Below are 288358 nucleotides of genomic sequence, written 5' to 3' on the forward strand. Positions count from 1 at the left end.
ATTATATTGGTTGCATCAGTTCAGTTCAGTTCAGTCGCTCAGTCGTGTCCGACTCTTTGTGTCCCCATGAGTCGCAGCACGCCAGGCCTCCCTGTCCATCACCAACTCCTGGAGTTCACCCAGACTCACGTCCATCGAGTCAGTGATGCCATCCAGCCATCTCATCCTGGGCTACCATAATCAAGTACTACAAACTAGAAGGCTTAAAGCAACGGAAATTTATTCTTATCTATGTCCCTGCCACCCTGAACGCACCCAATCTCATCTGATCTTAGAAGCTAAGCAGGGTCGGGCTTGGTTAGTACTTGGATGGGAAAAATTTATTCTCACAGTTTTAGTAACTGGAAGTCCAAATTCAAGGCGTCAGTAAGGCCATGTTCCCTCTGAAACTCTGGGTAGAAGGCTTCCTTTCCTCTTCCTATTTTCCCATGGTAGAGAGAAACCCTTAGTGCTCCTTGGCTTACAGCTGCATCACTCATCTTTGCTTCTGGGGTCACATGGCCTTCTCTCTGTGTGTTTGAACACGTCTGTATCCAAACTCCCCTGTTCTCATAAGGACACCAGTCATACTGGATAAGGGCCCACCCTAATGACTTCATCTTAACTTGATTACATATACAATACCCTATTTCCAAATAAACTCACCTTCACAGCTACTGGGGGTTCCAACTTCAATATATCTTTGGCGGGAGTGGGAGGGTGGACACAGTTTAATCTAAAACAATCATATATATTTAAAGCCTGTGTGCTGAGTCACAGTGTTAAATGTACTTAATATTAGTTGTGATTAAAAAAGAAATGGCTTAACACTGTTTAATCAGTCATCCAGTTCTTGACTTTTCTGTAATATATTGACAGTAGTACTAGGGTCCACATGGAGCCCATCAAAAGTGGCTGAGCACCTCAGTAGATACCCTGTGGGTCTATGGACACTCCTGATTGTTGACAATGCTTGTATCAGGGAAGAACTTATTAGGATTGTATACACAGCTAACAGGAGATCTAACAGAGCACCTTGAACCATCAGGTTAGGTTTTTTTGTGGCAGTGGTTACAGATAAAGTGCTCTTTCAGAACAAAGTATAATATGGAAATAATAATGATAATTACAACAATATACAGGACTGAGCGACTGAAGAACAACTTCCATATAATAATAATTAACATTGTTATATAAAAGTACAATACCAGAAAGCAGTCACATTTAGTGATGGAAAAAATTTTTAAATCAGTTTTGGGAACTCCCCAGTGGTCCAGTGGTTAAAACTTGGCACTTTCACTGCCAAGGGCCTGGGTTTAATCCCTGATCAGGGAACTAAGATCCCCACAAGCTGTGTGTTATGCTTAGTTGCTCAGTCATGTCTGACTCTGCGACCCCACAGACTGTAGCCCACCAGACTTCCCTGTCCATGGGGATTCTCCAGGCAAGAATACTGGAATGGGTTGCCATGCCCTCCTCCAGGGGATCTTGCCATCCCAGGAATCAAATCCAGGTTGCCTGAGTTGCAGGTGGATTCATTACTGTCTGAGCCACCAGGGAAGCCCAAGAATACTGGAGTGGAGTGCGTAGCTTTTCTCTAGGGGATCTTCCCAACCCAGGAATCAACCCGGGGTCTCCTGTATTGCGGGCAGATTCTTTACCAGCTGAGGTACCAGGGGAGCCCCATGAGCTGTATGGTGTGGCCCCATACACACACAAAAAAAAGAATTTTAGAGGCAAGTTTTAAATGTTATGTATAAGGAAGATCTCATTGCCAAAGCTTGAAGAAAGATGCATCTTTTAAAATCTGAAAGGCTTGTTCAGAGGAGATCAAGATACTTTTTATTGTAGAAGATAGAAAAAATGAACTAGGTTAAAGGCTCCCCAACCAACAGATCTAGGTCTGCTGTAAAATTGTGAAGCCTTACCTTTACAGATCTCTCAGCGTGTTGCTACCACCCTGCCCAGCTCTCTGAAATTCACCATCTTTCCCTCCTCTACTTAGACACCTGGCTGCCAGCACCCATCTGCTCTTTCTAATGAAAAGGCTTTGTCCTGAAAAGTTTACCTAGTCTGACCTTTCCTTAGGTAATTTCTAAATAAATCATTGTGTCTATTTTTACATTAAAAGCTTTACCATTTGATTCATAGAAGATCATTGTTAGATATTAAAGAACACTCCAGGTAACAATCTTTTTTGTCTCTGAGACATTCAAGCTGCAAACAGTCCTATCAATGACAACTCATCACCCTGCCGAGATTCTTGGAGGGGTGGGACTTAGTGGGGAGGTGTGGGGCTACATTTTAGAAGGAAAGGAAAGACGGTATGGAATTTGAAAATATCTCGTTCTGAAACAACCTGCCCCCCTGACACCCACCTTCACACCTGCCCTGGAGTCAGACCTGGGTCATTGGTGGCTCCTGGTTGTGCTCTGGGGACTGCAGGACAGGGAAAACATGGAGGGTTAAGCCAGAGTTTTGATTTGGCCCTGCCAGTGATTTCACTACCAGTTTGTATACTTGTTTATTTTGTCATCTTTACATGGAAAGGCTGGGATCCCTGGGTCAGGAAGTTCCCCTGGAGGAGGACATGGCAATCCACTCCAGTATTCTTGCCTGGAGAATCCCATGGACAGGGGAACCTGGTGGGTTACAGTCCATAGGGTCGCAAAGAGTCAGACACGACTGAGCGACTAACACTTTCACACTTGTGTGCTCATTTATTTTCTCATCTTTACAAGGGAAGGCTGACTATACAGAGGAACTTTGAGCTACCACTCATTTTTGCAGGGCTTGATCCATGCTAGTATATAGTAACATAATTAATTTGGCTGCTCAGGTCTTAGTTGCAGCACATGGGATTTTTGGTTGCAGTGCATGGACTCTCTAGTTTTGGCAAACTCTCTAGTTGTGCCACAACTCTAGTTGTGGCAAATGAGCTCAGTAGTTGTGGCTAACTGGCTTAATTGCTCTGTGGCATGTGGGATCTTAGTTTCCCAACCAGGGATTGATCCCCTGTCCTGTGCTTTGCAGAGAAGGCAATGGCAACCCACTCCAGTGTTCTTGCCTGGAAAATCCCATGGACGGAGGAGCCTGGTGGGCTGCGGTCCATGGGGTCACACAGAATCGGACACGACTGAAGCGACTTAGCAGCAGCAGCAGCCTGTGCATTGCAAGGCAGATGCTTAACCACTGGACGACCAAGGAAGTCCCCCTCTACTTTCTTTTTGCTTTCAACATGAGCAGTTTTTCAGACCTCCAGAGATTTCCTTTAACCTACCTCCACTCCACTCCCTACCCAAGGCAACAGGAGACACTTGGGAACATACACACAGCACAAAGTATTGAGCCTTTGTCTCAAGTGGGAAAAAAATGGTCTCCACCCTCTGGCATAGTTAATGCAGCTGCATTGTTTGGGCTTTTTCTAAAATTAAAAATAATCCCTTTAATTACTTGCTGTTTATGGGTTCAGTGGTAAAGAATCCGTCTGCCTGAAGGAGACTTAAGTTCTATCCCTGAGGTCGGGAGGATCCCCTGGAGAAGGAAATAGCAACCCACTCCAGTACTCTTGCCTGGGCAATCCCATGGACAGAGGAGCCAGGCAGGCTACTGTCCGTGGGGTCACAAAAGAGTTGGACCTGACTGAGCAACTGAAACAGCAATGGGGTAAAGAGCTCAAGGGTTCTGAGTTAGGTTAGAGGAAATCAGACTTGTATTTCAGTCATCCACATGATGTTTGCTGACACCAAACACACCCCCCATCCCTCAGGTCATCCTGACAGCCTTCCAACAAGGCTCCTGCATGGAGTCTCCTTGACTTCCTGACCCCCAATCCTGTCCTTTTCCCCCAAATGTTGTCTTTTTTTTTTTTTTTTTTTAGGCTGTGCTGGGTCTTCACTGCTGGGCCAGGACTTGTGGCGAGTAGGGGCTACTCTCTAGTTGCGGTGGGAGGGCTTCTCATTGCTGTGGCTTCTCTTGTGGCAGAACCTGGGCTCTAGGATGTGCAGACTTCAGTCGTTGTGGCTGCAAAAGTGAGCTCAGTAGTTATGGTTCCTAGGCTCTAGAGCACGGGCTCAACAGCTGTGGTGCATGGGCTTAGTTGCTCTGTGGCATGTGGAATCTTCCTGGACCAGGGATGGTATCTGTGTCCGCTGCATTGGCAGGTGGATTCTTATCCACTGTGCCACTGGGTAAGTCCCTCCTATTTTCCTTTGAACCTCACTGGCAAGATCTTATTCTGCATGGAAAACATGGTGGGATTATCTGTGCCATCAATTTCTGATAAGCATACATTTTGTCCTTTGTCCCTCCACATTCCAGGCTCTAATCATGCTCCAGTGTTGCTGTACAGCTCTTGCCCAGAAATACTGCTGTCCAACTAAAACCATATATTCAGGCAGCTGATTGAAGCCAGAGACCCTGACCTTGAGCTGCGTTGCTGTGCAGTAATCTGAGCCATCTGCACTCAGCAACAATTAAAACCTTCAGATCTCTTGGGCGTTTCCTTCCTCTGATGATAACTTAGGGGCTGCAGCACAACTCGGAGGGAAACAGCGCAGTCTTTGGTGCCAGCTTGATTCCTGCGGGGCAGTTCTAAACAGAGAAATCCCTGCTTGATGTACTAGTTCTTTCCTCAGCTGAAATGTAGGTTCTTAACATCTAACAAACCCTGAACATTTAATTATTCTGATTGCCTCTTTTGCCCAGAGGGGCAGAGGAACCTTCTGTTTATGGAGCCAGAGTCAGACAAAATTATGAGGTAAAGTTGGTTGTGAACAGCTCATGTCTCCTCTGTAGTCCAAATCTCTTTTTCGGCCTTTCCTGCCAGCTTTCCATCCCCTCAGAGGTCTTGCTGCCTTCTGCTAATGAGATCCAACAACAACAACAACAATAAAACCCCAAAGCAAGTTATTACTTCATTCCTTACCTCCTTTCTTTCCCTTCAAAATGCTTGAATCCTTATGATTGTGACCTTTCCTATCAATTCCGGGGGAAATGCACACAATAAATACATTTAACCAAAGTGGCCAAGAAAGTCATACTGTCACTCTTGGGAGACGGAGGTGAGAAGTTATAAGAAAAAAAATCCTTCAGGAAAAGAATTTGAAAAGGAATAGATATATGTATATGTATAACTGAATCATTTTGCTGTATACCTGAAACTAACACATTATAAATCAACCACAGTCCAATATAAAATAAACGTTAGAAAGAAAGAAAAGTCCTTCCAGAGAATTGATTTCTGTTTTTAAATTTAATTTTATTTTTAACTGGAAGATAATTACTTTATAATATTGTGATGGCTTCTGTGATACATCAACATGAATCAACCATAGGTATACATATGTCCCTCCCTCTAAAACCTCCCTCCCATCTCCCTCCAACTCCCACCCCTCTAGGTTATCACAGAGCACCTGCTTTGGGTTCCCTGCCTCATATAGCAAATTCCCACTGGCTATCTATGTTACATATGGTAACGTGTAGGTTTCAAATGGAGAAGGCAATGGTACCCCACTCCAGTACTCTTGCCTGGAAAATCCCATGGATGGAGGAGCCTGGTGGGCTGCAGTCCATGAGGTCACGAAAAGTCGGACACGACTACACGGCTTCACTTTCACTTTTCACTTTCATGCATTGGAGAAGGAAATGGCAACCCACTCCAGTATTCTTGCCTGGAGAATCCCAGGGACGGGGGAGCCTGGTGGGCTGCCGTCTATGGGGTCACACAGAGTCGGACACGACTGAAGTGACGTAGCAGCAGCAGCAGGTTTCAATACTATTGTTTCAATTCAGCCCTCCCTCCCCCAGTGTGACCATAAGTCTGAGAACTGATTTCTGATGGAAAGCATTATATCCTTAGCAAATCCCTGGGAAGGAGGAAAGATTTGGTTGGCTGGAATGTAGCAAGTTACACTTTGTCCATTGCAGTCTTATTCTATAGGAGCAAGCCCTCTGGGAAGGCACAAAAGGGTTCTTCAGACTCAGGCTCTGCTGCTGGACGGAGCTGCCACTCTAGGTCTAGAGACACCACTGAGGATCTCCTGGGTGACCACAGGAAAGTCTTAAGACTGTAAAGAGTTCTTTCTCTGAGCATCAGGCTGGGGAGACTATATTGGGGTTGTAGTGCTTGAAGCACTAAGATTTGACAGAATAGTTCCTAACTCAGATGCCAGTAAATGAAGAGGGGTGAAAATAAGATATTTCTTTCCCCAATGCTTGATCAATACTCTTACTGAGTTTTGGAGATGTGTCTTTAACAGTTGTCGTGGAACAGTATTACAGACCTTCACTGTCTCACTTGATCCTCTTTAGAACCTTGTGAAATAGGCATTTTTCACACTCTTAAAAATTAGAAAGTGAAGATCATGCATAAACTTATTTTTGAGAGATAATCACTGATACATATTTTAAATAGTATTATCATCCTCACTTAACAGGTGAGAAAACCAAGATTCAAGAGAAGTAAAATAATTTATCCAAAGCCAAATGTTCTATCTCCAAATTTGTATGCTTTTTATAAGCTTACTTTCCATACCCTCTCCTCCTCTGTTTTTGTGGAGTGGTAGTGATTGTGTCTATGCCTTTTTCTTATTTAAAAATTTTTCCTACTCGATGAACATGAGTTTGAGCAAGGTCCTGGAGTTGGTGATGGACAGGGAAGCCTGGCGTGCTGCAGTCCATGGGGTCTTTCACAAAGAGTTGGACACAGCTGAGAGATTGAACTGACTGACAAGGGAAAAAATGGCTAATAGTTTGAGAATAACCTAATGTGGCTGTTTTATCTATAACACTGTTATGTTGCCTGGCCAGGGTATTGCTAGGTGAAATGTAAAATATATAATTTAATTTGGCTTGCCTGATAGCTCAGTTGGTAAAGAATCTGCCTGTAATGCAGGAGACCCCCATTTGATTCCGGGTCAGGAAGATCCGCTGGAGAAGAGTTAGGCTACCCACTCTAGTACTCTTGGGCTTCCCTTGTGGCTCAGCTGGTAAAGAACCTGCCTGCAGTGCAGGAGACCTGGGTTTGATCTCTGGGTTGGGAAGATCCCCTGGAGTAAGGGAAAGGCTACCCACTCCAGTATTCAGACTTGGAGAATTCCATGGACTGTGTAGTCTCAAAGAGTTGGACACGACTGATCGACTTTCACTTTAATGTTTATTTTTTAAACTATATTTTATTGAAATATAGTTATTTACAATGTCATGGGTTCTTAATGTTACTTATGTTTTTAAAAAATTATTTTATTGAAGAATCAGTTCAGTTCAGTTCAGTTGCTCAGTTGTGTCCGACTCTTTGTGACTCCATGAATCCCAGCACACCAGGCTTCCCTGTCCATCACCAACTCCCGGAGTTCATTCAGACTCACGTCCATTGAGTCGGTGATGCCATCCAGCCATCTCATCCTCTGTTGTCCCCTTCTCCTCCTGCCCCCAAAGCCTCCCAGCATCAGGGTCTTTTCCAGTGAGTCAACTCTTTGCATGAGGTAGCCAAAGTATTGGACTTTCAGCTTTAGCATCAGTCCTTCCAAAGAAATCCCAGGGCTGATCTCCTTTAGAATGGACTGGTTGGATCTCCTTGCAGTCCAAGGGACTCTCAAGAGTCTTCTCCAACACCACAGTTCAAAAGCATCAATTCTTCGGCGCTCAGCTTTCTTCACAGTCCAACTCTCACATCCATACATGACTACTGGAAACACCATAGCCTTGACTAGATGGACCTTTGTTGGCAAAGTAATGTCTCTGCTTTTGAATATGCTGTCTAGGTTGGTCATAACTTTCCTTCCAAGGAGTAAGCATCTTTTAATTTCATGGCTGCAATCACCATCTGCAGTGATTTTGGAGCCTCCCAAAATAAAGTCTGACACTGTTTCCACTGTTTCCCCATCTATTTGCCATGAAGTGATGGGACCAGATGCCATGATCTTCGTTTTCTGAATGTTGAGCTTTAAGCCAACTTTTTCACTCTCCTCTTTCACTTTCATCAAGAGGCTTTTTAGTTCCTCTTCACTTTCTGCCATAATGATGGTGTCATCTGCATATCTGTGGTTATTGATATTTCTCCCGGCAATCTTGATTCCAGCTTGTGCTTCTTCCAGCCCAGCGTTTCTCATGATGTACTCTGTATATAAGTTAAATAAACAGGGTGACAATATACAGCCTTGACGTACTCCTTTTCCTATTTGGAACCAGTCTGTTGTTCCATGTCCAGTTGTAACTGTTGCTTTATTGAAGTATAGTTGATTTATAATGTAGTGTTTATAATTTAATTTTAAAGGACTGGGTTTTGGTGGCTTTCCCTGGTGGGTTTTGATAGTGGGTCACCATCCAGAAGACCCCAGAGGACTAATGTTCCTGAAGCCTGGTGGTGTCACCGCCCACTCCCCTAACCTCCCCACTGCCCCAGCCCCACCTCCACTCCCCCACTCCTCCACCCTCTGTTTCACATGTGGGATAAGGGACAGATGCTTCTAGTTCAGAGGGTGGTGGGGTTCTGTTGGTATTTGCCAGGCACTTGAGCTTCTACAGTTGTGGCTTCTATACTAAGAGGCGAGGTCCTGGTTGGTTTCTATCATTCCAACTGCTTACAACATGTAACTGAAAAAAATGGAAACTGTAACAGTTCTATTTTAGCTGTAGCTAAAAATATCTCAACATAGACAATGGTATCTCAACCCAATATTTTTTCAAGACCATGATATTTGTTTTTTTCATGGTATTAACTAAATAAACAGTCACACACACACATACACCACTCCTCCTCCCCCGCCCTAACCCGCTGCATCTTTAGGTTTCTATAATTATCAAAATCCATTTGCTAAACTAGTACATCAAGGAAGAGCAAGTTATCCCACATTTTATTAACATGGTTACTGAGAATAAAGAAAAAGAATAGAGGAAAACGTCACAGGGGAATATTTCTGTATATCTGGTCTTTTGCTGCTGTGATGGTTGGAAAATCAGAACCGTGAATTATGAACTATCCAGTCATCTGTACATGATGTAGTCCACTTCTACATGTCATAGAGTTGGTGGGAGCTGTGTATATCACTATTTAAAGTATTCATTCCTGTAGATTAAAATCCAGCATAGAAAATACATGTATTTAAAAATATTTTTTCTTATGATAAAAGCAATATATATCAATTATAGAAAATCCACTAAATGTAGAAGACAGAAAAAAAAACTAAAAATTATTGATAATTCCTCCAGATTAAGATGGTATTTATAAATATCAGCCTTCTGGTATTTCCCTGCTGGTCCAGTGACTAAGACTCTGGGCTTCCACTGCAGGGGGTATGGGTTCAAACCCTGGTTGGGGAACTAAGTTTCCACATGCCATGTGCTGTGGCCAGTAAATTAAAAAAATTTTTTTAATAAAACAAATATTCTATCCTTTTAATCTTTTTTCTATGCATAACTTATTTTTAGAAAAAAATTGAGATCATGTCAAATATTTAGTTTTGTATCATGTATTTTTTGTTTGATATTAAATCATGAATATTTCTCCATGCTATTAAATAAGACAATTTTAATGTCTGTATAATATACATATGTAAAACCTGTTTTATGTAACTTCTAATGTGATTGAATATTTTTAATGGGGTAAAACTATATACCTTTTAATTCCTGTGATTTTTCCCATGACTTCTTTTTAATTTTTATGTGTAAAAAGTTGCTATGACCAAATTTTTTTTAAAAAAAGACTGAAGGTTACAACAGGTGAAATATAGCCAATATTTCATAATAACTATAATTGGGATATAACCTTTAAAAATTGTGAATCACTATGTTATGCACCTGAAACATACGATATTGTACATCAGTTATGCCTTAGTTAAATTTGTTAAAATAAAAATAATTTTTAAAAATTAAAACCTGAAAGAAAAATTAGAAGTAATTACACTTGTCTTTTGAAAAAGAGTAAAACAGAGTATTTAGATAATACCAAATCTGTTACATAAATCAAAGAACAAGGGCAACATGAGAATTCCAACATGGTTGGAAGTTAATTCTCTTTTTCATATTCAAAGTGTCAGAATCATTGAACAGTTCAAGATGATACTCTACAATTAAAGACCAAAGCAGCCGTCCTCTAGTTAGGGCTTTCCCATAGGCCAGTATTGCTTCAATAAACATGAGCATGATTTTAAACCATTTAGAGGTGAGATTTAAATCAACGTCCTTTTTCTCTCCATAAAGGAAAAGCTGTTCCAGACCTAGACTCGCCCTGTAACAATGCTTTCTGTGACAATTTGATGAACATTAATTTATTAGCCCAATTCTTCCATACATAAAGGAAGGGAGCCAAGATAGCACAAATACATTAAATAACCACTGTGTTCTACTATGATTTCTTTGTAGACATAAGCCCATGAAACTGACTTTAAAATAAAGGGGAAGGGACACCCTTAATTTCACAGTAGTGTTCAGGAGGAATACAGGTGGACAAACACACAGACACACGACGGAAAAGCCTAAATGTATAGCAAGGTTTTTAACTAGTTCTAGACTATTCTTTCGGAGAAGGCAATGGCACCCCACTCCAGTACTCTTGCCTGGAAAATCCCATGGATGGAGGAGCCTGGAAGGCTGCAGTCCATAGGGTTGCTGAGGGTCGAACATGACTGAGAGACTTCACTTTCACTTTTCACTTTCATGCATTGGAGAAGGAAATGGCAACCCACTCCAGTATTCTTGCCTGGAGAATCCCAGGGATGGGGAAGCCTGGTGGGCTGCTGTCTATGGGGTCACACAGAGTCGGACACGACTGAAGTGACTTAGCTATAGCAATAGACTATTCTTTACATAGGAAATTTGGGGTTTTAAGGTGATGTTTCTAATGTGTATAATATTTAACCAAAGTGCTCGAGTAAAAGCTAAAATAACATGAATTTTAATCTCATCACTTGATGTTCATCTCCTCTGTGAAAGTGAAGTCGTTCAGTCGTGTCTGACTCTTTGAGAGCCCATGGACTATATAGTCTACCACGCTCCTCCATCCATGGGATTTTCCAGGCAAGAGTACTGGAGTGGGTTGCCATTTCCTTCTCCAGAGAATCTTCCCAACCCAGGGATCGAACCCGGGTCTCCCGCATTGTAGGCAGATGCTTTACCATCTGGGCCACCAAGGAAGTTAGCTTCATTTCCTCTGTGAAGTTGCTCAGTCGTGTCCGACTCTTTGCTACCCAGTGGACTATAGCCCACCATGCTCCTCCGTCCATGGGATTCTCCAGGCAAAACTACTGGAGTGGGTTGCCATTTCCTTCTCCAGGGGATCTTCCCGACCCAGGGATCGAACCCATGTCTCCCGCATTGCAGGCAGACGCTTTAACCTCTGAATGAGCTGGTCTGGTAAAAAATCTGAGTCCCAGTGTCAGTTCGGCTGAAACTCTCTAAGACTCAGTTTCCCACCTGTGAAGTGACAGTAATTACAGAGCCTTTAGGAGAATCTGAGATAACTACGTGAGAAAGTACCACGAGCATCTACAAAACTATGGACCAAGATACATCAAGCTGTTATTATTATACTCCTGTTTAATTTCTCCAAGTAGAAATATAGCAATCAACTGAAATACTCCTCAATGACACAAGGAAGCTCAGTATCTTTAAGGTTTTTAAAGAGCTTTGAAGATGAAAGAGTGCTAAGAGATTTCTTCATAGGAGTTCAGATCTGGTCCCAGTTGAATTTATTTTTAAATAGTGTGAGAGAGTTAGTGATTGTATTCACATGGAGTTACTAAAATTAACATCTTTAAAAATTTTTTATTAAAAACTTAATATGAGAACGAATTGTCTAATGAACTCTCATATACCCATCAGGAACATTCAAGATTTTGCCACCCTTGTTTTATCTATTCCCTTTTGCTCAGTTCCCTGACAGCATATCATTTCATCCATACATCTTTCAAAATACATTTCTAAGAAATATGCACATGAAAAACAATGGTTATGAGTAAATAATGCATATTTTAGGGAGTTCCCTGAGGGTCCAGTGGTTAACACTCTGCTTTCAGTGCAGTGGGCATGGGTTTGATCCCTGATGGGGGAACTAAGATCCCACATGCTTTGTGGTATGGCCAAAACAAAATCAAAAACAAAACAAACAAACAAAACCAATGCTGCCATTATCACTTAATTACTTTATCCTACAAATATTGCTATAATCATTTAAAAATAATACCATTATAACATTTTTGCACCTTAAGATTAGTTAGTAAATAGTTTATGTACTTAGAACATCACACACTAAGGGACATTCAGACAAAATACTATTTTAAAGACATTGAGAACAATTCTTTGTGTGTGTTTCTTTGATACTAAATACTTACTTAGTTTCATTTATCTTAATGTATTTTCAATTTGTAGGGGGGTTGCCTTTCCCTCCTTCTGATAGAACTTAAATAAGTATGTAGTCATTCACACAATTCCAAAATCCAAATCATATACCAAGATATGCTCACAAAGTTGTGATTCTATTCCCCGTGTCCCCACTGGTTCCCTCTAACTCTCTAAAAGTAACTAATTTTATTTTTTATTTTTTGTTTATCCTTCGTTGCTTCTTTTAAAAAATATTCTCCAAGTAGATATAGCATATGACAAACTGTTCTACAGTGTTCTAATGGAATGGTTAATCCTGGAGATCATTCCATAGCAGTGTGCTGAGATCATTCTCATTTCTTTTCAGGGCTACAACGTATTTATTATTTAGCTCATTGCCCAATTGGTAGATAGTTGGGTTATTTCCACTTCTTAAATTATCATAAATAACGATACAGTCATAACCTTGACCATGAGACACTTTATATTTTTGCCCTGTGTCTTTGACATTGTTTCCTACAAGAGGAAATAAATATGTAATTTTGCTAGGTATTGCTAGACTATCTTCCCCTGGAGCTGGAGTTGCACGCACTTTGCATTCAAACAACTATATGTACATCACAGGGAAATATAGCCTTTATCTTATAATAACTTTAAATGGAGTTTAGTCTATAAAAATAGTGAAGCACTGTGCTGCATACCTGAAACTAACATAACGTGAATGAAACTACTGTAATTTAAAAAAGAGAGAGAGAATCTCTTGATGGTCCAGTAGTTAGGACTCAGTGTTTTTACTGCTGGGGCCCTGGATTCAATCCCTGGTTGGTGAAATAAGATCCTTCAAATAAATAAATAAATTTTAAAAGAGGATTGTAAAATTGAAGATGCAATATAATGACAAGAATCGAGTAAAAGAGTAAATCGAATAATCGAGTAAAATAATCTCATGATAAAAAAATAAAACAGTGGTCACTGTGGTGGTTAATTTTATGCATCAGCTTGACTGGGCTGAGGGATGCCCAGATAGTTGGTACAAAATTATTTCTTTTTTTTTTTAATATTTATTTATTTATTCAGCTGTATCGGGTCTTAGTTGCAGGACATGGGATTCTTCAGTGCAGCCCACAGATTCTTAGTTGTGGTACATGGGCCCAGTTGCTCTGCAGTACGTGGGATCTTAGTTCCCTGACCAGGGATCGAACCCAAGTCCCCTGCACCTCAAGGCAGACTCTCAGCCACTGGACCACCAGGGAAGTCCCCAGAACATTATTTCTTAATGTCTTTGAACGTTTCTGGAGAAGATTAGCATTTGAGTCTGCACACATGGTAAAGAAGCCCTTTCATGAGTGTGGGTGGGCATTATCCAATCCAGTGAGGGCACAGATAGAATAGAGGGTCAGTTAGCTCTCTCTTCTTGAGTGGGAACATTTATCTTCTGCCTTCGAACATCAGCACTCCTGGTTCTTGGGCCATCAGACTCAGACTGGGACTACATATATCATTGGCTACCCTGGTTCCAAGGTTGTCAAGCTTGGATTGGGACTAGACCACTGGCTGTCCTAAGCCTCTGGCTGGCAGACCAGATCATGGGACTTCTCAACCTCCATAATCTTGTAAACCAAGTCTTCATAATAAATCTCTTTTTATATAGGTGAAAAAACAAAAAGCAATCGTATGTGAGAGTGTCTGTTTCCTTGCGACCTCAGTAACAAGGTTGTCTAACTTTTTTTGGATTTTTGCCAATTTGATAGAAAAGAAGCTGTATCTTACAGTAGTTTTGCTTTTTTATTTCCCCCTTTCACTTTTATTGAGATATAATTGACACACAGCACTGTATTTGTTTCCCTTGTGGCTTCCCTCAGGCTTCCCTTGTGGCTCAGCTGGTTAAGAATCTGAAATGTGGGAGACCTGGGTTGATCCCTGGGTTGGGAAGATCCCCTGGAGAAGGGAAAGGCTATCCACTCCAGTATTCTGGGCTGGAGGATTCCATGGACTCTATAGTCCACGGGGTCACAAAGAGTCGGACACGACTGAGCGACTTTCACTTTCATTGTATATGTTTAAGGTGTACAGTATAATGATTTGACTTACACATACCTGAAATGATTACCACAATAAGATTAGTGAGCATCCATCATCTTATACAGATAGAAAACTAAAGGAATAGAAAAAAATTTTGCCTTGTGATGAGAACTCTTAGGATTTCCTCTCATAACTTTCATCATCTAACACACAGCAATGTTTATTTTCTTTATCGTGTACATTATATCCTTAGTACTTGTCTTACAACTGGAAGTTTATAACTTTTGATTGCCTTCAACCAACTCCCCCTCTGCTTTTCTATCTGCATTTCTATTGTGAGGTTGCACTTCTTTTTATATAGATTTAAGGGCTATTTGCTTTTTTCTGTGAACCAACTTATCTTTTGCCCACTTTTCTATTGGGTTCCTGCTCTTCTTGATGTTTAGGAATGTTTTTTAGATTATGGATATTTTCCATTTTTGACAAAATTTTTATTATTTTTTCCTGGTTTGTTAATTACCCTTATCCTTATTTAAAAAATTAGGGGAAAAAAACAAATAAATAAATAAATAAAAATTAGGGCATAATTTATACACAGTGGAATTCACCCTCTATAGAGCACAGTTCAACAAGTTTTGACAAATGTATACAATTGTGTAACCCACCATGACCACAGTCAGGATTTAGAATAGTTAGTTCCTGTCATTTATCTTTGACTCTGCCCATTGTGTTCTATTTTGCCATGATTTTGTACTTTTTATTTTTTAGCTACTACAGCCATGACTTAATGTAAACTGTTTATTTCAGTGAATATCTCATAATTTTTTCCTGAGTTTTAAACAAACATTACATAACCTAAAGGTACGTTCCACCTGGGGAGGAGAGGACACGTATAACTAATAAAATGCATTTTTTTTCTGTTAAAGTTGTTAAAGCAAAACTGAATAGAATTGCTCTTTTTCATTTGAGGTGTTGTGGGGCAAGCATTAAGTTGAAGGTACAAAAAGAAATATGGCAGGCTTTAAAGGGCCTTTGGTAGTATTGCTATTTCCAACATGCTACTAAGAGGGAGGCGGAGGAGCCTGGTGGGCTGCAGTCCATGGGGTCTCGAAGAGTCAGACATGACTGAGCGACTTCACTTTCACTTTTCACTCTCATGCATTGGAGATGGAAATGGCAACCCACTCCAGTGTTCTTGCCTGGAGAATCCCAGCGACGAGGGAGCCTGGTGGGCTGCCGTCTATGGGGCCGCACAGAGTCGGACACGACTGAAGCGACTTAGCAACAGCAAAAAAGATTCTTTGAGTCAAAAGCAACTGAGGAACAGCCAACTCCAGAAAAACTCTAAAACCAGAGTATAAATTTCCCTTTTGCAAAGGAAATTTACATTTTTAGAAAGGAAATCTGCATTTGTACACGTCTTGCTCTCCTGTAGAAAGAGAATGAGCAGCGACTCTTATCTAAGAGGACTTGAGTCTGCTTAACTAATCTTACTTAACAACCTTTATTTACCTGGTGACCATCCTACAACTTCCCCCTCCTCTGTTGCCATAGTCCAAAATTCCCTTCACACTGATATGAAGATATTTAAGCCCTGGGATTTCAGTCCTTTTCTGGAAAGCTCCCTCATGCCTATGTAACAAACGTATGTGCGTGCTCAGTCGATAAGTCATGGCAACTCTTTGCAACCCCATGGTCTGTAGCCTGCCAGCCTCCTCTGTCCACGGGATTTCCCAGGCAAGAATACTGGACTGGGTTGCCATGTCCTGTTCCAGAGGATCTTCCAGACCCAGGGATTGAACCTGCATCTCCTGCATTGGCAGGAGGATTCTTTACCACCGAGCCACCTAGTAAGCCCCCCTGTAACAAATATTTTCTCCTACTAACAAATCCTTTTCTCCTATTAATCCTTTTGTCAGCTTAATTTGTAGGGCCTTCAAACCTGGACCTAAGAAAATAGAGGAAAAATTTCTTCCTCCCCCTATTACCTCCCTGGGTAGAATGTGCATTTAGGCTGTATAATGATCATTTAAAATCCAGAAGAGAATCATGAGAAATTTGTTGAAAGAACCTATTTACATTAAAAAAAAGAGAGAGACAAAATCATGGTAAAATAGAATACAGTAGTCAAAGATACATGATGGAAACTGTCCTAAATATAGATTATGGTCATCGTGGGTTACACAGTTGTATACGATTGTCAAAATTAATTGAACCATCGTGGGTTACACAGTTGTATACGATTGTCAAAATTAATTGAACCATCCTTATCACTTGCATTTTTTGAGTTTAGCAGGAGATTGAATTTTGCTAGGTTGTTTTTGACAAGAGCAGTCAGTGATACAAAGTTCAAGGATTTGAAGTCCTGTCTCACGATGCAAAACCAAGGGTCACCCTTTCTGCACTGTGTGAGCCCCTCACAAAACCACAGGAAGTTTCACAAGAGATGGTCAGCTTGTTTGTCCTCTCTTCTCTGTTTGGTGTTACAACACAAGCCCCATGGCCTTGCCTGCCCTGCCCCCACGCCCCAACACTCTCCTTCATGTCAAACCCAGGCTGGTAGTTTCCAAATTCCTGGCAGATAAAGTCTTGCCTCCTTGGCTTATGTTTCTACACCTTGCCCCTCATCTTCTCAGGTCAACTTTTCTTCTCATCTTCGAGTGTTTGATTCAGTCATCAAATAGGCTGTGCTTAAGTTTTTGCTAGTGACCTTTTCTCTCGTCCCTGAAACTCCCACTCTATTCTCTGCCTGTCTCTCTCCTTTGCTGCTGCTGCTGCTAAGTCACTTCAGTCGTGTCCGACTCTGTGCGACCCCATAGATGGCAGTCCACCAGGCTCTGCCGCCCCTGGGATTCTCCAGGCAAGAACACTGGAGTGGGTTGCCATTTCCTTCTCCAGTGCATGAAAGTAAAAAGTGAAAGTGAAGTCTCTCAGTCATGTCTGACTCTTAGCGACCCCATGGACTGTAGCCTACCAGACTCCTCCGTCCATGGGATTTTCCAGGCAAGAGTACTGGAGTGGGTTGCCATTGCCTTCTCCTTTATGACTCACCAAATCTTCACGTTTTCTGATCTTCGGTTTATATATTCACATATTCTTCAGAGATGGCCTTGGCACTGTTTATCTGTCACTATAAGGGAATTGTTTCTTTGGGTATGTTTTCCTCACCAAATATAAGATTTTATAGTTTTCTTCACTAAAATATAAGATTTTGGGGACAGGGAACCTATCACTTAAAAAAAGAAAAAAACTTTATATATTTGTATTTGGCTGGGCTGGGTCTTCACTGCTGCTGGGGCTTTTCTCTAGTCGCTGTGAGCCAGGGCCGCTCTAGCTGTGGTGTGCCAGCTTCTCATCGCAATGGCTTCTCTTGTGGTGGAGCACGGGCTCTAGGGCACGTGGGCTCAGTATCTGCAGCCCCCAGGCTCTACAGCACAGGCTCAACAGCTGTGACACCTGGGCTTAGTTGCTCTGCAGCATGTGGGACTTCCCGGATCAGGGATTGTCATGTCTCCTGCACTGGCAGGCGAATTCTTTACCACTGAGCCACCCAGAAGCCCCCCATCACTTCTTTTATACTTTACCTGGTTTTTCTGATTCCGTGCACACAGTGAGATCTGAATTGTTACTTAACATAACGAAAGGATGGAGGTAACAGAGCGCCAGAGGAGAGCAGGGGAGAGCTTTAACTCAGCTCTGGAAATCTATCCCCATCACCAATTCTTCTCTTCTATGTGGACAATTTTATGTAGCCCAGGACAATTTATGTGCTGCCCTTAAGGCTTCCTTCATAGAAATTCTGAAGCCACCATGAGCCTTTCCTGGACCAAAAAAAAAAAAGCGTTAATATCTAGCTAAAGCAGTTATCTTAAAACACAGACTTCAAAGTCAGATATTTTAAGCTCTGGGAATAGGTGCTATTTACTGAAAAAACAGTCATCAGACCACTGTCCCGTATTTGTGATAAATGTTCCATAGTCAGCCATTGTTGAGGAGAATCTTCCTCTGTCCTTCACAGGTTCTTTTGGCTGGTTTAATGATCAAATTGACATCAGGCAGATTAACAGGAGAAAAGCAAATTTATTTATTTATTTAATGTCCACATTTATTTGTTTGCTTTTTTTAAAAATTTTACTTATTTATTTGGGTGCACCAGGTTCTTATCAGCAACACACAGAATCCTTGATCTTAGTTGGGGCCTGTGGGATTTAGTTCCCTGACCAGGGATCAAATCCAGGCCCCTGGGCATTGGGAGTATGGAATCTTACCCAATGGACCAGCAAGAAAATCCCATAAAGCAAACTGAATTCCATACGTATGGGAACCACACAGACAGGAACAGTTGGAAGACAGAAGGGTAAAATGAGGTATATATGCCACCCTGAGCTAAGGAATGGGAAAGGGGCCTGGGTGTTCACAGGGAGGAAGACAAGTCACAGGACAATCGGAAGAAGAGCAGACATTTGGGAGACGTTTGCTGTGCACGTTAAGTCACTTAGATAAATTTATCTCTGGTAATCATTCTCATTTTGGGAAAGGGCCTCAATTTAAATTCTTTTCCCTAGTTAAGGCAGAAGCAGAAGTTTCCAGCTCACAGGGTCCTGATTGCCTTTAGTTCAAAATAAGCCACATGCCAAAGTGGCACGTTTTGGGGAGGCTTGTCTTGAATCCCTTCACCACAGAACTGTCCCAAGTCTCCTTTCCTCCCTCCAGCTCCCAGCCCCTTGAGATTAAATCTCAAGCAAAAATGGCAGAAAATGTCTTTTTATTCTTCATAGGTTGTAAAATGAGTATGTCTGCAGAGAGAATATCACTTGACAAGTAGGCCCAGCAGTGGCCTACTTGATTGACTCCTTTCTTTTTATTTATTTATCTATTTGGGTCTCAGTCATGGCACACAGAATCTTTGATCTTAGTTGCAGCCTGTGGGATCTAGTTCCCTGACCAGGGATGGAACCTGCATTGGGGGCATGAAGTCTTAGCCACTGGACCACCAGGGAAGTCCTTGATCCCTTTCTTTTAATGCCCCAGTCACAGCTCTGCTTTCAGAGACCCCTGCAAGAGACAGTGCCAGTGTGTGTGTGTGCTCAGCTGTGTCTGACTCTTTGTGACCCCATGGACTGTAGCCTGCCAGGAGTGTGTTGACAGTTCCTACCCCGATGCCAGTGTGAATGGGGCATAATAAGGATGACTATTCCATGGCGAATGAGGGCAGGTTCTCTCTACCTGTGTTCAAAATAAAAGGCTCAGAGCTAAAAGCCCTTGGCAGAAGTGTGGGAGTAGGGTGGAGTCTTAAAGTACTTGGAAGGACTGGTGAAAACAAATATTGGAAAGTTCAGAGTCCTAGTCAATTGAATAAGAATAATCATTTCTCTCATTTAAAAACTCCAAATAGCAATTTTTTTTTTACACAAATGCACTCTGTTATAATGCATTTCAAATCAATTCACTGCAAATCATTTCTGGTTGGCAGAAACCTGGCTCTTCTCTGAGGCAGCCGGCCTAGATTGGTTAAGTCTCAAAGGCTGTACAGTGGTAAGGAGGGTGAATATAGGAGTTACTACTGCTTCATTCAGGGCAGCTGCTATAGAAACCTGTGTTTCTTTTTTATCAGGGGACAATGATGGGGCTTCTGGGGGTTAAATGAATTAATACAAACCAAGCATTCAGAATACTGCCTGGCACATAGTGAAAGATCAATAAATGTCCAGTGAATTTTATTTATTTATTTTTAATTGAAGTATAGTTGCTTTACAATGTTGTTTCAGGTATACAGCAAGGTGATTTGTGTGTGTGTGTGTATTTTTTTTCCAGATTCTTTTCCATTATAAATGTTTAGGCTTTGTTTTTTTTTTAGTTTTCTTTGGATTTTTATTGACAACATATTGACAAGTGTAGCTTGGTGTGTTGTTGGGTGTTTTTTTTTTTTAGATTCTTTCCCATTATAAATTATTATAAGATATTGAATATAGTTCCCTGTGCTATACAGTTGATCCTTGTTTATCTATATTTATTTTTTGCCTTGTCTGAGGGATCCTCTATGATAATAATATCTTGGAAGTTAAAAATGAGATACCAGTTGTATCAGGATTTTTTTCTATAGGATATCTTTCATTGAATATGACTAAACTAGTACTTTAATGAAGGCAAACAAGTATGTTTATTCCGTAAAGTTCCCAACTATTTGAGGAACAATCCACCTAATTAAGTTTTAGCTTCAGATGTCCTTTGGAAGTCCTGTATCTTTGCCAAAATGATTCAACTATGTTTTTAATGTTTTGTTTTTTTGTTTTGCTTCTTTGAAGGCAACTAGAGTTTTCATTCTAAAATTTTCATTCAACATGTATACATTCATCTTTTTAGCTTGACTTATAAAAATTCTCAACTAATTCATATGTAGTTAATGGTATGTGGAAAATACCAATGAACATCTTAGACTCCCATGGTGGTTTTGTATGGTGTTGGGTTTTTACAATTTATGAAGCTATAGCAAACAAAATTTTATTGTTACTATATTTGATTTTTCAACCTTAAACTACTTTTTACTCTGGACCACTTTTGCTTGTTTTCTTTTGAGATTTGCATGAGAAAAGAAATGTTTAGGTATAGAAGTGCTAAATGTTTTTCCTCTTGTCCTCATAATCTTCTCTTAGCACCGTCGCAAACCCCCAGAGTGTCTAAACCAAGATCATATTGGATTTTTATCTATCTAGGGGCTTCCATTGGAGAGGGGAACGGCAGTGTTCTTGCCTGGAGAATCCCAGGGATGAGGAGCTCAGTGGGCTGCCATCTGTGGGGTCGCACAGAGTTGGTCACGACTGAATTGACTTAGCAGCAGCAGCAGCAGGGGCTCCCCTGGTGGCTCAGATGGTAAAGAATTTGCCTGCAATGCCCGAGACTTGGGCATTTGATCCCTGGGTTGGGAAGATCCCCTGAAGAAGGGAATGGCTACTCACCCCAGTACTCTTGCCTGGGAAATCCCATGGACAGAGGGGCCTGGTGCACTACAGTACATGGGGTCACAGCGTTGGACAAGACTGAGCAACTAACACTTTCAACATTTTTCAGGCTTACTGAAATTATACTTGTAGTTATTGCCTTTTAAAATAAAATATTTTTCACAGAGTTATTATTGAGAGTCTATTTTACTATTATGACTTAACTTTTCAGAGGTTTTAGGACTGAGGCCCCCTTCTTCCATTCCATAATCCGTGGAAAAAGTTCCTCGTAGTGTTGAAACTCAATTGTTAAAAAAGTTGCAGCTATTATCTCTAAGTTTCATTTTGATTTTATAAAGCTAAGGAATATTCCAGGCATACAAAAAATACAGACAATACCATAAAAACTCTCTTCAATATCTAGATATTAATAAACTATTTATTAATATTTTAACATATTTGTTTTAGTCTTTTTTCTCTAAGAAATAAATGCCACAGCTACAGATAGAGATTGCTCCCCATGCTTCTTCCCTTCATTCTCTCATATTTGGGGCATAACCTTCTCATCTTTCTTTTGTCTGTCTTTTAATGGAGACAAGTGATTATCACTTAAGAGTTCCTGTTAATGTCTATGGCTTTGAGGGTCCAGAGAAAGAAGGTAACATGATTAAGTATCATAATGATGAAGGGCTTTTTCATCAGATATGTGCTTTCCCTTGGCCTGTTCTTATCCAAATAATGAGGAAATGCAAAAGCCTAAGATGAAATCTGGGCTTCCCTGGTAGTTCAGCTTGTAAAGAACCTGCCTACAATGCAGGAGACCTGGGTTTGATTCCTGGGCCAGGAAGATGCCCTGGAGAAGAGACAGGCTACCCACTCCAGTATTCTTGGGCTTCCCTGGTGGTTCACACAGTAAAGAATCCACCTGCAATGTGGGAGACCTGGGTTCAATCCCTGGATTAGGAAGATCCCCTGGAGGAGGGCATGGCAACCCACTCAAGTACTCTTGTCTGGAGAATCCCCATGGCAGAGGAGCCTGGCGGGCTACAGTCCACGGGGTTGCATTGCAAAGAGTCGGATGCAACTAAGCACAACACAGCAAGATGAAATCTACTTGGATATAGACACCAAACCATGGGGTCATCTTTGGAATATTCATGCCAGGTAGTGTCCCTTGCAGGAAATATTTTGGTTTGTTTTAGTAGGTCCTAGTTGGATTGGCAAATCTAGTGATGGGAAGGACCATTTGTTTTTCCCTCCACCATGTCCCATACACCTAGGTAACCTTCATGATAATAGGTAGTGAGTATATTGTTTTCTTGGGTACTGGAGATATGCCCAAACATGGAAATACTATCCTTACCTGTAATCATATTACCTAACATTAACTGAGTTGTTATTATGTGCCAGGCACACTCACCTTATCTATTCCCTGTAAGAACTCGTCAAGATAAGTACTGTTATCCCCCATTTTCCAGACATGGAACCAAAGCTTAACCAGGTTAGACAATGTGCTGCTGGTTACGTGATCTCAGGCTACATTTCAACCTAGGCAGTCTAATTTCCAAGCCCACATACTTAACCACCAAACACACAGCCTTCCAGTTATTATATTGTTTACTTCTGTGGTCATGAAAAAAACTGGAGTAACAGGAGGGTGATCGTTGATACCACAGGCCCTGTTTGTGTTGAAACAGATACTGATTGTACCAGTGTAGCTACCAACGTGCATATCCTCTAAATATCAGCCCTGAGGTAACCAACTGCCATCATCTTTGAATCTGAGTGTCATAGAATTTTTGAGACAAATTTGAGCATATTTCCTTTTTAAAAGGAATGTAGCATATTTAGCATATTTCCTTTTGAAAGACATTTTATTTTTTAAAAAGTATTATTTTTTTATTTTAGGCCACACTGTGCAGCATGTGGGATCCTTGTTCCCCAACCAGGGATTGAATCCGTATCCCTTGCATTTGGAGCAGAGTCTTAACCACTGGACAGCCAGGGAAGTACCTTAAAGCCATTTTAAAGACCAGTCCTTTAGGACAAGTTCTGTCTATTTCAATGTGAGAGAATGACCTTTCTAAATTATTTTCAGGGGAACAAGTCATCATTTTGAAAGTCTTATTTCTGATTCTGTGTCTCTATTGATTCTACCCAGTGTCAACAGAGAACAGAACTTGGCAGAAACATGATGAGAGGGACTTTTCTGGCAAGGAAAAAAAAAAAAGATATGATGGGACTGTCTCATGATAATATGGCTGACTTAAGTGGCTTAAACAATTTAAAAAACACTATTTCACATAACAAGGAGTCCTAATTAGAGCAGCTTCAAAGTTGGTTAATTCAAGGACCCATGCCAGTTCTTTGCATCATTCTGCTTTGCCATCTTTAGTCTTTAACTTTTGTCTGCAAAATGGCTACAGAATTCCCAGGTACCATATTCAGGCATGACAAGATCCAGGGGAAGAAGAGTCTTCTTTTGGTGAGTCTCTTTTCAAGGTAAGGAAACTTTCCCCCAAAGCCACCAGCGAACATTCCCTCAGATCTCAAAGTCTCAGCGGGCAGGTCTGTAGGAGACCTGCTCACACCTAAAGGAGTTGATTGCGAGAGCCTTGGGACACCACGGGCATGCGTGTTCAATTGCTCTGTCATGTCTGAGGCTTTGTGACCCCATGGACTGTAGCTCACCAGGCTCTCTGTCCATGGGATTTTCCAGGCAAAAATACTGGAGTGGGTTGTCGTTTCCTCCTCCAGGGAATCTTCCCAACCCAGGGACTGAACCCACGTCTCCTGTGGCTCTTGCATTGGCAGGCGAGTTCTTTCCCACTGCGCCACCTGGGAAGCCTCATGCGGCACCACACCTGACTGAAAATCAGGCCTTCCTTCTGGGCTGGGATTGGACCACCCTCCCTGGGAGGGGAGGATTCCTGAACTAAAGTCCTTGTTTGGTTAACAAGGAAGTGAGTCATGGATGTTGAGTATGTAACAAAGTCTAATATTTAGGGCAAGAAAGGCTAATATTTGCTTGGCCTTGTTTTATGCCAAGGGCTTTACGTGGATTCTCTTATTTCATCCTTAAAGTAAACTAAAGGAGCTAAAACAGGGACATTGTTAAAGATTTCCATTTTACTTATGATGAACCTGAGGCAGAGAGGCTAATTAAATTATTAACGATCACACAAGAGTAAGTGACAGTGTTATTCAAATTCCTGCCAGGCTAACCCCTATGGTCATGCTTCTTCCCTATGACAAAGGTATCCAAAAAGCAGTTGTTTTCAATGTGACCTTTATTATAAATCTCCTAGATAAATTATCTCAGTCTTTAGTATATCCTACGAATACTACCTACAATTATGATTACACAAATGTAATCACTGCATACATGCTGTTTCATGACCTGCTTTAGAAAATACTTACTAATCTCATGAGTGAACAATGTACCTTGTTGTTTTAATTTGCTGGAGTTTTCAGAAGCCTTAACGGTTTATTTATGCCCAGCAACCAAAGGATTCCTTTACAAAAGTAAGTCAAATCATGTCATTTCTCTGTTTCAAACCTCCAGTGGTTTCTCATCTCAGAGTGAAAAGCAAAATCAAATTCCCTATAATCCTCAGTCCAAAGGGTCACAAAGAGTTGGATACAACTAAAGGACTTGGTGCACACACATGCATACTTAGTCAAAGTGTGCGGTGTCTAAATTTTTTCTACATTTATTATATTTGAGTTTCTACTATTTGTGGATATATACTACTTAAAGAATCTGATTTAAACTTTGGGATTTGTAATCACATTTATTTTTCTCCTGGGTGGTTTATTTTGTGAGCAAGGGTTAAAACTGTTCCAAAAGCCTCTTCTTCTGCATTAATTCAAGGAAAATGGTTTATGGTACAGGATGATTAAAATTATGAAATATTTGTGTGTGTTTATAATATTTACATGTATTTATTGTTTTCAATATAGTCTCCATTTAGCATAGAGATAAAAGGTCACTAGGCTATAAATTTCAATCATTAGGGGCTTGTGTAAGTGGGACATTTATGATAACAGAGTCCACTTACAAATTCTACTCTGTATTTGATGGTAAGTCCATTCAAAATTGAACTTGCTTGCATACATTTTATTTACTCCATCGCCTTCCTTGAATTTTAAATGTTAAAAAGTCTAGTTGCTTAATGTGACATTTTCATTTTTTACAGACAAGTACCCGTTTTATGTGACTTCCCAGGTGGCTCAGCAGTAAAGAATCTGCCTGCCAATGCAGGAGAACAGGATATGCAGGTTCGATCCCTGGGTTGGGAAGATCCCCTGGAGGAAATGGCAATCCACTCCAGTATTCTTGCCTGAAAAATTTCATGCATAGAGGAGCTTGGCAGGCTACAGTCCATGGGGTCAAAAAGAGTCAGACCTGACTAAGTGATCAAGCACACACCAATTTCATGAACCAAATTTTAAATTTGTGATTTTTTTTTTTTATCAGGAATACTATCAGGAATTCCCTGGCAGTCCAGTGGTTAGGGCTCTGCACTCTCATTGCAGAGGTTCAATTCTTGGTCGGGAACTAAGATCCCACAAGCCACATGGCGTGGCCAAAAAAAAAAAGGGTACTAAAGTTTGCCCAAGTGTTTTAAAAAAATACTATCAGAAAAATATGGATATGTGACTACTATGCTGATTTAGGAAACAGAATACCAATTTTTCTTTTATTTACTTATTGCTTTTTGTTGTTTAAAGCAGTGCTTCTACTTCAATTATGCCTTTTTGTTACACCCAATTCTGATGATGCGCTGACAAATATAAAAATTAATTCTGTCCTTTGGAACTTAAAAACAATACCAGGAAAATATCCTATTTATGGTATGGTGGCTCACAAAGCACTTTAATGTATTTTTTCTTTTAATATCTTTCTTCAGAGTATTCAGGAATTGTGCAAAACAATTTGTTCTGGGTGGGGTTATTTCCTTCTTTCCATTTACAATCAAACAAGTTATGTTATATAAATCCTTTAACGTACACATGACTCTTAAATTGGAGTATTTAAGTATTTAAATTGAAGTATCATCACTGCAGATGGTGACTGCAGCCATGAAATTACAAGATGCTTACTCCTTGGAAGAAAAGTTATGACCAACCTAGATGGGTAGGTTATGACCTAGATGGCTAGAAAAGTTATGACCAACCTAGATTATTCAGTGGCTGTGAGGCTGGAAAGGCTTCAGTGTTGCAAGATCTTTAAAGTGTACTAAAAAAAAAAAAATAAAGTGTACTGGCTGTAATTCCAAGGCCTGCTGCCTAGGGTGGCCGAGAATCCCTTGAGTTAATAGACAACTTTGCAAACTGGATGTGAGTAAGCCTGAAGGCGTGCAAGCCTTCTTTCTGTCTGAGGAGAGAATGACTGAAACCAATTCTATCCTTCTTGTCATCTCTGGGTTGAAAAGCAGAGACATCACTTTGCCAACAAAGGTCCGTCTAGTCAAGGCTATGGATTTTCCTGTGGTCATGTATGGATGTGAGAGTTGGACTGTGAAGAAGGCTGAGCGCCAAAGAATTGATGCTTTTGAACTGTGGTGTTGGAGAAGACTCTTGAGAGTCCCTTGGACTGCAAGGAGATCCAACCAGTCCATTCTAAAGGAGATCAGCCCTGGGATTTCTTTGGAAGGAATGATGCTAAAGCTGAAACTCCAGTACTTTGGCCACCTCATGTGAAGAGTTGACTCATTGGAAAAGACTCTGATGCTGGGAGGGGTTGGGGGCAGGAGGAGAAGGGGACAACAGAGGATGAGATGGCTGGATGGCATCACTGACTCGATGGACGTGAGTCTGGGTGAACTCTGGGAGTTGGTGTTGGACAGGGAGGCCTGGCGTGCTGCGATTCATGGGGTTGCAAAGAGTTGGACATGACTGAGCCACTGATCTGATCTGATCTGATCTGATCCCACCAGGGAAGCACAATTAATAAGGATTGTGTTAATGAAATAATGGAAAGCAAATGACAAAAGTCTATCATAAAGTAAGTATATCATCTGATTTCCTTACATCAGTTTATGTGCATGGCACACATAGGGGTTGGGCTTCCCTATGGCTCAGATGGTGAAAAATCTGCCTGCAATGCAGGAGACCTGGGTTTGATCCTGGGGTTGGGAAGATCCCCTGGAGAAGGGAAAGGCTACCCACTGCAGTATTCTGGCCTAGAGAATTCCATAGACAGGAGCCTGGTGGACGACAGTCCATGGGGTCACAAAAGAGTGGAACATGACTGAGTGACTAACATTTTCACACAGGGATCAGCTTAGATTGGGTGAAATAACAGAATATCTGGTTTCTAATTATTCAGTGGCTGTGAGGCTGGAAAGGCTTCAGTGTTGCAAGATCTTTAAAGTGTACTGGCTGTAATTCCAAGCCCTGCTGCCTAGGGTGGCCGACAATCCCTTGGGTTAATAGACAACTTTGCAAACTGGATGTGAGTAAGCCTGAAGGCATGCAAGCCTTCTTTCTGTCTGAGGAGAGAATGACTGAAACCAATTCTATCCTTCTTGTCATCTCTGGGCCAGTTCTCCCTCCCAACTATTCCACATGGCTGACCACTGACCAAGGAGAGAACCTAGAAGGACATCTGAAGCTCTTCAGATCACAAGGGCCCCAGTCCTTAAAGTAGCTCCCCTCCTCTCTTTAAGCCTCAGTTGCTCTAGATGCAGTGAAGTGGAAGTCGCTCAGTCACGTCCAACTCTTTGCTACCCCATGGACTGTACAGTCCATGGATTTCTTCAGGCCAGAATACTGGAGTGAGTAGCTTTTCCCTTCTCCAGGGGATCTTCCCAACCCAGGGATCAAATCCAGGTCTCCCACACTGCAGGCAGATTTATCTGCTGAGCCACAAGGGAAGCTAACTCTAGAAAGTATCCTTCAAATCAAAGACTGAAAAATAATTGGCTCATTCAGGAATTTTAAAACAAATCTCCAATTATCATTTGTTTTTTACACCCAAAATAGGAGTATTGCATGGACTGTTACAGAGAATTAATAGCCCTTGTTCCTTTAAATTTTCATGTAAAATAGTACTAACTACCTTGAAGTTGCTCAGTCCTGTCCGATTCTTTGTGACCCCCACAGATTGTAGCCCCCCAGGGTCCTCTTGTCCATGGAGGTCTCCAGGCAAGAATACTGGAGGGGGTGCCATTCTCTCCCACCTAGGGATCCGAACCCCAGGTCTCCTGCATTGCAGGAGATTGTTTACTGTATGAGCCACCAGGGAAGCCTGCTAACTACCTTATGCAGTTGTTTTCAGGACTAAAGGAGATAATGCAAGAAAGTTTAGCTATAATGGCTGAAAATTTTTTCTAACCCTCTCTTCCCCTTCTAATGTAACCTCTCCTAAAGCCGGCTTACCACAGCAGAACTGAAACTTCAAAAACACCTTTCAGTCAGGATCTCTGCAAGGGAATTAGTATGGTTTAAATCAATTTAATAACACCAAGATGTAAATGAGTATCACCCACAGGTGGCCTGGAGAAAAATTTTGCATTTTAAAAGAGGATTAGCTGACTGGAAGGATTCAGAAAATACGGAACTTGTTTGTTTTTTGAGGAGGATGAATAGAGTTCTCTGAACCCTTCACCCCAAGATTGAAACCGTGCCTTGTAGGTAAAGCAGATTTTGAAAGGGGAGATTTAAAAAGCACGTTTAATTAATAAGCACTGAACCGCAGAACTAGTTCACCCTTCAACGCGCCAAATGGCCTCAAAGATCATAATGACCTTGGCCGTCCTTATTTCGGAATGAATCCTCACTAGAAAGAAGGGCGAGAGAGAAAGACCAAAGCTCAACTGAATTTCCGGAAAGGATGTTTTTATTTAAATAAACTCTACCCAGTCGTTACTTCCTCACGCTTCTCAGCTAACTTTTAACCCTCCTTGGAGGGCCGGGTTGCCAGAGTTCTCTTCGGGGCGAAAAGACTGCAGAACTGCGGAGGGTCTCGGGGGTGGGGTGGGGGGGTCCCCTCCGCCCTGCAATCTTCACCCACCGGACCCCGGGAGGGGGCGAGCAGTGCGGAGACGGCGGAGAAAATTTCCGGCTTTGCTTGGGCCCTCCCCTAAACCCGAGCTAGCCGGGCGGGGGGACTGATCTCCGAGGAATTGGCAGTTTCCGGGAGGCTGGGGTAGCGACCCGAAGCACAGACGCAGCCATCTAAGCAGGGATCCGGGGGGCTCCCCAAATACTGCTCGGGAAGAGCAGCGCTCGTAGAACAGCCCAGCTACATCGCCCCCACTCCCACCTGCGCCGGGAGTGACCAGACCGCCTGGAGCGCGTCCCAGGCCTCTCGGGGCGGGGCCCGCGGAGCGCGGGGCGGGGCCGGGGCGGGGTCGCGGCCCAGGGGGCGGGGTCGCTGGGCGTTTCTGGGGCCCTAGCCGCGCCAGGAGCCGGGCCGGGAAGCCGGGAGGCGGCGGGAGGGGCCGGGACGGATTGAGCGGCGGCCGCAGCTGCAGCAGGACGGCCCGCCGGCGGCTTGGGGCCGCGCGCCGGGAACCTCGCGGGGCGGGCGGGCGCTGCACCCCCTGCCTGGCCGCCAGCGCCCCGGGGAGGCGGCCCGCGCGCGACGGGACCAGCAGCATGAGCAGCGGCTACAGCAGCCTGGAGGAGGACTCCGAGGACTTCTTCTTCACCGCCAGGACCTCCTTCTTCAGGAGAGCGCCCCAGGGCAAGCTCCGCACCGGCCAGCAAGTGAGTGGTGTGCCGGGTAGGCGCAGTAGCCGGCGCCCAGTCGCTCCCGGGAAATCCCGGGGCGGCAGGACCCCAACTCCACGTGTCTCCGCGGGGTGCACGAGGGATGCTCGCGAGGAAGGAGGAGGAGGCCGTCGAGAAGGGGCTTCTGTCTTTTCGGTTCCCGGAGTAGTGCCTCGAGCTGGTGCCTGCGGGCTTACGGGCTTGCGCTGGGCGCACCGGGGAGGAAAGCGGAGGAAGGGCGGGGAGGCGGAGGGCCCGCTCCCGCCTGCCGCGCCAGATGGCCTCTGCGACTCCGCCTTGGGCGGCCGGCGGCTGGGGAGCAGTTCTGAGAGCCAGGAGTCGTCCCCAGGCCACTCCCCACGTTTCCCCTGTGCCCGGGGACGCCCTTCGCCCCCTCGCAGTCCTCATGGCGGCCCCCTCTATTAGTCCGTTCATTGGCTCGTGGCCCCCGGAGGGTTTTGGGGGCAGGGTAACGGCCAGGAGTGGACGTGGGGACCCAGCCTCCCCTACCTTCTCGGTCCGAGCGCCTCTCGTGGCGGGGTTGGGGGCGCTGAGGGAAACACGGGGCCTCGCCAGAGCAGGCGCACATTAAATCTGGGTGGCAGGAGTCACGGTGGTGCGTTTCCAGTAAAGTCACGTTTATAGGTGCCTCTAATGTTTTGTAAACAAGTTCCGGTACTAGGTAGGAGCAGCCGGCGAGAGCTGAGCCTTGGGTCGGTTTCTTCCTTTTTTGGAGGAAGCGTACAGTGGAAAACATGACTTGGGAAAAGATTGGAAGGGAACTTGGGTTGGTTTCGCCGACCATGATTGTGTGTTTCAGGGAGGCTCCCCCGAAAGGGGACGCTTGGGCTGATGTCTGAGTCCGGTGCTTGAACCCCGCGGCCTCCTGGCCCTGGGAGCCTCAGCAGGGAAGTCCTGCCAACGCAGACGTGCTGGTATCCGATTAGAGAAGGCTGGAATGGAACAAATTGATTGCTCTTAAAAAACAGCAGGCGCGCGCCCAACATTGCCATCAGACTTCTTTCTGGAGACTAGAGGCAAGGAAAATCAGGGCCGGATGATGACTTATGGGAGGAGTGAGGACGGAGTAATGTGTCAGGATTTCCTTGCCAGACCTTTTAAGTTTACTTAACCACTTTAGGAGGTCAAATTTCTTTTTAAGATTCGGAAGTTTTAGTCTTTTGAACCTCTTAACTTCCCAAACCTGAAGAAGGGGCGAAGGGTAGGGAAGGGCAAGAGTCAGGTGCCCTTACTCAGTAGCTGATGATCCCAAGTGAAGTTCCGAGTCAGTTGTTTCTAAGGCTTAGTCACTTTAACCTGAGGCTGCTATAACCTATGCTAGGTGACTTCATCAACAAAGTTACGTATTTCTGAAAGTTCTAGAGGCTAGATGTCTTGAGATGTGGGTGCCAGCATGTTGGGTTCTTTTTTTTTTTTTTTTTTTGCCTTTAGGGGTATGCAGGGGATCCCCCCCAATCAGGGGTCAAACACTTGCCCCCAGGCAGTGGGAGCCAGGAGTCTTGACCATTGGACCACCAGGGAAGTCCCAGCATGTTGTATTCTGATGAGGGCCCCTTCCTGGCTGTAGATAGCTGATAGCTATCTGGCAGTGCCTTCACTCCAGGAAAAGGGCTACCTCTCACCTTCTTATAAGGCCACTCATCCCATCCTGTGGGCCACCCTAAAGACCTGATTACCTCCCAAAGGCCCCACCTCCAAATCTTATCACATGAGAGTTTCATCATGTGAATTGAGGGGTAGGGGGCAGAGGCAAACAGTTCATAGCAAGTGATATCTTATTTTTAGTGAAGTGTATTTTAGCCATGAGTTTGCTGTGAAGTTTGGAAGTCAGGAATGCCTGCCTCTCCAGTCAGTGCATTGAAGAATTGCATTTCCTTCCCTTTTTTTTTCACTTTGCTTTTCTCTTTCTTGGGCTCTGCTTCCTTTCTCTTCTCTACTTTGTGCTTTTTTGGTTTTTTTCCACTTATGTCACTGTCATCATTTGACACTTTAGGTAGAGACTGTCAGAGACCGTTGTGCTCATTTGAAGTCTATCCCAGAGGTACTGGTAGCTACAGGAAACTAGCTGGTGTTGAATTCTCCAGGCATGAGATGCTCCTTTATGAGGGCCAAGGTATCCAGGTTGAACTTGTATGAAAATGTTTTAATGCTTTAAAAAGTAAGAATGTTTTTTTTTCTGGGTTTGTACACTTCGAATGTCTATGTTATACTCATTAACTTATGTAATATTCATCTACTATATATAACATACTCATTTAATGGTACTTATTTAGTATTTAGGATTGTCCTACCATCAGTATATATTTTGAAGATTGTGCTGAAAATCAGAACAGTAAGTCCTAGATCTTGCTTAAAGAGCTTCAAAGTATATTCTGAAACTTTATTGCTGTGTATTTCCCCTTCTAACATAACACTTACTGGATTCTGAGTTAGAGGACTTATTTACCAGTTGAGAAGGTGTACTAACTGAATTTTTGTGGGCATTTTGGTTTATTTGAAGAGAGAGTCTGTTAAATTCCTGAAAAGATTTATGAGTTAAGGAAGTCAAACTTATCATAAATTTAAAGCAAAGCACTCTTAATGCAGAACATGTCTTTTACCCAATGTTAGATAAATCTTTTTTTTTTATGTCAGTGATTGTAAGAATTAGGTAGGCACCTCTGACATATAGTTTAGAAGTGAAATTTATGTTTTCTCTAAAGAGGTGGGAAGAGAAGTGTTGCCAGAAGGATCTATTATGGATAATAGTGATTTTTTAAAAGTGCTATACCACCTGGTGGAAAAGCCAGGAAAATGTGGTTTCTAGAACTCTTGAAAATATCCAGGGAAAATAAGATGTCTGTGGTAAATGCAGGATGGTGAGAAAGGGGGAGAGAGGGTGAGAAATTTCTTTCTTCTCTTGCCAGGCAAAGGAACATAGCCCAACTTTTTCTTTCTTATTTTATATCGGTGCCCTCTTTAAGAAAAAAAAAAAGGAAAAGGCTTAAAAACTTGTCTGAAAGGTACAAAGGAAAGCAATTGTGGCCTTTTTCTAGGAGTTTGAATGCCATGCTTACTGCTGTATCCCCAGGGCCTCCATCAGTGAATATTAGTTGAATGAATTGATGTTTTCCTGGTTTGATAATTGTTGGCTCTTTATGGGTTTTCAGTGTACCTGGTCTTATGATTCTCCCAAGAATCCTCTGCAGCATTAACTTAATGAAAGGTTGGGCCTCGTTAAGTGATTTGCTAAAGAGCGACTTAGCAGCAGCAGCAGCAGCACACTTAGGTAGGGAAAAGGCAGAGCTCAAGTTTCCCTGACTCAGTTTTCACTGCTTCTTGGCTATAAAAATAATTTTAATATTCCAGTTTACTTTCGCAAAATGGGCATCTGTAATTTAGGAGTTTCTTAACATTTTGACACCCTAACTTTCATGTATCTTCATTACAGTGTTCATAAGTCATCCTTTTGAACGTACTGTTATGCTTTGTGCAGAAGCAAAAATGTCAACAGTGTGTTAACTCATAATTTTCCTTTTCTATGTATTCAGGCTTCCAAGAGTAGAAATGGACTAAAATCATTAATCTATCAGAGCATATTCTGCTTCTTCTCTAAACCAAGGTGATCACTCTTCTTCCTGAGCCTTGGGTACATAATAGGAATAAGAAATGATGCTGTGTTTGCTTTAGAAGTAGAATAATTAGGAAGTAACTATAATTATAATACAAGGGAGTTAATAAAAATTTTTTTAAAAGATAAAGAAGTCTTATTTAGGAGCTTGAAATTGTCTTCTGAACCCTCCACACTTTTTAAGAAGTTCTGCTGAAGAATGGGTTAATAAGGCAAGCGTGTGAGACTCCATGTAACAGATCTTAAGTTCACCCATAGGTTTTTTCCTTGTTATAATTTAAATATTTTGGGGTTTCTCTGGCTCTGCACTTTACACCTAGAACCAACAGTAATGAGCTGCACTAGTTTATTCAGTGTTTCCATTAGAAGTTTTGGTGATAGAGTGCTAATTTACAACCTCAAAGGTCTTTTGCTTAAACTTTTTGTACTGACAGAGCCCCTGTATTACTGAATATAAACATTCCCAGCAGTTGTTTTGCCCGGTGTATGGTTGTTTGCACATCCCGTCGCCGTGTCTGATATATTCTGTTCTTACACAGTGTTAATCCAATGGAATTTTGTGTTTGTGTGAGCAGGACTCACAGAAACACATTCCTTTAACTGAATTTCAGAAGAAAATTGGTCACCAGTCTTATATACCAGCAAGCATGAACAATACACTCTCTACCCCATTTCTTTTAATGGCTAACATGCAAGAGATAGAATTCTTTGGAAAGCAGTGACACAAAACATTTACAAAAAGGAAAGCTAAACGCATCCAATAATGTGGTTATTCTTCTTAGATTTCCTTTGGCAGTTAGTGCATGTCATACTGTAAACATTCGTTTTGGGGACAAAAAAGTGAGACTGGCCGAATGCTTTCTCGTGTACCGACTCCTTGCCTAGAGCATCAACTCTTGTTTACTCTTAGCTTTCCACAGAAATTGCTGCCTTTTGATAAAGACCCCAGCTTGAGGCTTGCTTTTCGTTTCTAATTTGTCCCAGGGTCATTGGCTAGCCGGGCCCCTCTTTGGATGGATGATGAGAGACAGTGTAGGGTATAATAAGGTAAATGCTTGCAAAGATACATCTTGACTAACTTGGCCCATTTTTGTCCTTGTCTCGTTGAAGAGCTGATACGTGTTGCCTTGTAGGAGGCTATTATTCTGGTTAAGCAGGCAGGCTACAGTCCTACAGTCCGTGGGGTCGCAAAGAGTCAGACACAACTGAGTGACTGAGCACACAAAGCATTGCCTATTATTATATATGTTATATATGAAGAGCTAGCTCATTGCTTGCTCTCTGATGCAACAACTTTTTAAAAAAATACTTATTTATTTACTTACTGGCTCTGCCCAATCTTAGTTGCAGCACACAGGATCTTTAGTTGTGGCATGTGGGATCTAGTTCCTCCACCAGGAATCGAACCCAGGCTCCCTGCATTGGGAATGCAGAGTCGTAGCCACTGGACCAGCAGTGAAGTCCCTGATGCAACAACGTTAATTAAGAGTCTATAACTAGGAGTCTAGTCTTATTAGGCCTCTTCAGTTCCCTTCAGGATTCAAGTTAGTCCCCATCACAGAACCGGGGCCTGGAATTGCTTCTCTTAGTTCTTCCCGTGTCAACTTACATGCCACCTTCTCAGAGAAGTCTTCCTGAACCACCAATCCAAACAAGACACCCTTCCCTACTCTGCTCTTTCCCTTCATAGCAAAAGTTGTAATGTCTTGTTATAGTTTGTTTAGAACAGAGACTAGCATGTTTACCCAGGGTCTAAAATAAATGCCTGGCACTTGGTAGGTGCTTGAGGAAGTGAAAGCCTACTCATCATTTTGAAAGAAAGTCCCAGTACTAGGTACTGTGAGTTTTTTTTTAAACACAAGTACACAATTTCCCCTCTTCTCACAACTAGACCATAATCCTCCACTGCATCTTATAGAGGGTAGTCATTTAAAAATGGGTAATATTGGTGGTAACCGTTACTGCTGGTTTAGCTCACTTTATTTTTCCTTATTTTAAGCTTCAATCATTCATTCATTTATGCAACAATTGAGTTTATTTTTGCTATGAAGGGAAAGAGCAGAGGGCTGCTTCAGATCCAGTGATTCAGAAAGACTTCTCTGAAAAGGTGAACTGTAAGGAGAAAAATGTGACCACTCCACCAAATCTGGCTCTGGGAATAGAGCAATGAAAAAACAATGTCCCTAACCTCATTTAGCAATAATTTTTAAAAAGCTTATTAAATAAATAAATTAAAGCATCTCTTCATTTTTTTTAAAGAGCTTGCGTCTTTGGTAAAAGGAAACTTTTGAACTGTTTACATTCAGGAATACCCCTGTTGTGCAAAGTTTGGTAAAGCTGTTACGTCTATTTAGATAGAAATGTTGGCTGAGATGTGTGTCCCTGTAAAACAAGCCACATTTCTCTGTTGACATCTGTCCTAAAATTGTGGAGACTGTAATATATAATCATCCTATAGTTAGTGTTGGCTTGGCTGTCAGTGGCTAGTTGAAATGGTTTTTGCTTACTTGTATATACACACATACATGCACATACACACATTTTTAATGGAGAGGGCCCAGTTACACACCAAGAAAGAGATATCAGAGCCTATAAAAAAATTAACATGTGAAATGAATGTAAACGTGTCACAAAAATGACCATCATTCTAAAAGTCTGTTGCCCGCATAGGGTAGTTACTAGTCAGGTATGGCTGTTGAATACTTGAAATGTGGCTAGTCTGATTTGAGAGATGCTGTTAAGTCTGAAATCTGTACTGAATTTCCAAGACAAAGGAAAGAGAAAATATATCACAATACTTGTTTTTATTATGGGTTACATGTTGAAATAAGACTCTGAGTATATTGAGTTAAATAAAATTAACTTTTATATGTTTATTTTTTAGCATGACTATTGGAAAATTTAAAATTAATGACTTCCTAAAATAACTGACTTCCCTGGTAATCAGTGGTTAAGAATTCGCCTGCCAGTGCAGGGGACATGGTTTGGGGACATGGTTTCGATCCCTGGTCTGGGAAGACTCCACATGTGGAGGAGCAGCTAAGCTCGTGCACCACAGCTACTAAGCCTGAGTGCTGCAACTACTGGCCTGTGTGCTCTAGAGCCCGGCTCTGCAGCAGGAAAAGCCACTGCAGTGAGAAGCCCATGCACAGCAGCTACAGAAAGCCCACGTGCAGCAATGAAAGCCCAGCACAGCCAATGCATAATAAAGATAGTGGCTTGTGTTATACCTCTGTTAGACAGTGCTGTTTGCAAAAGCAGAGCTGCGAACTCTTGCCAAGGGTATGAACCTCTATTCTCTAGATGGCTGCAGGTGGACAGATTGGGTACCAGCCAAGCCCACTGGGAAGATTTTTCTTTGTGAAGGGAAATGTGCCCTTTGCTGTTTGGAATAGTTTCTTCTTAGCTTAGCTTGGGTCACACATATGAGCTAAATGAGCATTTTGAGGTTGTGAAACTTGTGTATATAGGACTTCCCTTTTTTTCACTTATGAACTGAAAGGATAAAACCATCCTAGTGGCATTCTAACTGCAACTGTGCCTTCAGTGTGCAGAGGCAAGGGCTCGTCTTTCATAGAGTATTAAAACAGCCAGAGTAATCTGCATTTTATAGACTGTAATTGCCTACTGCTGCTACATATGATTCCATCAGCTAAGATAATTTGCTAATTATATATTGCAACACTCAGTTCTTTTTCCAGATACTAAACGAAGTGAGATAATTAGAGGAGGAAAAAGCGTGAGGTGGGAGATTGGAAGCCAGAAGAATAGATTCAGAAGATCTTGGATTTAAAAGATTTAGAATGTAATCAGCAGAGTGTTTTCATGAAATTAATGCCAGTTGGCCAAAGTATGTGTGTGGATTGTGAAAGGAGCTTTCTAAATTCATTTCCCAAGTGTTTATGAATATTCACAATGGGCTAGACTGCTGCTGGGGATTCAGTGAACAAAACAAATTGAAACCTGCTCTCATGGAGTTTAGTTAGATCAATTCTTATCCATGGTAAAGAGCAAGATCTTAATTCAAACTTTGGCTCCATGTTTGTTATATATATGCTGAAAAAAGGAGAAATTTTTCATATGAACATCATTTGCACTGGAAAGATTTTAAAGATTTTGTGGGTTAGCTAGAGCAGTATTTCTAAATTTTTAAAAATAGTGATATAAAAATCACATCACAGATGATATTAATACATAAATATTTTGAAGAATTATTTTCTAGGCTTTTTCACTTTTTTGTTTTACACGTATGTAATCTTACTGTACTGGTATTTTTTAAAATTGTGATTTGGGAGTTCCCTGGCAGTCCAGTGGTTAGAACTTTGTGCAGAGGGCCCAGGTTCAATCCCTAGTCAGGGAACTAAGATCCCACAAGCTGTGCGGCTCCACCAAGAAAAAAACATAAATTGTGGTTTAATACAGGTAACATTTGCCATCAAAACCATTTTTCAGTGTTCAGTAGTGTTAAGTGTATTTACACTGTTGTGTATTCAATTGCCAGAACTTTTTCTTGGGAATTGAAACTCTGTCCTCATTAAATTACAATACAGTTCCCCTTTCCTCCTCCCCGCCAGCTCCTACTTTTTGTTTCTGTTTGGCTGTTTGATATCTCTCATTATTCGTGTTTTTGTGACTGGCTTATTTCACTTAGCATAAGATCATGGCATCCGGTCCCATCACTTCATGGGAAATAGATGGGGAAACAGTGGAAACAGTGTCAGACTTTATTTTTTTGGGCTCCAGAATCACTGCAGATGGTGACTGCAGCCATGAAATTAAAAGACGCTTACTCCTTGGAAGGAAAGTTATGACCAACCTAGATAGCATATTCAAAAGCAGAGACATTACTTTGCCAACAAAGGTTCGTCTAGTCAAGGCTATGGTTTTTCCTGTGGTCATGTATGGATGTGAGAGTTGGATGTGAAGAAGGCTGAGCGCCGAAGAATTGATGCTTTTGAACTGTGGTGTTGGAGAAGACTCTTGAGAGTCCCTTGGACTGCAGGGAGATCCAACCAGTCCATTCTGAAGGAGATCAGCCCTGGGATTTCTTTGGAAGGAATGATGCTAAAGCTGAAATTCCAGTACTTTGGCCACCTCATGCGAAGAGTTGACTCATTGGAAAAGACTCTGATGCTGGGAGGGATTGGGGGCAGGAGGAGAAGGGGACGACAGAGGATGAGATGGCTGGATGGCATCACTGACTTGATGGACGTGAGTCTGGGTGAACTCCAGGAGTTGGTGATGGACAGGGAGGCCTGGCGTGCTACGATTTATGGGGTTGCAAAGAGTCCAACACGACTGAGCGACTGAACTGAACTGAATGTCCTTAAGGTTCATTCATGTGTCAAGATTTCCTTCCTTTAAGTCTGAGTAATATTCCATTGTATATGTATACCTCATCTTGTTTATCCATTTACTCAGTCAGTGGACATTTGGCTACTTCCACCTTTTGGCTCTTGTGAATATTGCTGTTGTGAACAGGAGTGTACAGTGATATCTCTTGGAGACCTTGCTTTTATTATTATTATTGCTTAGAAACTTTGGTATTATTTCAGGTATGTACCCAGAAGAGACACTGCTGAATCATGTAATTCTGTTTGTAATTTGTTGTACTGATAGATTTCCTGCTATTTAAACTTAGAATTATGAGATATAGCTGTGTGACTTCAGCTATCATTTTGATGTCTGTATTGTATTTTATTGAATAGGCTCTCATTCCCGAAATAGGGAAAACATGGATGTTTCTAATTTTTGCTACTATACATAACACTGTAGTGAACAAGAGCAAGAAACCTTTACCATTTATGGATGTTTTTTAGGATAGATATATAAAATAGAATTTACTGGGCATGAGGGTGTAACCATTTTTATGAGTAGTTATTTATTGTCAGTTTAAGACTATTTTTAATCTAGTTTCATTGCACCCTCAGCTGCCCTGGATGCAGTCATTAAGATAGAGGAAAAACGTTGCAAAGTCACCTCTTTGTTATTTAATTTGCATTCCCTAGGTTAATAGTGAGTGTAGGGACTTCCCTGGTTGCTCAGTGGTTAGGCCTCTGCTTGCGCTGCAGGGGGCACAGGTTGGATCCTTGGTGAGGGGACTAAGATCCCATATGCCATGGGGCAACTAAACCTGAGTGCCACAACTAAGAAGCCAGTGTGCTGCATGAAAACCCAGGGAATTTAATATTTTTTGGTGCTTTTGCATGGATTTTCCTCTTGGTGTGAGCAGTGTTCATGGCCTTTGACCATTTGTTAGGTAGGTGGAAGTCTGGAGAGCTTTGCTCTTTGCATCTCATGTCTATTTAGCAGGGTAAATGCTTCTTCCCCTTTTTTGTGGTCAGCTGAACTTCAGGTTATTTTTGACTGTGTACCAAAGGGTGTTTGCATATTCTCTCCTTTTGAAACACATTAGAATGTGTTTCAGGCTGACATCACTGAAACTCAGAGCAAAATACTTTTTACTCCTATAATTACGGCACGGGAAAAGCATTGCTAAGACAGCATCAGCGTCCTGTGAATACACTGCAGGATACAGAGGGCGGGGAGCTGGGTGATGTGTCTTTTACTAATCATGTGAGAAAGGGTGACTAGGAGTCCTGTTTTCTTTGAATTTCAGTGAGTTTACCAAGAGTTTTCCCACCACTATGGCAGAATTTGGAGGAACTGAAGTTATCTTATAAATGTACTGGGAACTGAAAAAAGTTTGGGACAAACTAGTAAAAACCCCACCTACGAAAGAGGATTTTTATACCGTTTACTTATAAGCATATTGTCCTTGGTTGAAAAATTGCGATTAGATGGAATCTGACCCCATAGTCCACTTCAAGGTTCACCTGTGTCCAAAATTGTTGCTTAATGTTTTATAATCTGATTGTTTCACTGTCATTTTTTTCCTTCTTTCAGAATATTTTAAGTAAGTGAATCTTTTAAAAGGCTGTGTAGAGTTATTTCTGACTTTAAATAGATGATGAACCCTTCTCAATCCTCATATTCTTAGACAACTCAAATTTACCCTGAAAACTTCCCACAGATGCTTGTTTCGAGAATATTTTTTTATATTTTTCCAGTTAGATCATAGAAATTTATGTGTATCTGATATAGTTCTCCAACAGCAAAACAAACAAAAACCAAACTTTTTTTTTTTAAATAGAAAGCATAACTAGGTGCGCTGCATTGGAGAAAAAAAAAATAGTAATTCTAAAATGAAGTTTAACATTCCATAATGTTTTACAGTTAAAGGAGCTTTCCAAGGGAATTAAGATTCATTTGGTTTATTTGGGCTTTAATTTCAGCGGAACTTTGAGATGATAAGTTAAACAGAAGTTTTATTGGTTTAGGCCTTAAGCAGATCCAGGTTTAATGGCATGGCAGAGGTGAATTCAGGGGTTACTTGACTGTAGTCAGTGATTTCCCAGCTATGGGAAAATGTAAATATTATGTAGGTGGCTTAAAGAAACAATAATATTACTTTTGTCTGTTTAAGCCTGTTTCTGTTTGTTTAAATGGGCTTGTGGATTGCTTTTTCTTGCCAGTTTTCCTTTGAGGGGAAGTGCTGCCCTTTGAGAGCCTTCTGAAGTTTGAGAATTCCTTTCTTGCTTTTCCTAATGACCTGTGTGGGACACGCAGCCCAGTTGGCTGGTGTGAGGGTGATGGTTCTGCCATGCTGAGTTGTGGGGTTGGATCCTCGCTGTCCTGTGGCTCTCAGATAGAGGGAATTTGTTCTGTGAACTGTACCCAGAGCATAATTGTACCTGACATTTGGTGGAGAGGGTCTGGAGGTAGGTTGTGTAGAATGAATATTTTTCAAAAAGGCAAATCTAGCACCAGTATCAGCAAATTAACTTGAAAGCCATTCTCAAAGCACATAGTTCTGTGCAGTTTTAATTACAATGGATCTCAGCAGGGAGAAGCAAGATAGGGATTGGGGGTTGAGAAGTACAAACTGTTATATATAAAATAAGCTACAAGAATATACTGTACAGTACAGGGAATATAGCTTCTATTTTATAATAACTACAAATGAAGTATAACCTTTAAAAATTTTGAATCACTGTATTATACACCGGTAACTTACAGAATATTGTACATCAACTATACTTCAATTAAAGAATAAATCAATATTTTTAAGAAGAAAAAATGGATCTTGATCTTTTCAGGTGAAGCTATTACTGTTTTTAAAAAAAGGGACTGGATTTTGTTATGGGCTAAAAGGATGGCGTTCTTCTAGGCTACTTGCAAGCAGTTGTGTGAGGCAGCCGGAGTTAAATCAGTGCTAGCTGTGTTGTTGTGGGCAAGTCACTGCACCTCTTTAAGCCTCAGTTTCTTCATCTGTGTATGACGTGCGTGCCTGGCACATAATAAGCAGTAACAAATATTAGTCATTGTTATTTGTAGAAGGTTCTATATATGATCATGTACTTTGCGTATGCTAGGTTGAATAGAGAACTGACAATAATTGAGAGGTTTGAAGTGAACCTAATAATCTAGCTGAAGAATAAAAGACAGCAGGAAATTAGGTTGTCTCTCTTTGGCTATATGGACCAAAGTAAATTGGGAATCTCAATGTAATTGATCAGAAAGGCGCTCCATTCATTCCCAGAGGCTTAATTTTCTTTTCTTCTTCGTTTTCCTCCTTCTGTATCACTGTGGTGTCTTTCTTTTTTGCTAAAAGGGCTGATTCCTCCTGACCAAGCCTGAGGCCACCCATCAAAGTCTTCACCCGCTTCTTCCTCCTTTAGCAAGCCATTCCATCGGAAAGAGAAAGAACAGGCATAGGAGAATGGGGGTTCTTTTGCCCAAGCCTTTGTGTAAAAGTTAACGTACGTGCGAAAGCGTTTTTCTTTTCATCTTCGTCTGTTCTCCCTGTTTTATCTGCCTCAGAGTACAGGTTTTAGTTGCAGTTTTGCTGGAGGTTGCTGGCTTGACCCGGTGACAGGTTACATTTCTTTCTGGGGCTATCCTTCTGCCTCCAGAAGCTCTAAATCGCCTTGTGCTCGGCGTTAGGGACTTAGTCACTGTCTTCTTTCTGGTTTTCCTAAGGTCAGGCGGAATGAGGTAATTCATATGAACTTTGTAATATGCTGCCGGGGGAAGCTGTGGTTAGAGTCCTGGTTCCGTGCGCTGTGGCTGGCCTCCCACCCACAGAGGGTCTGTCTCCTCTCTAAGGCATTTCTGTGTTGCTGAACACATCCGCAGTTTGGAAACAAGCTTGCTTTTGCAGAATTTAAATGTAGGCATGAAAGAAACTCGATGAGTCATGTGATCCATTTGGCTAACTCTTCAGGGGTCACTTATGCTCTCTGAAAGTGGTATGAGTTTTAGAGTCCGGTGGGGAACCTCTTCTTTGGGCCACTTGAGCCTGTTGGGGTTTGCTGTTCCCTCTCTGCCCTCAACCATCCCTCCCTTTGGAGGAGGGATGATTGAGGGCAACCAATAATTAGTTGGTTGTCTGAAACTGGCTTTATATTAATTCTGAATACCATTGTGAAGAATTTTAATCGCTTTAAAAACTTCTAATTTGACTGAGCTGTAGTATTACTGAAGTACTTTTTTAAACAAACAAAAATTATTTATTTGGCTGCACCGGATCTTAGTTGCGGCATGTGGGAATCTCATTCCCTGACTCAGGATCGAACCTGGGCCCCCTGCATTGGGAGCACAGGATCTTAGCCACTGGACTACCAGGAAAGTCCCTACTGGAGTACTCTTATGAATAATATCATCAATTTATGTAAAAGACTTGCAACAGTATCTGGCATGTAAGTGCATGTTTAATACACTAATATTAACTAGTGTTTTTTCTACTGGTTTAGCATTATCGATTTAAAACTGTTTGGTGTAGGAGCTTTGATTCAGACCGGTGGCTCAGATGGTAAAAAAAATCTGCCTGCAATCCAGGAGACCTGGGTTCCGTCCCTGGGTCAGGAAGATCCCCTGGAGAAGGGAGTGGTTACCCACTCCAGTATTCTTGCCTGGAGAATGCCATGAACAGAGGAACCTGGCAGGCTACAGTCCATGGGGTCGGAAAGAGCTGGACACGACTGAGTGACTAACACTTATTGAGACAGTTTGGTTCAATAGAAAATCTCGGAATCTAGAATTACATTAGGCTCTTGCTTTTGGATCTGTCATCTATCAGTTCTGAGAGCTGCAGCAGGTTCCTTAACTTCCTTGAGTATCATTTTGGTAATCTTTAAAACAAATTATCATGGAGGGGTTAAATGAGAAAATGTGTGTTATAATTCCTAGATTATAGATTGTAACATAATTGTAAGTATGACAGCGTCACAGGTGTGTTTAGAGACTATAAAAGTTTTTATTTTTAATATATATCTTGTCTCTTATAAATTGATTACATATTCTCAGCTTATCATGGTATTAGAGGTGACACTTGACAAATAGTTGTTGAAAAATGAATTTATTCTTCCATCTCGTTCATGTGTGTCTATATCTGCAAAGTGGTGATTTGTGTTTGAACAGTTACATCTAAGAAAGTTTTAATTACTTATGAATGGATTGTGATACTTAGGAAGCACTCAGATACTTTGGGATAAAATGACATTCTAGTTCATTGTCAGATGAATCAGGGACCCAAGTAAATTTCATTAGTTTTAAGCCTCCCAGATTATCCTGTCTGTAAACTTCATGACTCTGATGCTGGAAAAGATTGAAGGCAGGAGGAGAAGGGGACAATAGAGGATGAGATGGTTGGATGGCATCACCGACTCAACGGACATGGGTTTGAGCAAACTCCAGGAGATGGTGAAGGACAGGGAAGCCTAGTGTGCTGTAGTCCACGGGGATGCAGAGTCAGACACAACTGACTGACTGAGCAAAAACACGTTTTACAAGGGTGAACCACTTCTGTCCTGTTCACCTCTGTATCCTCATTGTTATGTGGTGCTTGGCTCAGGGCACAGAGGGGGGCCATTGATTTTTGTTGATTGGCCATCTGGTTGTTGTTTGATCAGACTCCCATCAGAATTATAATCAAGAAAAAGAAGTTGGGTGACATAGGGGAATAGATTTCTTTTGGTTTCAAGAGTAGTAATAGTAAGCAATGACAATAGATTCTGTATCATGTGAAAGTGAGACTTTTAGGTGAAATGGAAAGTATTTTGGACTGGGGATGGTAGAGACCTCCTAGGTAGGTAGGTTTAATTGCAAAGTCATGCCTGACTCTTGCAACCCCATGGACCATAGCCTGCCATGCTCCCCTGTCCATGGAATTTCCTAGGCAAGAATACTGGAATGGGTTGCCATTTCCTCCTCCAGGGAATCTTTTCTGACCCAGGGGTCAAACTCAGGTCTCCTGCATTGCAGGCAGACTCTTAACTGACTGAGCCACAAGAGATCCATGGAAATTTCTTAGGCTTGCTCTTTGTTAAATAGCGAAGATAACTTTGGGAATTACTTAGCCACTTTGAGTTTCAGTTTGTTCCTCAAAGGTCTTGTCCAGTTCTGGGACAAATAGTTAATTTATACTAGAGCTGCATTAGTTATTGGAGGGAAAGTAACAGATAAATCTTGAAAAGGACTCCATGAAATGTATTGAGATGCCAAATGAATTAGTTTGGAAACAGCTATCTGAAGTCTTATCTGGTTGGATGGGGTTGAATTTAAGGGTATTGATTAGTCATTGCTTTTTGAGAAATGAGTAGAATATGTAGAATTATTTCTTTTTCTGATGAGTGAACATCTTGGGAAAGAATCAGAGAAGTTCTTGAGATGTATTTAATTCATCCATATATAGTGCCAACAAGAATGGGTGTCATGCAAGCTGAAGGGAACACTTAATTGTCCTGAACTTCTGTATTGCTGGAGTTATAAATATAGTGTCAAGAGCTACTTAGGAAAGAACCCACCAGCAGTGCCACATTCCTCAAAGACAGGGCAGGATAAATGTTTGAGAGTCCTCCGCTTGCTGAGAACGTGAGGCCAGGAGCCACTGTGCTCACTGAGGGTGCATTCTTGTGGGTTGGTGTGGCATTTGGGAGTGAGGCAGTATATACATTTCCTTTGGAAAACTTAATTTTTTCTTTTGTTTCTAATATCTCCTTTATTCCAATTGCATGTACTCTTGCCTGGTAAATGTTCCTTGAAAACTACTTTTAGCAAGTAAAATCCTACTACGAAACATTTCAGAGTCTATTGTCTAATACAGCATAGCCAAATGCCAGGCTTCTAGAGGCGTCTGTCCTCTTGTCCACACTGTGTGTTGAATGCCTTAACCAGCCTCTCCATTCACTGATCCTGAAATACCCAGTTTAAGGCTCATTTCTTAGAATCTCTTGTCCTCTGATTGCTTTATGTGTATTTAAATATGGCTGTCTTGACGAGAATGAAAATTCTTGGGGGCTGAGGATTTTTGCTATAGAGGCCATGTCAAATGATTTATGAATGTGATGATTAACTTGGTTCGTTACTGAGACGTTGTCTTTCCAGAGAATTTTTTTTTAGTGGCTGTGCCGCACAGCTTGTGGGATCTTAGTTCCCTGACCAGGTATTGAACCCAATCCCTGGGCAGTGAGAGCACCAGCGTCCTAACCACTGGACTGCCAGGAATTCCTGAGAATTATTTTTAATCTGGGCAGTTTATTTAGAACTTGGCTCTCATATGTTTCTAATTTCATATATACTTCAGGGGATGTTTCTTCAAGAACCTGAGGGGGAAGATATATCCTTAAAATTGGTTTTTAAATATTTGAGGGATTATTGATAATTTAGAACAATGTAAATCTAGGTGGAATGTTCTTTTTAACCTGAGGAGTCTGAGGTTTTTGGCTATTTTAGCTAGAAGGAGTATGCTTAATGTATAATTACATCAAGCTTTGCTTTCAGTCATGGAAATCATTGAAAATTATTTTTCTAGCAACAGCTGTTCTTTTCATTAAATATACCATAGTATCCCTAAAGTTTTGTGGTGCATTTTCAGATTGGAAAATGTGCGATGTGATAAACAGAAGAGATGATTGATTTAGTTAACTGCTCACATTTTGTGTTTGTTTTAATTTGAAATGTTGGCCTCATAAAAATGAATATTGTGTCAGAATAGTTTGTGTGAACTAAAATGTTAGCATCTTGTGGCAAGTAAGGCACTGAGTCTCCAGATCCTATATGTTACAGTCATTAAGCATTATTTGAAGTATCTCTGAGTTTACATAAGACATTCCATTCATTTAGACACTCACTGATTTTTAACAGTTTTAGTGATCAAAAGGGAAAGTGTGGGCTGAACTATAAAGTAATAGATTTTCCCCAGATGTAAAATATATATCTCAAAAAAGATGGAAATATAAAGTTCAAAAGCTACTTGGAGGGACTTCCTTGGTGGTCCAGTGGCTAAGACTTCATGCTCCCAGTGCAGGGGGCCCAGGTTCAATCCCTGGTCAGGGGACTAGAGCCTGCATGTCGCATCTAAGAATCTCGCATGCTGCAACTAAAAGATCGTACGTGCCGCAACTAAGACCTGGTGCTGCGAGAAAGAGATAAAAAGAAAAAAAGAAAAAGCTGCTTGGAAACGCCAAACCATTCTTTGTGGCTGTCAGAACATGATACATCCAGTCGTGTCTGCCTCAGGAGTCAGTTCTAGCCAGTCCCCAGTGGCTGTTGATGAGAGTGGTAATAAAGTGGAGGAGGGGTTAGAGATACTGCTGATTTGGGAGGATTTGGTCATGTTGAATGTGTTGGGGCAGTGACAGAAGGGAATCAGGGAGGAATTCGTGAGTTTCTGGCTTGGGTGACCGGAAGATGATGCTGTCACTGACCAAGAAAGGGAATATAGCAGAAAGATCAGATTTGGGATCTGATAAGGGTAAGTTCAGATAATATATTGACTCCATTCTTCCCTGGTGCCTCAGACAGTAAAGAATCTGCCCGCAATGCAGGAGACCTGTTTTGATCCCTGGGTTGGCAAGATCCCCTGGAAAAGGGAATGGTAACCCTCTCCAGTATTCTTGCCTGGAGAATCCCATGGATAGAGGAGCCTAGTGGGCTACAGTCCATGGGGTTGCAAAGAGTCAGACACAACTGAAGCAACTTAGCGTGCTCATGGGGTCTTTAGCCAGAAGGATGGAGGGTTCCAGGGTTTAAGGGGCAGTCGAAGCAGAGTGTGTTCATGGAAATGGATCAAGGAGTGGCTGGAAGGGAGGGAAGAGAACCCAGAGAGAGTGGGTGTCCTGGGAGCCAAGGTAGGGTCCTGCCTCAAGAACAGGAGCTTGGCATTGCTCATCATCAGGGAAATACAGATCAAAACCACTGTGAGCTATCACCTCACACCTGTCAGAAGGACTCATCAAAAAGAACACAAAATAGTAAATGTTGGCGAGGATATGGGGAAAAGAGAACCCTACTACATCATTGGTGGGAATGTAAATTGGTGTAGCTGCTGTGGAGAACAGTGTGGGGGTTCCTCAAAAACTTAAAAATAGAACTACCATATGACCCAGAAAGTCTACTCCTGGATATATATCTGAAAAAATAAAAAGAGTAATTTGAAAAGATACATGTACCCCTCTGTTCATAGCAGCACTGTTTTCAATAGCCACGATGTGGAAATAACCTAAGCGTCCATCAACAGATGAATGGAGAAAGAAGAGTGGTACATATATAAGATGAAATACTACTCAGATACAAAATAAATGAAATGATGCCATTTGCAGTAACATGGATGGACTTGGAGCACATCATGCTAAGCGATATAAGTCAGAGAAAGACAAATACTGTGTGTAATCACTTATATCAGTAATCTTAAAAGTATAACAAACTAGTGAATATAACAAAAAAGGGCAGGCCAGAATGTGGCTGAGCAGCCTGCTTGGGGTGGAGGGGGCAGAGACCGGCATTTACATTTTTTGGACTCCCTCTTGTATTGCGTTAGTTTCCCCAGGGCTCACCTTGAGCAAGGGACCCCTGGGGTGGGGACCCTGAGCGGCGAGCTCGGTTTAAGAATTAAAAAAAAACAAAAAAAAACAAAAAAGAAGCTGACTCAAGATATAGAGAACGAGTTACTGGTTACCAGTGGGGAGAGGGCAGTATAGGGGTAGAAGAGTAAGAAGTACAAAATACCAGGCATAAAATAAGCTGCTGCTGCTGCTAAGTCGCTTCAGTCGTGTCCGACTCTGTGCGACCCCATAGACGGCAGCCCACCAGGCTCCCCGTCCCTGGGATTCTCAGGCAAGAACACTGGAGTGGGTTGCCATTTCCCTCTCCAGTGCATGAAAGTGAAAAGTGAAAGTGAAGTCGCTCAGTCGTGTCGGATTCTAAGCTACAAGGATATATTGTACAACATGGAAATAGCCAGTATATCTTTAAATATGGAGTATAACTTTTAAAAATTGGGAATCACTATATTGTATGCCTTTAATTTGTGTAATATTATATATCAACTAAAATTTTAAAAAAGAACGACTTTAAAAAGGAAAAATAAAAAGAGCAAGAGCTTGGTCAGTAGGACAAGTACTGCAGAAAAGCAACGAAGGACTGGAGCGGAGCCAGTAGGAGGTCTCGGAGACCAGTAGGAAGAATACACGAGCAGTGAGGATGAGGGGATTGTTGAAGGGGATGTCTGTCTGCCCAGTGGAAAGGACTGTATTTGGACCGGAAGTGGAAGGGACTGCTTAGAAAGACGGCTTCCTGGAGAACGGGGTCGGGGGCAGTGAAGTCTGGAAATACGCACATGATACAACAGATACAACGGGAGATGACTAGGAACTTGAGTTGGTGGCAGATGGATTTGGATGGAAGAGGGAGGTTTGCACAGATCGGGGGCAGGCATGGGCAGAAATCCTCAGAGGCAGGAAGAGGGAGTGCTGGTATACCTGGACAGCTGGCTGGTGTGTGGGCGTGGCAGCTGCCGGTGTGGTGAGAGCCACGCCTGAAAGAGGAAGGGTGACTGGCTCTGAACTAGTTTGCTTGCCAGACTGAGGACTTTGGACTTTGTTTTCTGGGTAAGGAGGTGCCATTTAGGGAGGAATAATATGGTCTATGACTTTGAGACCAATAGCAGTTTATGGCAGAGTTGAGAGGCAGGGCCGTGCCCTGGTAGGCTATTGTCATAGCCTGGGTGAACATCATTAGGGCTAGAAATAGGACAGGTGTGGTGGGAGAGAGGAGAATTCCAGAAGTTGAGTGAGTAGATTGGCACCTGCCTGATCAGGTGCAGGAGGGAGAGGAAGGGGAGGAGGACAAGGGAGAAGGAGGTGTGGAAAGTGCCTGAGAGCATGACAGCATTGTTGTGGAAACAGCACCGGTCTAGTGAGGAGGGGGGACAGTGCAGTTTTAGGCACATTTACAAAACATCTATGGAGCATCTAGCTGACAACCAGGACCAGGGCTCTGGAGCTCAGGCGGGAGGTCAAGGCAAGAGGCAAAGACTTGGCAGCATGAAATCATCATCCTTGAGTTAGAGCCGGTTAAGATTTATTTGAAGGAACAAGAGAAAAATAAATCTTGATGTGGAGCTGTAAATGTAAACTTCTCAGACCACCGCAGTATATTTTTATCTTTCCTAGAATAAGGCCTTTGATGACTGGAATGTGGACCTGCCCCCCCAAAGACCTCAAAATTAACATGACAAGAAGATGTTAAGAAATGTTTCACTAGAAATGCTGTTATCTTGATAGTTTTTTCTTCTCCTGTTAAAATCTTTTTCTTCAATCCTTTTGTTTTTTCTTTTTGATGAGACAGACATTAGAAGACTGATGGGGACTAGCTAGCTGGTTGTATTTTTGAAAAGTCTTTGAAGGTGAAATATACTGGGTTAAGTGTGGTATCAATGCATTTTATTCCCTGGGTTTGGCAACGGTGGATACTTAATAATGAGATGATCTAACGCAATGTCCAGGGATGGATTTAAAGAGAACTAAAGTGGTTTATACTTCTTTTCAGGAAATAGGCTGATTGCAATTTATGTTTAGCTAAATACTGACTTGTAGAGCCTTGCCTTGGGATGGTCTCACAGAAAATCTATGTTTTCCTGCTTTCCTTTGGAAAACGTATAAGCCGGTAATATTGCTGTTCTGTGGAAATGTTAATTACACAGAAGTAGATTCTTTAAATCTCTGGAATGTCCAGCAGTGTGGTGGGCGTTCTAGAATTTGTGGAAGGATGTGAGTGGTTATTCTTCCAAACCCCAGCTGCTCTCTGTCGAATTATCTCTACTGCTTCCCTTTTGACTTAATGCTTCAGAAGCGAGTTGAATCTGCCTGCTTTAATGGTATCAACAAACATGTATTGAGTGCCTGCCTTACACCCAGAGCTATGCTTGGCTCTGAGGATGGACTCAGAGAGGAATAAGTCAGTATTCCTTCCCTCAACAGCACAGTCCAGTGGAAAATCATAAAGAGCTGTTGTGATTTTGTGACGTAAAAAGAAATATGTATTTGGTGCAAAAATTCTAAAAGCCCTTGGAATGTCCTAAGTGTTAAGAGTGATGAAAATGAAAGGAATGTCTTTTATTATTCATAATAATAATAAGCAAGGGGATCAAATCAGCCAATCCTAAAGGAAATCAACCCTGAACATTCATTGGAAGAACTGATGCTGAAACTCATCAGTTCTGAAGCTCCAATACTTTGGCCACTTGAGGCGAAGAGACCCAGATTCTGGGAAAGATTGAGGGCAGGAGGAGGAGGGGACAACAGAGGATGAGATGGTTGGATGGCATCACCGACTCAGTGGACATGAGTTTGAGCAAGCTCCAGGAGATGGTGAAGAACAGGGGAGCCTGGTGTGCGGCAGTCCATGGAGTCACAGATCAGACTGAACAACAGCAAAGCTGCTTTCAACTAACTAGAGTTTCTGTTAAGGAGGTGAAGTCTGAGAAGCTCCTAAGGTTTGAGGGGCTTGTTGCCAGGGGAACCAAGCACGGGATTAGAGGTTTAGGATAGGGAGAGTGGCTGGAGATTGGGTTCAATCACCAGTGGCCAGTGAGTTAATCAATCATGCCTATGTAATAAAGCCTTCATAAAAACTTACGTGCAAGGGTTTGTAGAGCCCCCTGGCTGGTCAACAAGGACAGGTTCTGGGAGGATGGCACCCATGGAGAGCCATGGTCAATTTGAACCTCTTCCCATGTACCCAGTCCTATGCCTTTCTTTCCACTTGCCTGTTCCTGAGCTGTGTCCTTTGTCATAAACAGGGAATAGTAAGTAAAGTGCTTTTGGGAGTTGTGTGAGCCATTCTAGCAAATTATCAAATCCCAATAAGGGATTGTGAAAACCCTCGATTTACAACTGGTTGGGTAGGAGCACAGGTGACAACCTGGACTTGCCATTGACATCCAGAGTGGGAAGGAAGCTGTGTGGGCATGACCTCTGTAGCCAGGGGATCTGCTTACCCAGAATTCTCAATGCGAGAATTGAGTTAGTGTGGGATACTCAGGCGGAAACCCCCACGTAGTGGGAGTCAGAAGTGCAGTGTTGTGAGCAGTACAGCAGAGTACAGAAAGTTTTCCTTTCAGAGACCATGTGGCTGCTGACCATTGATAACCATGGTGGCTCATGTTTATGGCCCAGTTACAGTGCATTTTACCTTGATTGCTTCAGTTCATCCTCACACTAACCCAGTGAAGTAGGCATGGTCATTCTCTTTGTACATGAGAGGCATGGAGAGGTTCACTGGTAACTGGTGAGTAGAGGAACCAGGAATAGAAACTGGGCAGTCTGCTGTGAGAACCCACACCTCAAGAAAGTGGTGACTTCCCTGGCAGTCCAGTGTTTAAGACTCTGGGCTTCCACCCCAGAGAGCGTGAGTTCCATCCCTGCTTGGGGGACTAAGGTGCTGCATGGTGGGGACCAAGAGAGACTAAGAAGAACAGAAAAAATAAATAGTTAAAAAAAAAAGAAAAAGTGGTGAAGAGAGTAGGGGAAGTTAGTTAGGGTGCCTGTGTCACATGTGCAAAGTCAGGGGAGGAGTGTGCGGAGCTTGGGCTGGGGGTTGGGGAACAGTGAGAGGAGAAACCATAAGGTTAAGGTTGAATTAAGCCTGACTAGTTTGAAGTCAAGTAGTGGAAGGTGATGCTAGAGGGAGGGAGGGAGGGATCCAGATTGTGAAAATAGGCGGTGTCTCCTTTTACATCGTTTACCGTGAAATTCCTAAAAATATAGTTTCACGTCTGTCGCACATTTACTGTGGACATTCAGCAGACGCTGTTTGAATTTATAGCATTCTTATTTTCATCCCAGTTGTACTCATTATCAGCTAAAAAAATATGCTTGTACCACATGGGTGGAAGTTACAGTGATTATAATGATTGTCTCTTGCAACTCCAGAGAAGTTGGGAATTTCTGCATGGTTTATTGTAATTTAGAGAGCAGTCTGTAATTAGCAGACTTTGGAAATTTGTTTCAAGGAGTGGGAGACCAAGGCCCTCAAGAGGCTAGCTGTATATTGCTGCGTGTTTGTTTTCCTCTCAGATCAGAAAGAAAATTTAAAGGGTATCTTGGGTGAGTTCCAAGTGTTAAAGTCAGCCACTCGCCCTTATTGGCACACTGAGATCCCTCCGATGTTTGCAGTAAGGATTACTGAGAACAGACCATGCTCAGAGCTTAGTACTGTATGTAACTGGGTCATTATGAAAGAGTCCTGCTCCCTCCCTGTACGGAGCTCTGGGGTTGCATGGAGAGATCTACGTAATAGGATGCAATTTGTGAACAGTAACAGCAAGGAGAGGGGATTAAAATAAATACATTCTGTGTATGCTCAGTTGCTTCAGTTGTGTCTGACTCTCTGCAGCCCTATGGACTGTGGCATGCCAGGCTCCTCTGTCCGTGGGATTCTCCAGGCAAGAATATTGGAGTGGATTGCCATGCCCTCCTCCAGGGGATCTTCCTGATCCAGGGATCAAACTCTCATCTCCTGCTTGGCAGGAGGATTCTTTACCCATTGATCCACTTGGGAAGCCCAGATACATTGAGGAGACATTTAAAATAAACATGTTATAATACTACCCCTGATCTATTCATTTGTGAAACTCTTGATAAGTATGGGGGTGCCAGGAGGTAGAACAGAGAAAAGGGCAGACCTAATTAGGAATACCTCCTGAAGTTTATTTGGATTTGGGTGTCGGAAAGATAAAAGCTCAAGCAGTACTCTTGCCTGGAAAATCCCATGGACGGAGGAGCCTGGTGGGCTGCAGGCAGTCCTTGGGGTTGCAAAGCGTTGGACACGACTGAGCGACTTCACTTTCCCTTTTCACTTTCGTGCATTGGAGAAGGAAATGGCAACCCACTCCAGTGTTGTTGCCTGGAGAATCCCAGGGACGGGGGGAGCCTGGTGGGCTGCCGTCTGTGGGGTCGCACAGAGTCGGACACGACTGAAGTGACTTAGCAGCAGCAGTGATGGAGTGGGTGTGTCTTTTATTTGTCTGAAGCAAAAGCAATGGTGTGTGTTTTGAAAAGGTTTAGATTGTCTCCAAAACATGAGTTTTATAGACTTATTTTCAGAAATACCCCATGTGCCTCTAATAGCGGTTATCTCTGGGGGTAGGTGTAGTGAGTACTGTCTAGGAACATTGCAGATTCTATCAATTGGAATCAGTCTTAAATGGGGATGTTTCTTCCCGCTCTTTTTCCATAATTGTTAAATCAGATATTTCTGCCAGAGAATCCAGGGTTATAATACAAAAGGAAATTATTTTCTAATTGCTGTATTGTCAAAGTAAATGTGACTTTCTTGAAGCAGGTAAGAATGCTAGGAAAGCGTGTTTTTCTTTTTACTATTGTAAAATAATTCTGAATACAGTAATTATATGAAAAGAGTATGAATACCTTTGTAATTGCCATCCATCACAAAAGAGAAGACACTACAGATAAGAATTGAAGCCTCTGTCTGGGTCTCACTTCTGGCCTCATTTTCTCTCTCCCTCCCTTTCTCTCCAGTTTTTTTTTTTCTTAATTATTGCCACCCATGTATTCTATATTTTTTCCATGGGTGTCTATGTAAATACTCATCATCAATAGTGTTATTGCACATGTTTTTAAAGATGGTAGCAGTGGTGTCGTAGTGCATCTTTCTGTCCGTCGCTCACTTCTATTGTTCTGCCTTGCTTTTGAGAATTTTTTCGGCTCTAGTTCATTCTTTTTAACTGCTCGACACACCATAGTGTATCCATTTCCCTGTTGATGGACATTTAATTATGATTTCCTCCCATTTTTCTCTAATACAAATGATACTGCAATACACATTTTTACGTGTCTCGTTTCATGTGCGTGAGATTTTCTGTAGCTTGTAATCTCAGGAGTGGACCTGCTTAGTTATAGAGAAGGGAATGCATCTTTGTGTCCTTTGGGTACGTTCCTTAGTCCCTTCTTTGAAATGGGAGCTTGAGGATTAAAACATTACCTCTTTTTAACTTGTATAGTGATTTTTTTTTAAATAATCATAATGAGCCTCTGAAACTTGTGGTTTGGGGGAAAAGAGTACAGAATAGGTAGTATTTATGATGCATTAATTTATTGGTGATTTACGTAAAGTTCCATTTAGTTGAATAATGCATGGTTGCGTATCTTCACCTAGGATCTATTTTAAAAAAAGAGAAAAATTTCAACTCTATTTCTTTGATTACCAGTACATACTCACGTGAAGTTAGAGTGAATGTGACTCGACAGGACAGGGGAGACGTTTGAATAGAAAATAACGTGTTTTGGTGGTTGTTTACATTTTCTTCCGTTTACTTGAAAGTCTCTTTAAATTAAAAGCATCCTATTGAGGCATAATTGACATGCAACATTATATTAGTTTTAGTGTACAAACATCATGATTCAATATTTGTATATATTACAAAATGACCACCACAGTAGTCTGGTTAACATTTTTCACCAAACATAGTTACAGAATTTTTTTCCCCCTTGCAATGAGAAGTTAAGATTTATTCTCTTAGCAACTTTCAGATATGCAATACGGTATTAACTGGTGTCACCATGCTGTCCTGAAAATCTCTTTTTAAATCCTTGTTATCTCTCAGGGTGATCAGGTAGAAGGGAGCAGGTGCCTGAATTATGAAGAATGGCGTAAGTCATGACAGAATCTCTATGAAATGACCTAGTGTGCTCTCTTTGGGTGAAAGAGGGTTCTGTTTTCTTATCTTCTTCTTCCTGCTCAAGCTGCCTACGTGGAATTTGTGGCTTACAAGATACCCGTTGGACTGGCTTTAGGCTGATAATATCACTTCCTTCATGTTTTCTTCCACATCTTTTTTTAAAAAGAATATATTTATTTTTGGCTGCGCTACACAACATGTGGGATCTTAATTTCCCGACCAGAGATCGAACTTGCTTTCCCTGAATTGGAAGTGCGGAGTTTTAACCACTGGATCACCAGAGAAGTCCTTCCATGTCTTATTTTTTAGAACTTTTTGGTAACTCCTTTCAGTGAGATCCTAAAACTTTCCTGTTATGGTTTAGTTGTTTCTCCAAGTATTTATTTCTTCTGGCAGGAATCAATAAGAGAGGTACTTCTCATGACTCTTGGCTGCAAGTTGTGATGTGTCATTATTGACAGCAACCTTTTGAGCAGCATGGATGATCCGTTATTTTTGTGATGAAGAAATGAGGGGTAAACTTTGTATTTATGGATTTAATGTAAATTTCGGCTGATTTCATCTGAGTCTTTTGAGAGCCTTTTATATTCTCCTCCACTGTCTTGCTGGTTGGGACTTGGAACTTTCAAGTGAGTGACGGTCAAAGCTGACAACAAAGGGGAAATCCTGTGGATGTGGGGTCCTGTGATTCTGTGCAATTGTTGCTACTGGATTTGAGAAGTAACTGACTCCAAGGGGTATTTAAGTTCATCTGTTCTTGAATACCTGCATTTCTTTAGTCATGTGAAGTACATACTGATTCTTATTCCTATACTTGGAACCATCTAATTATAATTATTTGTTGCAAATTACCTTTTGAGGTTTCCTTGTAAGTTGATCAACTGACTTGGTTAGTTAAATTGTTTGCTTTATCCTCTGACCTAGTACTTACACTAAAGTTTATCCTAAAAAAAAAAAAAACACCAAAAAAACAAAACAACAACAAACCTATGGAAAGATCTCTTACAAGAAGTCTCATCACAGTCTTGTTTTTAATAGTGAAAAATTTGGACACAACGTAAAGGCCCAACACCAAACCTCTCAGCTATATTAACATTCAACTATTTAAAATCATTTGTATAGTGATTAAAAGTTCAGGTTCTGGATCTAGACTGTATAAATTCTAATTTTAGTGTTGTTACTTAGAGCTGTGTGACCTTGGGCAAGCTTCTTTTTTTTATTTTTTGAATTGTAAAATATACATAGCATAAAATTTACCATTTTAATTCCCTTCAGGCATACATTTAAGTGATTAGTGCATTCATATTGTCATGTAGTTAATGAAATTCATCATTGTAACAGTTAACAGCTTTCTTTGGGTTATTTTGGATATCAAAGAAGTTAAAAGAGTAGACTGTGCCTGAAGTCAAGTGAAGTGAAAGTCGTCATGTTTGACTCTCTGCGTGCGACTCCATGGACTGTAGTCTGCCAGGCTCCTCCATGGGATTCTCCAGGCAAGAATACTGGAGTGGGTAGCCATTCCTTTCTCCAGAGGATCTTCTTGATCCAAGGATCGAACCCAGGTCTCCTGCACTGCAGGCAGATTCTTTACCATCTGACCCAGCAGGGAAGCCCCCTAGACTGGTTCATAGTAAATACTCAATTCAGTTAAGTTCAGTTGCTCAGTCGTGTCCAACTCTTTGCGACCCCATGAATTGCAGCACGCCACGCCTCCCTGTCCATCACCAACTCCCGGAGTTCACTCAGACTCACGTCCATCGAGTCGCTGATGCCATCCAGCCATCTCATCCTCTGTCGTCCCCTTCTCCTCCTGCCCCCAATCCCTCCCAGCATCAGAGTCTTTTCCAATGAGTCAACTCTTCGAATGAGGTGGCCAAAGTATTGGAGTTTCAGCTTCAGCATCAGTCCTTCCAAAGAACACCCAGGGCTGATCTCCTTTAGGATGGACTGGTTGGATCTCCTTACAGTCCAAGGGACTCTCAAGAGTCTTCTCCAACACCACAGTTCAAAAGCATCAATTCTTCGGCGCTCAGCTTTCTTCACAGTTCAACTCTCAAATCCATACATGACTACTGGAAAAACCATAGCCTTGACTAGATGGACCTTTGTTGGCAAAGTAATGTCTCTGCTTTTAATATGCTGTCTAGGTTGGTCATAACTTTCCTTTCAAGGAGTAAGTGTCTTTTAATTTCATGGCTGCAGTCACCATCTGCAGTTATTTTGGAGCCCCCCAAAATAAAGTCAGCCACTGTTTCCAGTGTTTCCCCATCTATTTGCCATGAAGTGATGAAACCAGATGCCATGATCTTCGTTTTCTGAATGTTGAGCTTTAAGCCAACTTTTTCACTCTCCTCTTTCACTTTCATCAAGAGGCTTTTTAGTTCCTCTTCACTTTCTGTCATAAGGGTGGTGTCATCTGCATATCTGAGGTTATTGATATTTCTCCCGGCAATCTTGATTCCAGCTTGTGCTTCTTCCAGCCCAGCATTTCTCATGATGTACTCTGCATAGAAGTTAAATAAGCAGGGTGACAATATACAGCCTTGACATACTCCTTTTCCTATTTGGAACCAGTCTGTTGTTCCATGTCCAGATCTAACTGTTGCTTCCTGACCTGCATACAGATTTTTCAAGGTCTGGTATTCCCATCTCTTTCAGAATTTTCCTCAGTTTATTGTGATCCACACAGTCAAAGGCTTTGGCATAGTCAATAAAGCAAAAATAAATGTTTTTCTGGAACTCTTTTGCTTTTTCAGTGATCCAACGGATGTTGGCAATTTGATCTCTGGTTCCTCTGCCTTTTCTAAAACCAGCTTGAACATCTGGAGATTCACGGTTCACGTATTGCTGAAGCCTGGCTTGGAGAATTTTGAGCATTACTTTACTAGCGTGTGAGATGAGTAGAGTACATTAGCTATTTTATTTTCATATAAAAATAAAATGTGTGAGTGTGTACATGTATATGGGTATTTGTTGTTTTTAATCACTAAGTCATGTCCAACTCTTTTGCAGCCCCATAGACTGTAGCCTGCCAGGTTCCTCTGTTTGTGGCATTTTCCAGGCAAGAATACTGGACTGGGTTGCCATTTCCTTTTCCAGGGGTATATATATATTCTTGTTTTAAAAACAAAGATATATATCTATATCTATATAAGGCATACACTATAATGATTGCATATGCATAATGAAATGGTTACTCAGTTAAGCTAATTAACATCGTTTCCTCACATAGATACCATTTTTTTGATGTGTGATATGACAGGACCTGAAATCTATTCTTAGCAGATTTCCTGTTTTCAGGACAATATTATTAACTGTAGTCATGCTGTACATTAGCTCTCTAGACTTACTCATCCTGCATAACTATAACTTCGTATGCTTTGACCAACAAACATTAGCTATTGTTAAAGTATTCAATACCCAGATACTCACAGAATTTTTTAAAATGGAAAAGGTTTTCACTGGCAGACTCTTATCTCCTCTGGGTGATAGGAAAAGTCTCATTTTGCTTCTGTCCTTTTTTTTGCCTCCGGTAATTACCATGTTTTTCTTTTGTAATAGGAAAAAAAATTGCATGCAAATTTTATTCCAGAGTCTTTGGATAAAAATACCCAGAGGTTACTGGCAAGTTAATCTAAAAAGGACAATTTTATTTTTCACTTGATCTCAGAGTTTCATTTGTTCCCCCTTCATTGAGTAATTGTTTAAATAAAGTTAAGGTTCATTGTGGCGTGCCTACAGTTGTGTCAAAAACACATTTTCATACAAAGGCCAACTTCCTTAAGGGTATACTTAAGATTGTGTATAGTTTGTTAATCTTATTGTGGTATTTTGTTTTTCTTAACTATAGTTTCCTGTTCTTTTGATTTTGCATGTGGACATTGCTGGAAATAAATATTTTGGTCTGCAGAGTTTGTAAGCGAGATGGAGTGGTGTTTATAATTCAAGGAAATAGCGGAAACTGACATCAGTTGAAATTGCATAAAAGGCCAGGTGTACTTTGATTAGAGTAAGGTAGAAGAGCCGACTCTTTGGAGAAAAAGACCCTCATGTTGGGAGGCAAAAGGAGAAGGGGGCAGCAGAGGATGAGATGGTTAGATAGTATCACCGACTCAGTTGAGCAAACGCTTCGAGATAGTGAAGGACAGAGGAGCCTGATGTGCAGTCCATGGGATCCTAAAGAGTCAGACATTGCAACTGAGCAGCAAGAACAACAAAGAGAGCGAAGAATAGTCTCTGTTCCCTGTGCCCACGTTGTTAAAGCCGTTACTAAAGAGAGTGAAACAGAAACGTTTCTCAGCGGGGTCATGTTTTATTTTAGCAAATGTAGTTTTTGTAATACCTGTTTATTATTTTTTAAAATACATTTTTATTTCTTTATGTGGCTGCACTGGGAGCTTGCGGATCCTAATTCCCTGAGCGGACATGGAACCCATGCCCTCTGCAGTGGAAGCACGAAGTTCTAACCACTGGACTGCCAGGGAAGTCCCTTAATACCTGTTTAAACATCGATACATTTTCTTTTCCATTTTAAGTCACGTTGCCTCTGGCATATGTGCCATATTTGTTTTGACTTTCTGGCGTACCTCGGAACCCCTGGAGGCTTGTGTAGATGCTGGAATGAGAAGCAAGGCCCACACAACTTGGGTATTTTCTTATGGATTCAGGTGGAATTATTGATGGTTTGCATGCTTTGAGAGCGCTTCTGTGAGTTTATTCAACAAATATTGAACACTCACTGGGTTGAGAATTTTTGTGGGTTGGGCCAAAAAGGAGTGACAGTAATGTACAAATAATTTAGGCAAATAATTATTAAGTGATGAATACTGTGTACTGTATTAATGAGCATGTACTGAGTGAATTAGTAAGAAAAGGCATGGTATTGGGTGCTTAATTTTATCAGTTAACCATCATCACCCTGTATGTAATCCTAAGACTGGTATGGTTATCATCTTTACTTATAGGAGGGAGTACATTAGGGAAGGATTTATCCTTTCTTAAAAAATATTTTCATCTTGAAAGTGTTTATGTACTTTTGGGATATTTTCTATTTTATAAAGTAATATTTTTTATTACTAATCTTCTCTCCTGCCATCTATCAAAAAAAAATTTTATTCCTGAGATTAAGCATGGAGTATATTGTGTCTTCAGACACAGAAGCTTCATCTGTACTTGTGTAGATAGCTAAATGTTAAAACTGGAGATATAGCTGGCATAAAGTTGTAGTGGTACAGTTTAGCAAGTAGCGCTCTCTCTGCCCCTTTCTCTCCCCACCACCATCACCTAAATCAATACAGCACATTCTGCCACCCCAGGAGATTCCTTTGTGTCCATTGCCAGTCAGTAAGCTCCTTACCCCTTGGCTAAAGCCACTGTTCTGACTTTTATCACTGTAAATTAACTTTGCCTCTTCAGCTTCATATGAATGAAACCATGCACTCACTATGCAGCCTTCTGCTCAATACAGTATCATGTCATTGATCCGTGTTGTTGCGTGTGTCAGCGATTCGTTATTGCTGTGTGTTATTCCATTGTATGAACATGCCATAGGGTACCCGTTTTCCTGATGAACATTGGGATTGTGTTTTCAGCTTCTTTGATGAACATTATTGTAGCGCATATCTTTTGATGGACATATATCCTCATTTCTTTTGGGTGTTTACCTAGGAGTGGAACTCCTACATCGTGGGGTTAGTGTTTGGCTTTAGTAGATGTGCTCCAATGTGATCAGACCAATGTACATGCCCACCAGCAACATATGGGAATTCCCTTTGCTGCATTTCCTTGCCAACAGTTTTTTTTTTTTTTTTTTTTAAGACATTTGAATTTTTGCTGCATCTTTAAGTAGGGAGCTTGGGAGAATGTTGTTGATTGCTGCAGCTTGGATAGGATGAAGATAAATGAACAATATACAATCAGCCATAAAATTTTGCTCAGCAGCTTTTTCAGACATAGTGGTTATTTCAGTGGCAACTGAAAAATGGTTGGACCCCACCCATCCACTTTTTATTTAAACAAACTTTGTCAAAATTCTAGCCCAGTTATGCTTATATTTTTTCAGGATAAGAGACTCATCATTTCCTCTCTGGTTTTCATGTTGAAATATTTTTTAAAAATCTCCGAAAATGTCTATAAGAAACCTTATACTTCAGAAGGAATCAGTGTGCTTTTCCCTTCTCTGGCACATATTTCTTCTGTTGAAATGGAGCGAGAGACCCAGGAAAAACAATGTCTAAGTACATTTTGTTGATCTAATAACACTTATTACAGCTTTCATTGAGGGCCTCCTCTAGGCCAGGCCCCGTGCTGAGTGATTTATATTCCCTAGCTTCTTTATCCTTTATCACAACCCAGTGAGGTATAGTTCCTGTTATTATTCCCATTTTACAGATGAGGAAACTAAAGCCCTGAGAGGTTAAGGAGTTTACCCAGGTTTATCCAGTAGTAAGAAGCTGAAATTTCAAGTCTGTCTAGCTGACAAAGAGCAAAATTAGGCTCCCTCCTTATCATTACTAGTTTTTAATCATTAAGTAAGTGATAGATCTCTACATAGTTATGATTTACTAATTCAATTTCTTTTTAATTGAACTTGCCCCTCCTCATCCCCATACTGGCAAAAGGTGAATGAAGCCCATGTTTGTTTTTCCCCAAGATTGTTTTTCGGCCGTCTGAGGAGTATACAGAACACAGTGAATGGGAATCGGGTCCAGTCAGTCTTCCGCAGTGCTGTATGTGGTCCTCGCGATGAGAGAAGCATATGGCTGGCGTGAGCTAGAAAGCGCATGACATGGATGAAGAGCTGTGGCTGTCGAGGTGCAGGCTTTGTGCAGGAGATACCTGCCCTGTGCTTTGAAATGACTGGACTTTGGACTTGTGGGCACTAGAGTCTGGGCCAGGGACCATGGGATGGAATCTGTGCTCTCCCGCCTCCAAGTTGCAGATACTCGTGTTTGGTGGGGCATGAGGTATGTGTCAGGCATATGCTTGGCGAGTCATGGCCCCACCAGATCCTGATCAGGTCAAGGAGGCTCTTGAATGTCTGGCTATGAAGCTTTTCGAGGTGTTTCCTGCTTTGGGAAAATGAACTGGGCAGCACTGTGGCAGCAGGTGGAGGTGGAGAAGCCTCTGGAAAGTTTGCAATAGGATGTTGGCCATGTGGGATGGAAGGTCAGCAGGGAGGCCTGGGCTGGAGGAAATGGACACGAACTGGTTATAGGAGCTGTGCGAGTGGATGGAGGCCTCTGGCTAGCTCCCTAGTGTCTTCAGTTGTGTCTGACTCTTTGAGACCCTATAGACTGTAACCTGCCAGGCTCCTCTGTCCATGGGATTCTCCAAGTAAGAATATTGGAGTGGGCTGTCATGTCCTCCTCCAGGGGATGTTCCTGCTCAGGGATCCAACCAGCATCTCTTATGTCTCCTGCATTGGCAGGTGGGTTCTTTATCACTAGCAATGGCACCCCACTCCAGTACTCTTGCCTGGAAAATCCCATGGATGGAGGAGCCTGGTGGGCTGCAGTCCATGAGGTCGCTAAGAGTCGGACACGACTGAGCGACTTCACTCTCACTTTTCACTTTCATGCATTGGAGAAGGAAATGGCAACCCACTCCAGTGTTCTTGCCTGGAGAATCCCAGGGACAGGGGAGCCTGGTGGGCTGCCATCTATGGGGTCGCACAGAGTCGGACACGACTGAAGTGACTTAGCATAGCATAGCATAGCATAGCACCACCTGGGAAGTCCCTCCCTAGAGGAGTGGAGTTAACCAGCATTACTTATAAAAACTCTTCAAGATACACAGGCCTGGACCAACCTTGGAGCTTCTGATTGGATGGATTCTGGGATGGATTTTAAGCATCTGCTTATTCTAATGCATTTTCCCTCCCCATCCTGCAGTTTAGTGTCAGTGAGGAAAATGGGGATGCTTCTAGGACCCACTCACATCTCAGGGGAGGAGAGTCAGACGACAGTTTCCTGTTTTGATGGTCAGGGGAGCAACATTAAACATCTCCAAAAAGGACTTGTTTCCAAAGTGGGCACACTGTTCCTGCTCAAAGATTTCCAGAGCCAAGAGCTTGCCAACTTCCCAGGCTGCCGTTTTTGGACAATTTCGAGGATCAGAAAAGCTTTTCGGTGGAGTGAGCCAAAGTGTCTCCTTGTATAGCTTTCCCAGGGTGGGCCTCCCTTGCAGGGAGCGCAGGGCTGGTGCTGTGTCCATGTGATACTCTTTATGGTTTTAAAGGCAGTTTTCACGTTTTCCTTTTCCCCAGATGAAACACCCCCAGTGTACCCTCGTATCGTTTTCAGAGCCTTTGTTATGATCTTCTTTGAACTCTTCCTTATTGTCGCTGTTGCTTTTCTTTTCTAAGATTTTTTTTTTTCTTTTTTGGCCGTGGATCATTTTAAAGACATTTATTGGATTTGTTACAAGATGGCTTCTGTTTTGTATTTTGTTTTTTTGGTCTAGAAGCATGAGGGATCTTAGCTCCCCAACCAGGGATCGAACTTGCACCCTCTACATTGGAAGGCAAAGTCTTAACCACTGGACCACCTGGGAAATCCACTGTTGCTTTTCAAATAAGACCTCCCCACATCCAGGCATTTTGACCCACACAAGATAGAGTGGGACCTTTTATTCCTGTCTCGTTACATAGAGAAAACCCTTCTGCAGTTTTTTTGGAAGGAATGGAGGGATCCCAAGTATAGACCTTAAATATACCTTTGATTTCATCTTGGACTCATCCTGCTCTTTGAGCCTGTGGACCTTAACTGTGTTAGCTGGCCCACCCTCCCGGCTGTTATTTTGCCAGTTTGATAAGCAAATGTGATCCTCTCCCAGCGGAAGAGGAGGCAGGCCTCAAGGCCAGGCCGAGGAAGCCCCTCCTGTATATCTTTATCTCATGACCCACTTGGTAAGTTCAGTTAGCCGTTGACAGATCAAATTCTAATATTTAATCAATACTGACTAATGAGTTGTCCTCGGAAAGTTCACATTAAAAAAAAAAAATGGCCTTTGCACCCCAGGAGATGTTTACTAGAGAGGAGTTTTGGGCGTCTTTTCCTGCATCTTAAAGAAGCAATTGCAAGTGAAAAAAAAAAAAAGAAGCAATTGCACTAGAGAGATTTTCTGTTGTAGGTGTTTTGTATAGCTTCTTACACGCCTGCTTCAAATGTATTATGAGCATTGGAAAGTCCCTGCGCTGGGTGTTTACTTTTAGTCATACTCTTCAGCAAACTTTACGACTTGGGCGTGTAAGATTGTTTATGTGGCTAGGTCTTCTGCCTCTACTGCTGTTGACACTGATTTCTTACCTGCTTTTAGAATAGTGTCCCAGAGGTATTTGCTGTATATGCTTGACTGCATTTGATAGAAATACATTTCAGGTTGGCGCTGCAAAGTGCTCTGTAACCATATACAGAGCTAACTTACTAAGGATATGTTATTGCATTTCAGATGCTGAAATCTAATAATAGAAAAAGCAGTCTTTTGACAGGCTGTGCCTCTCTCTGATGCCCCTTCAATTTTATTTTTTTAAATTGCTAACTAAATGTCAGGAGCTTTGGCAGCAGCTTACCTAATTGAAAGCCGAGGATATTGGGGAGGCAATAAAAATGATAATGACCATGGTGCCTTTGGATGCATTTATTGAGGGATATTTTTAAGGTACCATTTAATGTTTAATCATAGATGTGATTCAGTTCAGTTCAGCCACTCAGTCGTGTCCAACTCTTTGCAACCCCATGAATCGCAGCACGCCAGGCCTCCCTGTCCATCACCAACTCCCGGAGTTCACTCAAACTCATGTCCATTGAGTCGGTGATGCCATCCAACCATCTCGTTCTCTGTCGTCCCCTTCTCACATGGACCACAGCCTCGTCTAACTCAATGAAACTAAGCCATGCCGTGTGGGGCCACTCAGGCAAAAACTGACCAGAGAGATGGGCCTGTCTGCTCAGATGTGATTATTATGTATAAACTACTAAACATTCTTGCTTTGAATTATTGGAAGTGCAAAGGCAGTAGTTTTGAAGATTGCTACAAAAACCTAGTTGATTAGATAAAAGATTAGCAGGTTTTTAAGTATATCAGCAATTTCCTTTTCTTATTGAATAGAGATGAGGAAGGGTGGTATCTTAGCTATAAATTAGAGGAATAAGCAGAATAAACATTGTAATCTTATGATTTCTTGAATAATGTAACTTTCTGAATAGTGTATTTTTATTTTGCTTTATAGAACCCAATTTGTGACTTCTTTAAAGACGCTGTCCATTTTTAAACCTTCTATATTTTAAAACTTCTATATCTTTCACTGGGACTTCCCTGGTGGCCTAGATGGTAAAGAATCTGTGGCAGTGCAAGAGTTGTTCAGTCACTCAGTCCTGTCCGGCTCTGGGACTCCCTGGACTGCAGCACGCCAGGCTTCCCTGTCATTCGGTATGTCCTGGAGTTTGCTCAAACTCATGTCCATTGAGTTGATGCAATGCAAGAAACACGAGGTCATTTCCTGGGTGAGGAAGATGCCCTGGAAAAGGGAATGGCTACCCACTCCAGTATTCTTGCCTGGAGAATCCCATGGATAGAGGAGCCTGGTGAGCTATAGTCCATGGGGTTGCCAAGAGTCAGACACGACTGAGCTACTAATACACTCATCTTTCACTGTGTGCTATATATATATAGCATAGTGTTTTTCTTCATGGCAGGTGCTCAGACTATTTTTAAAACATACATCCCATGATTTATTGGCTGTATGCTCATTTTTCAGAGAAAGCATTAGTTTATTTGCCTGGGCCAGTGCTTGAGCGGCCCTCAGACTCAGGGCCCATCCAGTACTGACGTGAATGAGGCCTTTACGCTCTTCACTTAGTCCTTTGCTGCCTTTTACTCCAGGAGAGGTCCTGATGAATGTGTGATGGAATTATGTCAAGGTTACCGTAGTAATCACATACTTACTTTCTTAAATTATGTGGTGCTTGGAGAACTTCAGTATATAATTCTCTTATCTTTGAAGTCCTGGCATCTTCAGCGACCCCCAGTAGCATGCCTACAGAGTGATGTCTGAGAGGATGACCATGGAGCCCAGCTCAGGTTGACCCAAGCATCATCAGGTTGGCAGGGGGCGGTTGTCAGTGGAGCTGCTTTTCTGGATCATGAGCAAGTTCATTTTGGGAAAGGATCTGCCTGCTCCATTGACAGATGGCAGTTTTTCCTCTATCAGTTGGTAGCACTGCTGCTGCTAAGTCGCTTCAGTCGTGTCCGACTCTGTGACCCCATAGACGGCAGCCCACCGGGCTCCTCCGTCCATGGGATTTTCCAGACAAAGAGTACTGGGGTAGGGTGCCATTGCCTTCTCCGGTTGGCAGCACTGGGAGGAGTCATTTCTACCTTGGCACAGGTGGATCTTGCCAATAGTCTAATTTTTTTTTTTAGAATTATTTTTTTTTTATTGCTAGTACATAGAAATACACTACTTTTTTTTTATGGTTGCACTGGGCCTTCGTTGCTGCGCTCCGGCTTCCTTTAGGTGCGGTGTGTGGGCTTCTCGTTGTGAAGCACAAACTCTAGGGCACGAAGGCCAGTAGTTGCGTGAGGCGGTCTCAGTAGACGTGGCACTCAGGCTCTAGAGCACCGGCTCCGAAGTTGTGGCGCACGTGGGCAAGTGGGATCTTCCTCAACCAGGGATTGAACCCATGTGCCCTGCATTGGCAGGGGTATTCTTAACCACTGGATCACCAGGGAAGTCCCAGACTGACTAATTTTTAATTAACAGGCTATATTCCACCTGGAATGAATTTACTGAGATTGCCTTCTCTTATTTCCAAGTAAATGATTTCAGTAAACATCATGGTCTCCTTTGTTACAGCATTAACTTCAGTGAAGGCTATTTTAAAACATTTCTTGTGTACTATGACTTACTGACTGTCAAGAACAAATGACACACAGTTACCTGTCCTAGGAGAAATCAGGTCCCAAGAAAAAGGAGGGTGAGGGGATTTTAAGTTCAAAACTGGTTCACAGAGAATGCCCATGCTTTCCTCTAAGCAGCTCAGTTGTAGATCATAGAAGGTTTTGAAATTCACAAAATGCTCACAAGTTTTTTATTTAGTATTTAGTTCATCTGTAATTATGAGTACGTAATTTGCCTTTTTTTTAAAGCTGTGATATTGACACTGTTTTATTTAAGAGGATGCAGCATCCGAGTTTTAAAACACATGACTGACTTAAGTGTCATTTCATAACCTGTATTGTTGTTAGTGACGGAAAAGAGGCTGGATTCTCCACAGGACAGAGGGCGTATCTAGTCTTCCATTGTGCTGGGAAGGCAGGGCTGGAGAAGAGCCCTGGACGTTCCACAGAGGAGAGGCCTCTCCTGAAGTGCTCTTCTTGGCCACTGTTACTGCTTTGTGTGGGCTCAGTTGTGTCCGATTCTTTGTGACCCCGTGGACTGTAGTCCACCATGCTCCTCTGTTTGTGGAATTTTCCAGACAAGAATACTGGAGGGGTTGCCATTTCCTACTTCAGGGGATCTTCCTGACCCAGGGATCGAACCCACATCTCTTGCGTCTCTGCACTAGTGGGCAGATTCTTTACCACTGATGCTACCTGTTAGTGCTTTAAAATTGTTTAATTATAAACAAAACAAAAGTTACTTCCTTAGGAACATACTTTTTAAGAATTATAAATTCCTTTATTCTTAACTAGAATCTCAAGTTAGTGGGGGAGGAAGAGATCTTGGGATATGTCTAGCAACAAAATTTCTGACACAGTGTTTACTGGAGGGAGTTATTTTTGAGGTTAATGGTGATTACATATATATGCATTTGACGGTCGTAGATAAGTATTTATGGGAATTTCAAGTACCTGCTGAGTACTTTGGGAGATGCGGGAGGGATATAAGACTAACAACTAGATACAGAGTTTAAGATCGTATGGGAAGGAGTAAGGTACAGCTCTAATGGGTACAGGGTTTCTTTTAGGGTTGATGAAACTAAATCTGGAACCTGGGGATGGTTGTACAGCCTTGTGACTATACTAACTTGTATAGTACACTTGTGACTATACATTGACTTGTATGCTTCAAATGGATGAATTTTATGGTATGTGAGTTATATCTTAATAAGGGTGTTTTTAAAAAAGATCTTATTAATGAATTTACAGTGAAGATTCCAGAATTGCCTTTGACTTCCTGCTTTCCTTTTTCCATTCTCCAGCTCTCTGAAAGTAGTTGAAATGAAAGACAAAGAAGACCAAACACTCTTCCCTTCTGTGGTGGGGACATGTGAGTGAGTGGCCCAGACCTGTACAGGGGAAGTCGTTTACACAAGCTGTGAGGCTGTGAGCTCAGAGATAAGAAAAACCAGGCCGAAGGCCCACTCGGCCAAAAACTGACCAGAAAAATGGGCCTGTCTGCTCCCTGGGAAATCTGAGATTTCCTGAAACTTGGTCCCATAATTTGTGGACAAAGCTAGGCTGTCAACTAAGTAGTGCAAAGTAAAAGTGAGATTGTGGCACAGGCAACAACATGGAGGAACCCTGATTACCGGGGGAAATACCAACAACCTCAGATGCACAGGTGACATCTCCCTAATGGCAGAAAGTGAAGAGGGACTGAAGAGCCTCTTGATGAAGGTGAAAGAAGAGTGGAAAAGCTGGCTTAAAACTCAGCATTCAGAAAACTAAGATCATGGCATCTGGTCCCATCACTTCATGGCAAGTACATGGGGAACAAGTGCAGTCAGGGACAGATTTTATTTTATTTTATTGGGCTCCAAAATCACTGTGGACAGTGATTGCAGCCATGAAATGAAAAGACTTTTGCTCCTTGGAAGAAAAGCTATGACAAAGCTAGACAGCGTATTAAAAATAAAAAGCAGAGACATCACTTTGCTGACTAAGGTCCATAGTCCAAGCTGTGGTTTTTCCGGTGGTCGTGTATGGATGTGAGAGTTGGACCGTAAAGAAGGCTGAGCGCCGAAGAATTGATGCTTTTGAACTGTGGTGTTGGAGACTCTTGAGAGTCCCTTAGACAGCAAGGAGATCAAACAGTCAATCCTAAAGGAAATCAGTTCTGAATATTCATTGGGAAGACTGATGCTGAAGCTCCAATACTTTTGGAGCCATTTGATGTGAAAAGCTGGCTCATTGGAAAAGACCCTGATGCTGGGTTTGATTGAGGGCAAGAAGAGAAGAGGGCAGCAGAGAATGAAATGGTTAGATAGTATTATCAACTCAATGGCCATGAGTTTGAGCAAACTCTGGGAGATAGTGAAGGACAGGAAAGCCTGGCATGCTGCAGTTCATGGGGTTGCAAAGAGTTGGACATGACTTAATGACTAAACAACAACATTAAGAGAAATATGCCAGTCACAGAAGGTCAAATACAATATGACTCCACCTCCATGAGGTACCTGCTGCTGCTGCTGCTAAGTCGCTTCAGTCGTGTCCGACTCTGTGTGACCCCATAGATGGCAGCCCACCAGGCTCCTCTGTCCCTGGGATTCTCCAGGCAAGAACACTGGTTGCCATTTCCTTCTCCAATGCATGAAAGTAAAAAGTGAAAGGGAAGTCGCTCAGTCGTGTCCGACCCTCAGCGACCCCATGGACTGCAGCCTACCAGGCTCCTCCATCCATGGGATTTTCCGGGCAAAAGTACTGGAGCGGGGTGCCATTGCCTTCTCCGCATGAGGTACCTAGAGTTGTGAAATTCATAGACACAGCAAGTAGAACAGTGGTTGCCAGGGCCTGGGGAGTTAGTGTTTACTAGGTACAAAGTTTCAAGATGAAGAAATTGTGGAGATGGATGGTGATGATGGTTACACAACAATGTGAATGTGTTTAACTTCACTGACCATTTACAAATGGTTAGAATGGAAACTTCCCTGGTGGTCCAGTGATTAAGACTCCACACTTCCAATGCAGGGGCCATGGGTTTGATCCCTGGTTAGGGGACTAAGATTCTGCATGCCACATAGCTCCCTGCCTACCTACCAAAAAAAAATGTTATAATGTTATAAGTTATGTCTACCACAATAAAATGTTATGTCTACCACAATAAAAAAAAATAATAAACGTAAAATTACTTAGAGGAAAAAGGGGACAAGGTATTTGGATTCTTTACTAGACTGGACACCTTTTTTGGTGGCCTTGCTTCTGCTGCTGTCGCACGCGCACTGTGTGTGTGTGTGTGTGTGTGTGTGTGTGTGTGTGTGTGTGTGTATGAGAGACAGTGCTTAGTGAGGCCTCTAACCTGCTCCACCTTCTTTCCCGTCCTTCCACCAGTCACTCATGGAGCATTGCCTGTGTTCCAGAAACTGGGCTGGGCACTGGGGAAAGAGGCATTTATAATGTAGGAGGTTGGGAAAGATGCATTTGCTTTTTTCCAGAAAAGATTGTGACATTGTGTTGTGCTCATCTATGGTTCGAAGTGTGGGTGGCACTATTTAGGTATTACTTGGGCTGGGGGATAGGATGGGCGGGAGTGACAGTGAGATGTCTGGAAACCTAATTTAAAGTAGTAAAATCAACATGTGACTGAAAGTTGATACTTGCAGATGAACTCTTTGATGTGTTTCTCAAGAAGAGTAATATGACTTTGTATATAACTTAAAAATTCTTTATGGAAGAAAGAATTCCTTATGGTGCTAGAGGAGCCACCAGGATAAGGATGAGACAATCTATTTAATGGCTACTGTTTCCTGAGACAGCAGAAGAAAGACACAGCTAATTTCTTAAGGAACTGTGGAGGAGACTAAAGTACAAATGTGAAGCAGATCATATTTACAGAGTGTCTTAGTCTGTTCACATGCTATAACAAAATACAATAACAATATATAACAATATTTTTGTTGTGTTCTCATATTGCAGAAGGGGTGAGGGAGCTGTCTAGGGGTCTCTTTTATAAGGGCACTAATCTAATTCATGAGGGCTCCACCCTCATGATTAACCAACAACTCCAGCACTACCTCCTAATAGCATGACTTTGGAGATGCAGTCAGTCTAGTACAGAACAGTATATAAGTAACGGACAATTAATTTATTAAGGACAAATTAAACAAGAGGAGAAGCATGAAAGTCAGGTGGGCCAGGGACCACAACCTCTAGCTAGGAAAATCCAGTTTCAAAACACATTTAATGTTTTAAGAGAGAGAGAGGTTGCAGAGGCAGCCCTCATCTGTTAAATAGATTCTTTACTAGGGAGGAGGTGGAGTAGAGGTGAAGTGGGGCAAGGATGTGATATTTTTGGAACAGTTTGAGATACTAAGTAAGTAACTTCCTGATAAGATTAATTTCCTCCTAAGTTAAATCTGCAGTGTGGTCATGCTCTTACTAATGAAAAAGTCAAGTGGATAAGCTGGAATGATCTGGCTTCCTAGCTGTTGTGCTCAGTTCTGAGGTGTGTACTGAGCACACTTGAAAGAGTTGGCTTTGGGATAAGGGAGGGAATCTGTTTTTGTGGAATACCATATTTTTTTTCTTAGAAACTTTTTTTTATTGAAGTATAGTTGATTTACAACGTTGTGTTAATTTCTGTTGTACGGCAAAGTGATTCACTTATTCATGTACATCCATTCTTTTTAATATTCCTATCCATTGTGGTTTATCACAGAATAGTGAAGATAGTTCCCTGTGCTGCACAGTAGGACCTTGTTGCTTATCCATTCTATATCTACTGCTTTGCACCTGCTGACCTCAAATTCCTTAGCGTACTTGGTTTTGATGTGAGATTTGTTTGTGAATTTCACAGTAAAAGTAAGTCATAGTCTTTTCCTGTCCTGTCAGTTTTCCACTGTGTACGCGTGGCAGGGTAAGGGAGTGGTTTGCGACAACTCAGAGTATAGCAAAATTTAAAAGGAAGTTTAGAAAAATCAAATACTAAGAATTATTATCCTAATGTGGCTGGAAACAAGTCCTCTGCTTCCCCCCCCCCCCAGAAAAAAAAACTAGAAAATAATTAGATTAGTGATACCTCTTTCTTTCTACGTGCTCACATTCCATTCCTGTTAACCAGTTACATTTAGGAGGCATTGTAATAATTGTAATAGGCAGTTTTGGAATTTATCCCTGGTAGCTCAGAGGGTAAAGAATCTGCCTGCTATGCCAGAGGCCCAGGTTCGATCCCTGGGTTGGGAAGTTCCCCTGGAGAAGGAAATGGCAACCCACTTCAGTGTTCTTGCCTGGAAAATTCCATGGGCAGTGGAGCCTGGCAGGCTGTGGTCCATGGGGTCACAAAGAGTTGGACAGGACTAAGCGACTGACACTTTCACATTTTCACTTTAATTTTTCTTAATTTTTTTTAATTTAAAAAAATGTGAACCATTTTTTTAAGTCTTTATTGAATTTGTTACAGTATTGTTTCTGTTTTATGTTTTATTGGCCCCCAGGCATGTGGCGTCTTAGCTCCCTGAGCAGGGATTGAAACTCTGTCCCCTGCATTGTAAGGCGAAGTATTAACCCTTGAACCAGTAGGGAGGTCCCCGTAATAGGCATTTTAAAGGAAACTAATAAAGTGCTATCTCATTTTGTTTAAAGCTGTGAGTACTAAAGAGTTTGTGTTGGCCTATATTGTGAGAAAACTGCTGCCTGAACCTGGCTTGGTGCTGTCAGCTCTGGGGGACAAAGGCTAAGACTTTGTCATTATTCTGCTTTCTTGATCTTTAAGGAGTAGGTCACAAATATATGTGTATTTGAAAAATAGGCGGTGACATTATCATTTGTTTTTCCTCATAAAGGCTAGGGAATTTCTTTTTACAATAGATTTTCCCCAATGACTAAAATAACATATACTCAATGCAGACAACTTGGAAGTAGACAAAAATAGAAAAGTTTCTGGAAAACCTCTCCCTTTCAGGGAGACGATTGACTTTATTTTGTAGTAGTCTGTGTTCCTGCTGACTTGCCTTTTTCTCATCTCAGCAGATCTTTCTGGTTTGGAATCTCCTTTGTGGAGGGCTTGTCAAGGACACAGCTGTCCTTTCTGCCTCCACTCTGGTCTCTTGAGTTTGGAGGACTTGGAAGGCAATCACCTGGCTTTCTCACCCCATCCACTCCCTGTCTTTCAAATTGTTAAAATGCTGAAATCCGTAAACTGGTTAATGGAACATCCTTGGTGGCCCCATACTTGTGAACATGTGTCACCAGGGCTTGTGTCTGAGACTGAGGCTTGACAGTCGGAACGCATCTTGCTGAGGAAAAAGACCCCTTGTGCAGGAGGCACTGGGTCCAGACTCTGCCCCACTTCTCAGTTGAACTGTGTATGGTGTGAGAATCATTCAGTCGTGTCCAGCTCTTTGTGACCCTGTGGACTGTAGCTCACCAGGCTCCTCTGTCTATGGAATTTACAGGCAAGAATACCAGAGTAGGTTGCCGTTCCCTTCTCCAGGGGATCTTCCTGACCCAGCGATGGAATCTGGGTCTCCTGCATTGCAGGCAGATTCTTTACCATCGGAACCACCAAGGAAGCCCTCTCAATCAAACTGTAGCTGCGACTGAAAAAATTGTACAACTTGAAAGTTGAGAATTATGTTTTATTTGGTGGTATTCTGAGGACTTAAGCCTGGGAGACAGCCTCTCAGAATAGGCCTGCGGGACTGCTCTGGAGAGGTAAGGGAGGGACCAGGATATGTAGGAGGTTTTGCAAAGGAAAAAAAAAACAAACTCAGGTAGTCAGAATACCAAAAGATTACTCTTGAGAATTCCCTGGTTCCAGTGTTTTAAGAATCCGCCTTCCAGTGCCTAGGACACAGGTTCAATCCTTGATCCAATAAGACCCCACATGCTGCGGAACAACTAAGCCTCTGCACAACTACTGAACCTATGCTTTAGCACCCACAAGCTGCAACAAGAGAAGCCACCTTAATAAGCTGCGCACTGAACTGAACTGAAGTGCTAAGGAGGAAAGCATGGAAAGGGAGATATAGGGGGGGGGTGTGTGTGTGTGTATACACTGGTAGAGAAGGAACATTGACTTATTTAGCTTGTAACGTAGCTGTGTATAATTTCACTATGTAATGAGTCTTTAAAATTTTTTCTTTTGCGTATTTTATTTATGTGTATTTGGCTCTGCTGGGTGGTCTTCGTTGCTGTGTGGGCTTTTCTCTAGTTGGAGCGGGAGCTGCTTTCTAGTTGCGGTGTGAGGGCTCCTCTTGTTGCGGAGCACAGGCTCAATAGTTTTGGCACACAGGCTTAGTTGTTCACTGGTATGTGGGATCTTCCAGGATCAAGGATCCAACCGGGGTCTCCTGCATTGGCAGGCAAGTTCTTTAGGATGAGCCACCAGGGAAGCCTTGTAATGCGTCTTTATGCTCCAGCTGGAGGCAAGTACTCACCCCTCTGTTGAATAGGACTTCCTCTCTGTCCCTGGAATGCTGTTTCTGGGAGGATGTAGGTTCTGAATATTGCCTGGCTGGAAATGAGGGCTCCACAACAAGGTTTGGCGTTTGAGAGGGGTGTGTGTGTGTCATAAAACTCAAAGTTTTAAATAGAAACTGGAGGGGCCACTTTCTTGGAAAAAGTGCCCAGTGCTAGAAGCAGTAATGACGTAAGTGCCAGAATTGGAGCAGAGACGTAATCTTGGCACACTGCCCCCCCCACACCCCCCAATCTTTCCCACACTGGTACTTCTCTTTTTCACATACTGCAGATTCTATCCTCCTTCTTACATCCCTTGAGGCCATTTTGGAGAAAGAAGTTTTTAAGGGACGAACTACAGTTAGCATATGTGACAAGTGATAAAGGCCGCCTTGTGTGATAATCTATTGTATCGATAGGTAAAAGGAAGAAGCTTTTCAAAGAATAATCAGGTTTCTAAAAATGTACATGGATAAAGGAAAGAGGATAAGAGATCTACTAAAGATGTGGTGTGTGCTGATTGATGAGAAAAAAAAATAGCTTTCCTAAACGCCGGCCATATCTTGTTTAGTGGCTAAGTGTGGGTCTTAGAAAGTACGGAACTCCATTCCAAAGTGCAGGCTTGTTCAGTGTGGTTTGTACCTGCAATTTCTCATTACTTCTCAGTGATGCTTTTTAGTTTAAGAAATATGGATTCCATTACTGGTTTTAAAAGTTGTACTTCAGAAACTTTGCTGATGGCTACTCCTAATTATTTGAATTTTCTGTGCAGTGTGGGTACCTCAGTATTAACAGTGGTCACCAAAACATTTTAATACTAGGGCTCAGACTTCTCTGGGCTTCCCTGGTACCTCAGTCAGTAAAGAATCTGCGTACAGTACGGGAGACCTGGGTTCGATCCCTGAGTTGGGAAGTTCCCCTGGAGAAGAAAATGGCAACCCACTCCAATATTCTTGCCTGGAAAATCTCATGGACAGACGTGCCTGATGGACTACAATCCATGGGGTCGCAAGAGTCGGACACAACTTAGCAACTAAACCACCAGACTTCCCTGGTGGTGCAGTGTATAAAAATCTGCCTGCCAATGCAGGGGAAAACAGGTTCGATCTCTGGTCCAGAAGCAGTTAAACCCGTGCCCCACAACTGCTGAACCTGTGCCCTAGACCCTGCGAGCCGCAACTACTGAAGCCCATGCACCCTAGAGCCTGTGTTCTGCAAGAAGAGAAGGCACTGCAATGAGATGCCTGCGCACCACAACTAGAGAACGCCCAAGTGCAGCCAGACCCAGCGCAACCAAAATTTAAAAAAAGTAGGCCTCCACTAGAAAATCCTAGAAACCACCCCTGCTTAAAAAATCAGAGATCCAGAATTAAAAGGTACAGGGGTTGCTGTTGGTTAAGGTATTTTGTGGCCTAAACTATCTTCTAAAATCAGAAAAGCAATGAAGTATTGGGGAAAGTTTAGAATTTGCATGGGTCTGGGTTAGAATATCAGCTCCTCTTTCAACCAGTTATGAAACGATTTGGGCAGATTAGTCTCCGCATCTCAGTTTTCTCACATGTGAAATTATTATCTCACAGATATTGAGATAATATCTGTGAGATAATATCTCACAGATGTTATCTCACAGAGTTGTCGTTATGGTGATTAAATGGCATCTATATGTGTTTGGTACAAAGTTGATGCTAATGGCTTTTAAAAAAATGTTTAAATGTTTGTTTATTTTGCGGTGCTGGGTCTTGCAGCACTTGGGATCTGTGATCTTTAGTTGTGGGATGCGAACTCCTAGCTGTAGGATCTAGTTCCCTGGCCAGGGGATCAATTACAATATTGATTTTGAGAGCCCCAGTCAGACTGCCTGATTGACAGACATTACTTTTTAATGTTAGATTTTCATGTAATAATTAATCACTAACTAGTAATAATAGTAATAATAATGATGATGGTAACCGGGCATTATTATAAGGTGCTTTTGTGTGTGCTATTTTGGTTACTCTGAACAGGGACTACTTGAGAGCAAGTATTTGTATTATGTTCATTTTGCTGACAAGAAACTGAGGTTTTGTGAGATTAAGAGATTTAGAAAGTAAGGAAAGAAAAATGTTACCTTAAAAGATCACTTTTTATTGATTAAGATAACATCTGAGTTGAAAAGTCATGGGAGATTGCTTACATAAGATAGTGTTTTGAAGCAATTCAGCCTTTTGCAGGGCAGAAGCCGAGACCTCCTGCGGCTATAACATGGAACCACTGTTCGTTTCACAAATAAGTACTGGGCCCTTTGAAATCCGAATGAATGGAATCCTAAAGGTCTGGTGTATTGACGCCACCTTCCTGAAAATTCCCAGAAAGTGTGTAACTTTACTTTGCTGTCAACAGATCTGTTCACCTGGGGAATAACTGGATTCCTGCTGATTACTCTCAGTTCCCGCTGGAATGAGAGTCCAGCCTGAAACCTCTGTTTTGCAGGGAAGGAAATAGGTTGGAAAACCACAACAGATAGGTCTGCCCAGAGTGTCTGGTGATCAAGCTGAACTGTGCTTTATTTCTTTTTTCTGATTTTTATTTATTTATTTTTGGCTGTGCTGGGTCTTTATTACTCTGCAGCCTTTTTCTCTAGTTGCGATGAGTGGAGGGTAACCTCTAGTTATGGTGATCAGGCTTCTCGTTCCGGTGGCCTCTTTTGTTTTGGAGCATGGACTCTAGAGCTCTCAGGCTGCGGCAGTTGCCGCTCCCAGGCTCTAGAACACAGCCTCAGTAGTTGTGGTGCTTAGTTGCTCCTTGGCATCTTCTCAGATCAGTGACCGAATCTGCATTGGCAGGTGGGTTCCTTACTGCTGAGCCACCAGGGAAGCCCTGAAATGTGCATGATTTCTGTCACTTTCTCTCTTCCTGTGGGATTTCTGATGATGAGGCTCACCGGGCAGCTGGGAATTTGTGGTGAATCAGCAGTTGCCTGTCATTAAATTTAGAACTCTTAATACCCTCCATACTCCAGCTACCCACAAATGAAAAATGTAAAGTTCTAGAATGTGACATTCTCTCCTCATGCTTACATTTGTGCTTATTTCTCTGTTTGGATGCCAGCATTTTAGTGAATTCATAGAGAAGTTGTATTGATCTCAGAGTGTTATGAAAATAAGTCCAAATGGACATGACAAACCCTAGATAAGAACCTTGATTGGATCAAAACAGCTTTAATGATATTTGTGGGACAAATAAGTAACTCTGAATATGGACTTGATACTGGATAATATGAAATTATTGATTTTCTTAGGTATGATAATAAGGATGTTTTGATTATGCGGCAGAATGGCCTTATTCTTGAGAGATTCATGCTTAAGTATGGAGGGGTAGGATGTCATCATGTCCGCAGTTTAGAGATGATTCTGCAAAAAGTGAAACTCACTCCCTACACAGAAGGGTGAGATAAAACTCACCGAGGGCAGGGCTTGCACCAGAACCAGTACCTGAACATGTAACTGCACAGTGAGTATCTGCCAGTGGGAATTCCTTACAGAGAAACCAGCCTGCACAGCCAGCCACCTCTGTCCCTTCCCCCGTACTGAGCTCCTCCAGGTCTTTGAATCTTCCCCCAAGCACCTTGCACAGTGCTGGCTCTCATTAATCTCTGTTGAAGGAATGGAGAAAATGCTGAACCAGAAAGAACAGCAGTGGCCACCTGAAAGTGGGTTAGTTTTTCCTTGCAGACATGGGGACCTGCAGAAATGCAAGGATGAGGGGGAAATCTGTCTAGTTCTTGGGGGTTGTTTTCAGGGAAGTGAGGCTGAGTTATTAACAGTAACAGATCTGAAGAAGGAGCTGCAGGGCACTGGGTGATACAGCTGAAAACCCCAAGTATTTGTGCAGAAAATAAGCAGGTGCCATTGTGCATCGTGAAAGCTGAGCTTTCTGGAACGTCCCATCCTTAAGTTTGGAATTTGGTTTGGTCTTAGGCTGAGCTAGTTTTTAAGTTTTACAAGCCTAGGGTAAACCTACAGCTGCTCTCAGGTTTTGAAACGCATTTAAGCCCCTTGTTGGGTGGTATTGAGAATGGAAGGAAAACTTGGCATTTTGTCCAGATTGATTGCCGATTGTTCATACGTGTTTTACAAGATATGCAGTGAGAAAATCTAGGCCGTAGTCAACTTTCTTCCCCAAGTGCTAAGCACTTGATTATGGTATTCAGGCATTGAATGGAATTAGTTACAGAATGCCTAATGTCAATTGTGTATTTTATGTTTTAGGATGAAAGAAATGGGACTCAAAAGAGGGAAAACAACTTTTTTACTTGTTACAAATTTGAAATCTGTTTTTCTTCTTTCTCTAACTACTGAGAAATCAAAGTAGTTAACTGAAACAGACTCTAAAAATACTCTTTAGCAGCATGCTAAAGTATTTTTTCTTTGTCTAAAATTAGCTGATTTGAGCTGGGCGCTCTGGTTTTCGAAAGCCTTCCAGTAGATTCTCCAGCTCCTCCTCCCTGGTTTTAAGAGCTCTCCATAACGAGTTTGATGGGGAAGCAGAATTTACAAACGCCCGAGGCGGGTTCTGGCTTAGATCTCACCTCGTCCGGGAAGCCGTCCTGAGGTTTTCCTCTCCTGCACTCATTTCTGACGGCTCTGACACTGTAACCTCCACTAGTACCCCTTTTCCTGTCCCAACCTGCCCCGAAGGGCACCCCTGTGCCCTGCTCACTGTCATCAGTGCCTCACACAGCTGTTGGTTAAATATTTAGTGAAAGTGTTCGTCGCTCAGTCGTGTCTAATTCTTTGTGACCCATGGACAGAAGCCCACCAGGCTCCTCTGTCGATGGAATTCTCCAGGCAAGAATACTGGAGTGGGTAGCTATTCCCTTCTCAGGGGATATTCCCCAGCTCAGGGATTGAACCCAGGTCTCTTGCATTGCAGGCAGATTCTTTACTGTCTGAGCCACCAGTAGGCTCTCAAATATTTAGGTGCTGAACAGGTACTTGTTGAATGCTAAAATTGGTCCATTGGCTAAGTATATAGAAAGTATTTGTTGGCAGTCTTGACAAAGAGTCTTATCAAGAAGGAAGTGGGGACAGAAAAGAGAGTGGGAGAGAAACTAGTTGAAATGGGAGTGTCTCAGACATGTTGACAAGGTCAGGATGTGGTAGGAGAAGGCCTTTGCCTGGAAGAGGGGTGTGGCAGAGACAGCTACTGCTTGCCCCTCCTCCTCTGCCTGAGCCCTCTAGATGGCTTTGGACAGAAGTAAGGTGTGTTTTGTTTTTAAAACAATGTGCTTTCAAAAATACCTTTTACCTGCTTTGATTGGGAAATGACATTTATTTTTATGAAAATATGTGTACTTAGTAAACAGATTCCATTTGTTAAGTATCTGGAAATGTTTTTTAGTTGGTGTGTGGGATGTGTTTGTATTTTCTATCAGTAGTTCCTTGAGAGGCTTCCCTGGTGGCTCAGACAGTAAAGAATCTGAGAATCTGCCTGCAGTGCAGGAGTGAGTGAGTGAAGTCAGTCCTGTCCGACTCTTTGTGACCCCCCTGGACTGTAGCCCACCAGGTTCCTCCATCCATGGGATTCTCCAGGCAAAAATACTGGAGTGGGTTGCCATTTCCTTCTCCAGGGGATCTTCCCAATGCAGGGATCGAACCCAGGTCTCCTGCGTTGCAGGCAGATGCTTTAACCTCTGAGCCACCAGGGAAGCAATGCAGGAGACCTGGGTTCAGTCCCTGGGTTGGGAAGATCCCCTGGAGGAGGGCATGGCAACCCACTCCAGTATTCATGCCTGGAGAAAATCCCCACGGACAGAGGAGCCTGGTGGGCTGTAGTCCATTTCAGTTCAGCCGCTCAGTTGTATCTGAATCTTTGTGATGCCATGGACTGCAGCAAGACACGCTTCCCTGTCCATCGCCAACTCCTAGAGTTTACTCAAACTCATGTCCATCGAGTCGGTGATGCCATCCAACCATCTCATCCTCTGATGTCCCCTTTTCCTCCGGCCTTCAGTCTTTCCCTGCATCAGGGTCTTTTCCAATGATTCAGTTCTTCACATCAGGTGGCCAAAGTATTGGAGTTTCAGCTTCAGCATCAGTCCTTCCAATGAGACAATGAGATTTGTGTCGAACTCTTTGCAGTCTCATGGATTATAGCCTTTTTCATACTGAGAACGCTATGAACAGTATGAAAAGGGCTATAGTCTGTGGGGTCGCAAAGGGTCAGTCATGCCAGTGACTACGCACAGCACAGTTCCTTGAGACAAGGGGGTTATAACTTCTATTTTAGGCCAATAGAATTTCTGTCTTAGACATGTTCCCATTTTACAGGACCAGACTTCATCCCATTGAGTTCTGAATCAGTTGAGAAGACCAGATTGAGAAGGATAGAGACCAAAATTTACCTTTACTCCTGGTTTGGAGCTGATATGGATAATGTAGCTTATCCCTGTGGGCAAGGGGCCTTCCTGAGGCTGACCTCCTGTGCTGTACTGGTGAAGACCCCCCTACAGGGTCAGAGCAGGATGCTGGCCCCCACTGAGGACAGAGGGAGGGGCTGACTGTGCACGCATGCCCACTTTCTCCTTCCAGACTCACTGCTCCCCCTTCTGACGGGGTAGAGAGAGGATGCCTTCTCTCCCTTTTAAGTGATAAGAAAACGACACCTGGAAAGGTTTTGTACTTTCTTAAAGTCACCCAGCTAGTTGGCAACAGAATTTTCTCCTGGACTCTAGAGGTCATTTGGTACACATAGAAAGGACATGGTTTGGGAACTGGCCAGGATTTGTCTTTACATGCTACCTCTGTGACCTTTGCCTGGGTTTATGCATCTGTACAGTGGGGTTAAACTTTCTACCTCAGGGCTTTTGAGGGTTCCATGAGCTCTAACCCGTGTTTAGTAAGCTGGCCAGTGTTCTGTTTCTTTAAATGAGCATCACACGCATCAGCCTGCAAGACTGGGTCATTTATCAATCCTCCAGTTCATTTTTTCTTTTTTAAATCTGGCATGGAGCCTCAGAAAACTTGGTGATTGGGGGATTTTGATGTTTTAGAAGGAAAAAAAAATTGTCCCTAACTTCCTTATGTCCTAAATTGAAAGAAATATACATGTCCCACTCACCCTAGAAAAACTTGCTTCATACCTAGAATTGACTTTATATATAGTCAGGAGTTGAAAGTGGCCTATTTAACTTTGGGAAGCCAGCATCTTTATTTTGGCTGCACTGCATGGCTTGTGGGATTTTAGTTCCCCAACCAGGGATTGAACCCGGACCCTTAGCAGTGAAAGCCTGGAGTCCTAATCACTGGACCTCCAGGGCATTCCGCTAACGTCTTTCAAATCTAAATATTCACGTTTCTTTTCTAGGACTTTCTTTAAGTAGCTGTTTGAAGAGTTTTGTTTTGTTCGGTGTTGGGGTGGGCTGGGGGGTGATGCACACATCAGTGGCCCGAGTGAAGGGGTGAAAAGGTGAAGCAATCTTTGTGCCAGGGGTCTGGCCCAGAGCTTGTACATTGTGATATGGTGTGGTCGCTGTCTTCAGGTCTCCTTAGACGGATGAAGCAGTTCCCTGTGCCCTCTGGGACACTGTTGTTTCAGGCGGTGCCCCACGTGGGGACAAGGATGCAGCTCTAAGCCGGCCCATATCCTGTGTTGAATACTGGCATTGACCCTCCACTTTGAGTGTCTGCTATTTCTTCCTGTCCAGATCTTCAGTTTAGTGAGGTCCACACAACTTTGATCCACATGTTTGTTTCAGACCCCTAATGCCAGCACATTCATTAAATTCAGTTTCTCTTCTTTCTTCCCCTTCAAATCAAGCCTTTTACTTTATAGTCCACACCTCCTAGCTGAGCAGCACCTCCACCCGCCCTTGCCTCCCCCATCTGGCTCCGGGTGTGGGGGTGGCTGGGCGGCCAGGCTGCTGACCCCTAGCACTGAGGAAAGGTGGGGCGGGAGGGCGCTTCCTCCAGGCCTTGGACTTCCTGTGCTCGCAGAGAGGAAAGCGGAGCCAGAGGGTGTGTGAGCCCTCAGGTCTTGGAAGTGACAGAAACATTCCTGCACAACAAAGAAAATCCAAGTTGCTTGTGAATTACCCCCCACTGCCAATGGCTATTCAGTTTCCAGGGCGACTGGAATGTAGCTTTTATTTATAAATTGGACTAATAGGGTGATGTTTAAAAAGCTACTTTTCCTTTGCTTTGGTCAGTCCTTCGCAATAGCAGGTTGTGGTGGTGGTGGTTTTTTAAACAGCTGGAAGAAGCCTTCTTTATTTTGCAGACCGAAGTGCCTTATTTTCACCTAGATCTCTGGTTTGCTCTCTTCAGGCAGCTTCCCTACGTTGACCTCTGCAAGTGCATTTGGCTGCAGGCGTGAGCTCAGTTGCTTTAGTGCCTCTCTTCTCAGTGTCAGAGTTATCTCCCCGGGGGTGGCTCGCCTGCCAGGAGTGGCTGGCACATCAGAGTTTGTTCAGTTGCTCTGCCAGGGTGCTGGATTACATTGTGTTTACTGTTTCCTTGGCTGTTTTTTAAATTTTTTTAAAATACATGAACGTCTCCCCCATCCCCCACTAGATTTTACTCCCCACCTCCACCCCTGGAAGAATCCCATGGACGGGGGAGCCTCACAGACTATAGTCCATGGGGTCACAAAGAGTCAGACACGATGGAGCAACTAACATTTTCAACACACTTTCCACCCCAATTAACAGTCATACAGACCAGAGAAGTTTTTGAAAATTTTGTCAAAATTTTGTACAGAAAGAGAATTAAAGCCTTAAATCTTACCAATCAAACATAAACACTTCACATTTTGAAATATTTCCTTCTTGTCTTCAGGCACATGGCTTGTTACGTTGGATATGTGGTTTCTCCTGATTTTTTTCTTTTGTTTTGTCTTCCATTAATATCTCTCTGTAAGCATCATGTTAAGAGCTTCTGTATGGTCTACTCTTAAGGTATATGAGCGCATTTAACCATTTCCCTAACACTGGGCATGTAGTTTGTGATTTTTAACTAATTTTCTGTAGACTCAGCCAGGTGAGCAGTGCCCCTGGTAATTGCTAGTTGTGTTAGTACCTCACCCTCCAAAATAGGTTGTGTATCAACCACCTCCCCCTCTGGAAGCTAGCGATGCACAAACCTGATGGTCTGTCCACGAGCTTTCACCTCCTCCACGGTCCCTTCCCTCCTTATCCTCCTTTCTTGGCTGAATGGGCTTTGAGTCAGACAGACCTCCTGTGACCTCAGGCCCTGCACTAACTGCATGCCCTCGCCATGTGAATTCTTCGAAACCTCCATTTTCCTATTTGCAGAATAGGGATAAGAATGAGTCCTCAAAACAAGTTATTATAAATGAGTTCTGAGTCGGGTGTGAAGGGTGTGGTGGGAGGGGGGGGTCTGACCTGGGTGATGCAGCTGCCACCACCTCCAGCAGCCTTCCAGGGTTTCAGGTTGGCTAATTTTGCCCATCTGGTTTTGGAATAAGAACAGAGAGAATAGGGAAGCAAAATGGGGGAGGTATATTGAGATTTTTCTTCCCGTTCTCAGTATAAGGGCTTCCCTGATAGCTCAGTTGGTAAAGAATCCGCCTACAATGCAAGAGACCCCGGTTTGATTCCTGGGTAGGGAACATCCCCTGGAGAAGGGAATGTCTAATCCACTCCAGTATTCTGGCCTGGAGAATTCCATGAACTGTATAGTCCATGGAGTTGCAAAGAGTTGGACACGACTGAGTGACTTTCACACTCTGAGTATAAAGTTAAAGTGTTTGTTTCAGCACTTCCTGAACCCTCAGAGCAGGGTGTCTGGGATCCCTGGCTGGGCTCATGGGGTGGGAAGCATGGGCCAGGGTCGCCAGGCCCTTGCCTATTCTCCTGGCAGGGGTCTACCTTCCTAGTCTCTCCCCTTCTGGTCTTTCTGGTCTCCCAACTCACCCCAAGCCTTGAGATTCTTGTGATGACCTTGATGTTTCTCAGCTTATCCACAACCAAGCAGGAGGGCAAGGAGCAATTCCTGTGCAAAAGAGTATCTTTAGAAATTGCTGGAACTTCGCTGGTGGTCCAGTGGTTAAGAATCCTCCTGCAAATGGGGACTGTGGGTTTGATCCCTGGTCTGGGCAGATGCTGCAGGGCATGTAAGCCCATGCGCTACAACTACTGATCCCCTGCTCCAAAACAAGAGAAGCCACCGCGATGAGAAACCTGAGCACTGCAGCTAGAGAGCAGGCCCCGCTCACCGCAGCTGGAGAAAGCCTGCACACGGTAATGAGAACCCAGCACAGCCAAAATATAAATACGTAAATTTAAAAGAAGATGGCTCATGTGAGACTCTTTAAGGTACTTATCTCCCAGATTTTTTTATGAATTGCTCTAACTTTTCTTTTAATTCCTCCAGAGTACCGTCACTTCCTTGGTAGGAAGGAAGAAGGCGATTCCTCAGAGAAAACCAATACATGGGCAGTTAAGGTGGAGCTGAATCTGTAAATATCCTTCATGTGCCCGTTTTCTGCACAGATCATTGTCCTTCTGAGAGTGGAGGGCATCATGTATTGCTCCTGAAGAATACACAGATAGAGAAGAATAAGGCCTTGTACATTTGGTACTTCAGCCGTGCCTTTTAAGGGCTATGAAGAGGCTTAATCAGAAGAACCATCTTGAGTGCAGTGGAGCATGGAGGGGAGGAGAATTCAGGCCGAGGCAGTGGATTGCATTAATAGGAGCATGGGTGATATAAAACAGCTTAACTCCGCATGGGCTCCTTCAGACTCTCCACTTGCATGTTAAAAAATTGTTCAGAGTCTGGGGAATTCCCTGTGGTGCAGTGTACAGTGGTTAAGACTCTGTACTTCCATTGCAAGGGGCACAGGTTCAGTCGCTGGTCGGGGAGCTAAGATCCCACATGCTCCGTGTACCACGAGGCAGGCTCCCCGCTGCGCGCCACCCCCTCCCCCCCGCAAAAAAAATGTTCAGTCTGGACATGTGACTTGGAAGGACTGCCAATTCTCTCCCTGTACCTGTGGTGCCATCTCCGCACCTCAGTTGGTTGAGAGTGAGCTATGCAAATATGTTTTTAACTGGTGCTTTAGCAAGGCTGCACTGAGTAAGAACTGAAGATGTACAAATCCACCCCTTCCAGGAGCTGTATGTGACTGTCTCTCTGGACATTATCAACTTGAAGACGGTGTCGTCATCTACATTTTTCAGCTCTATGTCACCTGAAAATGGAGAACCTAAGTTGCTTTTTAATTCTCCTATTATACTATGACGGCAGCTTAGACTCCTTACGATAATTGGCAGGGAAGAAGATACCAAGCTTGCATCTCACAGTTTTCCTTGGAGTGCTTGTCTACAGACATTTCTTATTTGCTTGGGACTGTCCGTCTTCAGTTCAAATTTGCTTTCAGCTGGCAGGTGAAATTTGTTTTAAGGGTGACAGCCCCGTTGGTTTGCAGTCCGTGCCCCTGGTTTTCTGATTCCTGCTGTTGGTGGAGCTGGAGCCTGGAGTTGCCCATATGGGCTCCACCTGCCTCCTCCCTGCCTGCTGCCATGTTCCTTTGTGCTTCCTGTCTGGTGCCCCTCCAAATGAGCCTGCTCATTTCCTTTCTCCGGAACCTCCCCTTATTGCCAGGGTTCAAAGGTTTCATCAAGGATACGGTGGTCACCAGACCTGACCTCCAAACTCTGACCTTTGAGTCTCTAGTATCCTTGGGGTAATCTCAATCAGGGGACTGTGGCCACAGCTGTAATTGCTGCTGAAGGAGATGGACGGCTGTCAGATGACCTCTAGAGTCTTGAGCAGTGACAGGTTTTAATCTAAAATTTAGGGCAGATGCTCTGTCATGTTCCCCATTGTAGCGTCTTGTCTCTTTTCCCTCTTGGTTTCTTGGCCACCTCTGATATGTATTTTTCCCATTAATTTTCCTACTGCCCAGTGGACTTTGTAAGCATTGTATTTGATTAGGGTGGTGGTGTAGATGGTACAAAATCTTAGAAAAGTTACTGCTGAAAGGGACCATGATCCAGTGCTCTCTTAATCATCAAGGAAACCGAGTTTTTGAGGCCATGCCTTCTTTTGGAAACCTGAGTCCCTTCTGATGGAGACCTCAGAGAAATGGGCTTCCTAGTGGATTGGGCCAGGGCAGGAGTGCTGGCTCATCTAGGGCCACATTCTTTTTGTAATGATCACAGCTGATTAGCAGGATTTGGTTGTGCTTGGCTCTGAGGCCTCTCATAATCTCTCCTGTCTTTGTTGCCTTAGAATTTAAAGAAAGTTAAGCCAGTTGTGAAATGTATCACCTTTCAGAAAGGGGTAGCATCTTAATTGACTCCCTTTGAAAACATGTCACACTGGGATTTTTTAAGTACACCATGTAATCTGGTATGCCTTGAGGTTGAGACCTCCAGCTGGGGCACACTGGGGAGACTGGTCCACCTCCAAGTTTGTTTTCTGGCTCCAAACAAATGAGTGACTGTTTGACGATTGGCACGCGACCCGGTTTTAAAGTACAACCATATAGGGTATGGCAGACTGGTAACTGAGAGGGGGGCGGTTGAAAGAGCGAGGTCATGGAAGGCCCAGATGAAACGCTTTTAATGTGTATCACAACTGCAATTAATCTTATTAACACGCTGGGCTGGGGCTGCTCACCCTGCCCCGGGTGTTCAGGGGTATTGGAGGGGCATGCTTTGAAGGACTGTTTTCTTTGATGGTGCAGATGGAACAGAAGCGTATCAGACTTTGTATCTGGTACCAGAAAGGCCTTTTGTGTGCCCGTGCAGATGCATTCCGTTTTGAGAAGCAAACAAAACTTAATGCAGATTGATAAGATGTACAAAAGAGAGTGGGTTTTCAATGTGGTCTTGTAGCTGTGGGCTCTGGGACCAGACAGAATCAGCTGAAAAGGGAGGGAGCCTCCTCCTTGGTGCTCAGCATCCGGCTCGTGACAGCTCCGGGAGCAAAAGATTTTAAAAAACATGAGTTGTTGGGAGGCAAGAGTAAAAATACAGGAAACACCAAACCAGAGAAGGTGTTGTGATGAGAAATCTAATGGATGGGGTGGTGCAGGGGTTCCTGAGGCTGCTGTGGTTAGAATGGCTTCCTGGGTGGGGTGGCCTTGATAGGGTCACAGGGTGAGGGTTGGGAGTGCGGGGCACTCATGGGGGAAAGATAGTGGGCCAGAGGGCAGGGTGGTGTAGTGGGTAGGGGTGAGGCTGACCTGTAGATGCCACGCTTTGATCTGTCCATGTCTGTCTTCCACAAGTGTGTGCGAGAGAAGCCAGTACAGTACTGCATCCTTATAAGGCTGCTGCCCAGTTCTGGTTCTGCCACCCCCTTTTTTTTTCCCAGAAGTCCTCTAAAATACCTCTAGATTCCCTTCTGCTGTACTCTTTGTTGTTGTTTAACAAGTAGCCTTGGGGACAAAGAGGTTGTTTGAAATATTGAGTTCAACAAATGTGGTTTGGGTATGCTAATATCCTCTGATGAATACACAATCTAGTCGCTAAGTGAATAATGGATGGGAAAAGAAATATCTGTTCCTGTATATAATGTACCCACTTGCTCATAATTAGTGAATGTCACACTTAAAACATTATTAAAGATCTGTTCTCTTCAAGTCTCCTTGCTGTGTGTGTACATATGCCAGTTTCGCACCTGCAGGGCTTCTCAGAGACTTCAGCATCCTGAAGTTCTTTGGGAATCAGCGAGGGGGAGTAGAGGAGGAGGAAGAGGGGGACGGCCCTTGCTGTCCACAGGACATCTTGGAGGATTAGCAGTGCTGTTGACAGGGTCCTGTGCGTTGCCCTTGCTCCCTCAGCTGCCCGCCACTTGGTCCATTTACTTTTCCCGCCTTAAGACAATAGCGGTGCATCTCTTGAACCAAGGACGTTGAGGGGGCTGTTAATCCCCGCTTCCTTTTTCTTTGCTATTGGAGCGGCAAACAGATGGCTGCATAGAAGAGCTGCCTACAAGCTAAATTTGGGCAAGACGGGTCCCTGAATCTTCATATAAATGGAAATAAGAGTCCTAGCTCTATATCCTGCCACTAAAAAAAAAAAAAAAAAATTCTTCCTGTGTGGTGGGGGATACAACCCGAGACTGGTGAGAATGAATCAGTGTGCCATGGCCAGCCGTCCCTTGACGTGGCACCCGTCAACCCTGGTGCCATGAGAATGAGGCAGCAAGCAGCACGCTGTGCTTTTAAGGTCAGAACGGCACCTGGGACTTCCCTGGTGCTCCAGTGCTTAAGACTCTGAGCTTCCACTGCAGGGGGTACAGGTTCCATCCCTGGTTGGGGAGCTAAGAACTAAGATCCCACATGCCCCGTCACTTGGCCAAAAAACCCAAATAAACAAAACAGACAAACAGAAAACAAAAAACAGCAGCACCCAACCTTCCAGAAACAAGTGTTCTGGTTCTTTCCTTCAGGAATAGACTCTTCCTTACTCCGGACTCTACCTGCAGTGCAGGAGACCCGGGTTTGATCCCTGGTTTGGGAAGATTCCCTGGAGAAGGGAATGGCTACCCACTCCAGTATTCTTGCCTGGGAAATCCCATGGACAGACGAGCCTGGTGGACTACGGTCCATGGCGTCACAAAGAGTTGGACACAGCTGAGTGAGTAACACTTTCACTATTCCAGAACAGTTGTCTTTTTACTGTGATGTATTTTGCTTTGCTTTCTTGTGGGTTTTCCTCCCTTGTTCATGACACCTGCCCACGTTGCAGTTCAGCTTCACACTGTCCACTGGAGTTCCACTAGCTGCCTGAGGCTATGTACACTTAAATTACTTAAAATGAAATAAAATTTAAAACTCAGTTCCCCATTTCAAACTCTCGGGTGCCATGTGTGGCGTGTCCTGTTTTGGACAATGCAGATGTAGAGCTTTTCCGTCATTTCAGATCATGCTGTTGGATGGAACTTTCTGAGTTCCCACAGCACCTCTACCTACTTTAACACTTAGAGGTTGTGGTGCCGCAAGCGAGGAATGTCTGGCAGATGTTGACTGTAAATGTGAAGCTGTCCCCCATGGACTTTCTTGAGAGCACCATTCAGGGTTGAGCGGGGCATTTCGTGTGCCTGCTCAGTCATGTCCGACTCTTTGTGACCCTTTGGACTGTAGCCTGCCAGGGTTCTCTGTCCATGGGACCTTCCAGGCAAGAGTACTGGAGTGGGTTGCCATTTCCTCCTTCAGGGGATCTTCTGGACTCAGGGATTGAACCTGAGGCTCGTGCGGCTCCTGAATTGACCCTCTTGGGACTTTGCAGGCTTAGCTTTGTGTAACAGCGTTTCTGTGTTCATCACAGGGTTTCCGCTTTGCACATGTAAAGGACATCTCGGGACAGTGTTTTCCTACCTGCTAATCTAATGGTTTAAAATACAATTCAGGAGCATCGCCCCTGACTTGCAGAAAGCGTCTTTTGAGCTCCACGAATGGCTTGCTCAGTAGTTCCTGGAAATCACTGCTTCATCCTGTGCTTTCATACGCAGACCTGCTTTGGTTTGCTTATAGGTTCCTCCTTGATTGCCGTAGAAGAATCTCTCCTGGAGGAGATTTTTCTGTTTTGCTTAGGTCCATGATACTTCATATGATGTCTTTGTTGGAACAGAACCTGGAAGGAAGACGTGTGAAGTCTTTACCTAGACTACACTTCTCTCAAGCTATTTGTGAATTCCATTTGCAGCATGGCCAACTTGTCCAGGGAAGGGTAGTCTCAGGAAGGAGGGTGCTTGGTGTTTTATCCCCTACACAATACAAGGCTGGCACCTGTTCCAGCTGTAATTGCACCCAGCATCCCAGTCTTTGAGGGACATCAGTAGGTCACTGCCTATTTCAGCTGGAGAGGAGATGAAAAGTAGGAATTTATGAGTTTGGAATGGAACCTCACTTAGAGAAGGTACCTGTTGACTTGATAAGTTTATCCTCCTCCACTGAGAGAGGCTGGGCCCCAAACTGGTCAGGGGTCAGAGCTGCTCCGCATGAGAGCCGCAGGACTGCCAATGGGGAGGTGATGACAGTCTTTACTCCTGTCTTGGCATGATGCGGATATGTATTGTCCACCACTCAACCTAGGAATCTGGGCTATTTGCAGTTTTTAAAGAGTCAGTTGTTTCTTGGAGAGGTCTGTGATGCAAACAAAATAATGCCACACATGCAAGGGCAGGGAGTACGACAGACTTGACTAGGCTGAGAACCAAGAAAAGGCAAAAAGGCTGGGACCCAGAGTGGTCTCTCCCAGTTTTAAGTGCTTGGTACAGAGCTGGGCACCAGGAGGCATGTAATAAGTAGTTGTTGAATAATGGGTTGTATTGGCTATGGGTCACAAAGAGTCGGACATGACTGTTACTTTCATAAGTCCTATAAAGTTCATATTGTTCTGTACATTTTAAAAAGATGAGAAAACTGAGACTCAGGTTAAATAACTCACCTTTGGTCCCACAGCTAGAATGTGGCAGAGCCATGATTCAGACCTAAGTATGCCTAAGCCTTAGACCAGCTGCCTTCACTAGGCTCAAACAGAAGGAGCAATAGGGCCATATTCACCTTCTCTTCTTTTCCCTCCCTCTGCCCTCCCATCTCTCTCCCTTTCTCCCTGTTCCCCCCTCGTAGTTACTCTCAGATGCTTTATACTTGTTTAGGGTTTTTTTTTTATTGTTATATTTTTAACTCAAGAAATTATGCTGTATTTTATACAGTGCTGTTGTCAATTATATCTCAATAAAACTGGAAGAAAAAAACTTTAATCGTGATATGATTTCAGAATTAGACAAAAAAAATGGCAGGAAGGGTGTAAGCAGTGTCCAGGTTCGTAGGGGTCTGTATATTCTTGGACAGTTGGGTTGTGAGCCCCTCCAACCTGGAGCCGGGCCACGCTGACTTCACACAGTCTGAGCCACGCTGCCTGGGATTCCTGTGTGTCTGGGAGGTAGGGCGTGCCCCTTTCGAAAGTTCATCGGTGTAAAAACAGCAGTGTGACCTCACCCAGGAACTGAGGTAAACCCAAGAGCAAGCCGTCCAGAGATTGCTAGGTGTAAACGTGAGCAAAGAGTCTAGGGTTTATAGTTTTGAGCTCACCCTCTGAGAAACTGGAGGGTTTGGGGAATGTAAAAGAAAAGTGGCTTATACAAAAGATGACTGGTAACTAACTTCCCAAACAGACACTCTCAGGCGTGGCACCATACCCTCCCCAGCTGCCAAGAACAATAGCGGATGCGTTCAGAGACTCCTGCGACCATGCCATTTCCTCCTCGCCATGCAATTACAGATGAATGTTTATGCTCCATGCTCTGTGCTCCACGCCCGCCACGTGGTTTTTTTTAACCCTCTCCTTCCTATCACCTTTGTACTCATGGAATCTACTTTCTCCCTTCTGGGTCCTGTTCTGCTAGTATAGTAGTAGTGTTAGTAGCTCAGTCATGCCCGACTCTTTGAGACCCTCCTCTGTCCATGGGATTCTCCAGGCAAGAATACTGAAGTGGGTTGCCATGCCCTTCTCCAGGGGATCTTCCCGAACCAGGGATCAAACCTAGGTCTCCTGCATCGCAGGCAGATTCTTGACCATCTGAGCCACCCGGGAAGGGTGTCCTCCACTCCAGGGCCTCAAGTGTGGCTCCTAGGCCTTTCCCTTTGCTGCCAGACTCCTTTACTTGGAGGAACTGAGCTTAGTTAACCTCCTGGAAGTCTTTTTTCTCTGGCATTCCTCACTCACACCTGTGCTGGACAGGAAGTGCCATGAAGATGGAGGTGCTGTGTGACGTTCCCTCACGGGAACCCATAGGCATGCAGGAGGAGTCTTCTGGTGTGAGAGGAAGGGCGAGGGTGTCCTCTTTTAAAGGGTTAAACAGGCTAGACGCTTCCCAAATCAGGAGACTTTCCCCACTTCCGACACTAAAAGAAACCAGTGTCCTCCACTCCAGGGCCTCACGTGTGGCTCCTAGGCCTTTCCCTTTGCTGCCAGACTCCTTTACTTGGAGGAACTGAGCTTAGTTAACCTCCTGGAAGTCTTTTTTCTCTGGCATTCCTCACTCACACCTGTGCTGGACGGGAAGTGCCATGAAGATGGAGGTGCTGTGTGACGTTCCCTCACGGGGCAAGGCCTGGCCCACAGCTTCTGTTGAGAAAATACTTGCTGAATGAGTGGGCCTTGGTGAGTGCTACCTCAGTTGACTGAAAAATGCAAGATCACAGAAGAAGAATGTAGATCTTAGACTCTTATCAGAAGGAAAAAAACATTAACTCTGGGTGGCGATGAATGTAAACTAAACTTATTTTGGTGACCATTTTTATGTACATATAAAGTCATTAGGTTCTACACTTGAAACAAACAGGATGTTACACGTCAAAGTCACTTAGGTCGTGTCCAACTCTGCGACCCTATAAACTGTAGCCCTCCAGGCTCCTCTGTCCAAGGGATTCTCCAGGCAAGAATATTGGAGTGGCTTGCCATGCCCTGCTCCAGGGGATCTTACTGAACCCGGGATCAAACCTGAGTCTTCTGTGTCTCCTGCATTAGCAGGCGGGTTCTTTTCCACTATCACCACCTGGGAAGCCTACTATGTTTATACCTTAAACTATTATAATGTTGTGAATCAATTATACTTGATTCACAAGTATATATAGGTATTTAAAGAAAATACAAGCTCACAGCCCTTTAGGGTTTAGTTGCTTCTCTGGGATTTGCTTTGCAGTTGATCTTTTAATAATGAGATTTTAGGTTTGGAGGAGATCTTGGAGACCTTTGGGTCCAGCTCTTCTCTGTTGTTGCTTCCTATGGTTTGCTGGGTTTGTAATCTCTGAGGAAGTCGGCTAAGTGGTTTACACAGGCATGTCTCAGTTATGCGTGTGTGCATGACCCAGGGCAAGTTTCTCTTCCCAGACTGGCCTGCGCCTTTAACTAAAGCTCCTGGGAATGCTGACCCGAGGGGGCCTCAAGATGGGAGCCAAGTCCAGTGTCATCAGCAAAACCTGTGATCAAGGACTGACCGAAATGATCTGACCGCCTGCCCATTGCTCTTCTGCACTCCTCTCAGCCTTTCTCTCCTTCTTTCTTCAAGTAGTAAGCCCCTGGATCACATGTATGCTCCAGTATTCAGACAGGTCACTATTTTTGTGTATTTTTAATGGTGAGCCTTTGGTTTCCTTGATTCCTTGAGTGGAGCCATCCTGTCTCATTGGTCACACTAGTGGAAGCACATTTTTGCAAACAGAAAGCCGGGAAACACTTTGGAGTTGTCTACTCCAGTATCATTTCTTATTTGAAAAGAAACGAGAGAGCAGACTCAGGTTAGTAGCCCAGAGCACAGCGTTAGTTTTGGTGACCTGGCCTAGTCGCAAGTCTGGTTGGAATGGGGCACTTTCCCAGCACCCTTTGCCCTGCCAACATCATGCCCCACACCCATGAAATGGAACGTCTCTTATTGTATACTTTTGTTTTTAAAATGTTACATATATATATTTTGTTTAATGAAAGGTTATTTTTGGCTGTAGTGTGTGGCATGTGGGATCTTAGTTGGGATTCCCAACCAGGGATTGAATGCTCGTCCCTAGTCATGGAAACGCAGTCTTACCCACTGGACGTCCAGGGAAGTACCATGTATTATAATTATTTTCTTTTTTTTCCTCAATTGAGGTGTAGTTGATTTACTGTGTTTCAGGTATACAGCAAAGTGGTTCTGTTTCAGATAGATTCTTTTTCAGGTTCTTTTCCATTATAAGTTGTAGAAGATACTGAATATGGTTCCCTCTACTATACAGTAGGTCCTTGGTGTTTATCTTTAGTATTTATTAGTGTGTATCTGTTAATCCCAAATTCCTAGTTTATCCCTCCCCCTCTTATTGTATACTTTTTAGGGTATGCTTTGAAGAGTCTTTGGATAGTTCATAGTGAATAATGAATGCTGGAAGACTCATTTTCTGCTTCAGCCATGACCTGTAGCTGGCTAATTGTGGACTGGAAAGAGCAGGTCAGGCAGAGAGATGTGAGAGACATGTTTTAAATAGGAAATAGTCACTGAAGCTCCTGAAAAGTTACTTTAATCTACAGCTTTTTCCTTCCCTAATCATTGACACCAAAAATAAGATTGCTCTGAGACTTGACACTGGTAGATAGAATGCTCCCCAAGGGACTTGAGGTTTGTTTCCAGAGCTGGGCAGTGACCACGCTGGCCTCCCAACACTGACCCGTCAGACCTCACTAGGACAGGACTGGAATCGAAAAGTTCCTGAGATGACTTACAGTCAGCACAGCTCTCTCTGGGTCTCCAGTCAAGGAACTTGAGACCTGAATGGATTTGATGCCCTTAAAGTTCTTTCCTCGCTGGTGGGTGTGTGTTCATCACACTAGCTCACAGTGCCTGGTGGGAGCAAATGCCTACTCGGATAGCCTGCAGCTGCGAGGATGGGGTGATGTATCTGGCTGGAAAAGAGGTACTTTTTAAAGGCTGTATTTAGGGGGTTATTAAATCATCCGATCTTCTATCTTGAAGGTTATTAGGACCCTCTTCTTTTTTTGAGTTTATTTCCCAGGCTTGAATCTGATTGTGCAGCCTTTCTTTAAGTTTTCAAACACTCACACAGGAATGGGGGGTGCCTATTCAGTTTAGTGGAAACAGCATAGTGGACCTGCGTTAAAATCGAGCCTGGTCTCTTAACCAGTTGGGTTGTCCCCGGCAAGAAACTTGACCCCTGTTAGCCTCAGTGTCTCTGTAACATGGGGATGCTGATGAAGATTAAATGAGGACCCTGGGTGGAAGTACCTGGAGTTACTGAGGGTGGGTGGGCTTTGGGATCAGGTTTTTCAGGTAAGTGCCAACACTTCTACAGAGCAGTTTTTATTGGTATATTAGTTTATGTCTTAGAACTTGATCTCATCTAGAAACGAAAGTAAAAATGCCTGCGTGGTTAGGTTTTTGGGAGAAGCAAATGCCGTGTAAGTCAGGTGCCTGGCATGCCTGGCTTCAGGGGCCACAGTACTATGGAGTGTGGCCATCGGTGATCGACATCAGCTGTCACACGATGTCATGCACTGGTTGAGCTCTTTAGACAAAACAGTTAGTGAAATTTTCACAGTCAAGAGAGGATTTCACTAAAATCTTACCCTCCAGAGTGTGGGGAGAGACTGGAGGAATGGGGGTTGAGAGTGGGTGGGTCCAGGAAGTCTGGCTACTTGTATCTTCCTTTGGAAGATGAAATTACCTTCTGGCAGTTGTGTTGAATTTGACAGGTCAGTGATTAGTGCCAGTTTAACACTTATTAACTACCATACTTTTTGCTGATAAAGACTGTAAAGCTATAAAAATCGTAAAGTTCATAAGGGGTGTGTGTGTGTGTGTGTGTGTGTGTGTAAAGGTAAAGTGCTCCATAGTTATCGTTTTGTGGCATGTGAAAAGAATCCTGGCTTTTCTGCATTTTTTCCTATGATTGCTCATGGATGGTTTGGCTTATTTTTCTTCTAGGATGTGGAGAAAGAGAAGGAAACCCACAATTACCTCAGCAAAGAGGAAATCAAAGAGAAAGTTCATAAATACAACTTAGCAGTCACAGACAAGTTGAAGATGACCTTGGTGAGCACCCATGCTAATAATACTGTTTAGCTTGACAATGTCAAAGGACAACTATAAGTTGTTGGTACCACAGTCTGTATGTTTTAAAATGTCTGAATCACGCTTGCAGAAATTTAAAGATTAAGGTATATAGGACCGGAAAACCCGATATTTCTGCATCTTTCAAATGAAAGCTGTATTTTGAAGTAGCTTTATCTCAAAATCAGTCAACGCTTCATAACATTTTATTTTGAAAGATGTTATGACCTCCAAAGGGTTCTTAGCATTGAGTGTAATCCTTGCCTGTTTAACACAGGGGCGGTAACTCAGATTCTAACAAGGCCTTAGATAAGTTTTACCTTACGCAAATAAATCTGGAAGTGTCAGGAAAAGGATTTTGTCACCATGGATTGGGATATAATTGAGCTTGGAGTTTTCTCAGCTGGTTGTGGGTGTAAGACGGAACGTGTATTAATAATACTCAGCTTCCTACACTGTTGTTTCAACTTTGTGTTTTCTGCAACTTTGTGCTGGAGCTGTTTGAAGCTCAGTGGGGAGCGAGGATGTAGGAGGGAGAAGCCCAGGCTTGGTGGCACAGGAAGGGAAGCCCACAGCAGAGCCCGCTGCCGGTTCCTCTGGCTGGTCTGGCCTTGCCCCGCCACTTGGTGACCTTCCTCGAAGCACCTGCCACCCCTCGGTGCCAGTGTCCAGGGGCTTGAAGCCCTGCCTGGCCGTCTAGTGACCCTGAACTGACAGAGCTCAGCAAAGGATAGGACGACCTGGTTAGAACTGGTCCCACTGAATTCTGTGACCCTTGGGGAGGAGCTTTTAAAAGTATAAACCTTGTGAGAAAGGATCCCTATCTGGTGGGATTCTGCCCAAAAAGGGAGGCAGCAGATAATATTCCTCTTTATTCCACCAGTCTTACATCTCCTTTTTCAAACATGGTTTTTATCAAAGCAGAACATTCCTCCTCGGAGATTAAAACAGATGCAAATTTCCATGTCATTTCAAAGATTAAAAAGAAAAAGTGAAATGTTGTATAATACTTTCCACAAGAATAATGAGTGAATTAGTATTATAAATTGATCTTATAGAAAGGAAGAAAAATAATGGCCCATAAAGGAGATTTTTCATGTTCTGTGTTAACTGTCATTTATATATAACTTAACCTGAAGGCTCATTTAAATAAAGCATTACAATATTTGTTTTTTTTCTGAATATACTAGAAGTTAAAAGTGAAGACCAGACCATTATAACTATTTGTAGCAACTAAAATATTCTACCACCAATTAAGACAAGTGAAGGTGATTTCCCCTGGTCCAGTGGTTAGGACTCCACGTTTCTACTGCAGGAGCCCCTGGTTAGGGTATTAGGACCCTGCATGCTGCGTGGCCTAGCCAAACAAAAAAACAAAAGAAAACACAAGTGTTTGTATCATAATGTCTGTGGTTTACATTGTAACTTGAATTTGTTCTAAAAATATTTCTGCTTGAGGTGTCTGAAGTGCCTCATTGTATATCCCATCTAGCGGGGAATCCTACGCTATATAAAATAGTTTACACAAAATTGGTAATAGCTGGCACATAGGCTAGCCACTAGGAATGAAAATAGCTTGTTTGCTTCCTGTCTGCTGCTTGTTATTTGACTGTTTCAGAGTCCTAATTGTGACTTTCCTTTTTTGTGTAATAGCTGGTCATCAGTTGGAGATGTTGTTTCCTTTGAGCAGTTAGCCTGCACATGGCCCCAAGCTTTAACAAGCCTTGTGGTTTGGCCAGCATCTGTGCCAGGGGATGGGAGGCTCACCCGTGGGCCCCGACCTTTCACATGCAGCTTCGCAGGCTTTGGTCCCCACATCTGCCCTGCAGACCTTGCCTGAGAAGCACTTTCCTGGAGTGTGTTAACCTTTCCGAGGTCATCTCCTGAGGGGCCCTCTTGAATGAGCCTCTGCCACAAAGCCATAAAAGAAGCGAACAAGAGAGGGAGTGTTTCACCTTCCTTTTCTGTTGTTGTTTTGATACGCTCCTTCCCTAAAATGCCCAGCTCATGTGTGTGTTCCTCTTCCTGCCTCAGAATTCAAATGGGATTTACACTGGCTTCATTAAAGTACAGATGGAACTCTGCAAACCTTCACAGACTGCTGGAAAACCCGCTCCCAGTAGCAATGGCTGTATGAACACCCTTCACATCAGCAGCACAAACACAGTTGGCGAAGTGATTGAGGCCCTGCTTAAGAAGTTTCTTGTGACCGAGAGCCCTACCAAGTTTGCACTTTATAAGCGGTGTCACAGGGAAGATCAAGGTACCATGCTTAAAATGAAAATGGTTCCTGCTTTTGTTTCTGTCTTTTGACTTCATTTGTGGAAGACTGGTGGATGTACCTGTATCAGTTATGTCAGAGCCCAGGGACATATTCTGGAATAAATGGTGAATGCATCCTGGTTGTCCGAGTTTTTCAGGTGGACAGCTCTCGGTCTGAGAGCCCAGAGGTATCTGTATGTGAAGTATGTGATGGGTATTTACGGAGGATTTATGGGATAGCCTCCCTCCTCTTTGCCCCCACTGCCCCACCCAGCACAAAGAATGCCTTTGGGCTTAAGTTTTCAGTAGCACATTGATGTTGGATGTGATTGGTGAACTTGCAGGCTTCTGTCAATGGCACAGTCCTAGGCCCTCCTTTTCCCTTAGCCTGTCTCATGCTAGGTGTGACCCTGGGATGGGGGCACCCTGCCCACCCCACCTCTACCCCTCCAGGGGCATATGCAGTAGATGAATAACATTTTGATCTGAGGTCTACCTGTCTGAACTTAATACCCACTATCAGTGGATTAAACAGAATCTTAAATTACTGCATGAAACTGAATAAGATATTCCAGATCAGGTCATCGCTGAACAGAAATGGATACCGATGGTGGACAGCAGGGATTTAGTGCTTCACTAAGTACTGATTTGAAAATGGTGTATATATGTGAACATTTGTGCTTTCCCTAGTTTTTCTGAGTTGAGCCTATAGCAGCTGTGGCAGAAAATCCACTCACCTTGGCATAATGGGAAAGTCCCTTGGTTGCCTAGGGATAAAACCCCAGTAGATGCTGAGTATGCTCACGCTTCTTCAACACATACTGTGGGCTGAGCCTGCAGAATACAGGGATGAATAGGCCAAGGTTCCCATCCTTCAGAGGCCACAGGCACTCAGCAGTGGGGGGAAGTTTACATCTCCAGGGGAGATGTATGTATAATGTATAACGCAGTGGTATCTGGAAGTTTGTCTTGCCACCGTCTTTGCCTGCCCCACCTGATCTTTAGCTGCATAATCTAACAGTAATAGCATCCTACTGATGTATTACCCACATGGCAAATCTTTCAACCCTACAAGGCAGAGAGAGAGAGAGAGAGAGAGAGAGAGAATGCAGAGCTTGCGTTCAGACAGACTGCTTTGTTTGTGCCTGCTGATTCTAAATTAATCTGTAGGAAGATTTGCTTCTAGAGTTCTGATTTCATGTTCTTGGGAAGGTATATTTTTATTGTTGCAGGGATTACAGATCCTTTTTTAAGTTTATCTTGCTTTCTAAAAGGAGGAACGGGATTAATTATAAGCCCATTTTGAGAGTGCTACTCATTTAAATCCATTCTCAAGAATTATTTCCTTTTTAAAATCAAGGCCCAGTTTACATTATGCAGGTAGAATGGAAATAGTATAGAACTCATTCCACTGTGGGCTATTTATTGGTGACAAGATGAGGGGTGGTGCCCAGGTGGCTGAGGTAATCACACTGTTGCGTTGATCTGGGGATGGGGAGGGCAATGATGTCGTGCTGTGTTTGTGACATGCCTCTCGTTCTCACCAGTCTACGCCTGCAAGCTCTCGGACCGGGAACATCCACTCTACCTGCGTTTGGTAGCAGGTCCCAGAACAGACACACTCAGTTTTGTTCTGCGCGAACATGAAATTGGAGAGGTAAGTGATTGTTCATTCTTGCTTTAAACTCTGCAGACCAGCTGGTCCTGTTTTATCGCTCTGGTCTAGTGACTCTACCACTGACTGCGGAGGAGGAGGGGTGGGGAGGAGAGAGGGAATGTGTGTGTCTGTGTGTGTCTGCCTGTCATGGGAGGAGAGGTGGTCCTGTGGAGGCAGGGTGTTTTTGAATTGTCAGAAATGAACCCAGAGTTAGTCTACAATATAATTTTCTTGTAACACTCATTATTTTGGTCTGTAATTTTCAGAGGTGGAAGGATATACACTTTTTTAAAAATTTGATCACCACCCAGTCTCGTTTTCACCCTTTCTACCTCCAAATTACTCTAATCCAGCTGAGCTTTGAAAGTTGACACTCTCCATATGTTTGCTGGTAATCAAAGTCTCCAGGCTCCTTTGCTCTAAAGGGAAACACAGTCTCTTTACTGTGAAAGCCATTTAACTTTCTAGACACTCTCTTTCCTCTTTGCCCAGATGATTTAAGAATTCATGTCTATATGTGCATTATTTGCCATTTTCTCTCCAAGAAGGCTTGTATTTAGATCAGTTCAGTTGAGGGAAAAGGCACTTTAGACTGTCCTTCTAGATCAAGTGTCAGTTGAGTAAACCTCTCAAGCTCTGGGTCTCAGCCTTTTGTCTAGAATCAGAAATGGCATGAATTGTCTGTGTAGAACGTTTTGTGATGCAGTGAGAATAGTTCTAGGTTAAAAGTTAAAAAACCAAGACTCTGCTTCCTGCCATTCCTTTTACCAGATTAGGAGCACAACCTTGGGTAAGTCTACTCTTTTCAGTCCTCAGTTTTAAAATCTGTAAAGTGGGACTTGAAAAGGTGGTTTTGAGTCGCAAATTAGAAATGTATGTAAACATGCTTGGTAAAGAGTATGTTTATATGTCACTGTAAATTGGAACTTTATTTAGGGGAGTTTTAGGAAGACAGTGATTTGGGACATTTTGGAAGTTTCTTTTGATCTTTATGTTTTGAAATCTTTAAAATCCACTCTCAGTTTGAAGAGATAGCTTGGTTACAAAAGTCTAAAATTTGAGGTTTTGGTTGGCACACGATAGTCTACCCTCTGCAAACCCAAGTCAGACATATCAGCACAGTCTTGCCAGCACCTTCCCTTTCTTGGTGCTGCTTTCTGAGTATTGCACGTAGTTTAGTTAGTGTAATTGGAGCTGCATTGTCTGGGAGGGAATTATGTTGTCTTGTTTTGAAATTCACTTTACATTGTGTTCTAATGTTCCAGATTGCTTTTCTGACCTTTCTATGGTATGCTTGTGTCTCAAGTTTTCGAGGTTAACTGAATTGAGAGAAGAAATTTTCCATAGCTGTCAGAGAGTGGGAGGGAGATGCTATTTTATAACGTCTTTATTTTGGAGAACTTATGTGAAAAATAAATTGTTAATTTTCAAATTAACAGAGTATTCTAATGTAGACATTTCTGTTCTCCTGCTTCACTTCTCATTTTCTTTAGTAACTAGCTCAATCAATCTCCAAGAGCCAATCTCCTTCAATCATCGATCTGCTTGGTAGTTTTATTCTGTCTCTTCTCTCTGCACTTGTAATAGGTTATCCTGTTTTTCCCTACCCCACGTGCCCCGGGAGTCCCCCATCAGACATTGCTCTTGGCCGAGATAGTGGTGCTTAGCCCAGGACTGAGGGCCTCCTTTTGGGAGGGGAGGACATGTAGTTTGGAAAGAAACCTCCCAGGTCATGCCACATACCCTTCTTGATGTTTATTGCTTAAAAAAAAATTTTTTTTTTTTATTTTAAGAAAAATGCCATGAACATTTTGTGCCTGCCAAGTACCAGGTGCTATTAGGGAATATGAAGTCAGAAGCTCAAGGGCCAAAGACAAAGCCCACATAGTTGGAAGTATAACAGATGCAATACAGACAAGAGAAATACTAAGCAAATAATTATAATACTATTTAGATCCTTTGTGATCAGGCCGTGATCAGGGCTTCCAGTGCTCAGTGAAAGTTTCTAAAAGACATAATCCTGACTGAGAGAGAAGGGAAGGAAATCATGGAAGGCTTCTTAGAGACAGTGGCATTGAATCTGGGACTTGAAGGTTCAGGAGTTTGCCAGGCAGAGTGGAGGAGGGGAGAGCATGTGCAAAGCCACACAGGATAATGAGTGAGGGGCACAGGGACAGAGATGGGACTGGAGAGGGGAGGGTCTTTCAGACGTAGCAGCAACAACCACGGGAAGCCATTGGATGATTCCAGACGTGGAGGGTCACGCCTAGACTGGCATTCTAGAGAGAGTGTTCAGGCTGGTTGTTTGGGGGAACAGATTAGGGAATGGAAAAGTGGAGCTAGGAGGCTATCCCAGGGTTGGAGGGGAGGGTGGTGGTGGATAGGAGGGAGTGAGATTGACAGTGGGAACTGGGGAAGAAGGCAGTGACAACAAGGACCCCACGGAGAGGGAGGGTGGAAGGGAGGGTGGAGTTGCGTTTCATGCTTCTGTGGGTTAGTGTCTGATGGAGATAGGTGTTGGCTCTTAGAGCCCTTTTGGAGGCCCTGGGAGGAGGGGAGCAGTGGGCAGTGGGAGTGAGCTGAGGTGGGGATGTAGGGCTGGTCAGGAGGCTCAGCACTCGTCCACCAGGACTTCTGAGAAGGCCTGGTAGCGTTGGGCAGTGTGAGTCAGGAGGGGAAGGCAATCACAGCCCCATGTGCTCCCCGCCCTCCTCGTTCCTAAGTCTTGAATTAATAAACACCTGGCATTTTTCATTTTTGTGTTCCCTCACAGTGGGAAGCCTTCAGCCTGCCAGAGCTGCAGAATTTCTTGAGGATCTTGGACAAGGAAGAAGACGAGCAGCTACAGAACCTGAAGGAGCGCTACGCGGCCTACAGACACAAGCTGGAAGAAGCCCTCAGCCAGGCGTGGAAACCGGGGTAAAGTGTGGGGCGCTCTGCCCCTCAGGGACGGCACGGGACCTGCGTGTGCACCGGCGGCCAGGGTCTCTCTTGTCGGAGGGCGGTTTTCTTGCCCTATGATGCTAGGGCCTTTCCTCTTTACAAATCTCTAGATCTAGTTACCCCAAACTGGTCACGCAGCATCCTGCAGCTTGGGCGTCCTCTGTCAGGGATTCTGCAAGCTTGTTCTCTTAACGGCACCACGGTGTTACCTCTTGGCAAGCTGTGAACCTGTGGTCTCATCTGGAGCATTCTAGAGTGCTTTGAAGCATGGACTTTGAGGTTTTTTATTTTTCCTTATTTTCTTTTAGTTAAGTATATGATGATGTTAAGCTTAAGGTTGTGCAAATGATTTTTTTAAAGCTTAACAAGGACTCTGAATACTTATGTTGAAACTACCTGTCTGTTACTGGGTTTTTTGTTTTGTTTTTAACGTCAGAGGAAACAATTCATGTGAATTGAAGGGCACAGGAAGCTAGGGACGCTGAGGAGTTGGTGAAGGATTTTGGAGGAGTCTGACAGAAAAGAGGAAGTATGGAAGAAGGTGGAGGGTGGAGGTGGGGAGTCCTGGCGGAAGGTGGTTTGGGTAAGTGGATGGTGGAGAAGGAGGTGAACTTGCTTGTTTAAGGGGTTAAAAGGTTTCAGTTTAGAGACATTAAGTCCATTGTCATATTGCTTGATTTCCTGGTGAGTAAAATGTGGGAACGGAAACCAAAGAAAGTAGGAGCTAGAGCCAGAGGAGGAACTGACGGCGGCGGACCAGGGAAGCCAGGAGGAGCCGCCATCTTGGTGAGCTAGCGCCCTCCCGGAGCGGAAGGTCTGACTGGTGCAACTTCTCTGCGCCGTCTGGGCCGTGAGCATCAGCTATGACGCCAGTGAAGTTACAGTTTCACCTGAGGTTGTTTTTCAAAGTGGAAAAGGAGTTTCGGGAGGAGGCAGTGTAGCCCCCAACCCCCTTCCCCCCCTCCCCCGCCCCCCACCACTGGGACTTGTCGAGTGATTTGCAGAGTGAGGAGCTCTCAGCACTCTTTTTTGACAATCATGCCCTCCTTTCCCTTTAGTCTTCCCCTCCCTTCTTCCTCCTTCCCTCCCCTCACTGCTCTCCCTTCTCCCTTTGTCTTATAAATTGAAGTAGACTTGATGTAGAACAGGGGTGTGGATTAAGGAGGCACAGGACGGACCATCAGATCCTCAGTCCCAAAGGGTGACTGTAAAGTGGGGGAGGGGGTGGGGGGCGGCGTCCACTCCCAGCGGACCACAGAGGAGGGGGGTTCTTACGTTTTTAACAAAAGTGCATGTTCCTGCAGACCAAAGAAGTGCATGTGCAATAGGAGCCTTCCTTAAAACAGGTCAGATAATCTCATTTTACGCAGTAGTTAGTCTGAAGCCAGCAGGAGAGGTGTGCTTCTGGAGGGGCCTTCCAGTCTATTTGTAGTCTAGATGGTGTTTATAAATTCCCAAGGAATTGTTAACACTTTGGTGACACCTAATGGATTCTTTTTGAAATTCCAAGGTGCTTCAGTTCTTTGCCTCCTAAGTGAACTGTGCCTTTTTTAAAAATTGCATTTCTGTTCCCTTCTTGGTGGCTCTTCTGACTTCTCAGAGAACACCCGTCTTGTTGGAGGCAGATATGTCGCTTCTGCTATGCCACACACATTTCTGAGACAATCATATCTTCCTAAGCTTTTTAAGGAAAGTTGGAAAGAAACCAAAAAAAGTAGAACTAGCTATAAAATATGTATGGCACATCTTGTTTAATTTTGCATGTAAGTTCCTTTTAGTGCCTCAGTGAGGTTTTAGTGACATTGTCAACCAATACTTTACCTTCATTGTTCAGGGAATGCCTTCATGATTTTTATACTGGTTTTACTATTCAGACTATGGCTTAGGTGTGAGTGTACTGTTATCAACCACCTGGTCTTTTCATTACCCATCCCAGTAAGCTCATTTTGTGAAGCCTTCGTTTCTCAGACTAAGACACTGTTCGGACCTTAAAGTGTAGTACCTGATGGGTATCTGTGAAATTTTTTTTTTTTTTTACTTGAAGTAGACTGTCTAAATTAGGCATCCTCGTCTGTATGATCCGGGACCTCGCTCATTGTCATGTGCACTACAAGTTTCAATTTGGAAAACTTACTGTGTTGAAGTCCTGTCGGTTCATAATTCTTGAAGACCAATGGTCTCTCCTGAACACTGGTGACTGCAGCATTTTTAATGTGTAAGAGGCCATGGGGGCCAAAGATTTAAAAAATTATTGTACAAATTCTTATGTTAAATTAAACTATCTAAGCTTTGCTGTAATACTGTTTTCTCTTCAGTATGTGATGGTACAGGAACGAGGTTAAATGAAGGGGTGGTATTGCAGGGGAGCATTTTAAATCACAGAAGTTAAAAAAAATTATAATATTTATAATTTTCATGAGTTTAAGTTTATTTTTATGGGGAAGAGTTTTTTTTTTTTTCTCCCTAAAATTGTTTCTGGAATGGCAAATTGTTTCCATTATTAAAAGTTGAAGTTGTTCGTTGATGTTTGTGTGTTTTTATTTATGGTAATATGCCAGATAAAAGAAGGTCATGGGAGTGGGAGGAACTGCTTTTGAAGATAATTGTGGACATGGGCTGAAACGTGACAGTTTTCAGTAGGTTTGTGTGGTTCACATTTGTTCTTCCAAATGGTGCTTTTCCTTTGCCTTACCATCTGCGGAAGATAACTGGAGGTGAGTGTCTGCCCACATTCCTAAAACAGTTGTTTTGTGAAATATACATATATTTAGAAGTGTATGAAGTGTATACATACAAGTGTATGAAGCACGTGAATAAAGAATTATTATAAAGTGGCTGCCCTGTGACCACTACCAAGATAAAACATTGTCCCTTCCTTAGCAAGTCTTCTCCTTCACCACCTATTCCTTTCCTGAGACCTCCCACTTAAAAAATGTATTTGTTGGCTGCACTGGGTCTTTGTTGCTGCGTGCAGGCTTTCTCTAGTTGTGGCGTGCAGGCTTCCCATTGTGGTGGCTCCTCTTGTTGCAGAGCGTGGACTTCAGTGGTTGTAGCGCATGGGCTCAGTAGTTGGGGCACACAGGCTTAGTTGTCCCTCAGCATGTGGAATCTTCCCAGACCAGGGATCAAACCCATGTCCCTTGGATTGGCAGGTGGATTCCTAACCACTGGACCACCAGGGAAGTCCCCTCCCACTCTTAAAATAGACCACTTTCAACGTTACATTATCTGTTTTTTTGAGTCACTGTGACTATCTCTCATGGGATTGGGTGCACAACTGCTTCTCTTCATAGGCTTCCAAGCCTGGTGGAGACAAGTGATTTTACTACTGCACTAACCCCTAGAGGAGGTGGGGAGGTAGGTGCAAAGCTGTACCAGTTGGTGAAGGGGAAAACATGTAAGTGCCATACCTGCTTTGCAAGTGAAAATATTATGATAGAAATCATGGCTCAATATAGGTCTTTTTCCCAAAAATATCCAGAAGAATCTAGTTTAGAAGTTTGGCCTGGGTTACTACCCAAGGTGCATTTGGGAATGTCTGGGAATTTTTATCCCTTTAAGGGAGTTAGCTTCTTGCCCAAGGAATTTGTCATCAGTTGATAATTAAATGAATATTCTTATGTTGCAAAGTTTGTTCTCAAGGATTTGTACACCATTTTGGGACTTTGTGAGTTCAGATCAGTTCAGTCGCTCAGTCGTGTCCGACTCTTTCTGACCCCATGATCATAGCATGCCAGGCCTCCCTGTCCATCACCAACTCCTGGAGTTCACTCAGACTCACGTCCATTGAGTCGGTGATGCCATCCAGCCATCTCATCCTCTGTTGTCCCCTTCTTCTCCTGCCCCCAATCCCTCCCAGCATCAGAGTCTTTTCCAATGAGTCAACTCTTTGCATGAGGTGGCCGAAGTATTGGAGTTTCAGTTTTAGCATCATTCCTTCCAAAGAACACCCAGGGCTGATCTCCTTTAGAATGGACTGGTTGGATCTCCTTGCAGTCCAAGGGACTCTCAAGAGTCTTCTCCAACACCACAGTTCAAAAGCATCAATTCTTCGGCACTCAGCCTTCTTCACAGTCCAACTCTCACATCCATACATGACCACTGGAAAAACCATAGCCTTGACTAGATGGACCTTTGTTGGCAAAGTAATGTCTCTGCTTTCAGGTGATCCTAATTAGGAGTTTTTCTGTTTTCGAATGTTTGAATGAAAGGAGGAGTCTATATACAGATCTTTTATATATGTGTGTGTGTATATATATATATATATATGAAATATATATTATATAATTTTTATTTATTCATTTTTGGCTGCACTGGGTCTTTGTTGCTGCACAGGCTTTTCTCTAGTTGTGTTGAGCAAGGGCTGCTCACCAGCTGTGGGCTCCGGGTTTCTCGTTGCAGAGGCTTCTCCTGCTGTGGAGCACAGGAGGCAGGGTGCACAGGCTTCAGTAGCTGCAGCTCCTGGGCTCTGGAGCACAGGCTGAATAGTTGTGGCACATGGACTTAGTTGCTTCGTGGGATGTGGGATCTTCCCAGATCAGGGGTCAAACCCGTGTCTTCTGCATTTTCACGTGGATTCTTTACCACTGAGCCATCAGGGAAGCCCCATATACAGATTTTCTTTGATTAACCGTGGGGTTATGTTCTGATAAACCCATCATAAATTGGAAATATATAGTAAGTCAAAAATGCATTCCATACACATCATCTCCCAAACATCATAGTTCTGCTTAGCATACCTTAAACCTGCCCGGGACACATGCATTAGCCTATAGTCAGGCAAAGTCATCTGACATAAAGTGTGTTAAGTGTTGAATATCTCATGTAATTTATTGAATACTCTCCTGAAAGTGGAAAACAGAATGGCTGTCTGGGTACGGAATGTTTTTTTTTCCCCAGAATGTTGTAAGTATATTGGTTGTCTACCTTCATAAACAAAAAAAAAATCACTAGCCTGGGAAAAGATCACAATTCAAAATCCCAAGTACATTTTCTAGTGAACACATACCACTTTCACACGGTCGTAAAGTCAAGAAACTGTTAATCAAACTATTGTTAAGTTGGGGACCTTCCGTGCTTAATAGCAAGTTCAGACACAGTGCTTACCGTGTTCTAGGCATTATTCTAACAAGTTTAATATGTATTAACTCAGTTTCCCCCCATGAGATAGGTATTGTCAACACTCTCATTTTACAGATGAGGAGACAGAAACCCATTGAGGTCCAGCAGCTTGCCCACGGCCACTCTGTGAGTGAATAAAAGATGTCCCTTCCTGTGCACCAGCTTTCCCTGTGAGGTCTACCCTGTTTTTCAGTAAAACTGCCTAATAAGGGCCCATCAGAATGCCTGTAGTGGGCAGTTCAACTGAAATCAGGCCTGTTGGTAGAGTTGGGATCTGTGGGAGATGGAAGGACAGGCTTGATGTCAGAGCACTCTTATCCTTTGATGTTGCGGTTCACTTAACATTCCATTTAAGTGGTTATACTAAGGTACAGAGAAGGAGGTGCCTACCTGTGTTTTCATTTACAGGTTCTCTTGCGTGCAAGAAGCTGACAGGGTAGGTAACCGAGCCTCATGTTCTCACTGCAATTAGATAATTCCCTGGACCCACTAGAAGAATAGCTTCAAGAAGTCACAGTTCCCAGGAACCACTAAATACTTGAGAAGGCTGGAGTTTTGCTTCCTCATCAAGGATGAGCCTTTCCAAAGAAACATGGGAAACTAAATATGCAAATTCTTGAAAGTATACGTTTGCCTGGTGTGAATCACTGCTTGCTTAATTAAGTGCTTAATTAGGAAAACAGATTTGTATAAGGATGGGGTGAGAAATGGGGCCAAGGGGTGGTGGTGGAAAGGGGTGGGCAGATTAAATAGCTGTCAGTTGAATGTATTAATTCTATCTGTAGGATTTTTTTGGTTTTTAAATTTTTCCTGGTTTTTGGATTTTTAGAGGTTGGTATTTGGGGGTTCATTTTGGGTTTGTTTTTTGGCAGATCTTTCCTTTTAATTCTATAAGGTGAGACTGACCAGGTAGATGACAGACCTTCTAATCTTCGTATTAGTTTCCAAAGTCACTTGTGACTCACTTGGTGGCAGTTGAACTCAGAAAGCTCCTCTTTCTGAGAAAGGTAATTGGCATTTTAAAATGTTTACACACAAACAGAAAGTATCAGGACCCTTTGTAAACTTAAAAGAAGTTGGGTTTTGGCTTTGTGTCTGGGAAGGGAGTTCCTTTATCCAGGAGAATTGGTTTTGATCTTTCTAAGCAACGAGGCTTACCATGAATGCTCCTCTGTCTTCAGCGGCCACAGGTCTGCATGTTGCCTGATGTGTGCACCCTCCCCTCGCTTTAGCCACCCTGTGTGGACACAGGAGATTAATTAAACCCTGTGCAGTTCCTTTTCTCTGAAGTTCTAGGGGACTCTGATCCAGAGGAAGTTCTGATTTTCAAATGAGAGAAAATTTGCTAAAGTTCTAGTCATTCTGGAGCAGCACAAAGTTCTAGTCATTCTGGAGCAGCACCCTGAGGTGTCTTACCACAAGTTAGAATCCTTGAATCATGGGCTGGGAGATGACAGCTTAAATTCACATCTTTTTCATGCATCTGTGACCGCCCGAGGAAAATGTTCCAAGTCCATGACTTTTAGGTAAAACTGAGCATGTTATTAAATGCCTGATCAATAAAAGATACTTGTCTGAGAATACACAGCAGCCTTAGAAGTCAGAAACTTGGCTGTCAGCCTTCAGAAAGCCCAGGCCTCATTGCCTTAGTCCCAGATGGACTTTCTGCAGGAGCTTGTGTTCCTGTCCCGTGTGTCATGCCTGTGTCACCTTCGTGCCACCCTCTGCTCCCAGCTTGTTTTTAAAATTTTTGTTCTATTCCAAGCAGTGGCACTATAGTTCTTGGGGGAAAAGTGTTATGAAGCTAGTAGTTGGGAAAGGGTAGTGTTTAAGATCTGTTAGATGAGATTTCAAGACAAAAATGAGGTGATTACTCGTTTCTTTATAGACTACCTATAGGTGCTGATTTTTAAAAAGCAGATTTTTCTCTACCCTATCCCAAAGCTAATACTAAGCCCTGAGAATCTCCTACTTTAACAAGCACCCCATGTTTTTTTCAAATACTAAGTGTAAATCTTAGAGCTCTGCAGAGTATTTCATAGATTGAAGGGATATATCCAGGTGCACAGTTCTCTTTAAACAAATTACTTCCACACTGAGAGCAACGGCCAGCCTGCAAAGAGACTCCCTGTCTTGCCTCACTTATCCCTGGAAAGGATAATTCTTTGCATAGTGTTACCCTGTGCCCCAACCATGCATGGCTAATTGGATTTTAGTTAGGCCTTGGATACAAGACTGTTGATCAGTTAGACTTTCTTAAAATCCTAAATAAAGAAACAGAGGAATTGTAGTTAGTCTGTGATGGGTACTCATAAGCCAGGGGACTGAACCCACCATTGAGCCTGTGTCAGAAGCAGAGAGAGACTGCAGAGAAAGCAGGAGAATGGAGCAGCAAGAAGCCAAGAGGAGAGTCTGTGGCCTCTGGAAGGTGAAGAGTAAATTCAGAATCTACTTGATATTTGTTAGCTGTTGAATTTCTCCTGGTACCCTCTTCCCTCAGAAAGGAATTATCTTTGTTTACATGAACTCTGTACTCGTGCCCATTTCTACAATGGGGTCAAGAGTAGAAACGGAGGGAAATTTATGGTACTAAATGCCTTTTAGAAGAGATGAAAGGGCTCAAACGAATGACCTCAGCCTCCTCTTAAGAAAAAGAAAAGCAGAAGAAAGGAAGTGATAAAGAGTGGTAATAGATGAAACAGAAAAAAAAAATCAGAAAAACCAAAAGTATGTTCTTAAGAGATCAGTAGAGTTGATAATTCTCTAACCATACTGACCAGGCAAGAGAGAGAGGACGCAAATTACTGGTACCAGGAGCGGTGACATCACTACAGATATGTTCATATTTTAGGTCCTTGCATTGCAATAAGTCTCCTTAAAAATTAGCGTTATTTTTTGGAAAAACAAAACCAAGGTGAGTTCTACACATTCCTAATTTTGCCTAGTTTTGAAAACTTTGCCAAGTGACAAATGCTGATGTTACTTGTACTGTCAACTGTTTGGGTCCCACAGTTATTCACAGTATTGTGACTTTAATGCATATGATCAAACTATTCTAACTATTTAAGGTTACTTTCATATTATTAGAAATACAGTAGGATTTCTGCTTATTAAAATGTGAATTTTGATAGTTTCCTTCCTCTCTTCCATCCTCCCCTTCCTGTTCCCCTCCCTCCCTCCTTTTTCTTTCTCTTTCCACAAACAGCTTAGAACTAATTGCAATCATAGTTGAGGAATGAGTGTGTCTGTTTTACTGTTGGGTTCTGTGATACCTGTCTTCTTACAACGATCCTTTTTAAATTTTTTTAATAACTTTTCACTCCTATTAGTTCTTTCTGTCTTCACACAAAAAGAAACTTGAGTAGAACACTGAGTGTTTTAACGTCTTTTATTCAACAAGTACTTTTAAATTACCCGAGGATGTTAGGACTGTGTCGATTATGGTGAGAAAGAACATCATGGTCCTGTCTTCACCGAAACTGGTTTGCTTCAGTTTCCATGTGTAATGAAAACCGGCAAGTGTCACAAAGATGAGATACAGAGCGTTGTGAGAGTTTATTACTTAGGCTAATTTTAGAGAAGGCTTCCTAGAGGGAGTGATTTAGAGCTAAGATTTTTAAGGATGAGTCGGAGTTACCTGGCAGAATTTATGATTTACAGGAAACTTTTCTACGTAATAGCCACTGGTTTCTCAAACCTTTCTCTTGGTAGTGTGTTATATTGGCGTCACTCTTGCTGTCTTTCCTGTTATGAGAAAGGAACTTACAGAGTGCTAAATAATTCTCAGTGGGTTCTGAGTTCATCTTTGGCAGGGGCAGAGTTTAAATTTACAGTAGCAATTGCCCTGGATCAGCTGTTTCCTCCCCTCTAAAGCGGAGAGGGCATCATGTTTGCTTTCTCCATAAGGTCAAGGTACTCTACTCCCTGTAAAGCCTAATGTAGTGTAAGGTGGTCCTATTTTCCAAATTCTTCCTATAGTGGTGTATGGCTGCTTTACTTCTGGGCCAGGATGTTTACATAGCATGTTGACACTGACATTCATCTAAGAAGCATCACCTAGGATGTAATTTCCAAGAGGGACATTTTTTTCAAAGTGAAATTTTTTGTTTTTTTTCTTTTTTAACCTCATGCTTAGGGAAGGCAAAACACTCAAGATCCAGGGCAATTAACAGACCAAAAAATCTACATTCAGTGCTTTTCTATGTGCCTCCCATAAATATACGGCAGAATGCTGTCTGTCTGCTCTGACAAGTTAGACCCACAAGGCTCAGAGCTGCAGGACCGGGGCTGCCCATGCTGTCACGGTCCTGTAGGTGCTGAGCGATCCAGACCAGAGGGTCACGTGTGGGTGTCACCTGGGGGCCCTGGCCTTTGTTTCTCGTGCGGTGTTGTCATGTGTGTGAATTCTCACCCCAGATAGCAATCTCTCTGGGGACTGGGGCATGTCCTCAGCTCATTTCAGCTCTCTGAGCTGGGGGGCATAACGTCTGTGGGACTAAACATTTCATCGTGTCTGGAAACAGCCAGTTGGGCAGCTTGGAGAAGGAATGGGGCTGTTCGGCAAGGCTTCCTGCCTCTCCTTGTTAAGTCAGTGTTCACCCCCGGCTGAACCCTTCACCAGGGCCCTAAGTGGCAATATAGGGAGGAAGGGGGCAGGGTGACCGAGGCCCCGTTTTTGTGTTCCCCTGCTGTGCAGAAGACCAGACTCAGCATCCCAGGCTTCGTTCTCTGTGGAATCATCCATAAAAGTGCAGTCACTGGCTGAAGACTGCCTGATAGATGACTCAGTAAGTGGTCCCTCATTCCAGACCGCTGAAAGGATCCAAGTTCTTGTGTTGATGTCAAGTCTAATAAAGTTGCTACTCAGGCGATCTCGGAGGAGCTGGGAAACACAGGAGACCTGGGGAAGAAAAGGACATAGGGAAGCCACTTTCCTTCAGGACTTAAACAGAAGCGGCTGCACTTCTGAGCTACTTTCCTAGCATTAGGACGAGGCAAAGGAGTAGCATCTGATGGTCTTGATTTGGACAACAGGTGCCTCAGAAGCCACGCCAAGATCTTGGCCTGCAGCAGCTGCTGAAAGCAGCTCCGCCCCTGCGCTGGGCTCTCCCACGCACCAACTTGTGTGTGTAAGAGACCCTCTGGAGGGAAGACTTGGACTTGTGTCTGGGGCCTGCCGGCCTAGAGTCCATTAAAATGTTTTCCAGCATGTGCTGAGAACAATACTTTAGCAACCATATAAAGAAGCTTCTACTAGGTTTTGGCAGTTATAGCTGCAAACTGGTATTTACTTATACCTTTCAGTTACATAATGTGCAGAAGGTTTTCTTCTGCCTTTGGAGACAAGTTGAGCTTCTACCACTGGGCAGCTTTGCCCTGTCCCAGGCTCCTACCGTTTTATAGGTTTTGGCTAAAGGTTTGTCCCATTTTCTCTTGGTAAATTAGGTTTGGTCATTATGTTATACATTGCCATACATAGTTACAAAAATATTTTTTTTATGAGGACGTTTAACATGTACTCGTAGCAAATTTCAAATATGTAATACAGTATTGCTAACTGCAGTCACTATGCTGTACGTTACATCCCCATGGCTTGTTTTAGAACTAGAAGTTGGTGCCTTTGGACCCCCTTCACCTGTATGTCCTACTCCCCAACCCCCACCTCTGGCAACCACCGTATCTGTTCTCCATAGGGATAAGCTTGGTTTCCTTTCCTGTTGTAATTATTATTTTTTAAATTCCACGTATTAGTGAGATTGTAAAGTATCTGTCGTTCTTTGTCTTACTTAACATAATACCCTTAGGGTCTATGCATATTGCCACAACTGGCAAGATTTCATTCATTTTTATGGCAGAATAGTATTGTATATATATACATCTTCTTTATCCATGCATCCATTGATGGATACTTAGGTGGTTTCTGTATCTTAGCTATCGTAAATAATACTTAGGTTGTTTCTGTATCTTGGCTATCGTAAATAATACATAGGTTGTTTCTGTATCTTGGCTATTATAAATAATGCTGCAGTGAATATGGGATTTCAAATTAGTGTGTTTTTTTTTTTTTTTCCAGATAAATACCCACAAGTGGAATTGCTGGATCATATAGTAGTTCTGTTTTTAATTTTTTGAGGAACCTCTTACTGTTTTCCACAGTGGCTATTTCAGTTTACATTCTCACCAGCAGTGCACAGGGATTCTCTTAACATCCTTGTCTTCTTATTTTCGGCTGTGTTGTGCAGCTTGCAGGATCTTATTAAATAGTTCCCTGACCAGGGATTGAACCCTGGTCAGTTGTTTCTTGTCCTGCTCAAAGCTTTCAAGTTTTCATTGTTGAGTAAGATGTTAGCTGTGGACTTCTCATCTATGGCTTTTATGTTGAGGTGCATTTCCTCTATAACCATTTATCATAAACGAACATTGAATTTTGTCAAATGCTCTTTCTGTATCTGTGAAGTGATTATCATCTTTCATCTTGTTAACGTGGTATATAACATTGATCTGTGGATATGGAACCATTCTTAAATCCTTGTACTAAATTCCACTTGATCCTGGTGTGTGAACCTTTTAGAGTGTTGTTGAATTCAGTCTGCTGATACTTTGTTGAGGACTTTTGCCTCTGTATTTGTCAGGAATATTGACCTGTTGTTTGGTTTTGGTATGAGAGTAATGCTGGCCTTGTAAAATGAGTTTGGAAGTGTTCCTTCTTTTTCTATTTCTGGAAGAGTTTGAGAAGGATTGGTGTTAATTCCACTTTGAACGCTTGGTAGAATCCACCAGTGAAGCTACCTGGTCCTTACTAGTGATTAGACTATTCACATTTCCTGTTTTTTTCATAATTCAGTCCTGGAAGGTTCTATGTTTCTGGGAATTTATTGTTACTGGCATCTGATTAATTGTGGTACTCTCTTAGGCTCCTTTGTATATCTGAGGTGCAGCTGTAATATCTTCCCTTTCATTTCTGATGTTACTTATTTGAGATCTTGTTATTCTTGGTGAGTCTATTTAAAGGTTTGTCAGAGGAGCTCTGTTTTGAAAAGTCAGGCTGTGGAGCAGGACAAGAAACCATTTCAATGGTAGTGTCAATTCTCCTTCTTAGTCAGAAACTATTTTCCCCATAAATACAGATATCAGGGACAAGTTTTCTTTTCAATCTACATGACGTCCTGGAGGTCAGAAAAAGAATATTTCTCTTTCATAACCTAGCTCACTTCCAGAGTAGGCACTCAGATCTACGAGGGTGGAATCCTTCTTAGATCACAGCGACAGCAGAATTTAATAGAAGGACGTCTTCAAAGCCAGATCTTTGAAATCTTGACTCTAATTAGCTTTATGAGCTTGGGTAAACTGAGTTAAAGAACCTAGTCTACAGAACCCTTTTTGTCACAATAAATGCTAGTTACAACCATTCTTTGTATTCCTCTGCTCTTTGAGGACCTATCAGCAGGTCAGAGCTGCAGGTCACGAGGATCTAGATCTCAGGTCTCACCAGCTTAAAGTGTCATGAAAGCGTCCTCTCAAAGACTGAGATTTAGAACTGTCATCTGCTCTGTGGTCCTCCTGAAGCCAGCTCCCACGTTCCACATATAAATCTTGTCTTACGGAGGAATCCCTAGGCCATCAGTAAAGTTCTCTGCATCGAGCTTTCAGCTGGGGGCCTTAGGTTCTCTGCTCTTGCCACAACAGACTTCCAGGCACACATATGACTAGTCCATTAAACCCACTGTGGGTAGAGAAAGAAGATGAAACAAATACTAAGTGTGTATGGTATTTGGTTCTACAGGGCAAGGTAGTCTCAGTGGGAACAGACAGGGTGCAAGTTAGAAAAATGGATGGAGTCATCTGTACTTACCCTCACTTTGAGTCTGTGCAAATAAAGTCTCCTCTCCCTTGCTGACTTGATACTGTGATAAATCCAAGTATTTGTTTTTCTGATGGTAGTCTGGAAACTTAATGGGTGTCTTCTCACCTCTTGTTTTTCTGGTCTTCAGAACTTCTAAGAGGCAACCTACTACATCTGAGATTGGCAAATTATGGCTTTTTCCCTTTTTGATGATGGAACATAGCCATGCATATTCAGTTGTGGGTTGTCTATGGCTACTTTTGTACTGAAACAGCAGAATTAAGTATCTGCAATACAGACATGGCCTGCAAACCTAAAATACTATCCCTTTAAGAAAAAAAGCATGCCAACCCCAGTAGGACTTCATTTCTCATTTAGGGCAATGGATCACGTGACTAGATATCAAGGCAAAGCACCTTTGGAAGTGGCCAGTTTAAAGCTGGCCAAGGTTAAGTTTTTTTTTTCCCCCCTCCAAACTGTAAATGCATAAAGAATCATCAGGAAGATTTTCTGCATGCTACTCATCAGGGACACATACATGAGCTTTCCAGGTAGGAACTATAGTACCCAATGGAAACAGCCCGTCTCCAGTACTAGGTGAGCCGTTAAAACATTAAACAGTATATAATAACAAAGAGAGTCAAAATTACTACTTGTGGACTAAAACAAAAGACACATTTCCACTACAACAGAAATAAATTTTAATTCATTGAAAAGTGCAGCAGTGAACAGGGTCCTTCGAAGGGCACTTTCTAAGTCAAATGACTGAGATGACACAGAGCCAGGGCAGAAGGACTTCCAGGAACAGATGAGGCAAACACAGGAATTCACAAAGTCAGTGGGACCTAAGTGGTGGTGAAGCGAGAGACCTAAATATTCCCACCTAGTTCCACTGGTGGATCAGTTTAAATACCCCTTTGCTGTCTCTTAATAAGGATCCTGGGACAATTTATCTTCTTCTGTTAAAATACTAGTCCTTAGACCCTTAGAAGTAAATTTAAGAACAGTTGCCAGACTACCCTAATGTTGTTAATTAAAACATTTAGAAACAGCACCGCTGGTCGAATTCAAAGATGCTCAAAAGGCATTCCCTACTTTTTAGTTGCAGGGAATGTTATTGTATTTGAAGGAGAGCTTTGTAGTAGGAAGTCTAATAAGGCAAAATCTTTATTCATCCCCAAGATCTCTGTTCATTCCTGATAGTTACAGTTCTCTATTCTGAAGGGCACCCGGTCTTCTTAAAAGGGAAAATAAACCTCCAGTCAGTACAATTGAGAGAAAAAAGGCAATCCTCCTGCAGTGAGGCCCTTATGCATATTCTGAGGAATTTCAGTGCATTTTATGGTCTGTTAGTCTATAAACCAAGGCTTCTTTATGAAAGATGATTTTAGCATAGACCCAGAGAATGAAGCCAGTCCAAGAGAAAAAAATTAGAGACCATTTAAAAATGAGAGGTACAAAGAGGGCTTCAGTCCATCCCCCTACCAACCCAACCCAAAATCTGCATGTAAGAGCAGGTAGTTGATCTGAGTTACTCTCATGACCTCATCTGCTTTTAGGAAGCAGCATCATAAAACTGAATAATGTCACATCACAGTACAAGACCTGGTAAGAGTTGGTTTCTTTTTATTTGGGAATAACTGGTCAACTTTCATTAATGTGGAAACTGACTGATTAATGTTAAGAATCATAGAATAAAGCTGATACCCATACTCAACACTGTAGTTTGCTTTTAGTTACAAAACTGTTAGAATTTCTTTTCCTAAAACAGTTCAAACAGAAGTATTCATTTCTCTTGCCAATTTCACCTCTAAATACCACAATTACTGGGATTGTGTGAGGTAAAGGAATAAACCTAATGGCTATTAACCCAACATGGCAATCTGGGATTGTGATAGAAAGTCACTTATTATGGCCATGTGTTACAAAGTGCTTAAAGCTCAACCTAGGACCTTACATAAGGCTAAAATCAGACTGCCTGAGTGGGACAGGTTATAAACCATAGATCCTCTTCTTACCTGCTGCCCCACCATCAACTAGCCTTCTTGTGAAGACAACATAAGAATGGGGATTAGTCTTTGAGCCAAGAGACAGAAATACAGGTGTTCTAAACAGTGAGGAAGCATCAAAAAAAATCTAATTTTGACAGAGAAACAGTAAACAAGGCCCAAACTGCACCAGACTCCAAAAACTCAGGAAGAAGTTAGCTGAGAGGGAAGAAGCTAAGTAGTTGGTACTTCACATCAACTCTAAAATTCTTACATCTTATAACAATGAACAGAATGTCAGCAAAATGCAGAGGGAGTGTCACAACTTCACTTGTGGGCCTGGAACCCAGGCTCCCTGCTGGGCAGGCACTTAGTACACCTAATTTATGGCCTTTCATCAACCGGAGAGCCCTACCTACAGAAGGCCCTCCGAAAACACAACCTTCACCAACCCTTGGAAGTCCTTCTCTGCTGAAATACTTAACCCACTTTTTCAGATCTTAGAGGGGAGACATTCCCTCAATAGCCCTGGTGTTAACGGGCTCCCTATGTGAGCAGTCACTGGCAAGTAGATGTCTATCACCTTCAGGAACTACTTAGAATTAGCCTGTACCAAAAGCTTGCTACTGTTCTATTTCAATGAAGCACAAGCCCAGAATTCCCAAAAATGAATAGAGCTTGGTTGATAAGTTTTGAATTTGTGACCTTACCATGTTGTGATGAATATTATAAAAAGTGTATTTTTACTAATCTAAAACCAATAGTTTTTGTTTTTAATCAGGTGGTTCAGCTCTGATGGTGGTTCTTCAAGCCATGTGATATTGGTATTTTTGATAGTGAAGTGCTCAATCTGGAATGCTATGCAGGTCCTCTGATTTTAGGTCAAGCTGGATACCAAAAACATTTCCCACCCCCGGCAAAGCAGTGCCATTTATCTGAATGGATTTATAAGTCCAGATCACATGGGGACTAATTAAAAACTGTGGCCCCAGGACAAAAAGGGTTTGGTGAGAACAAAGATCTCAGGAGTATTGTCATCAGCTAAATAAAGGGACCAGGGACAGCCACTCCTGACACACAGGCAAGAGTTCACAGTTTAACACATTGCACAAGGAAGTCAGCTGATTGGGTTGCTTTTTCAAACAGGACTTAAAGCCAGTCCAGAAACCCTTCCAGGCGTGGTCTTGAAGACTAGCTACAGACACCTACTCCAATCACTTCATCAGAAAGAGGTGAGCAGAGATCCAACCGCACAGGTGCTACAGAAGGTGTTTTGAAAATCTTCGTGTCCTGACGCTGCCATGATTGCTGAACATAAGCCGAGGGTCAAATCTATACCTGGGGACAGAAAAAGCGTAAGACAATGGCGGCATTAACTGTTGTGAGCCATTGAGTACTTCATTCAGAATATTAACTGGAAAGACTGGCAGGAAGGGATACAAAAAAGCAACTAAATCACCAGAAGAGGATCTAGTGGGAAAGTAGTACAGAGCAGGAGTACTTAGTAATTAAGAGCAATTCCATCATAAGTCAGTGAGCACAAAATAATATAGTAAAAGTGCAGAAAAGAAAAACAGAGGTAAGGCAAATCTTGAAAGGTGTTAGGAGGAAAGGTTAAAGCTTTTCGGGGGAGGGAGGGATCCCTAAACTATAAAGCAGCCTGGTGCAAGAGTGTAGCCCTTGCTGAAAGCCCCTGCCGCATTTTCACAGCCCCGTCTTCTTTTACATTTTGACACACAGACCGTGGTGTGTAAGAGGTAAGGTATGCACTTCAGACAGGAGCTTGAGTCTGGCTTATTATGAACATAGGTAAGTCACTGACATCTCTGGCCACCAATAAAACAGGAAGGCAACTTATGTGAAGTATCTAGCACATAAAATCAATTCTGCCTGCTGATGCAGAAGATGTGGATTTGATCCCTGGGTCAGGAAGATCTCCTGGAGAAGGAAGTGGCAACCCACTCTAGTCTTCTTGCCTGCGAAATCCCATGGACAGAGGAGCCTGGCAGCCTGTAGTCCATGGGGTCACAGAAAAGTTGGACACAACTTAGCAACTAAATAACAAAGGAATTTAAAAGCCACGTGGACTTTAGCTTAAGCCAACATCAGCAAAGCCAGCATTGAGAATCTTAGCCCTAACCCTCCAGAATGTAAACAAGACACTTAGTAATGGTTAAAAAAAACAAAGCAATTTCATGGAAGAAGGCATAAGAGAGTAAGGTGTTGTTGAGACCATCTGGATTATATAAGTGGCTGAACCCCATTAAAGCTTCTATATAAACCTTAAGGTTCTGCCAGGCAGGTGTGGAGATCTACTCATCTTGTGAACGCCCAAGACAGGCCTCTCATACAAGCTGAGGCTTGTTCAAGCAAGATAATGTGTCCAAGGATCAACAGCTGTTTTGAGGATGGAGACAAGATGGCTGGGTAGAAGGATATGAACTTACATCTTCTCATGAAGACAAAACCGCAACTACCTGCTAAACAAACATTGGCAACCCCCCTCCCCCCACCATCCCCAAACTTACCAAAAAGATATCCTACATCCAGAGACAAAGAAGCCACCACAAGGCAGTGTGGATGGGAGGTGGGGTGAGAGAGACAAGATCATGTATCTATATGGGCAAGTCCCTCTGCTGTTCGCCTAAACTCTCACGACATTGTCAATTAGCTACCCCCCAATACAAAAAAAGAGAAAAAGCCACAACAAGACAGCAGGAGGGGTGCAACTGTGACAAAATCAAACCCCACACCCATGGGTGGGTGACCCACAAACTGGTAAAATATTTTATCACAGAGGTTCTCCCACCAGGGTGAAAGTTATGAGCACTACATCAGGCTCCCCAGCCAGGTGGTCTTGCATTGGGAGGAGGAGCTCCGAAAGCATTTGGCTTTGAAGGCCAGTGAGTTTAGACTTGGGGAGGAAGAGAAACTCCACCCTTGGAGGGTGCAGACAGTATGCACCAGGACCCAGTGGAAAAGCACTGTTTTCATAACGTCTGAGCCAGACCTATCTGCTGGTGTTGGAGGGTCTCCTGGGGACGCAGGTGGGCAGCTGTGGCTCCCTGTGGGGACAGTGGCACTGGTGGTGGTAGTTCTGAGCAGTACTAGTTGACACGAGCCCTCCTGGAGGCTACCTTCTTACAAGGCCTGGCCTCACCCAACAGCCTACAGGCTCCAGGGCTGGGATGCCTCAAGCCAACCAACCAAGAGGGTGGGAATACAACCCCTCCCATCAGCAGACAGGCTACCTAATGTCATCCTGAGCCCACAGCACCTTGCTAAACATAACCCATGACATGGCCCTGCCCACCAGAGGGACAAGAGCTGGTGGAGTTGGACAGTGGGCCCAACTCCACACCAATGGGCCCACACCAGTCTTCTCACCCCCTAGGAAGCCTGCAAAAGCCTCTTAGACTGGCCTCATTCACCAAGGGGCAGATAGCAGAAGTAAGAAGAACCACAATCCTGCAGCCTGTGGAACAGAAACTGCAACTAACTTTTCTAACAGAAAAGGTAGACCAGATGCAACAGCAGAGGAATATGTCTTATACAAGGGAACTTGATACATTCCCAGAAGAACCACCGACTGAAATAGAGACAAGCAATACAGATTCAGAGTACTGACAGTAAAGATTATCCAAGATCTTGGGAAAAAATGGAGATACAGATACAAGAAATGCTTAATAAAGAGACGATCTGAAGAAGAAACAAACAGATGAACAAAACCTGAATGAAAAATACACTAGAAGAAATCAGTGACAGAATAAATGAGGCCAAAGAATGGTTAAGTGAGCTAGAAGACAGAATGATGGAAAGCACTGCCTTGGAAAATAAAGAAAAAAGAATAAAAAGAAATGAGGACAGTCTAAGAGACCTCTGGGACAACACTGAATGCACCAACATTATAGGGGTCCCAGAAGGAGGAGAGAGAAAGGGCCAGAGAAAATATCTGGCAAGATAATAGCTGAAAAATTCCCCCATATGGGAAACAGTCACTCAAGTCCAGGAAACACATAGTCCCGGGCAGGACAAACGTAAGGAAGAACACACTGAGACACACATTAATCAAATTGGCAAAAATTAAAGAGAAAATATTTTTAAAAAACAAGGGAAAAACAACACATACAACAGAATCCTCATAAGGTTGTCTGTTGATTTCTCAGCAGGCCAGGAGGGAGTGGCATGATATATTAAAAGTGATGAAAAAGAAGAACCTAAAACCAAGAATACTCAGAAAGGCTCTCATTCAGATCTGATGGTGAGATCTAAAGCTTTTAAGTTAGTCACCAAATCATAGGAGGAGAGAAAAAAGGGGAAAAAAAAGACCAGTAAGAACATACCTATGTATCAGTAATTAGCTTAAACATAAGTTATTAAACGCTCCAACCTAAGGAAGTACAAAACAACCCGTATATACGCTGACTACAAGAGAGCCACTTCACGTCTAGTCACTACAGGCACTCTATGTCTAGTAACAGACAGACTGAAAGCGAGGGGCTGGACGTATTCCATACAAATGGAAATCAAAGGAAAGCTAGAGTAGCAATACTCATGTAAGACAAAACTGACTTAAAAAAAAAAAAAGGACTCTTATATGAGACAAAGAAGGATCTCAGTTCCCTGACCAAGGATTGAAGCCACACCCTCAGTGGTGAAACTGGAGTCCTAACCACTGGACAGCCAGGGAATTCCCATTACCTAGCTTTAGTTTACTGGCATCCATGTCTCTGGCTCTACATACAGGGTTTGAAAGCAAAAGTGTTACATTTCTTTAACAAATAGTCTACAATCCCCTTTCTTTAGTCACATACATTCCTTACGAACTTGGATTGAAGATACCACTTCACATGTTAGTTGGCTAAATAATTAAGTTACTAATTTTCATCAGCCTAGGATATCATTCTTTCTTCTTTCCTACAATCAGAGTATACAAACTGAAATAATTCTTTGCCAAAGAGAGTTTGATTTTTAATTTTATAATCAAGCCCAAAATGACAGGCGGCTTCCCACATGCAGCTCAAATGCATAGGGTGTCGTGAACCATGTTACTGGTACAAAGTTACTATTTAAGAGGCATGAGAGTAGGAAGAACAGAAGTAACTTAGTGAGTGAGTTAAATGTCTTTCCAACCTTCATATACTGCAGTGGGCTTATTTATTTTGACATCTGAGAGTTCATACTTACATTTTGTGTATTTATTATATTAAATTTACTGGCAAGTATTCAAGTTTCTATAACTGGGGCTTCTGAGAAATGAAAGGCAGGCAAGGCTCTGAGAAGCGCTAGGACCAGGGTGGCCCTTGGTCAGCTTACATTAAAGCAGCCCCAGGTGTTACCAGAGCAATCAAGTGGTAACATGACAAGAACCACAGGCAGGAAGGGGAGCGAGAGCCCTGTGTGGTGGGGACCAGGGCTGTGCCTCCAGCTAGAGCACACACTGCCTGTGGAGAGCAAGACTTTCAAGCAGCTCATTTTCTCAGCACAACTGGCTGCTGCACTAAGACCCAGCATTCCCCGTATAAAGCAGAGCAGTGAGAAACAGCTCAGCTCAGAGCAGGAAGGACCCACTGGGCTCCCTCTGCCTCCAGGAACGGCAGGACTGCTGAAGACAACTGGGCAAAGTCATTGAGGACGATGGGAAACTTACCCGGGGTCAAAGACCCCTGGAGTGCGGCAGGTTGGTCCAGAGCAGGACTGTAACATCATCAGCCGATAGTTCATCTTTCCCAGCAGCTCTGGATCTATGCTTTTAGCAATGTTATTGAGTTGGTGTGGGTCTGCAGTCAGGTTATAGACTTCTACAAACACCTACAGGAAATGAAAATATGGAGGAAAAAGAAGAGCAAGGGTTATCACATCTGAAGAAATACGCCTCATGTGAGATATTTCTAAATGGAAAGAGAGGAGGTGGATTAAAAACCAAGGCCTGGGAGAATAGCATCCGGTCTCAAGATGCTCAAAGAGCCCGAGGGTACGGAGCAGACAGTGGACCATCTGTTCTGAGGGTTGAATTACTCTGAGTCTATGGCCCACGTGCTGGAAACAGGCCTCCAGCACTCCTGTGCCTTCAGGGAAAGTCAGGAGGGAAAAGCCTTCCTTCTATAATTAAAGCAGAGAACAGAAGGCAGGACTGTCAAATGGCAAGGGCTCAGAAACGAGACCAAGTAATAAGGTTACTGCGTGAGACTTGATATCTGAAGTTCATCTTTGCCTTACAGTTGTGAAGATTCAAATGAGAACAGATATGAAAGGAACCCATCTTATAAAAATGTTAAGTTTTCCTATTTTAGATACATAACACCACTTGAAGAAAGAGACGTTATTTCTAAAATGAGAGGCATCTAATAACACTATTTTCCCCTCCATCAGTACTTTGTTCTCCAGATTGGAGTTAAGTGATAGGCTCAGAAGATGTACATCAATTTTGCTTATAAAGGCTTCAAGGAGCTGCCCTCACACGATCACTTATAAAGCGGAAGGGACTGAGTTTGAGGGAAGCTCTCTTGCTTGTTCTCTGAAGTGCTTATGACCCACAAATAAATAGTGAGCAAGTCAATTTCTGAGAAACATGATGAGTGCTGGCTCCATACGGCAAAATGTAGGCTGCCAGATGGGGCAGGTGTGCACCCGCTGATGAAGAGTAAGAACAAGGGACTGGAGTGCGTGTGCTCCTCCAGATAATCCACACTGATCCGGGCTGGCTGAAAGCCACCTTCCTCCAAGGATGCTGCCTTTAACCTGCTGATCCATGTGAGCAGCACTGGTCTATGCTGTGCTAGGAACAGGGGGGTCTGAGCCAGCTGCTGGCCAGGAAGCTTTCTAGGAAAGGCCCCCGACTCCTTTCATCTCCAAAGAAGTTCTTACCCTCACCCCAGACCAGGCATGTAGCATTCTGGAAAAGTGAACCGTGTGTATTTCAAGTGTATGTGTGGGAGGTGGTGGAAGTAGAGAAAGCCCCACCCAGCAAGGTCAGTTAGAGAAGTCAAGTATGGCCTTGTGGAATTCTATTTCCTTAACCAATGGAGACATAAGTGTGAGTATAGATAAGAATTGGGAGATTGTGACTGACACACGTATGCTACCATGTATAAACAGATAGCTAGTGGGAAGCTGCTCTACAGCACAGAGAGCTCAGCCTGGTGCTCTGTGATGACCCTGAGGGTGGGATGAGGGAAGGGGAGGGAGGTTCAAGAGGAAGGTGATATATGTATCCACACACAGCTATGCACTTCACGGCACAGCAGAAACTAACACAATGTCGTAAAGCAACTATGCTGCTGCTGCTGCTGCAACTTTACCTCAGTGAGAAAATAAACCCGATTTCCCCAGGAACAGTCCTGGAATTTCTCTTCGGCCACCAAGTCCAGCTAACAAAGCCCTGGCAATAGACACAAGGGGTGGTGGGGCAGCAGGCCCTCTTACCTCCTGGTCATCAAACTCGCAGTATTGTAAGTTCCACCGTTCTGACATGGTCCTCACACAGGCATAGGTGTTGTTATATGCATCTTCACACACACAGTCAGGGAAGCATTGCTGTAGGGACATTGAAAAGTTAGCTGAAGAGCACCTTCAACAGTGACAAATGCTACTTGCATACAGCAGCAGCCAGGCTGGCTTGAGCCAGACATACAACTGGACAGAAAGGAGGGAACTTTCCACAGAGAAGTAAATTGAAAACAGACGTGAGACTCAGCTCCTACTAAGGGCTGACTCGATTAAGGAACATGAGGTGTGGCTGCTGTGTGTGTAGACTGCTGCCATCCCTGCCTGCTAATCTCCTGACAGGAATGAGTTCTAACGAGCCCCTGTAAATATACAGGTTGGTAAGGAGAAGAAATCACTACGCAGGTGAATCACTCTGCAGGTTTTTTTAGGTACTTTCATCCTCAAGGCTTGGGGAAAGTCTGAAATGAGCTTTGTGGAATCATTTGCAGTAAGTTGTTTATGAGCACTCTTATCACCAAATAGGACTTGACTTTGATTCCATCAAGTCTTCCATACCATCTTTTGGTTGGGTTTTTACTATATTTTAACATGTCAGTGTCAGGCTTCCATTTGGAGTTGACTCTATTACCCATTCTCTAAAGAGTGGCTGATGTCGCTCATGTCCCCTCCATGACCAGTCTGGCTGCCACCAAATCAAGATGCTCATGCTGGCCCGCTTATAGGTGGAAACCCTGTCTCTCTGCTGGATGCCACTGATCACATCCCTAACGAAAAGTGGTACCACAGTTGGGATGGGTAGAAGAAAGGAAGGGGTCCTGATAAAGTAAGAAGGAGGGCAGATTTGTGAACTTGGTATAAAAACTAGAAGAATTCGAAGTGTCCGTTTTTGACGGTAGGTCGGCAGATCATCATTTTCAGGATTACTTTTACCTTTGTTTATCTCCTAACCTCCCAGAGTCAAGTGACAAAGTGAAAGGAAGAGGACTGAGATTAACTGAGTTTCAGCACTTGGCACGTCTAAACCCACGCCAGTTGTGCCATCCATGAGAAGGCGTCTAAGACAACTTGCGCCACACTCACAGACACTCCAGGACTCAGGGAAGGACACGTGGGGTCAGTGACGTTGCGGCCTTCTCCCTGATATTCCACCAGGACGTCTGATCGCCAAGTCAGATTACTGGCCCCTTTCTAGAAAGAAGAGCAAAAGTGGTTTCAATGAGGCGTACAGAGTAGGCTAAAATCACAGTGTTATTCATTCTACCACTCAAGGGGTCCTGGGAGTCAAAATGAACTGACTGTTCAGTAACTGAAGGGAATGACTAAAATGGAGGCATTTGAAGGCTACCGAGTATCACGTCCAGTTGTAGAGTCCTCACATGCTCTGTCGCTCAATCATGTCTGACTCTTTGTGTCCCCATGGCCAGGATCCTCTGTCCATGGGATTCTCCAGGCAAGAATACTGGAGTGAGTTGCAATTTCCTCCTCCAGGGAATCTTCCCAACCCAGAGACTGAACCCATGTCTCCTTTGTCTCCTTGCATTGGCAGGTGGATTCTTCACCACTGAGCCACCTGGGAGACCCCCAGGATTCTCACAAGTAATGTCAAATGCTTTGAGCATAGTTATTTCTCAAGACCACTCCTGTGGAGCAGGTCAGGAATGGAAACCAACGAAGTCGTGAAGCAAGAATCAAAGTTGTATGGCAAGGTGCTGAAAGTTCAGATCAGACTAAACAATACTGTCTATAAACTCTAAAAATTCGTCTAAGCTAGTGCTGAGAAATTAAATATGGCTGGTGAGCTAAGGACTGTAACAGGACTTGATGGTCAACAGGTTCTTGATGGTCAGAACGAAGATACCATACATATATAAACTCATTTCATTTTTGCTGCACATCAATGGAGCAGAAGGAAAAGAGCAGCGGCATTTGAAAGGGGAATGTTTAAGACAGGCACACAAATGGTGAAAAGGAGAGGGAGTTTGGGATCAAAAGGACAGTGTAAGGCCAGGGTGGAAGCAGGACACCTGGTATGTGGGTTCCTGATACCCAGCTTTCAGACAAGGAAGCAGTGCCAGGGCCGGTGGACAGGCAGGCTGGTACCAAACAGAATAAGGTCCGGACAGCAGGCTGCCCACTTGTACTACATAGAATGGCAGGTGACGAGAGGCTCTGGGGCTTTGAACAAGGAAGTGACACAGTCAAGGCTGTGCTTTAGAAAAGTCAGCCCAGCAGCAGAATCTGAGCTAGGCCAGGCTAGAAGGGGCTCCTAAGGGAGTTCCTTGATGATCAGTGGTTAGGACTTGGCACTGTAACTGCCAAGGGGTGTGTGTGTGTGTGTGTGTGTGTGTACACGGGTGTGTGTACGTGGGGGAGCGAGCTCTTAAAATGGTCTATAGTCATAGTAGTCAAAGTCTGGTTTGTGGTCTATCAGCAGTGCCTGGGGGCTGCTTAGAAATGCACCATCTCAGGCCCTACTGTGGTCTTAAAAAGCCTGTCTGCATTTTTAGTAAGATCCTTGGGTGACTCATATGTACAGTAAAATTCGAGAGGCACTGCTCCAAAAGAGTGGTGCTCAAAATGTGCCCCTAGGAGCTGGAACTGGTTACAAACTCAAATTCTTTATTCCCAGTGGGGGCGGGGAGCGGTCTGCACTTGAACCAGCCCCTCAGGCACTGCTGATGGGTGCTAGTGTGAGAACCACTACCCTGAGGACTGGAGTGGACCTATCTAGCCTGGTGACCACAGTAGGGGGGGAGTGTGTGGTCTGCTCAAGGCTGTAGGGGGTCACAGCTGCTTGGAAAGGAGAGTCAGAGAGGAACTGATGTCCTCAGTCACTGTTCTATGAAGAAACCCGCACCATCCTGTGCAGATGAAGGTCACAGAAATCCTAAGCTACAAAAGACTTCAGCAGTCACCAACTCCCCTGTAAGAACCCATTCTGCCAATCCTGAGCCATGGAAGCTGGGGCTCAGGGGAAGAGCTTATCTGTCGGACTTGAGTGGACCTCAAAACCGCACACTTAAATGTCAAAGCATGCAGGGAGGAGAAGAGTGCCTGGGGGTCGAGAGCAGCTCTCCAACTCAGCTGCGTGTTAAAGCCACCGTGGGGCCACGTCATATCTCCAATCAATCAGGCTTACTGGGGCTGGGACCCAGGACTTAGCATTTTTCTTTCCCAGGAGATACGAATGTGCCACCAAGTTTGAAACCAACGAAGGGTCATTCAGTGTTTTCTGTCAAAGGCTAGATAGTATTTAGAGACTGTGGCTACAGTGTCTCTGTTTCCACTACTCGATTCTGCTATTGCAGCAGGAAAGTAGGCCAAGCAACACACACATGGACTACACGGATGAGCTCGGCTGTGTCCTGATACAGTTTCATTTACAAAACCCCCAGGGTGGGCTTGACTTGGCCCACAGGGGTTTGCCACGCCCTGGTCTACAGCAGCCCTGTGCAGCAGAACTTTCTGACTGAAATGTTTTGTAACTGTTGCCTGATACAAGGTGTCTGGAGCAATTGATATGTGGCTACTGCCACTGAGGAACTGAATTTCTCACTTTAGTTAAATAGTCACAGGCGGCTAGTAGCTACCATATTAAGGCAGAGCGAGAGGTACGACAGCCCTAATACACCAGAGGTTTCCACAGGACTAACCTTCAAAACAAAAGAACAAGGAAGATAGCCAGGTCCCAGGGGGCATTTACGAAACTGCAGAGAAATTAATTATACATAGCATAATGACTTTAGCCCTGTAGTGAAGTTGTTTTTTTTTTCTAACTAGAAATAAGATTAACGGTGTAAGATTTGTTTAGGAAGAGTGAAGAGATAAAAATTTCCCTCTATATGATCCTATAGATTTATTGCAATTCCAGCCAAAGCCCAAAATGATTTTTTAAGCAATCTGAAAAGCTGATTTTATAAAGTTTACATGGAAGATAGAAGAAAGATAACTGTCTTTTAAGATACCCCTAAGAACAACTCTTAAGAGACCCCTAATAACCCTAAGAGAGAAGTGTACACATGCAAGGTTTAATTATACAGCTTTGTAACAACACACTGGTTGAGGGACAGACATATTTGTGTAACAGAAAAGACAACTGAGTATTTATAGAAAAAGAAATGAAACTGAATTCCTGACTCCTACCATGCAAGAAAACCAATTCCAGATACATCAAGGACTCAAAGGTTAAGAGGCAGAACTACAGAATTTTCAGAAGAAAATTTGGGAGAACTATTTTCTGACCTCAAGGTTCAAAAGTATTTTTATAAACAAGACACAAAGGACACTAAATCATCTCATAAAAGAGGTGCTTCACACACTCCTGCACTGTCATATCTTAATGCAGGGAGAAGACAAGTCACAAACGGGGAATATCATGGCAAAAAAGGCATTTCACAAGGGAAGAAACACAAAAGATGTAAGTGAAAGATGACTCACTGATCAAACACCCAACTGAAAAAACAAGCAAATGTCTGAATAGACATTTCTCCAAAGAAGATATACAAATGTCCAACAAATACACGACAAGGTATGTTTGTGACAACAAATCAACAAGATTAGTCATTAGGAAAATGCAAATCAGAACCACAACGAGTCCCACTCATACCCACTCAGTTCAGTCGCTCAGTCATGTCCAACTCTTTGCGACCCCATGAATCTCAGCACGCCGGGCCTCCCTGTCCATCACCAACTCCCGGAGTTCACTCAGACTCACGTCCATCGAGTCAGTGATACCATCCAGCCATCTCATCCTCTCTCGGCCCCTTCTCCTCCTGCCCCCAATCCCTCCCAGCATCAGGGTCTTTTCCAATGAGTCAACTCTTCGCATGAGGTGGCCAAAGTACTGGAGTTTCAGCTTTAGCATCATTCCTTCCAAAGAACACCCAGGACTGATCTCCTTTAGAATGGACTGGTTGGATCTCCTTGCAGTCCAAGGGACTCTCAAGAGTCTTCTCCAACACCACAGTTCAAAAGCATCAATTCTTCGGCGCTCAGCTTTCTTCACAGTCTGACTCTCACATCCATACATGACCACAGGAAAAACCATAGCCTTGACTAGACAGACCTTTGTTGGCAAAGTAATGTCTCTGCTTTTCAATATGCTATTTAGGTCGGTCATAACTTTCCTTCCAAGGAGTAAGCGTCTTTTAATTTCATGGCTGCAGTCACCATCTGCAGTTATTTTGGAGCCCCCAAAAATAAAGTCTGACACTGTTTCCCCATCTATTTGCCATGAAGTGATGGGACCACATGCCATGATCTTCGTTTTCTGAATGTTGAGCTTTAAGCCAACCTTTTCACTCTCCTCTTTCACTTTCATCAAGAGGCTTTTTAGTTCCTCTTCACTTTCTGCCATAAGGGTGGTGTCATCTGCATATCTGAGGTGATTGATATTTCTCCTGGCAATCTTGATTCCAGCTTGTGCTTCTTCTAGCCCAGCGTTTCTCATGATGTACTCTGCATGTAAGTTAAATAAGCCGGTTGACAGTATACAGCCTTGACGTACTCCTTTTCCTGTTTGGAACCAGTCTGTTGTTCCATGTCCAGATCTAACTGTTGCTTCCTGACCTGCATATAAGTTTCTCAAGAGGCAGGTCACGTGGTCTGGTATTCCCATCTGTTTCAGAATTTTCCAGTTTATTGTGATCCACACAGTCAAAAGTATCAAAAGGCAAAATGATAGGATACTGAAAGAGGAACTCCCCAGGTCAGTAGGTGCCCAATATGCTACTGGAGATCAGTGGAGAAATAACTCCAGAAAGAATGAAGGGATGGAGCCAAAGCAAAAACAATACCCAGTTGTGGATGTGACTGGTGATAGAAGCAAGGTCTGATGCTGTAAAGAGCAATACTGCATAGGGACCTGGATTGTTAGGTCCATGAATCAAGGCAAATTGGAAGTGGTCAAACAGGCGATGGCAAGAGTGAATGTCGACATTCTAGGAATCAGTGAACTAAAATGGACTGGAATGGGTGAATTTAACTCAGATGACCACTATATCTACTACTGTGGGCAGGAATCCCTCAGAAGAAATGGAGTAGCCATCATGGTCAACAGGAGTCCGAAATGCAGTACTTGGATGCAATCTCAAAAACAACAGAATGATCTCTGTTCGTTTCCAAGGCAAACCATTCAATATCACAGTATTCCAAATCTATGCCCCAACCAGTAATGCTGAAGAAGCTGAAGTTGAATGGTTCTATGAAGACCTACAAGACCTTTTAGAACTAACACCCAAAAAAGATGTCCTTTTTATTATAGGGGACTGGAATGCAAAAGTAGGATGTCAAGAAACACCTGGAGTAACAGGCAAATTTGGCCTTGGAACACAGAATGAAGGAGAGCAAAGGCTAACAGAGTTTTGCCAAGAGAACACACTGGTCATAACAAACACCCTCTTCCAACAACACAAGAGAAGACTCCACACATGAACATCACCAGATGGTCAACACCGAAATCAGACTGATTATATTCTTTATAGCCAAAGATGGAGAAGCTCTATACAGTCAGCAAAAACAAGACCAGGAGCTGACTGTGGCCCAGATCATGAGGTCCTTATTGCCAAATTCAGACTTAAATTGAAGAAAGTAGGGAAAACCACTAGACCATTCAGGTATGACCTAAATCAAATCCCTCACACCCATTAAGACATAGTAAAAAGATAACAGCAACTGATGGCAAAGACGTAGAGAAACTGAATCCTTTTACACTGCTGGTGGGAATATACAGAACAGTGCCATCACTTTAGAAACAGTCTGGAAGTTCCTCAAAAGGTTAAATAGAAAAATCACCACATGACCTAGCAGTTCTACTAAGGATACACTCAAGAGAATGGAAAACATTAGCTCACCCAAAAATCTATATATAAATGTTCACAGCAGTGTTACTCATAGAGTCAAACGGGAAACAATGCAAATGTCTATCAACTGATGGCTGGATAAATACGTGGCTGGATAAATACATGGAATACTACTGTTTAGTAATAAGAAGGAATGAAGTAGTAACGTGTGTTACAATGGGGATGACCCTTGAAGACAGCTCAGTGTTTTCAGCCAATCACAAGAGACCACACACTGTATGATTCTATTTACAGAAAATGTCCACAGCAGACGATCTGTAGTGACAGAAAGGAGTGCCTGTCTGGTGCTGAGAGAGGGAGCCTGGAGTGACTCCTAGTGTATCTGGGGGTTTCTTTTTGGGGGTGATGAAAACGTTGTAAAGTTAGATTATACTGAAGTTGTACAACTCTGACTATATCAAAACCTAGTGAGCTGTCAACTTTAAACTGGTAAATTGTATAGTAAGGGAATTAAGCTGTGAAAAAAGTGATTCATCTCATTAATAAAGAAATGTACCGTAGAACCAACTATAATTTTGTTGTTTTTCACCCCCTAGATAGGCAAAAAAATGAAGCAGTCTGATAGCTTCATATAGAGCAAAAGGAATTCTTACACATTACTGGTGGAATATAAACTGATGATGATTTTGGACAATAACTTGGTGATATTTGTAGGAATGAAGATGTGAGGTTCCCGTGACCTTGGTGTGTATACACATGCTCACTGGGAAACACGTATGAGAATGTCATGGCAGCACCACGCCTAGAGCAAAACTAGAATACCACAAATGTACAACTGATAAAAAAATATAATTAAGAGGTGAAGCATTCCTTCTTAGGATGGAATATTAGGTATCAGTGAACAATATGGATCAATCTGCAAACAATGCTGAACTGGAAAAAAAGGCTTGATTACAACTAGTAGAATGTCATCTTTAGAGTGCAAAACAAGATAGGTATTTTTCCCCCAAGACAGGTATGTTGTTTATGGCTACGTACATGATAACTACTAAAAAAATAAAAGCCAGAGAGTAACAACCATAAAATTCAGAAAAGTGATAACTGGTAAGGGCAGGTAAAGGGGTGGGATGGGGAGGAGTGCATAGGAAGACCCATCAATATGAGGAGTATTTCAGTTCTTAAATGGGATTATGGGTTCATGGGTATTTCCTGTGTTTTATAACTTACATGAGTGACATGTACTCTCTTGGATAAGTCACACCTCACCTAATAATTGTGACAGATTCATACAAATCAGTAAGAGTTACCTATAATATACAGTACTGATCCGTCAAACTTCTCTATGCCTAAACATATTCACATACATTTTTAATGAAAAAGAGATGCTGTTTGAAACCTCCTTTTCTCCCTGCAGTATGTGGTGGTCATCTTTCTAAGTCAATATATACTTACGCACATCATTTAGTGCTGCTTCAATAGTCTTGTTTAATTTTGCCACAATGTGACCAATTCCCTTCTGTATATTCAGGTTTTATAATTTTCTTCTATTACTACTGTATGCAGGGTTTTTTAATTAAACTTTTTATTACGTATTGGGGTACAGCTGATTAACAATGTTGTGACGGCTCCAGGTGAATATTACACGCAGTTCTTTATAGTTAGCATTGTGCAGTGCCAGACACAGTAGGTACTCAGATAATTCTTGAACGAATTTTGTTCTCTTAAGAGTAAATTCCTAGATCTGCTTGATGTGTGTATTCTGAAGTGATGGGTCTTATTAAATTAGCCTACTGATAGCTTATACTGATTACACTTCAATGAGTCTGAGTAGCTTTCATTTTTTTTCAGACTTCTATAATTACTGGGTATTAATCTTTTTCATCTTTGCCAGTTCTACAGGCAATAGGGGCCTCCTTCAGTTAAGCCTTTCTTTGATCAGCATTGAAGCAATCTTTTTGCACTGACTCTAGTCATTTTTAATTCCTCTGAGAATTGATTAGTTACTTCTTTTGCCTATTTTTATACTGAGATATTAATTTTCACTTTTAAGAATTCATCTGTTAGGATTAGTTACCCTTTTTCATATACGCTGCAAATATTTTCTCAATTTGTTACCTGTCTTTATGTATGATGGGGCTTTTGGGGGAAGAAGGAGAAAAGGAAGGATGCAGAACTCTGTTTATATGTGTCTAGTCTTTTTAAAGAAAGCTCCTTCCCACTACAGATATGAGAAAAGCTGTATTCTCTGCTTCCCAAATTTAATAGTTTTAAGATTTAAAGGGTCTCCCCTGAAGATTTAAAATTTAACTCTACTTATACAACCTGGAATTTACTTCAGAGTCTTGGCTCAGGGCTGATTGAGAGCTTTATACTCACCAAAATGGGCAAAAAAGACATCCCATCCATCTGGGTCTTATTCAGGCTATAGCCCGCAATGTCCAGAATAGTAGGGCCCAAGTCAATGTTGGCAACGAGCATCTATGAGAAAGAGAAAGAAACAATAAATTGACTCAGAACACAGCTGGTCTCATTTTCCTTTTCTATCTACACTAGAGTTCTCTTTCCCCAAACCCACCCTTGAAACAAGCAGCACTTTCTATTATCTTTTGTACAAACCATACTTCCTATTGCATATATTCAAATATAACTATGACAATTTAAGATATAAAACATAAAGCCTTATAAAGTTTATAATACAGGCCCCTGGGAAGTTATGCTTATTTTACACAGTTATTGACCAAAACATTTTTCAAGATTCCTTTAGGATTGCCTTGAGTCTGTTATGAATGATGAGAAATATGTCAGGCTACTTTATACAAGTGTTTTCCACCTTGATTATTCTCACTAGTTCACTACTTGACTTCAAATTGACTCCTGACATTTTTGAAAGGCTCAAAGGTTGAATGCTTGTCGCCCATTAGGGTATCCGCCTTTTAAATACTTTTTCAAAGTGACAACATGGCTAAAAATATTTGCAGTAGGCTTTGGAGAGTGCAGAAAATTTATCTCAACAATGCCTCAGTAAGTTTCCTTAATAAGCACAAAACCTGGATGTTTAAATAAAAAAATCCTAGAAATTAAACACTGTGTAGCATTTATTCCTTGACATATCTCCTTGATTTACTGGATAATTTTCCTTCTGTACACAATATCTCTACCAGGTCTAAACCTGCATAGTCCAATAGAGGATAGAACAGGAGTCATATGTGTAACTTAAAATTGTCTAGTGACCACCCTAGTGGCTCAGACAGTAAAGAATTTGCCTGCAATGCAGAAGACCCGGGTTCTATCCCTGGGTTGGGAAGATCCCTGGAGAAGGAAATGGCTACCCACTCCAGTATTCTTGGCTGGGAAATACCATGGACAAAGGAGCCTGATGGGCTATAGTTCATGGGATAGCAAATTGAGCAATTAATACTCTCACTTTCAATGATCACACTAAAGTAGAAAAAAAAGAGGTAAAATTTATTGCAAATGTTTTAACTATTACTATTTAATATATAAGCAATACAAAAGAAAATGATGAGATTTTACTTTATAAAAAATTTTGAACCAATTATTTGAAATCTGGTATTCTGCATCTCAGTCTGGAGTATCCCATATATGTTCTGGCTCAACAACAACATGAACTTTTGTAGCAGAGGGCATAGGTCTAGAAGTCACATGGTCACAGGCTAGAAAAAGCCTTGGAATGATGAGACAATCCAGGGAAATGAAAAGAACTAATGTTCACCAAGCACCTACTCCGGGCCAGTTCCTAACGCATATCCTCATTTAAGCCTCACCACGATTCTAGGAGCTTCCCCGGTGGCTTGGCGGTAAAGAACCTACCTGCCAATGCAGGAGATCCAGGTTCAACCCTTGGGTGGGGAAGATCCCCTGCAGAAGGAAATGGCAACCCACTCCAGTATTCTTATCTGGGAAATCTCATGGACAGAAGAGCCTGGCGGGTTACAGTCCATGAGGTCGCAAAGAATCAGACACGACTTAGGGACTGAGCATCCACGCACCATCCTAGGAAGCAGTATTTCCCCCATTTTACAGATGAGGAAACGAAAAGAGAAGTAACTGAAACAAAGTCAGCAGCCTGTAACTGGAAAAGCTGTCATTTACTAGAAATAAATACCAGTCAAGAAAACTGTAGAGAAAACTCAGATCATCTTAGGAGAAGCCAAAAGGGGATTAAAAAAAACAACAACAAACTAATCCTGCTACTTTTAATTTAAAAACAAAACCAAAGTGCAGACACAAAAGGCAAGAAGACATCTTCTGAGTAGCAGCCAGGTTTCCTGGCTCCTGGAGAAGGAGTGATGGTTCCTGGAGGGCAGAGTAATATACATATCCTGGCTCTGAATCAATTAGTATAACTCTGCAGCTGTTGGAAATTAACCTTCAATAGCAGGCAACTCAGGAAAAGCAATCCATACGTTAGTGAGGATAAAAAACACAAAATCTATGTCTCTGGGGATTGGTGTTGGGCGGTATCTTCCCTGGTTCCAAGTCCCCCAGGTAGACTAAGCCGCTTAGGAGACAGTCAACAAGAGTGAGTATGAATATGAAAGAGACCATGGCAGGAAAAGACAGACAAGCAGAGATACCACCTCCAGAATCAGATAATGCAACAAGACTTCAAAATGTGGCTGACATATTTTCAATGATGTCCAGAACATGAATGAAGCCAGTCCCACAGGTATTATTAACATGTCCAAGGCACCAAAATAATGAAATGGACAGACATATAAAACAGTGACTGCCTGGCTCAGCCATCAGCTAGGGGTGGGAATGCCCTCTAGTGGCAGTCTGTTCTGCGTGTGTGTAGGGGGGGGGCGGGGGGCGGGGAATGGGGAGAGGGGAGGGGGCGGGGAGAAGGACTGCAAGATCCAGAACAAACCAAGTCGCTAAGATTCAGCACAAGTACCATAAACACCATCCCCAAGACACTCTCTTTCCAAGTGTCTACATAATCATATCTTCCCTAAAAATGATGGAGTTTTGTTTGACTACTGGGTTTTGTTTCACTAAGTAGAGTCTCAAAATTAGCATACAATGTTAGGAGATGGGGGACTTCCAGTAGATACCAAGTGTAATTGAAGAATTTGAGAGAATTACCTCTCTCTGGTTTTTATACAGCCAAGAATTACAATGCATACGGTGAGCCCATCACCATAAGGATGTCTAGAAACATTAGCATTTCAAGATCCTAAAATGGTACTGCTTTTATCACTGAGTGTAAACCTAAAGATTTCATTTATGCATTGGAACAGAAAAGGCTCTGCCAAGACCAAGGAAATCAGTCCATAAATCACAGCCTCACAATTTATTTGGGAATGGTCCTAGGATTTAAGTATATAGACATTTTGATCAAACAGAAGGCCCTAAAAAACTGAGGCATGAGATTGAGGGATATCATGTCTTGAACCTGCTTATTTTTTAGGTCTAGAAACTACCTAAAAGAATAAGGGCTCCCAGGACTTCAGACAGACATTTAAGCCCTGATGTTAAAAGAGTTCATGTAAGGCTTTCAAAAGAAGACTGGAAGCGTACCAGATAGCACCCCAGACCCATCTAATGAGCAGCACTGAGAGCAGAGAACTCTACACGTCTTGGGCTGCTTCACCTCGATTTGCCCCTCATCCCCCACTTCCCTAACAAGGAGTAAGCTGGGATGAGACCTAGTAACACTAGAGAATTCACACTTAGCATCTTTCCAATTTCACATGGGGAAACCAAGGCTTAGTCTAACCAGTCTTAAAGCCAGTAAGCGGTCTTCCTGAGTCTCCGCTCAGTTCCGTTTCCCCTGAATCATGCTATGTCCTTTCCATTTTCCTACCAACATTTTCCTTTGTTAAAGCCCGAGAACTTCCACCACCAAATCTAAAGCTAGGTTAATGTTCCTCCAGAGGAGAAGACCTCAACAGCCAGTGCTTAGCATCCGCCCATACCACCTGCCCCTGCTCTCCTCAACAGCCAACACAAAGTTAAAGCCACTGCTCAAATGTGCCCTGTTCTGGCCACCAGGCTGTTGCCAGCTCAGCTCATTATGCTCAACTCACCACCCCGTGACCCTCACACAGAACCTGCACTGAGACAACTGGGCTGCCAGCACAGGATGAATCGGCCACCATTGCTGACACTGTGTTAGAGGCAAGTTGGAAATTTCACACTTCTCACACCACAACTGCCAGTACAGAATGTCATAAGCCATGTCATAAGCACAGATGACTTAGTATGTTAATTTCTACTGCACAGTAAAGTGATTCAGTTATACACATACAGAGATACATTTTTTTTTTAATATTCTTTTCCATTATGGTTTATCATAGGATATTGAATGCAGTTCCCTAGGACCTTTAAAAAATTTTTTGTTTTATATTGGAGCATAGTTAACAATGTTGTGTTTTTCTTTTGTTGGCTGTACTGCATGGCTTGTGGGCTCTTACTGCCCTGACCTGGGATGGAACCCAGGCCCTTGACAGTGACAGCACCAAGTACTAACCACCAGACCACCAGGGAATTCCCCCAAACCCACGGATTTTTGAGAACAGTTAACTTTCAGACTTGGTTCTGCCACTTACTGTGTAACCTTGGTAATATCCATTCACACAACTTGGATGTCCACCATTGTACGTTAAGGGCTAGGTATTCTTTTTTTCATTGAAGTACAGTTGACTTAGTATGTTAATTTCTGCTATAAAGTGATTCAGCTATACACATACAGAGATACATTTTTAAAAAATATTCTTTTCCATTATGGTTTATCATAGGATATCGAATGTAGTTCCCTAGAGTACATAATAGGACCTTTAAAAATTTTTTGTTTTATATTGGAGCATAGTTAACAATGTTGTGTTAGTTTCAGGTGTACAGCAAAGTGATTCAGTTATACGAATACGTGTATCTATTCTTTTTCAAATTCTTTTCCCATTTAGGTTATTGCAGAACATTGAGGAGAGGTCCCTGTGCTATACAGTGGGTCCTTGTTTATTCACTGCATAAGCAATTGCTTACATCTGCTAATCCCAAACTCCCACTAAGGGTTGGGTAGTCTAAGTTTGGATAATACCTCTCAAGTAGGGACTCCTGGAGTCAAAAAGACATACTTAGTCAGGTGTGTTAAGTGTGAGGCCAGCTGGGAACCTGGGAAAGGCACCCACTCTCTGTGGGGCAGGTATCTGCCTTGATGTCCCAGAGGAGAGCCCTAAACCAAAGCCCCAGAGGACACTAACTTAGCCGGGTGAAAGGGCATGAGGTGGGCATGCAGACAGAAGCGGCCAGCCGCGCAAAGGTAAGGGGGTGAGAGAGACGCCTGGCCCAGGTAGGAAGTGAAAGGGGTTCAGCACAACTGCCACCTTCTGCCCATGAACCAGCTGATCTCCTTCTCCCGGTGCCTTCACAGGCACTGTCCCGCTGCTGAGGACGCCCTCCCACAGATCTCCGCGTGACTGAAGCCTTCCAATACCTGAGTCTCTGCCTAAATGCCTCAGAGGCTTTCGCTGATGAATGCAGCTCAAGTATCTGGCTCCCCCTTGACACAGGGAGTTAAGAATTAACCTTCCAATGACAGCTCTTGCTGTGACTCCCAGGCTCCTCATGTAGTGTGCTGGCACAAGAAGATACCTGTCTGAACCGTAGTCATGGTTGAGTGTATGAATTCTGGTTAAGCGTACATCAGCCAGACTGCCAGAGTTCAAATGCAGGGCCCTGCTATTCTTTAGCTACACCATCTTGGGCAAATCACTGAACCTCAGTTACCTCATCTATAAAACAGGGATAACTGTATTCATATCTCAAAAGGCTGTGAAGGTTAAGTGAGTTGGTACAGGCAGTAACACTTGGAACAGCACCTGCTGCATCCTAAGTATTCAATAAAGGTTATTATTGTTGAAATGGCTTCCTAGGACCTGGTTTCACTTAAATGACTTATAGAAGATGAAGTTTCTGATTTTAGTGACCCTGTCAACTTGAAGAAAAAAGGAACAGTCTGTTTCCTGGGCAGCTGGCTGACATCTGTGCTCATCAGCCTCCCTCCTCGCACAGATGTCGTCCCATTAGCCCTCTTCCTGGGACATGCACATGGCTACAGATGTGCCTCCTCAATACACTCCCAACACCCAGAAAAAGCTTTTATGGTTGAATGGTCTTCCAATCTTGTCCACCTCTCCTGAAAGGAGATGTCCGTTTAGAGGGTAATGGATTTGTAGTGGAAAGTGACTGGCTTTAGAAATGTGGGTCTTGAGAAGAAAAGAAAATTCAGAAGGCAATTATGAAGGCCACTTTAAGTTTCTGAGAGAATTTTAACAGAATTCCAATCAAGAGCATTGTGAAAGGAAACAAGTAAATGGCAGACATTTAAACAAAGTAAACATTAAACCCTCAAATCAAATTCAAGTACACAGGATTCCTAGAAATGCTGGCCTATCTTCCAATTTTAGCTTAAATGATCCATTTTCTTGATTTTTGTTTGTCTCTCTCACAGAGCTCGGACTGAAATTGTGCTATCCAGGAAGACAGTAAACATAACTGGTAGACCCTATCAATTCTTCTCTCTCAAGGTCAGACCAGAGAGTTTGGATCAAGGTGCCCATCATCTGCCTCAGTATTAAAACCAAGTATGAAACCAGATGGAAATGGTAACAAAAGAATAATGTGATCCTTTATGACAATTTTAGGAAAGAGAATCAGCAAAGCAGAAAGGCATTAGTAAGGAAGAGTCCCACAGAAAGGGACTAAATTCTCAGAAGACAAGCTTTCTGTAGCCTTATATGCAGAGGGAACTCAGACCAGGTGGACATCAGCCGGGAATACCTGGGAGCAGGCTGGATTGAAGAATCAGAATCTGCATGTCAACAAGGCCCCCAGGGGATGCGCACACACAACAAAGCCTGAACAGCCTGGCTCGACAGGGCTGTGGGCTCCAGCCTGGGCTGCCTCTCAAGGGTCATTGTGAACTTGAGGGAAAAAAAAGCAGAGACAGCGTTTCTAGTCCAGTCCAAGTGATTCAATCCAAAACTTTGTGGATGTTGAGCCTTTCACTTTCACTTCCAGGAGGTAGTTTTAATGAGCACCCTGGGGAAGTGCAGTCACCATGTAAAGATTCAGTCTCAAGAGGCAAGCAAAAACTATTCATGCTGATGTGATACGTATACAAGGGGAAAATACAGCGAAGAGTGGGTGGCCAGCAGTTTACTGTTATTATATGTCAGACAGTGAAAGACAAATACTATAAGATATCACTTATTTGTGAAATCTAGCAAATACAACAAACTACCAAATATAACAAAACATGGATATGGAGAACAGATACAGACACAGAGAACAAACGAGCGGTTACCAAAGGGGAGATGGGATGGGGACGAGAAATACAGGAATGGAAGGTTAAAAGGTACCAAGTATTAGGTGTAAAATAAGCTACACGGATATACGGTACGACACAGGATATACTGTACAATACAGGATATACAGCCAATATTTACAAGTAACTCAATGGAGCATGGCCTTTAAAAACTGTGAATCATTACACTATATACCTGAACTTACAGAATTATTGTACATCAAGTATACTTCAATTAAAAAAAAGAAAGAAATAAGAATCACCGTTTGCAAAGCTTATAAATACGCTTGTAAAATCTTAAGCCAATCAGCCTTTATCCTCAAAGGAGGAGAGACAGAATAGGTCTCCTTTTGGGAGGAAATGCTTTCTTTTCTCAGGCAAATACTACCTGTACACGGCATCACCATATCAGGAACCTACCTTGCTTGTCTGATTTGGTTTGATCCCAGGCCCTCGAACCAATAGTGGAACTTTTATATCAAACTCATACAGCTGTCTTTTGTCTATTGGCAAAGAAAACTGTCCTGGAAAAAAAAAATGCATAGGGTAAAGATGGAGCCAAGAGAGAAATGTCTCTCACGCATGCATTCATTCAATCAACAGTAAAAATAAAAAATAGCCTTGTTTTACTAATTATGGTGTCTTAGCGAAGAGCTTAAATCCCCCAGGGTCTCTAATTATTACAAGGCAGGAAACAGTGAGCTCATCTTCTTTAAATAAATGTCCAGAGGAACTCCCTGGCCTTAAATAGGCAAATACAACAAAAGGAATGACTAGAAAGTATTGAAGCACAAATATACATTATTTATGTATGATACTCCACCTGATCACAACTGAATGAAGTTAGTCTTAAAGCTGTTAAATAAAGGAACAAAACCATTTATCCAGCCTTTCCTGAATAAACTGTACCTCAAGATAGCCAAACAGTTGATGAGGCAAATTTCCTGAGGAATTCCAGCTAGTAAATTCAAAAGGAAGGACAGAGTTATGAAGTCAGATTTTTCAGTTTCTGAGGGAACTGATTTACGCACAATCATCAATGGACGTTTTAGGCACAAGAGGTTCACAGGAGGAGCTCAGGTTGGTCCACATGAGCCATCAATCAGAAACAACATCTCTAAAGTGAGGCAACCAGACACCCAGGCTTCATGATGTGAAGCAGTAAGAAGTACACAGCAGCATCAATAAGAAAGCATTCTTGCTGAAAAACACGCATTTCTATTAAGACTCTCGCTTTAACTATCAATCTATAAAAATGCTGAGTATAGATAAACAAGTTATCACATATGCAATTAGCCACATCTAGAATGTGATATTCTAAAGGACAAAAGACCAGTTTATCCGATAAACCAGTGGCAAGAGACAGCCTTACAACACATAAAAAGTAAAGGTAGCGTATGGGTTTTATGTAGGTTCGGATACATAATCAACTACTCAGAGGCACAATCAAGTGCTGACGTATGGAATCACCATGTCTGGAGTGCCTTCAGAAACTTCTGGCTAAAAAAGAAACATGCAGAAGGAATGAGGAATTCAAAAGACTGGCCCTGTGTCACTGAAAATTAAAGCTAGACAACAAAGGTTAATTTACTAGTCTTTACTTTGACTTTAAAAATATTCATAATAACACATGAAATGCCTCATCAATCTGCTCCTGTGCAAATATCAGATTAATTACCTTCAAGTTTAGGAAATTTAAGAGTGGAGAAAGAAGAAAATACTGATTTTTAGCTAAAGAAGGTCCAAGTAAAAAGGATGAAAGTCAAGGACACGGGGTTGACTCATATGGCAGTTGTGAAAAGACAAAAACCACAAAAGAAAAACCAAACATACCAAAAACCTAATTTCACAAGAAAGTTTTTCCCCAAGGCAACCCTCTCTTGGTCTTCCTGTGTAAAATGTCATACCCCTATTCTCTAAGATCCACTTATCTTTTAAATCAAGTTTAGTTTCTCACCTCTTTCATAAAGCCTGCCTCCAACCCATCAAGCTTATTCTCTGCTTAGACTCCTTAGAACACCACATAATTTAGCCTGTCAAATGGCAAGTAATGAACCTGGGTCTTTCCCCAAGAGAATGAGTTGGCCTTCTAACCAGAGGAGCCCTGAGGGCAAGACCCTCCCTCTGGCCTATTCACCCCTGCAAAAGGACAGAAGCTCCCAGCCAGCGCTACTGACTGGGTGAGAACGGAAAGGCACTTCACCAAGGTCATGGTCTGCCCCTTACCTGTGTGATAGCCGTTGTCTGAGGTATAAAAGATGTAGGTGTTGTTGAGCTCCCCATTGAACTCCAATCGCTTGACCAGCTTCTCCACGAGGTCATCCACTGAGAGCAGAGTCTGCCACCTGAATGTGAACAGAGGGCAGCAACAGCACCTCAGAGACAAAGGGCTGAGGTACTGCCATCTTGCCCAAACAGCAAAAGCCAAGTCCAAACAAGCTCTTAAACCCAAAACACCCCCAAACTCCCTCCCAAAGAAACCCCTCAAAGCCACTCTTCCCCAAAAGCTCCAATCCCACATTTCCTTTCTTTCATTGCAAAACACAGATTAGAAAATTCCAGAACACTCCAAATTTAACTGATTCCACAGAAATAAATTAGGCTTTTTAAAAATGAATTAGCTTTATTATTTATCATAACTGGTGATGAGAATGAAAGACTATTGGTGTTGATGTATGACAGATACCAACACAATATTGTAAAGCAATTATCCTTCAAGTAAACAAACAAACAAACAAAAAACCCACTACCAGAAGGCAAACTTGTCAAATCAGCACTGATTGACAGAGATGAATTCAGATGGACCTGTGCTGCAACAGTGTTTAATGGACTAAAATGGGCCAACAAACTGTAGTCATGGGTCAAAGCTTGACCACATTCTTTCTGTTTTCAACTGTGGTACAAGACATAAAATATTACTGTTTTAACAATCTGTAAGTGGATAGGTCAGTAGGGTTCAGTATATTCACAGAGTGAAACCAATCTCCAGAACATTTTTCACCTTGTGAATCTGAAACTCTACACCCCCAAAAACGACAACTTGTTGGCTGTTTTTATATCAAGTTTTACTGGAACACAGCCATGCTCATTCATTCTCATACTGTCCAGGGCTGCTCTACACTCCAACAGCAGAGCTGAGCATCAGCAACAGACACAAGATGGCCTACAAGCCTGTAATATTTACTATCTGCCCCTTCACAGAAGAAGTCCGCCAATTCCTGGTCTAAAACTAAATACACCGTAAGAGAAAGTAATGAACTTTTAAAAACCTGACTTAAAAGAATTTTCTCAAAAACTCAAAACAGCAAAGACAGATATTTTGCTCTAGTCTAAGCCTTTGGGTCTTATGTAATTTTCTTTACACATAGTGAAAAGAAAAATTTCAATCAAATGGCTCCAATATGTAACATTTTAACAAGTCAGAAGAATGGACTGTTTAATCAGTCCTAAGAGCCAAAGGCCACCTTACTGCTAAATGCGGAGATCCCCTATCAGAGTCTCTCCCACCAACTTGCTAAGCTCTGATTTTTTTCTCACAGATAACCACATGGTGCAGTCCTCTATTCATGGGTTGCTTCTGAGGGTCCTCAAAGACCACCCAGACTGAGAAAGGAGCAGCTCTTACCTTTTCCTAAATGCATTATCTAAAAACTGTATTGAAGAATTAGTCATTGGGGTCTTGGCTTGCCGAATTAACCAGTGCTTGTTCTAAAATTTAAAGAAAAAAAAAAAGTTAGCACCAAGTCACCAGAGTCAAAGTACTAGAGTAGATAAAAGGATCACTTGATACTTGAGCAAAAAGGAACTAACTGGAGCCTGTTTAAGCAACTTCAGATTTTCCCTCCACCACCCACTCCCACCTCCCTTCTCTGTGTTTGTAAGGAAAAAAAAAACATTCTGCAAATTATCACTTATTTTTTAGCTTCTTCCCAACCCCTCCCTAACAGCAGAAGGCCTGGGATCCTTCCTGAGCAGCGTAAGACATTTAGAGAAAGATACTGGAAACTGACTAGATTACATTTGTAACTTGGAATCTGTGCTTGAGTCTGCCACTCAAACTACAAAAGGGTAAATACTAACTTTACCTTCCTCTAAGTTTTGCCTAATAAGTTATCATTCTATTCCCCTCTATCTTCCTACCTAAGGTATAGACCTTGGGAGAAAAACCTTATCATAGCAATTTTCTAAAACTTCAAATCCAAATCTAGAGGCTTCTTCTCATTTAAATAAAGAAGTTTTTTTTTTTTTTAATTGCCAAATACTTTTGATTTTCGTCTCCCTATTCATACAACCCTAGGCTGCCACTATGCAAACTATGATCCTCAGTCTTCTTTAGTTAGTATGCTTGAAAAATGCTATACAGCATGTTCTCCTATTGCAAATTCATGTTAGAACATGAATAACTGAGAAATTCTATAGCACAGTGACGTATTTAACCTTAAGCTGCTAAGCTTACTTAGCCATGGGAACTTGTGTGTACTTCTTTTGGAACAGAGAGAGACCAGCCCTTTGGTTTAAAACTCAATTCACTCAGTTTTAACATCATACACACCAAGCACAGCCTACCATGTGCCAGGCAACGTGCTATATGTTTCTATGTACAGACTCTTGAGAGTCCCGTGGACAGCAAGGACATCAAACCAGTCAACCCTAAAGGAAATCAACTGTGAACATTCATTGGAAGGACTGATGCTGAAGCTCCAATATTTTGGCCACCTGATGCAAAGAGCCACCTCCTTTGAAAAGACCCCAGTGCTGGGAAAGATTGAAGGCAGGAGGAGAAGGGGACAACAAGAGGATGAGATGGTTGGATGGCATCACCGACTCAATGGACTTGAGTTTGAGCAAACTCCGGGAGATGGTGAAGGACAGGGAAGCCTGGCGTGCTGCAGTTCATGGGGTCGCAAAAAGTCAGACACGACTGAGAAACTGAACCACAACAACAACTTTAATCCATTCAAGAGTTGCATGAGAGGTCAGGATCTCCCACTTCAGAGGGAAAAACGGAAGTTAAGCCTCTTACTAACTGTCAGGTCACTTAGTTAGAAAGCGGTAGTACTGAATCTAACTCCAAGACTCATTCTTTCTACCACCTCACGAGTAACTAAGACTTCAGGGAAACAAGCATGAGGTGGTAGCAATCTTCAGTCTTCGAACCAGTGAACTGCCCATCTCCTGGACCGAGGGAGGGCTAAGTGGCACTGGAGGCAAACAGCATTTAGGTCACAGCCCTTTATTACACTCCTTGCTCTGGTTCACTTCTCCATCCAACTTCCCTTCCCAATCACATTACACTGCGTCACCACTCTTTTTCCTATGCCTCCACCCAGAGGAGAATGCTGCAGGCCCCATTCAGCCCCAAGGGACACGTCTCGGCCACTGCCGGGCAGGAGAGCCAGCGTGGAGGTTATCAGCAGGGACTGTAGGCAGGAAAGACAGCATTTCTCTACCACTCCCCGTGGACTCTCAAGCTGCTCGCCCGGTGCATGGCAGGAAACTTACCTGGACTCCTGAAGCACGTGTATACTACCTAGTGTGCTAGAGATAGGCACAGTTAACCTCGAAAAGACTGAGAAGGAAGACCAACTACATGACTCAAAGGCCTCCTGACCAGTGTATTATACACGCAATCACATCGAGCCTGGCTTGATGCAAGGCTGAGGGGAAGTTACCGTTCCATGGATGTTGAAGTTCTTGTTTCTTGGTGCAAAGACGTTCTGGAAGGCGTTTTGGTATTGAGGTGCAGCTGTCCATGGCGAATGAGGCGCTGGGGTGGAGATCATCATGAAGAATGGCTCGGAGTTGGACTTGTAGTCCAGGAAGTCCAAGGAGACATTGGCCTGACACACAGAAAGATTGGTCACCTCACCCTACCCAGCAGCTGAGGCCTAGATAAGTATCTGTTCTCTGTGAAAGGGGTGCAGGGGCCTATGTACTTCTCGCAGTTGTGGCACACAATCTACGGCACAGTCACTTGCAAGCGTGTTGCTAGAACGAATCATCTAGCTTTCAGGCAAACGCGTGAAAGTACTGGAAAGCACACCCCTTCTTAAGAAAGCCAGAGAAGGAAATGGCAACCCAGTCCAGTGTTCTTGCTTGGAGAAACCCCATCGACAGGGGAACCTGGTAGGCCACAGTCCCTGGGGTCTCCAAGAGTCAAACAAGACTGAGCAACTAACGCTGACGATTTTACATAACCTAAAAGTTGTTATGCCTCCCATGAGGAAAAAAAGAATAATTTGGCCATTTTAGTATTAATTTACATTAATGCAGCTCAGAGCATAAACATTTGATGCTTTAATGAATATAAAACAGAGTCAACCTAATTCACAATAGGGGGAAAAGTGAATTAAGTTACCATAATCTTACAAAAATGCTGGCATCAAGAAGGATATCCTAAGTTATCCCAGCTGAAGTTAAGCTAAATGAATAATATTAAGTCCAAATATGCCACACCAGGGTTTTAATTTATCTGGACTTAAATTTTTCATTTGCTTCTCTGGAGACAGTTTATGAAAATCAAAGCTTCTCACATACATACATGCTATGTTTTTAATTGTTCTAGTTGATGTACATCTTCATTTCTCCCCAACATGAAACTCAAAAGACACTATCAATTTCCTACCATCATCCCACCCATCTAACTTCACTTCAGCCCCGTCAGAAACTCTGTGGTTTCTCCAACACGCCAGGCACACCCGTCTCAATACCTTCACACTTTTTGCTTCCTTTGCCTATGGCACTCTTTCCACTGATCTGTACAGCTCATTCTCATCTCCTTTAGGATTTTGCTTAAATACTATTTAAGTATCTTCCATACTCTGCCTTATTGCTCTAACTCATCACCATCTAACAAGACAACACACATATGTGTAAATAAATCCACCCCTAAAAGGTGACCTCCCATAGAATCGGGGACTTTGCTTTATTTATTGCTTAGTACTAGCTCTAAGGGCTGCTGAAGTACTTGGTGAATGAATGCCCTTTGGGGGGTTGTCATTAGAACCATCTTAGACAGGAAAGGAGAGTCCCCAATTCATGTTCCCATCTCAGTACTTTTTTTAATATATAATACTCAATGCCTGGAGAACTTCCCTGCCTCCATCCCCTTACCCTCATGATGAAGCTGTCATCCTGCAGCCTGTGAGTAAAACTGGGGTCAAGAGTAGGAACCCTTACAGTGTAAAACCTCTTCAAAGTAATCTCCACAGTTTTAGAGATTAGCCTTTGGAAAAGGGATTTGCTGCTGGAAATTTCAAAAACATTAGATCTAAGCCTGGCTTAATTACAAAGAAAAACACTCTCAGGAATCTTTAACCAGCTGAAAATATTCTTCAGCAGTTAGATCAAGTTATTATTCATGCTACTCAAAGTGAACAAATATAACTAAAGGTTTCTGAGGCACAGTCTTTAGTTAAACATGAGCTAAACTGCAAGGACAGAGCTTCCAGAACTCACCAAGACATCTGTCAGGTAGTCCACACTGTAGTTCTCACCATGCTTCCGTGCCTTCCCATTGATAGACAGGGTGTAATTATAATATTTAGAATTCTTTTCCTATTAAAGAGAGGAAAGTGAGTTGTCTTTTTTTTAAATGAGGCCAGCATACAAAATGAAAGTTGGAAACTATACTGGGCTAAACTGTACTCTGCTTAAACAGTGGTAAGACATAAAAGGTAACTGCTCAAGTCAATACTGAATTAGACTTCTTGACTACGGTTTTATTAACTACAAGTAGAATTTCAATAATATGTTTAGTTAAAAAAACCAGAAACAGATCCGGTAGAACAGCAAAATATGTTGCTAAACCTTGTGGAATGCAAGAAAAATATCTCACAACAGAGTGACTCACAAATCAACAGACTTTCAAGGAGATGAAATGGCCAACCGTAAACGCAAACCGAGTAACGCCAATATCAGAGCTACAGTAGAAAGTAGACAAGCATCTGTAGGGTTGTGTGTAACTGTTGCTGACTTCACTGTTCACTCACCAATGCATACCAGTAACTCCAGCCCAGAGGAACGTGTCCGAGTCCACCTGCATCTGGGGCTCCATACTGGAAAGCAAGACAAGCAATGCATTAGAAGTTCATGGGATGGGACCAGACCAGAAAGAAACACGAAACTTGTCAGAATCTTTTTACATCAGTGCCTGAAACCCAGTTAAGTGCTCAATTCCCACAAGTACAAAAATCAATTGAAAAGGGAAGAACACTAAAGACCTAGGAATTTCTGAAGCGTAAGTTGGCAAATTATGGCTGGTTGGCCAAATCTAGTCTGCCAACTGTTCTGGATGGCTGGCAAGCTAAGAATTTTATTCCAAACATTAAAAAATATAAATACTAAAAAAAAAAAAACCAAACCAAACAAAATCAAATATACTTGAATTAAAAAAAAAAAATCAAAAGAGGATTATTTTTGTGACAGTTTGCCTGAAATTTAAACTTCAGTGATGGTGAAGCACTACTGAAACACAGCCACACTCCCTGGTTTCCGCAGGCCTGTGGCTGCTTTCCAGCGACAATGACACAACTGAATAGTCACTACACAGACATATGGCCTGCGAAAGCCTAAAATATTTACTCTTAGTCCTTTACAGGAAAAGGCAATATAGCTAAAGCCACAGGGCTCATCTGCTGAGCTACTGATTGCATAGACTGAACGGTCTAGCCAGCCTTGTGGCTAACAGCCCAAATCAGGCTATAAGCTCTCAGTCTATCACTTCAGCCCTCCTGCTGATGGAGTCCATTTTTGCTACTTTATTTATGTTTACTTTTTGACCATGCCACATGGCATGTGGGATCTTAGTTCCTTGACCAGGGATTGAACCTGCACCCCCTGAATTGGAAGCTCGGAGTCTTAACCACTGGACCACCAGGGAATTGCCCTGAAGACTACATTTGGACTCAATTTATCTGATGAGATGAATTAAGTGAAGAGATCACAGAGTCATCCCATTTTATCTTGACAAGGCTTAATACTGTCCATTTAACGCGGTACCTCTAAGAATAATTCTTTGTATTTTGAAGAATTTCTAATTTTGTGTATGTTAGAAGATCTTCAATATGAAAAGTAGTATATGTTCTCTTTATGACCTGTAGCCATAAACCACCACATTTATTACTCATGATTCTTTTCAAACTGACTCATTTTTCATCAAACCCACAAAGCTGCAAATTCCCCCAATTATTACAGGCAGGGAGAGAATTAACAAAGTTCAGATCAGATATTAAAAGCTCTAGCAACCACGGATAAAGTACATAAGAAAACATACATGTTCTCTTTGTCCTGAATCCCACTTTTACTTTAAAAGATAATCTCAAACACTCTCAAACACATTATTTTCATTAAGCCTGAACTCTGACTAAATGCTAAGGCCAGTGTGGTGGACGCAAGGCCCTGAAGTCTGGCCTGGGCAGGTCACAGTGAGGCCTCCCTTCATCCCAGGCCTTCAAGGCCAGCATGCCAACCACTCAGGTACATACTTCAATGGCCTGAATGTCTCAGGCTTGGGTGCTCTTCCTTCGTCACTTATCTCCCCACAATCTGTTTCCAAAAAATGGGTTAAGTTGTTATTATTCAGGAATGAAGCTCAAAGGAAAAAATTCTTCACTCTGGTCCTGATAAAGGAGAACTGGAAACAAAGATACCATGACAGCCATGTGACAAGCAGAATTCTTGAGGAAGAAAGGGAAGATGTCTCAGACCACAGTGGTCTGAGACTATTTTAAAATAAATGCTCCAGAGACTGTTTGAAGAAAGAATAACCACCATGTCCAAATCCTGTAAATTACATTCATGTAAATAAGTTCCTATTTAACAGGTAGATTAAGAGAAATGCCAGATACCTGAAAACCCTTTAATATGACTTGAATGGATACTAATTAAAAAAAAAATTAACATGAATTATATACATTCACATTTCAGGAGCTGTTATTAAAAAACAAAAGGGAATAATTAGATCATTCAACATACCTCATTTAAGTATTTCCCTGCAAAAAAGGTCTGATAACCACACATTGATCTGAGAATTGCTGGGAAAGTATTCGGTTCTTGGATCTTCTGCCAGGACTTACTACTGCAGTTTCCCTCCAGAGTGTTGTTAACCACGTGATGATTGTGTGGGTACTTCCCTGTCAGGATGCTGGCTCGGCTTGGGCAGCAGAGAGCACTTGGCACATACTACAAAGGGAAGAGAAGCAACAGAGACCGAGTTACACAAGACAGATGGATTTCGCATCATTTCTAATCAGAATAAAGAAAGCTGCTCAATTCCCCTAACTTCAAATCTCTAGTTTCCCGTGGAATTGGGATTTTCTTTATACATGACACACTTCAGAGCTGCTTTAAGTTCTCTAGTGGAGACAGGAAACAGAACAATCAAGAGAACACACCTCTTTTTCCGCTAGTTTCTTTTTACAGGATAACCTGAAGTTGTTCTAATCTCATTGGCTAAATTAATTTTACGTACAAGGAACACAGCATGCTGGGAGCGAGGTCCTGAACAAACATGAAGAATACTCCTCCAATCTAGGGCAGCTGAGAAGTAGGGAGTCATTTTCAGGCTGATCTGGAGTTTTGTAGATTACCTGCATCACTTTAATACACTGGACACAGATTTTTTTTTTCCCTACTCTAATTATGTATCCACTAGCTCCTATCATCAACAGAATTACCCTATTTGACCTAGTAATATCTGTCTAGGTCCTAACACTCATTACCTATCCATTTTACAGAAGGGTAATAGTAGCTTATACTCACACCAGCAGGGCAGGAATGCTCATTTTGCTCATTTGAGCACACCCTTGCCAGAATTACATATCATCCCTTTGAAATAATTCACATGTCTCTGGCCTTTCAAATTGGAATTGGCGTTCTTAAATACTGGTGAGGATGAACATTCTCCACATGCATACTGATCAGTTATGTTCATGTGAATGGTCTGTTCACGTGCTTTGCACATTTTCCCCTCCTGTTATACACTTTTTTTTTTTTTAGACTTCCCTAGTGGCTCAGACAGTAAAGTGTCTATCTGCCTACAACGCAGGAGACCTGGGTTCAATCCCTGGATCGGGAAGATCTCCTGGAGAAGGAAATGGCAACCCACTCCAGTACTCTTGCCTGGAAAATCCCATGGATGCAAGAGCCTGGTAGGCTACAATCCATGGGGTCTCAAAGAGTCAGACACAACTGAGCAACTTCACTCACTCACTACATAAGCTTTAAGGAAGGATTCAATAATGCTACAAATACTTCCAAGTTTTTACTTTTGCTTTTTAATTTGGTTGGATGTTTGACTTTTGTAATTTTCATACTGGCAACTCTTTTAATTCTTCTCCTTTTTTATTTCCTGATCTATTTTTTGGCCAGTGCTATGCTGTTAACTGGATCTTCATATTACATTTCAGGGTCTGGTAGAGATATCTCTTTAAAATTTTTACCTTGATTATTCTAACCTACTTATTATTCCAGATAACTCTGGAATCACTAAATTCAGCCTAAAAAGAATCCCACTGGGATTCTGACTAGAAGAAGCATTTTATAATGTGTCTCCCCGAAGAAATGATGTGTATAACTATGCATGAAGTACTTTGCTGCTGTGTCATTTCAGTCGTGTCCAACTCTGTGCGACCCCATAGACGGCAGCCCACCAGGCTCCCCTGTCCCTGGGATTCTCCAGGCAAGAACACTGGAGTGGGTTGCCATTTCCTTCTCCAATGCATGAAAATGAAAAGTGAAAGTGAAGTTGCTCAGTCGTGTCTGACTCTTAGTGACCCCACGGACTGCAGCCCACCAGGCTCCTCCGTCCACAGGATTTTCCAGGCAAGAGTACTGGAGTGGGGTGCCATTGCCTTTTCCGTGAAGTACTTTATCACTCACCAAATACTCTAACTGCATTTATAGGTCTTAACCATTACTGGACACCACTAGCTATTCCTAGAGTCTATATTTTCCTGCCTTTAATCAGTGGGATCACCTCTCCCCCAACCTCATCTTTCTCTGACTAGTTACATGGAAGAAAGTTATTTACAGCTTTTCATTTCTAACGTATTAAATTCTATTAATTTAAAAGCTTTCCAACAACTCTCTTATGATTTCTAAGTAGAAACTTCAGACAAGTGGAAATAACAATTTTGGTCTTCACAAGACTTAATGCCAGTGACTAGACAGTTCAGTAGATGATTAAGTGAGAGATACTGGGCTCTTGTTGTCTTCCCTAAGAACAGTACCCTGAGACTTTAACCTTAACTATAAGTTGTGCTATTTGTTTGAAATAGTCATCACAGTGTATTCTTCTAATGGTTTAACAAACTATAAGAAAAGGGGTGCCAACATTTCAGATGACTTTTTTTTTTTGGATGTGGACCATTTTTAACGGTCTTTCTTGAATTTGTTAAAATACTGCATTTATGTTTTTGTTTTTTGGCTGCAAGCATGTGGGATCCTAGCTCCCCGAGCAGGAATCAAACTCTCACCCCCTCAATGTTGGAAAGCAAAGTCCCAACCACTGGACCACCAGGGAAGTCCCTCAGAGGACTTTTAAACGTCTACTGAGACAACCATCTAATTTTCCTTCTTTTAACCACTGCTGGTGGACGATATAATAACCACCATTACGCAGTGGTACTTACTACAAGTCAGGCATTGATATAAATGCTTGCTTTACCTGTAACAATCCATTTAACCTCTGAGATAGGCTTTAGTATTCCTATTTACAAATGGGGAAACCAAAGGCAAAAAAGCTTAACAACTTGCTGAAGGAAGCACAGCTAGAAAAGAGACAGCAAGAACATTCAAAACACGGTGGTCTGGTTCCAGAGTCTGTGCTCTTCACCGCAACACTGTGCTGCTCCTTCAAAGGATTTCCTGACACTACGCTATGCTACCACTGGGGTTATGAGCATGGTTCCTGAATTTGATTTGTTAGTATTTTGTTTTGGATTTTTGCATTTATGTTTATATATGAACATATACACATGTATTAATATTATGTATATGCATGCACACACATATGCATAGTTGTTACGTTTGTTCTGTTTTGTTGGTATTATCTTTGCTAGGTTTGACTAAAAGGGTTAACTGGGCTTTGTAAAGTAGCCTACAGGCTTTTACCATGGAACACTTTACAGAGTACAAACGATACCCAATTCTTACAATCCGTTTTCAAACCTCCAATGATGAAGGTTTAAATAAACTTCTCTAGTTCTGAGCTGCAGATCAGAATGGCTTACAAGATACCTGCCATAAATCTTCAATAGTTAAGTAGTAATATTTCAATTAAAAGAACTTACATCACATTAAATAGAATCCTTCCTTCAGATCAGGCATTTAACTAGAAGAAAAGCCATAAAAATTACAGTAGACTACTCAAAAGAGTGTTTCTTTTTAGAATATAAACACAGAGTTTAACAAAATTAAATCAGCTTCAAAACTTACAGCACTGGAGAAAGTCATTCCCATTTCTCCAATGAGAGCCTTGGTTTTCTTCAGTGGTGTCTGTAAAATAAATAAATATTCATCAAACAATTTCTTCCAATAAACTAAAGCACACAAGACAAAATTTGTGTTTTTTGATTACTCTCAACCTTTTATTCCCAAATGATCAGCTTCATCTGACACTAAGAAACAGCTGAGAGTCCCATGTGATTCAAGAGATGAACCCAGCAAGTTTGATTTCAGTCAGTTAGTGAAAGTGAAAGTGAAGTTGCTCAGTTGTGTCCAACCCTCAGCGATTCCATGGACTGCAGCCTTCCAGTTATGTCCTGTGCAAAAGTTCAGGTAGTTAGAATGCTTGCAGGAAGGGAAAGTTCACAGCTGATGGCATTATTCTAGCAACGCTGATTTCAATGTAATGAGATCTTGATGCCCTTCTTTCATTTATCACCAGTCCCCTTACAAAAAGATGGGGCATATCTACCTCCAATAATTCATCTTTACAAGCAGAATGTGGAAAATGATATGAAAGGAGCCTTTCACCCCTTAAACAGAAATAAAACAACACTTAGGTTCTAAAAGTTAGACAAGGCCCCCAAACTGACTCAAATATCAGTCACTTGGCAGTACAGGCCATGCACACTTTCTGAGTATAAGCTCATGGCCCTCTGCACCAGACCAACCACCACCTCAGGTAAAACTTGAGCCAAAGGGCAAACAGATCTACACAGAACCTCATCAAGCAAAAGAATAGTCAGAAATTAGTTTATATCCTTGCTTTTTATCTTTTGCTCAAAATTTAAGATCCTGACAAGTATAGAAAACAACTAGTTTCCAATCCTATGGTGAGGACAGAAAGCATGATGTTGGTCATTTAGATACAAATAATAGTAATAAATACTAATAATCTTTATTCAGATTCCAGACAGCAAGAAAGGACAATCTGAAGAAGCTCATTTTAGCTGTATTATGAGAGTCGGTTCATGATGATTCTGAAGTGCCTTTGAAAGCTGAGATCATACTGAACAGTTTTAAGTGTATTTTGTTGTGTAAAAATTCCTTACAGACCAATAACCCAAATACACAATTATATTAATAATAGGGTCATTCTCACTGTATCAAAGTTACCACCATTGTTTTATACAGATGTTAGAAAACCTAAAGATCCATTAGCTTGAGAATTTTCATTTATTCAACAACTCTGAAAAAGCATTTGAGAAAACTCAACATCAATTTAAGATAAAAATTCTCAAAGTAGATAGACAAGGAATGTGCCTCAACATAATAAAGGTCGTATGTAACAAGTTCATAGCTAACATCCTACTCAGCAGTGAAAAAAGTGAGTCTTTCTTCTAGGATCAGGAACAAGACAAGGGTACCCACTCTCGCCAATTTTATTCAACATAGTTTCAGAAGTCCTAACCACTGCAATCAGAAAAGAATAAGAAAAGAAATTCAAATTGCAAAGGAAGTAGTAAAACTGTCACTGTCTGAAGACGACATGATACTATGCACAGAAAATTCAAAGACATCACCAAAAAACACTAGAGCTCAATGAATCTGGTAAAGTTGCAGGACACAACAGTAACATTCAGTTAATAAAATTAATACGGTGTTGCATTTCTGTACACTAACAATGAATTATCAAAAAGAGAAATTAAGGAAACAATCTCATTTATAATCACATCAAAAAGAATAAAATACCTAGGAATAAACCTACCGAAGGAAGTCAAAGACCTACACTCACAAAATTGTAAGATAGTGATGAAAGAAACTGAAGAAGACACAAAAAGATGGAAAGATACACCTGACTGATGGATCAGAAAAATTAATATTGTTAAAATGACCAAACTACCCAAGGCAATCTACAGATTCAATGCAATTTCTGTCAAAATACCAATGCCATTTTTCACAATACTAGAACAAACAATTTTTCAATTTGTATGAAAACACAGAAAACCCTGTATAGCCAAAATAACCTTGAGTAAAGAGAATGGAGCTGGAGGTACCATGCTCTTTTGATTCAGACTATACTACAAAGTTACAGTAATCAAAATAATGATATTGGCACAAAAACAGTCATGTAGATCAAAGGAACGGAAGAGAGAGACAGAAATAAACCCATGCACTTGTGATCTATTAATATATGACAAAGGAAGCAAGGATACTCAAAGGAGAAAAGACAGTCTCTTCAATAAGTGGTACTGCCAAAACAGGATGGCTTCATGTAAGAGAATGAAATTAGGACATTTTCTCCCACCGTATGCAAAAATAAACTCAAAATGGACTAAAGACCTAGATGTAAGACTGGAAACCATAAAAATCATTAAGGAAAAGAGAGGCAAAATGCTCTCAGATATAAATAGTAGGAATATATTTTTGGATCTGCCTCCTAAGGCAAGAAACAAAATAAAAAACACATGGGACCTAATGAAATTTAAAAGCCTATGCCCAACAAACTACTGACTGAACAGCAACAACAAAAAACCACCTACGGAATGGAAGAAAATAGGGGCAAATGATATGACTGATAAGAGATTAACATTAAATATATAAACAGCTCATATAACCCAGTAGAAAAAAACAAACAAACCCTGATTAAGAAACAAAAGACCAGGGCTTGCCTGGTGGCTCAGCGGTAAAGAATCCACTTGCCAATGCAGGAGACATGGGTTTGATCCCTGATCCAGAGATCCCACATGCCCCGGAGCAACTAAGCCTGCGTTCCACAACTACTGAGCCTGTGTTCTACAGCCTGGGACCCACAACTACTGAGCCCACGGGCTGCAACTACAGAAGCCTGTGTGCCCTAAAGACCATGCTCCCCAACAAGAGACGTCCACATACCGCAACTGGAGAGTAGTCCCCGCAAGCCACAACTATAGAAAAGCCCGTGCAGCAATGAAGACCCAGAACAGCAAAAAAAATTAATAAACTTATTTTAAAAAAAGAAACAGATGACCTAAACAGACATTTCTCCAAAGACATACAGATGGCCAGACACATGAAAAAAGATGCTCAACATCATTAATCAGACAAAAGCAAATCAAAACCACAATAAGATACTACCTAACACCTGTCAGAATAGCCATCGTTAAAAAAGACCACAAATAACAAACGCTAACAAGGATGTGGAGAAAAGGGAACCCTTGTACACTGCTGGGGGAAATATAAATTGGCACAGTTGCTGTGGAAATAGAACGGAGGTTCCCCAAAAAACTAAAAATAGAACTACCATATGATCCAGCAATGCTACTCCTGGATATATACCTGCAGAAAACAAAAACATTAATTTGAAAAGATACAGGCACCCTAATGTTCATAGCAGCATTATTTACAACAGCCAAGACATGGAAGCAACCTAAGTCTCCATCAGCAGGTGAATATATAAAGAAGATGCGGTATATATCTACAATGGGATATTACTTAGCCATAAAAAAAGAATGGTATTTTGCTATCTGTAACAACCTGGAGGGTACTATGGTTAGTGAAATAAATCAGACAAACACTGTATGTTATCACTTATATGCAGAAGCTAAAAAATAAAACAAATGAATGAATATAACAAAAAAGAAAGGGATTAACAGATACAGAGAACAAAGTAGTGGTTTACCAATAGGGAGGTGGAGGTGGGAGGGCCAAGACAGGAGTAAAGGATTCAGAGGTCCAAACTACTATGACTGAAATGTATAAAATAAGGTACACAGAAACACTGCACAGCACATGGAAAACAGCCAATGTGGTATAACTATAAATTGAGTATCATCTATAAAAATCTGGAATCATTATGTTGCACACCTGAAACATATTGTAAACCAACATACCTGAACACCAAAAAAAAAAACCACTATAGTAGTCAGAACAGAAATGGTATAAAAACAGAGACACAGATTAATAGAACAGAACAGAGATCCTAGGAATAAATCCACACACTTACGGTCAATTCATTTATGACAAAGGAGTCAAGAATACACAATGGGAAAGGAATATACAATAAATGTTGCTGGGAAAGCTAGACAGCCTCATGAAAATCAATAAAGCTAGAATACTCTTTCATACCATATGCAAAAACAAACCCAAAATGGTTTAAAGACTTAAATATGACACCATAAAATTCCTAGAAGGAGGAGGCAAAACACTCTGACATAAACTGTAGCAATATTTTCTTATATCAGTCTCTCAAGACAAAAGACATAAAGGCAAAAATAAACAAAACGGGACCTAGTCAAACTTACAAGCTTTTGCACAGCAAAGGAAATCATAAAGAAGATAACCTATGGACTGAGAGAAAATAGCTGCAAACAGTGGGACCCACAAGGGGTTAATTTCCAAAATATACAAATAGATCAGTATCAAAAAAACAAAACCCCAATCAAAAAGTGCAGAAGACCTAACAAGATGTTTCTCCAAAGGAGACATACAGATGGCCAACAGGCACAGGAAAAAATGCTCAGCATTGTTTAATTATTAGAGAAATGTAAATCCGAACTACAGTGAGGTATTACCTCACACCTGTCAGAATGGCCATCACAAGAAGTCTACAAATAATACTAGAGAGGGTGAGGAGGAAAGAGAACTTTCCAACAATGCTGGTATGAAAGCAAACTGGCGCAGCCACTATGGAGCAGAGTATGAAGGTTCCTTAAAAAACTAAAAGTATAATTACAACATGATCCAGCAGTCTCACTCCTCAGCATGTATCTGGAAAAGACAAACAGTCTAAAATTTGCAAAGATACACGCACCCCGATGCTCACAGCAGCACTATTTATGACATCCAAGATGTGGAAGCGACCTGAATGTCCATCAACAGATAAAGTAAGATGTGGGGTGTGTGTGTGTGTGTACACACGCACACATATACACACAGTGGGATATTACTCTGTAATAAAAAGGACGAAGTTTTGAAAATTTACAGCAACATGGATGGACCTAGAGATTATCATAATAAATAAGGACATAGAAAGACATATAATATTATATGATACACTTGTATGTGGGATCTAAAAAAAAACAATACAAATGAACTTATTTACAAAAACAAAAAGACTCACAAACATAGAAAACAAACTTACGGTTACCAAAGGTGGGGGACGAAGAGATAAATTAGGAGTATGGGATTAACAGATACACATGACTATATATAAAACAGATTAAAAAACAAAGACTTACTATGTACCATGGGGAACTATGGGCTTCCCAAGTAGCACTGTTGGTAAAGAATCTGCCTGCCAAGGAGATGCCAGAGATGTGGGTTCAATCCCTGGGTTGGGAGGATCTCCTGGAGGAGGAAATGGCAGTCCACTCCAGTATTCCTGCCAGTGAACTCCATGGACAGAAGAGCTTGGTAGAACACAGTTCATGTAGTTGCAAAATAGTCAGACACGACTTAATGACTAAACAATAAGGAACTATATTCACTACCTTACTATAAACTATAATGGAAAGGAATCTGAAAAAGTATATGTACATATACAACTAAATCACTTTGCTGTACACCTGAAACACAATATTGTAAATCAACTACAGCTCAATTAAAGAATAAAAAAAAATCTACAGAGCAAAGGAAACTTACTGAATGGGAGAAAATACTTGATAAAGGATTAATAGGCAAAATATATAAAGAACTGACACAATTCAATAGCAAAAACAATATCCAACTAAAAAATGGGCAGAAGATCTGAATAGATGTTTTTTCCAGAAAAGACATATGAATGGCCATAAGGTACACGAAAAAATATTCAATGTTTCTAATTGTCAGGGAAATGCAAATGAAAACCACAATGAGAACCTCCCACCTGTTAAAATGGCTATACTCAAAAAGACAAGGAATTACAAACACAATGAGATAGTACCTCTTATCTATTAGAATGGCTATTATTATAAAGACAAGAGATAAAAAGTTATGTGGCAGTCTGGATGGGAGGGGAGTCTGGGGGAGAACGGATACATGCGTATGCACGGCTGAGTTCCTTCTCTGTTCACCTTAAACTATAACAACACTGTTAATCAGCTATACCCCAATACAAAAGTAAAAGTTTTTTAAAAATAAAATACATGCACAACTTTAAAAAAATGTGTTGGTAATATAGAAAATAAGGAACCCTTCCCAGGCTTCCCTGATGGCTTAGATGGTAAAGAGTCTGCCTGCAGTGCAGGTGACCCGGGTTCAATTCCTGGATTGGGAAGATCCCCTGGAGAAGGAAATGGCAACCCACTCCAGCATCCTTGCCTGGAAAATTCCATGGACGAAGAAGCCTGGCAGGCTACAGTCCATGGGGTCCCAAAGAGTTGGACATGACTGAACAAGTCCACTTTCTTTCTTTCTTATGCAATTGTTGATGGAAATATAAACTAGTTCAGCCAGTACGAAAAAATCATATGGAGGTTCCTCAAAAAACGAACAATAGAACCAACCATATGATCCAGCAGTTCCACTTCTGAGTATCTGAAGAAAATGAAAACGCTAACTTGAAAAGATACGTGTACCCCCATGCTCACTGCAGCATTACTTACAACAGCCAAGACATGGAGACAACCTCAATGTCCACTGACAGATGAATGCGCAAAGAGGATATTGTACAATGGAATAATACGCAACCATAAAAAAGAATGAAAATATGCCATCTGCAGTGAATACATAGGGAGGGGAAATAGGAATGCAAAGTGTAAATGGGAAAAGGACTGTGTGAGCTGATTATAGGGAACTTAATAGTCAAATTGGTATTCATTCAAAGCTACTGGAGACTGATTTTACAACAAGACTAAATTGTGTGATTCTAACACATTTACTAAACAAAGTGTGCCAGGCACTGATCTAGGCAGTGGTGGACAAAAGATAGAAGGTCCCTGCCCTCATGATCCTTGCACTTAAACAAGAGGGAAACAGACAACTATTTCAGGCAGTGAAGAGTACTATAAACCTGGACATTGTACTTGAGGCTGATGAGAGCAAAGGGGGAAACTACTTTAGATGGGTGGTCAGGAGAGGCCTCTTTCAGGATGTAACTTCAGTACTGACAGTCACATGATGAGTCAGTCATGCAAAGCACGAGAAGATGCTTTCAGGGTGAGTGAACAACAAGTAAAATGCTGCCAGAGAAGGAAAGCAACACCCATGAGGGTGGAACAAAGGCCAGTGTGCTAGAAGTAGCAAATTAAGTAAAGGGAAGAATGCGGTAAAAAGACAAGGACAGAGAGATAGGAGCCAGACGTCAATGCAGGGCTGTATAGTCATTCAGATTTTAGCTTAAGTGAAAGTCGCTCAGTCATGTCCAACTCTTTGAGAGCCCATGGACTATACAGTCCATGGAATTTTCCAGGCCAGAATACTGGAGTGGCTAGCCTTTCCCTTCTTCAAGGGATCTTCCCAAACCAGGGATCGAACCCAGGTCTCCCTCACTGCAAGCGGATTCTTTACCAGCTAAGCCACAGGGGAAGCCTAAGAATACTGGAGTGGGTAGCCTATCCCTTCTTCAACGGATCTTCCTGACCCAGCAATCAAACCGGGGTCTCCTCCATTGCAGGCGGATTCTTTACCAATTGAGCTATCAGGGAAGCCCTTTAGTTTAAGTAGCAACGGTGTATTAATAACCATAACCTTTATACTGCTAACAGTAGTACAAGGGATAACCATGCTGTGTGCTTAATCAAACAAGTCCCAAACAGGAACTTGTTTGTACCAAAAATGTGTATGTGAACCCATGCTAACCTGAATGATAAAGTCAGTCCTTAAGATCTAAACACAGATAGAGGCTGGTCAGGTTAAGGCCAAACTACATTCTTTAAAAAACAACCAATCTTACACTTGCATATGACTAATGTGCTGCTTTACTTGTCTGAAGCAAAAAAAAAAAAAAAAAAAAACACAACGCTAAAGGAGTCATTTACTTTCCTGGGCCCCAAACACAGCTGCTCTGAAACAACATTTAGACCATTCTGAAAGTTCTATGGCTAACTTTTAAAAATGAAAGATCACTTTGCCTTAAGCAAAGACATGATGTATTCGTCTCCTTTCCTCACTTCCTTGAGATTTTGACCAAACAGCACTTTTTCTAGAGAGAATGACTTTAAAAAGAGCAACGCGTGCTTCACTGAAGAACAGTATGCCCATCACACCACCACAACAAAACCAATCGTAACAAATAAAACCAAGAAACAGATGAACAGTTCCCTGGGCAAAAACTAAAAATGGAGTTCCACAGATGAAACCTACAACAAAAAAGATGAACTGTTGAAGATGATGCTGCCACATAAAAAACTACTACTTTTTTGGTAGATGATGGCAATATTCCACATCAAACCACAACCCATACAGGTGCTATAATCCTTTGACCTGAGTTAGTCTGGGGGATTGACACCTGTTTATTTGCCAACTATGGCGGCAATTCATGATCTTTTCTGCGGGGTCAGGGGTCAGAGACTTCCCTCTCTCCGCAAAAATGAAAATAATACACACAAAGTATTGCATGTAAATTAAGGAGTTGCATGACCCCACCTGTGTTCCTCAACGTCACCTGAAAAAATCTCTGATCTATGTATGGTATAAGTGACTATGCTGATATGGGTATGTTGAATGATATCTGGTAAATCAGTATTACCACAGTATTTTAGAATAGGAGAAAAAGCATTTAATCTCAGGGTTCTGAGATTACAAGATGCCAGGATTTGCTCCCAATTATAGCTATGTGAGGCTTCCCTGGTGGCTCAGTGAAGAATCTGCCTGCAAGGCAGGAGACCTGTGTTCGATCCCTGCGTTGGGGAGATCTTCTGGAGAAGAGAAAGGCAATCCACTCCAGTCTTCTTTTCTGGGAAATCCCAGGGACAGAGGAGTCTGATAGGCTACAGTCCAGGGGGTCACAAAGAGTCAGACACAACTGAGTGACTAAAAGCACCAACCACATTGCTATATGAAGTTTGGCCAAGTTACTTAGCCCCTTTTAAATTTAAGTTTCTCATTTTTTAAGGTAAATATAATACCTACAATAGAGGATTCCTGTGATGACTGAAGCACAGGATAAAACACTTCACACTTTGACTAGTTCTAAAAGTGAAAGTCAAAGTCACTGAGTCGAGTTCAACTCTTTGCGACCCCATAGACTATGTGGTCCATGGAATTCTCCAGGGCAGAATACTGCAGTGGGTAGCCTTTCCCTTCTCCAGGAGATCTTCCCAATCCAGGTATCTAACCCAGGTCTCCTGCATCGCAGGATTCTTTACCATCTGAGCCACCAGGGAAGTCCAACTAGCTCCAAGTAGGTTCTCAAATGCCATTATTTCTTTGCTCTTCCCCTTCAAGTCTTGTTTGACTATTAGTGGTAGAATATTCTGTAAAAGATTACAGAAGTCAGACTTCTCCAGAAAATTGAGAGTATTAAATTTGACTTTTCGTCCACTTAATTTTGGCTCTTCTCTCCAGCACAAACATCTATAGAAAGAATCTGCTCCTGGTTTAAAGGAGTAAACCTGATTAACACACTAAGGGGAAGAAACCTCAGATACACACAAACCACACTGGGGGTCTATGAGAGCTGAAGAAAGTGAATCCTGAATATCTCAGTCAAGTGATGAACTTTGTATTCAACTGAGCTATGAAGACTTGGCCTTTTAATTAAGTCACTAAACCATTATTAATTTTTGATGGAGATGGCTTGATTTTTCTGGCCAAAACACTTCAAAAATATATACAAAAATGCGTTTAAAAAGGAGTTACGTGGGACTTCCTTGGTGGTCCAGTGGCTTAGACTCCGTGCTACCAATGCAGGGGGTGTGGGTTCAGCCAAAAAAAAAACCAAAACACTTTCGTTAGGAGGGTAAGTGTGGCAGCTGGAATGGTGGGAAAAAACAAGTAAAATCCAGGACGGCCATTAAGTCAAGATTCTTCAATGTCAGTGGGACTGGGCAGAAACTAAAAGGCAATGAGGTACACGTGGCAGGTACAAGTATGGAGTTAAAATGCAAGCATCTTAAACAACATTTAGAAAAGACTCTTATACTCTTGAACACAGCTAAAACATACCTACATTTGGATATGCTTACTCTGACTGCCATGTATCACACATTTTCTATTCTACTCTATTCCGTAGGAAAGTAAAAATGCTGGTGGCTACTCACTGAACTGATTTCGTAACTCACTTATGGGTTGAAATCAGCAGTCTGAAGGACACTGAGCTAGAGTGTTCCCACACAGTAAAACTTAGGAACCTCGTGCCTCAAGTGTTTCAAAGCAAAAAGAGAACTGAAAAGAAGAAAGCAATAAAGAACTTGTTTTTAAAAAGATTAAGGGGAATGCCATTCCCAGGATCAGAGCACTAGTCAAGATTTGTCTGTACTGCCACAACCACTCATGTGCCTGAGGCAAGCCACTTTCTGGGCCTCCCGGAGGTAAGGGGTTAGTTGAGTAGATGCTCTTGAAGGTCACAAATAAGAGAACGCGAAGATACAGAAGTAAAATTCACCCTGGCAAAGAATGAAGTCTCGGAAGAACATCCATCTGATACAAAACGGAGTGCTGGCAGTATTTAATGCATCAGCCAGGTGCTCAATTAGGCTAATTGAATCTTCCTGATTCTTGTAAGGCAATGCATTCCCTGAGGAGTTCGACAACCTACCTACCAGAACAGTTCACGTCAGCACTTCTTTTATAAATATTAGGCACAGACATCGTACAGGGTCAAATGCATAAGTGGCTTAGGTCCCTCACAGAGGGGGCTGGTTTTGTCCTCTAGCCCAAAAGACAATCAAGGCTTGTGTACTCTTAGCCATCATCTGCTACTTATTGGTTCACCCCATCCCTAACTGACGTCCACATGTTTGTCTTGAGACATGAAGCAAACTCCTCAGCGGTACGGTCCAGACTAGAAGCTCTGTGTGGTGCATGCATGTGTGTGGACCCAGAACCGACACGAAAGGAAATAGAGTCCTTCACCTCTATAAGCCTGCGTATGGGCCTGGCGCGGCGAAAGCAAATCAGCTCGGGGTGGAGGTAGCTAGGTGAAGGAGTTTGGGTGGGGAAAAAGGGCCAAAAACCCAAGAGTCAGCCCGGGAGATGGAGGGGCGGGGCAGAAATAAAAAGAAGAGTTACCATGCCACCAAGCACTTCGTCCTGGTCATCAGCAAGAAGCAGCACCACATTGGGCCTCCGAGAGCTCTTCGCCGCCCCGGAGACCCCCAGGCAACCACCTAGCAGCAGCAGCAGCAGCAGCAGCGGCGGCGGCGGCGGTAGCGCGGGGCTCCCGGAGGTCAGGTGGCGAGGGCCGCCTCGCCGGGGCCTATCTGGGGCCAGAGACAGGAGCCGCATGGCGGACAGGGCTCCGGGGGTACCCAGGGCGGAGTGGAGAGATCTGCGGATGACTGACGAGCAACTGGAAGATAAGGGTGTACAGTAGGGGGCAGGGGCTCAGGTCAGGCGTTTTCTCCCGGGCGGGATCACGTGAATCGGGGGCAGGAGGCGGAGCACGCCGTGCGGTCACGTGACGGGTGACGGGGCGGGGCTTCAGACGGAAAGGGAGCTGGGCTGGAGCAGCCGGTAGGGAAAGCGGGAAGTGGCCTGGAAGCGGGGAGGAGGCTGCCGCCCGGCGGACCCGCCCTTGCTCCCAACTCGGGCAGAAGTTGGGTTCTGGTAGGACCTGTTTCGGAGTGCTTTGCGCAGGGATGAAAATGGGGGAAAGATCGGATAAAAGGAGGAGGGAATCAGTCAATAGGAAGCAATTATGGCATCTGGTCCAGTCACTTCATGGCAAACAGATGGGGAAACAATGGAAACAGTGACAGACTTTATTTGGGGGGCTCCAAAATAACTGCAGACGGTGACTGCAGCCATGAAATTAAAAAATGCTTGCTACTTGGAAGAAAAGCTGTGACCAATCTAGACAGCGTATTAAAAAGCAGAGAAATTGCTTTGCCAACAAAGGTCTGTCTAGTCAAAACTATGGTTTTTCCATTGGTCATGTATGGATGTGAGAGTTGGACTAAAAAGAAAGCTGAGTGCCAAAGAATTGATGCTTTTAACTGTGGTGTTGGAGAAGACTCTTGAGAATCCCTTGGACTGCAAGGAGATCCAACCAGTCCATCCAAAAGGAAATCAGTCCAGAATATTCACTGGAAGGACTGATGTTGAAGCTGAAACTCCAATACTTTGGCCACCTGATGCGAAGAACTGACTCATTTGAAAAGACCCTGATGTTGGGAAAGATTGAAGGAGGGAGGAGAAGGAGATGACAGAGGGTGAGAGGGTTGGATGGCATCACTGACTGGGTGAGTGGGAGCAAGCTCTTGGAGTTGGTGATAGACAGGGAAGCCTGGTGTGCTGCAGTCCATGGGGTCGCAAAGAGTTGGACACGACTGAGCGACTGAACTAAGAAAAAGGAGGTATATGCCTCCCAGGTAGTGGAAGCTGGTGGGCAAAGTCTGGGTCTTACTGTATTTAATCCCTGAGTCAGTGCAGTTCAGTTCAGTCGCTCAGTCGTGTCAGACTCTTTGCGACCCCATGAACCGCAGCACGCCAGGCCTCCCTGTTCATTACCAACTCCGGGAGTCCACCCAAACCCATGTCCATCGAGTCGATGATGCCATCCAACCATCTCATCCTCTGTCGTCCCCTTCTTACACAGACCACAGCCTTGTCTAACTTAATGAAACTAAGCCATGCTGTCTGGGGCCACCCAAGATGGCTGGGTCATGGTGGAGAGGTCTGACAGAATGTAGTCCACTGGAGGAGGGAATGGCAAACCATTTCTGTATTCTTGCCTTAAGAACCCCATGAACAGTATGAAAAGGCAAAAAGATAGACTGAAAGATGAACTCCCCAGATTGGTAGGTGCCCAATATGCTACTGGAGATCAGTGGAGCAATAACTCCAGAAAGAATGAAGAGATGGAGCCAAAGCAAAAACAACACCCGGTTGTGAATGGGACTGGTGATGGAAGCAGGGTTCGATGCTGTAAAGAGCAATATTGCATAGGAACCTGGAATGTTAGGTCCATAAATCAAGGCAAATTGGAATTGGTCAAACAGGAGATGACAAGAGTAAACATCAACATTCTAGGAATCAGTGAACTAAGATGGACTGGAATGGGTGAATTTAACTCAGATAACCATTATATCTACTACTGTGGGCAGGAATCCCTTAGAAGAAATGGGAGTAGCCATCATGGTCAACAAAAGAGTCCGAAATGCAGTACTTGGTTGCAATCTCAAAAACGACAGAAAAATCTCTGTTCGTTTCCAAGGCAAACCATTCAGTATCACGGTAATCCAAGTCTATGCTCCAACCCAGTAACGCTGAAGAAGCTGAACTTGAATCCTTGGGTCAACAAACGCTTATTGAAAGCTCTTATATGTAAAATTGCTTTTAATATTTCCTGCAACTCATTTTAACTGTAAACCTGACTATACTATTCCTCAGCTGATACCGTGATTTCAAACCAACAGTTTCAGGATATTTTGGCAGCCTAAATATCCCTTGATGGATTTTGGAATATTTACCCTAACATTCAATTGGTGAGTTTATGAAAGACCTCTTAGATGAAGTTGGAGGCTGTGTAATTAAGCAAAAATCAATACACTGCTTTATGGTTACCCAACCAAATATTAAGTAAACTTTGGGGGGAAATTCTATGAACCTAAGACTCCAGATAGTTCTGTGATAGCTCTAGAACAGCTGCTACTCTGCCCAAGTCTAGGAAACAGAACTATCTGTGGCCTTGGAGGGTATATGTTTAGTGAGATAAGTCATACTGAGAAAGACAGATACTGTGTGGTATCATTTATATGTGGAATCTAAAAAAGAAAACAAACTAGTGAATATAACAATAGCAAAAGAAATATCCCTGGCAAGGTGAACAAGCCTTATTATCAACTGAGAATAGCAGGCTGTCGCTTCTGTTTCCTAACAGATAAAGTGTGTTTTTTCTAAGCTGAGCCCTCTGACTGGAAGTCTTCAAACTTGTGGAAGCTCTGTGGTAGTATAAGGTAAAAATAATTATGGAAGTGCTTAGGAATGTCATACATACAATCAGGCTTATGCGAAAGGTAATGTCCTTTATTTTATTACTATTTTTAAAAAGTACAGAAGACAAGAGAATCTTTTAAAAATGAAGTAGAATATATAAAACAGATAACTAGGAAGGACCTACCATATAATATAGGAAACTCTTACTCAATACTCTGTAATGACCTATATGGCAAAAGAATCTAAAAAAGAGTGGATTTAACATATGCATAACTGATTCACTTTGCTGTATAGCAGAAACTAACACAACATTTTAAATCAGTCGGACACGACTGAGCAACTTCACTTTCACTTTTCACTTTCATGCACTGGAGGAGGAAATGGCAACCCACTCCAGTGTTCTTGCCTGGAGAATCCCAGGGACGGGGGAGCCTGGTGGGCCGCCGTCTATGGGGTCGCACAGAGTCAGACATGACTGAAGCGACTTAGCAGCAGCAGCATACTCCAAAAAAGTTTTTTTAAAGTGCTGTGAAAAAAGAGAATGCAGTAGATTTCCACTGCAAGAGAGAATTGTGTTGGGAATCTGGTCAGATTACTCCCCAGATGGCCAGTGTGGTGTGTTACAGCCTCAAGCTTGGCTAATTTGCACCCTGATGGACAAACTAACCCTTATGTATTCAGATTTCAAGGCTTCCAGTAAGACTTTCTGCGCAAATAAAAATAATCTATCTGCACCAATGCTCCAAATTGTAAAATTTTATCACTGTTTTTGTTTTGAAACTAGATTGTAAATTATTTGAGGCCAGAGATTGTATAATTAGACACGAGCTTTGTTCCAAATGTTAGGCTCATGCTGAAGACACACTCCCTCTTTCATGGAATTTGCAATTTAGTGGCAGAGAAATTTGGGGCTTGCCAGGTGGTTCAGTGGTAAAGAATCCACCTTGCTAAGGCAGGAGACACGGGAGACTCGGATTTGATCCCTGGGTCGGGAAGATCCCCTGGAGAAGGAAATGGCAACTCACTGCAGTATTCTTACTAGGAAAATCCCACGGACAGAGGAGTCTGTAGGGCTACAGTCCATAGGGTCATGATGAGTTGGATATGACTGAGCATGCACATACAGGAGAGAAACACAGTGTAACAATCTTAAAAGTATATAATTGCAAATAGGGACACATGCTATGAAGGAAAAGTAGAATGTGATGAGCATTTAAGGGGGTAGTTCAGTTCAGTTGTCACTCAGTCGTGTCTGACTCTGCAGCCCCATGGACTGCAGCACACCAGGCTTCCCTGTCCGTCACCAACTCCAGGAGCTTGCTCACACTCATGTCCATTGAGTCGGTGATGCCATCCAACCATCTCATCCTCTGTCGTCCCCTTCACCTCCTGCCTTCAGTCTTTTCCAGCATCAGGGTCTTTTCATATGAATCAGTTCTTCACATCAGGTGGCCAAAGTATTGGAGCTTCAGCTTGAGCATTAGTCCTTCCAATGAATATTCAGGACTGATTTCCTTTAGGATTGACTGGTTTGATCTCCTTCTAGTCCAAGGGACTTTCAAGAGTCTTCTCCAAGACCACAGTTCAAAAGCATCAATTCTTTGGCACTCAGCTTGCTTTATTGTCCAACTCTCACATCCATACATGACTACTGGAAAAACCATAGCTTTGACTAGACGGACCTTTGTTAGCAAAGTAATATCTCTGCTTTTTAATACTCTGTCTAGGTTGGTCATAGCTTTTCTTCCAAGGAGCAAGCATCTTTTTATTTCATGTCTGCAGTCACCGTCTGCAGTGATTTTGGAGCCCCCCCAAAATAAAGTCTGTCACTGTTTCTATTGTTTCCCCACCTATTTGCCATGAAATGATGGGAGCATATGCCGCGATCTTAATTTTTTGAATGGAGTTTTACTGATCTAAGATATCCTGAGGAAGTAACTTTGAATGACAGTCTGAAGTTTAAAGAAGGTAATATGTTAATAGAATAGTTGGTGGTAGAATGCCTCCTAGGCTTCCCAGGTAGTGGTGGTAGTGGTAAAGAATCTGGCTGCCAATGCAGGAGGCAAAAGAAATGTTGGTTGATCCCTGGATTGGGAAGATCCCCTGGAGGAGGAAATGGCAACCTGGTCCAGTATTCTTGCCTGAAAAATTCCATGGACAGAGGAGCCTTGTGGGCTACAGTCCATGGTGTTTCAAAGAGTCGGACTCGAATGAGTGAGGGTGCACACACACACATGCACACAGAGAAAGTCTCCTAGACATGGACTTCAGCATGTGCAAAGGCTCTAAGGATGTGCATTCAAATAACTTAAAGAAGCCAGCATGGTTGCAGCTGAGGCAGAGAGGAGAGGGAGAGGTAGGCAGGGTCCAGACCCTATGTTAAAGATTTTGGTCTTTAGCCTAAGGCTAATGGGAAATCACTGGAAGAGTAGAGGAGAAAAATAGTCATACATACATTTTTATAAGATCCTTTTGGCTGTGGTACGGTGTACAGACTAGAAGAGGACAAGAATGCATAAAGGTAAATCAGTTAGATGGAGAAGATGATGATGACAGAGGCAAAAACAGATTTTATATGACCCGAAGCTTATATACAATTTGGGGGGCTCCTTAAGCAAAAGAATAGCAATTATAAATACAAAAGTTAGTATTTAGACTGAGAAAATAAATAAAGGGACTTCCCTGTCGCTCAGACAATAAAGAATCTGCCTGCAATATAGGAGCCCCAGGTTTGATCCCTGGGTTGGGAAGATCCTCTGGAGAAGGGAATGGCAATCCACTTCAGTATTCTTGCCTGGAGAATCCCATGGACAGAGGCTGGCGGCCTACAGTGTGTCCCCTCGTGGGGTCACAAAGAGTCAGACACAACTGAGCAACTAACACCAGACTGAGAAAAGAAATTGTAATATTATAAATTACTAAAAGTTGAAAAATATTATGAATAATGCAAAAATTTTAAATAATGAAATATTTTATTAGTTAACTGTCAGACATTTCTCTCCAAGCTTTCCCCCCAATTTTTATGGAGTCTTTAAGTGACTCTTCATATGACAACGGTTTGTAATATTTTCTATAGAGATAATACAAAGATAATTTATTTTTTCTCTAGCATGGTTATCAGTATTTGTTTTTCATTAATACCTCAGACAAAATCTTTTCATCTTCGTAGTTCGTTGTTTGTGTGCGTGTGTGTATGTGTGTATGAAATTTCAGAAGTTCCATCAAATATTTTACATGAGCATTTCAAATTTTCTTGCACAGTTACTAATCTTAGATATTCTTTGAATTGACAGCACTAATTTAGTGATCAGTGCACTCATTGTAATCACCTATTTTGAGTTTAGATCATCTTCATTGATATTAGTTTGAGGTCAAATCAGAAAAAAATTTAAATATTTTAAAATGAATTTATATGATTCACTTCTCCTTACCAATTGATTATCAAATGATTCAAGAGCCTATTTATTTGCAGTTTGTCTCTTCCTCTTAATGAGTTACTGTCTTTGTTACGATCTGAAAACAAATTATCACTACTCACTTCTCAGTGTCAAAATAATTTCACTTGATTTTCTCACTCATCTTTATCACTTTGATTTCATATTCATTAATTTTTAATCTCAATTTTATCTCAATGCTTTAAATCTAAGGATGATGAAAGAAGGTACCTACTATTACATACATCCACATCAGGAGTCTATAATTTATCAGTTGTTTCATTGAAGCATTCCAAAATATCTTTCTAAAATTGCAATTAAAATTGAGTTTTACCAATGGGTTGAATAATGTTATTACATGTCCTGGGTATTCTGGTTTGTCTTTTATCATTGCAAATACACTTTAGAGTCCATTTTCGTTGAGTCTTATGTTGTAAGGGTTGAAAACCTTTGTAAATCACAGACCTTTTACTATACTTAGACTCTTCAAAGAAAAATTCCCAATGGTATATGTGTTTAAAATATTCCATATAGTAGTTGAACCTGAAAATAAAATACACAGCTGTTTCACATTATTGAAGTAGTTAACAATGTCAAGTACTTTGAAGGCAGCCTTTCCTTTCACAAAAATAAGCTAATGAGTTTTGCATGGCTCCTATTCTGTAAAGTTGTATTTAAAGAGCCTGCAGCCTTTTGGCTTAATCGTGGTAATAGCTGTGCTGACATATGACTGATTGTAAATGTTGCTCAATTGCATGTTAAAATAGCCCAAATCTTGTCCCACTTTGAAGTTTCATAAATGTTTTCAGTTGGCTAAAAAAATTAAAAATTATTAACAGGGTTTCCTATTAGAAGCAACCCCATGGACTGTAGCCTACCAAGCTCCTCTGTCCATGGGATTTTCCAGGCAATAGTCCTAGAATGGATTGCCATTTCCTTCTCCAGGGGATCTTCCCAACCCAGGGATCGAACCCGGGTCTCCCGCATTGTAGACAGACGCTTTACCGTCTGAGCCACCAGGGAAATCTATTAGAAGAGTAGTGCACAATAATTGACAACTGATCAGTATTTGTCACATCCTGAACAGAATATGTAATATTATTTGGTGTCTGGTTATGAACTTGACTTACCACTTTAAAAAACAAAATTATTTATTTATTTTTGCTGTTAGCTCTTAGTTGTGGCACATAGGCTTCATTGCCCCACGGCAAGTGGGTTCCTAGATCCCCCAACAGGTATTCAACCCTTGTCCCCTGCATTGGAGGGTAGAAGTTTCTTTTTTTTTAAATAACTTTATTTACTTATTTATTTATTGGCTGTGCTGGGTCTTCGTTGCCACGTGGGCTTTTCTCTAGTTGTGGTGAGTTGGGGGCTACTTTCTAGTTGCTGTGTGGTGGCTTTTCATTGCAGTGACTTCTCTTTTTGCTGAGCACAGGCTTTAGGGTGTGTGGGCCTCAGTAGCTGCAGCTCAGTGGCTCAGTAGTTGTGATTCCCAGGCTCTAAAGCACAGGCTTAATACCTGTGGCACATGGGCTCAGTTGCACGGTGGCATGTGGGAATCTTCCTGAACCAGGGATAGAACCCATGTCTTTCGCATTAGCAGGTAGATTCTTTACTACTGAGCCACCAGGGAAGCCCTGGAAGGCAGTTTCTTAACCACTGGACCACTAGGAAGTCCCATGACTTACCACTTTTAAGAAAGCATTTTCCTATCACTTTAATTAATTTTTCATAAATTATTTTGATAAAAAAGTTATACTTATTCATTTTGTCATTTTCCCCAAGAGTTTAAACCAAAATGTATAAAATCCAGCTACTGAAAAATTACCATAAAATTTTTTAGGTACAACACCATCTTTTATCATAACCTGTTTCACTTTTAATAACCTCAAAATTCTAGCCTCTGGCCATGAAAGAGAAACAGGGCCAGATTAACCCTCCTGCTCTGAACAAGTAGAAAACAGGACAAAATGTATATTTCACACAATGGACAAGAGTCAGTGCAAGATTGTAATCTATGTGTGAAGGAAAATAAACAATTGCCCCAGTTTTCAATGGGGAGGCACATTCTGAACCAGGGAGCCAGAATAGGGATAACATGTAGAATAAAGTTGAATTGAAAGGAGAAAGGTTCAGTTGAGGGGGGCTGAAATAGCTAGAATTTGGGGCAACGTTCCAAAGAGGAGGAAGCTATGTAGGTGCTGCTGCTGCTGCTGCTAAGTTGCTTCAGTCGTGTCCGACTCTTAGCAATCCCATAGACGGCAGCCCACCAGGCTCCCCTGTCCCTGGGATTCTCCAGGCAAGAACACTGGAGTGGGTTGCCATTTCCTTCTCCAATGCATGAAAGTGAAAAGTGAAAGGGAAGTCGCTCAGTCGTGTCTGACTCTTAGTGACCCCATGGACTGCAGCCCACCAGGCTCCTCCATTCATGGGATTTTCCAGGCAAGAGTACTGGAGTGGGGTGCCATTGCCTTCTCCGTATGTAGGTGCAAAGATATATAAATCTGCAAAGATATCCTTGTGAGACTTTGTTGAACACTAAGATGTGCATGCCTTGGGTGAAGGCAGTACAACCTAAGGCAATGAATGACCAGGGAGATGTAATAATTCTGAGAGGAGTTGGAAATGTTTGCGATCCAACCATCCAGAAGGGAAAGTCTTTCTTGATCACAAGGAGCATTCAGTGGAGAACACAGAAAGGTTACACTTTTGTAACAGAGCTAAACTATCATGAATGAAAAAGTACTGTATGCCTACAATAAGGAAGTTAGAATACAAGTCTCAAAATACCAATCTGATCTGCAAGAAACAACTTGCATGCCAACACAAGGCCCCATACTCTTTAAGGGAAGGCTACAAAATCTAGACACAAAATATAAAATTTACAATGGCCTAGATCCAATAAAAAATAACTACTACACAGGGCCCCTCAAAAGGAGAATGTGACCCATAACCAAAAGAAAAATCAGTTAGTAAAAAGAGATAATAAATGACAAGATGAATAAATTAGCCCATCAGGGTATTAAAACACCTATTATAACCATATGTCATAATAGAGTTTAAACAGATTTGGGCAGCCTGTGGAACATCTATCCATCCATTACATTGATGATATCATGCTGATCAGGTAAGATGAACAAGAGGCAGATAACAGGCTGGAATCTTTCATGTGACACAGCTCTTGAGGATAGGAGAGAGACTCTATGAAAATTCAGGGACTCGGCACTCAGTAAAGGATCTTAAGGGTCCAGGGTTGTGTCAGGACATTGCCTCCAAAGTAAAAACAAATCACTGCTTCTTCCACTTCTTGCTGAAAAAAAAAAAGGAGGGAAGGCACATTGCTTGGTAGGCCTTTTGGTATTCATACACAACCCATTCTATCTAGGAGTATTACTCTAGCCCGTATGCAGGGTGACAGGAAAGGATACCAGATTTGGGTAGAGGCTGGAGCAGATAGGGCTTCCCAGGTGGCACAGCAGTAAAGAATCCACCTACAGATGCAGGAGATGCAAGAGACGTGGGTTCAATCCCTGGTCAGGAAGATCCCCTGGAGTAGGAAATGGCAACCCACTCCAGTATTCTTGCCTGGAAAATCCCATGGACAGAGGAGCCTGGCAGTCTTCCATCCATGGGGTCACAAAGAGTCGGACATGACTGAGTGGCTGGAGCATACACGCTGGAGCAGAAAAGCACTCTGTAGCAGACACGGCTGCTAACACAATCTGTGGGGCTTTTTGTTAAAATAACAGGAAAAAAGTGCCACTGAGGATGATAAGATACAAAGATTTTCATTAAGAAATATTGAATTGCTTACAAAATACAGTAGGGGTTATAGTGATATATGAATAAATAGCACTAATCTTACAAACGGCAAAAATTTTTTTGGTGTTATAATTTATATAATACAATAAATAATAATTTATTAATGTGATATCTTGATTGATGATATAATTTTTCTGGCTTGCTTCCCTACAAATTCATTTCATAGGCCTTCAAAATGTGTATTTTTAACAATGTCATTTTTCAATTGATATAACTAAAAGCAATCTCAGTGGCTCTGAGCAAATGCCTGAATTGCAAATAATTTTTGATAATTTTTAATTTTAAGGAGGATATTTCTTCTAATATAACCGATACTGGAGCTCTTAAGGGTACTCTATAGAGTGTATAACAGTGGTATAAATTTTTGACAGATTATTTCAAAACACAAATTTTAGCACAGGTAGAGCTAATGACTGTGGAATAATTTTTATAAAAAGAATTATTTCTACAGATCAGTTTTATTTAGATATGAATTTAATTTTAAATGTAAGTCATACATTTTTATAATTTTGCAATTGTAAAGTTATAACTGGTGTAATAGTTACATTGTAATATTTCCTCTGACATTTCCTATGACTTGTGAAGGGTATACAAGAAACCTCAGGTGGCTTCAAGTTTTTATATAAGTGCCTGTATATGCATTTTACCACTATACCTTCAATTATAAGAAAAAAGTAAAATTTTAAGTTGTTTTCATCATTAATAACTAATTTATCCAGAGCTACATATGAAAATAGTGTTCTTTTCCATCCAGTGCAATGATCTTTTAAAAAAATTAATTAACTATTTTTGGCTGCTATGGGTCTTTGTTGCTGCATGTGGGCTTTCCCTAGTTGCAGCAAGCAGGGGCTACTCTAGTTGTGGTGAATGGGCTTCTGTTTATGGTATGCTGTCTTCTCATCTTCTCATTGCAGTGGCCTCTCTTGTGGAACACGGGCTCTAGGCACGTGAACTTCAGCAGTTGTGGCTCAGTTGTTCAATGACATGTGGAATCTTCCCCGACCAAGGATTTCAGGGACCTGTGTCCCCTGCACTGGCAGGCAGATTCTTGCATCACCAGGGAAGTCTCCATGCAATGATCTTTAAATTTAATTTCTCTCTAAGCTCGTGGATATTTGATTTGCCACATTGTAGAAGTTTTCTAAACCAGAGACTCTAAACTCTTTGAAGAAGTCTAATAATTTTCTGATATGCTTCATTTCAATATCCACATGTGTGCTTTTATTTTATAGTGATTTATTGACAAAGTATGTTGCCTGAAAGCTGGCAGTTCCTGTCCTGGACCTCAAGAGATCTGGCAAACATCGTTGGGGAACAGATGGGCAAGCTCTACCCTTACAGTAGGTCTCAGTATCAGTTTTAAGTAGAAAATCTTCCTTTCCTCCTGCTGCTGGCTGCTGCTTTTCCACTGTTCTCTCCACTGTTGCTGCCACCAGCCTGGGCTCTGGTCTCTGCCTGTTCACCTGTGGGCCCTGAGGCTCTCTGGCCTGCCTGGAGACAGGGTATGACAATTTCTTGGTGCTTGGCTACTGCCTGCTCTACCCCCAATCCTGGTTTATCTCCACTGTTTATGCACATCTTCCATTGTCCCATGGGACTTCACTGACAAAACACAAGTTCAAAAAAAATATTTTTAGTAATTTCAAGTTGATGACAACAAAATGTTAAACCAAGCCTGGGGACTTGCTGATAATGCAGATCTGTATAACTGCAGAGGTCATATCTTGCAATCTTCTCCTGGTGGCAGTTTCAACTCGTGGTGCACGTTTGGGCCATACATTCTGGCAGACTGGTACTCCAGGTATCAGTGATGAGAAAAGATGCAATGTGAAGCACACTCCAATAGGAAGATCACAATGCAGACTCCTGGGACTTTGGAGCAAAGTTATGCTACCTATAGCAGGAATTACACATCTTTTGAAAAACAGCTCCTAATGTACTGAAATGGGACTCTTGGCCATGAGGCACTAAATGATGATGCTTCCTGAGCTATCCATCACCAGTTGGGTTCTCTAGGATCCTCAAGTCATAGAGTTGGTCAGCATCAGCAGTAGTTCTGCTGCTGTGCCGTGCTTAGTTTCTCAGTTACGTCCAGCTCTTTGCAACCCCGTGGACTGTAGCCCGCCAGGCTCCTCTGTCCATGAGATTCTCTAGGCAAGAATACTGGAGTGGGTTGCCATGCTGTCCTCCAGCAGCTCTTCCAAACCCAGGGATTGAACCCAGGTCTCCCACATTGCAAGTGGATTCTATACCGACTGAGTCACCAGGGAAGCCTCAGCAGTAGTTCTACATAAGATGAAATGGTACATCTCAAACTAAGCATGAATAAGAGCACAAACAAGTGCATGAAGAGATAGTGCAGACTTCCATATCACTCATTATGGTTACCCTGTACTCCTATCTCGGCTCACACCTGTGGGACTAAAGATCAGCTGAAAGAGGAGGAGAAAGCATGAGCTTGGTTTAAGGATAAAACAGCTTGGTATATGGGTGGGTGATGGTTGCGCTGCAGCCTCACTTGGGTTGGCCTTGGCCTTGAATGACAGTGATGAGAGAAAACCTTTTAATGAGCAGAGCTTTGGGTGGTGCACTTGACCATCCAGTTTATGTAGAAAGAAGTGATCTGAAGTTAGAATATTCATGGACTCAATGGCAATGATGAATGGCCTCTGCAGGCTGTTCATCACGTTGGGAGGAAAATGACTGGGAGATTGGAGAAGGGGAGGTCTGGGGTGGAGGCAAAGGGATAGACATGTAGGAACAGGCTCAAAGTGTGAAGATCTTTGTATGATGTGTTTACATCCATCAGAAAGCATTCATGTGAGGCACGAAGCAAGGATTTAGACAAAGCAGTTTAGGCAAATGATGTTAGTTGGCCTTTGTCAGTGACTACCTAAGTGCTGGCACAATAGACATCTCATTTTCAAGGAATGTCACTTAAATATGGGTGAGAGATGAGAGATTCAGTTCCCAGCTGATAGGCATTGAGCAGTCACATTTTTTTTTTAAACTATTGCAGAGGGGAGGTTATAGTCTGTCACTTTGAAATATAGTATAATAATTTTTCAGCACTAGTCAAATGAGATATCCAAAGTTCCTCTAAGCACTCAAATTTTATGACTTAAATGTCTTTCTACTGTCTACTATGTATGGACTCTTGAGAGTCCCTTGGACTGCAAGGAGATCCAACCAGTCCATTCTGAAGGAGATCAGCCCTGGGATTTCTTTGGAAGGAATGATGCTAAAGCTGAAACTCCAGTACTTTGGCCACCTCATGTGAAGAGTTGACTCATTGGAAAAGACTCTGATGCTGGGAGGGGTTGGGGGCAGGAGGAGAAGGGGACGACAGAGGATGAGATGGCTGGATGGCATCACTGACTCGATAGAAGTGAGTCTGAGTGAACTCTGGGAGTTGGTGATGGACAGGGAGGCCTGGCGTGCTGCGATTCATGGGGTCGCAAAAAGTTGAACACGACTGAGTGACTGATGTGATGTGATCTGATCTGATGTATTACTATGTATTTCCCAAGGTGTCTGTCTAAGGCTTGGTGTCTTTTTAAAGTATGAAATCCTCTTTTTATCTCTTATCTCAGCTTTTTGGATTGAAAAATATGATTCTTCATGTATAGTTATTAAATTGAAAACAGAAATTGTATTGCACTCCAAGGATATAAATAAATTGTAATCAGCAATTAATTTTGAGCAAGAGTGAACTTCCATGAGAAGCTGAAACCTGGCAATGACCCTGTACATTTCTCTTGTGACTCAAAATTGAGTAATCCCTGAAGGATTAGAGTAAAAGGTTAACTGCTAGATTCTACAAATCAGCCATTCTAAGAATCATCATAATTTTCATCATAGCGATTTAGTCTTTATGTGTTTGCACATGTTGAAAAAAATTATCAAGATATCAAAAATGTTGAGAGCCTTGTTAAGGTAGTTTTAAATGACAGGTGAACAGAAGGTTATTGGCAAGACTATGATATAGGTTTGGAAATAATTTAACTGTTCATAGTCTGTATCTTGTACACAGATTTATATAAATTACATTCTATAGATTATAGTAAATTACACTCAACTTTGAGATAGATGCTTCTTCAGTTCAGTTCAGTTCAGTTGCTCAGTTGTGTCCGACTCTTTGGGACCCCATGAATCACAGCATGCCAGGCCTCCCTGTCTATCACCAACTCCCGGAGTTTACCCAAACTCATGTCCATCGAGTCGGTGATGCCATCCAGCCATCTCATCCTCTGTCATCCCCTTCTCTTCCTGCCCTCAATCCCTCCCAGCATCAGGGTCTTTTCCAATAAGTCAACTCTTCGCACGAGGTGGCCAAAGTATTGGAGTTTCAGCATCAGTCTTTCCAATGAACACCCAGGACTGATGTCCTTTAGGATGGACTCGTTGGATTTCCTTGCAGTCTAAGGGACTCTCAAGAGTCTTCTCCAACACCACAGTTCAAAATGCTTCTAAGCTTCTTGTAAATATAATGCAATACTAGACCTTATATCTGGTAAAAGTAATTAATATAATTATCTAAATATTAAAACTAAAGTTCCAAACAAATTAAAATGCTAATTATTATTAGTAACATAGTCAACCATAGTAAATTTAATTTAATCTATTAATTAGTCATGATCAGTTTGAAATCATATTCCATCTCGCCAGTGGTTCTCTCTCATATCCAATTAGTTGACTTCAGACCTTTAGAGAACTCATTGCGGGCCTTTCTCTCACTGGGAAAGCAGAAAGGCGGGGTACAAAAATGGACTGCTTTCATCAACACCTCTTCTAGGATTCTGTTTAATGGAATTCACTTTTTTTAGGAAAGGAGGTCATTGGTTGATCTTTTCTCTAGTTTTCATGTTATTCATTCAGTTAATTAATTCAACACCTATTTATTGAGTACATATAGTGCACTGGCATCTGTTCCAAGTGGTGGCCATACGGCTGAACAAAGGAGACAAAACTGTCTGCTTTCAAGAGCTTATAACTTACTAGCAGAAGACAGAGAATAAAATTAATCCATCAATGTTATAATATGTTGGAAGGTGGTGAGTGCTATGGAAAAAAGAGAACAAAGAGGGGGAAGAAGGGAATACTGACGGGTAGAGAGCTGCAATTTTAAATGGAGCAGTTAGGAAGGATTCATGGAGAAGATGATATTCAAACAGAGACCTGACCTGGTGAGAGAAGAGCCACGTGGCTATCTGGGCCAAGATCATTCCAACAAGAGCAAGGAGCTTGAATCTACTTTCCTTGTTAGTTTTTATTTTGCCAGTTTTCTCTCCTCAGGAACAGGAGATGATTTTGAAGTTCTGATTCATTTAGAAATGTTGACTATCAGTGACATACTGTGTTCCTGGCCTCTTTCATCATCCCTTTCAGCCCACTTTGAGTTTCTTTATAGGTCCTGATAGTGATACCCCGGATGTGAAACTGTGCTGAAGACTACTAGTTATCACTTCTCTTACTAGGTGGAGATAGAAAGGGCTGGGAAAGGCTGGGAAATCAGCTAAGAAAGAAATTCAATTTCAGTGTTTCTCTTTCTTAAGTCTTGCTTGTTGCAATGTTTGACATCTGAAGGAACAATTTCAGGACTCAAATGCCATGCTGGAGACAACAGGAAAAAAAAACCCTCAAAAAACAAAAATAACAACAAAATAACAAATAATTCCATTCCTTCTATTGTATACATTTTAAAGTTAAATGGATATAGTAGTAGTTAATACAGTTAGAAAACCAAAAAATACTATTTCTAGTGCAATTTTAAATTCTGGATACATTAAAGTTATAAAACTTCTGCTTCCCTTATAATTAATTCCAGTTTCTAAAACAGTCTTATTGCTCTCACTCTATGTTTACATATATCTTGGTGGCGGTCCAAAGGACATGGGGTTTCTACAGGCTCTATTACGCAAGTGCCTTGGAAAGTAAAAAGTGTACTGAACAAACATGAAACACCCCCAATGTTCACCAGGTACATTGTTGTTCCTTTAAAAAATATGCAAGTATTTAACAGCATTAGTTCAGTTCAGTCACTCAGTCGTGTCCGACTCTTTGTGACCCCATGGACTGCAGCACACCAGGCCTCCCCGTCCATCACCAACTCCCAGAGCTTGCTCACACCCTTGTACATCAAGTCAGTGATGCCATCCAACCGTCTCATCCTCTGTCATCCCCTTCTCCTCCGTCCTTCAATCTTTCCCAGCCTCAGGGTCTTTTCTAATGAGTTGGTTCTTCGCATCAGGTGACCAAAGTATTGGAGTTTCAGCTTCAGCATCAGTCCTTCCAATGAATATTCAGGACTGATTTTCTTTAGGATGGACCGGTTGGAGCTCCTTGCAGTCCAAGGGACTCTCAAGAGTCTTCTCCAATACCACAGTTCAAAAGCATCAATTCTTTGGCACTCAGCTTTCTTTGTAGTCCAACTCTCACATCCATACACGACTACTGGAAAAACCATAGCTTTGACTAGACGAATCTTTGAGGGCAAAGTAATGTCTCTGCTTTTTAATATGCTGTCTAGGTGGGTCATAGCTTTTCTTCTAAGGAGCAAGCGTCTTTTAATTTCATGGCTGCAGTCACCATCTGCAGTGATTTTGGAGCCCAAGACAATAAAGTCTGTCACTGTTTCCATTGTTTCCCCATCTATTTGACATGAAGTGATGGAACCAGATACCATGATCTTAGTTTTCTGAATGTTGAGTTTTAAGCCAACTTTTTCACTCTCCTCTTTCACTTTCATCAAGAGGCTCTTTAGTTCTTCTTTGCTTTCTGCCATTAGGGTGGTGTCATCTGAGGTAATATAGTAATATCAGGAGATAGACAGATACATACTTATTCATAACGAAATATGTATTCATCCATAATGAAAGCCAGACACTTTAAGTTTTAAGGAAAATTCACTTGACTTTTTGTGAATGGCCAGTTATTCAGCATCTCTGTGCTTCAGCTCTCTCATCTGAAAAGTGAGGGGAAGAACAAATAGTTCTTACCCTTCTAACTATATGGTAACATATATGAACTAGTTTTACTGTGGTGATCATTTTGCAACATGTACAAATGTCAAATCATTATGTTGTATCCCTGAAACTAAAATAATGTTATATGTCAAGCTGGGGATTTCCCTGGTGGTCCAGTAGTGAAGATTCTGGGTTTCCAAAGCAGGCAGTGAAGGTTTGATCTCTGTTCAGGGAACTAAGATCCCACATCCTGCCCAGTGCGGGCTCCCCATCCCCCAAAATGTGCTTACTCCTTAATTGGGTTAAAGTGAGAATTAAATGGGAAGATTCATGCAAAGAAGGCAGAACAGGCCCTGGCACACGAAAACATTGACAATAATTAATAATTCACAAAAATATCTACAGTGGAGGGGCATCCAATTCTTCCATTGAGGTCTAGGGTATCGTGTAAACTTTTTATTTTACGGATAGAATCAGCTGCGTCAATTAGTTTTGTCTTCTGGTAACATTTATTAAATCCCCATTCTGTTAGGTCTTGTGCCAGAGATTTAGTTGATCTTAATCTAGGTGAAAGAATCTTTATTAATCTTAATTCTTTCACCGAAGGAAAAAAGTTTACAGCGTTATTAAATCGCAAGTACATGCCAGATCTTCGGAAAGGTTAGTGTCAGAATCTAAACTAAGAAACGCCTTTGTGCTGTGCTTAGTCGCTCAGTCGTGTCCGACTCAGGTGGGAAGGTGAGAAGGGCTGGCTTTGAGGAGTATGTGAAGGAGGGAGCTCCCGGCCTCGGCCTATTGCTGGGTGTTTGGAACTCTCCCAGGCACCTTTTCCTACTGGTGGCTGAATAGGATGCAAGAGTTGCCCTCTTTTTGAGTTAATCACTTACATGCAAGTGAAGGCGGCAGCAGCCAGAGCGCCCTTCCCCCTCCGGGCTAAGGGCTTCATCCTGATACGTTCTGGCCACATCCTGCTCCTTGGCTCTCTTTAGACAGTGTTCCCGGGCTCAGGCGGGCCTCACCTGAGGCAGGTGAACCCAGGTATCCACTGGTGTGGCCGTCCCCCTCCCCCCCTCCCCGCCCGGGGCCGAGGAGCTGCGGCGCGGGTTCCGGCCCCGGGGAGGTCGGGCACCGGGGGATCCGGAGCCCGCTGGCGCCGCGCCCGGCCCAGGACACCGGCTGCGGGGCCGAGGCCGCGCCTCCTCCCGGAACTGGCTGGCGCGGCACCGCGGGAGGAGCGGCGGGAGCCGGGCCGGGGGCCATGGAGGTCCTGCCCGCCGGTGGGGGTCGGACGGGGCGCCCGCAGCCCGAGGCGAGGCCGGAGGACTCGGGGCGCGGAGTTCCCCCGGCGGAGCGAGCGCGGGGCTCCCGGGACTCCTGGGAGGGCGAGGAGGACCCGGAGCCTGGCGAGCCACGAGGCAGCCGCACGGCGTCCCTGGTGAGCGGGCTGCTCACCGAGCTCTACAGCTGCACCGAGGAGGAGGAGGCGGTCGGCGGGGGCCGGGGGCCCCGGGGCCGCCAGCGGCGCCGAGACAGCCTCGACAGTTCCACCGAGGCCTCCGGCTCCGACGTGTTCCTGGGCGGCCGCGGGGGCGCCGGTGACTCCCGCGTACTGCAGGAGCTGCAGGAGCGGCCGAGCCCGCGGCACCAGATGCAGTACCTGCGGCAGAAAGGTGAGGGCCGGGGCGGGTGGGGGTGTCCGGGGAGCGTCCTTGTGCAGAGCCCCCTCCAGGTCTGCCGGCGCTCACCTGTGCGCACCTGTGCTGATGGGCCGAGCGCCCGGAGATACTGTGTTTAGGGCGTCTCCTTTGATCTGTCGCGGCTGTCCACGGTGTCACGGATTCATAACTAGTCTTAGTTCTTACGTCCCCCCATTCCCTCTCGAGTCGGCGAGTGAAGCATCACTTGTTGGAATGGTAGCCACGGGTCTCCCCCACTCCCCGACCCCTTCCCCATCCTCGTGTTTGCAGAGGCGGGAGGCGAGAGGCAGTCCAGGTTCTAATTTCATCAGAACAGCTGTTAAGACGGGTTTGGAGTTTCTGATTTACCCATCTGAAATTACCTAGAGGGGCCCCAGGCGGAATAGAGGTGACCCTCGGGGCTGGTTTAAGAAGGGGGAAAAAAAAGCAGCCACTTTTTTTTTTTTTAATCCGCCTTCTTTGGCTACGTACTTGAATAGTATTTAGTGAGGCAGAATAATTCAATAATGCAATTTCTAAGCAGAACGTGTGAAATCCATTGCTTAAAACGCCTGATTTCAAGAAGCTCACTAGGGTGGATTTTTTTCCCCCTTGGGTGGTGGGTTAGTGGAGGGCCCTAGAGCAAAGTCGTTATCATAGCATTTAACTGCTGGAAACTTCAGTTGAAGAGGTCGATCAGAAAATGGCCTTTGACTTTTGGGGGCAGAGGTTAGTTTGGTGTTTCTTTTGTTATCAGACTCTGATACTGCTGTCTTGTCCTAATTGAGATATTTTTTCCCCCTCAACTTGCCTTTCAGGCACTTACACTTACTTACAATTATCTTTTTGTATAGATATATCCAGACCTCAATTTACAAAGTGAAGTGAGGTGTGGAAAACAAATGCCAAGCTATCATAACATTTCTTGAATTAATGTCCTTGTGCTAAATTACCAGGAAAGGGAGGAACAGGAATACTATGGAGTGGTCTCCTGTCTCCTATTTGTAAGATCAGTCTAGCTGGTACCAGAGGGGAAAAGAAACTGGAAATGGAGTAAATCTGTCTGCTTTCTGAAATCTGTGTAAACAGCTTTTGCTTCCTCTTTTGGCTTCCCCTGAAGATTTTTTTCCCCCAGTTGATTGTTACAAATGGCTTCCACCTTCCTCCCCCTGCCTGAGACTTTAGCTGGAGTCATGCCATTTAATTTTATACAATTATTTGGCTGTTCTCAGAGTGTCTGTTTATGCCAAGAAGTTCCGTAGGGCAATAGTTCTTTCAGAATCCAGCGAATCAGTTTTGAAGAATTATGATTTGGCTTTTTGTTTTTTTCACAAGGTTATTCACTTTTCATTACTGAGAGAATTTTGTGGATTAGTAATTTCCTTTTGGAAGAGGAAATTTGGCAAGCTAAAGTTTAAGGAAGAAAGAGGTCACAGTTTTGGAAATACAGATCACAATGAGTGACCACTCTCCTACTCATTCCTAAAACCTATAAGCGCCAGTTTTGCCCAGGTCTCAGTCTTAAGCTCCCTGCTAATCTCCTCTTTCTTTGTAGTCGACTCTCTAAGGAAGAGCATGATGCCATGTTATGCCAATCCTACACACACAGATACACACCTTTATCAATAAACATCATCAGAGTGCTAAGATTGAGGAATCAAGTGATGGAAACTGCTGTCTGCTAAAATAATTGTACATCTTATTAGGTTATTTGATTTTTTTCAGGATCAAAAAATATCCTTCCTGACATAAAACAGTTAAGACTCTCTTATAAAGTAGATAACCTGTGTGTTAATTCTCTTTTCCCTCTATTAGGGATTTTGCTGTGGCACCTATTTAGATATTTAGCATGTGTGGGTCATTTATTTATGTGAGGCACCATAATGGTTTCTCAGGAAATCCAGGTGCTCTTCTCAGTGTTTTCATTAAGGGCGTGAACTTTGGAGTCAGCTTGAGTTAACATCCTGCCGCTCGCTGTTCCTTACTAGCAAGCTCTTTAACCTCTCTGAGTCTCATTTTCCTTACCTACAAATAGGGATAATAATGCTGCTGCTTCATAAGTCAGGCAGAGAAAAACAAATATATACTATCACTTATATGTGGAATCTAACAAATAATACAAATGAATTTATTTACAAAATAGCAACAGGCTCACAGACATAGAAAACAAATTTATGATTATCAAAGGGGAAAGCCAGGGGGAATGGATAAATTAGCAGTATGGGATTAACAGATACACACTTCTATATGTAAAATAGATAAGCAACAAAGATTTACTATATGGCATAGGGAACTATATCTTGTAATAACCTCTAGTGGAAAAGAATCTAAAAAAATATAACTGGATCGCTTTGCTGTATATCTTAATCTAATACAAATATTGTAAAGCCACTACAACAAAAGAAAATACTACTGCTTTATAGCGAGGAAGTGACACTTATGTAAGTTAATGTGTATGAAGTGCTCAATAAATGTTCAGTCGCTTAGCTGTGTCTGACTCTTTGTGACCCCATGGACTGAAGCACACCAGACTTCCCTGTCTATTACCAACTCCCGGAGCTTGCTCAAACTCATGTCCATAAAGTTGAGGATGCTTATTTTAATTATTACATACACTGGAGTTCCTTAAAGAGGAGATGATGATCATTGATGATGATCAGTTGATGATCTCTTCAGTTTTCCTCATTTATTTAACACTGTGTTAGGAGCTATGGCTGATGCTGTGGGACATATAAAGATAAAGGAGACCTTATTTCTATCTTCCGGATATTTATATACCAGCAGATGTTGCTGTAAAACGCATTTTCAAATTCAACTATGAGGATTTTTCCTATACTGGACAGTGCATATTATTCAAAAAAAATCATAGAGCTCTAGGTACCTTAAGAGTCACTGAAAATGACTCTTTTGTGGAAGGAAAGTGTAATTTAAATGCAAGATGATGATATTCCTACCTCTTTTGTTTCTAGAAGGAGCTACTTTAAACATTCAAATTTGCTCTATTTGAAGGAATGTAGATTTAAAGAGTCTGTGGTGTTTTCCTGTTGCTTGATTCCATATTTAATCATCCTCAGAACCCAAGTATTTTCAATTAACCTAAGTGTGTTCTTCTCATTATATCTCACATTTGAACTCAAGGTGAGAGAAATAATGGGCTTTTGTTCTCTTCTTCATAGCAATTCCTTATTCTTTATTGCTCTTTATATTAATGTTTATAAATGCTATTCACATTTGTTTCCCAGAATAATCTTGTATAATTTGAGACCTGGAGCACAGCCTTGTCTAAGATCAGACAGATAGTTGATTAATCCCAAGGCAGTTCTTTTTAACTCAGGGTCAAATGCATTTTTCATAATGAGGTCAACTGAGTATGACAGCTGTTAAAGCAAATACCCCCCTCCACTTGTGTTACTCAGACCCCCAAAGTTCACTTCCTTTGATCTCTGGAGTATTTTTCTTACTTTTGAACATTTCTTTTGTTCTCTCTGATCCTCTCTAGTTTCTCTAAATCTCTTTCAGAATGAGTAGATCCAAACCGCACACAGGACCTCTAATGAGGGCCTCGCCAATGCCACGCCAAGTAGAAGGCTTTGCTCACCTGGCAGGTCACAGTATGGTGACTAATGATAACATTAAGTATAACTAATGAAACTCCCAAATTGTAATGATTATTCACGTAAATGTTGTGATCGCTTCTGATTCTCAAGTCTTTTTTCTTTTGTAGAAAAACTGATGTTGAGAGTATTAGTTTTATGGATGTGAACTATCTTTTATCTGATTGAAGGAAATTTATTTTCTACCATATTTGGAGATGAAGTATTATCCCAATAATCAAGCTCTTGGAAGACTGTGTATTTGAAACAAGATGGTCATCACTGCGTGTATCTACATTAGAAAATGTAGTATTACCTACTTTTACCTGATCATTTACAAAGCTGAGTACTTTAAAAAGTTGTTATCAGCTGTTAGGTTTATCATTGATTTAACAGACTAAAAACTTCTCTTTTCTTGCAAGTTTACCGTCTGAGCACTTTAATGATACAATTTTGAGTCAATGAAACATAAATTTGCAATCAGAGCTGGATATCTTAAGATTCTTTGCTTACATGTTACAGGTAGCCTCAAGAATACAGTTTATTTTACAGTATTTACATGGACAGGGCAGGAAATAGATGAGTGACTTACTTCATCAGAATCAGCTGAATATGTGTATGTAATTCTGGGTGAAAATTCAGGATTACTTGGTTTAAAGGATGTTCCAGAGATTTATCTTATGATCAGTATCATTTTGGAATTTGTATTCCTCTCAGAGTATTTATTGCTCTCTTTTCCTTTTTGCTGATAGACATGAATGAACTGGAGACGATCCTTCGAGAACTGAAGTACAGGATTGGCATTCAATCAGCAAAGCTACTTCGGCAGCTGAAGCAGAAAGATAGGCTCGTGCACAAAGTACAGAGAAACTGTGACATTGTGACGGCGTGCCTGCAGGCTGTGTCTCAGAAGAGAAGTAAGTGCGCAGTGGGGTTAGCCCTGCTGCCATGTGGGACTGGAGTGTTAGTGAAGCTACATCAGTAGTCATGATATTTTCGAATATTTGTATTGAGAAATTTTAAACGGAAGCCTACCCCTGCAGCCTATCCCTTCAAGAACGATGAACAACTCAGACCGTTTCCTATATTTTTCAGTTAAGTGTGTATTTTTGGTTTGGCCCAAAAGTTTGCTTGGGTTTTCCATAAGATAGAATGGGAAAACCTGAATGAATTTTTGGGCCACTCCAATACATATCTGATGTTACAGACTTAGTTTTATTGTTCTAAATTTGAAGTAGTATTCCCCTTTGAAAATGGTTGTTTTTGCCTAGTGCTAAATAATGTCTGAAATCTTTATTTTTAAAACAGCAGCAGAGACACAACCTGGAAGTCATGCCTCTGCTTCCTTACGCTGTGTGTTGCTCTAATAAGTGAATTATGCAGTTGACTTAAAAGAAGGAGACTCTTGTCTCCAGGATCTTATAACTTACTCTGAAATCTGAAAACGATAAAATATTTTAAAAATTAAATTGTGTCAGGGGGTTAATCCATTCAAAACCAAGAGATGCATGGTTTGTTAAAAACAAAATGTTAAATTACTAATCCATGTTAGATACTAGATATAAAAGCTTATGAATCGGTTTTTTAAATTCTCCATGCAAGAGTTTTATGTTTTATTCTGCTAATACTTCCCCATTTTTGTTTTGTATTTTTTATTAACATGCAGCACGGCAGAACAGTATGTTCAGGTATGGTAAATATAGGCACAGTGATGTGTTTTGATGGAATGCAGCTTTTTAGGTGCATGTGAAAGTTGCCTTTTTGTTCCTTTACCTTCTCACATTTTGCGTGTAAAGTGACACTTCCTAGAGTTTTTCTTTTTTTTTAATTCTAAATTAAGATGTGTCTATTTATGTAAAACAAGTTTCAGGGTTTGATTAGCTTCAGATAATATAATGGCTTAAATTACATTCTTATGTTTGTTATTTAAAAGAAAATACTGTTTGCTTCCTCTCCTTTTATTGTATCACTGTTATCCCAAAATTATTATTCATGGTGTTTACTGAAGCAGGTTTTGACCTAATTAAACAGAATACTGCTTTATTATTATAATGATGTAATACTCCATACAAGAAGCAAAAATGTCATTCCATAGAGGGTTTTCTCCAGAGCTAGGTACTTGTCTGAAATTGCTGGAGAAGGGTAGAGATACAGAAATATACATGTACATATATAGACATACTATATAGTACATATCTATCTGTATATGCATGTGTATCTACAAGAAGTTTCATGTGTTATAAGTATTTGATATTTTTCCGTGGATTCTGGTTGATTCACTGGTATTCAGTAAAAAAGGTATTATTTTCCCTTTTAATGGTGAAATGTTTTGATCTTGATTTTTCTCTTGTCAACTATTGTTTTCGTCTTCCCATTAGTATTGTTTGTTCCAGAAGTTAAAAACCCAGAGTGGTAAATGCATGGATTTGGATGTGTGGGAAAGTGTAAGTGGGTGATGGAGCCAGTGTTAGGAGAGAAAGGAAGGTCAGGTCGGCACAGTATCACGGGTTGGTAATCACCAGGGACTGATCATCATTTAGAATTTGACTTTGCTTGACTGATGAAAGGACTGGCTTTTATGTCTTTTAAGAAAAATATGTCCACAAGCCAGTGATTCAACTTGTGAACTTGCAGAGGCACCATTCCTATATATTTTAGATTTGTGTCTCTTTAAATCTAGGGTTTTACATTTCAGAGAATATGGGGCATAATGGCTCCTTTCCTGGGATTTAAATTCTCACTTAGCTAATTAGACTCTATTAGATGGAACTAATAGAGTATTTTTGTTGAATTAAGAAATAACAATGTCTCAGAATTATTCTCATCGTATGATACAGCATTATGATGTAGACATTGTTAGAAACTTGACTAAGTGGTTATTTAGAGAACTCGAGAGATTTGGAAATGGCAACCCACTCCAGTATTCTTGCCTGGAGAATCCCAGGGACGGGGGAGCCTGTTGGGCTGCCGTCTATGGGGTCGCACAGAGTTGGACACGACTGAGCGACTCCACTTTCAATTTCCACTTTCAATTTCCACTTTCATGCATTGGAGAAGGAAATGGCAACCCACTCCAGTGTTCTTGCCTGGAGAATCCCATGGATGGAGAAGCCTGGTAGGCTGCAGTCCATGGGGTTGCACAGAGTTGGACACGACTTTAGCAGCAGCAGCAGCAGCAGCAACATGCCATAGAATAAAACAATTTAAATCTTTTATTAAAATGGGTTTTTCCTGTTGATACATGAAAGGGGATATATTAATTTTGAAATAATCATAGGTGTGGATTATGAACCAAAATGACTAGACCATTTTTATTTCTAACACAAGCACTTGGACTTTTTGATTTTCTACACCAAGTCTTATGGTAACATCCCTTTATTTTCACATTGGGGTGAGAATAAGAGCAGGATCAATATTTGCCTTCCAGAACAGCAGATTTTTCCCTTGTATTTTACCAGTCATCTAAAGGTAACCATAGTATAAGCACTTTAATATTAATGATATAATTAATAATAAGAATAGTAGCAGTTATTATTCATAAGTATGTGTTTTATGCCAAACTGTTGGTTTTATCTCTCGTAGCAATTCTAGAAGTATATTGTCTTTGCGTGTGTGCTTAGTCATGTCTGACTCTTTGTGACCCCATGGACTGTAGCCCTCCAAGGCTCCTCTGTCCAGGGGGTTCTCCAGGCAAGGATACTGGAGTGGGTTGCCGTTTCCTCCTCCAGGGGATCTTCCTGACCCAGGTGTCAAATCTGTTTCTCCTGTGTCTTGGCAGGCAGATTCTTTACCACTGAGACACCTGGAAAGCCCATTTAGGCACATTTTATTGTTTTTAGGCACATTTTATTGGGAAATTGAGATTCAGAAAGTTTAAGTAATTTGTCTAGTGGCTGAGATGGAATTTGAAGATAGATATCCTAAAAATTCACTCTTTGTACCATAAATTGTGACATAAGAGTGTTCTACTTTTTTTCTTAGCCACTAGATTGATACTGGATTACTGTTGGAGCAATAAGAAATTTTTAACATGCAAAGCATGTAATATAGAGTTTCAAGTTTATTAGAAATACTGCTTTAGCATTGTTTTCATGTGATATAAAATACTTTATCTTTTCTTGGCCAGGTGGATTATGGAACAAATGCATGTGGTGTGCAGGAAAATCCACCCAAAGACATTAAGATGATGGGAAGAATAAGATGACTATTTGGCTAGGAGTTTGACTCTGATGTTAATATTTTTAAGCAGTTTGCTTATCCCATGGTTTGACTATTTTTCCTGAAAGCAGAAGGAAGGCCATCTTAGTGATCGGCCTTGCCTAGTTCTACAGTTTTTTGCATTGGTGCATTAAATGTTTAAATTATGCTGGTTGAGTTTGTGAAAGGTGCTATCACTCCAGTGATAAAATCTGGTGAAAACCGGAAAACTATGAAAAGCATATATATGAAAATAGTGTTTTCTTTTTTTAAAGAATCACTCTATTTATTTACTTATTTGGCAGCACTGGGTCTTAGCTGTGGCACACAGGATCTTTGTTACGTCATGCAGGTCTTTCATTGCAGGGTACGGACCCTCTAGCTGTGGCATGTGGACTTCAGTAGCTGCGGCACATGGGCTCTCTAGTTGTGGTGTGTGGGTTCAGCCGCTGTGGCCGTTTCAGTAGTTGTAGCTAGTTCAGTTAGTTGCTGTGACATGTGGGATCTTCATTCTCAGAATAGGAATTGAACCTATGTCCCCTGCATTGCAAAGTGGATTCTTAACTACTGGACCCCCAGGAGAGTCTTGGAAATATTGTCTTTATTTTTAGCCTGGTCAGTAAGTACAGGAATTTTAGGCAGCTTAGAGGCTCATTTTATTAGTGCGTCAGCCCTGGAATCTTGATTATTATGATTATTATAATTAAATCTTGCTATCATAAATGCCTGGTAGAGACTTTGTCAAGTAGGAGTAGTCATTGTTCTTCTCTGTCTGTGGTTATCTTCTCTGCAGTAGTACCTTGTTGTCTCTGGCAAGAGAAGGAATTTGTGTGACCCTAACCTTGGTGTCACTGACATTCAACATTTTCCATTAAGAAGCAATTCCCTTTGCTTTTTAAAAAATTATAAAAGTAATGCACTCAACCATCTATCTACTCCTAGGTATTTCCCCAACAGAACTGGAGATGTATATCCCCATGAAAATTGGTACATGAATGTTCATAGCAACTTTTTTTTTTATCATAGCCCCAAAGTGGAAACAACGCAAATGTCAGTTAGTGGATGAATGGATAACCAAATGTGATAAACCCATATGTTGGAATATTATTCAGCCATAAACAGGAATGAAGTTACTAATTCATGTTACAACATGGATGACCCTTGAAAACATGCTTAGTGAAAGAAGCAGACACAAAAGTCCACATACTTTATGATTCCATTTGAAATGTTCAGAATAGACAGATCCATAGAAATAGAAAATAAATTAGTCATTGCTAAGGCTGGCAGTTTGGGAGAACAGGAAGTGACTGCCAATGGCAAGGCTTTTTTGTTGGAGTGATGAAAATGTTGTGCTGTTAGATAGTACACAATTTTGTGAATATACTAAAAATCATTAAACTGTACAGTTGAAAAGGGTGAATATTTTATGGTATGTCAATTATATCAATAAAAACTTTAAATATATTAAAGGAACTTTGGAAAATACAGAAGTGTGAAAAAAAGGAAAAAATAATTTTCTAAAGATGGTCTCTTAAATTTTTGAATTTTTATTCTATTTGAATAAAAATATGAAGTTTTTTAATATAAAGTTTTTCCAAAATCAGTGTACTGTATAACATTTCTGTATCCTGCCTTTTTTGTGTGACATACCGTAAACTGGTGCCATTGTCATAAATTATTCATAAACATAATTTTAAATGATTAATGCACTATTTTTCAGTCTACCATTTTTTTGTTGTTGTTACCATCTCATGGCAGTGATGAATCTCCTTTCAGTTGTGGGTACAGAAACTCATTATTTAAGCAATAAAGGAAACTGATGGACTTACCTAATTAAAAGTCCAGGGCTGTGCCTTCAGGTGTAGCTAAATCAGATACACGTGCTCAAAGAGCATATTTAAAAATATGCCTTCATCTCTTAGCTGTGCTTTCCTCTGTATTAGATAATACCCAAATGACCAACAGCAGCTCCAACACAGCAAACTTATCAAAAGAACAGATCTTTTTCCATAATTCCAGAAAGTCCCATAGTTCACTTTCCTTGACTTAGTTGGGTCACAGGCTTACTGAGAATCAGTCAATCCTTTTTTATATGTATGTAAGAAGGTGTTAGGGCTTCCCTGGTAGCTCAGTTGGTGGAGAATCTGCCTGCAGTGCAGGAGACCCGGGTTCAATCCCTGCGTCAGAAAGATCCCCTGGAAAAGGAAATGTCTACCCGCTCCAGTATTCTTGCCTTTAAAATCCCATGGACAGAGGAACTTAGTGGGCTACACAGTCCATGGGGTCGCAAGAGTCGAACACAACTTAGTGACTAAACCACCAACAAGGTGTTAAAGTAATAAGTGCTACGGGGAAAAACAACAGGATAAGAAAGATTTGGAGTTGCCGACAGTTGGTGTTGATGTTGTCAATCCTTTAAATTTTAACTATTCTAGTGAGTGTTTTAGTGGCTGCATGATTTTTGTTCTAATTTTGCTGATTACTAATGTGGTTCAGCACCTCTTTTACTATTTGTCTCTAAGAAAGATTGTCTCCTTTTTCTTATAGATTTGTAGGACTTCTTTATGTATTCTGAATATGAGTCTTTGTCAGATGTATGTGATGCAAATACCTTCTCCCACTTTTCTGGTTAGCATTTTCACTCTCAAGAGTGTTGTTTAGAAGGAATCTATGTATGTTCTGCTGGGAGTCATTCTTTCCTCTCTGGAATCTCACCTGCTACTTTGTGTATAGGGTCAGATTCCTGACATGTTTTGTTTCCTGTTGTTTAGTCAAGTTGCTCTTCCTGGGGTGTACTAAACCTGGTGATTTTTTTCAAAGCTTTTTTTCCCCCTTTTGTTTTAATATACTGAGAAAGAAATGGGAATGTTAAGATCAATTTTAGGAGTGGTGTGTGTTGCGTCTGACTCTTTGAGACCCCATGGACCACAGCACACCAGGCCTCCCTGACCTTCATCATCTCTCGGAATTTGCTCAAACTCATGTCCTTTGAGTCGGTGATGCCATCCAACCATCTCATCTTCTGTCATCCACTTCTTCTCCTCCCTTGAATCCTTCCCAGCATCAGGGTCTTTTCCAATGAGTCGGCTCTTTGCATCCGGTGGCGTCAGCTTCAGCATCAAGCCTTCCGATGAATATTCAGTGGTGTGTATGTTAAATAGCTATTCATTCTGGAACATGGGGACAGGGTTGTAATAAAAGGTTATGGAGCAGTTGAAAAAGAAGAGTGTCATTCAGTGAACAAGAGTCCTTAGTTTTTATGTCATCCAGTTTACTAGTCTTTTAGCTTCTTGGATGGCCAGCTTCATCGGCATATGATCTGTGCAGACACATGGGGCCCGTGCTCATTAGAGCCCCACACTTGATTTAATGCTCTGTTGTTGCTGTTTATGATTTTAAGGGGTCCCATAGATTACAAAACCAGTGCTGCATTTATAGCTGGTGCTTTTTTATTCTCCCATTTTATTTTCAGAAAGTTTTAGTATTTTGTTTTCAGATCTTGAGTCACCTAGAATTGATTCATTTTGTTTGTGATATGACATAGGAGTCAAATTTCATTTGTCCATATGGACATCTAAGTACTTAGCCTAGTTTATCAGAGACCATCCTTTTCCCACTGCTCTGTGGTGCCATTTTTGTAAAAATGTCTGTATGTGTGTGGTCTACTTTGAAGCTTTTATTCTGTTTTGTGTATCCTTGAGCTAATGCAACACTGTCTTAATTATTGTACTTTATGGAACCCCACCCAAGTACTCTTGCCTGGACAATCCCATGGACCAAGGAGCCTGGAAGGCTGCAGTCCATGGGGTCACTGAGGGTCAGACACGACTGAGCGACTTCACTTTCACTTTTCACTTTCCTGCATTGGAGAAGGAAATGGCAACCCACTCCAGTGTTCTTGCCTGGAGAATCCCAGGGACGGGGGAGCCTGGTGGGCTGCCGTCTATGGGGTCGCACAGAGTTGGACACGACTGAAGTGACTTAGCAGCATAGTAACTCTTGCTGTCTGATTCTCTTGGTTCTTACACCTTGTTCTTCTTTAAGATTGTTTTATTATTGGCTTTTTGGGAAGAATTGATGTCTTTACAATGGTGGGTCTTCTGGTCTGTAAAGATGGCATTTTTAATTATTATTTATTATTATTCCAACTTAATTGAATGCTATTTTACAGTTTTCTATATAGAGGCCTTATATATTTTTACTATATTTATTCTTAGGATATTGAGTTTTCTTGATGCTGTTTTGAATTGGTATCTTTTAAGAAATTGTTTCTAGTCATTTTCTGCACATGAATTTTATATCTAGTAATCTTACTTTTTCTTTTGTTAATTTTAATAATTTATCGTAAAAGCTTCTGTTTTTTCCTAAGTGCAAAATCTTTATCACCTGTGAATACTTTGTTTTATGGATTTCTTTACCATCCTTTTATTTTTCTCCTCTTGTATATTGGTTAGGAACTCCAGTTTAATCTTGAATAGAAGCAGTGATAATGGTTGGAAATTTTTGTATCTTTTTTTAGATTCCACATATAAGGGATGTCATATGATATTACTCCTTCAAGGTACCTCTTTTTCCATTCTTTAGAAGAGATTGTGTAAGACTGGAATTATTCCTTTCATAAATGTTTGGTGGAATTCACTGGTAAAATATTTAGGCCCTAAGTTTCTTTGTAGGAATATTTTAAATTATGGATTCAACTTTAAAAATTATAGCATTATTTGTATTCTCTAATTCTTATTCTGTTAGCTTGGGTGAGTGACATAGAGTTTGCCCATTTCATATAACATTTCACATTTACAAGCATAAAAATTTTAATAAAAATTTTGGGTCTCTTTAGTGTTTTAATATACTAAAACAATATCACTGATTTAAATAGAATTCACTTACCACTTAAAATATTATAGAATGTATCACCATAAAGAAGAATATTCTAATACATATATGTATATTGAAAAATAAACAAAAGGTGATGTATGTGGATATCTACCTATCAAGATTGAGTAACAAATATTACTGGCACATTAGAAGTCTCTGTGTGGAGAAATGCAAATCAAAACCACAATGAGGTACCATTTCACGCCAGTCAGAATGGCTGTGATCCAAAAGTCTACAAGCAATAAATGCTGGAGAGGGTGTAGAGAAAAGGGAACCCTCTTACACTGTTGGTGGGAATGCAAACTAGTACAGCCACTATGGAGAACAGTGTGGAGATTGCTTAAAAAACTGGAAATAGAACTGCCTGTGACCCAGCAATCCCACTGCTGGGCATACACACTGAGGAAACCAGAAGCGAAAGAGACACGTGTACCCCAATGTTCATCGCAGCACTGTTTATAATAGCCAGGACATGGAAGCAAGCTAGATGTCCATCAGCAGATGAATGGATAAGAAAGCAGTGATACATATACCCAATGGAGTATTACTCAGCCATTAAAAAGAATACATTTGAATCAGTTCTAATGAGGTGGATGAAACTGGAGCCTATTATACAGAGTGAAGTAAGCCAGAAAGAAAAACACCAATACAGTATACTAATGCATATATATGGAATTTAGAAAGATGGTAACGATAACCCTGTATGCGAGACAGCAAAAGAGACACAGATGTATAGAACAGTCTTTTGGACTCTGTGGGAGAGGGAGCGGGTGGGATGATTTGGGAGAATGGCATTGAAACATGTATAATATCATATATGAAACGAATCGCCAGTCCAGGTTCTATGCAGGATACAGGATGCTTGGGGCTGGTGCACTGGGATGACCCAGAGGGATGGGATGGGGAGGGAGGTGTGAGGGGGGTTCAGGATGGGGAACACGTGTACACCCGTGGTGGATTCATGTTGATGTATGGCAAAACCAATACAATATTGTAAAGTAATTAGCCTCCAATTAAAATAAATAAATTTAAATTAAAAAAAAAAAAGTCTCTGTGTGTTCCTCCCTGGTTGAAATCGGCTTTCTCCCTTGCATTTGTGTTAATTATTCCCTTGCTTCTCTTTATAGTTTTTCCCACCTCCTGTACATATTCATAAATAACATATAGTTTTAAAGAGCTGAGTAGCAAGCCCACCCCTACTTGTGAAGGGAAAGGATAATGTTACCTCTGGAAAAGCTCTGAAAAGATAACCAGTTTCTGGGTCACAGTCTGATGAATTCACTGGAGCCCCTTCTGGGGTTGTCAGAGGGCAAGATTGTAAGCGGGTCGTGTAGCATTTGCCAGGACTGTAGTTCGGACTAGTTGCTGAATAATCAGCTAAGTTAGGGGAGTAGACTACTGCTTTTTTTTGTAATTTATTTTTTTTATCGAAGGATAATTACTTTACAGTATTGTGTTGGTTTCTGCTATATATCAACATGAATCAGCCATAGGTATACATATATCCCCTCCCTCTTAAACCTCCCTCCCACCTCCCACCCCATCCCACCTGTCTAGGTTGTCACAGAGCACCTGTTTGAGCTCCCTGAGTCATGCAGCAAAATCCCCCTTGGCTATCTATTTTATATATAGTAATGCATATGTTCCCGTGCTACTTGTCCATTTGTCCCACCCTCTCATTCCCCTACTGTGTCCACAAGTCTGCTCCCTATTACTTTTTTGGCTGTGCTGGGTGTTTGCTGCTGTGTGCAGGCTTTCTTGTTGTGGCGAGCGGGCTCTACTCTCTAGTTGCGGTGTGTGGGCTTCTCATCATGGTGACTTCTCTTGTTGTGGGGCGTGGACTCTAGGTGCACGGGCCCAGTAGTTGTAGCCCAGCTTAATTGCTCTGTGACTGCTGCTTATTTTTGATTTGAAGCCCCCCATGGCTTTGCTCCTGCTCTCAGAAGTAGGTCCAAGCAGAATACTTTTGTGGGTATGGAGGGGAGTAGAGAATAGGCACTTCATCAGCGCACTGAGATAAACAAGCCCAGGTGAGAATCTGGGCCAGCTCACCTGGGAATTCTCTCCTTTAGTTAGAAAGAGGGTCTAGTAGCAGGAAGCATCTTGTGTTGACTGCAGTCCACACCCCTGTGACCTGAGCTGCTGCTCCACTCCGCACTGGCCATGCCGTGTCTGAACCTGAGCTGCTGCTCCACTCTGCCCTGGCCATGCCATGTCTGAAGTACACCTGTCATCTTGAGATCTCTCTTCACTCTTATCCTGGAGGTTGTCTTTGCTGTGTTGGATCTTTCTTCTTGTGTCCCATATTTTCTCCTTTTTTTTTATATCATCGCCCATGTCCCCTTGAGAAACGATGCCTATGAGGTCAATTTCTGGAAACTGTGCAGGGATGGAAATTCTTTATTGTATCCTTGCTTCGATTGACACTTCTATTCCTGCTCTGTTGCCTCCTTGCTTTCATTGTTGGTCTAGAGAAATCTGAAGCCTTCTGATCTGTCATCCTTTGCACTGGACTGTTTATTTCTCCTCGTTGAAAGCTTGTGAACTCTTCTGTTTGTTCTTGGCCTTCTGAAATTCATGGTCAGGTTGCTTGGTGTGGGTCTATTTTCCTGCATTGTGCTGGGTCTAGACAGGCTTTTTCAATCAGGCAACATGTCTTTCAGTTCTGGAAAATTTATGTGAATTAATTCTTTGCCTTTCCTCTCTCCTTTTTTTAAAATCAAGTTTTATTGAAATATAGTTGCTTTACAGTGTTATGTTTCTGCTGTACAACATCCTCTATATTTTTATTTTTTTTCCTTTTTCCTCTTTCTGTAATTCTATTATTGTTTGGCTGTTAGAGCATCTGAACTAGTTCTGTAATTCTTTTTTTTTTAATTGGCCAGATATTCTTTTAATGAGAATTATAAAAGACCAAAAACATTTTTTTGCAAATTGCCTTTTTTTAAACCAATGATTTGCTTTTAATTACATATACTGTGTGAGACGATGCCTTCTTTTGCAAAACCAATAAATACAAGAACAAATTTTAAACATATGTGATTTGTCCAAGATATGTGGGGGGAGGGGGAGCCTGATATTTTTTCCTCAGTAAAAAAAAAATCAGTACTCTCTAGCTTGATAAAGAATAAGTTTGAAGGTATGACTCAACTGGAGAAGAGAGGGAGGCCATTTTATAGCTGCTTTAAATAGCTCCTGATGGTTCTTCCAATATTACCTTTGCTTTCTGAAACCCATATCTTCACAAAATAGTTGAATTTAAAATATTTCTAATAAACTGATTAATGGGGGAAAATGTGTATCAAACACATGTATAAATTTTACCATCAACAGTTATGCATATCAATAAGACACTAACTTTAAAAGGTACAAAAAAAAGTGAGAAAAACCCTAAATTACAGGAAAGAAAGTCAAATTTACTTAATGAAAAACTAGAATTAATAAAACTTAGCAAATACACACACAAAAAAATATACACACAGCAGCAGGACTATTTATTGACTCACATAGGGGAAAAGCAGTGGTCTAAGACCACTCAACATGGCTTTTCAGTTAAAGGGAAAAAAAATCCAAACATGCACACACACACACACGCACGCACGCACGCACGCATGCACACAAAAAACAAGAACCCAGTATTTTTCTACAATATACTCAATCTACAACAAACACAAATTCAGAATTATTTTACAGTGCTTCCTTTCTTAATATAAAAGATGCCCATCTTGGGTGTGTGTATATATATGTGTGTGTATATATATATATTTCAGTGGCTTACTGTTGACTTATTTTTAAATATATTAGTGTTATTACATTTATGACATTAAATATATTGCATGTTATTACATTTATTTAATGGCCTTTCCTTTTATTTACCATCATGTGTCTAGCTTCCACCTACCAAAAATTTCTGATTGGTAGGCAGACAGGTGCCTTATTCTCTGAAATCGAATGTGATGGTTTTAAACACTGGCCAGAAAATGTTTGATTGCCATTTCAACACATGGAAATAGTTACATTGATGCCTAAATTGCCATTTTCTGCAAAAAACTGTGCAACTCTGGTATCAAAGACTAGGCAGTCGCTATTCGTAATGGCTGTTGCAATTCCCTCGTGAGTAGATCGAGGCGTGGCTTCCCAAGTCAGCCGCCGCCTAGGACCGTTTAGCTCAAGTCGATAAGCAAAGTCTTCAGCCTGTTTGCGTGTTCCTATCAGCTGTACAATCGCAAAGAATTGATGGTGACCAACATATTTTTCCTGTTTCTCCAAGACTAATATGAAGTGAAAACCAAAACAGGACTGCATCATCACCCAGTCAACAGCACCAGGAAGATTAATGCCTGTTGCAAGGAAAACTATGTCCTCTCCCTGCAGGGTTGTGATGGATTCATGCTGATGCATCAGATGCGGTATTACAGCATCCCGAGAGCCTTGCCATTTACAGGAAGCACCAGGGCACGGACAGGAGTAAGGCCTAAACTCACAGAACTCTTCGTGGTCTGCTTTTTCTGTGTGTGTCAAAGTTATTTCACATCCAGAAGATGCATATTTACAAGGGAAAAGGACTGAATCGGCCACTTTCTCCATAGCCAAGTTGCGAATGGATCTCAATGGGTCGCGGCAAGTTGGACAACGGGAGATCTTTGGGCGACAGTTGCTCCAAACAAGATGGCCACTGTGACACTGAAGAATGGGTGGTAACACATAGTCAAAGCAGATCGGACACTGAAAGAGACTCGCCCATTCACTGTTGCACGAAGTTGTGCCAGTCTGGGAGGTTCCAGTAGGTAACGCTGTTGCTGTCTGACGACTCATTTCTGTGGACGGAGAGCGCTCCTCGGCCCGGTCCTGGTTCAAACACGCTGGGTCGTCGCCAACCGCCGCCACCGCCTCTTCCTCAGGCCAACACTGACGGGACACTCTCGGTCGCTGATGCCGCTGGAGAGTGCGGCCCACAGCGGCCGCCCTGTCGCCCCCCAGGCCTCTGTCGCCCCCCAGGCCTCTGTCGCCCTTTCCCACACGCCTTCCCGCTAAACACCACACAGTGGTGCGGCCGCCATGGAGGCGCGGCCGCCATGAGGAGGTGCTCCGGCGTCCTGGGCGTGCTGTCATTCTCGTTTTGTTTCCTGTATCTGTTACTTTGCTTGCCTTTCTCAGAGATTATCTCAACTTTATTTCCCAATCCTGTTATGGGGACTTGTTTGGGGCATTGTTATTTGAATGTTTCATGTATATATACAGTATTCTGTTCTTATCTCATAGATGCAATATATTTTCTTATTGCTCTAGGGATATTAATTATGGAGACTTAAAACAGACACACAGAAAACAGCTATTTGGAGAAAATAGGCTGTACAGGAAGGAAAAAAATTTTCAAAACTGCTGTTCTGGTTCGAGTTCCCTGAATATTTGGTAGTCCTTGGCTGTCTGCTCTTAAATGTGAGGATCTAAAAGAATGACTTGAACTCTGTCTGAGCTCACCACTAGGGCTTATGGGCTTGGAGCTTTACTGAAGGGTTATCTGGATGGGACCTTTCTTATTCCCTACCCCCAACCCCCACCCCCCAGCCTAAGTCAGTGTCTTTAGGTTTTTCTTGTGGAGCTGGTGAGAGGCCTCAGGGAAGAGTCTCCTAACTTATTGCCTGGGTGGAAGTTTTGTGGGGATAAGAGCTGGGTCTCTGCATTCAGCACTTAGGGTGCATATGGTCAAAGAATCCCTCGGTTTCAGGTCGAGTTCTCACTCTTAGCTGGTTGTCCAGCAACTCTGTTTTAACCCTTTTCAGGAACCAAAACTTCAGTCTCTTTTGCAGGGATGGTAGAGAAGCAAGTGGGGCTTTCCAGGTGGTGCTAGTGGTAAAGAACCTGCCTGCCAATGCAGGAGACCTAAGAGACAGGGGTTTGATCCCTGGGTTGCGAAGATCCCCTGGAGGAGAGCATGGTAATCCACCCCAGTATTCTTGCCTGGAGAATACCATGGAGAGAGGAGCCTGGAAGGCTACAGTCCATGGGGTCACAAAGAGTTAACCATGACTGAAGTTACTCCACACAGAGGAGTAATTGACCAGCCTCATGAAGTAGAGGAGAGAATCTAGGGATCCAAATGTTTTTCAACAGCTTTCTCCCAACTCTCCTTATTAAGCCTGGCTACCTCTTTCGTGGAGTATGTGGTATAATAGAGTTTGGATTTCAGCTTTCCCATGTCATTTTGGGATCCGGCTTTCTAGGATCTGCTATGTCAATTTCTACTTGTCTGTATGTTTTTTCTATACAATATATTTCAATAACTCTATTGCTCTTGTCTATGCTGTTTTTTTGTTGTTGTTGTTGTTGTTTGTTTGTTTTTTTACTTCTTGATCCTTGTTGGTTATGATAAACAAAGATTTCTTAACTGTATTTTTAGTGTGATTTTGATGGGGACCAAAATTAGTTGGGACCAAAATTCATTGGAAGGACTGATGCTGAAACTCCAACACTTTGGCCAGTTGATGCGAAGAACTGACTCATTGGAAAAGACCCTGATGCTGGGAAAGATTGAAGGCCGGAGGAGAAGGGGACGACAGATGAGATGGTTGGATGGCTTCACCGACTCGATGGACATGAGTTTGAGCAAGTTCCGGGAGTTGATGATGGACAGGGAAGCCTGACATGCTGCAGTCTATGGGGTCGCAACGAGTTGGACATGACTGAGAGACTGAACTGAAAATTAGTTGGAATTTTTTTTGAATCTTCCTTAAACCAGATGTGTGTGCTCCTTTTTCATAAGCTTGTTTGTTTTTCTAGGTGGAAAGAAATGAGCATTTTTTCAACTTTACTGAAGTTTAATTGACTTAACTTAGCATTTAGATTAAGGTAGATGTGCCTTAACTTTGGAACATGGTTGCAGAATTGTGAATTTTGGCATAAATCTGATAACAGATTTAGGTAATGTCTTGATATATGATTAGCAGCTTGGTCTGCCCTAAAGTTACTTAGTAAGACTATGACTAGAATAAAGAAAGTAGCTTATCATTGCTTACAATACATTTTAACAACAGTTTCCTCTCATATTCTTTAAGCTCTTAGTGTCTTGCTGCCGAATTATTTTTTCATATTGTCATAATTTATTTATTCTTATCCATATTGGAAATTTGTAAAATGTTTGAAAGTACTGTATAGTTTTGGAACCTCTCACTTCTGGGGAGATTCTTGTGACTTTGAAAGAAAAAACAGTAGATGTTTCTTGTGACCTCATCACAAAGAGAACTGGTTTTTAGAGGAAAAAAATCAGTCTCAAATTCGTAATAATTTAGAGCTAGAAGAGAACTTAAACGTGATTTCTGTTTACTCCCGACCTTAGGGTTGAGCAAAATGAGGTGTGGAAGAGTTAAAAGTGTTGCTGAATGTAATCTAAAAACAAAGAACAGAACAACAACAACACAAAAACTGAATCACTATGCTGTACACCTAAATCTAACCCAATATTGTAAATCGATTATACTTCAATTAAAAAAACACAAAACATTATGGAAACTGTGTTGATCGGTAACTCAATCAAGGCTCCCCTGGTTGGTGGTGTCCTAGTGATCATTTATGACAAAAGAAAACTACATTCATCAGCAGAAGGAGTTCTCTTTCTCTTTTTAGTTTTCCTAAGAACCGTGTTAAATTTATGTTCTCTGTATTGTTGGTCGTTACTTGAATCCTAGTTCAGCCATGTAATTACACGAGGTGCAGTTTCATGTAAGTCCTTTGACATCCCTGTGCTTCATTTTTCTCATCAGTGGCAGGGGGGCAGGAAAAAAACGGGGGCAGGACATGATGATAATACCTACTTCATAGGATGGTTATGAGAATTAAGTGAGTTAAATTATACAAAATGCTTATTGAACAGGGTCTGGACATACCGTTTTCTATGAATGCCATTATTCCTGCTGGGAGGAGATTTAGAGGCTGCCTTTTCCATCAACATGTGGGTACTTGCCTTTTGAAGGCAACTATGAAGGCTGTTGGGGTTCTTCACATTTTAAAAATTTGATAAGATGGGATTGTTTGAGGAGGAAATACTGGTTATCGTAATTTGGGATTTAGACTTTTCAGCTCTTTTGGAAAGGATGGCTTACTCTTGTCCAATAGCATGGAAGGAGATTGCTCCTCTTTTGTGTGTTTCCGTTGAAAAGCTGATGGTTAAACATGTTTTGGGGATACACATTTTATCTGAAAGTAGGCAACTGCCTGTGTGTACAAGGCCAGTAGGGTCCAAGGTGAGAATCACCTAAGTCCCCCTTGAAGCCTTGCGAAGAAGAACTAGGAATAGAAATGATAGGAATGTGCTACGTGGCTAGGGGTAGGTGGGCTGCGGAAACATCCCAGGCAGAGATAATTGTAGAGGCTGTGAGGACATCAGTACTTAGGATGTACTTCTGGTAATCCTAGTATTTCTGGGTATAAAATTGGGCTAGTGTAACTGCCTGTTAACACAGAACACTAATGTCCGTGAACTGCCTTCTCAGCTGGATTGAAAGCTGTTTGAGGGCATGGCTATTTGACAATAGCTATTGGATAAGTAAACATTTATTTTGTTAGTATACAGTACTGATAATGATAATGCAATATTATCTCTATGTGAGGGTGAAGTGAATGGAGAAAATTAGATGACGTCATTCTAGTTAGAAAGTCTGAAAAATAGGTTGAGAATTTATACTGTTTATAAATTTATATATTTATAAGTTTATATATCTCAAATGGTAAAGAGTCTGCCTGCAATACAGGAGACCCAGGTTCAATCCCTGAATCTGGATGGTCCCCTGGAGAAATAAATAGCAACCCACTCCAGCATTCTTGCCTGGGAAATCCCATGGACAGAGGAATCTGGCGGGCTACAACTTAGTGATTAAACAACAAAAAAGCAACAGGAGAATAGCCAAGACAAATTATTCAGCTATGTTTTCTTTATAGAGTATCTCTTTCACATCATTGTAAAATTTTACCTCTCTACTCTCAATTCTAAATATGGATCTGATTAACTCCCTCCCCAAACTGCAGGACCTTTATTTTCCTACCTACTTCTTGGAATTTTCGTCAGGATTTTACTTTTGATGTCATTGAGCAATAGTCTAGCATTTTTTTTTTCTGGGGAGGGCATGAACAAGTTGGTATTTGCAATGGACTCTGTATAGAAACATGTTTTAATGTTATGTTGGAAGAGAATTGTCTCTAACGAATGCACATCGTTGGCCCGTGCCTGGTCTTTTAGAGCTCTTTTTTGTCTTATACAGTATCTTACACCATTTGCAGAAAGAAGTGTTCTGGGATGTGGTCACTAAGGCAACATCAGAATTTACTCTTTGGCCTGCGATCTCTCCCAGAAGCTTTCTGTGCTGTATGGAAGTTGCTATAGCTGGGCTCCTTGTTTTTTGTGTGTGTCTAGTTCTTCCAGCTCAAGGTGGAGATCGCCTCACACCTTACTGACACTACCCAGGGTTGACAGCAGAGGGCAGGCCTGCTCCTTTCCCTGACCTGGGACCTGCACTCTTCTTCCTAACTGGGTCTGCTGCCTCTGACATTCAGCAGTTTTCTGACTTGTCAGATCACAGTTTCTGGCATCAGTTATGTAATATAATTCAAACCAGTGGAGAAGGGACAGAGAAATCATTTCCTTGTTTTCTCTATACATCTTGGATTCTTTCTGGGAAGATTCTTTTAGCCCACGTTGGTGGCCCTCTCTGAACTTTTTCTGCCCTATTTCTCCCAGGATGACCCATAAGAGGTATTAGGGATTTGACTCTCTGCTCGTGTAATGTGAGAAGATTGTGGTCCTCAGGTGTAAGATTCAGCTCTCTATTCATGTAATGAGAAGGTGTGGTTCTCAGGTGTTAGGTGATGATTCTTAATAGGTCATCAAGGAAGCTTTTCAAGTTTGATTCCTGCACTGAGAGCCACATCCATATGAATAGATTTGTTGTTGTTATTCTTGGAAAGATGTGATATTATTTCTCCTTTGTAGAGCAGGTGCTAAGTTGGCAAATAGTATTGGGCTGTGAGTTCAGGAGTCCTGGATTCTGTGTCTGATGCTGTTGGTTTTTCTGCACATCATCCTGCTTGCCTTTGTTCATATATTTGAAGAAACAGTATTCTTCTAGGGGACTTACTGGTGACTCTTCATAGTATCTCATTGAGGAAAACAACATGTCCTCTTTCAAAGTTTTAGCCTTTGTATTTGTGAGCAGAAACAATTCACCCCATGTCAGAAAAACAACAAATTTCCCAAACCGATTGTTAAAAAATTTAGTTGCGATGTTTATCCCTTTATTTGAGTGAAAGTTGAACAGTGAGTGGAAGGTGTCTCCGTTATTGTCATTGTCATGCTGTGCTCAGTCATGGCCGACTCTTTGTGACCTCATGGACTGTAGCTCGCCAGGCTCCTCTGTCCATGGGATTTCCCAGGCAAGAACATTGGAGCTGGTTGCCCATTTTGTACACCAGGGGATCTTCTTGACCCAGGGATCGAACCCACGACTCTTCTGTCTCCTGCAGTGGCAGGTGGGTTCCTTACCACTAGTGCTACCTGGCAAGCCCTAGTGTGCTATGTAGTCCACAGGGTTGCAAAGAGTCAGACATGACAACAAAGAGTCAGCAGCAGTAGCACACACACGGGCACCTGGGAAGGCCAGTGGTTTGTGAGATTCACTCCACCTGTGTGGACCAGTCACCTTCAGCATCCAGTGGTATCAATGTCCTCTCCATGGATGGCTGGGACCATACTTTCTTAAACTTTCCCATTAAGTTAATACTCCTTGCACTTGAATTTCAGTCTGTGTTTTTCTTGAAACTATATCCAGAATTGGTATCAGTGCTGTAACTATAGTTAGGGAATGGGAGTCTCAGAATGAGTAAATGACCTGACTGGGATTTCCCTGTTAATCAGTCCAATGCTCCTGTCAATTTATAGAATAATGAAATTTGAGATCCTTGGGGACCAGCTAGTCCAGCATGCTTATTTTACAGGTGAGGAAATCGGAGGCTGAAAATGGCTAATAAGATGGTTGCAACTACCTCACATCTATTAGGAAGGCTGCTGTTAAAAAAAGAAAACAGAAAATGATTGTTGGTGAGAATGTGTGAAAAACGGAAACCCTTTTAGAGGGACAGTAAAATGGTGCTGCTGCTATGAAAAATGGTATGACAGTTCCCCCCAAAACTAAAAATAGAAGTACCGTATGATCTCACAATTCTGGGTATACAGTTGTCCCTCGGTGTCTACAGGATCACTTCCAAAATCCTTAGATGCTTGAATCTCTCTGTATCTATAGTGCATATCTGTGGAGTCAACCAGCTGCAGATGGTGTAAAAAATCTGCATATAAATGGACAAGCACAGTTCAAACCCATGTTGTTCAAGAGTCAACTGTATACCCCAAAGAATTGAAAGCAGGGTCTAGAAAAGATATCTGTACACCCATGTTTATAGCAACGCTTTTCACAGTATGTGAAAATATTCCACAAGATGTGGAAGTGACCCAAGTGTCCATCGACGGATGAACGGATACATGAAATGTGGTATATACATATGTGTGCTTATTCGCTCAGTCGTGTCCGACTCTGTGCGACCCCATGGACTGTAGCCCACCAGGTTCCTCTGTCCGTGGGGATTCTCTGGGCAAGAATACGGGGTGGGTTGCCATGCCCTCCTCTGATATATACATATGGTGGAATCTTATTTACCGTTTAAAAGGAAAACAAGTCTCACATATGCTAAAACATGGCTGATCCTTGAGGACATTATGCTAAGTGAAATAATAGTCGCAAAAAAACAAATAGGTACCACTTATATGAGGCATCTAGAATCATGAAATTCACAGAGACACAAAGTAGAATGGTTGTCACTAGGGGCTGGGAGGAGGGAGGATGGGGAGTTGTTTAATAAGTAGAGTTTCAGTTTGGAAAGATGAAGAGTTCTGGAGATGCATTGCACAACAGCGCGAATGTACTTAACATTATCACTCCCCCTCAAAGATCTTATGGCCACAAGGATAGTTGGTGCTTCCTTGCCTCTCAACTATTCTGTGCTTGTCCTCATATGCCATTAATGACATTCTTCCCACAAAATCAATCATGCGCCAGAAGCTAACACATCCTTTCCTAACTGGGTTGTCACCACCCAGAAAGATCATTGTCATTGTTGACATGTGGTTGCTGTTTGATGCTCCATTGTTGAAGTGTGGTTGCTGTTTGACGCTCCATCCTCCTCTCTTCAAACTGTTCTTTCCCACTCTGCGCTCCAGGCAGGATGAATTACAGCTGGTTGTAAAAATTCACCACATGCTCTTGGCACGTGCTATTCGCTTTGGTACTCTCCTCTCCATTACCTCTCTATGGTAACTTCTACTTTTAGGATCCAGCTGAGGCATCATGTCTTCTGGAAAGTACCTTTGACCACAGAGTCTGAATCTGGGGCTTCTCTGTTCAGGCTCGTCCTGGCCACATGGAGTTGTCATGCTTCTGTCCCGTGGTCTGTATCTCCCACTGGACTGTGCCTTACTTATTTGATGTTCCCGGTGTCTAGTACTCTGCTTGCATGGGGTAGTTGCTCAAAAACCTTTGCTGAAAAAATAACAGTGTCTTGGAAGATGCTGTTGTAAGAGAGGCATATTAAAAAATGTACATCATCAATCACTGATCTGCAGCTCTCTGGCTTCTTTTTTTAAAGAATATCTCTCATTTTTTTAAACTGTGGTAAAATGTAACCTAAACTGCGCCATCTTTTAAAAAATAATTTTATGTATTTATTTTTCACTGCGCTGGGTCTTTGTCGCTGTGCAGGCTTTTCTCTGGTTGTGGCAAGCAGGAGCAACTCTCTAGTTGCAGTGCACAGGCTTCTCATTGCGGTGGCTTCTGTGGCAGAGCACGTGCTCCAGGGCTTCAGGAGTTGTGGCTCCGGGCCCTAGAGCTCAGGCTCAGTAGCTTAGTTGCACTGTGGCATGTGGGATCTTCCCAGGCCAGGGATTGAATCCATGTTTCCTGCGTTGGCAGGTGGATTCTTTACCACTGAGTCACCAGGGAAGCCCCTAGACTTTTCCATTTTAAGTATGTGGTTCATTAGTATTCCGTAGAGCCATAGTTGCTGTGCAGCCATCACCACCATCCGTCTCCAGAACTCTTCATCTTGCAGAACTGAAGCTCTGCACCCATTAAGCAAAACTCCCCAGTCCTCTCCTCAGTCCCTGGCAACCTCCACTGAGTATGGGTCCTTTTACGATGGGCTTATTTCATTTAGCAGAATGTCCTCAAGGTTCATCCGTGTAGTAGCAGCATGTGTCAGAATTGCCTTCACTGTTAATGCTGAAAAATATTCCACTGTGTGTAGGTAACACATTTTGTTTATTCATTCATTGATCTACATTTGGATTGCTTCCATCCCTTGGCTATTGTGAATAAGGCTGACATGAACATGGGGCAGCTCTGACTTTTTAAGCATGACAAGCCTGTCCTTGTGTTGTTCACACAGCATCACATAAACACAGCTTTCATACTCTGAATTCTTCCTACCTCCATCCTGAGTCATTTTTCTCCATCCATCTGCTTTCTTCCCTGTTTCAGTCTCCCCAGTTTAGGTCTTGTAACTTGTTTTCCTCACTTAGAACTGCTTCTGTTATGACAAACCCACAGCCAGTGTAATACTCAAGGGTGAAAAGCTTGAAAGCCTTCCCACTAAAATCTGGTACAAGACAAGGATGTTCACTCTTACCACATCTCTTCACCATAGTATTGGGAGTCCTAGGCACAGCAATCAGACAAGAAGAAGAAACAAAAAGTATCCAAATTGGACGGGAAGAGGTAAAACTGTCACTCTATGCAAATGAAACCATAGAACTGCTTCTGTGGTTTCCCTCTGCATCTGTGATTCACACTCACCCTCTTGTCTGTTTTTTCAGATCAGTCATGCTACAGGCCCAGTTGTGGAAGACCTGTTTCTCTACCTCGTGGAGTTTGGGATCTTTTGACAGAATGTTTTCCCTTCCCTCATCTATTGTCTCCTCCGCACCAGCATTTTCTCTTCTGCTTTGCCAGCTATTCCCACTGGAGAAAGGAAGCTCCACTGGCAGCAGCCTTCCCATGCCCTGTTCAGCGTGAAGCAACCCCTTCCTTCCCCTTGACCCCTGCTGCTTCCTTTCCCCAATCTCCCATGATTGCAAGGCTTCGGAGACATCAAAAGTGATCTCCTGAGCTAGAGATGACCTATTGCAAAATACAGCCCCCACTCTCAACAGCCCTTGTTAGGGAATCTGGTGGGAGAGGGGTTTGTTTCACATCTTTTCTGCCTGGTATCCTGCTTCTCCAAGGTCACGTGCTGTCTGTCCCTGTAGCACCGTCTTTTCTCTTCACTCTATGCCTGTTCCTCCTCTTTTAGTCCCCAAAGTACCGCTGGCAGGAGGCTGGCTGTGAGTAATGTCCTTGACTGAAGGTTTTAGGATGACATGGAGGAAAGCTGCAGCATGGAAGGATACAAGAGGTGGTTGACTGGTGAACTGAATCTTGGACATCCTTGCTTTTAAATGTTCTTGGGCCATTTTCCTCTGGGAATTTCTCCCTGGTAGTCTTTTCCTTTAGGCTCTAGTAATCTGGTGGCTCAGATGGTAAAGAATGTGCCTGCAATGCAGGAGACTCAGGTTCGATCCCAGAGTCTGGAAGATCCTCTGGAGAAGGAAATGGCAACCCATTCCCATATTCTTGCCTGGAGAATCCCATGGACAGAGGAACCTGACGGGCTGTAGTCCATGGGGTTGAACAGAGTCTGGACATACCTGAGGGACTAACACTTTCACAATAATCTATTTTAGGCTTCCCAGGTGGTGCTAGTGGTAAGCAGGAGATGTAAGAGATTCAGGTTTGATCCCTGGGTTGGGAAGATCCCCTGGAGAAGGGAATGGTGACCCACTCCAGTATTCTGGCTTGGAGAATCCCATGGACAGAGGGGCCTGGTGGGCTATAGTCCATCTGGGTCGCAAAGAGTCCAACAGGACTAAAGTGACAGCCCAAGCACAATCTATTTTAGGGCTCAACTGCCCTTGCGGTCAGAAAGCCAGAGGATCAGGAGTTAGACGGTAAACCCGCACCACCACCACCGCTGCTACTGCTGCTAAGTCGCTTCAGTCGTGTCCGACTCTGTGCGACCCCACAGACGGCAGCCCACCAGGCTCCCCCGTCCGTGGGATTCTCCAGGCAAGAACACTGGAGTGGGTTGCCATTTCCTTCTCCAAAGCATGAAAGTGAAAAGTGAAAGTGAAGTCGCTCAGTCAAATCTGACTCTTAGTGACCCCATGGACTGCAGCCTACCAGGCTCCTCCTTCCATGGGATTTTCCAGGCAACTGGAGTGGGGTGCCATCGCCTTCTCCGAAACCTGCGCCACTGGGCTTGCCTAAATTTTTCCTCACAGGAGAGTCAGCTGTAGTTAACTTTGCTGCCTGTGCTACCCTTCTACGTACCCTTCCCAGCTCATCTAGAATGAGCTCAGGTGGGATGGTGGAGGCATTCTAAACACTTCTGTTTGGCTAAAGTTCATTTTGAATCAAGTCATACAGTAAATTTTGTTTTGATTTTTAAAACTTTTTTATTGAATGAAAGATTCTTTAAATTCTATGGTGCTTTACAGTTTTTAAAATGTTCACACACATGATTTCATATAATCTCATAATAACTCTTTTTTCTCTTTTCCTCTCCCCTTTTATATTGCCCTTCCTCCTTCCCAGTGGTAACCACTGGTTTGTTCTCTGTATTTGTGAGCCTGCTTCTTTTTTATTTTATTCACCAGTTCATTGTGTTTTTAAAGTTCCACATATAAGTGATGGGTTTCCCTGGTGGCTCAGATGGTAAGAAAATGCTGAAGAGCAGGCTTTGATCCCTGGGCTGGGGAGATCCCTGGGAGAAGGGAATGACAACCCACTCCAGTATTCTTGCCTGGAGAATTCCATGAACAGAGGAGCCTGGTGGGCTATACAGTCCACGAGGTTGCAAAGAGTCTGACATGACTGAGTGACTAACACTAACTAACTGCAGGTGATATCATACAGTATTTCACAGAGCACAGTGCCCTTTAGGTTCATGCATGTTGCTCCAAGACATTATTACATTCTTTCTTAATGGCCAAGTATCATTCCATTGTGTGTGTGTGTGTGTGTGTATACACACATGCACACATCCTTTTTACCCATTCATCTTAGGTACCAAGTGTACCTAAGTGATGTACACTTAGGTTGCTTCCATTGGGGTGCATGTATCTTTTTGAATTAGTGTTTTTTGTTTTTCTTCAGATATATACCCAGAAGTTGCTGGGTCATTCGAATCCTCCCTAGCAGCTGCACCAATTTACATTTCCACCAACAGTGTATGAGGGTTCCCTTTTCTTTACGTCTTCGCTGGCATTTGTTCTTTGTGTTCTTTTTGATGACAGCCATTCTGACCGGTTGTACACCAAATTTTGTAATGGAAGTGTTGGACATCCAGCAAGGAGGCATCTGAAGCATTGAGTCACTGCATCAAAGCCTCAACATCAGCAAGTGGTTAATGAGCTTTTTCTGTTGTGTGTGATATTGTGCAAGAGTTTCAAACACATTTTTAAGAGTCTGGGCAATTTAGTCTGAATCATCTCCAATGTTACCCTGACTCTGGGACACAGTGATTGTGACAGCTGGTCCCTGCACAAGAGGAAGCACAACAATGGCACAGAAATTATTCAAGAACAATTATACCCAAAGTCCTCATCATCGAATGTTTTCTCTCTATGGAGAGGATCTTTGGTTTGTCGCTTTCTCAGCTCTTGAGCCTGTTTCCTGTTTCACATTTGACAGATTATTTTCAGAGACAAATCGTATCTGCAGTTTCTTGGGGGAACTTCAAGGGGGCCCAGATTTTTCCTGGATGAGTTATAAGGGTGGTTGATGCAGAAATGATTGTCTTGTGAGGTTTCCACCAAGCCCCATGTCGCCAGGGGCTCTTAGAGGAAACAGCTGGTCTTCAGTAATCCTTCCCTAAGAGCTTCACCCATTTTCTCTGGCATCATGGAATCTTTTTATTTAATTGGCAGTGCTATGTGGACCTTGTTGATGCTGCTTCTCTGTTATCGCTACCAGTACCTTGTTTGTTTTAGTAGGTAAATAATACATGGGGAGTTTAAGGAGATGGTGGATGTTTCATTCACTTGGTAACATAAATGAGGCTGTGAACAAGTCTCCTTTCAAAACTTCCAGAGTGTTTTTGGTCCTGCTTAGATCAGAACTATCTGGTTATATTTTATTGGCTTGGTGTAGCTTTTCAGGGAGGTGGACCTGGGTTCAACTCCCAGCTCCACCACTTATTAGTCATATGACCTTGGGAAACTTACTTAACCACTTCATTTGTTCCTTCTTCTTTCCTTTCTTCCTTCAGGAATAAAAAAATTTAAAAAGTACAAGGAAAAAATACAATAAATTCCTATATTCCTACCACTCAGAATTAACTATTTATAGTTGAATCTATTTTCTTTTAGTCATTTCCCTGTCATGCTTAGTAAAAAATTATTACCCTGATGATATATGTGTACACTCTCCCTTTACTCCCCACTTCTTGGGGAATAATGCTTACCTTGTGGGGTTAAAATAAGATAAGAGACCTAAAGCACCTAGCCAGTGCCTGAGCCATAGCAGACAGCTGGTGCACGGTAGCTGTTATTTATTTTTCTCCTTCCATCCTTACTGCTCTCTTTGTGTATCTCCATTAGAAACTGTAGTCCTCGAAAACTGACAACCTTCTAAAAATGATTTTTTTCTTCCACAAACTCTTTCCCCTTCTAGGGTGTATTTGTAGCCCCCAACTCAAGGAATTGATATCAATACATGTGGGAATGGATAGAATGCACCAAACAACTTATTTATATTGCAAATAATCAAAATACATTGAAAGGCCAGGACTTGCTAGTGAATGATGGATTACATTTGGGAAACCCTTTAAAACAAAATGATTGAACCAAATTTTAGATAACTGCATGCGTTATTTTAAAAGCTGTGATATTGCAGGAATAGAAAGATTGAGATGAAAATTGCTTATTTAAACTCTGCTTAGGAAGATTGGTTTCTTCCTTGTAGTGATCTTGCAAAGCAAGAGGCTGTTGAGTAATTAATACTAGGGCTTTATTAATTTATGAGAGCAGAGAAGGATTAGCTTGTTTGCACTGAAGTGAATTCTTTCCAAGTAACATGTTGAAAAAATTAAATGATGAGAAGTGCAAACAGTTTGTCAATTTAAATGAATATTCCTTTTTATGGGCTTCCTAGACTTGTTTTAGGAGAAGGCAATGGCACCCCACTCCAGTACTCTTGCCTGGAGAATCCCATGGATGGAGGAGCCTGGTGGGATGCAGTCCATGGGGTTGTTAAGAGTCGGACACGATTGAGCGACTTTGCTTTCACTTTTCACTTTCACTCATTGGAGAAGGAAATGGCAACCCACTCCAGTGTTGTGTTCTTGCCTGGAGAATCCCAGGGACGGGGGAGCCTGGTGGGCTGCCATCTATGGGGTTGCACAGAGTCAGACATGACTGAAGCAACTTAGCAGCAGCAGCAGCAGCAGCAGACTGGTTTTGAGGCTTCCCTTGTGGCTTAGCTGGTCAAGAATCCGCCTGCAATTTGGGAGACCTGGGTTCAATCCCTGGGTTGGGAAGATCCTCTGGAGAAGGGAAAGGCTACTCACTCCAGTATTCTGGCTTGGAGAATTCCATGGACTGTATAGTCCATGGGGTCGCAAAGAGTTGGACACAACTGAGCGATTTTCACTTTCACTTAGACTGGTTTTGCAATAAAATCTCTAGGCCCAAAAGCAAGGTAACATAATTAAAGAGCAAAGACACTCAAGTGACCAGGTGGCATCGTTTGTAACCTACAACAATGTTGATGTAAAAACTTTCAAGATGTCTTTCCTTAAATTCTAAGTGCCTTTAATACTGTGTACTAATGATAACAATAAATCATTTATAAAGAACTTACTCTGAGCCAGACAGTACCATAAGTGCTTTCCTTGTATTATTTGATCCTTAGAATAACTGTTTTGAAATACATTGTTTCCCATTTAATGGGTGAAGAGATGAGATAATTAACCTACCCAAGTTTATGTAGTTCCTGAATGTTGGAGCCAGGTTTCAATCCAGGTAGCTGGTTCTAGAGTCTGATTTTAGCTGGTGTACTATCCTGGAGGTTCCCCAGTAGCTCAGGTGGTAAAGAATCCACCTGCAATGTGGGAGATCTTGGTTTGATCCCTGGGTTGGGAAGATCCCTTGGAAGAGGGCACGGCAATCCACTCCAGTGTTCTTGCCTGGAGAATCCCGTGGACAGAGGACTGCCAATAGCTAGAATTTAGGAGTGTTTTACCTGATGAAAGTGAAAGGCACTCAGTTGTGTCTGACTCTTTGAGACCCCATGGACTGTGGCCCACCAGGCTCCTCTGTCCATGGAATTCTCCAGGCAAGAATACTGGAGTGGGTAGCTATTCCCTTCTCCAGGGGATCTTCCTGACCCAGGGATCAAACACAGGTCTTCTGTATTACAGGAGAACTTTTTACTGTCTGAGCCACCAGGGAAGAGTAGAGCACATATGTGATATTTGAGCATCACATATATTTTGGAAACTTGTCAGGGAGACTAAGAATAGTGATTATGGATTTTTTTTGGATACATGGCATAAATGTCAGTCAAAAATAACTTCATAAACACATCTGCTTATTTCTCTGGTAGTTGAATAAAAAGTCCTCCACCCCTGCTTTTTTTTTTTTTTAAGGAGTGAGAATGTCTGGCTCTCTTCTTGACATGAGTTTATGATGTTGTTTATTGTTCGTGTTCTTGTACTGAGTGTCAGGTGTGTATGAGCCCCATGCTGCTTGCAGGCAGGGGAGGCGAGAGATCCAACAATGAAGAAGTCTTAGATCCTGTGTTCAATGCAATTTATGTTCTACTGAGAAGCGTGTAAATAATTCAAGGGTGTGGGTCAATGAGGTGTGGCGGTGGGAGAAGTGTGGCGTCTGAAATATAGGCAGTTACCATTTAAAAATGTTCAGTCAGCAGGATCCCAACCTGATATTCTTTGTGTCATAAATGCAATTAAAAAAATTTACTGAGTTCTTACAGTATTTTAGGCCTCATGCTAGAAAATTATTTTGAACTTTCCTAAAATGGACTGTGGTACTTATTTTCAAGCATTAGGAAGATTTAAAGTTTAGAGAAGCCAGAGGTAACTTTATTTAGACATAATCTATTCCCTCCTTGGGAGCTGGTGTATGTGATTGATGCTGGCATTAGGCCAGAGTGACGTACCGCCCTGTGACACTCTGTGGCAGGCTGGGACAAAAGACAGTGGCAATTAAAGTGTCAGTGCTGCTATATTACGTACATGAGTATACTAGGCCACACCTGTATTGCTTCTAGAACAGAAGAGCACTTGGGAAGTATATTTAGTAAAAGTGTCTGCTTCCTTAGGAGTTTTTCTCTGTTACCAAAACTTTACATTGACTTGCAAAACTGGAACACATAGATGACTATTTTTAAGACTATACTGGTGAATTCCTGTGTCTGTGGAGGTAAAGATAAAAGTGAGTATCAGTCACCAGACTTGCTACCCTTTAGAATGCTGAGGCCTATATTGACTGACATACAATAAAATTCCTCTTACCCCCAAGTCTCTGTCACCCGCATAATTCAGGAGACATGTGTTTTCCTTTTAATGTAGTTCCTAATGTGATTTTCAGTTCCTTTCTAATGCCTGTCCCGGCCTCTCAGACAATGAGAATAAAAATATAAAGACAATGTAAGATTTTTTGTAAATACATAAAAATTCAGTTTGTTCAGGCTCCTCTTTTTAAGTCAAGAAAATATAATGATACATTTAAAAAATATCCTTAATGAGGATTGAAGCCTCATTAAGCCTCTTTTTTGCTTAAGTATCAGTTTATCTGAAACTATAATAATCCAAGCTGTATTCTCTAAGCATTATAGTTGGTCAGTATTTATACTGGATGGAGGAATTCTTAGAAAGTAATAGACTCTGAATATCCATTCAGTTGGCCTCAGAGAATCGTAGTGTTGGAAGCTGTCTTACTGATGATAATAGTTGAACCTCATCTCATTTTAAGTGTCCTTTCACAGCACTCCTGACTGCTGGGCTTGCAGTCTTTGCCTGAGAACTCCAAAGAAAGGGCATTATGATCTCCTGAGGCTACGATTTACTACAGTTAGAGTGTCCTTAAATTCTGATGTGTGCCTCTCTGTAACACCATTTAGCGGTTCTGATTTTGCACTTTGAAGTGAACATGAATATATAGTCAATATTCCTTCCCCTGAGTGAGAGCATGAGGGTAGGAATGCTAAAAGGGAGCATCTGGTGAGGACCTCAGTGGGGTGTTCTAGCCAGCCAGACTTTCCCTGTAGGTCAGGTCCTGGGCCTGTTGTGCAGACTTCTGGGTAGACTGTGAACAGGGCTATTTTATTTAACCTTTATTTTGTACAGTTGTCAACAAACAACTGAGGAGAACACCCCAGTGCAAAGGTATTGAGAGACTGCTTTGCATCACTACAGTGTTAGAGTCTTGACTTTCATTATGCGACCCCATTCTCACAATTACTCGAGGGTAAGTATCATTAATTCCAAAGAGGAGAAACTGAAACCCAGAAATTAAGTAACTTGCCCAAGGACATAGAGCTAGTAAGTATGGGCATTGGCATTCTAATCTTGGTCTCTTTCCTGCATCATCAAGATCTTCCTTTTATTTTATTTTTTATTAAATTTATTTACTTTAAATTGAAGGATAATTGCTTTACAGAATTGTGTTGGTTTCTGCCAAACATCAACATGAGCCAGCCATAGGTATACATATGTCCCCCCTGCCCTAGGACCTTTCTGACGCATCATGTTGCCTCCTGGAGGCCTTACCAGGTGCAGCTTTCATGGGTTTCCTCATCAGTTCACATGTTTTGTATCTTCTCTTCTGAATGAATCCAGCTGGGAAGTCTAAGTTTCCCAGGCCAGCTAAGTCAACATTCATGTTAATTCAGCTCTCTCTCCTCTTTTTGATACCTCTATAGCATTACCAGGAGAAGGCAATGGCACCCCACTCCAGTACTCTTGCCTGGAAAATCCCATGGACGGAGGAGCCTGGTAGGCTGCAGTCCATGGGATCTTGAAGAGTCGGACACAACTGAGCAACTTCACTTTCACTTTTCACTTTCATGCATTGGAGAAGGAAGTGGCAACCCACTCCAATGTTTTTGCCTGGAGAATCCCAGGGACGGGGGAGCCTGGTGGGCTGCCATCTATGGGGTCGCACAGAGTTGGACACAATTGAAGTGACTTAGCAGCATAGCTTTACCATCAAAGTTAAGCATGTTGTTTTTAAAGCATATTATTTCCTTTTTTCTCTCTGCTGCTGCTGCTGCTAAGTCGCTTCAGTCGTGTCCAATACACATCAATAGGTATGGGAAACCTCTCCTTTCATATTCCTCAACTGGATCAAAAAGCATCTCAGAATAGTTTGGTTTAAAGGTTGGGAAATCTTAACTAGTCCACTTGTGACCAGGTTGAACCACGATTTCATCTTCTAAAGTGATTGGTCTGAGTTCTACTCTTGATGTGCAAATAGAAGGCTGAATATCACAGTTATGAGAAGAACAGAGATGAGCTTTGTCCTTTTAGCCTGCTTTCAGGTGAAATTTAATAGTTCAATAAAATGAAGCCCTGGGAAAACACTGGAATGTCTGATAGGAGTAGAGATAATGGTATCCCTCCAAGTACTTGCATAGTAATTAATTTTTAATTGAATTTTAGGGGATGTATAATATTATATAAATTACAGATGTACAACATGCTGCTACGTCACTTCAGTCGTGTCCGACTCTGTGCGACCCCATAGACGGCAGCCCACCAGGCTCCCCTGTCCCTGGGATTCTCCAGGCAAGAACACTGGAGTGGGTTGCCATTTCCTTCTCCAAGGCATGGAAGTGAAAAGTGAAAGTGAAGTCGCTCAGTCGTGTCTGACTCTTCGTGACCCCATGGACTGCAGCCTACCAGGCTCCTCCATCCTTGGGATTTTCTAGGCAAGAGTACTGGAGTGGGGTGCCATTGCCTTCTCCGATGTACAACATAGTGGTTCACAATTTTTAAAGGTTATATTCCACTTATATTTGTTATATTTGCTATAATCATGCTCCCTGACTTTGCACTATACTATAAAGCTAGAGCAACCAAAACAGTGTGGTGCTGGGAAAACTGGGCATGTAGAAAAGTGAAATTAGAACATCATATACATTGTCTAACATCATATACAAAAATAAAATGGATTGAAGACCTAAATGTAAGACTGGATACCATAAAACTCCTAGGGGAAAACATAGGCAGAACACTCTTCAACAAAAATCATAGCAATATATATATTTTTTGCAAAGTATTTGAAATTAACCTTTCACACTGTCCTGTTACTACCTGCTTTGTCTGTCCCTCAGTAAATTTAAGCTTCTTGAAGATAGAGAATATACTGAATTCAGACTTTTATTTCCCAGAGGCCACAGCACAATGCCTTTCCACAGCAATTGAGAAATAACTTTTCACTAATGAATGAATGAATAACAGAAATTAAAGATGTCTTATGTGGTCAACATAAACCTTCCTTAAGTGGTGTTGAATCAATTTCTGTTATTATTTTTAAAAATTATTTATTTATTTTTGGCTGCACTAGATCTTCACTGCTGTGCTTGGGCTTTCTCTAGGTGTGAGTGGGGGCTACTCTCTGTTGCAGTGCATGGGCTTCTCATTGCAGTGGCCTCTCTTGTGGAGCAGGGACTCTAGGCACGTGGGTTTCAGTAGCTGCAGCACATGGACTCAGTATTTGTGGCCCACAGGCCCAGCTGCTCCAGACATTCAGGATCCTCCTGGACCAGGGATCGAACCTGTGTCCCCTGCCTTAGCAGGTGGACTCCCAACCACTGGACCACTGAGGAAGTCCCTCAATTTCCATTCTTTTGAGGCAAGAAAATACTTTCTAGAAAATAGAAAATTTTGGGTTAGCTATGCATCTGAAGTTATGTGGACCTGGCTGCAGGGTTTTATACGTATTTCCAGGATGGTACTCTGAAATAGGGCTTCACTCTAGCTAGGAATTAAATTTTTATATTAGATGAGTTTTGAATTTGAAACCTTCTGGTTTGTAAATAAAACTGGTTAGCCTTAAAATACTTCATCCAAGATATTCGCGCATGCTTGGGGTAAATGTTAGGTGTGCTTTTGTCTTGGAAAATATCTGATTAAAAGCATGATTCTGAGAAAGCAGAAGCAGGGACCATTGGGACGTAGAAGATGGTGCTGAGTGTGATTTGGTGTTGAAATTTCAAAGCTTCTCTGTTCCACGTGCAACAGAATTCTATCTCTGAGATAAACAAAATAGAAAAGCTACACCTAATTGTCTTCAAGGATGCCTGTATTTAAGTAGAGACATAGGTTTTATGACTAAGAGAAACCGTTCAAAAAGAAAACAAAGTGGTCCAGTATATTATGCGATGTGTCAGATAATTGTAAGGTTCTTCCTTTCCTCTCTGTCTCTCTCATGAGGGAAAATGTTTATGACGATGTCTCCATGAGCTCACAGTTGTGTGGGCTCCTTCCTGGGTAATGAGTTGAAGGAGCTATTTATTAAGGCCCTACTTTTAGTTCGGTCTGAGGAAAGAACTTACGGGACTGGTCACAGTTTACGGTCCCTTTAGGAGATATGACTTTTCCTATTTAGGAGTTGCTCACGGACCTGCAGAAGTTGTGGGGAGAGCAGAGAGAGGAGACTTTATGCCACCAGGCTGTGTGTGTGTGCGCGTGCTCAGTTGTGTCCGACTCTTTGCAACCCCATGAACTGTAGCTTGCCATGCTCCTCTGTCCATGGGATTTCCCAGGTAAAAATACTGGAGGGGGTTGCCATTTCCTACTCCTGGGCATCTTCCCAACCTAGGAATTGAACCTGTGTCTCCTGCATTGGTAGGTGGATTCTTCACGACTGTGCCACCTGGGAAGCCCGTGCCACCAGACCACCACCCTTTTCATTAGCACAAATGCAAAGACATACCAGATTTCCCAGGTGGCTCAGTGATAAAGAATCTGCCTGCAACACAGGAAATGCTGGTTGGATCCCTGGGTCGGGAAGATCCTCTGGAAAAGCAAATGGCAACCCACTCCAGTATTCTTAACCTAGGAAATCTCATAGACAGAGATGCCTGGCGGGCTACAGTCCATGGGGTCACAAAAGGGTCAGACACAACTTAGCAACTAAACAACAACAACAGAAGACATAATATCTCCTGCCTGAGGAAGGACAGCGCTGGGCCTGGTGTCTGGAACATCTCTTCTAACTCTCAAACACTTGTGAGCTTGAGCGCAGCTGCCAGAGAGAAATGAAGCCAGGAGGATGAATTCAAGCCACCTCCCCAGAGTGGGTCAACTCCCTTTGCTTTCTCTCTCTTTGCTTCAGGTTTTCAGAGCTTTTTCTCTTGGTAATTGTCACTACTTGCTCTGTTCAGTCCCCAAAGATAAACACATAGGCCCTTTTTCTTTTAAGATTTACCTGTTAAAAATAGCAGCATTAGGAAATCACAGAAACCCCGGACCTGATTCCCTTCTGGAAGCCCCGGGGGACTTGGCTTTTATTTCTTAAAAATGTTGGACTTGCTTTTCCTGCTAACTTGTCTCCTTTCTCCATTAAAGGAGTCATCTGCTGTCAAGAAAGCTTCACTGCCAGCATGTAGGCCTGGAGATGCACAACTAGCTGAGTGATCCCTACTTTCTTGTTTTGGCCTGGAGCTTGCATCTCTGGGGATATACTATGGGTGTTGGACTCTGAGACGTTCAGAGTATTTCCTCAAGTGCTCATTTTCTTTGGCAAGCCAGTAACAGATTCTCATCCGATGTGACGTTTTTGGTTTTCTTAAATTCAGCTTTAATCATAACTGCTCTGGACTATGCCAAAGGCTGATTTGCCCAAACGTGAATTCACAGATATTATTTGATTAGGAAAAATCACTCAGTTAGTGAAGGGTGATGGTAAGTTGGCTTTGGGTGGAAATCTCACCAGCTGAGATCCTCCAGCTGAGTTCATGCTGGCATTGTTTCCTCTACGAGTTGACTTCAGATGACATCTTTATCTTTTGCTTTTGGAAAACAATATTCCAGACACGAATAAGAAACTATGAGTCATATAATAAATATAATGCTAGGCTTGTGCTGTGACTGTTTTTAGAGCATTGTATTTTAGTGCTTAATTATCTGTTTACTACAAAAGTTGGCAGTCTTGGCCTTCCTCTCCCATGTAAACAAAATAATATTATTTAATTCCTTCATTATGTATTGCTTTAATAGTAGAAACTCTTAAATTTTTTTGTGTGTGTGTCAACTTCTGTGTAGTTTAGAATGAGAAATTTTCAAGAAAGTTTTTTTTTTTTAAGAGTCAGCTTTTCCTTGTAATAAATCTAAGTGCAATACGATTTTGATCTTGAAGGTAAAGAAGCCCCTGTCACTAACAGTAAGAGAAAATGCTGTAACTGAAGAATTTCAGAGAAAAACCTTTTTGTCAGCCATGACATATCTGGCAGTCTGAGGTCTATACTCGAGCTTCAGCAGCCTAGAGATATAATTTCTTCAATTCACTGAGAGTTGAGTGAATTCAGGAATATTGACTGCGGTTAACTGGTCAGTGTATTCTGTCCTCAGTGTCAAAGCCTCTACATAAGCCAAATGCAATCAAAAGTTTGCTTGGTGAATGTGGAGTCTGAGCCAAACGGTGTGGGATGGTCTGAGTGGTGGATGTCAGCCAGGCCTAGACGTCGTCTCTAGCCTGGAGGCAGTGTTGTAGAGCAGCGTCCATTTCTCCTCCTCTTGGCTGGTGAGGCTGTCTTTCCTGCTGGCCCAGTGCTAAAACCTGAGCATGAGTAGCCTTTCGTGTTGAGAACATAAACCCTCTGTGGTTTGAGCAGATGAGACTTCTGGAAAACCAGACCATGTGTCCACTTCCCAGCTGGATTTTCTTTCTCCTTCCAGTTTTCTTCCTTTAACTATGGGTGTTCAATACCATCTTCACCCAGGGGTTTGTGTTGCCCTCTAAAAAATTGGCTAACGTCAAACATCAGATGGGCTTCCCTGGTGGCTCAGTGGTAAAGAATTTGCCTGCAGTGCAGGAGGCACAGGTTCAGTCCCTGGGTTTGGAAGATCCTCTGGAGAAGGAAATGGCAACCCACTCCAAAATGCTTGCCTGGAGAATCCCGTGGACAGAGGAGCCTGGCGGGCCACAGTCCATGGGGTTGCAAAGAGTCAGACATGACTGAGGGACTGAGCACGAATAGTTGATTTACAATATTGTGCTAGTTTCTGGTGTATAACAAAGTAATTCATTTATACATATATATACTTTTCATATTGTTTTCCATTACGGTTTATTATAGAATATTGAATATAGTTCCCCATGCTATACAGATGTACCTTGTTGTTTATTTTGTATACAGTGGTTTGTATTTGCTAATCCTAAGCTTCCAGTTTATCCTTCTTCCACCCCCTTTCTCTTTTGGAAACCGTTTGTTTTCTGCATCTGTGAGTCTGTTTCTGTTTTGTAAATAAGTTCGTTTGTGTCATGTTTTGGATCCCTGGTCTTAGTGATATCATATGGTATTTGTCTTTTTCTGACTTACTTCCCTTGTGGCTCAGCTGGTAAAGAATCTGCTTGTGATGCGAGAGACCTGGGTTCGATCCCTAGGTTGGGAAGATCCCCTGGAGAAGGGAAAGGCTACCCACTCCAGTATAGTGGGTAGTCCATGGGATCGCAAAGAGTGGGACACAACTGAGCGACTTACTTCACTTCACTTCTGACTTACTTCACTTAGTATGATGATATCTAGGTCCATCTATGTTGCTGTAAAAGAATATTGTTTCATTCTCTTTATGGCTGAGTAGTATTCCATTCTGTATATATACCACATCTTTTTTTATCCATTCATCTGTCCATTAGCAACCATTGTTTTTGATGCTCAAAGTGTTCCAAATAGGCCGATAGTGTCCTGTTTGTGTGGCTCTCATGTCTTTTTGACATGACTCAGTTAGTCTTGAAGCACCTCCTTTCTTCCTTTGTTCATCAAGATGTTTCTAAAGGAACCCTGATTCCTTTTAGTGGGGAATGAGTTTTAGAGACCAAATTCTGGGTGCTAGGGTTATTCAGTGATGCTGGGTGGCTCTTAGTTCTAAACCTATTCAGTGGCTTTATATGTATTTTTGAAAAGAAAAAAGACGAGTTCATACATTATTTCCATTTAAGATACACTGTTGCAGGATTAAAAAACTTAATTTCTTTGATTGCACACTTTTATTTTTTGTTAGATTGAAAACACCTTGGTTCCTTTTGACATGAACATCATTTATTTAGGTTATTCTATAGTGTACATAAGAATTTTAAAAAACCAGTATTTTTAATAACAATAATGCTACAGAATGACATTTAAGATTTCTTTGTAGTTCTATTTGCTCTTAAAAGGTATACCACCATTCTACAAGCATAATACTATACTCTAAAGCAACTTATTTTTTTCTGTGTTCTTCTGCCATCAAAAGGATATTGAGTTAGGTTCATGTGTTTCTATTCATTTGTAAATTTTAGAGTTTCCTTTTTGTTTGATTTATTAATATTATTACTATAATGAATTAATAATAATACTTTTAATAACCATTAATAATATTAATATTATTCCAGAGTCCAAACTACATAAGGTACATCCAGAGAAGTGTTTTATATTCCTCTCTCTTCTACATTGTTCTCTTCCATATAAATACTATTTAGTTTTTTTTTTAATCCATCTGTTGTAACTTTTCTAAATATATATACAAATACCTTTGTATTTCCCTCCACATCCTTTCCTTTCTTATGACTCATTCATCTTTATGATTAATATCCATTGGAGAATGTTTATGTTTATTCCTAGTTTATGAATGACTTAAAAACAGCAGTAATTATCGCTAGTAGTTATGACTACTCAAGTCTCTGGCTGGTGAGATGGAGGAGCCACTTTATTTTATTTTATTTTTTTTAGACAGTGAAATAGTTTATTAAATTTTGTGTATATAACTATACTAGTAAAAACTTATACTACAAAAAAGGGAAATACAGCTTAATACTTCTAAATAACAATGATGTGAGTTTTTTCTGGTCAAAAAAGAAAAACTTGTACCTACATATTGGTCAGTCACAGTAAATCCCTGCTTTTAAGCTGCCTTGGTGGCTCAGAGGTTAAAGCGTCTGCCTGCAATGAGGGAGGCCTCGGTTTGATCCCTGGGCCGGGAAGATCCCCTGGAGAAGGAAATGGCAACCCACTCCAGTATTCTTGCCTGGAGAATCCCATGGACTGAGGAGCCTGGTGGGCTACAGTCCACACGGTCACAAAGAGTTGAACACGACTGAGCGACTTCACTTTCACTTTTAAGTGGAACAGTTTTATTTTTAATTCCACTTCCATAAGAAACAGCCATTATTATAACAATATTATATATTTAATATATAATTAACATACAACATATATTAATAATATTAATATATAATACTACTACTAATGATAATACTTTTAACGTGCTTCCCATGCCCCTCTAAGATGCTGGGAAAGAGTTTAACACAATTTGGGATGAAGCTGGTGCTTCACCATCTACCAGCTACTCGCTGGTGTTCTGCACCTGAGATTTGCTCCCTTTGATGCTCCCTCCAGCGTCTCAGATCTTGGGAGAAACACGGAGATCTCTGTCACTGCTCCTAGTCTCGCCGTTGCTTATCCGCCCGCGCCCAGGCTGGGGGTGCTCCGCGGCTCCCCCACGCAGGTGCCGGGAGCCTGCCAGGCGTTGGGGAGCTAAGGCTGCCCCGCCTGCGCACGGTGATGCCGGGATTGGGGGCGGGGGCGCCGCCTCCGTCTCCCAGCACTCGATCGCTCCCGCCCTCCTCCCCGCCCCAAGCCCTCTCCAAGCCTCAGCCCGGCTGGCTCCGCACTGCAGATGCCTGCCTGCCGCTCCACTCTCAGCGGCTCCCACGGTGCTCCGCAGGTCCCTCGATCCCCTAGCATTCTCGCTGCTTCCCAGGGACCCTCGACTAAGCGAGCTCACCAAGCCCCCAGCGCGCGCCAAGCCGCTGCGCCAGTGGAGCGGCGGGAACCCAGGCGGAGCGCGGGATCCCAGGGCGCTCTCGGATGCGGCAGGACAAGCTGACCGGCTCCCTGAGACGTGGAGGGAGATGCCTGAAGCGGCAGGGTGGTGGCGGCGGCGGCGGTGGCGGCGTGGGCACCATCCTGAGCAATGTGCTCAAGAAGCGCAGCTGCATTTCTCGGACCGCGCCCCGGCTGCTCTGCACCCTGGAGCCGGGTGAGGACCTGGGGCGGCAGAAGGGAGCACTGGAGAGTAGCTTGGCGCCCACCTCGCTGATATCTCTGCCTTAGCTGGGACTCCGCTAGGCCCGGGATCACCCGCCGGTCGGCGAGTGCTGGGTGCCGCGGCTGGGCGCAGGCGGGGCTGGGTCGGCCTGGGGTAGGGAAAGCAAGGACCCAGGCCTGGCCGGGGCAGCGGCCTCCCTAGGCGCGGAGGAGGCTGCTCCCGCCGGCTGCCCGCGCGCCCCCACCCCGCGGCCTGTGAGTGGTCCAGCCCTGGCTTGTGCCCGGAGCTGCTGGCTGTTGGTGCGCTCGGCTAAGTGCTGGCGGCTGCCTGGGCTGTCAGAGGCCGCGCAACCAATTGTGCTTCGGACTCAAAAGAAGCCACACCTTAAAGGAGGTGTGGGAGGCGGAGAAAGGCACAGGTTTGATACTTGGGGTCGGAGGGAAAGGAAGTGACCGCGAAGGAAAAAAAAAATCGAGTGCATTTTCTTGAGCGTCCCTGCTTCGTGGGTGCCGGGATCATATCACCGGGAGCCTCCGGGTGGAGAGCAGGCAGGAAATACTCCTGCAAAGTAGAGATCCTTTCTGTAGGTAAAGACCGAGTGAGCTGCCTGTGTTAGGCTAGGCCCTTTCTGCTGTCAGCCTGTGTTTACACATCCCTGCATCTCCAGGCTGCATAACTCCGCGCCTGCTGCATCACCCGGCATTCCTCCCCGGGGGTTTTATGAGCCCAGCCCTGGCGTGCTCAGGCCCCTGGGCATAAGGCTTCGTGGTTAGGAGTGGCCGCAGAGGGAGCCGGCTGTGCCTGGACCCGTGCTTAGCGCCCACTTGTCCCCAGGGTGGCACCAGCTGGCTTCCAGGTGGGTTTGTCCTCCCCTGAACCCCCTCCCCCCTCCCTGCCCCTGAACACCCTCCCCCCTCTCCCTGCCCCTGAACCCCTCCCCCCTCCCTGCCCCCTCCCCCCTCCCCCCTCTCCCTGCGCCTTTGGGGACCTGCTATCCTGAGGCTGCAGAGAGAATCAAGGCACTGAGCCCCAAAGGGTGGAACGCGTCACTGCCTTTCCGAACCTCGTGGTTTCTTTGTTTTTCTCCCCAAGGAAGTGTCTAGTTGCAAAAACTGTAGTAGTTGTTCAGTCTTTCTTTAGCCTTAGAAAAAACAAAAACAAAAACAAAAAAAAACCCTCTTTCCCACGTTAAAAGTATTTTGTGTTCCTGAATCCGAAATATCCAGTGATTACCAGATGAAACACAAACCTCCTCTTCCTTATTCAGTTAGAAGAAAAGAGGTAGAAATGACCTGATTTCAGCTTTTACATGCAGGCGGCGAATGATCAATTCCAGTGAAATCCTGTGACTCATTTTTGATCGTGAGAAAATAGTTGTGATTTTGACTAACCCCAGCCGGGTGTCAGCTCAGCAAGGCGATTGGCAGGATGCCCAGCAGGTACTTCTGATAAAGTCAAGGGAGCATATTCGGTCGTACATGCAGGGAATCCAAGGATTTTAGATCGGTTGAGATAAGAGCATAGGACCGAATTTCCTGGTCTTTGTTATGTTATAAAGCAAACGCCATTACTAAAAATGCTTCTATTCAGCACCCTGCATCTGGACAGCAACCTCACCAAGAGGTTTTATCTTGTCTTAAAATCATGGCTCCAGCGGGAGGCACTCTTATCGCCCGTTGTATCATTGCACAGTGAGGCAAGACTTCATTTAAATCATCTCACAGTAATGAGAATCCATCAAGATACATAATATACCTTCAAAGAAGAAAATCTTATCTATCCAGACACTGTATGCTTTTGGCTGGGAAGCTCTGAAAAGAATTATCAGGGCACTGATTATAAAGCTTGACTTTAGAAATCTAGGACCAAACTCTTGTATACATAGTACTCTTCTAGGACTCCAAGAAGGGCATCTTCATACTGTCATGGGCTTGGGTAAATCAGACACATCTCTTTTCAGCTTATATGCTTTGACTCCATATATGCTTTTAAAAAGACATGTCTACTTTATCATTAGACTTTTACAAATTCTAAAGTATGTTCTTATCTACATACCAGATTCTAAAGAAAGATTGTTCCCTAAGTACTGGAAGTTGTGGAGAGGTTTCAGTATGCTTAATCTGCTGTTCAACATCTTAGAAGCAAAAATGTCATCATAAATGACAATTGTAAATTGTGAAACAATGCTATTGATAATTTTTGGTGTATCTTGGTCCTTGAATTATTAAGTTTAAAATGGGCTTAAAATGTCATTTTGAAATTATAAAAAAAGAATACATAACATTTTCAGGTTTAGTTACATTATTTTTGATATCATTTAAGTGGGAATAAAAATTGTCATGTAATTTTATCTCAATAATAAAAAAGTCCAATATGAATATAGCATATAGTCTTTACACATTTTCCTCTTTACTTTCTTCTATTCTGTAGATTTGAGATTTGAGTCAAAGAAGTTTATCTAAGGTTGTAGATAACTTGGAATTGGGGTTCAGTTATATTCTTAGCTTGTAATCTAAATATACAAACATATCTTTAATGAATAAGTCTATCATGACAGAATTTTAAAATATGGATTATTCCACAAGTGGGAAGGCAGTGACATTATTTTTTTATACCTTTTGATATTTCACTGAATTTTCCTTAATAGAATTAGCCAGTGCAACTGTCTTAAAAAAACAAATTCTGTAAATAAAGAATTCTCTTCCCATGTTTCATAAATATTAATTATACTGTACTAAGTGATTTACAGTTAATCATTGCAATAACTAACTGAGATAGGCTTTATCCTCATTTTAAGGATGGAGAATTGAAACTCAGGTTGAATAATTTGTTTGACTGTAGGAACCAAAGCTGAATGCAAGTCTGTATGACTGCAAGCCCATGTGTCACTTTTTGTTTTTGCACAGCACCAGACAGCTGTGGAACCACCATTCTATGGATAAGTTCCATTCTATTATCATAGGATGTGTTTCTATTTTAATAATTAATTTTCTTTTTCTTTTAACAAAATTGACAATTAACAAGATTGTAATCTAGTAAAAAACAAGTGTTTTAAAAATTTTATGATGACCCAGTAGTATGAGGTTAATTTTTACTTTTATTTTTGATATAGTGTATTTTCTCCCTAAATAATTGTTATTTATGTCTTTTTATTTTAGGAGTTGACACAAAGTTGAAGTTCACTCTTGAGCCATCTTTAGGTCAAAATGGTTTTCAGCAGGTAATTTTATTTTTAGTTTCAAGAATACCTTTATTTGGGGGTAACTACAAGGTACACTGAGATACATTCTCAAAGTGGGAAGATTAGCATGTGCTTGGATATGCATAAGATGAGTCAGTTTTTAAAATTATGGATGAAATAACTTGTGAAACTCTAAGTGGCCTGGATTTATACTTGCAGTGAAAAATTTTGTACTTTCTTTTAATGGTTTAAGTGTAGGAAAAAAATTGAAAAACCAACTGCTGTTATTCTGAATCTATAACACATGTTTTGATTTCTCAACCAAGCTTTCCCTTGTGTGCATGTGTTGCAAGTGGATAACAGGTGTGTTAAGGGGGCCTAAGTGGAGGAGCTTGGGGCAGTCACGGCCCTTAGACCAGACAAACCTGGCTGAAGGAAGCTCGGAATGTTTACCCCAGTGTTCCGTATAAATATTATATTCTACAAATGTCAAGATGGAAAAAAGGTTGAAAAGTGCTTAACCAGGTCAATATTATCACTTTGACAGTGTTTCTTCTTTATTTCTAGTGGTACGATGCTCTAAAGGCAGTTGCCAGACTATCAACAGGAATACCAAAGGAATGGAGGAGAAAGGTGAGGAGGATTTGTATGGCTAAAATGCAAAAGGACCATCACTCTGTCTCTCTTTAAAGTGTCTGGAATGTCAAAAAGAATATTCTAGATTTAGTAATTTGAAATCTGTCCCTCTTCATTATTCATTAATTCAGTAAGTATTTATTGATTATTCTGTGCCAGGTACTTTCTGTAGGTACTGGGGATACAGAAGTGGGAAAAAAAACCCAACAGACCAAAATTTTTATCCTTGTAGAGTTTATTATGAATATAATATAAAGTATTTCAGATGATGCCAAGTGCCATGTGTAAAAATAAAGCAAAGAAAGAAGTAAGGAGAGTGTAGGAGAATGGAGATAAGGAGGTAGCATTTTAAATGGCAAGGTTACATTTGAATAGGGCCCTTAAAGCAGTGAGCAGGTGGCCACGTAGCTACCTGGTGGAGGAGTACTCCAAACAGAAAACACCCGCAGGTGAGAGCATCTCAGGAGTATCCAAGCAGAAGTAAGAGGCCAGGGTGGCTGAAGCACAGAGGACAAAGGGGAAAGCAGTGGGGGGTGGGTCGTAGAGGTAATGTGATGACCTTGGGGGAATGGCAGATCCTGTAGGACCTTACAGGCCATAGGAAGACTTTTGCCCAGTGTGAGATGAGAAGCATTGGAAAGTTTTAAGAAGGGGAATACCATGGTATGACTTATATTTTAAATGCACCATTCTGACCGCTAACTTGAGAAAGTGAGGGACAAGGGCAACAGCAGAGAGAGAGCAGTGAGACAGTGCACTAAGTCGTGTCCGACTTTTGCAACCCCATGGACTGTAGACTGCCAGGCTCCTCTATCTATGGGATTCTCCAAGCAAGAATACTGGAATGGGTTGCTATTTCCTTCTCCAGGGGATCTTCCCAACCCAGGAATCGAACCCAGGTCTTCAGCATTGCAGGCAGATTCTCTACTGACTTGGGTGGAGGGGGTGTAAGAACAAGAGAGCAGTAGGAAACTTGCAATAATTCAGGCAGGAGTTGATCAGGGTTTTGGTAGTGGAGATGGAGAGAAGGGATAAGATTCTAGATGTATTTTGAAGGCTGAGTTGACTTGAATTCCTATTAGATTGAATATAAACTGTAAGAGCAGTGTCATCAAAAACTTCAGGATTGACTTGAGCTTCTGAAAGGGAAGTGTTACTATTTTACCAGAGGGGACGAGCATGTGTGTGTGTGTGTGTGTGTGTGTGTGTGTGTGTGTGTATCTATGTAGTTGGGGGTGACGGTTGGTTAGATGATTGGTTTTGGATATGTTAAGGTTATGATGCCTGTTGGATATCTAAATTGAAGATATCAAGTGTATATTTGCACATACGATTGTGATGCTTAAGAGAGAGGTCTGGCTAGAGATATTAATCAGTCTTAGTCCTGCTAAGTCATGTTCAAAAGTCAAAACTGGACAGTTGATAGTTGTTGACCTGTTGATAGTCAAAATGTCAACTATTTATTTGTAAACCTAGTTTCTCCCCCTTTTAAAAAATCTTTATTGAAGTATAGTTGATTTACAATGTTGTATTAATTTCCACTGTACAGCAGAGTGATTCAGTTATATATTTCTTTTTCATATTCTTTTCCACTATGGTTTATCAGAATAACGAGTCCAGAATAACGAGTATAGTTCCCTGGGCTACACAGTAGGACCTTGTTGTTTATCCATTCTATTTATAGTAGTTTGCATCTGCTAATCCCAGACTTCTTATCCATCCTTGCCCCTCCCCCATTTGGCAACCACAATTCCCATTTCTTTTTTAAAACTTGATTTTTTTATATATTGGAGTATAATTGATTTATAATGCTGTATTAGCTTCATGTGTACAGCAAAGTGATTCAGTTGTACACATACATATATCCATTCCATTTCAGATTCTCTTTCCATATAGGTCACCACAGAATATTGAGTAGAGTTCCCTGTGCTGTACAGTTGGTCCTTGTTGATTATCTGTTTTATATACAGTACTGTGTATATGTTAATCCCTCACATTTCCCCCTTGGTAACCATAAGTTTGTTTTCAAAGTCTGTGAAGCTGTTTTGTAAATAAGCTTGTTCATATTATAAGCTAATCTTAATACTCTTAGAATTTGAACATTGAAGGTTCCTCAAAGTGTATATGAAAAATGGCATTATGAAGCAACTTTTCTGGATAAGGTAATGAAAGGAGTAACGGTATCCAGTGATTCCTTTAAAATAATTATTCTTTATGGGAACCCATCTATCAGTTTTCTTGTGTGTGTTAGAGAGGGATGGTGGAAATGCAGAGGCGAAAACAGGCCCATTCTCCATGGAGCTGCAAAGGGTCAGACACGACTGAGTGTGCACACACACATATGTGTGCACACACACACAAACAAAAACACACTCCACCCGCCTCTCTCTCCATGGATGGCCAAGGAGTTCTTGCCCAAGCATAGAGAGTAATCTGGAGCCCAGTATAACAAGCTCATAAGATACTCTGGAATAGGGAATGGCTACCCACTTCAATAAATAATAGAATGGGAAAGACTAGCGATCTCTTTAATAAAATTAGAGATACCAAGGGAAATTTTCATGCAAAGATGGGTACAATAAAGGACAGAAATGGTATAGATCTAACAGAAGCAGAAGATATTAAGAAGAGGTGGCAAGAATACACAGAAGAACTGTACAGAAAAGATCTTCACAGTCCAGATAATCATGATGGTGTGATCACTCACCTAGAGCCAGACATCCTGGAATACGAAGTCAAGTGGGCCTTAGGAAGCATCACTACAAACAAAGCTAGTGGAGGTGATGGAATTCCAGTTGAGCTATTTCAAATCCTAAAATATGATGCTTGAACGTGCTACATTTACTATCCCAGCAAATCTGGAAAACTCAGCAGAGGCCACAGGACTGGAAAAGGTCAGTTTTCACTCCAATCTCAAAGAAAGGCAATGCCAAAGAATGCTCAAACTACTGCACAATTGCTCTCATCTCACATGCTAGTAAAATAATGCTCAAAGTTCTCCAATCCAGGCTTCAACAGTACGTGAACCGTGAACTTCCAGATGTTCAAGCTGGTTTTAGAAAAGGCAGAGGAACCAGAGATCAAATTGCCAACATCCATTGGATCATCGAAAAAGCAAGAGAATTCCAGAAAAACATCTACTTTTGCTTTATTGACTATGCCAAAGCCTTTGACTGTGTGGATCACAATCAACTGTAGAAAATTCTGAAAAATATGGGAATACCAGACCACCTGACCTGCCTTTTCAGAAATCTGTATGCAGGTCAGGAAGCAACAGTTCAAACTGGACATGGAACAACGGACTGGTTCCAATGGGGAAAGGAGTGTGTCAAGGTTGTATATTGTCACCCTGCTTATTTAACTTATATGCAGAGTACATCATGAGAAACACTGGGCTGGATGAAGCACAAGCTGCAATCAAGATTGCCAGGAGAAATATCAATAACCTCAGATATGCAGATGACACCACCCTTATGGCAGAAAGCAAAGAAGAACTAAAGAGCCTCTTGATGAAAGTGAAAGAGGAGAGTGAAAAAGTTGGCTTAAAATTCAACATTCAGAAAACTAAGATCATGGCATCTGGTTCCATCACTTCAAGGCAAATAGATGGGGAAACAGTGGAAACAGTGACAGACTTTTCTGGGCTCCAAAATCACTGCAGATGGTGATTGCAGCCATGAAATTAAAAGATGCTTGCTCCTTGGGAGAAAAGTTATGACCAACCTAGACAGCATATTAAAAAGCAGAGACATTACTTTGTCAACAAAGGTCTGTCTAGTCAAAGCTATGGTTTTTCCAGTAATCATGTATGGATGTGAGAGTTGGGCTATAAAGAAAGCTGAGTGCCGAAGAATTGATGCTTTTGACCTATGGTGTTGGAGCACATTCTTGAGAGTCCCTTGGACTGCAAGGAGATCCAGTCGGTTCATTCTGAAGGAAATCAGTCCTGAATATTCACTGGAAGGACTGATGCTGAAGCTCCAATACTTTGGTCACCTGATGTGAAGAACTGACTCATTTGAAAAGACCCTGATGCTGGGAAAGATTGAAGGTGGGAGGAGAGGGGTATGGCAGGGGATGAGATGGTTGGATGGCATCACCGACTCAATGGACATGAGTTTGAGTGAGTCCATCACCAGGTGGTGATGGACAGGGAGGCCTGACATGCTGCAGTCCATGGGGTCGCAAAGAGTTGGACAAGACTGAGTGACTGAACTGGACTGAACCCACTCCAGTAATCTTGCCTGGAAAATCCTACGGACAGAGGAGGCTTGCGGGCTACAGATTACGGGGTTTCAAGAGAGTCAAGCGTTACTGAGAAACTACACAACAACAGCAAAGATAATCTAGCTATTCTACTGAACTGAAATAAAATTTGATATGTTTTTGTTTTCTTAACAATATCCTTAATGGCTGGATTGTTACTTGGTACATAGTAGGAACTCAATAAATATTAATTGAAAGAATAAATAAAAGTCCCTAATTGGTACAGTTTAGTACAGCAGACTTTTCAATGAGGTTCTTAGTTAACTTTCTACATATAGGCTATATCTCTTCTGGTAACAGTTTTCATTTTCTTGCTGGATGCAATCAGTATTGCCTAATAAAGAAAGATGAAATTATGTATTTTACTTTAGCCTTCTTCTTTATTACTATTTTAGGTTTGGTTGACCCTGGCAGATCATTATTTGCACAGTATAGCCATTGACTGGGACAAAACCATGCGTTTCACTTTCAATGAGAGGAGTAATCCTGATGATGACTCGATGGGAATTCAGATAGTTAAGGTAATACCTCTGAGTTTGATTTATTGTCTTAACTTGGAAGATTTTTAAGAACTAGATGCGTCCTGGACAGACGATCAAGCCGTGGTTTGAATGTGTATATTTCCTGCTTCCTAATTTCATTGGTTTAACAACTTTTTAAAATGGGGAATTTGTTGATGCCTTGTCTTTGTGCATCTGCATGTTGCTAGTAAGAAGAAAGTGTATCCATTCATATTCAACTTATTTTGCTTGCATGATAGGAAATTGAAGCTCCTTTTTTGTTTAGCATGCGTCAGTGCTTTTAACTGGATTTTTACATCAAAGTCACTGAGAAATTTAGTTAAGCCTATTTCATATTAGAATAATTGGGCAGTTATTAGGATTTTGATAATTTCTTAACTGTCATTTTATGAAGATAGTTAGATTGATGGGTTTACTTTACACCAGATGGTTGAATGTTCAGGCCAGCTGTGGAGGCAGCCGAGGTTCACCTACCTGGATTATTACTGCTGATTAGAGCCTGGCACCAAAAGCCAAGGATGCTGATTTGATTTAATCCCATTATTCTCCTCTTACATAAGCCTCTAGGGCATGCTTTTTATTTTATATGAGTACATTACGTGTGATGCCTAGCTGAGGTTTTAAAAGGAAAGTTGTTTCATGTAAAGTTTGGTCACCAGAAGTTGGCAAATGTTTTGGCAGATTTGAAAATATTTTTTTTCAGGAGCAAGTACTAACTAAAAAGAGCTATATTTTCATCTTACTTGGTGTATTTCAGACAAGTTTCCAAAAAAAATGAAATTTTATACTGTAATATGCTTGAAAAGCCTCTGTATTATGCACATTTGAGCTGTTTGTTTGGAATTTCAGTATGTGTTCCCTAGAGATGAAGTATTCCATATTTGAAATACTTTCTTTCAAGTGGTGAGTTAAGGCAATGCATGTTTTATAAGAATCATGTTCTTAGAATCTTTTTTTTCTCGTTGAAATGAATGTCACTAAAATGAATATGTCCTGAAAATCATAGTCTCTGCTTGATAATTATAGGTATTGCCTTCATTATATATTAAAGCACAGCAAATGTTTCTGTCCTTTTATACATATTTATCAAACAACTTGGACAGAATGATTTTTCTGTGTCTTTTTGGTACTGGTTGCATTTTGCTCCTGAATACTATTTGGAGTTTTGATAACTAAATATTTATATATATATATATATATATATATATATATCTTTTTTTGATAGAAAGAAATAATGTTAGCATCTATCATACATGTGTTGAAATGACTTGTTTTATTTGAGATGTATCATTAAAATAAACTGTCAATTTATTTGAAAGCCTAATGTTATATTTGTTAATTCTGAGGGCCCTTTTGTGTTAACTCTGGAAGTACTTTTGGTAGAAAATTTGCCTGACTGAAATTCCCCTTGCAATGCCTCAGCATATTAGAAAACTAAAAGACACAAGCTGTGGTCTATGTATATAAGTTGCTTATATATTTTAAAAACTAAAATCCATTTTGATAGTCTGACTTAATGCTGAGACAAAGAAAAAAACAAAAGTTTTTTTTTTCTTTTAGAGAGAGCATAAGGAGTTATTTTAAAAAGTGTTGTTTCCCCTCTCATTTTAGGATCTTCACCGTACGGGCTGCAGTTCGTACTGTGGCCAGGAGGCCGAGCAGGACAGGGTCGTGTTAAAGCGCGTCCTTCTGGCTTATGCCCGATGGAACAAGAATGTCGGGTACTGCCAAGGCTTTAACATCCTGGCTGCACTGATTCTGGAGGTGGTGGAAGGCAACGAAGGCGATGCTCTGAAAGTGAGTGTCAGACTCTGAAGAAGGCAACTGAAATTCTTCAGAGAGTGAAATACTAGAACTGTGGTTTCTCTTCCCTGATGCCCCACCTCCTTCCAAAGTATATACTGTATCTTTCTAATTATCCATGATTTCCCCAGGTTAAAGCTCACAGGACAAACTTCTGTAGCTGCCAAATTTGAGGAGAATGATTATGTTTTTAGCTCCCTTATGAGAAATATAAGGACATATATATGAGTGTGTGTGTGTGTTAGTTGTTTAGATGTGTTTGACTCTCTGCAACCCCAAAGGCTGTAGCCCACCAGGCCCCTCTGTCCATGGGATTCTCCAGGCAAGAATACTGGAGTAGGTTGCCATTTCCGTCTCCAGGACACACATATATATATATGGCTTTTTGAGGATGAGGGTGGGGGAACAGATCTTTCTTTCTCTCTCTCTCTCTGGTGTGCAGCATGTGGGATCTTACTTCCCCAACCAGGTATTGAATCTATGTTCCCTGGGTTGGGAGCTTGGAGTCTTACACTGGATCACCAGAGAAATCCCTGAGGCATCATATTTTTAAACCAAGTTCAGTACTACTTATATTGATTACCCAGTGCTGCATAGCAAATCAGTTGCTTCAAACAGCAAATGTGTATGATATTTCTTTGAGTCAGGAATCTGGGCACAGCTTAGCTGGCTCGGGGTCACATTATCGTGGTATTCAAACTCTCAGCTAGGGCTTTAGTTTCATCCGAAGGCTCAATTGAGTGGGAAGAGCACTGGCCTCCAAGTTCATTCATGTGATCCTTGGTAAGATTTCATTCCCCACAGATGGCTGGACTGAGGGCCTCAGTCTTTTGCTGGATGTTGTCCTCTGCTTTGTGGGCCTTTCCGTTGTGCAGCATGGTGGCTGGCATTCCTTAGAGCGAGCAAGAGAGTGAAAGAGAACGAGCAAGTCAGAGGAGACTATGTTACTGATCTGCAGCCTAGTATTAGAAGTGACATTCCATCACTTTTGCCCTGTTTTATGTTTTAATTTATTTTTAATTGGAGAATAATTGCTTTACAGTGTTGTGTTGGTTTCTGCCATACATTAATCAGCATAAGCATACACATGTCCCCTTCTTCTTGCATCTCCTTCCCACCTCCCACCCCATCCCACCCCTCTAGGTTGTCACAGAGCACCAGGTTGCGCTCCCTGTGTCACACAGAAACTTCTGCCATGTTTTATTTATTAAAAGTCAGTCACTAGGTCCAGCTCCTATTTAAGGGTAAGGGCTTATACAAGAGTGTGACTATCAGCAGGTATAGATTCTGGGGGGTCATGCTTTAAATTGCCTTATTTGTTATACTTAATTCTGGTTGGTTCTTCTTCTTCTTTTTTTTTTTTTTGATGTTGACCATTTTTAAAGTTTTTACTGAATTTGTTACAGTATTGCTTCTGTTTTATGTTTTGTGTTTTTTTGGCCCTAAGGCATATGGGATCTTAGCTCCCCAACTAGGCATTGAGCCTGTACCTCTTGCATTGGAAGGTGAAGTCTTAACCACTGGACAGCCAGGGAAGTCCCTGGTTGGATCTTCTTAACAGGTTGCTTTCATATCTGGGGTGAGGTATGAAGGAAATAGGCTGCAAGTGAATGTCTGCTGAAAGGTGCTTGTGTGGAGAAAGGCTATGAAAGTGAATGATATGTCTTATCTTTTAATCTTTGATGTCTAGGGCCTTTTTTTAGTTAAAAAAAATTTCTGGAAACATTTTGAGATGGGATACTAGTAAGTTAAATTTGTAGGTCTGAATATGACTCAGTGAGTCACCACAAAAAGTCTTTATGAGAAATGAGGGATTTCAGGTGTCGAGGATGGCCACTGCCTTATTTGCTTGGGGTAATATATGGTTGCTAATTCGTATTTGGACCCTGAAACTGTTGTTGATTGCGGTGTTGTGTGATGGATGAGATAAATACTTAGTTTTTGTATTCAAGGTCCCACTCCTCCCAATTCTGTTTAATTATAGTGCATACCTTAGTGAGAGTCTCAGTAACTCACTTAATGTCATATGGAAAAATGAACACATTTTTCTCTTGGTTGTATACACATTGTGTTGAAATTAATTATAAATCCATCCTGACATGATCTCAATCTGTATTCAGCCTCTCAGACTTTCCATTCATGTATTTAAGGAAGCAGCTTTGAAGCTACTTGTGTGTCACATAGTTAGGGGTGGAAGAGGGGGAGGCAGTGGCAAATCAAATACATGAGTTTAGAACATTTTTTATTAAAAGCAATTTTGTTTACTCATTCTGTATGCTTTACTCCGTTTTTTCCCCAGGTGTAATTTGCACGACTATGGAATGAGAGCTGTTTAGTTGAAAAGCTGAAATGAACAATTCCGATTAGAGAGTAGGGTGGAGAGGTTTGGGATATGGGATGTACATGCCAATCAAATCATGAATCTCAGTGACGCTTGAGAAGCTAAAAATTCACATAAAAAGATGAATTAGACAAAGCTGAGGAACTGAATATTTATATTTCTGCTTCTAAGAAAATGAACTCTGTGGAATGAAATGACATCATGATCATTTGGGAATCTTGTGGTTAGACATTCAGTATGCAGAGGAAGGTTGGGTTCCTGAAGACAGTTCTTATGCTAAGGGAAATATTGGATGTCAGTGTTTTTCCAGGGGCTATTTTGGCCTCGGTAAGTTTTAGTTAATAGGGAAATAAATAGTTTATCAGAGTAGGTAAACCATTTTCCCTGATTTTTTGCATTTATTGTTTTTTCTTAGTAACTTAGGTTTTTAAAATAGTAAAAAACAGAGTTTTGAAAATAGTTAAAAACAAAGATTTAACTGTTTGTTAAAAATTTGAAGCTTCCCCATTATGTTTTTAATACTTCATTTTAAGGAGCAGTTTCAGGTTGAAGTCAAAATTTAGAGGAAGAAACAGAGATTTTCCATATACCCCCTGCCAATGCAGGAGACATAAGAGATACTGGTTGGATCCCTGGGTCAGGAAGATCCCCTGGAGTAGGAAATGGCTACCTACTCCAGTATTCTTGCCTGGAAAATTCCATGGACAGAGGAGCCTGGCAGGCTCCCAGTCCATGGGGTTACAAAGAGCTGGACATGACCAAGCAACTGAGCTTGCACGCACACTTTTGTAATAAGTGTATAGTGGTATCTCATTGCTTTAATTTGAATTTCTCTGATGACTGTGATATGAAGCATCTTTCCTAGCTTATTTGCCATCTGCATATCTTCTTTGGTAAGGTATCTGTCAAGGTCTTTGGTCCATTTTTTAATTGGATTGCTTGTTTTCTTATAATTGTTGAGTGTTAAGAGTTCTTTGTATATTTTGGGTGACAGTCCTTTGTCAGATGTGTCTTTTCAAATATTTTCTCCCAATCTCTGGCTTGTCTTCCAATCTTCTTGACAGTGTCTTTCACAGAACAGAAGTTTTAAATTTTAATAAACTCTAGCCTACCAAGTATTTCTTTCATGGATTGTGCCTTTGGTATTTTATATAGAAAGTCATTCCCATATCCAAGGTCATCTAGGCTATATTTATCTCCTATGAGTTTTATAGTATTGTGTTTTACATTTAGGTCCATGATCCCTTTTGAGTTACATTTTGTGGAGAGTGTAGGGTTGTTCCAGCACCACTTGTTGACGAGACTATCTTTGTTCCACTGCCATTATTTATCCTATTTTTTAAAAAATCTAATGTTTGTTCTTTGAAATACAGGAGTGGTTGGAGCAACATAACTGGCTCTTATGTCTTATGTTCGACTTTGAGATGCCTCTGGACAGAGAATTTCATTGGGTCAGATGAATTACTGTGATAATTGGAATTTTTTTTTCTAGTTTTCATATAATTTTGAGGGATTGCAATCTTTTCATAAAACCTTATAAATTCATTTATATAATTCATAAAAATCTTTCTTGGTATTATGTAACTTACTCTAGATGAAAAGTGCAATAATAGACTGTTACCTTTCAATTTTGTCTTTGTGATCCCATCAGTTCCTCTTCTTCTTACCTGTAGAGTGTGAGGTCCCTGACAGAGGCCTCTGCTCTGCTAAAAATCTGTCCTCCCCCTGAACTGGCCTGGCTCCTCAAGGACTTCCTCCCTCCACACAAGCTGAATATATTGCTTTTATTGCTAAGCTCTTATTTCTAGGGTGATGATACATATACCTGGTAAATTCTGTCTGTGTGTAAGAAAGCTAAAGTGATTCCCTGGACGGGTCACTCCTGTAATATAGGCTTCAGGGAGGCCTTTTTGAGAGGATATTCCCACCCTTGTTGACTTAGTCAAAACTATGACCCTGAAAGTAGAAGTTACAAGTCATGGATGAGAGAAAAATGGGCCCTTGGCAGATCTGGGAGATAATTTTTTTTAAATAGTATTTTGTGAAAAAATATGAGACAGCTACTTCTCCACCACTGTATAGGGCCAGCTATGATTTTGCTCTTAATTTTGCTTTTCCTGTATTCTGGGAAATGTGTAAGTCATCTAGGGATGAGGGCATTAACAGGGCATTCAAGCTGACAGGCAAAGGACCAGAGATTGACATATAGAACTCGGGTGTATTTTTCTGGGTCTTTCCAGTGGTTCTTGACATCTTAGAAAAGATAACCACGAATAGAAAAGTTAGGATGAAAACAGTAATTTGAAGAATATGAGGCAGTCTCATCTGGTTTTAAAAGCTCCATATGCTCAAAACAAAAATGTACCATTTGTTGCATTGTCCCAGGAGAGAAAGTGGACAAAAAGCTGACATTGGTTGTTGAAAAACTCAGGTTGATGGTCAGTGAATCTTGCGATCGACTGCTGTCGGGATATTCCATGATGGGCCAGCTGTGAGTTTTCAGATTAAGGTTGTAAAATTGCATTGATATCAAGGAGTTGACCTTGAGATTTCTGCTGGATGCTGAGAAAGCTTGAGCTCCATGGCTTGTCAGGGAGGCTGAGGATTATATCATCACAGCTACTTCCAGGATGAACTCAGGTCTAGTGGCCCAGCTAAAAATTTTAGACAGCAGCAGATTCGAGGTCAGAGTGAGTTAAACCAGTGGTCCCCAGCCTTTTTGGCAGCGGGGACTGGTTTCATGAAAGACAGTTTTTCCATGGATGAGGCTTGGGCAGAGGAGATGGTTCAGGCCATAACATGAACAATGGGGAGTGGCAGATGAAGCTTCACTCGCTCTCCCACTGCTCACCTTGTGTTGGCCAGATTCCTAACTGGCCAAGGGCTGGTGCCAGCCCATGGCCCTGGGGTTGGGGACCCCTGACTTAGACATTTACGCCACTTGCTCCTTACCTTGAAGTGGAGAGGAACCTTGAAAATCCAGAACATTTGGTGCTGACACGTGTAAAGAATGGTGTGCTTTGGCTAACTGTCTTTTGCCAATTTGAATATGTTCTATGTAGGACGTGTTAGTATAGCAAGCAGTTTTTGTGAAGCAATCTTATTCTATATCTTTTTTCTTCAGATTATGATTTACCTTATTGACAAGGTACTTCCTGAAAGCTATTTTGTCAACAATCTCCGGGCACTGTCCGTGGATATGGCTGTCTTCCGAGATCTCTTGAGACTGAATCTCCCTGAATTATCTCAGCACCTGGATACTCTTCAGAAAACTGCAAACAAGGAGAGTGGAGGTAGTGATGATTCGATGCTATTTTACCTTTGAAAGTAGTTTCCTTTTCTGATACCACTGTATCTGTGAGCCTAAACCTTGAATAGTGAAACATGGTTTCAGATATTTCACTTGGTCGGAGCTTGGTGCAGTGAAATAGATTTCTAGAGAACAAAAACAGAACTAAAAACAAAACCCAGATGGAGGGCCAGATGTTGACTCTCTAACTGGTTATGGTTAAGAAGTCAGTCAGGAACCCAGTACCTCACCAGTACCAGCTCACCAACTATATATTGTAGTCTAGGTAAAGAATGGTATCCGTGCCTCGTTATCGGTTAATCTGCTCTAAGTTGGCATCAAAACTATAGGAGTTCTTTAAAATTAAACTACAGGTACAGCTTGGGCGAGCCTGTGGTTTTGCTTCAACCACTGAGGTTATGGAGAGTAGAATATGTATTTTCATGAGGTTGTAGGAGATAAAAGCAGTCCTTTGGGCTGAGATGTTTAATGCTCCTTTTATTCACTCATGTGAAGTGAAGGATATTTAAACTTACTTGAGATAAATGGACCAGTTCTTACTGGAGAAGGGCTCTCTTGGCCTTCAGGTAGAATCTGAGCCCTGAAGGAAGGGACTGGGTTGATTAAGGTGGCAATGGAGATGGCTCTGCAAGTAGCTGAGTCTCTGCCATCTAGTTGGCATCACCAGCTTCCCAAGTACCCGAGCTTCTAGCTGTCATCATACCCACTTCTTGCACTTCTCCAGATACCAAAAATACAATGTTTGCTATGTTTTCTTTAAATGGCTGTCAGTTCCTGACCCATGCATTTAAATCTGGGAAAATCTGAAAGGGTTTTGAGGACCTCATCTATGATTAAAATACACTGGAAATTATAGTGACACCCAGGTGTCTCTAAGCATTTTCTTCCAAGTAGTTGGAGTAACCTTATTTAATTTGGCTGTGCAGTATACTTGTGCACCAGTGAGGATTTCATAAAGCTTCCAGCAAGACCAGATTGGCCTGTTCCAGAGTCAGACACACTTCACTGGGCTCCACATTTGCCCAAATGCCTTGGTGACTTTAGATACTAGCCTGTGAACAAAGATACTCCTTTGTGTGTAGGTAAGAAGGAAGAAAGTGGATACAGGAAGACAGATCTTCTTTTGCTTGTACTTGGGTAAATGTACCTTCTGACTGTAATTTGGAGAAAGGATTAGTCTAGTATCTAAATTTTTATATTTCATTAAAATATATGCTTATGCAATCATAATGAGAAGTGGGAGAGGACTCTATTGTTTTAGTGAATTTGGAAAGTTCAAAGTGAGCTGGATCCCAGATCTTTAAAACTGAATGTAGTTTAGTTAAAAATATTTTAAAATGTCACTTTGCTTAATCTCCAAGTATTTGGGGATTTTCCAGCTTTCTTTCTGTTATTGATTTCTGGTTTAATTACATTGTGGTCTGAGGACTATGGATAAATTAACAAGTAAACAAGTAATTGCTTATGAGCAATTTTATTTTTATCAGCAGCATTTGAATAAAAGTAGGTTTTAGAAGGTTTTGGAAATCAGCTTTTACTTTTGAGTGGTTAAAATCCTTTCTTTTATCCTGTTTTTTATAGGGAGAGCATCCTCCTTGATTTTCAGTGCCCCATAGTAGGTACACTCAAATTAAATTTTAGGTTAAGATTTCTGAAATGTCAAAAAGAATTTGTGAAGTTCATAGTATTGCAATTTTTATTAAACACACCTATGTTCTCCCCCTACCCCCACCCAAATAAGGAAAGAACAAGAATTTAGAGAGATTAAAAAAAAGCAGCCATAACATATTGGGTTGGCCAAAAAAAGTTCTTTTGGTTTTTCCTGTAAGATGTTTTGGGAAAACCCAAATGAACTTTTTGGCCAAGCTAATATTTGAGTGGACATGAGAGATTGAAAGCGGGTATTTTCATATCTTGCACACCATCAATTCTGCAGAAATGTAGAGTGTTTTTTTCATTTCAGGTGGATATGAGCCTCCACTGACCAATGTCTTCACGATGCAGTGGTTTCTGACTCTCTTCGCTACGTGTCTCCCTAACCATACAGTTCTAAAGATTTGGGATTCAGTTTTCTTTGAAGGTTCAGAAATCATCCTACGGGTGTCGCTGGCTATCTGGGCAAAGTTGGGAGAGTAAGTAATTTCCCCTTCCTGTTCTGTACTGTGGTGTGAGAGTCTTCCAGCGCTTTTGTTCTCCAATGTTTATTCATCAATATTTAAATCAATATTCATCAATATTTAAATGTGAGGAAAAGAGAAAGTTGTGAATGCTGTGCAATTGCTTTTGCCTTCTGAACTCTCTGTCGGCTCATCAGTGAATGTTGGGGGCAAGTGGAAGCTGTTTTAGAGAAGGGGGCAGGCTGTTTCAGGCCTGGAGTTCTCCTCCTCCTCAGTGCTGGCGTCCTGGCAGGCCCACGCTGTTGGCATCTTTTCTAAACCTGGTTGTGGAGAGGGAGAGGGACTTAGGTGGAAGAGGAACTGAAAGATCTGGAGACAGCTGTGTGGGTTTGTTGGTTAAGACTGCAATTTGGCTTATGTTTGAGTCTTTATAATTATTTTGTTGTTCAGTCGCTCAGTCGTGTCTGACTCTTTGTGACCCCATGGACTGCAGCATGCCAGGCTTCCCTGTCCTTCACTATCTCCTGGAGGTTGCTCAAACTCATGTCCATTGAGTCAGTGATGCCATCCAACCATCTTATCCTCTGCTGCCCGCTTCTTCTCTGGCCCTCAATTTTCCCAGCATCAGTGTCTTTTCCAGTGTGTTGGCTCTTCACATCCAAAAGTATTGGAGCTTCAACTTCAGCATCAATCCTTCCAGTAAATATTTAGGGTTGGTATTTTGTGGAATGTGGTAAAATTAAATGAGATACTATGTATAAAGGTATCTAGCATGGTGCCTGGTGCCTAGTCAATAGTAGAACACATGGAACTTCTTTCCTTTCATCAAGAGTTAATTCCATTTGAAATCTATTACCACCAAACAGATTTCACTTACATTCTTATCTAGTATCAGGGCTGAAAACACTAGGGTATTTTCACCCATCTCTAATGTATTATGACTATTACATTAAACATCTGCCTTTGGGTAATGGGAGAGACATCAGGATGAAATTGTTACAGTTAACTGAACATGCAGAAAAGTTTTTAATGTTTCTTTCCTAGAGCTATTTTTAAATGACTTGAGTGGGTGCCCATAGACAACACGTTAGAGAACTTATAAATCACTTCCAGTGTTTTGTTTCAGAAACCTCTTAAGTAGCCTTTTTATTGATGAAAAGTTGTTTCCTGAGAGACTTGCAGCATTTTTTAATTTTGTAAGAAAAATCCACCAACTAACAATTCAGGGATTTAAAAAAAATCATTGTTGTGTGGAAGTGTCTTTAAATATCACGTAGCAATCTCCTCTGCCATTGTTTCACTGCAGATAGCTTTTCAGTGAGGCAAATAAATTCACCTGTGGGGGATTTGTTGTGACATTTACATACCTGTTTACTTTCTTCTGATGTCAGCCTTTTTCTGCAGTCGTGTATTTCCAGCCTACTACTTCGCAAACTGACCATTGGTAGTTTCTCTATTACCAGTATCACACTCTAGCCATCGTGATAGTTGCTGGATAATTAGCTTATAGGATTAAAATACTACAGCACTTGACTGTATGCTGGGTTGATTCTAGTCCCCTTTTTGTTAGTTCTTAATTATGGGGCAGGAGGAAAAGAGGTGGTTCTTATTTTATTCCTATGTACTCTACCCATTATCTATCAGAATTTATTAATATGGTCATCCCAGGGATGTCACACTATTGAAATAATAATAGCTACACTTAATATCCAATATTCACAGAGTGCTTGCAATGGACAGGCATGATTCTAAGCACTGTAGATGTAAAATTAACTCATTTAATCTCACTGTCATCCTAGGAGGTAGGTTCTATTATCATCCCCATTTTACAGATGTCATCACTGAGGCACAAAGAACTTAAGGAAATTGCCCCACGTCACCCAGTTTGTAAGTGGAGAGACCTGATTTTGAGTGTGGGCACCTTGGCTGTATTATCTGTGCTTCTAATAATGTGAATCTACTGATTATAAATGGCTCCTGTTTATGAAGTTCAGGAATCTGTGAGTTAGACTGGTAGAATTTTAAATGTTTCAGAGTTTTTGCTCATTATAATTTTCACATGTTTTGAGCATTAAGTGAAAGGAAAGGCAACTAACACACAACATCAAGGGCCTGCAGTCATTATATTAAGAAGATTAAACACATTATCTTACTCACTTCTCCCCACAACCCCATGACATAGGTAGGATTATTCTCCCTGTCTGTTCAGGTGAGAAAATTGCCCCAGGAACGCTGACTAGTTAGTTCAAGGTCCCACAGCTAGTGAGTAGAGCTGGGATTTAGCCCTGGATCTTTCTGACTCCCGGGCCTGTCGTCTTCCCCACCACCTATCCATTGGAAAAGTCCTGAACATCCTGCAGATGATCTCTGGGTCATGTGTACCGCAGTGACATCAGGGCTTCATGTGTGCGTATCCATGGGCCCTTCCCATCACCTTGATTCTGCAACGTGAAACTTCCTCCTCTGCTCGTACAAGGGCACTTGTGGAACGTGTAAGCTGTCGACCGTCAGCAAAGTCTCAGCGGCATCTCTTTCATGTGTCCTTTCTTCTCTGACCTGACTGCCTTGGCTCCCTCGCTCATTGCCTCATGCCTGGCACAGCCCTCCATGGCCTTCCATCACACCCTACACTTGCCATGCCGCCTCGGGGGCAACCTTGCCAATGGCACGTCTGTTCCCACACTCTCTGTTAAAGGCCTTTCCGTGACTCTTGTCCTGAGAGGGCTCAGCAGGCAGATTAGGCCTTTGCGATTTGCTCTCTGCACCTCTCTACCTTCAGCTTCCCTAGTGGCTCAGTGGTAAACAGGAGACAAGGGTTCGATCCCTGGGTCGAGGAGATCCCCTGAAGTAGGAAATGGCAACCCACTACAGTATTCTTGCCTGGGAAATCCCATGGACTGAGGAGCCTGGCGTACTGCAGTCGAGGGGGTCACAAAAGAATTGGACACGACTAAGCAGCTAAACCTCCAGTACTCTTGCTTGGAAAATCCTATGGACCAAGGAGCCTGGTAGGCTGCAGTCCATGGGGTCGCTAAGAGTCGGACACGACTGAGCGACTTCACTTTCACCTTTCACTTTCATGCATTGGAGAAGGAAATGGCAATCCACTCCAGTGTTCTTGCCTGGAGAATCCCAGGGACGGAGGAGCCTAGTGGACTGCCGTCTATGGGGCCGCACAGAGTTGGTACACGACTAAAGCGACTTAGCAGCAGCAGCAAGCAGCTAAACAACACCATCACCCTCAGCTCTCTCTGGCTACCCCTGGCCATACAGCCACCCCCACTGTGATCTGTGGACCTACATGCATTTCCCCAGGTAGGGCCTTCTGTCTCCTGTATGCACGTGTTTGGGATGCTTTTTCCTCCTTATCAATCTGGAGAATATTTATCAAAACTCACCTTAAACATTACTTCTCTTCCTCACTCTCCACCTGGCCTCCAGGATAAACTTAACCACTTTTCAGTTTATGCCCACATGCTGCTCTAAATTTTTGCATCGGCACTTCAACAGTTTATTTCATTTATTTACCTACATGATTGTGGCAATGTGATTTGAACAGAACTCTAGAGCCTGAAGTTTTCCCAGGATCATATTTTTTTTTGACTGGCTTTATGGAGATCCCCCAACCTTAGCATATGTCAAAGAGTATGTCTTATGATTGGTAAGGCAAATAGTTTTTCTGCTATGCCAAGAATGACATAATAGATAAATATCCAGGTCTCTGCTTTGGGTAATTCCTTTTTCTTCCCTCTCTAGAAGAAGAATTAAAGTTTCACCTGTCTCACAGGATGGCAGGTGACAGTCTTTATTTACCTGTTGAAGCAAATGCAAGAAACAAGGTGTAACTGCTATGTTTAAAATGGATAACCAACGAGGACCTACTATACAGCACATGAACTCAGCTCAATGTTGTGTGGCAGCCTGGGTGGGAGGAGAGTTTGAGGGGGAATGGGTACATACATACATACATACATACATACATACGTGGCTGGGTCTCTTCAGTGTTCACCTGAAACTATCACAGCATTGTTAATCAGCTGTACCCCAATACAAAATAAGAAAAAAAATATAACAGGGTGTAATTGCCAGCTAGCAGCCGTGTCCTGAGAAGATTGGAAAGACTGTGAAAATATCCTGAGGACTGATGAAATGTGCAGATAAAGTTCTTGTGTGTTTCATCTTTCATTTCTACCGTGGTTTGGTTTCAGTCTGTCAATGGTACTGCTGTTTGCAAATTGAGAGCAACAGATTCCCTCCAGGGGATAATTGTTCTTGGGTACCCAATTTCTTAGTTATTATTTCTGATCAGTGATGGGTGTTCAGATGTGTAGAAGGTGTCATGTGGGAGCAATAAAAATGCCACAGGTGGAGCTGTGAGTCAGGAGAGTGGTATAGCAAAGAGAGGAACTCACCCTGGAATAAGGACCACTGTGTTGACCTTCCAGTTTTTAAAATCTTTTCTCTGCCTACCACAGGCTGTACTGTGAGTGTAATCATAGGATTTTGACTTCCATTGATTGCTAACTTGGTTGATTTGATGGCAAGGGAAAACATGTCTTATTGTGCCTGCAGCGTGTGCCTAATAGCAGGGGTCTCCTAAACAATTCCTTTTTCTGTCCTTTCTTTATCTAGGCAGATAGAATGTTGTGAGACAGCAGATGAATTCTATAGCACCATGGGGCGCCTTACCCAGGAGATGCTAGAGAATGATCTTCTGGAAAGCCATGAACTCATGCAGGTGAGTGGGCAATGCCTGCCCCGCTTGGCTCAGGGGACCCCAATACCTTGAGAACAAGCAGAGGAAGGAAGAAACGAATAATGAATATTTATTATGACTTTCATTAAACAATGTTATATTTCAATTATGGCTCAAATAAAGCTGGAAAGTTTTTTAAAAAACCAAAAAATGCAATACAAAAACAAACAAACGAAAAACCCCATCAGAGCACCGGCCCCCGTCACCAACAAATCCCCAGGCACTTTTTCTGGATCTGATTCTTAGCCTTAAAGGGAGACTGGTGGGGAGAAATAATTATTTCTGGGAAGGAATTACTGAGGATCAAAAGAAGATTATTCTACTTCTCATTTTGGTTTATTTGTTTTGTCCACATTTGCAACTCATGTTTTTACATAGGAATCATAAATTTCAAAATTGCCAACTTGAAGGGTTTTGTTACTTTCTGGCATGTTACTGTATCTCAACATCATACTGGGCAAGTCATTAAAAATGGCAGTGAGTGTAGAAGAGATAGCAGATTTGTTAGCTCTGTGTCTTCCATTAGGCTCTATAACATGATTTTTTTCTCATTCTTCTCCTGGGCTTCTGATGACACTTTCTCTTCCAGGTTCTTCCTTCATCCTGCAAACTAACCAGCAGTGGTTCTTGTCCAAAGTGGTTGTTGGGCCTTGGTTCCTTCTTTCTCTGTCGTGCCTCTCTCTCTCTCTTTTAAAATTTCAACTTTAATGTTGGGTTCCATGCCTGAGGTCATTTTGGTGGCTGGGGCCCAGTCAACGGGTTAGAAAACAAAGACCCAGGCCCTCATTTAGGACTTGAGAAGAGGTTTTATTTCTCTTCTCATCTCCTGGCACCTCCACCTACTTCTCGGAACCCCTCACTTTTAGCGGAAAGCTGCCCAAGTTGTTGAGAATACTGACCACCTGGTAGAATTTCCTTGAGCATTTCTATTTTTTATTTCACCTTTTCTTTGCATTCTCGTCTCTCCTTTCTTCCTTCCTGTCTGACTTAGAGCAGGAAGTACGCTATCTGCACCTGACCTCTGTGCTCTGATTCCAGCTCCTGTCACACCTCCCGAGCCATTGCTTCCTTGCTTCTTTTCTCTTGTAGAGGGAAGTGTCTTTTATTAAACATTATTCTCATATTCTACCTATGAGATCCTTTTCAGAGGTCCCCAATCTTTTTGGCACCAGGGACAGATTTTGTAGAAGACAAGTTTTCCACAGACCAGGGTCAGGGGAGTGGTTTCAGGATGATTCAAGATTCAAGCATGTTATTAATTATGCACTTTATTTCTAATCTAATGCTGCCAGTGATCTGACAGGAAGTACTCTCTGTGGCCTGGGGGCTGGGGACCTGTGCTTGATATCCTGCAGAACTGCCTGATTCACGTGCCCTGGGCAGGACTCAGATCTCATCCCTTTTTCCTCACTCGTGAAAGTTCAGTGACTACTTATTACCTACAACACAGAGCGTGGGTTTCTCAGCTCATCAGCCAGTGCTCTTGACTGTCTGGCATTTACCTGTCTTTTCAGCCATAGTTCCTGTTGTTCCCTTTTGTACCCTTGATCCAAGTCTAGGTAAGTCACACTGTCTTCCATGTTCCTGGAGCTCCTGGGGGATATGCCTGCTCCACACCTTTGCTCCCTCTGTTCCGTCTCCCTCAGTCGCTTCACGTGTTTCCCTGTTCAGTCTCTTCACGTGTTTCAGGCCTGCCTCCCTGTGAAAGTGCCAGTTCATGTGCCATCTCCTTCATGAAACTGTCATCAGTCAAGTTCAGTCCAGTCGCTCAGTTGTGTCCAACTCTTTGTGACCCCATGGACTGCAGCACACCAGGCCTCCCTGCCCATCACTAACTCCCGGAGTTTACTGAAACTTATGTCCATTGAGTCGGTGATACCATCCAACCATCTCATCCTCTGTCATCCCCTTCTCCTCCCGCCATCAATCTTCCCCAGCATCAGGGTCTTTTCAAGTGAGTCAGTTCTTCGCATCAGGTGGCCAAAGTATTGGAGTTTCAACTTCAGCATCAGTCCAGTCTCTGATAGGCTCAACTAAAAGCATCTCCTTCTTTGATTCACCACATTTTCCTTGTACCACTCTTGTGAGCCTTCATCACATTCTACCTTGATTTGAGGCTGGATTTTATTTCCTCAGAGATATTATGAATTCCTGGAGGACAGGGACTCTTTTCTCATAATATGTAGCACTTGACCTTCTCCTAGAAAGAAACGAGAAAGAAAGTGAAGTCGCTCAGTTGTGTCTGACACTTTGCGACCCCATGGACTGTAGCCTGCCAGGGTCCTTCGTCGGTGGGATTTTCCAGGCAAGAATACTGGAGTGGGTTGTCATTTCCTTCTCCAGGGGATCTTCCCAACCCAGGGATCGAACCCAGGTCTTCTGCACTGCAGGTAGACTATTTACCATCTGAGCCACCAGGGAGATACTGCCTTCTCCTGCTGCTGCTGCTGCTGCTAAGTCGCTTCAGTCATATCTGACTCTGTGCAATCCCATAGACGGCAGCCCACCAGGCTCCCCCGTCCCTGAGATTCTCCAGGCAAGAACACTGGAGTGGGTTGCCATTTCCTTCTCCAATACATGAAAGTGAAAAGTGAAAGTCAAGTCGCTCAGTCATGTCCGACTCTTTGTGATCCCATGGACTGCAGCCTACCAGGCTCCTCCGTCCATGGGATTTTCCAGGCAAGAGTACTGGAGTGGGGTGCCATCGCCTTCTCCGCCATAATGCCTAACGTAGTGCTAAGAATCCCCGTGGCTGCTCCATGGATACACAGAAGTATAAAACATTAGAATTTGAGGCAGTGTTTTTCAAACTTGACTGCGTATAAGCAACATGTCCGGAGTGTATTAAAAGGCAGATATTTGGCCCATGGGTCGTGGTTATGCAAGTGGTTTGAACTAACACTTATAGAAACACTGGTTTGAAAGACTCTTAAAGGTCCAGTAACCTAATTCTGTCACTTAACAGAGAAGAAACTAAGACATGGAGAGTGAGCATCTTGCCATATTCTTGGGTTGTCTAGTGGCAGGCCCAGAACTGGTGGGATCCAAGCTCAACACGTGGCCTGCTGCTGCTCCTTGCCACCCAACACAGGGTTTCCACCTTATTCAAAACATGTCTTTCTAAAATCCGAAATCCCTTTTAGAAGAATGGCAACATTTTATTTCACCTGAAGTTTAAACATTGTAAATGATAGATACATTGCACTTTGTCTTCTGGGAATTTCCTATCTTAGATACCAGGAGAAAAGAGAGCCCCCTCTTTACTTTGCTTTAAGAGAATCCTAGAAGGAAAAATGTAGACTGTGGCTTGATTGATTAGATTTCATTTTAGCAGCATTTCTCCTGCCGAGGAAAACATCTGGTAAAGATGAACTGAGCCTAATTTTGTAGAACTTACGATTTCATGTTTTTTGTAAAACATGTCAGTGATGAAAAAGAGAAATACTATTCCTTTTCAGCAGTACCTAAATATAAATGTCTATTTAAATGCATGTTGGTAGTTTGGGCAGTAAATAGACTTGTTGGTTTTCCTTGACATCGTAGAGTATTAAGGAAAGAAATGCTGAATTTCATTTCAAGCGCTCTCTTTTCTATATTTACTCCTTAAGAAAATTAATTCAGTGGCTATGATCCAATTACGGTAGACCTTAAGTCTGTCAGCAAACTTGAAATGATGAAAAATCCAATCAGATGAAAAATGTGGACCACATACAAGATCTTTATTTTTGAACTGAAGAGATGCAAAGATTTTCCCTGTTTGGTTTTCCTTATTTCTTTCAGTTCTAGGTGCCATGCACCAAATTATCTACTGGGTTTGTTTGTTTGTTTGTTTTACCATAAATCTCATCACTCTTTTATATTATTAGCAATGGCCATTTAAATAAGAGATAATGTTAGAAAAAGAGGTTGGGAGAATACTGATGAAATAGTTTATATGGATTTTGCTATGCCTTTTGACAAAGTCTCTCATGGATTCTTTGAGAGAAAAGTTATAGGTTTTTTTTTTTTCTAACTGCTCCAGGACTTTGTTGTGGCATGCAATTTTTTTTTTAGTTGTGGCATGTGAACTCTTAGTTGCAGCATGTGGAATTTCATTCTCCGACCAGGGATAGAACTGGGGCCCCCTGCATTGGGAGCACAGAGTCTTAGGAACTAGATCACCGAGAAAATCTCTATAGTTTTGTATATAGTTATTATATATAGAGGGCTTCCCTGGTGGCTCAGCAGTAAAGAATCTGACTGCAATGCAGGAGACCCAGGTTTGATCCCTGGGTCAGAAAGATCCCCTGGAGGAGGGCCTGGCAACCCACTGTAATACTGTTGCCTAGAGAATCCCACGGACAGAGGAGCCTGGCACGCTGTAGTCCATAGTGTCACACAGAGCCAAACATGACTGAAGTGACTAAGCAGCAGCGGCATTATATATAGAAAAGTTAGTTACATGCAATTACTAAACGAGTTTGGAGAAACCTCACCAAAAGTGGTTGTCAATAATTATTTACGGTTACCTGAGGGGAGCTTTCATGTGCCATGAGACTGTTCCCTTTTTCTATCAGTGATGAAATGGAAATCACATGGATGTGAATGCTTGTCCAATAGAAGGATACCATTTGATTATTAGTGCTGTCAAAAATGAAACTGTCTTGGCTTGCAAAATTGTGTGGGACCATAACTGGAAGTGTTCAAGCAACACCCTTATGATCAAATGTTGGAGATGCTCTAGAGGGCGCTCTTGCATGGGAGGGAGGTTGAACCAAATTATTTTTAAATTCCTTTTTAAGATACTATTTGTGTACTATACTTTGGCTCTAAGATAATTAGTAAAAGTCCTTTCTTGAAATCAGTTGTAAATCTCTGATTTGCACAGTTGAGTACCTGGAGCTTCTCAGGTATCCTGAGGACTGTGGTGGTATGTCATGTACCTTCATGCGATAAATATGTCTGCTGACAAGTGAGACCTTTAAGTAAGTGAGTGAATACATGCGAAATACTACAAGGACATTTCTTTCAGAAACACTGATTTATACTTTAAAGGGTTAACTAAAAGTAAATTATAGAGAAAGGAAGAGCAGGAAAAGAGCATGAATCCCAGTGGAGCCGGTGTTCTTTTTGGTTCAATGGCTTTAGCTGAACGGCCCTTGAAGGAGCTTGGTAAGACCCCAGACCGTTTACTCTGGGGCAGGATGGGACAGAGTAGGGCCAAAATGTACTCCTCTTTCTTTTCTTACACACTTCCTTCATGAGTCTGGGCCAAGGAGTTTTCTGATAACTTTTAATAAAATAAGCAGAATTAAAAGGTGACTTTTCAGCTAGACATCTCACTGATTGTCTCCAGTGAGACATCTTCCTTCATTTGTAGAGAATTTTGAAATTCCTAACATTAGTAATTTCATTTTTTAATAGTGAAATTTATTTTTAATTGAAGGATATTTGCTGCACAATATTGTATTGGTTTCTGCCAGACATCAGCATGAATCAGCCATAGGTATACCTGTATCCCTCCCTCTTGAACCTCCCTCCTAATAATTCCATCTTTTAAACTTGAATCCCAATGATATGGGTTTGTTTATGGAGATATGATTGACATATAGCATATTAGTTTCAGGTGTACAACATAATGATTCGGTATTTGTATATATTGTGAAATGATCACAAAAGTCCAGTCAACATCCATCACTGTGCATAATTAAGACTTTTAAAAAATATTCATTTATTTATTTATTTTGCTGCACCAGATCTTAGTTGCAGTATGTGGTGTCTAGTTCCCTGACCATGGATCAAAGCTGTACTGGCATTCTGTGCTGTCAGTAAAGCAGCTTTTTGGGCAGTGAACTGATGGCAGCCTTTGTGGCATCAAAGAGATTGTACTCTGACCATGTTATTAATGAAATGATATGAAGTATTTCAGGCAACAGAATGTATTAAAATAATATGACAAAATGTACACACCCATGACCCAGTTTAAGAAATAAAACATTAACAACACAGGTGAACACCCTCATGTACTCCTCTCAGGTCCTGCTCCTCTCAGAGGTAACCACCATCCTTCACTTTTTCATGATGAGTTTCATGCCTTCACTTCTCAGATGAAGAAAAGCAGGCACAGAGAGGTTGGGAAGCAGCATAATCTCACATTCCGGACTAATGGGAGCCACAGGGCACCTTCTGCTTCTTTCCAGGGGGAAACAGTTCACTGTTAGTACATTTGTGCTGCTTCTCAGCCATTTTGGTACACGGCTCTTCCTGGACTTAGGACGGGGTTATATGCAGATAAACTCATCATACACTGAAAATGTATTTAATACACCTAACATACCAAACATCACAGTTCATCCTAGCCTGCCTTAAACATGAAGACATTTATGTTTAACCTATACTTAAACACTGCCTTAAACACTCAGGACACTTATGTTAACCTGTACTTGGGCAGCATCATCTGACATTAAGCCTGTTTTATAATGGCAAGTTGAATAACCCATATAATTTATTGAATGCTGAACTGCAAGTGAAAAACAGAACAGTTGTCTGGGTCCAGAATGGTTGTAAATATACTGTTTGTTTCCCCTCGTGATCACTTGGCAGATGGGGAGCTTGATTGCCTAGCATCATGAGAGAGTATCTTTGGCACATTGTAAGCCCAGGAAGAGATCCAAATTCAGAATTCAAAGAAGGGTTTCTACTGAATGCATATCGCTTTTGCACCACCATAAAGAGGAAAAATCATTTAAGTTGAACTGTTGTGAGTCAGGGACTGTCTGTGATCAAGTATGCATGAGATAAATTGATTTAGAGAGGACTTTTGTGGTCTTGATACACTTGTAACTTTGCACAGTAAGCAATGGAGAATCAAAGGAATGGTAGCCAGCATTTCTGTGTTTGGAGTCTTGGGATGTTACACTAAGGTATAAGTGGATAAAACGAAGTTTGGAGACAGTCCAATGTGCAGGCTGTTTAGAATCGAGATTTCAGTGGACTGTTCCAGTGGCAGCTCTGAGCTGTGGGGTGAGACTGCAGCGCTAGGAAGCCCCTTTTAGAGCCCTCCTTTTTCTACCTGTGCAGAGATGAGAGATTTCCTAAACCTTCTGAATAGAAAAATACTACTTTAAAATATTTTCCTCTAAAAATGTCATCAGGACATTGAATGGCTTCCTAGAAGAAATGAAAGTTCATGTGACTAATATGCATCTTCTGATGAATAAGAGCCCAAAAGATTGAAGAAATGTGTTTGGAGCAATTAAGTTTTTATCAAATTAAGAGAACAAACAAGATGATTTTCTTCTCCCTGGTAGAATGATAGATCATCTTAAAATTCTGGAGGAAGCACAGGTACTTTTCCCATTTTTATTTATAGATTTTTTAACAGCCTATGCTTTACACCCCTGTCACTTCCTTCTTTTTCTTTTTTTTCTTTAAAAATAACAGTTAACAATTTTTGCCTAGAACTCATTCGCAGACATTTGAAAAGGTGGTATCTTTGGAGGAAGCTTGCAGGTGATCATGAGATTGTCCCCCAGATTTAATTTTATCTGGAAGGCTGACATTTGATGTCTATAAAAATCATCAAGGAAAGCTTTGGAAAATGAGCAGTACATATAAAGAAGATTGATGGGTTCTCTGGGAAATAAGTAATAGGGAGCTATGGATTTCTGAATTAACCCATCTATCAAAGGAACAGGGGGATGTCAGACTGTCCTCATTTCTCCCGCTCCACCCCTACCCTGCGTTCACCAGGTGGAGTGCCCAGTCGCAGCTGGATTGATTTGAGGACTCATTATTGTTTTACTTTTTAATTTTTTAAAAATTATTTTGTCTTTCTCTAAGATAATATTGAAGTGGACTCTCTCCATCCGCTGTGTAAGGAGCAGTCTCTACCTCTTCACACCCAAATCATAGAACTTTCATGTCTTCGCAGGACTGATAAAGTTAAGACCACGATTTCAGACATGGCATTTCGTTCTTGTTTTCCAGACTGTTTATTCTATGGCTCCATTCCCCTTTCCACAATTGGCAGAGTTGAGGGAAAAATACACTTACAACATTACACCGTTCCCTGCCACAGTTAAGCCCACCTCAATTTCTGGGTAAGATCTTTTTTTCTTTTTGCCTTGTTATTTTCATGATGAAAGACTTAATATTTTGCTATTTATATTTATTGAACCTCAGAAATACATTCAAAATAGCTTGGTGCTTAAAATCTGAGTATCTCTTTCCCAAAGGCTTTGATTTAAATTCAGGAGGAAGATTTTTGAAAGTGTTACTTTTCGAAGAAGGTTGGGACATAAACTGAAAGGGTATTTAGCAACCCTACACCTTATTTAAAAATATCAAATATTAAAAATTTCAGTAATTTAAAAAGTATAGAATTGGTGCCTGAAGAGACAGATGAGCTAATTTAAAATACTGTGGTGACCAGAAATTGACAAATATATGTACATAGGAATTTAATATATGAAAATGTACATCACAGTGAAATGATATACTATTTAGTAAGTGGTACTGGGCCTATGAGACTCAATCTGGAAAGAAAGAAAATAGGAGTCATACTTTATACCACACATCAGGATAAATTCCATATAGATGAGAGAGTTAAATGGAAAAAAAATGAAATAATAAAATAAGCAGCAGAAAATATGGAAGGATGTCTTTATTTCTTTGTAATTGGGAAGGTGTTAATAACTCAAAATTTTAAAGATAAAGGAAAAAATTAAGCACTTTAAAAATAATTTTCTGCTTGACTACAACCAAAACAGAGCCAAAAAACAAACAAACAAAAAACACCTCCATAAGCAGACAAAAAAATACTTGTGGAAAAATATTTGTAACTGATTTCTCTCATGTATAAGTTTCTTAGAAGTCCATAAGAAAATGACCACCCAACTGAAAAATGATGAAAGGAGGGGAATAGGCCGTTTACGTAAAAGGCAGCATCACTTAGAATCAGGGAAATGCAAAGTGAGATTGTGAGATTAAAGTGAGATTTAGATTCTGTTTTTTCACCTATCAGATTGACAAAACTTTAAAAGGTCGGTGTGCTCTCTGTCGATAAGGCTATAGGGAAACAGACACTCTTACACTTTGCTGATGAGAGGTTAATTACCATAGGATTTGGGGCAGGCAATTTGACAGTATTTCCTCAGATTTTAATGCACATATCCTTTGATCCAGCAATTCTACCTTTCTGATTTATCCCACAAATATATTTGTACACATGCAAAACACAGTGTGTATAAGGTTATTAACTGCAGTGATGTTTGTAATAGTATAATATTGGAAACCACTCAAGTGTGCATCATTAATAGCCTAGTCCATAACATGGACTATATAGATACAGTACAGTACATGCATACACATGATTATGTATACGTATATGCAGTATAGTGCAGCTGCTAGAAAGATGAGGAAGAAGCTCTGTGTGTGAATACAGAGACTCTTTTTTCAGTTGAACAAAAGCAAGGTGCAGAAAAGTGTACTCATAGATAGTATGCTAATACTTATGAAAAAGAGGAGAAAAATAAGATTAGTCATATTTGCTTATTTACCTGATAACAAAGCTGAAGAATACATCAGAAATGAGTAACAGTGATCACCTATGGGGATTATGTGAGGCAAGAACCAGGCAGAAGTTGAACAAGGATGGGAGATGGACTTTATATTGGGTTGGCCAAAAGATTTGTTTGGGTTTTCCTGTAACATCTTGCAGAAAAACCAAATGAACTTTTTGGCTAACCTAATATATAGTTATATAATAACTATATAGATATATTAAAATGTGTATTATAAATATAATTATATAAATGTGTTATATAAATTATAGCATATATGTATGTCATTTAAATCATGTAGGTATGTTACTTAAAAGTAATGCCACTATTTTTTTGAATATTGCTTTTTCTTTTATGTTTTCCAAGACGACATGGTAAGGTCAGAGACAGCGATGAAGAGAATGACCCAGATGATGAAGATGTCATTGCTAATGCAGTGGGGTGTCTCGGACCTTTCAGTGGACTCCTGGCACCTGAACTGCAGAAGTACCAGAAGCAAGTTAAAGGTAAAGAGGTGGCCTCTGTTAGATAATCACAGTGTGTTGGTTCACTATGGGCAGGGTATTATTATTGTGGCCTATAATATATAATATATTGTGGCCTATTGTTTCCTGAACTGATTACCACTGTTAAAGATCTTCATTAGAAGTATCTTCTCTGTTACTTTATCATTTGAGAGGATCTCTCTGTTATGTGTCACACACATCATACATATTTCTTTTTCTTTATGATTAGTTTTGCTTTCCACTCATCTGATTCAAGTTTGTGTGCTTAGTTCCTTAGCACAGAGCCAGACATATAATAGATGCTTACTATATTCTGTTTGAGTTTAATTGGATTCATTATAGACTAACTTCTTTTCCACTATAGAAATATTCTCTAAAGCCAAAACATTATGGTAGCCTCTATTTGAATTTCAGTGACCAGAAACGTATTATCTCATAGGACATTCTGCTAAATTCCTCTGCTTAGCCCAAGGTTTCTAGATTTGAAAAGATAACTTCCACTTACCAGTTCTGATTATCAATAGTTCTTCTGTTCAGAGCAAAACAGAACAAGTCTGCTCCCTCTTCTGCTGGATGTCTCTTGGATCTTGAGACCAGTCATCATATCCCCTAGAGCTTTCTCCATGGTTCAGAATTTCTTAAAGATATGTCTTCCAGAACTTTTAATATTCTATAAATTCACCTCTAAATGTCCTGCAGTTTGCTAGTATTCTTCTTAAAAATGGTACTTTAAATTGAATTCCATGCTGTTTGTTTTTTCCTTACAGAGAACAGACTTGCTGTGAAGTCTGGACATTATCCATGCAATGAACTCTTTTAAGCAGTTTGTTGTTCTCCCACTATGATCTTTCCTATCTTGGGTGGCAGTTCTTCCCTTAGGACATTTAATTCTGCCTCTTCAAGTTTGAAGACCATTTTCCTTGCTGGAAGAGTACAGAAACAAAAGATGGCAGGCACCTCTGCATTCTCTCTGCCATCTGCTAGCTTTATACTGCCATTTCAAAGTCATGAGCTATTTTCTCTTTTTTTGTTCTTCATGCTTTTTTTGTTTGTTCATTTTGTTGTTGGTGTTTTGGTCGTGGTAGTTTTAACCCTCAGCATGTTTTGTATTTTAACCTGCTTAATGTTCAGTTCATGTCATTTTGTGTGTGTGTCCTTGGTATGCACTCCCTTGTCATCTTTTGAAATGACTTATAAAAAAATCTGAACTCAACCAGGGTTCTGTTGATTTTGTAATGTCTTCTTCCTTCTCTTTTGTTGCCTGAATTTTAGCTTTTGGTTTCCAGCCATGGGATCAATATGTATTACAACTCTAACGTTTTGAATCTAACATTATAATGTATTATTAACTCTAACATTTTTATAGTTTGGGTCTATGTTCCATTTTTCTACCCTGTTATTTTTTCTGTGCAACTATGTACTCTGGTTTGACATGGTAACTTTCTCCTAAATTTCATCATTAGTCTTTGTTGTTGGTTTTACTTTAGTTTAGATTAGCAGATCTCCTTTTAATTTTCTTCTCCTTAGAGAAGTATTTTCAATAAACATATCAGATATTCAGTCTTTATCTGAATAACGCTTTCAGCAGATGTTAGGATACTTAAAATCCCCTAATAATCTTTGTTTTTAAAGCTTGTCCCCAGGCTGGTTTTACATACTGTGTTAGAAAAATCTCAATTTATCCCCTTTTGCCTGTGTGACATGGGAGTGTATTCTCACACAGTACTTATTTCTGTTTCTTGGCTTCCTTGGTGGCTCAGATGGTAAAGAATCTGCCTGCAATGCGGGAGACCCAGGTTCAATCCCTGGGTCGGGAAGATCCCCTGGAGAAGGAAATGGCAACCCACTCCAGTATCCTTACCTGGGAAATCCCATGGACAGAGGAGCCTGGCAGGCTATAGTATACAGGGTTGCAAAGAATCAGATACGACTGAGTGACTAACACTTTACATTTTCATACTTGGATGTAATCTCAAATTTAAGGGATAAATCTAGTTGTTGGTGTCACAGGAGCAGAAACCACACCAGATATAACAAACATAACAGAGAGTCAGGAAATGCTTATTAAATGAATAAAAACATTAATTTCTAGTGGTACTGTGTTCTGAAGTCTTAATAATCTTGTCTTGCTATTTTTAACTAAGGAAAAAACTCACTTTTAATGCCTAACTAAACCCTGCAAACGGACGATCCCTTGTAAATTCTTGTGCAGTTATATGGAAATCTGTACCCTGACTTTAGACAGCTAGAGTTGTATTTTTCTAAGGGAAGTTTAGGAAATGGCAGTGATTTTTATCTGGAAACAGCTGACCTTATGTCCATATAATGATCAAAGTGGTAATAAAATCAAACAATGAACCCACACAGCTCATTTCAGATTACAGTTAGGCTAATAAGAAAATGAGGAAGTATTTTCAGGACCAAATAAAAACAAGTACTAGACACATTCTAGTATACCTGGATTTTTTCTGTGGTTCAGAATTTCCTGGAGGTTAAGATACTACCCTGGGTTATATAGTGTCATCAATTCCCACTTAGTTCTATTCTCCCCCAGTGACACCATCTCCTTGGCTCTCTTCCCTGGAATACAGAATCAAATGGGGACCAGAGTCTGAGATCCAATAACATTGCAGAACTGAGTCCAGGAGCCATCAATTCCTGCCGAAGTGAATACCATGCAGCTTTTAACAGTATGATGATGGAACGCATGACCACAGATATCAATGCACTGAAGCGGCAATATTCTCGGATTAAAAAGAAGCAGCAGCAACAGGTTCATCAGGTGTATATCAGGGCAGGTAATATACTTCTTTGAGTTAATTTCAGCTGTGTGTCAACTTGTGCAAGTCGACACAAGTATTTCTAGAATGGCCTGGAGATTACTGCTCAACTCTGGCTCAGCACCCACCAACACAGCTGGCAGGAGACAACAGCATCTTTACCTTTTCACTTTTTATTTTATCTTATCAGGCTCTAAAGAAGAAAAAGGTCCCAAGGACCAGGCAGCTGATGGTATCGAACACCTCTTTGCTTTTGGAGACGGGTTTACAAATGATGAGAATGTTGCAAAGCCATGCGATCCTTGGATCTGAGACATATTGGAGCTCTTGCTTCTTAAGCTCCAGGCATTTGGAAGTGGAATTTAGTCGTCTGTGTACTAGTAAATTAAGCTATTCTTCAGCCATTTAGATAGTCATATAACAGATGTTGTGATCAGAGGAAAAGGAAAAGTCCATTTCTGTGCCTGGCTGATGGGTTAGCAGCATCTTGGGAGTCTGCTGAGAAGAACACAGTTGTACTGTAGTTGGAGTTGCTCTTTTCCAAGGATTGTTGAGCTTCTTTTTTTCTTTAAATTCCCCGAATCCCAGTGAACAGTCTATTTTATTATTTAATATATGCTGATTTGGGAATTGATTTGTCTTATTCTAAGTGAAATCCTAATGAAAATGATGCCAGTCCAGAGTTAACCACGGTATAAATTTGACATGTTTTTAAGAGACTGGTAAGCATGTGACTGTCTTGCACAAAAACTGAATTTACCTTTTACTTGTTGGGAAGAAGTAGGCAACATCTTGAAGATTCTTACTTTATCCTGAATCATTATAAAAATCTATCACAAAAGAAACTAAAAACTATAACACTTTAATTTTCAAAGCATTGATGCATACATGTCCTTATTTGTCCTTAAATCTACAAGGAAAGCAAGAACAGATGTTTTCATATCCTTGTGAAAAATAAGGAGATGGTAATTCAGGAAGGCTTAGCAATTGTCTAGGATTATATAGCTATATTGAGTGGTCAGGCCAGGGCTATAACCCCCATGTTTTGATTCTTTATATAGTTCTGTTTGAACCACTTTCAAAAGCTTTGGATGGGATGTTGAACAGTTGCCTTTGGGTACTAAATCAGCCCACTGTTTGGACTGTAGTCTGTACTGTATGTACAGACATACAGAACTATGGTCTATAGGTCAAATTCTGCTCAATGTCTGTTTTTATAAATACAGTTTTATTGGAACACAGGCATGCCCATTTGTCTGCAGATTGTCTATGATGGCTTTCACTTCAGTGGCAACAATATTTATAGTCTGGTCCTTTATAGGAAAAGTTTGCTGACCCCTACTCTAGATCATGGTTTCTGTGGTTATTTTTAGAGAAATATTGGTACTCAAGGGCAAAGTTCAAGAACATTACTTCTCAGACTTTAGTGTGAATATGCATTGCTTGGGGATATGTTAAAATGAAGAATCTGCTTCCTGTAGCTGTGGGGTGGGGCTAAGATATGCATATACTATAAGCCTCTAGGTGATGCCACTGCTGCTGGGTGAGGATTGCACGTTGAGTAGAAAGGTTTTGGAGATTGTATAGGTTAGGATTAGCAGTACAGGTGGAGAGAGTGAAATTCAGCTAGAGGCAAAAGTTCCCAGCTTCTGGGAAGTCCCTGGTGGTCCAGGGTTTTACACTGCCAATGCAGGGGGCACAGGTTTGATCCCTGGTCGGGGAACTAAGATCCCACATGCTGCGTTGTGTGATCAGAACAAACAAAAATCCTCAGCTTCTGAGATTTAAAGAAAGGTGGTGAGGATGGTGATTGAGGTACCAACTTTCTAGGTTAGGGAGGACAGGAAGTTAAGCATTTTAGTCCTAATAGATTCTGTTTTTATGAAGAAATTGGAGAAAAAGTTGTTTGCTTGGGAGTAAGTTGAAGGTTGTGTAGGAGCTTAAAGAAGGAATGAAAATTTAGATTGAACACTGAAAGCAATGGGAGAGGGAAAGAAAGTTTGTTCAGTACAATTGAGGACCTAAAAAAATAGGAAGTTATGAATTTAAGGAATATCAATCCACATAACTGTGTGAATCCCCCATTCCCCTCACCGCTACCCCCAGCAGCTTTTAGCTCCCATTTTGGAAAAGAGAACATGAATTGTGGCTCTAGAGTGGAGTTTTGTCGGGCATGTGTGGTACAGCCACAGGGATGCTGAAACATGTGGTTATTGATGAGGTGTGGTCCAAGGGATCAGCCATGCTCCTAGCAGGGTGGTGGTGGTGTAAGGCAGCCGCAGAGACAGTGAGAGATTATGAGAAGACTGGGGATCAAGGAATCGAAGTCTCTATGGTTCATTACCAAGAATAGTTACATCCAAGGTCTGAGAGCTAGAAGAGTCAAAGAGAATAGGAGAGTCCAATATTTTTCATGTGAGGCAGATCTGGGTGATGTTTAGGAAGGAACTGGACAGGTTGAGGATGGGTCAGTCACAGAGGCTGTGATGTAACTCAGGGAGGTAAGAGGACATAGAGCGAAGGGGAAACAGGTGTCCAAGTTTCACTGAAGACTGGCCTGTGACCAGAGGTAGAGAGGTGAGAGCAGTTGAGAAGCACAGAAGGGAGGATGACCACAACCACATGACCCAGGTGATGTCAGAAGGAAGGCTGCTCACACAAAGATGGTCTTTTTCTGCTACTTCTGCCTGCAGCTCTTGTCCCTGGGGCTATGAGTATGCAAACTTCATTGAAAACAGGGGCTTGGTCATCGCCACAGGAGGGAGACAGTACTACTATAGTGTCTTCCAGGAGAACCCAATTTTGGGTGCTTTCCTGTTTTCAGTTTGCTTTCAGAGTCTGTTAAGGACACAGGAGTGGACCTGGGACCAGGCACTTGATGTCTGTGATGTCACGGCGTTTTTACCACCTCCTTTCACTTCTCTCATTCTGCTGTCTCTCACTTAATAACATGCAGTGTGTGGTTTTCCCACCTCTCAGATGCTGACAGCTGGTAATCCATACGGTCATAGTGTTTGACTTATTATTTAAAAAAAATTTTTTTTCCAAAGATTTCCTAGATATATAACCTGGGAGGTTGCTTCTCAGAAGCAAAGTTCTCTGTAGAAAACATTAGAGAGCCTGGACTCTAACTGGTAATAAGGGGTCAGAGTCTGTTCCCTTTTGTGTCCTCAGCCCCTTGTCTCCTCTGTATTAAGGGAGAGAATCGGTACCCCAGGCTCAAGGACTGAATTCAGTTTCTGCTGCCTTCAGTTACATGACTCTGTCCTTACCTGGGAAATATGTGGGCAGTGGGCAGGGACAGCCTGTCTTGACTCCTCTTCCAAGATGGATGTTTTTCTCTGTGGTACCTTTCACACGACCTTTCAACCTTTCTTTCAGACAAAGGGCCGGTGACCAGCATTCTCCCGTCTCAGGTAAACAGCTCTCCAGTTATAAACCACCTTCTTTTAGGCAAGAAGATGAAAATGTCAAACAGAGCCGCCAAGAATGCTGTCATCCACATCCCTGGTCACACAGGAGGCAAAATATCACCCGTCCCCTATGAAGACCTTAGGACTAAGCTCAATTCTCCATGGCGAACCCACATCCGTGTCCACAAAAAGAACATGGCCAGGACCAAGAGCCAGCTGGGCTGCGGGGACATGGTCGGGCTGATAGAAGAGCAGAGCGAGGGCTCCAAGACTCACACCCTGGGGGCGGCCAAGGCATCTCCTTCCGATTGTGTCGGGACAGCTCAAGGCGGCTGCTCCGACGGCAGCACAGGCAGGACCATCGAAGGGCGGTCTCCGGAGCCAGTGTTTGGGGATGGAGATGCCGATGTGTCTGAGGTCCAGGTGAAGATAGAAGCCTTGGAACTGACCCCAAGGGATGCTGCTGCTGAACCTGAGCCCAGGGTGCCTCCACCCAGCCAGCGGCACTTCCCAGAGCCACCCAATGCCCCGGGAGGAAACAGGGTCCCTGGCAAGGCTCCCCAAGGTGGTAGCCACCCGAAGACCCCCATCTTTAGCCCCTTTCCCAGCGTTAAACCACTGCGGAAGTCCACCGCCGCCAGGAATTTGGGATTATATGGTCCGACAGAAAGAACCCCAACCGTGCACTTTCCTCACATGAGCAGGAGCTTTAGCAAGTCCGGCAGTGGCAACAGCAGCACAAAGAAACGGTGACCTTCTCTCAGAAACTATCCACATTCACCTCTTCACGGTGGCAGGAGGGTTCCAGCTGGATGGATGGCTCCAGATCAGCTCCCGTTGTCCACTGAGAGTGAATCCAGAGGTTCAGAGATGAGCAGCGGTCCTTAAAAAATGGGAATTGGAAATTGTATAATTGGCACTAGAATCGGGATGTCTTCTGATTACCGATACAGTGGGTTCTTGTGGCAAAATAAATATTGTGGTTTTAAAGTGTTTGCCCAACTTTTCCTTGTGAGCTATTTAGAGAAGACTTTGTATCTAGACTGTTAACTCTTCTTCCTTCCCTCCTGTTCTGAGGGCCTTCAGGGTCCCAGTGGCAACCCCCCAAAACTTCCAGTTCTCTGGGTGTTATTAATACTCAAGCATGCACACACTAGCTGGCTAGAACAGAAACTGCAAAAAGAAAGTTAGTTTCTTAGTTGCAAAAAAAAAAAAAAAAAAACTTCCCAATTTCCCTCTTCATGCCCTATTTGGGGCAGCGGGGAAATGTTTGTATGTGGGAGTTTTCCTTCAAGAGTTTTGGCCAGTCTCAAAACTGGTTTTTATTCTTGTGCTGAAGTTCAGGAGAAAAATCTAGACAGCCTTTCCTTCACTTTCTGTTTCTACCTGCAAAATGAAGAAAACCCTCATCTGTTGAAATGTAGGTTCATCACCAACTTGAAGATCTTATACAGGGATCCCAAAGGGAATATGCATTAAGCAATTGCCCCGAACAGCTTGCTGATTCCACTAAGCTTTCCCCGAGCTCCATGTTCTTCTCCTAAGGAGAGTATAGGTCCTCAGCGGTGGGATCTCTGATGGGCTCTACACAGAGCTTGTCTGGCACCCTCCACCATGCAGCTCATTTACCGACCAGCTCTCCACTACAGATGCAGGAAGCCTCTGCTCAAAAGCCAGAACATAGTACCTGTAACTCTGTTACTTGAATTTTGTGCTTTTTTGGGGAGGTTGGAGTTCTTTGTTACTTGAACACTGCCTTTTCCTGGAGAAGGCCCCAGTACTTTCTAGCTCTCTCTCACCCCTTCCTCCTCAGAGATAGTACCTGTTATCTCTACTATGCAGATGGGAACCCTGAGTCACCCAGAGGTGAATAACCCTTCAGATACTCCAGGTAAATACTCTCGGTACTCAGTGTGACTCAGCCACGTTTCCTCCAGTGCAATAGGCGGGTTTCATGCTCTTTGTACACAGATGCGTTGGCTACCTAGGTTCTAGAAACCAAGACTTGGAAGCCATTCACTGCACTCCCTCCTGACTCAAAGAACCTTTCGCCAGATGTTACAGAGTGCTGTCATGGCATTTTGTAAAAGCAGTTCTGACCTGCTTATCTGAAAAGGTAGTTTATTAAAAAAAAAAAACAACAACACTTCATGCAGCTCTCATTTTGGCTGGACAGAAGGCTCACTCCACAACCCCCTTTTCCCACTATCTTTAGAGACAGACTCAGCGATTTTATCCTCGTCCCTGAAAGACCTTGACCAGGCTGGCAGGCATTTTGATGATGCAGACAATATTCATTTGACCTAACTGGAGGATTGCTAATTCTGAAACCAAAACTATAGTTTAAGAAAGGATTTTTTTTCCTATGGAGAGGCACTAATTTTTAGAATAAAATAGAGAATGTGATTGTGTGGGCTTTTTTTGAACAGAAAACATGAGAATGATATATACAATGAGAAGAGTTATTCTTTTTGTGGTATTTTTACCCCTTAAAGAGTTGAAGATAGAAAATCTGAGTAATAAGTTATTGCAGTTTGGGTCTGGAATTTGGTGCTCTCCAAAGTTAGCATGCAGCTTCTTAAAAAGCAACCACACGCACAGCCTGTGTCTTGGAAAGAGTGTAGGTGGAGAGTCGGGATTACTTTGCATAAGAGACCATGTTTTCCAAAGTTAAGCCAGAGATTTCTTCCATCTGCTCAGCCTTTCAGATAAGAATGACTCCACCTTGTATTCTTTTCTCCTCCCCTGTCCCGAGTGACTCAGAAGAGTCCCGTTCCCTGGAGGGATGTCTGATTTGAACAGAGAATTGTTTTTCTTCTCTTGAGTCAGTTTCCAGCTCCCCGAGGGGTCTGAGGTTGGGGAGGTGGGTAATGAGGTGGAGGGTACTTACTGCCGTTCTTAGGCTTGTGCCATCGCTGTCTGCTACCTATCTTAGGGTTTGTAGCACATATTGTACAGTTTCTTGCAGTTGGTCTTCCTGAAGAAAGGGTGGATGTGATGGCATGCAGTTGGGGATAAGTATTTGTTGATAATGAGTAAAGTACTGAAAGGATAATAAATAGTCTTCTGAGTTAAGAATGACCACATCAGGATTTCAAAATCCGACAAATTCCAGTTCAAGCACTCTGTCCTGTTAAAGTGCATGCATTGTACCATGTAATCACCATGTGAATTGGTCAATTTGTGAGCTTTGCCTACTTTAGAAAATAAAGAATCTGTAGTAGCCTGTAGCACACAGCATGTACGAAGACCAGTGTGGACTTTTATCTTCCTTTGTGTTGGGCACTGTACGCCAGCACCAGAAGTACTTACCAAGTAGCGGTTTCTTTATTTGTAGATATGTCTGTACCTCGTCAGCACTATTCTGGGAGTCGATTTATGTCTCTGCACCTCAGTCCTCTTACAAAAGCCTTCAGCTAATCTAAACCTAGTTTGTAATGTCAACATGGGGCTGTAACTGTTTGGAATATTGTATTCCCTCTTTTTGTCTCTCTTGTTCTGAAGAACTGTACTGATCACAGAAATATATGCATAAAGATTCTCATTGTCGTAGCTATTGTGGTGGTGTTTAATCTGAGCGCCTGCATAGAATGCTGTGTGACTGTTCTCATCCTCTTCTCTTTTCCTGTCAACTTCCCCCCAGCCTCCCCCCTGGCCTTTGTTCATGTGAACCAAGGGAGCAGCCCAATAAACTCCAGTGACCCCAGTTTAATCGCTAGGTTGCAAGGTGGCCTATGATCTGCCAGGAACTTGGCAGAATGCTGGGTTCCTCAGTATGAGTAAGAGAGTTTGCTCAAGAATGTGCGTACGTGTGTGTGAATGTATGTGTATAAAATGAATATGTAGATCTTTCGTTTCTCTTCGTTGTAATAAAATAAGCAGTAATTTATCTTCCGGGTCTTATGGAATCTAGATGAATAGAGAACTGTGGCCAAGTGTACAGCTGCTGCCATCTCCCCTCATAAAATCTCTCTCTACTCTTTCTGAGCTACTCGTTGTTTTTTTTGCTGCATACAGCCATCATCTGAGGCAGCATTTTAAATATACTATATTTCCTTATTAGAAAAGTGACACGTGGGTTAAGAAGACTTGGAAAACAGAGCACAAGGGACCATCGGTGTTCTGGAATGGGTCTCTCCGCTGTTTGTTTATGTTTGCATGGATACATACACCACTGTCTTCTAAAAGGTGTATTGAGAGCACTAGTTGAAGCTTTGTTTTTCCAAATGCTCTTCTACAGCAGCGTTTCATTGACCAGTATTTCATCATGTGTTCATGCCAGAATTCACACAACAGCATCTTATTGTAAAAGAGATGTCTTTTTTTTTTTTTCATATTGAAGTGTAGTTGATTTACAATATTATGTTAGTTTCAGGTATATAATAATTAATTTGGTTATACATAGATCTGTATATTGTTTTTTAGATTCTTTTCCATTATAGTTTAACATGAGATAGTGAATATAATTCCCTGTGCTATACAGTAAATCATTGTTTATCTATTTTATATATGGTAGGGTGTATCTCAAACTGGTATTTTTTGGTTATAGATAGTACTGGAAAGACTGCCCTAACACTTATATCTTTGTGCACAGACCTAAGAATTTTCTTAGGGTGTGTTCATCCAAATGGAGTTGGCAAGGTCAGAAAGTACGTGAATTTCTAAGATATATATATATATAAATAAGATATGTATATATATAAAAATAAGATATATATATATATGATATATATATATAAAAGATATATATAAATAAATATATGTATATATTTATCTCCACCTCCAAATTGCTATACTTGAAGACTGAAGTAACTACAGAAGTACTCAATGAAAATGCCTTTTTTTTTTGGTCCCTAGGGCCTCCAGAATTGATAGAAACAATGATAATAGGCATTCATATCTCATCCCTGACTTTTAAGAAAACCATTAAGTAGGATGTTTCCTGAGGTTCTTGGTAGGTATCTTTTAACAGGTTAAGGAAAGTACCTTTTATTCTTTGCTCACTAAGAGTTTTTAAAAAATCAACACATATTTAACTTTATCAAATGATCCCTAAATTGCATCCTTTGAAAAGGCAGTGATGCTTAAGACTTTGTATCTTGAACTTGAGAAAATAGCTATTACCAAGTTTCATCAAAGCATATTAAGGTATTTTAGAGTTGGAAGTGATAGTGATGAAAGTCCTATGTGCAAATTTTCATAGCAATATTAAATTTACTAGAGGAAATTTGGAAATAATGTAAACATCTGAGGACATGGATAACAGTTGCATGAATTATGGTTCGTATACAAAGTGGAAGTGTAAGGGCCCATGTGTGTTTGGACCATTGACATGGTGGTTCTCTTATCTTCATGAGGCAGTTCAGGTGAAAATTTCAGCGAAATCTGGAATCACAGAATCACTGGATACAGCTATGAATGGGAGGCCCTTACTGGATGATGGCTGAAACCGGAACCGTGCAATTTGGCTGTTCCACAGAGGCAGTCTGGGCTCAGTTAAATGGGGACTGAATGGAGATACGAAGACACTTGGGGTTGGTTCAGCTCCCATGAGGTTCCCTGCTGGCCATCTCATGAAGCTGAGTCTACTTCCTGGTGTGCAGCTCTGATCAAACCCATTGACCTTTTTGCAAAGTCACTCTCCATCCCATTCTGTTCCTTCCTTCCAGCATGGGCAAGCCTTATCTGACTGCCTCCCCCTGCATCCCAGGGGCCTCAAGAGGTTAAAAACTAGGTTTTTAACTTTAACTAAGGTTAAAAAACTAGAAAGTTGACTTTCTTAATTCTTTCTTTCTTTCTATATACTCCCATAACACTTCTAGTTTTTCTTTAGGCAGTGTTGATCCTTGAGAAGGAGGTGGATCAATTGCCCTAAGGGACCACTAGCTCTCTGGATGGAAATAAGCTGATACTTCAAACCCAGGTGTCTCCCAATCCCTGGAGAGTCTATAAATCTGGATTGAAATAAAGCAAAGCAGCCACAGAACAAAAAACCTCCCCTAGAAATTTTGATACTGAACTAGATTTGACAACCACTGGTCAACCTATTTTAATGGTCTTTCAAATAGTCTCCCAGCCCACCCCACCTCTCTTTGTTGGTGTGACTACATATTGCTGCCAGAGTAATTCTTCTAAAATGAAAAACTGATCAGACAACTCCTCTGGTCAACACCCTTCAGTTGGTTCCCATCTTCTGAAGGATAAATGTTGAAACCCTTATCTTAGCTTGATCTAGCCCATGGTCATTTTTCCAGCTTGTTTTCCCACCATCTTTCCCATTCATTGCCTTCTGCAATCTGTCGTCATCAGCACAATAATGTCAACCCTTTGTTGAGATCTTATCTGCTAGGCACTGTACTAGCTCCTTTATGTTATCTTGCTGGCATATCCCTCCAAAGAACCCCACAAACATATTATTCCTGTGTTAGAGATGATAAAAGTGGGGTGAGTGGTTGTATTCTTGACCACAGTCACCTCATGGTAACTGGCAGAGTCCTGATCCTTCTGACACCAGAACTTAAGATCTCTGCTTTGCACTGTCTGTACCGTCTGAGACCTTTGCATACAGCAACTTGAAATGCCCTGAAAGCTTCTTACTCTCACCCTTGTAACTGTGTATTTGTTAACCTCTTCCCTGAGCTCACTCCTTGCTCCAGTCTGCTTGGAAAACACCCACCCACCCACCCTTTTAGTCTTATCACACACATTAATAGCATCAGCTCCAACCCTTGCCACTTTCCAAGAGTATGATTTTGTGTGTGTTTCTTAACCTTCTCTTTCCACATCTGTACAATGAGGATAATAATTTCAATCTCACAAGGTTTGTTGTAGACTTCTGTGAGTTTTGCTGACCTAGAATTAACATTCTTCCTTTGGCAGTAATGTCCTGGAGAGGTTTGTTCTCCTCTCGCCACATACATCTCTGTGAGGCTGATGCCCTAGGAGCACACAGTCCAAGCTAAGCCATTCAGCATTCTCCCTCTTCCCAGCCATGGTGTCTGACCCATGGTCAAGCACACAAAGAATCTCAATTCCTGGGCTCTTGTTTTGAACTCGTGGGGAAAGCTGATTTGCTCATTTTTAGTGGATTTGAACCTGGAAGGAAAAAGCCAAGGAGCTGCTGCTAGCAACCATCTTGTAACATCTCCCCATCCAGGGAGAGATTCTTGGAGGAGTGAATCGAGACTGAGCAAGCAGATCTGAGAAACAGGAACCTGGCTCTTTTTATATCAGAGACCCCTGGATCAGACCATACCTGAAGCAAAATTACTCTCTCTACACCACTTATTACATCAGCCAACCTTCCAGTTTTTGGTTTTAACCTGTTTGGTCAGGTTTTTTTTATCATTCATATTAAAAACCTGTTAATTGGAATAGCCATTTTATGAGGATAACAGGTTAAAAGGCAAAATAGTAGGCACCGTGACTAACAAGGAGCTAATAGCTTTTGTTGACAGTGACTCAGACATCTGAGCTCTCTCCATGATTTCTGGCTCTGTCCTCCCCATCCTAATAATGGATAGTGTAAGTTGGTGACAGGAAGTGTGGTTCTTGTTTTATGAATGGGATTCTTTCCTCCAACCTTTGAATCTTCTTTGGCCTCGTATCTCCTTGTGGCAGAAGGAGAGGTGATTCTGAGTATGAAGCAGTTTTCCACCAATTTCACCTCTCATTCCAGCCCCATCTTTGTTCACAGCTGAGTCCTGTGGGGAGCAAAATAACTGTAAGCGAGTCACAAAAGGGTTATTTTAATGAAATTCCACAAAAGTTGGGCATCCAGGCAGCCTGTGTGTGGAACTTCCTTCCCCGGGTGTGATGGAAACCAAGGGCATCTCCCCCTGTTCCCTCAGGAGCCTGTTCAGCTCTCTCACAGGGAAGGCTCTGGAGCAGCTCTGATGGCATCTGTTTGGAAGTAGCAGGGCTGGATGGGAGTGGGTGGGCCTCTTGGGGGCCTGCAGCATCCACTGGGAGCACCCACTAGGAGCACACCTTCTGGGAAAAAAAGAGGAGCACCTTGTGAAGATTTCAAGAAAACATTGCCTGGTGTTAAGGGGATGGAAAGACCTTATAGCCACTGCCTCAAAATATGTGAGAACAATGGTTTTTGAAAATTTTGAATTAATTTTTATTGCAGTATGTTTGCTTTACCATGTTGTGTTGGCTTCTACTGCATAGCAAAATGAATCAGCTGTACATACAGGTATATCCCCTCCTTTTTGGAGTTCCTTCCCATTTAGGTCACCACAGGGCATTAAGTAGAGTTCCCTATGCTATACAGTAGGTTCTCAATAGTTGTCTACTTTTGCATAGTATCAATAGTGTATATGTATTAATTCCAATCTCCTAGTTCCTTCCACCCGACCCCTTTCCCTATTGGTATCCACACATTTGGAGAAGAGTGGTTTGAGTCATTGTTACAGGGACCCTATGTGGACCAAAAATTTGCTAAGTCTGTGAAAAGTCAGGTTATATATAACCTGTATCACACATACGTGCTAAATTCCACAAGTGTATATGCAACAGAACCTAGCAGATGGTGAAAAGCTTTAAAGTATTTTTTTTTTCCCCATATGGAGCTATGGACTGGAGTTTCTAGTACGTTTTTCAAGTGGGAAACAAATCACAGTTATGGAATTATTTAACAAAAATGCTCATATCAGAATAATGAAATCACTAAATGTCAGACCCAGAGAGCATGAAGCTCAGTTTCAAAAATTTACTTCCTTATTTGTTTAAAGTGGAGTATATTTGCTTTACAACGTTGTGTTAGTTTCTGCTGTGCAACAATGAGTCAGCTCTATGTATACGTATATCCCCTCCCCCTTGGACCGCCCCCCACCCCATCCCACCCATCTAGGTCATCACAGAGCGCAGAGTTAAGCTCCCCATGCTTTACAGCATCTTCCCACTAGCTAGCTATTTTACACATGGTATATATTTTATGCAATGTATATATGTAAGTGCTACTCTCTCCATGTAAACTTTCACTTTAAATAAGTAATATTTGCACATGTTGAAAATTCAAAATGTACAAAAAGCATATGGTAAAAACTAAGTCTCCCTCCATACGCTGTCTCTTAGCCAGCAGTTTCCCTGTTCACTGGAAACCACTGCCACTGCTTTGTTGCATCTCCTTCCAGAGAGATTTTATGCATATTCAAGCACTTTCATACACACACATCTGCATAGGTAGTGGCATAAGAACCTTCTGGAACCTTCTGAACCCTTCTTTTTCACTTATGTATCACAGAGGTGAGTGCAGGCAGCAACCTCAGCCTTTTTTTTTTTTTTTTAATTGCTGCTTTAATTTTCAACTTACTGTACACAGTGAATTTACCCTTTTGGGCTTTGTTAGATAATTTGATTGCTTACAGTTCCATACCTGTACTAAGCTAGTGGTAAAGAACCCCCTGCCAATGCAGAAGACATAAGAGATGTGGGTTTGATCCCTAGGTCAGGAAAATCCCTTGGAGGGGGAAAAGACAACCCACTCCAGTATTCTTGCCTAGGAAATCCCATGGACAGAGGAGGCTGGCAGGCTACAGTCCATTCATGGTGTTGCAAAGAGTAGAACATGACTGAAGCAACTTAGCATTTAGTTCCTTCCCGATGAGTATACATATCCTTGTACATGTGTTGTTATATTACAAGCAAGCAAGTTTAGCTGTAGGATAAGTTCCTAGATATGGAATTATCTGGTAACTGTGTGCATTTTAGGTTTTGATAAAGTTGCCAAATTACTCTCTACAGTTGTTCTGTATATAAATTTTGACTTCCATTGGAGATGTGTGAAAATGCCCAATTTCTCCTACCCTCATATTACTCAATATCTTATCAAATCTTTTTATCAGGTATTTAATGTGCATTTAAAAACATGCATGAAGTTAACACTCATTTAAAAATTCTTTATATGTTGTTTGTTCATAGCATTTGCTCAGTTTTGCTCTTTTTTTCCTTGTTGATGCCAGTTCTTTTAAAAAAAAATTAAAATACAGTTTTATTCTAAATGTGGACAATTTGCGTATGTTTTAATTGTTTTTTAAAAAACTATTTGTATTGGGGTATAGCCAGTTAAGAACATTGTGATAGTTACAGGTGCACAGCAGAGTGACTCAGCCGTACATAAACAGTATTCATTCTCGTCCAAATTCCCTTCCATCCAGGCTGCAACATAATGAACAGAGTTCCCTGTGCTATACAATAGTTAGTTGTATGGTTAGTTGATAGTTAGTTGATATAACTATTGATACACTATTGATACTATTGATATACAATAGTTAGTTGATGGTTATTCATTTTAAATATAGCAGGATGTGTGTGTGAGCTGTAGTGTCTGACTCTTTGTGACCCCGTGGACACATGGACCCCATCTGACTCTTTGTGACCCCATGGAGCCTGCCAGGTTCCTCTGTCGATGGGATTTCCCAGGCAAGAATACTGGAGTGGGTTGTCATTTCCCCCTCCAAGAGATCTTCCTGACTCAGGGATTGAACCCGTGTCTCTAGTGTCTCCTGCATTGGCAGGCAGATTCTTTACTAATGTGCCACCTGGGAAGCCCAATATAGCAGGATACTAGTTCTTTATACAAGAAAAATGTCCTTGTCTGTTATATGAGTTGTGATATTTTTCTTATTTTGCTGATTATCTTTAAATTTGTTTATATTAATTTTTTGACATATATTCAGAAACATTTTGTTTTCAAATTCATCAGTCTTTTCTTTTATATCTTCTGGATTTTGTGTGACATTTAGAAGGGCCTTCTCCATATCTTGTGCTTATTTGAAAAGTCTCCCTTTTTTCTTCTACTACTTTTATGGGTTTCATTTTCATAATTAAATCTTTAAATTGAAGTGTAGTTGATTTACAATGTTGTCTTAGTTTCTGGTGTACAGCAAAGTGATTCAGTTACACATATACTTTTTCATGTATTTTCTATTATGGTTTATTACAGGATATTGAATATGGTTCCTTGTATAATAACAAAGCTATACAGGACCTTGTTGTTTATCTTTTTAAAAAAAAATATATAGTAGTTTGTATGTGCTAATTCAAAGCTCCTAATTTATCCCTACCTCACCACTTTCCCTTTTGGTAACCAAAAGTTTGTTTTCTATGCCTGTGAGTCTATTTATGTTTTGCATATAAGTTCATTTGTGTTGTATTTTCAGATTCCATATATACGTGATATCATGATATTTGTCTTTCGCTGACTTACTTCACTTAGTATGAAAATTTCTAGGTCTATCCATGTTGCTGAAAATGGCATTATTTCATTTTTTTATGGCTGAGTAGTATTCTATTGCATATATATCCTATATCTAGAAGCAATCTAGATGTCCATCAACAGAAGAATAAATAAAGAAGTCACAGTACATATACACAATGGAATATTACTCAGCCTTAAAAAGGAATGAATTTGACTCAGTTCTAATAAGGTGGATGAACCTAGAGCCTATTATACAGGGTGATGTTAAGTGAGAAAGAGAAAGACAAATATCATATATTAACACATATGTGTGGAATCTAGAAGGTTGGTACTGATGAAGCTATTTGCAGGGCAGCAATGAGATGCAGACACAGAGTACAGACTTGTAGACACAGCAGGGGAAGGTGGGACAAATTGAGAGAGTAGCATTGAAACATATACATTCAGTTCAGTTCAGTTCAGTCGCTCAGTCATGTCCGACTCTCTGCGACCCCATGAATTGCAGCACGCCAGGCCTCCCTGTCCATCACTAACTCCCAGCGTTCACTCAAACTCACGTCCATCGAGTCGGTGATGCCATCCAGCCATCTCATCCTCTGTCGTCCCCTTTCCTCCTGCCCCCAATCCCTCCCAGCATCAGGGTCTTTTCCAATGAGTCAACTCTTCACATGAGGTGGCCAAAGTACTGGAGTTTCAGCTTCAGCATCAGTCCTTCCAATGAACACCCAGGACTGATCTCCTTTAGAATAGACTGGTTGAATCTCCTTGCAGTCCAAGGGACTCTCAAGAGTTTTCTCCAACACCACAGTTCAAAAGCATCAATTCTTCGGCGCTCAGCTTTCTTCACAGTCCAACTCTCACATCCATACATGACCACAGGAAAAACCATAGCCTTGACTAGACGGACCTTTGTTGGCAAAGTAATGTCTCTGCTTTTGAATCTGCTATCTAGGTTGGTCATAACTTTCCTTCCATATGTAAAATAGATAGCCAGTGGGAATTTTCTGTATGATGCAGGGAGCTCAAATCCAGGGCTCTGTGACTAGAGGGGTGGGATGGGGTGGGAGGTGGGAGGGAGGTTCAAGAGGGAGGGGACACATGTATACCTATGGCTGATTCATGTTGATATATGGCAGAAACCAACACAACACTGTAAAGCAATCATCCTCCAATTAAAAATAATAAATTTAAAAAGAAAGTTCACAGCCAACAGTTGACACATTGTACTGTTTTTATTTTCATAGTGGTCCTGAACTGAGTGGAATCATTGCAAAGTGTTTCCAGTAAATGAGCATCTCCTCCAGAAATCCTTCTTCACTTCAGCTGCTTTGATATGGATTTTGGTGCCAGCAGCTCAGATGATGACGGATAAGGTAACTTTTAAAATTTCTATAATTAGTGGTGGTGGAGTGGGAGAGATAAGCGGTGCTGTAGAACCTGTGGAGGGTAAAAGGGAGGCTCTGCACCCAAAGCAGTCAGCCCCAGAGAGTCTGGTTCTGCCTTCCTTTTGAAAATTCTCTTAGAGATGAACTCTGGAAGGAAGCGCCTCCATTGCTTGAGTTGGCCTCATATGGGGTTTGGAGTATCACAGAGGGACACAGTAAATATGATGGCACGGTGTAGTTATACTGACGTAGCTTGAAAGGTCAAGAAAGAATAAGTAAAACACTTACTTTTAAAGGGTCTCACCCAACATCAAGATTTGCATAAAGGCTTGCCACAAACAACAAGTCAACCTGTGATGATATAAAAATAACAAATTAATAATCAAGTCACACCCAACCATTGGATTTCCAGATTAAAAAAAATTTTTTTCTAAAAAAGAAATTATGCCAAGTGAATATCTTATTTTCCTTGAACTGACTCTCTTCCAAAAAAAAAAAAAAAAGTAAAACAAACAAGAAAAACAATAGAAACAGCAGCATAGCTTAACCCAGAGAAGTGGTTGGGATCCTGTAAAAGTATTATTAGTCGGAACCAAGCTTTGTCTGTGCAGTAGCGAAATGGGGATCTGGACTTCTGCACGACCGGGTCTGAGTTTCTGAACCAGATGGAGTAAGGCAGGCTTTGGATGAAAGGGCTTGCTGCCACCTTTCAGCAGAGCAAGGCCATGGTTGCACCGGCAATTGTGTTTTCATATCCTGGTCCATGAGACCTATGACTCTACCATACTGATCTCAACAGTGGAAAATCTGGACTGATGCTATGGGCTACAGCTGCAAGCCTCAAAGTGCGGTCTGGGGACCCTGCAAGTCGCTGAGGTCCTTTCATGGGGTTCCTGAGATCAAAACTATGTTTATGTTAATAACAACACTAAGATATTGTCTGTCTTTTTCACGTTTTCTCATGAGTGTACACGGAGTTTTTCAGAGGCTACCTAATGTGAGATATTAGAACAGACTGAATGCAAAAGCCAGCTCTGTTGATAACCGGACATGAAAGAAATCTGCAAAAGTGTAAAGCAATGCTACTTTCTTATCAGATATTTTTGTTTTGGAAAGTGAAGCTATTTTTTGTAAAATGTTGTTTATGTTAATGGATTAATTGTTGTCATTTAAAAAAGAATTCATATATTTTGAATTGACATAAAAAAGTAAATATAAAATTACATAAGCTTTGAGCTCTGTATGGTCCTTATAATTTTTAAGAAAATGTTTAAGAATTTAGGAGGATCCTGATACCAAGAAGTTTGAGAACTGCTGGTCCATGGGGTACTGAAAGAAAATAAATGCAAGATAACAATAGTTATTTATAAGTACTTCCTGTTTGACAGGTTCTGTGCTAAGGGCCTAACATGGATTACCTCATTTTACTCTCATAACCATCCTAAGAGTGGGTACTAATGTCCCTTCTTAGGTTACATACGAGGAACCTGGGCTTAGAGAGGACAAATATTCTCAAGGTCAGAGAGTTCAAAAGTGGCAGAGTGGAACTGAACCCAGGGAGTGTGGTTCCAGTTCTCACCCTAAACCACCTAGTGACAGTGCTTCTAGAAGTCGGTGCCTGCTCTTTTCCCTCTTGCGGCCCATCCCAGCCCTCCCCCTAAAAACTGGATCTGATGAAAGAGGCAACCGGAGAATCAGATGTGTCGCTGACTAGGTCTCCCCACTCCTGAGTCAGGGTCGACTGGAACAGCTGTTGGCACCCATAATAAGGAGGGTGGACCCTCCTTGCCACATGGACCCAAGCTCCCCAAACCCATACTCATCTCTCCTTCTTAAGTTAATTTTGAACCTGAAAGAGTATGATTGTTAAAAAAAGAAAAAGTAAAGAGGGACAACTATGAAAGGGAAAAAACTCACAAAAATCAGTGGAGGGAATTTTGTTTCACAAGACTTAAGATTCTCTACTATTTTAATAAACAAAAACTGGACCTTTTTAGGTGATGTATGATGTTTGATTTATGCAACATAGACTAGCAATGATTTAATGGATCTGCATTCAGTAAAGAAACCTTGGATGTATGTGTGTGCATGTTAGTCACTCAGTTGTGTCTGACTCTTTGCGACTCTATGAACTGCTCTGTCCATAGGATTTTCAAGGCAAGGATATTGGAGTGTGTTGATATATATCTACGGCTAAATGAAAGTATCATTAGCTATATTAAGAGTTTGTGCGTGTGTGTGTGTGTTAATCGCTCAGTCGTGTCCAACTCTTTGCAACCTCGTGGACTGTGGCCCACCAGGCTTCTCTGTCCATGGGATTTTCCAGGCAAGAATACTGGAGTGGTTTGCCATTCTCTTCTTTAGTAAGCTCTTTATGCATCATTTTAATGATTCTCTGTTTTACTGAGTTTCTATTTCCCAACTAACTTCCCACCCATCTGGTTGCATAAGAGATACAAAGGGATGGGGAGAAAGATTGGTTTTTCATTGTTTTTTTCCACTTCAACTGAGCACGGGTATGACAAACTTATGTAACCACTAGGTGCCACTGTTGCTTCATGCAATATCGCCAGACCCCTGCGTTTTAGCATATGTTGGGAATTTTATTTTAAAGTGTTCAGGGTGTTTGAGTGGGGGTTGTTGTTGATCAATCACTCAGTTGTGTCCAACTCTTTGCGACTTCATGGACTGCAGCACGCCATGCTTCCCTGTCCTTCACTATCTCCCGGAGTTTGCTCAAACTCATGTCCATTGAGTCAGCGATGCCATCCAACCATCTCATCTTCTGTCATCCCCTTCTCCTGCCTTCAATTTTTCCCAGGATCAGGGTCTTTTCTAATGAGTCAGTTCTTTGCATCAGGTGGCCAAAGTATTGGAGCTTCAGCTTCAGCATCAATCCTTCCAATGAATACTCAGAATTGATTTCCTTTACAATGACTGTTTGATCTCCTTGCAGTCCAAGGGACTCTCAAAAGTCTTCTGCAACACCACAGCTCAAAAGCATCTGTACTTTGGTGTTCAGCTTTCTTTATGGTCCAAATCTCACATTCATACTTTGACCATATCTTTGACTAGATGAACCTTTGTGGGAAAAGTAATGTCTCTGCTTTTTAATATGCTGTCTAGATTTGTCATAGCTTTTCTTCCAAGGAACAAGTGACTTTCAATTTCATGGCTGCAGTCACTGTCTGCAGTGATTTTGGAGCCCAGGATCCACAGTGAGTGGGGAAGGGACCTGGAAGAATCCCATTGGTGCATGCCCACCCCCATCCCATCCCCATACTCCCATCTTATAAATTTTTTTACAGTATATAGAATTGGCTGTTGAGTAAGGAGCCCTCAAGCACAAAGTTCCCAAAGATCATTATTTCTTGAAGAATGACTTTAAAATCAGCTTCAAGTAGAATGTGAAGCTAGCTGAGGGAAAGCAAGTGCTGTGGCCGGTTTAGGCATAAGTGCCCAGTGCAGTGTCCAGTAGAGGTGACTCTGTCTTAAAAAGATGCCCTGCCTGTTGTGCAATGGTAAAAGTTGAGCCTGGAGCCCAACAGCATCTCTCTTTGGAGAAGATGGAGAGGAGGAGCTCACAGTGGGGAGGGGAGGAGGGCTAGCCATGGCCACACCCTCTGTAGGTCCTGATGTCTGTTCTAGGGACCCCAGAACTGAAAGATGAACTGGAGTACCTTCTGAAATACACTCCATACTGAGTCATACTTTGTTGGGCGTCTTGTTTCACTGTGGGATGGATCTGCTAGACACTACATTCTGTGTTCAATTTACCTTAATCATTTCTCATGTGATTTCCAGACTCAGGGTACTTATTTGTTGAGCAGCGTTAGGTCCAAGGCTCTGTGCCAAGCCATCTGGAACATCCTCTGGAGAATATTGGGGTTGCTGATGTCCTTTGATCTCTGGGTCGGGAAGATCCTCTGGAGGAGGGCATGGCAACCCACTCTAGTACTCTTGCTTGGAGAATCCCAAGGACAGAGGACCCTAGTGGGTTACAGTCCTTGGGGTCGCCAAGAGTCGGATATGGCTGATTAACTAAACAACTACAACAAAACTTCTTTCCAGCTATGTCTTTCCTGGAATGAAACATAGCTTTCCAGGTAAGGTCTAATTCACGCCATATATAGGGATAATTACTTCACTTGGTCTGGAAGCTTCCATCTAATAAGATTGTATTAACATTTATATATTATAACCACTCTGATTCTTCTGAATTTGAGTTGGGTTTCAACCCCCAGGGCTCTTTTCTTAGGATGTGTGTCAGGGCAGTTTTTTTTACATGCTGGACTTTTCCCACCAAAATTTCCACTACAAACCCAGGTCTTTATTCATCCATTCATTCAATTAGTGGGTATTGGGGACCTCACAGTCCTATATGTCATTTGGCTAAGACATATGACAATTTATTCTACCTTTTATTTCTTTTCGTGTAGATGACTCTTCCAGGGTTATGCCATTCTCAGATTTGGAATATATATCTGCTCTGACTTCATTCTAATTGCTAAAATGTTACTGTTTGTGCTTGTTCATTTTATAGGAACTTTAGAAGGATCTGACTAATTTTTTGAAATCTGATTCCTCAAGGAATATGAATGAAACCTAGCTTGGGTTTTGGATTCTATTTATCATTGTGTTATAAACATAGGGCTTTAAAAAATTTCAAGTTTACTTAATTTCACATTTTTAGTAAAAATTTGTTTCGTATAGGTACATAATTATGTTTGAGTTCTTAGAACAGTAGCTTATATGAGAGAAATCAGAAATAGACACTATGGAAGCTTATACCGTCCTACACATGTGAAGCATTGTTGATATTTACTTTCTGGGGCTCAATTATTGTTTGGGGGAAATAAGAGCTTGAAGGCCCTTTTTAGTATAAATGTAAGAGCTTCTGATTTAAAAGGATGATCGGAAGCTAAGAATAGTAAGCCTCTACTTCATAAGGAGTAAATGTTTCCAAGAAGCCTTCTAGAAATACATAAGGTGTCTCTTTTCTTGCAGACATTGACCAGAGTTCATTTGTGTTTTGCTTTGGTAAGCCATTAGTGCCACACTGGCCAGACTGGCCCTTGTCTCTATCGTTGGAAGAAATAACCAAGTCCAAGTGGTTCCAGCTCTCACTAAGTGTTGGGCTTCACTCTTGGAATTAACTAAGTAATATATTATCTGAACAATTACTAGATTGATTATTAAATATTAGTCATTTTGTGTTTAGAGGGTTTTCTTAGGATGAAGTGTAGAGTTAGGAAGAGATCTTTCTCCCAGTTTTGGTCTATAGCGACCCATTTTGGTAAATGACAAGATTAATGATTAGATAACATTGCTATTATTGCATTTAAGATGTTACTCGTCTGTGTTGATTTGGTATTTCTATATAAATATTTCCTGTTCATGTAATACCTAAGCTTTCAGTTTATTTAATCAAACTGTGATACTATCATAAATAGGAAAACAGATGGAAATTAAATGGAGATAAGACTCCGAACCAGAAGAACTGTGTGTAATAAATTAATGAGAAATTAAGCACAGTGATGAAAGAAATATTTACATTGCCTGCTGCATTTTTTATGCAAGTAGATTATAATTTCTTAGAGAAGGCCCTAAAATAGTCAGTCTAGATTTGGAAAGAAAATTTCTACTCACAGGTTCTAGTTCATGGATTGTTTTCACTCGACTCTCAGGACATGCCGCTCTCTTGGTTTCCCTTCTGCATCACTGATGGCAGCTATCCATCTCCTTTCCTGGTTCCTCTCTTTATTTCCATTCTGTTTTATATTAGGGTGCCTTGGGGCTCAGCAGATGGCAAAGAAAAGACTGAGGACCGATTCCAGGACACCCCACAACATTAAAGATGTGAGTCAGAAGAGAAGGACAGCACAGGAGGTTGAGAAGGGACAATTAGGCAATTGGGACAGAACTAAAAGTGAAGACGATTTACTAAGAAGGAGGAGATCAAATGCTTCTGATTAGTCAAAGGCAAGAACTAAGAATTAATCATTGTGTTTAGCCACATGCACATCTTTGGTGATCTTGATAAAAATAATTTCAGTGTTTATGATGAATAGGTCTGAGATAGAATAGAAGGAAAGTTATTAGAGACAATCAGTACTGAGAAGGCTTTGGGGAGTTTTGCTGCAAATGGAGCAAAGAAATGGGGTAGTGGCTAACCAGAGGATGTATCAGAGAATCAGATGTGACTTTTAAGGGCTGATTGTAAGACTATAAGCAGGAAATGAGGCAAGAGTCCCACAACAAAGGCCAAGACAGATCCTGGTTGAAATAATTCAGAATGCAAGTCAAGAATGAGGCAAAGCACTTCCCTAGGGGTCCAGTGGCTAAGACTCTGTGCTCCCAATGCAGGGGGCCCAGGTTCAATCACTGTTCAGGGAAATAGATCACATACACTGCAACTAAGAGTTTGCATGCTGCAACTAAAAATTCTGCATGCCAAAACTAAGATCAAAGATTCTGCGTGCTGCAACTAAGACCCAGCACAGCCAAATAAGTAAATACCTGAATAAATAAATAAATATATTTTTTTTAATGAGGCAAAAGTTTAGGGATTAATTATTTTGAGTTTTTATGGACCAGAGGCAGGCCTACTGGCTTGGGCCAAGCTGGACTAGACAGTTCTTGTAAAGATATCCTTTCAAGTAAAGGGCTGGAGTTAGCTATATGAATTTTTCACAGTTACGTCACCCAAGATTCCCTGGTATCTTTGGCTTCTTGGGGTGGACTTATTTTGTGTTGCTTTGAATGTGGAAGTAAATTACAGGGAAGTGGATGTTTGGACTATTGCAGTAGCCCTTTATCTGCCTTCGGCTTGTTCCCCTTTGTTCCTTTCTCTGTTGCCGTTAGCATCTTTCTAAATGCTAAGCCAGCTATCAGTCCTCTGTCTAAAAACTGTCTATAGCTTCCCATCGTAGTCAAGATAAAAATTTAGACTCCCTTGTACGGCATACAATGTTATCCTGAATTTAGTACCTACCCATTTTCCAGCCTCATATCCTGCTTTTCTCTGCCTTGTAATGTGTAGTGGAGTTCCTGTTGTCTGCTGCTACACACACACCGTGAAGTTTCACACTTCCATAACTATGCTCATGCTGTGTATCTTTCTGAAACACCCTATCTGCTTTTCTGCACTTGGCCAACCTTTATTCATTGTTTAAGACTCATTTCCTTTAGGAAGATGGATTAATTAGAATTATGTTTGGTTGCAAGTGACTAAAAATAAGAGTGACTTGGCTGCTGCTCAGGAATGGGAAGATGTGTGTTACCTGCCTTCACCTCTAGGAGAATCAAATAGTCATGTATTTTTGTTTCATTTTAAGATTTGTCCTGAGCCTTGTTTTAGATGAATCCATTAGTTCATTAATTCATCAATGACTGATTCACAGGCAAATTCACTATAATTTACTATATGAAATGTTGTTTCTTCTGGCTTAATCATCAGGGTTGTGGAGGTATAGAATAGCAGATCAGTTATCGCTCTGTAATCTCTTGAGATGAATTATGTATAGCTTTAATGCTTCTCTGCTTATTCATATTATTATTTGTTAAAAAGATTGAGCACTTGTCATTTGCCAGACACAGTGCTTGGTGCTCAGGACGCAGATTGAAAGAAGGAGCTATAGTCTAGTGAGTGTAGGTAAGAGAAGGAGTAGACTAGAGTGTGTTAAGTGCTTGGATCAAGGTTTACTCAAAGTGTTATGAGAGTCCAGGAGAGGGACATGTGATCAAGACTAGGGTGTCAGAGAATAATCTCCAGAGAAAGTGCTGTTTAAGCTGAGTGTTGAGTTATCAGGGAGCTAATGTGGAGGTAAACTGGTGGTGGCTTGATGGGATTAGAACTCTCCATGATGTTCATCAACCCTAATTCACACAACCCAAGGGATTATACAGTCAAATTAAAACTAGTGTGCTTGGTGTCAGACAGTATTTTATTACAGTGCCCATAATCTCTATCACCCCACCCCAAGTTATCCCAAATTACTATAGAATACAAGTTCCCAGTTTCAAGTATATGTCTACCTGAATGCCCTCCTATAGAGACCTCTGGAGATGTTACTGCCCTATATCCCTCCGCAAACCCACCACTCAAATTCATCCCTGCCCCTGATGCCTACAAATCAGCATTATCCTTAGGCTCATCCAAAGAGAAGGAAGAGGAAGGAGTGGAGTTGAAGGACAAGGCAAGCCTTAGAGGAGGGATGGGGCTTTGGGATGAGAAAGGACCAGCAATAGGGTGAGGATGCCTGCTGTGGATGTTATGCTATTGTGTGGCATGTCTCTGCC

General features: G+C 41.8%; 4 protein-coding genes across 9 annotated transcripts; 2 read left to right on the plus strand and 2 right to left on the minus strand.

Annotated features, from left to right (window-relative positions):
* The first annotated feature begins 29715 nt into the window (after positions 1-29715).
* Positions 29716-105932, plus strand: RASSF3 (Ras association domain family member 3). Its single transcript, XM_027542438.1, has 5 exons — positions 29716-29975; positions 96421-96528; positions 98581-98809; positions 100356-100465; positions 103239-105932. The coding sequence occupies exons 1-5, from the start codon at positions 29865-29867 to the stop codon at positions 103386-103388; spliced, it is 708 nt and encodes a 235-aa protein (XP_027398239.1). The 5' UTR covers positions 29716-29864; the 3' UTR covers positions 103389-105932.
* Positions 105933-117049: 11117 nt separating this feature from the next.
* Positions 117050-166821, minus strand: GNS (glucosamine (N-acetyl)-6-sulfatase). Its single transcript, XM_027542439.1, has 14 exons — positions 166457-166821; positions 155378-155437; positions 151916-152122; positions 149932-149997; positions 149399-149497; positions 147613-147780; positions 145566-145648; positions 144167-144285; positions 142361-142464; positions 134986-135087; positions 126890-126997; positions 125786-125896; positions 124011-124171; positions 117050-119698 (listed from the first exon to the last, which is right to left on the minus strand). The coding sequence occupies exons 1-14, from the start codon at positions 166670-166672 to the stop codon at positions 119620-119622; spliced, it is 1683 nt and encodes a 560-aa protein (XP_027398240.1). The 5' UTR covers positions 166673-166821; the 3' UTR covers positions 117050-119619.
* A 10803-nt stretch (positions 166822-177624) lies between these two features.
* On the plus strand, positions 177625-280045 carry TBC1D30 (TBC1 domain family member 30). 6 transcript variants are annotated; one of them, XM_027542442.1, is made up of 14 exons: positions 177625-177920; positions 189567-189731; positions 231453-231514; positions 232043-232108; positions 236773-236898; positions 238510-238695; positions 244167-244335; positions 246316-246484; positions 251102-251207; positions 259194-259306; positions 261134-261273; positions 263865-264071; positions 264244-264285; positions 267435-271018. In XM_027542442.1, the coding sequence occupies exons 1-14, from the start codon at positions 177830-177832 to the stop codon at positions 268217-268219; spliced, it is 2427 nt and encodes an 808-aa protein (XP_027398243.1). In that variant the 5' UTR covers positions 177625-177829; the 3' UTR covers positions 268220-271018. The 6 variants fall into 6 exon arrangements, with proteins under 6 accessions (XP_027398243.1, XP_027398241.1, XP_027398247.1 ...); XM_027542440.1 differs by lacking the exon at positions 177625-177920 and adding an exon at positions 184700-185215; XM_027542446.1 differs by lacking the exons at positions 177625-177920; positions 264244-264285; positions 267435-271018 and adding exons at positions 184700-185215; positions 279917-280045.
* On the minus strand, positions 201687-203777 carry LOC113892932 (E3 ubiquitin-protein ligase SIAH1-like). Its single transcript, XM_027542448.1, has one exon. The coding sequence runs from the start codon at positions 202996-202998 to the stop codon at positions 201883-201885; it is 1116 nt and encodes a 371-aa protein (XP_027398249.1). The 5' UTR covers positions 202999-203777; the 3' UTR covers positions 201687-201882.
* Positions 280046-288358: the final 8313 nt, after the last annotated feature.

Source organism: Bos indicus x Bos taurus, chromosome 5 (genome assembly GCF_003369695.1).
Source record: "Bos indicus x Bos taurus breed Angus x Brahman F1 hybrid chromosome 5, Bos_hybrid_MaternalHap_v2.0, whole genome shotgun sequence".
Lineage (NCBI taxonomy): Eukaryota > Metazoa > Chordata > Mammalia > Artiodactyla > Bovidae > Bos > Bos indicus x Bos taurus.

Bases quoted from the DNA above. Each gene is read 5' to 3' on its own strand.
- RASSF3 (XM_027542438.1), top strand. From the start codon at position 29,865: ATGAGCAGCGGCTACAGCAGCCTGGAGGAGGACTCCGAGGACTTCTTC. The intron at 96,529-98,580 runs GTGAGCACCCAT...TTCCTGCCTCAG, and splicing joins ACAAGTTGAAGATGACCTTG to AATTCAAATGGGATTTACAC. The intron at 100,466-103,238 runs GTAAGTGATTGT...GTTCCCTCACAG, and splicing joins GCGAACATGAAATTGGAGAG to TGGGAAGCCTTCAGCCTGCC.
- GNS (XM_027542439.1), bottom strand. From the start codon at position 166,672: ATGCGGCTCCTGTCTCTGGCCCCAGATAGGCCCCGGCGAGGCGGCCCT. The intron at 147,781-149,398 runs GTGAGTTCTGGA...TCTGTGTGTCAG, and splicing joins ACTACCTGACAGATGTCTTG to GCCAATGTCTCCTTGGACTT. The intron at 144,286-145,565 runs GTAAGAGCTGCT...GTTCACATTCAG, and splicing joins GATAATGCATTTAGGAAAAG to GTGGCAGACTCTGCTCTCAG.
- TBC1D30 (XM_027542440.1), top strand. From the start codon at position 184,804: ATGGAGGTCCTGCCCGCCGGTGGGGGTCGGACGGGGCGCCCGCAGCCC. The intron at 189,732-231,452 runs GTAAGTGCGCAG...TTTTTATTTTAG, and splicing joins GGCTGTGTCTCAGAAGAGAA to GAGTTGACACAAAGTTGAAG. The intron at 244,336-246,315 runs GTAGTGATGATT...TTTTCATTTCAG, and splicing joins TGCAAACAAGGAGAGTGGAG to GTGGATATGAGCCTCCACTG.
- LOC113892932 (XM_027542448.1), bottom strand. From the start codon at position 202,998: ATGACAGCACGCCCAGGACGCCGGAGCACCTCCTCATGGCGGCCGCGC.